Source organism: Emydura macquarii, unplaced genomic scaffold (assembly GCF_026122565.2).
Source record: "Emydura macquarii macquarii isolate MOO-44397 ecotype Brisbane River unplaced genomic scaffold, CSIRO-AGI_Emac_v2 contig_719, whole genome shotgun sequence".
NCBI lineage: Eukaryota > Metazoa > Chordata > Testudines > Chelidae > Emydura > Emydura macquarii.
Genome location: NW_027130856.1, coordinates 17,861,708 through 18,149,374, shown reverse-complemented (window position 1 = coordinate 18,149,374; position 287,667 = coordinate 17,861,708). Strand labels below are relative to the sequence as shown.

General features: G+C 42.5%; 2 protein-coding genes across 3 annotated transcripts; one reads left to right on the top strand and one right to left on the bottom strand.

Annotated features, from left to right (window-relative positions):
• Positions 1-7,369: 7,369 nt before the first annotated feature.
• WDR48 (WD repeat domain 48) lies at positions 7,370-52,110 on the bottom strand. Of its 2 annotated transcripts, XM_067542784.1 has the most exons (19): positions 51,993-52,110; positions 43,216-43,356; positions 42,212-42,290; positions 41,846-41,928; positions 41,573-41,702; positions 34,500-34,588; positions 34,049-34,150; positions 33,204-33,428; positions 24,697-24,771; positions 24,008-24,110; positions 21,519-21,616; positions 19,575-19,682; positions 18,927-19,023; positions 16,763-16,858; positions 14,557-14,662; positions 13,148-13,235; positions 11,718-11,794; positions 10,326-10,518; positions 7,370-9,358 (listed from the first exon to the last, which is right to left on the bottom strand). In XM_067542784.1, exons 1-19 carry the CDS (start codon positions 52,038-52,040, stop codon positions 9,263-9,265), a joined length of 2,034 nt encoding a protein of 677 aa, XP_067398885.1. In that variant the 5' UTR covers positions 52,041-52,110; the 3' UTR covers positions 7,370-9,262. The 2 variants fall into 2 exon arrangements, with proteins under 2 accessions (XP_067398885.1, XP_067398886.1); XM_067542785.1 differs by lacking the exons at positions 7,370-9,358; positions 13,148-13,235 and having other exon boundaries at positions 10,382-10,518.
• Positions 52,111-106,545: 54,435 nt separating this feature from the next.
• Positions 106,546-252,156, top strand: LOC137149193 (sodium channel protein type 5 subunit alpha-like). The gene is made up of 29 exons (XM_067542553.1): positions 106,546-106,812; positions 108,371-108,489; positions 117,976-118,062; positions 119,303-119,431; positions 134,740-134,831; positions 136,320-136,514; positions 137,369-137,386; positions 138,048-138,111; positions 142,054-142,198; positions 152,335-152,520; positions 154,807-154,892; positions 156,262-156,502; positions 175,430-175,588; positions 177,313-177,663; positions 178,352-178,810; positions 181,433-181,492; positions 189,261-189,474; positions 190,694-190,993; positions 193,237-193,796; positions 200,841-200,904; positions 202,078-202,232; positions 205,506-205,699; positions 216,259-216,352; positions 217,170-217,439; positions 218,772-218,825; positions 225,540-225,681; positions 236,575-236,675; positions 242,068-242,338; positions 250,985-252,156. Exons 1-29 carry the CDS (start codon positions 106,546-106,548, stop codon positions 252,154-252,156), a joined length of 6,249 nt encoding a protein of 2,082 aa, XP_067398654.1.
• The last annotated feature ends 35,511 nt before the right edge of the window (positions 252,157-287,667 follow it).

Here is a 287,667-nt window from a genome sequence, read left to right as displayed (position 1 = left end):
CAACAGCCAATATAAACCCTAATCTTAAATTTCAAATTTAACAGTGATAAATAGCTTAGCTACTTATGGTGTTTTGAGTGTTCATAGCCCTTAACATTAACTAAAGTAGGACTGGTTGAAAAATAATTTGAACATGTTTGTGAAAATTAGAAAGATCTTGTCCCTCTTCTGATTTTTGATGGAAAAATTATCTAAATTGTGAAAATTTCTGTCCCACTCTAAACTTTTCAGTACCTCTGCTGTGCAACAGTAGCTTGACTGTAGATGACTGTAACCCCTTGCATTCTGAACGATTGATTACCTTAGCCTCTGCCTCAGGTTCCTCTGTAAGAATTTGTGGGTTGAAGCTAAATTCACTGTTTCTAAAGCACTTTTACTGAAGGATCTCTAATGAGCGAAGTCTTATTTCTGTGATTTCCTTATGACAGGTAAACTGTGAATTATGTTCTTGAGAATAGCTGAACACCCTTTACACCACTAATGTTAATGAAAAAGAAATTAAATATTTGTGACTATGATTCTTCAAATTTTTAAATCTTCCAGCATAGATGAATTTAATTTGAAAGACAAAACCCTAAATTCCTTTGACCTTAAAACTTGGAAATTCTGTCAAGGTACAAAAAGATGGAAGCATGGTTTAGCAGTTTAAGAATCAAGTTTGCTCTATCAAGTCCCAATGGCATGTTGTGGTATGTCAGATAGAAGGTGTGTCCACCTGGCTAATACAAATGCTGCAGCTAGTCAGATGTGCTAGCTGGAGGTGTCTATAGTGCGCTTTTCCATACCAGTAGAAAAGTTCCTTGTCAAGCATTTCCTTATCCCACCGCCCTGTCTGGCAGGATTATCCCACTCGAAAACATCCGGACAGAATCATAGGGTTAGAAGGGTCGTCTAGTCTAAGCCCCTGCCAAGATGCAGGATTTGTTGTGTCTAAACCAGGCAAGACAGATGGCTGTCCAGCCTTTTTCGAAAAACCTCCTTTGAAGGAGATTCTATGACTTCCCTAGGCAGTTTGTTCTATTGTCCTACTGTTCTTACAGTTAGGAAGTTTTTCCTGAGATTTAATCTAAGTCTATGCTATAGTTTGAACCCATTGCCTCTTGTCCTGCCCTCTGTGGAAAGACAGAACAATTTTTCTCTGTATTATGGCAGCTTTTCAAATATTTGAAGACCATTATCATACCTCCCCTTAATCTCTTTTCCAAACTAAATGTACCCGGTTCTTTCAGCCTTTGCTCACATGGCTTGCACTACATCCCTTTAATCATTTTTGTTGCTTGCCTCTGGATCTTTTCCAGTTTCTCTACATCCTTTCTATACAGCAGTGACCAAAACTGGACACCGTACTCCACATGAGGCCATTGTGCTGTGTAGAGTGGTACTATCACCTCCCATGATTTGCATGCTATACTTCTGTTAATACAACGTAAAAGCACTTTTTTTTTTTTTTTTGCAACAGCATCACATTCTTGACATGCTGAGGTTGTGATCCACCACAACTCCAAGATCTTTCTCAGCAGTGCTATTGCCAAGCCAGTTCTCCCCCTCCCTCCCCCTCTCTGTATTAGTGCGTTTGGTTTTTCCTCCTTAGGTGTAGCACCTTACATTTGTCTTTGTTGAATTTCATTTTGTTGTACATAGCCCAGTTCTCCAATTTATCAAGATCCTTTTGAATTTTAGTTCTATCCTCCAAAAGATTTGCAACCCTCCCCAGCTTTGTGTCATCTGCCATCTTTCATGATCTGCATGTTCTTTATTCCTACATCCAGGTCATTAATAAAGATGTTAAATAACACCAGACCCAGAACAAATCCCCATGGAAACCCACTTGAGACTCCCTTCCAATCTGACATTATTCCATTAATAATTACTCTTTGGGGTTGTTTAACCTATTTTGTATCCACATGTTTGTAAAGTGTCTGGGGAAACGGGAGAATTTAAATATATAGTGAGGGAGATGTAACCAAAATCCCTCTTTTATCTCCTCCATTACCACCTGCCTGGACTGCATGTCACTTTACTTCAGACTCTTAAAACAGCAGGACTAACCCTATTTCCCTCCCCCTCCACCCCCCAATATATATACCACAGCACTCTGGTCCATCCTCAGACATCATATAAGCACAAATGTCTCCTACTCCCAGTATCCTCCACCTCTCACACTCATAATTCCCTGCTCTCAACACCTTAGTTCCTGTTTAGTTGTTGGGAGTGTACATGGCCATCTGCAGCAGAAGGACTCTAAGGTGGAGAGGTACTTGATGCTTTGCAGTGGAATCAGACTTTAGGGAAACCTCAGACATACCTGCTCCAACAGCGACCAACTTTGGGACAAAAACAGTTCCTTCCAGATATTGAATGATAGGGATAAGCAAACACCAAATGGATTTGTGAGTATATTCCCCTACCATGGTGGTTGGATCAAAGAACAATGGAGTGTTTTAATGCTTCACTGATTTTTCTAAATGTATAGAAGCACTAAAGGGGAACAGTTTTCACATCAATGCTAAAAACAGAAATATGGTACCTGACGTGGTTGGAGGCTCAAACTTGCTATAATGAACATTTTAAAGAGTCTAAAATATTCACTTATTTTTCTCCCGTTTTGGTTAATGACTTTTTTTCATGTTCTTGTAAAATCTTTATAAATGTCTTAGTTTAATGCCACTGATTTGTTCAAATGCCTTGTGTTGCTAAATTATGGTGAGTAACTCTTCCTGCATTGCTGTGTTTTAGGAGGAGGAGTGAAATGAAGCCAATCTAAGCAGACTGCAGAGACGTGGGGCTACAGTTTTGATCATTTGCTTGGAATTAGGGTTACCATATATCCATGTTTTCCTGGACATTACCTCTTTTTTGATCCTCTGACTTCTGTCCGGCCTTAAACCCAGACTTTCTCAGAGCCTAGTCTGCTGTAACTGTCAGTTTCATTCTAGAGCTAGACCTTAGCCTAAGAATCATGCTTTAAAGATAATCCTCTCTTTGGTAAATGTTGCAGAAATGTTAAGTTTTTAATGACAAACATAAGGAAGAGGCTTTTGTCCCTGTGATGGAAAACTGTCCTGTATTCACATCCTACACCCTACTGTAAGAACCTTAGTATAAGGTATGCCTTGGAAGGTACCATTTGAAAACTCAATGTACTGGTCAGAATTGTCTTGATAAAATGTGTGGGGCAACATTGCATGTGAGGTTGGCAAATAAGTCTGTACTAAACAAAGGAATGTGAGCTTGCCTCAATTTGCATTTCAGCAGTAAACAGTCATCAAGCAAGAAGGGAAAACAGAGGAAGTTCAAACAGGTAAAATAACCCCTCAGGGAATATCCTTCCACATAGAATCTGTATCTCTGGGTTCTCAGATGGCTATGTTTTTCAAGAGGGGGACAAACTATAAAAAGGAGGGATAAACACCCCAAGAGGCCCCTCTCTCTCCCTACCCACCTCATTCTTTGCAACTCAGAAGAAAAAAAAGGAAACAGCCATTGTACTCTCGGGGTGGGGTCCTGACTTGAAGAGTTTGGTTAGTAACCCTGCTGGAAACTGGGTGAGAAAGTTTGCTTTGCAATAGTAAGTGTTTTATCTTTTTTTTTTCCTTGTAATCATTTGATTTTTCTGCCTCGTTACTTATATGCACTTAATCTCTCTCTTTGTAGTTAATAAACTTGTTTTACTGTTTTATCTAATCCACTGTGTTTAAGATGAAGTGTTTGGGTAGCTATTTAAGATAAAATGGCATATTATTCCCTTAAAGAAATAATGGACTTAATATATTTGTACGGTCCAGGAGAAGGCTGGGCAGTACAAAACATACATTTTTGGGGCAGATCTGGGATTGGGGGTGTATTGGGTCACCCGGCAGTATAACCGAAGCTCATGAGAGCCAGGGTGTAGCTGGCAGGCTGCAATTACATACAGACACTCAGGGTGTGACATGGCTAGTGTTTGGCTGTTTGTGAGCCGCCCAGGTGGAGAGCTACAACAGCAGAGCATTGTAAGGCACCCAAAGTTACAGGGCAGGGGTGACAGGCCCTCTGCGATTCTGAACTGCACCTCTGGTATATCTCAGTCCCCCATTAGAAATTACAGGTAGCATCAATCCTCCTCCCTTTGCCTGGCACAATAAATAAATAGGGAACATTGTTACTTTTCTTACAAAATCAGTAAAAGAAAGCAAATATTGTAGGATGTGTTGGTGCACACATTGACCAGCTCCCTCTGACTCCAGCATCTAATATTTCACCCATAGATTAAGGCCAGCAAGGACTACAGACAGACAGTCTGATATGCCTAACACAGGCCATAGAACCTCACCCAGTAATTCCTGCATCAAGCCTGTTACTCTAGTTCAGCCAGAAGCGTTTTCTAGATAGATGCATAATCTTGATTTAAAAACTTCAGGTGATGGAGAATCCACCACATCCCTTGGAAAAGTCCAATGGCTAATTACCCTCACTTAAAAATTTGCATCTTAGTTCCAGTGTGAATTCAACTTCCAGCCATTGCTCTTTCTAGTTTGTTTGAGCCTTGCTGTAGATTATGTGCAGGATGTTTGCTATCTTTACTATGACTGTTTATCAAATTCCTCCCACTAATGATACTAAGTTCGGACTTGTCTCATAAAAAATGGTCCCTTTGAGGACTAAGATGTGCAAACAAAGGAAAAGAATTAGCAGAGACTCAAATTTAACCCAGACTGAATTGATTCTGGTAAGAATGGATATTACAAGACACAGTGATAGGCAAAAATTCCTAGGGAATCAGACCTTGTTAAGTCAGTCTTGCAAAGTTTAATCACCTATGCTGATGAGTAAAAAAATAACAGTTAACTTACCTAAAATTATTCCTCTGTTCTGCCCCCGATAAGCAGAGTTTTGGAAGGCTTCAAGAAGCTAATGTTAACCCTGTGAGTACACTAGGTCTTACAGTTTCCTTCCTACCATGCTGGTGAGATCCACTGAAGAAGAATGCTGGAAGAACAGTAGAGTGATATACCACACTGCCCTGTTCCAGGTCTCCTTTACAGTGGAGCTATGTTAGCTTACACCAATTGATGATTTTGGTGTTTGCCCTTGATTGGCTAGATCTGGTTATCTTAGAGCCCCCTTCTTTCTCAATCTAAGGACATGTCTACACTAGCGAGTTTACAGCGGCATAGCTGTACTAATGCAGCTGTGCCGCTATCAGATCGCTTGCGTAGCCGCTCTATGACGACAGGAGAGCGCTCTCCTCTCAACATAATAAAACCACATCAACGAGCGGCAATAACTATGTCGATAGAAGCTCTCCTGCTGACATAGTGCTGTGCACACTGCCACTTATGCCAGCAAAACTTATGTTGCTTGGGCGTTGGTTTTTTCCATATCCCTGAGCGACATAAATTTTGCCGACATAAGTGGTAGTATAGACTTGACCTAAGGCAGAAGCTGAGATGACTAGTAATTTTGCACTTGACTGAGACCAGGCTGAAGCTCTTGCCGACAGAGTTCACAATGGAAGGCAACGGACTATGAAACTTACTTTACCAGAGATCATGAGGTGCTTGAGTCTCACCACATTGGAGTATAAAATAAAGCCCACGTCTTTGCAATATGTCTTTCCCTCAATTACCTCAGAACAGCTCAGTAAATTTTTCCTGGGGGAAGAGGGGAAACAAGACAGGGATTTTTAATATACAAAGGAGTTTACGCTTCCTTCAGATAGAATTCACTGCTCTCCATTAACTTCCCAAGTTCAGCTAGGACAGAGGTGTAACACTGTCAAAAGTGGAAGGTGACCATCTACACTGATATGGTCACCATTGTTACAAAATTGTGACAAATCTTGTACAAAGTATGCCTTGTGAGGTATCATTGAAAAAGTTATAACCTGCTGATTACTATTATCTTGTTATAACATGTATATCAACATTATGTGGGAAGTTATGAAATTTTGCTGTGTGTTTTTAACTCAAACATGTTGTGGATCTGAGAAACGCCCACAGGTTAACCCTTTTGAAATAACAAAGGAGTTGTAAACAAGGGTGTCTGTACATCATCACCAAAGACACCTCAAACAGCACAAAAGCAGAGGTGCAAGCTAGAATCTGCAATTCAGATAAGGATGGATGGCATAGCACGTACGCCATGCAACTGCCTGACCCATGACACAGCTGGGATTTTTCCAGCAAAAAGGGTCAAGATATAAAAGGAGAGAACAAAGGCCCCTGGGCACCTCTTTCCTACTCCATCTCTGGATTGTGAATTCTGACAGGGGAAGTTTTGAACAAAAGAACTGAGGTATCCAAAGCTATTTGGGCATCTGAAAGAGATTTATAGAAAACTAGCAGCTTTAACATCCGTATTAACATTTTGGACTCTGATCCAACTGTAATGTGCATTAACCTTTTAATAACTTATTTTTCTTAGTTAATAAATCTTTAGTTTAGTTAGTAGTTAGACAACGCTGGCCAAAGGATTCTGAATTCAAGTACATTGGGAACCAAGAGTGGGATACATTTAGACAGAACATCTTGAAGAACCACAGTTGCTGTAAGGTAAATAGCAGTCTTTTTCTAGTCAAGACAAGTAGCAACTATAGCCACTGCTTAAATGGAAGTGAAGACTCCAGTGTATTTTTAGATGTCTTAATGGAATTTAGGAGCTGAAAATTGGAACACGTGACTAGCCAGCATTGGTGGCTCACCAGTGGTGGAACCTCTGGGCTAGGAAATGAAAATAAGCCACTCCTCTATAAACTTTAGTTTGTGAAAATATGAATGTTGTGAACAAAAGGATTGTGAATTGCTTGTCTAATGAGCTACACCTCACATTTTAATAAAGGTAAATATTTGTGATAAATTATAATACAGTACCACTTTAGCACCCCCACCATCCATTAGGATATATATTAACAAGTGAACTTTCTTGGGTAAATGAGAGTTTAAATTCAGCTCTGCTATCTCCTCCCATTGTACAGTTGCTCAAGAGTAAACGGCTACATGGCCAGCAGAGTAGGGACAATGTCTTTGGAAAAACATAGCTCTGCTCTCAGGCTCAGTAAGTCTGGTTGAACTACAAGCTAAGGAGTCTGTATTTTTTCCTGCTTATGTCCCCTTATTTTGCTTTCTTGTTGCAAGCATTATCCCTTGAGAAAGAGCAAATATTTTTCCTGCAGTCATTCAACCATCTTATACTGCATTACAAAATCTGCATAAATTACTGTGTGGGTTTACCAGTGGATTGCAATTATTTTTAAGCTATTGGGAACCTGACTGAGCAACTTCTTTAAAAATTAAAAAAGGATTTATATGACCTTAGGGGAAAGGGTGAAAAAATGACAACCCCAATGGTTGCATAAGTGAACCAATGAATAATCAAAACAACTTTTAAATATTTTAACTAAAGCCTTTTATTCTGTACAACTGTGAAATACAGATCATTTACCCTTTTGGCATTGCAGACTCTGTCAATCTTTCCTGAAACTGCATTTATTGGGATGGTTCGAAGAGTAACCTTGGCTAATTTCAGACAAAAAAAAAAAAAAAAAGAAAAGAAAAATCTGGGAGCAGTTACAATGTATACAAAGGGATAGCAAGACAACCAGAAAGAATCACTGTATATTAGAACAAAGCATAGACTTCTGCTATTAATAAATACAATTCAGGATAATTTATTAATAAAAGTTACAGTTCTGTTAAACCATTTAATTCACAATATCACTAAAAATGTGCATATAGCACAATTGTGTCAAATGGAGTATGCACAGAAATGGGGCTTAAAAATTGAATTTGACTTTCAAGGAAGGGAAAAAGACATGCTAGCTTAATTCTTAACCATACCCTCTTGTTTAATTGGTGACTTTATCCAGTTAGATGCAGGATGTAATGTATTTGGATGTTTTTCAAACAACATATGACAATGGGGAAAAAAAAATCATTTTGTTAAAGTTTGATCACTGTAAAATCCCAGTAAAGTAATATATCTGGGACTTTCTGTAGCCCCAGCCTAAATCCTGATAGCAAAACACAGGAAGGGCAAGAGCACACATCTCCTGAAGAAACTTGAATAAATATACTGCCCTTTGAAGGCACTTGTGCTTCTGTTTCAGAGAAGAGTTGTATTTTACACAATTTCTTGGTAAGGATTTTTAATTTGTTCTGGCTACAAATAGTCTTTTGGGACAGTCCCAAATTTTCTTGCCAAAGGCTGAAATGCTTTCCCCCGACAGTAAGTTAAACTTTATACAAGGCTACTATAAGTATATGAAAGTCTTAGATTTTTAGAAAGAACATGAAACAAAGATCTGTGTAAGCTAGAACAATGAAATCTGCATATAAAACTTGGGGAAAAAGAACACAAGTACTTTTATATCATGGATATGAAATTTGCTGTGAAGGTTCTATAGTCCGACATTAACAAATAAAAGTTAAAATTTTCAGCATGGTCTTAAGTTTTAACAAAATGCCACAGATGTATAGAGCACAGTTGCCTGGAATTCCAACTAGCGTGTCTTTAAAACAACAAGGACACAGTGCAGGAAGAATTATATTTTTTTAAAAAATCTATTAAGTTTTGCAAAACATGTTTATTCTATTATGATGCACAGCATCACTGGACTGACCCTGCTATAATATTTCTCTAGTGTTCTTAATCTGAATGTCAATAGCTCTCTATGAAAACGTTTGAACTGCAGTATTAAAACAAATCTAATGATGTTAACCTTTGACTTACAATTAAATGGGCTACTTATTTCACATGTGCAATAGCTTTCAGTGTTTCTTTTACATTTCTCTAAGTGATAAAAATTATTTTTATGAATAACCCGTGAAAAATCATTATAGGTAATGTATGAATGGAATGTATTCAAAAAAATACAGTGCATGCAGTTTTGAATTACGTTATGAACATAGCAACTAATATGGCCAAAACAGTGTTTCATAACAAGCACAAGCAGATGAAGATTTAACGCTCTGGAAATAACAAACAAGGAGGAAGCAAGGATTATCATCTGTTCTCTGTACAACTCACATAACATGAACCACTAGGGACTTCTCATTTCACTTGCTGTGCCTTGACTAGGACAGACTTTAGTTTGTCATATAGATTTTTTCTCTATATTACAGATCTATTAGTCACTTCAATTATTAAATGTATACTCTCAGTCCATATTGAGTCATTAGAAGTCTCATCTACCTTTGGGTTCAGTGGGCTTCTATAGTACTATTCCTGGAACCAGTACAGTAAGGTCAAGTAAATGAATAACCATTTGAGTCCATCATTTCTTTCACGTTGATTTCTGTCGGTAGTGAAGTGTCAGATCACCACCACTCTTCCATATGAAGTGCTTAACAGTTCGAAGGTCCATATTTGGATCCAAAACCTGCAGTGTAAGAGGATTTATATTTTATTGCAGAAGGTTGGGTAGATTTGCTAAATCTTTTGATGCTGGAAGTTTTGATTTTCTGACAAGCATATTCTATGCCGAGAGTGGGATACCCTCCTACTGAGGACTGGTGCTAAAGGGTTAACATACATTAGAGAGCACCAACAACAGCATAGGCTTGGAATGATTAGCTTTGTATCAGTAGGTGTCAGTAATCATCAAAATGTATAGCTAGGCAAATAAGAAAAAGGTTGCTTGAGTCTCACCCTAATGTCTACAAATATGGTTAGACGTTTCCAGTCATTTGCTTAGTTAATCTTAATGTTATACAGAAATGTGATTAAAAATTTAATTATTTTCCATTTTCATTTATCATATGCCTTCTAGAATTTGATATCAACCAGAATGGTCATATGCAATAAATTGTAAAGACTAATTTGTTCCTAGTCTGGTTTTACTGCTTGCTAAATAATTTTGTCTGGAAGAGAGGCATACTCTACCCAACACTGATATCCGACAAGCATCGTAGCTTAAAGCCCTCCTCAGTGGAACTCTTTTTTAAAGCCTGCAATCTCTGAGAATAACAAAGTATTGTCACCTGTGTTTACTACTCATATCAATATAGCCAGATATATGGTTAATATGATTACTAGCATGAGCAAGAGTTTTGAGTAGTAGGCCCCCGAAAGAGGATACAGTTCAACAACCAAAATTCTGGGATCTAGAGATGTTTGGTATTGCCATTTATCCACCCTTGCTTTATATGCAAAAAAGTGAACTAGTACTGTCTGTACGGTTATCAGTTAACATTTGAGTTCATAACATTTAATTTCAATGGCATCTGTTTTAAAATAGTTCATCTACGGGTACACTGTTCTTAAAATGTGCTACAGAAGTTCACAAATGATTTACTATTGACAATCATATTTTTGCAAGGCCTAACTGGGTGCTTAAGTCAACTTACCTGGTCCTGGCACAAGAGTTCAATCTTCTCTTCCGCTAACACAGCAATGTCCTCCTCTTTTTCTTGTTCTCCAGTTTTTTCATTATTGGAGGAGCTAGTGGTCTGAGATTCATTATCCAGATTTATGATTTTCTCATAAACATGTTCCATCACTTTTCTCACCTGCAGCATGTCACTAGCCGACAATCGGTCTCTATAGAAGATAATCAAAAGTTGTGATACACCAGATTTAGCCTTACAAAAACACTTATCTTCACAGTATCATGTATAATGAAATTTGCTATAGCACTTATTTGTTTTTATTATATATTGTTTGTAATATAAAATAAAATCTTTATAATAATGCCTTTATATAAATCAATGGTGAAGACTCATCTGGAATACTGTGTGCAGTACTGGGTACCTTATCTGAATAGGATATTGCAGAACTAGTGGGGGTTCAGAGAAGAGCAACAGGAATGATCAAGAGCATGGAAAACCTCAGATGAAGAAAGACTGAAAAGACTGGTGATGTATACCTTAGAAAGGAGATGATTAATAGGGGACATGATAAAAGTATAATGAATTGTAAACAGAATGTAGATCAGGAACTTCTGTTCTTCCTGTCTCATAACACAAGGGACATTCAATTAAGTTAAAAAGATGGGAAATTCAAACTGATAAAAGAAAATACTTTTTTGAGCAACATGTAATTAAACTGTGGAACTCATTGCCACAGCAAATCATTGAGGCCAAGAACTTAACCAGATTCAAAGAGGGACTGGACATTTATATGGATATCAAGAATACACACAGTTGTCATAATTAAAAGATAGCAAATATTTTAAACCTTCATGCTGCAGGGCTTAAGCCAATCTCTAACTATTAGAAACCAGGATGAGACCTAATGTGGGGAGCAGATTTTCCCACACCTGCCTATTGTGGTGTTTCTTACACCTTCCTCTGATTGAAGCATCTGTCGGAGATAGAATACAAGATTAGATAAGATATTGTGTCTGATCCAATATGGCGATTCCTATGTTTCCATCCTCCCTGAAAGGATTGTATACTCTAGACATGAATGTAGCTGCCAGACTGCCAAAAATACTACAGTACCAAGTCAAACCTCATCATTAATACTAGGGCAAGACCTTCTAAAGTAAAGTTAATTTGAGCCACTGCCATTTAGAACTACAATATCTCTCACATCTTTAAAATATTTTTATATCATCCAATGTAGCAGGATATTGTGCCTTAACACTAGATACCATCTCTCCCAAGATTTTAAGACAGTTTGCCCAATGTTGTTCTGATTAACCAAGGGTGCTGTTATTCCTTTTGGCATCCCTTTTATGAGTCTGCTAAACTCTTTCAATATCTCTGAAATATTAAAAGTCAAAAATATATACATACTTTTTTAAAGTTTTTGCCCCTGAAGATGAATGAGGTTGAAGGTAGAAGGGAATCTTATTGAATTTGGGCATATTTTTCTAAAAGGAAACAAACAAAGTGTTAAATTTAGTATCCAACTGGCATCACACAAATTATATTCACTTCCTTATTTCCAACTGGAAAGTGTGTTTATCTAATATGTATATTATTATATCAAATAAAAATGAGATTTTCTCTAACACAGCCACTGAGAACAACTTTTAAAAACATTGTTTAAGCTTTGAGGAGCTCAGATCGGTCTCTCGCAAGTCCTTGGTTTGTCTAGCTTTTATATAAACTGGAGCCCATTTTGGTGGAAGGAGGGTGTCAAAAGCGTACAGCACTTCTACATGATAAAAAAGTCAAAACATTAAATATTTTGTTTAAAAAACTGACTGCAAGATTTAAAGAAGAAAGTCTCTGAGTATCTGGAATACAGCACCAGAAATCAGGCTTCTTAGAAGGTCATCTGTTAAGGAATGGAATCAAATTCCAGACACATGCAGAACACTTCATCCCAACCAGGTTACGAGGGACATTCGGTATAGTTTCAACTCAAAAATGTACTTTTTCTTCTCTTGAACTCTCCCAAATTCAATTTATTTCAGTATATCAGCAAGTGACACTCCAGCAGACACTATGTTGGTCATTTCCCCATCAACTAGGAGACCCCAATGAAACTGGCTTGTTTGAGAGTGCACATAAGACAGAGGTCTTCACAAGCCTGATTTTAAAGCCTGACCCAGACCCAAACTGACAATTTTGAATCATTTTCAGAACAGATACTACCTGAACCCAACACTTCCCCTCAGAACCTGTATCAGCACCGTTGCCAGCATCTCAAGATGCTGTGACTTGTCAGCATGCTCACTCCACAGCACATTGGTGTCAGCCCACAGGACTGGGGCACACAGCTGCAGCCACACCAAGCCCACAGGCAGAAGGCAGTTGGAGAAGACTGCAGATGTGGGAAGCCTCCACTATGCCGAGCCCCAAGTGATGGTGCTGACACAGGTTTTGGGGCAGGGAGTGTTGGGTTTGGGTTGGTTCTGAAAACGAGAAATTAACACTCTTGGGTTGGGTTTGGATCCAGGTCAAGCCTTAAAATTGGGTCGAAAGAGACCTCTATTTCACATACCACACTGGCTCCTATTGGTATATGGAACATAATAAACACAGGGCATACTGGGAAGCAGGGATTCACAATGGGCGGGTGCCAGTGGCCTGCAGCGAGGCTGGATTTCAATGGGCATATGAGAAGAGTGTTTTGAGTGAATAATGCCTTTAATGCCCCTTTTAGTCTGATTACTGGGGATAGTCAATAAACATTACTTGAGATGCTGGAATCTGGTTAAAGTCCTTTACAGTTCACCTTTAAAAGAAGGACAAAGTCTATACCCAATGACACTTACATCCACAGTGATGTCAATTACCCATTGTGGCACAGTTTCATTAAGCAGCATAGATTCAGTTTCACCACCTGAATCCCGACATAATAACCTAAAACATACAGAAATGAGTTTCATAAATGATACAGTTAAGCACCGAGAAGAAAATCACTGTACAGCACATAATTTACAAAACCCAAATGCAAAGATTAAAAAATTGTGCACAAACAGTGATAGGCAAATATAGAAATTTGTAAAATAATGGATCTCCTAATCGGATAAAAATAAATAGTTCCATAACCACAAGTTAAGCAAGAACAGTGTTTTAGGAATCCTGTTTAAATCAATTTTAAATTCAAAAGAAATTTTGTTTAAAAACAAGTAGATACATTCTGGCAGTTTTGGGCCCTAATCCTTCAAGTCTGATTTGTGTTGTGGAGCCTTGCCCTTGTGTGGAGCCCCACTAAATTAACAGAACTTTCTGTAGACATAAGCATCTGCCAGGGCAGATCAGACTTAAGGGCTGGAGCCCTTAGTTACAATTCAAAAGTGTTAAGAGCCGCGGGAATGGGGTTCATTTTACATTAAAATATCCTCATTTTACTTGAATGACCTGGAATCTGAAAGTTACACTTCTCCCAGGCTTGGGATATGCTGTTTTCAGTTATGGAAAATTAAGAAACCTAGACTGAGAAACCAATCTCATTTTAACATCCGATTGATTATTCAGTTACCAGGGATAAACATGAATGCTTATGGCATCCAAAAGCCTGGCATCCCTGTCTTCCAGGGACATTCATCTCTATATCAGGATATATTAGCTGCTAACATCACATTGGAATCAAAGAGGAATAAAAGGCAAGACAGATAGTAATCAGAGTGGCATGAAAAGATCTCATACTACTTGACTGGTCAGAGCCAAGAACTCTCTGATAGGCCAGCAATACACTTTTGGGAGTAGTCAATTCCCCAAACCTGTGATCAGAAAAAAAAAATCTAATCCCTGCAGACTAACATTGCAGCATCATAACAGAAGACAATCATTATACATTAAGTCCTGCTAGAATTTAAAGGGGTATATTAAGTCGTTTTAGGAGGAAAACGGGTCAGCTTTAGGTTGCTGTTGATTGGTCTATAGGAAGGATGGTGTACAGGAAGTGCTCTCAGCGTTACAAATCAACAAGTACTTGTAAGACCTACCGTACAATTCATGACCTTGTAACATACCATGCCTTGATGATTTGGAATCTAGATATTCAAGCTCAATGTTCCTAGTCTGACAATGGAGTGATGTTATGAGCCACAAATCAACTTTATGTGGTCAACCTTCTATTCCCTGGACAATGATTAATTTCTGAAATTGTCCAAGAGCCAAAAATAAAAATAAATAAAATCCATCACTTAGCCACACGGCATTCTCTGAATTTCTGTACCTGAACAAAGTGCGTCCTCCAGCTTCTCCAAAGATAACTGGTGTATGTGGTGGCACCTGAAAGTATCCATTTCCTTTCTGTACTCTGTTCTCCTGCTCACCATTCACTATGACAAAATATATATCAAAACTATTTATCTCATTTTAGAGCCAAGTACACAGACTAACACAAGTTACTGTCTCTTTCAATTACAGTTGGTGAATTAAATAAAAGGAAATAAATAAAAAACATGCAAAGATGTACAAGTATTGATTTCTCATAAAGCAGAATTTCCAGCACATAAATATTTCATGAGAAATACCAAAGGATAATTAGTTCATCATAACTTTGTGGGTGGCGGATCTTAATGTCTGATGTACAAGAGAATAGTGGCCATGAATGGGACACAGATTTATATAATTTGGTGTTATCCTCCTGAATTTTTTTTTAAATCAAACTCTTTGGAGGCAGTGGAAATTTCTGCTTTAAAAATATCACTGTACCACTGAAAATAAGGTAAGGGGATGGTGCTACCTTAGCATGTGTCAGGACCCTGTTCTCAGTGCTTCAGGAACACATACATAGATGCCACTAGACATCCCCTTTTGTTAATAAGAAGATTCCACACCTGTGTCCTCCAACCTGTTTTCCACAATGGTGACTCCAGAGAAACTATGACCACTTGTTCTCCACGAGTCTTTTTCCCAGATTACAACATTAATGAAGTATTTTATTACTAAAAGAGTTAGTATTCAGCATGCCTAGCACAGTCTTTGTGCGGTCCCTTAGCTCTATATTAACATCATCCCTGACTCAAGAGACCCGCCAAGTGCACTTTCGATTTCCCAAGCCACTTTTCACTATTTACTTATTGTTAAATTTTAATCAATTTAAAAGCCAATTTAGAACCTGATTTTAAAATCTTTATTAACTAAAGAACAGTACTAGTCACATGAGTCTATAGGAGAATCAGGTCTCTGACAACTCGGAAAATTTGTAAAGTGTCATTCCTCATTCTCCCTACCCCAAGATTAAAGTCTGCTAATATATAGCATGGGAAGTAACAATGCAAGAGCCCCCAAAATACCCTGACAGAGTGACTCAACCCCATCATAAGACCACACTGTGAGTGAGAAAATAGCTAAACTCACATAATCCATAGGAACATAGGATTGGAAGGGACCTCCTAGGTCTTCAAGTCCCGTCACTTGCTATTGCAAGCAACTCCACCATATAAATCCATTCACAATTTTATCAAGATGCATCTTAAAACAAGTTAGGTGTGTTTCCCCCCTCTCCCCACTACTGGAAGGCTGTTCCAGAACCTCATTCCTTTGATGGTTAGAAAACTTTTTCCAATTTCCACCCTAAGTTTATTCCAACACATGCCATGGCCTTCAGCTGAAGTCCTATCTGATAAAAGTGCCAAGAGAGACCAAAACAGTTTTATAAGGTAGATATCTGTAAGAGATCTGAACTTAGACCAACTCATTTTACAAAGCCCATTAAATGGGCAATGGACACCAAAAACATTTGAACTGCTTTGGCCCAGGTTGGATGTGAACTGGTATCCCAGGGAACGGTTCTACCAATCAACTCCCAAGGCTTTGAGCTATGCAGTTTCTCTTATTTTCTCCCAAATTCACCCATCCATATTGTTTGCCATTTACATAACCCTGCTCTTAACCTCACCTTTCCTTTGTAGATTACTCTTGAATGCAACTTCCTGGGCCTGCACACAATTCTATTTTCAACACCCATTCAGTATAACACATTCTAACAAATATGACTGCTATTTATTAGTTTATATTGACCTGTCCATAAGCAAATTAGGCAGCATGCCCTGGTAACTTACCCAGAAAAGTATAACTGAATTACTCCCATTCTCCCGTCCTGTCTAGGACTTATGGAATTTATTGTCTCCCTTAAAAGCCCAGCCTCTAATTTCATCAGACAATTTTTTTCACTGCCAATTGATAGCATTTCTGTATATTCACCCTCGATTCACATTCAGAATCAGCTTTTCAATTGTTTCCTCTTTACTGTGGAGTTTAAACAGGATTATTGTCAGCGGAGGCGTGCTATTTGAACCAGTCCAAGGCAACAAAGTTATACTAAAAGCTATTATACATGTAGAGACAACTGTAAAAAGCTCACCTAAAACAAACTAGTTATGAATGCTAGAGACAAAGGACTGAAAAATTCCCATATTGTACAGAACACTAACCATGGTTTATTTCATTTTCCTCTTCATCCATTGGATTGATGTGTGTTCTAGGCCAATACTCTAGAAGAGCTTGTAGCAGAAGCCCTCCAAGGTTCACTATAAGCCATTGTTAAAAACATAGAATATAATTATGTAAAATCTCTGACACATATAGCCAGTTTAGACAAAAAGACACCATAACTCTGTTTTTTAATTCATAGTTGGTTAATAGAATTAATTGTAATATAGTTAATTGTTTGTTTCAGAGAGGTAGCCGTGTTAGTCTGTATACAGCAAAAACAATGAGAGTTCTGTAGCACTTTAAAGACTAACAAATTTAATTTTAGCAGGCATAAGCTTTCGTGGGCTGCAACCCACGTCGTCAGATGTAAGGAACAGAAATCAGATAGGAGGTACATATATACATATCCAAGGATAAGTAACAACAATGGGGAAGGTAGATATAAGCAAAGTCCATTCAGTTAGAGTAGTTGAGGCCTATTCACAATCATTGATTAGGAGGTGAGAATGTGTGAACAGTGACAATTACTTCTTGTAATGAGATAACCATTCCAAGTCCTGATTCAGACTCAGTTTGATTGTGTCAAGTTTGCAGATGATTTCTAGCTCAGCAGTTTCTCTTTGAAGTCTGTTTTTGAAGGTTTTTTTGTAGAAGTATGGCAACTTTCAAGTCAGTTACAGAGTGTCCTGGGACAATGAAGTGCTCTCTGACTGGTTTCTCTCAGGATCAGGGACTTAGGCCCAGATCCACAAATGGACTTACGGCATTTAACTCTCACTGCAGGCGCCATGGAGATCCTCAAAACCTTGGCGCCTAACCCTGAAGGTGCCTAAAATCCTTCAGCACCTAAATTTCCACCGATAAAGTCCCAATGACAGCTAAGTTTCTGCTTTTGGGTACGTGCACTGCTGCCTCACTGTATGAGCCTGAATGCCTTATCTCATACCTAAGCCCCAGAAGGATCCTTGAACCAGATGAAACTAGACATTCCTCTGTCTATCTTGCCTGCAAGGCCCAATCTGGTGGGCATGCTCTGAGCATGCCTAATTCCATACAAAATTGCAAGGAGGAAAGGAGACAGGGCAGCAGCTTCCCTAGCCTTTAGTCCAGTGGTTAGGGCAGTGTTTCCCAAATGATGGGTCCCAACTCACCTGTATATTTTGGGACCGTTCTAGATGGTCGCCATATCCAGGCCGGATGAACTCATCACTGGGCCCTGACCTAGGCAAACATACACTTCAGCTGGCCTGGTGTGGATGGGAAGCCCCAGGTGGGGGTTGAAGGGAAGAGGAGGGGATTGGTGAGTGAGCCTGCCTCGCACTCACCCCACAGTGGTGAATTGAACCAGCACCTCCCACTTCCTGGGTGATTTAACTAACCACTGGGCTAAAGGTTATGAGAGAGACTGCCACTTTCTCCCCGTTCTCCCTGGGCTTTTGCATGGAGTTACATGTGCGCTGCCATCCTTCTTGCAAAAAACAGCTTAGGTGCCTGACTCCAAGAAAGGATTCCCAGCTGTAGATCCCAAATGGAGAAAGGCCCCTAATTCCCTTTGAGGGACAGGGCTTAGGACATACCCTTCTCCTTGGCACCTGCCATTGGCTAGTTTAGGCAGCTCCTTGTCTAGAACTGTGGCTTTTGTGGATCCCATTCTTAGGTGCTGAACTCTCCCCATGCACTAAGCAGGGAACTTGGTGCCTAATTCTGGGTTTGTGGATTCCACTGGGTGGCAAGGCACCTAAAAGGTAGATGCTGCCATGCTCTGTGTTGCAATGCCTAAGCTGTTTTGTGGATTTGGGTCTCAGTCTTTAGTCTTACAGAAAAAGCTAATTTTGCTATAATTAGTTTTTAACTATTATTTTAAGCTGTGAGTTCATAACAGTATTATTCTCTAGTTTAGCTCTTTCATGTAATAATTCCAGTCTAGCATTTTTCATTTTGCTTTTTGAAGGACTGCATTCAAGTGAAATAGACAAACTGAACACAAGATTGCCATTTTGAAGCATCTCAGTGCATTTTCATTGGAATCATTTGGAAGATTTAGTTCCAAGAAAAGTGAGGAAGTCCGAGCAATCTCAAAATTACCATCTGCCAGAAATATACTGATATATGTACTGGGGTTTTGTATTATTAGAATAAATGCTAATTTAAATTAAAACTTACATTTTGGATCAGATCCATCTGGACTGCTAAACCCAGCATCTTTTGCTGAGACCCAAGCTGCAAAGCAGTCACTTTCATCTAAAGTAATTGTCAGCATCTGTCAAAAGAAGACCATTGGGAGGAATATAATATGAATATTGTATTAAAAGAAACCTGCAGGCTTATTGTTATATATACAGAAGACACACTAGGCTGCAATTACAAAGTATGGCAACGTTTGATTTTACACAGACTGTCTAAAGACAAAACACTCCATTTGTCAAGTTTTATTAAATTAGTAATTGCAGTGTATAAGACTAGTTTAAACCAACATTATCTCCTTACAAATAATTCTGTAATTAACTATTCTTTGTGTTATCAAGATCCAAAGAAGTATTCACTGATGTTGATTGAAAGATATATAATTTATCAGATTAACAAAATATAGTTTCTCTCTCTCACACACACACACACACACACACACACACACACACACACACACACACACACACACACACACAAAATCCCCCCCCCCCCCCCAAAATCAGAGTAAAAGCTTTATATGGCTCACAGAAGGTTTAATAAAGTGTGTATGTGAATGCTTTCATGAATTGTCATATGAAATGAAAAATGCCCAAACTAGGAAAGAAAATTTAAGTTGCGTCTTACCCCGGTTTTTAAGTCTACCGAGAACCAGTTTGGCACATAAACCATTTTAAATCTCTTCTTTATTTCTTCTTCAAAATCTACTTTCCCAAGGTCTTCAACTTTACATGCCTGTACACCAGAATATTAAAAAAAAAATACAGAAGTTCCTTAATACTGAATATCCAGTCATATCCACTGTTAATCTTTAATTTGAATATCAGAAAAATTAGTTTTTAATGAACATTTTCTCTCATCCTCTACATAATGCAATACTCAACTTGAAGATTCACATTCTCAAAAGGTTGCACAATACATTGTGTGCTAAAGTAAGCTTTTTAGTTTTCTAGGTAGATTGAGGCCAGTACCCTTCAAACACAAACAGGAAAGGAGGGAAGCACTATTTCAGAGCAACATGAACTTCTTCCCCAGTGCTTAACATTGCCTTGAACTGCAGTTCAATTAAAAAAATAAACAGATTTGATTCAAACAAAAAAGGAACAGAATGAATATTAATATTATTCACTGCAAGTTCAACATCTATTAGTTCTATCTAAATGCTACTCTGATTGCAGTACTTATTGATCTACTGACAAATTAATACCAAAAATGGATTTTGAAATGCTCTTTTTAAAAAATATCTGTTTTAAATCTGGAAGAATTACTCACTTGGTCCTAGACTATAGTCAGTAAAGACCCTGTACCCCCAATATTAGAATGCACCTGCACAGTAAGCCTGGAACCTCTAGTAAGGTCTGACCAGTGCTATGGCTCAGACACTCTCTTAAGCCATGGAAAACTCTAGTGTAAGTAAGCAAGTCCCTCCCCGCCAAAACCTTCATTTACTCTCTGTTCCTAACACGCCCTCACAATCCAATATAGGCTTCAGGAATTAGGGATGGAGAGTGGAGTCATAGGTTAGTAACTCTTTTCTTTTTCTTTTAAATATTGTCAGTACAGATCTCCAGTTGTAAAGTGGACTGAATCCTATATAGAAACTTGTTGTGAGCTAGCGCTATCCCAATCCCTGAAGGCAAGGTGCATTTAACTAAATCTAGGGCATGCCTTCGGAATGTCCCAATTATGAAATATGTTAAGATGCTACCAGGTGCTCAGTACAGCCTTTATACAGCATTATTCTCTGCACTTGGCCTCAAGATCTAATGCCCATCTCAGGAGAGAAGTTCTTCTCTGTAGGTACTCAATTAGATATCCTCCTCTTCAGTTTCCTACTGTTAGTGAATCTCCCAAGAGTGGGGAAAATTTGTACTGACAGTATTCAAAGGTAGAAAGAAAAGTTACTCACCTTTCACTGGAATTCTTTAAACAGACTGTTATTACCACTCTTCAACCTCCATCCCTGTTTCTTCACTATATAGTGGTTTCTAAGGCACTGTAGGGTACCACACTTTGTTACAGAGCCTTGTCTGAAGCGTTCCATGTATCAAGAGAAAAGTGCTTTTGAGAACTTTGCCTTAAGTGCCTTTAAAGCCCATATCCCACTGACTTTCAACGAGACTTAGGCTCCTAAGTGCCGATCGCTTTTGTAAATTGAACTTAGGCATTTTAAAAAATGCTACCAAAGATCCATACAGATTCCACCATAGTCAGGTTTTTTAGAAGGTATATGCACAAATATGCAACTCATATTTCCTAATTTGTCCTGCTTATTTATCATGTTTTGACTGATGTCTATCCCATCCCCCTCACTCATGCAACTGTATTGTATTCAGTTTTTTTATTTTTAAAAGAATTTTAAACACATTTATGTAAGAACAAACACTAATGCATCTTAAGAGACAAAAATCATCCCTTATCAATGAGAGTCTTTAAAAATACTTGCACTATGTTTTGTGGCACAATGAAGAACTATTTCTCCAATCAGCATCTCACATGCAAACAAATATCAAAGGAAATGGAAGACAAGAAATCCATTAAGATATGTCTAATCCAAAATTTTACACTTACCTTCAATACATCCCAGTATGCCACATTATTATTTGTATCTTTGGTTAATATATGTCTCTTGTCATTAAGAATGTGGCACTGAATAATACTAGCACCCCCTAGCAGTTATAAAGAAGAAATAAAGTCAGCAATGCCATTTTATTTAATTTTTAAAAAATCAACATTATACGGCTACAATTGTAGGGGCTATTCCTTGGTTTCACCAATTTGGCATGAAGCTATTTCAGCACATAATGAATTTATGGTGTGTATGCATATCTACATGTATATGAACAAGTCAATTGCTTGAACCCCACCTTGGTTTCTTATGAAATACACTAAAAAGAGATAAAATAACCAATGTCACTCAGGTTTATTGCTATATGCCATAATAACATAGTACAGGAAAAAAAAGTTGTATATGATACCTTGTGTAGCTCTCATGCAGCAATGTTATATTCACCTTACAAAGGTGTGCTCCCAAAGTTACACCCCTAAGGCATATTTTTATACCCTATCTGTTTACAAGCAAAAGGTACTAAAACTAGATTTAATCAAACAGCTTTCTACCTTGATTTTTTGATACCATGGTGTACCCTTTATCTCTTTGTTCTAAATGCATGCATTTCAGGTACAGGGAATAAAGGCACCTCCTAGATTTGTATTAAGTTAGAATAATCACATCTTATCCTCTTCTTTTGGGACATTCCAGTACAGGCCTGTGAGAGTAACGTCCCTTCCTGTTGCTATAGTAAAATACTCATCTGTCTTGATCTTGACAGCTTCCCTATTTTCTTAAGGCAAAACTTACTTCAGTAAATTCAAGGGGTTATGGGATACTTAGCATAAGTGAACAGAATTACATAAAAAAATCATAGGCCAAATTAGGCTATATAACTGCTATAATATTTGTGCTTCAAGCTACTTATGCTTAATGCATATTAATGTATATATGATGTGCATAATATGTATTATTAACATAATATGTATGTATGCTAGCCAGCATGTATCAGTCAACAATGGATTTGTCTAAAGAGAAATCTAGGGAAATATTTCCCAAGAGACAGCAGGATTACAGAGACTACAACATAGACTTGAACCAAAGCCCCTTGAAATCAGTGGAATGGTCCATACTGACTTCAATGAGCTTTAGATCAGATTCTGTGTCATTTATAGGCTTTATCTGTTATAATGATATTGAAATTATACTTAACAGGGAGCAGTATTTGATATTTGTCTGAATTAACTGAATTACATTTCCATCACTCACAGAACTTACATTACTGTCATTGTTAACAAAACTACCAATAGAATAACCCTAAAAATCAAAGGCTCAGATGGTTAGTGATTTTTTTAAATTAAAGTATATTGTTCACCTCACAAGCTAAAAACATTCCTATCACATACAGTTGTAGGAAACTATTATACAAAAAAATGCTATTTTCCATAATTCAGGATATAGAAGAGACAGAATTCCAAGGTATTCATGCACTTAATGTATTATAACTTCATTAAAATGCCTACTCAGAACAATAAAACATACTTTTTAGATGCTAAACAATTTTAGTTAAATTGTCATGGTTCTGAAAGACGGGTATATTTATCCATCTACATACGTGGTTTGGTCCTTCAGTTTATCTGAGGTACTTATATGCATTTAAGACACTCAATATTTAATATATTTATACTCAATAACCCTGTGAGGTAATGTAAGGAAGTACTATTATGCCCATTTTACAGAGACTGATGGTATATGTACACTTCAAAAAAAGGTATGTTCTTAACTGGGGTTAGCTAACTCAGGTTATGAAGCAATGAAGACACAGCAACTCTCTTTTTATTCAGCTCAGCAATTCAAGTTCAACCCCAGGTTTCCCTATAGGCTTTATCTTGAGCTGCCAACCCAAGTTAAAAACCAGGTTGCCATGTCTTCTCTGCTTTTTAAACAGCATTAGAGAACTCGAGTTAGCTAACCCAAAAACCACACTTTTTCTGCAGTGTAGACATATCCTAAATGAATTGCTCAAGGTCTCACAGGAAAACTGTGATGGGTACAATTCTCTGCTCTAAGACTCCAACATTCTAGGCTAGCACCCAACCCACTGGACTGGTCCCTTATTTTTTCAAAGGCCTTGATCATCAGCTCTGATAACCCAAGTTAGAATGAGCAGCTGACGAGAATGGGTGATATCTAACTCTCTCAAACCCTTCTCATTCCAACACATCCCCCACAGTAAGTTTATAAGAGGACAGTTTAAATGCTTTACTGGAATTTTCTGTTGTTGTTCTCCTTAATGTTCACGTACGATACCAGATTTTTATATTGCAAATGCCTTCCATTTTCAGACAAATATGGGCCTGATCCTATGCCCACTGAAGACAATGGAAAGGCTTCCACAGACTTCAATGTGCTCTGGATCAAGCCTTATATTTGCCAAGCCACCCTCTTCACTAGACATATTTGTTAACAATGCTAATTATTTTTTAGATGTTCTGAAAGAGCTGTTTACCTTTGATAACTTGGTCAGGCTGTGTACAAAGGGGTGCTATAGGATTGGTACAATCATTATCATAGTCCCCAGAAGCTCTAAAATTATGAATTCCCTTCAAAGTCTAAAAGAAGAGACAAAAGCATGAGTCATAATTTGCAGAGATCATTAAAACTTATGAACGTAGCTAGCCAAGATTGGTGAAGTAATACCTTGTACTGGACCAGCTTCCGTTGGTGCAAGAGACAAGCTTTCGTGCTAACTCAAAAGCTTTTCTGTTTCACCGACAGAAGTTGGTCCAATAAAAGATATTACCTCACTCATCTCGTGTGTCTAATATCCTGTGACCAACACGTCTACAACATTATGCACACAGCTGTCATTTATGAGAAAGAGTTGTCAGTTCACATAACTGCTCCTCAAATTTTGAATTTCTTCTGTTGAACAGGAGAAGGTATTTCTTAAAAAGAGTAGTGTAAACAGGTTTGTAGCAAAAGAAGCCACCATTCAACAGTGTCCATTGGTTAGCTTATATTTTGAATACTAGGATTGTATAATTTTAAAAAAATCAGATAAGGAAGAGATCTAATAGATCACAGAGTTCATCTATTGGCAATAGCATGACAGTCTCTAAATTAAAGCAGTAGAGGCATTAACCTAATACTCAACTTAAATTTTAGCCATATAATTGATAAAAGAAAATCACTCACCCATTTATTCACAGAAGATTTAGTTGTTGCAACCCACAGGGCTGGAGGAGGATCAGCTGATCTATCAAGTTCCATCTGAATAATTAAACCACAAAATACTTTTAGATACCCAAAGTTTAACTTTTTTCTTTTCAAGGAGATTTTGTTCTCCAGTGGCCTCCAGTCGTTATCATATGTGCTCCAGAAACAGTACTACCTTCAAGCTTACTAAAGAAATACAAGTTTCAATACAGTAAATAGCTAAATTATAAATTTTAGGCTTATCAGTAATTTTAAATTCCATTACAAGCAATGAAAACTATTTTAAATCTCTAAAAACATTTTAGATGTGACTCGAAATTGTGTAGTTTTAATAAATATTAAATAGATTTAAGTTGTTTTTAGTTATCAGCTGTGGTACACTTTTATTTAAAATGTTTAAAAACTACAGTAATTTACAGTAATTATCTAAGATTTTAATATTTGACAGCAAGATAACTTTTAATTAAGAAAGCTCAGTACTACTAAATATGTAGAATTTCAGAAAATTAGATTCACTTGCTAGTTTACTATAGCAGTAGTGATCCACCATAATTAAGACTTCATAAAACATTTTTATTCTGGCCCTATGTATGATCACAATTTTTTAAATTTCATTTTCAGCTGAAATTTTCCAGGTTTTGACCCTTTCAAAACCTACACTTTAGATATGCACAGTACATTTAGAATATAATTCTTTTGCTAAGCCAGTAAAACGAGTGGCCAAGGAAGACCAGACTGCTCATGCACTTTAGCTGTGCATTGGAACACACACCTCTTGGGGTCAGAGCTGTTCTAATGGTATATAGCCAAGTAGTTATAGACTGACATTCTCCCTGCCTGTGACAGGGTGCATCAAACCCTCATTTGCCCAGCTAGGGTTAACCACACCTTGTGGGTAAGCTCCGCCTGGAAAGAGTATAAAAGGGAGCAGCTAAGCTCACTCTGGGCTGACAAGAGCCGACATACGTTGCAGGCTCCTGCCAGGAAGCTGCTGGAGCCCGTAGCTGGAGAGGCCAATTGCACTGAGACCCATGCAGACACCCAGTTGATTGCAGATGATGGCAGAGAGAGGTCACTGACATCAGGAGGCTACCGACTATGGGAGTAAGGATAGGAAGCGTCTCAGAGAATGGGACTGTTTCAATGAGAGACCGAGTCTGAACACAGGAGAATCGGTTCCTCAGGGTCCTGGCTTGGGACGTGGTGAAGTACAGTGGGCCTGGGTCCTCTTACCATGGATCACACCCACCACTGGGTGCAGTCACCGCCCGAAGAAGCGAGCATCACCACCCTGGCCGCTAGGCCACACTGCCCTGAAGGCACGGGCAGCTGCATAGGCTCAGGCCCTGGAGCCTGAGTCACCAACAAGGGGATAGATTTCTTCTCCCCAATCCATTCTTTCTTCCTTATATGACCCTAGACCACACAAGAAGGTGTATCAACCCCATGACACTCCCCCATCTGTTTTGTTTTATTTTTTTAAAGGGGGGGAAGAAAGAAAAAAAAAAAAAGAGATCCTAGATTTTTGTATGCATTTTCTTAAGTTAAGAGAATGCTACTGTTACAAGATTAGGTGCTCCTAAGCCCTACACAACCTTAACTCTGCCCTCCCTCATGAGTATGCACCACAGTACAGTCTAGTTACATGATCAAATACAGTATTCTACAATTTTTTATTCAGTCTTAGAAACAGGGCTGTAGTTTTTTGTAATTTCCCCCTCACCCTTGAATACCAACATTAGAATTTTTATACAATTTCTATCTAGGTACATGGATACATCCAGAGTGCACAGCTTCTTTGTTGGAAAGCTTTTTGGGAAAAACACAGGTAAGTTAATTTATTGATTTAAACAGAACTCAGAAGCCAGCTTTGGAATGAATTTCACAAGAGTTCTCAGTATCACCTTGTCTTTTACAGAATGGAGTGTGCGAAGCTCTCTCACCTTTTCTGGCCAAGATGAGGCCATCAAAAAGACAGCCTTGAATGTAAGATGATGGATGAAGCACTTTGAGAGGGACTCAAAGGGGACTCCATAAGTTTAAAAAGAATGACAATAAGGCTTCACACTGAAGTAGGGTCTCTGACTAGAGGATATATACACATACACATACACATATATATATATATATATACACACATATATCAGGCCCTTTAGAAATCTGGAGACCACTGAAGGAGAGAAGATCAAGAACAATTGTGTCAGTGGATGATACACCAATATTGCTGCCAGATAGACCTTGACTGAGTGAAAATAAAGTCCAGATTTTTATAACTACAGCAAATGTTCAAAACGATCTTTGGCATCAGGGCTTGCACTAGGTCTAGGCCTGGTTTCCATTTAGAGTAAGTCTTTCTCATGGATAGCTTTCTGCTCTGAACCAGCATCCAGGCCATGAAATGCAGCAACTTTGGGTTTGGATTAAACATTTGACACTGATCCTGCAATTGCAGGTCAGGGAGCCTGACAAGTGGTTGTGTGGACATCTGTAACAGGTCTGCCAGCCAGAACGGTCTCAGCCAAAAGAGATCTATGAGAATGAGTGTGACCTTCCATTGCAGAAAGAAGGCATTCAGCAATGATGCCGGCTCATGCACCTTTTGGAACAGAAGTCCATCACTGGAGTGATAGACTTGTTTAGTTATCACTGGAGTCCCTCACCTATGGAATATCAATTTAATGATGATTTCTGTAGTGATGGTTGGTAACAGACTGTCTGCTTAGGTAGTCTACCAAGTCATTGCCACCTCTAGGACAGTGGTTCTCAAAGTGGGGGGTGAGAGATGGATCACGGATGGATCACAGGGGACAGAGACGGTCCAGCTCCACGCTCCTTGTAGATGAAAGCAACCGCACCCCCCACCTCCTGCAATAGCAGTCGTCCCATCACTACCGGGCACATGCCCCGTGCTGCTGCTGCTCTGGTGCTACTGCTGCAGTTGCTGTCCCCACTTCCTGCACTGATGCTGGTGCTTGCTGCTCTCCACGTTGCTGCTGCTGCGCTCTCTGCCCTGTAGGCCCTTTCCCCCTCCCCCCTCCCCCCCCGAAAGAGGGGAGTATGGAGGAAAGGGGCGCGATTGTTAGGGCCTACAGCATGGGAAGCGCTCCCTGTTTTTTTCAGAAGGGAAAATGGGCGGGCGCGATTGTTCGACAGAAGTCTGTTTCTCTACAGAAGGGCCTAGGAAGGGTAGTATGTGTGTGGGGGGTCCCCCCTGCTTGTTTATGTAGTACATAGCTGATGTACTATTAGTATTATCTATTAGTGTATTCCCTACTGGGAGAAATGCCACACGTTGGTTTGATGGCTCTGAGGTCTAAGGAATTTATATTATATTATATTTATATTACATTTCTATACCCTCAAAAAACGCAAACACACACACAAAAACCAACCCCCCCACCCCCCCACACACACCACTTGTATCTGTGAATGGGTCCAGGTGGATTCCCCATTTCATCACAGATACGTCTGTGGCTAATGCCCTGGATGGTGACAGGGTCATGAACAGTACCTCTTTCTGCATATTATCAAGGATGCAGCCAACAGCTCAGTAGCTCAAGAGCATAAGTTTAGGATTTAGGTCTTCCCTTGCTCATTAGATGCTTTGCAGGGGGTAGGCTCAGAGATGTAGCAGTCTCCTCTCAAGTCTGGAAAGTGGCTTCACATATGTGCAAGCAGACATATGGTCTAATAACGTGAGACAAGTCTGTATCGTCATAGCTGGCTGCAATTTCACATTGTTCATTAATGACTGAAGAGAGAGGAATCTGTCTTCTGGAGAGATAAGCCCTTGCTGTCGTGGAATTTATCCCGGCCCCCAATTTACTCTATTGTTTGAGATCGGATAAAATAAATGATAATTTCTTGCAGTTTACCAGAATGCACAGTTGGGTGCACACAGAGGGCATAGCAGAGTTGTCAAAATTTCTTGATGCAATGCCGCCTCTGATCAGACAGCCAGCTATATATGGATACACATAGATGCCCATTTTTCTTAGGTGTGCTGCCACTAGGGTGAGATATCTGACAGAGTCTCTGGGTGCTGTGGAGAGTCCAAGAGGCAGTGTCTTGTACTGGTAATGATTTGGCCCCAGCATAAATCTGAAGTACTTCCTATGGGCGAGGTGACTGGCGGTGTGAAAATATGCATCCTTAAAGTCAAGAGTTACAAACCAGTCCTGAATCTAAAGTGGTGGAATGATGGAGCAAGTGTTAGAATCCCAAATGTGAGGAAGCATATGCATTTGTTCAGACTCCTCAATTGTAGGACTGGATGAAGAGTCACTTGTTCAGAATAACGAAATATTGGGAGTAGAAGCCTCTTCTCCTTTACTCCAGCAGGACCTCTTTTATGGCTCCTAAACAAAGCAATGAGACCAATTATTTTGGTAGAATGCTCTCCTTAGACTGGTCCATGAAGAGGGAAAGGGACCAAGGGTGGTTAAGAGGCAAGGCAAGGAAATGGATGGGGTAGCCATAGGCTATGTCCAGCATTTGTCTAATCTCTGACTACACCTATGAAAGCAGGAGAGGTGACTTCAAAAGGCTGGCTCCCGGATGGTCTTCATGTGGCTCTTGACATACCACCAATCAAATCTGCTGCCTTTGGAAGGAAGCTAGGTCCATTACAAAGGAGGAGAGTGACCGGTGCCTTTTGGTGTCATGGGGACACTTTCTGGGCAGGTATTCCAGTTGCTGACTGTGAGAATGTGACCATGTTCTCTGAGTGAGGGCTGATACCAGAAGGACTTGCGGTATGGTGCTAGAATATAGATCCTTGAAGAATTCAGGATCTCTCGAATCCTTGAGGGAATGGAGCACTTCGTATATCTACCTGCCAAAGTGCTCCATGCCCTCAAAGGGTACATCCTCTATTGTCACGTGGACTTTTGAGAATCCCAGACACCAGTAACTAGGAGACTTGGCACATTTCAATTGCTGTAGCCATGTATCAAGTAGCTACTAGTCATCCATTACCAATAGTAGCATGGTTTTCACTACCATGCAACCCTTCTTGATGGAGTATCTTGTGTCCTCCCGAAGTCCTGAGGAAACCTAGATAGGAAGGGGATCACGCTCAATCATAAAACTGTATTTCATGACCAGGGTTTGGTATTTCACACTATTGAATAGGATGGAGGTTGATAACTAGACCTTTTGGCCAAAGAAGTAATTTCTTGGAGTCCTTATCTTTTGGAATCCCTTTTGTGGACCTGATTTTTTTCTGGACCTGCAGATACCCCAAGGGACCCTTATGTTGGTTGTGCATAAAAACGTCCCAGGACTTGACAGAGCTTTTTCTACTCACTTTGAAGTAGGAGAAAGGAAGACTGCGGTGTGCAACAGTTCCTTTGAGTCCAATATATCCTCATTGATTGGAAGGGCAATTCTTGTCAGCATCAAGGAGCTGAGGTAATTAAACAGCTTGTGCTTGTTCTTTTGAATCACCTTTGTCTCAACGTCCAAGGTTTCAGTGATCTTCAAAAGAAGATCTTGAGCGGCCCTAAAGTTAAGAGTCAGGGCTGAGATGACACCCTCATTTGGAGGGGGGGTCTTTGTATGGGGAAGGCAATTAGAGAGATTGTCCTGAGCCGCATCTGCTCCCTCACAGGGAGGTTCTTCCAGTTCTGGTGTGGAATGCCTAGCTATTGACGTGCAAGGTGACAGAGACCTCTTTTCTCATACACCAGTATATCAGATGTATTCCAGGCAGGGACCTGTGGGAAGGTGGGCCTCAATTGCAGCAGTAAGCCCACAGTGGTAAATTGTACATTTACTGGCCGAAATGTGGTTGGCCCATCCACTGTCAGTGTAAGGGTGTGCACCAATGGCCAGTACAGGATACTTCCAGAGCTCTCCTTAGGGTTCTGTTCAGGTCTAGCAGGAGAGTGTTTCCTACTTGAAATCAAGGAGAAGTGGCTTGGAGATGGCAAAAAGTAGTATATATCTGGGAATGGCAGTAACATTGGAAGTGAATGCCAGTTCTGGTGTCAAAATGAGGGGGCAAAGGCAGTTACTTAAAAGGAATATTTTGGTACCAGGAAGGGCTTGTTGGTCAACACCAGAGTGGATAATGGGGCTGGTCTCAATTCTGATGTCTGTATCTGTACTGTGGTCTCCCCAACCTTCTCTGTGGCTGATGCCTTGCTTCCAATCCTTGATGTTGAAAAGGATTTGGAAGACTTGCCTTCTGAGGAATGCTCCAAGTCCTCCTTATGGGATGAGCCCACAGTGCACTGAGCTGTGCTTGTGCTCTGAGTGGATATGCTGTTTGGTGTCTGAGGTGGATGGCATTGGTGCCAAGTCTCTTTGTCCTGGAGTTAATGCCAATGAACTTGGTGCTGAGGAAGTATGTGCTGATGGTGCCAGAAGGATCAGCAGTAGTACCAATGGTCTTGGCACGCTTTAGGGCTTCTTCTCCATGCTGGCATTGGAGGTGTTTAGTTGCTGGGGCACTCGCCATAGATAGTGTCCTCAACTCCAGCTTTAAGGATCTCTCTTCTCCAGGCTTGGACATGACCTTTATGGACTGCTTTGAGTCTCATCTCTCTTGATTTTCAGGTGTGGAATGAGAAGCAGCTGCAGCGGAAGTACTTATCTGGGAAGCATCCCTCTGAGACAGAAAAGACATCTATTGTGCCCGTTAATTAAAGATACAAGACCATCACGTGACGGGCGACATTTATACCAAGGCTTTACTGTCTGTCATGCTGGTGGTTGGTGTGAAGTGCTTCACCCTGTTGTGAAGGAAATTATAGGGGTCTCCCTGTTACTTCTTCTTTGGAACATCCAATGAGAAATAAGAAAATAATGAGGATGAAGAATTTTGTTCACAGAAGGGTTGAGTCTGAACCTTGAAAAACTATAGTGGGCTGGAAACTGTCCAGGGTCTGTCTTGCTGCCACAGGCAGTAAGAGGAAACTGAGGAATGATTGCCACTGCTCCACCCTTTATGCCCTTAGAGGGAAGCTCAAGGAAGATGCGCAAACCCCAAGGACACTACTATTCAAATGACTCTGAGCTTGTGTGCATGTGGCACAGGAGCACCTACATTGTGATCCATAGACACACAAAGAAGAATTTAACTTAGTAAACATTTATTGTCATACATATTCTTACACAGTTACATTTGCACCAATTATGTTACATAACATGCCATAGATTAAGCATATCTATGTTGTGGAATCAAAGAATTAATCATAAAATTGATTAATAGAATACCTGGTCTGAAACTGGTCATAGAAGGCCTGGCCTGAAGTTGTAGCCTGAAACTGAACTAGAAGCCCCAGGCTAAACCATTAACAGAATGCCTCAACTGAAATTATGATAAAGATGTTAAAATCCCACAAGAGGTCTCTGAACCACACCCGAGAGGCAAGTTCTCTGTTATAAGCCTTAAGCCTTACTGAAGTCTGAACAGACTTCACCTGTTTCGATAAGTACCAGTACCTGCCCCTTTGTCTTAGAGGCCCCATAGAAATTCACTCCATACAAATTAGCATTTGAACAGGTATTGTGTAACCACCCATCTTCGGGTGTTAGCCAGAGTCCCTGAAAACTACATTGTATACTCAAGTGACTCATTGGGCGTTCCTGTTAAGGCGTCTGGTGTGCCCCACTGTGCATCGTGATTGTTCTTCCTGTTAAGTATAAACTGTTAATCCAATTCCACTATACGATTAACATGTAAATGAACCTAAGCAACCCCTAAATAAGTCTTTTGTATCTGGTAGCCTGGCGAAGTACATTTGCCCAGCATCCAGACATGCTGCTTGACTTCCCTATAGCCACCTGGGTTTTCCCTATGGCTATAGTATTCCCCATAGCTATGGCTATGTGATGGTGTGTGTGTCACAATTAAAGCTGCACCCGATCCAACTCTAAAATATAGCAGTGAGATTCTTTTCCACGACAACATTTTACCGTGTACACTTTTCAAATAAGCGAGTTTTGGGTTGTCTAGAAAATTGAGCAGTATACAAAGCTACAAGTTGTTACCTACATCTAATATTGTAGAAAAAAAGCATCCAATTAGTGTATCTGAGAAATAGCATGTAACCAATCCTGTAACTAAAGGCTGCTGAAATACATATACATCAAAGGGCAGACACAAGCATGTTTCCAAACACATGAGTACTTAACCACTGAATCTAACTCTTTTTCCATAATTTTCAGTGGAAATAATTCTCAGAGCAACTTACTCTCTAATGCGAGGATCTGAAAAATCAGAGAAGGAAAATCTGCAAATCTTCATTAGATTCAAAATTTTACCAGGGATCAAAATTCTCTCTTCAGGACCAGTAATTCGAAAATTTTACTGGTCTGAAAGCAACTGCAATGGTTCGAAGACTTTCCAACCTTGTTATGTCATAAGATGGTGTACCTTAAACATCAAGTCATTCCATTTACCTTTTCGCGTTTTAGGAGTTACCATAAGCTCTTATGGAAGACCAAACTTGTAGCAATCTTTTAAGTAAATAAATTACCTTAAGAACTGGTGCCTTTTCTTCACAGATGAGCACACGGATATCAGGATTTCGTAAATCTGTACAATAAATCTTCCTGTCTCTCCCTCCCGAATAAACATGAGTGAAGGCTTCATTGACCTGTAGAGCCCAAACACCTTCATCATGGACTCGATATGTGGCTATACATCTCTGCTGACCAAGGGACCACAGACGAATAGTTCCATCAGAACTGCCTGAAAGACACTGAGCAACAACATTGTATTTAAACTTAAACTATACCAGTAAGTGACTAGAAAGTGATTTTTATTTTTTATTTTTTTTTAAAAACAGTTCTTTTACAGAGGCTTTAGAAATCTCACATTCATATTTTTCTATTAAGACTGTGTTAAACTGAGAATTGCAAAGTCAAAATTCTGGTCACATTTTTCTTTACCTGATGTGTATACATACATTATGTCAATAAGAGAGACTGAGAAAAAATATTAAATGTTTTATATTCCCCCACTTATCCCCCCCCCCTTCCACCAACCACAAACTAACCTATACAAAATATTCAGATGTGAAATCACAAAATCATTTTTTTTTTTAAACAATACACTTATGGCAAACCTCTTAGCTACTTGTGACAACAATGCATCAAACATAAAACAAAAAATACAGATTATGAATTTAGTTTAAAATGTTTAGATTAGAGAGCTCCCTTTTAGAGTAACCTATTTTAAGTTTTAAATAAAAGACTTTCCACATTTTACACAGATAATGTGGAAAAAAACTGTTCTGTACTGAAAAACTAAAGGTATTTTTATAGAGTTTTAAAGAAAAACTTTGTGAAAGATATTTATGCCTCAAATGAAAACCCATACCTGTGTGCCATCTCTGTTCAACAATAAAGCTTTTACGTTGTCCGTGTGCCCTTTAAGTTTCATCAGCTTTGCACAAGTCCTTGGATCCCATACTCTTAAAACCTGTCAAAGGAGATAATTACATATAATTTCATTCTTTTCACACATACACAGTAAGATGTCTGAAGTAACTTCCATTTTGTCATATAAGAGATTTTTCCAAAAGTTTAAAAAAGTAATTGAGACTTTTGCTAGATACCTATATTGTATTAGACTCAAACACGTAACATATCTGTTATTTGGAGTATTTACAGCAGGAATTTTATAAATGTTTTTACAGTAAGAACAATTTACTTCAAATTATAACAAATTAAACAACAGGATATTTATTGCAGACTCAAAATTCAGAATTAGATTAGAACTCAGCTGTCCAAAAAAATTAGCAATTTTACTAAGGTTGAAAGAGTTCTACCTTTTCAGTGGACCCTGATACAATTACTGTTCCCATTTGATTCATTGCAAGGCTGTAGATGGAATCTTTGTTCCCACTCAGAGAAGAAGCTATTGCAAAATAAGAGAACAGTATTAATGTTTTGCTTTCTCCATTTGACAAAAAACACTTACCGTAGACTTGGAAATGCTGCATTTAAGAGCCAACTGCAGATTTTGATTCGTTATGATGGTCCTATGTGAAAAGTCAGCAGTGTCCCCACCCAAATACAGAATTACTTTTAATAGAAAAAGAATCTGGATAATATACTGCTAGAAAAAGCCTTGTCAATTCCTGATCTGCAGTTCTGTAAAATAATCACTAAAATCATGAAAAAAACGAGAGTCCTGTAGCACCTTAAAAACTAACAAATTCCTGCAGGCGTTAGCTTTCATGGGCTGCAACCCACTTCGTCAGATGCATGAAATGGAAATCACAGATAGGAGGTGTATATATACATCCAAGTGTAAGAAACAACAATGGGGAGGGCAAGTGCTAACAAACTCAGTGCAGTTAGGTTAGATGAGGCTTATTCACAACCGTTGATTAGAAGGTGAGAATGTGTGAACAGTGACAATTACTTCTTGTAATGAGATAACCATCCCAAGTCCCTATTCCAGCTCTGCAGTTTGCATATGAGTTCCAGCTCTGCAGTTTCTCGCTGAAGTCTGTTTTTGAAGTTTTTTTGTTGAAGAAGGCCAACTTTCAAGTCAGTTATAGAGTGTCCTGGGAGACTGAAGTGCTCTCCTACTGCCTTATGGAGATTACCATTTTTTATGTCTGTTTTGTGTCCATTTATTCTTTTGTGTAGTGACAGTCCAGTTTGGCCAATGTACATGTCGGAGGGGCATTGCTGGCACATGATGGCATATATTACATTATTAGATGTGCAGGTGAATGAGCTCCTGATGGTGTGGCTGATGTGGTTAGGACCTGTGATGATGTCACTAGAGTCAATGTGCGGGTAGAGTTGGCAACGGGGTTTGTTGCAGGGATAGTTCCTGGGTTAGTGTTCTTTTTGTATGGTGTACGGTTGCTCGTGAGTATTTGCTTCAGGTTGGGGGGCTGTCTGTAAGCAAGGATAGGCCTGCCTCCCACAGCTTGAGCGAGTGAGGGATCATCTGCTAAGATAGATTGTAGATCCTTAATGATGTGTTGGAGAGATTTTAGCTGGGGGCTGTAGGTGATGGCCAGTGGTGTTTTGTTGTTTTCTTTGTTGGGTCTGTCCTGCAGTAGGTGACTTCTGGGTACCCGTCTGGCTCTGTCAATTTGTTTCTTCACCTCCACAGATGGGTGTTGTAGTTTTAAGAATGTTTTATGAAGATCCTGTAGGGGTTTGTCTCTGTCTGAGGGATTGGAGCACATCCGGTTGTATCTTAGGGCTTGGCTGTAGACAATGGATCGTGTAATGTGTCCAGGGTGGAAGCTGGAGGCATGAAGGTATGTATTGCAGTCAGTTGGTTTTCAGTATAGGGTGGTATTAATGTGACCATCCTTTATTTGTATTGTAGTGTCCAGGAAGTGGACTTCTTGTGTGGCCTGGTCCAGGCTGAAGTTGATGGTGGGGTGGAAATTATTGAAATCCCGGTGGAATTCCTCGAGGGACTCTTTCCTGTGGGTCCAGATGATGAAAATGTCATCAATGTAGTGTAGATAAAGAAGAGGTGCTCGGGGACGAGTTTCGAGGAAGTGGTGTTTTAGGTCAGCCATAAAAATGTTGGCATACTGTGGGGCCATGCAGGTGCCCACAGCTGTGCCACTGACTTGAAGGTATAGATTGTTTCCAAATCGGAAGTAGTTGTGGGTCAGGACAAAGTCACAAAGTTCAGCTATCAGGTGTGCCATATCATCATCGGGGAAAATGTTCCTGATGGATTGTAGTCCATCTTTGTGTCAATGTTGGTGTAGAGAGCTTCTACATCCATAGTGGCTAGGATGGTGTTTTCTGGGAGATCACCGATGGACTGTAGTTTTCTCAGGAAGTCAGTGGTATCGCAAAGATAGCTAGGAATGCTGGTGGCCTAGGGCCTGAGGAGAGAGTCCACATAGCCTGACCACCCTGCCGTGACAGTGCCAATGCCTGAGATGATGGGGTGTCCAGGATTCCCAGGTTTGTGGATCTTGGGTAGCAGATAGAATAACCCTGGTCGGGGCTCAGGGGGTGTGACTGTTTAGATTTGTTCCTGTGTTTCTTTAGGGAGTTTCTTAAGTAGATGTTGTAGTTTCTTTTGATATTCCTCAGTGGGATTGGGCAGTAGTGGCTTGGAGAATGTGGTGTTGGAAAGTTGTCTGGCAGCCTCCTGTTCGTAGTCCGACCTATTTATGACGACTACGACACGTCCTTTGTCAGCCTCTTTGATTATAAATGTCAGAGTTTTTATTGAGGCTGTGGATGGCGTTGCATTCTGCACCGCTGAAGTTATGGGGCAAGCAACGTTGCTTGTCTACAATCTCCGCTTGTGCATGTTGGCGGAAACACTCTATGTAAAAGTCTAGTCTGTTGTTTCGACCATCAGGAGGAGTCTATGCAGCTGACGAAGTGGGCTGCAGCCCACGAAAGCTTATGCCCGCAAGAATGTGTTAGTCTTTAAGTTGCTACAGGACTCTCGTTGTTTTGGCTACCCCTCTGGAACTATAATCATGGTACCACTGCGACACCATTGATTGTCTGCAGCTTCTTCTTGGATCCTCCATGTTAGCTCCACTGTAAGAGCAGGATTTATAAGATTCCGAAATACACTGGCTTTGTGTTGCAAATGCAGACTATAACATTTTGCACGTGAAAGTTCAATCCCACTGCTTATAAAATTGTATTTTATAGATTAAAGAACCTTTTTCTTAGTCCTGTGGAGCAGATACAGTACTTTTAGGTTAGGGATTTGTGCTCCTGGAAAGTTGTAATATGGGGTGAGGATATGCATGTCAGAGAACTTGATGTTTCTCTGAAATGCAGGGGAGTCTGTAGGAGCAGGCTGCAAGCATCTCATCATCAGTCGAGGAGCGCAGGAGCTCCTTGGAGAGATGAATGTTCCATTCCCCCATACTGGAGGAGCAGGGACACAAAACAGAGGAGTAAGAGTCTGTTCAGAGTCTAGCATCCCTCACACTCTGTCAGTTTCAGAAAGAAATTCAAAGAGTTAAGACATAGGCATGACTAGGATGGCAGTAATGGCACTGAGAGTAATTATCATAGTCCCCATTGCAACAAAAGGCATTGTAGATGTTTCTATACAGTGCACAAATTCCCAAACAGGTTTCTAACTCACTGCTCACTATGCAGCTGCATAAAGATTCTGTCTAACTGGAAGATTTGTGGCTTCATTTCAATGTCCTCTTAACCACCTCGTATTGTTATTTGAAGTGTAGCTTTTCATGAAAAGCCTGGTCATTTATAATCAAGATGCTTTGGCTCAGATGCTGATCGCACAGCTAATGGAAAATCACCAAACAGGACCATACCCTTTAAGACAAGGCTTGTCAACTCAGCCATTTCAAAGTTTATATTAGATGAAAACTGGGTTTACTCTAAATCTAGAATAGCTGCTACACATATGCAGCAGCTATTTTTCACTTTGATATTAAAAACCCATATGTTTCAGGCTTTGGATGTAATCCATAATACAGATATACCACATGTATAGCAATACAACATGCCTGATTGCACTGAACTTTGCATAAAGATATTATATTATAGGATATTAGTGTCCTGTTTGCTCCGCAGCCATGTTGTAGGATATTACGAGTCAAAAACATTTATTCTTCCAGTTTTATAATATGCAGCATTTGATTACCATACACAAGTGAGTAAAGGAGAATAGATACGGTGTCTCTCCATTATAAAGCACCTAGAAGTACAAATCTTGCCAGAAACAGAAATAAGTTTCACACCATCTGTTTTGAAGGAAGACTTCCTCAGAAGTAAACATTTTTCCATCTGAATTAGTGCCTACATCTAGAAAGATTGATGAATACGTCCTTTTAACAAGGGGCTGTCTACTCTCAGGCTCCTTATACTATTTCATTTCAGTCTGGTAAGAAATTAAAGGTCAAATTCTGCCCACATTTACATTTATAAACCTGGTGAAGTCAGTAGAGTTAGACAAGAATGAGGGCAGAATTTAGCTCCACAGCCATGTTTCAAAAGGCTTCTGGGGGCATACAATGTTTTTCTCTAGCCCGTTAGGAAAATTGTTTAGTGAATAACCAAGTGCATAAGAAAAGTGATAGAAGTAGAGCATTTTTTCCTTTGGAATCTTTAGTGATTGAACTCCATAGGCACACATTTGTTTCTACTGCCTTTGAGGCATTCTCTCCACTCTCTTTGATCTCAAGTCAAAAAAATGGCCTTTGAATTATTTATAGGAATGTTCATTTGCTTCAAGTTGGCCCAATATCACTATAGCAGTTTCTAATAAGCCTATCTTGACTTGATCGACAACAGCCTTACAATGTTTTCCTGTGAGCCAGTTAGTAAATTTCTAAACATCTCTCACATCCACACTAGGGATGTAAAAGGTTAACTGTTTAAATGGTAATCAGCTGTTTAAACTGGGAGGCGGAGCTGGGCCAGCAAGAGCAACTGGGCAGCTCTTGCTGGTGGGGAAGCATGGAGCCCAGCACAGGGGGTAGCCACAGCTGGGCTGGCTCTCAACAAACATAGGAGAGGTGCAGAGCTCAGCACCGGGGTAGCCATAGCTGGGCTGGCTTCCCGTGAGGGGGAAGAGACGCGAGCCCAGCAGCGACTAAATCCCCTGACCTGGATTCCGCACTTCCCGCCAGCAAGAGCTGCCCAGCTGCAGGTACACCCCCACCCTCCGCAGTGTTTCAACATTCTATTTTTAGAACGTTTAAAATAGATTTTTGATTAAACTAATTTTTACATCCCTAATCCACATCCATTAGGCCAGAAGACAACCTAGCCACAGTTGTCAGCAAAGATTATTTGGAAATAAATGAACTCCAAACTACTTCAACAATAACCAGCTTTTATAAAGAATTACTAGTGTAAAGCCATCTAAAAAAACAAAAAGCAAACATTGCCAGACATTTGGCAAAATATTCACCTGAAACACCACCAAGAACTGTATATGTTCTTCGTCTTTAAAGAACTAGACGCTCCTGCAAACTGTTTCGGTCATACTACATCCATTCCGAGCACACAACCTTTAAAACAGGGCTTGCAAAATCCACCCACCAGCGATTAGTGAGAGACTCTTCTCTAGCAAGAGATTCAGCCATAAATTTCTGCAGAATATTAGCTTTCATCAAAAAAAGTGTTTCTACCCTCAGGGTTAAACTAACCTTCCAATGTGAACTAAATGTAAACCAAGTGACATGTTCTTCCTGACTCTGCACACAGACAACTTCAGTGTCTCTGCTATTGTTCACAGCTTTATCAAACAGTGCAGGAGTAAAATTAACAAAAATGTTTGTTTCCACTGCTGTTATTCAGAACCCTAGGGCAACAATAGGGGAGAGACAGACCTCTCTCCTCAGCAACCAGAATGCTCTGGAGGGAAGAAAAAGCAATTTTTTTTGTTTTGTTTTGTTTTTTTAACAGCTTTATTTTGTAGTGTAGAGGGTGATGCTTTGTAGTTCTTCATGTAAGACATCTGCTAAACAGAGGCTGATATTAAAGACTGACTCCCAAAAAAAGGATCTGTTGACAATGCTTTTCCCAGTAGCTGGTGTTAACTGGGATTCATCAGGACATCGCTCCAAGACCTCCCGAGTATTCACTCCCACCTTACCCCACCCGCTCCTCTTGTATCTATATCTGCCTAGTAGCTGTAGTCCTTCCATTAGTAGGACTCAGGTATGCTTGCTTATCAAGATCTTCTTTAAAAGATTAATTGGATTCATTTCTGCTTCAGTCTAAACACTGAAGATGGGAAGTTCAGTATGCAGAAAAAGCACTAACACTAATATCCTATGGGAAAAACACTCCAATGTATAAATTGAGGAGCTAAGAGCTTTTAAATCTAAAGCTCTATTCAGTCTAGATTAAATAGATGCTCATTACATTTGATGGGATAACGTTCAAAGAGATTTACCATCTATTCTAGATTCTGTTATTATCGGTTTCTCTAGTTTTTCAGCTAAGATTATGTATTCCAAAAAAATGAGATGGAGTAATTTTGTTTTTTACTGATGAAAATTACTTGAATATTTTATGTTTACTGCTGGCACCTATTAGTGAATATTAACCTTTTTAGTATATTCAATTCATTAACATATTAACTATTCTCCCAAAATCTTTAAAGTATTAGCAAAAAGTGTGTTTGAATAGTAAGGCCACAGTGTTGGTCCATAACCTGTGAATGACTTCTATTCAGGAATTTCTTCTGATTATTAGACTATAATCCAACATGGCTGGCCCCTCCAAGTCTGTGGGAAAACAGATGTCTAGGAAAGAAGCCTCCTCAAACTAACAAAAGGGTCTACAGAGATACAAGCAGGACAGCTTAATTGATAAGGAACAATTGTTATTGTAGATGCTTTCTGCAATAATGAAATGGGGATCCATTAAAAGATATTTTGGGAAAAGCCAGTTGTCCTAGCTGTTAGGGATGATGATCGGATAAGAATTCCCTTTTTGCTTATCAATCATGTAACCTAAAAGATGTAATAAAGGAAATTCCATAAGCAATAAGATAAAAGAAAATGTTAAAAACTAACATATGGAGAAAACGATCATGGGAAAATATTTTTCCATCCACAAAAGGGTCTCATGCCCTATAAAAAGGCAGAGGTACTGGAAATTAGGCGGAGAATGCAAAACTGCTGGCATCTCACCAAATACAGAAGTCAGCTATTTGTCTTACACCAAGTGTGGTAATGCATCTATTCTTTCTGTATTCTGTATAGTGCTGTACTAATCTCTAGTTAATAATCTTTGATTAAATAATTCCACTTGAACCTGTTATTTGACAATTTTGAATTATTAAATTTAAACATGCAACAATACACACAAAAACTTGAGTTTATTGTCCTAAATTGAACTAATGGAAAACGTTAATAGATTCATTGTATTTTAATTTTTCCCATGTACTTACTTGTGACAGTGTTGTTTGAGGCAGTCAGTGCTGTTAGAGTATTTACATCCCAGAGGAATATCTGTCTGTCCAGCCCGGCAGATGCTACCAGTTCTTTATCTTTTGCATATGCTAACGCTTTCACATAATCCTACAATGAAATGGTACAGCAACATGACAATACAGAACCAGCAAATAACTTTCAGTATGAAGTCTGCATCTTAATGCTTAAACTATTGGTTTTTTTTAAGAACAGTAATGATCATTTATGCAATTATAATTCATGCTTTTTACCTTATGCGTTCTTAGTGTTGACATGCAAAATCCCTTATGTGCATTCCACACTTTAACAGTAGTATCTGAAGAAGCAGATATCACTAAAAAAAATGAGTACATTTTAACAGATTACTTCATTAGAGCATGTGAAGTTCTTAATATCTTTTAGTTTCTGTTCAAAGAATAGAGGAATAGAATCTCTTCAATGTTCATATAATACACATTACTGAAACTTATTTTACATACTAAGAAAGCATGCAAAAAAGGTAACCAAGTTGTAGCAAGTGAAGCAGTAGGTAACAGTCATATACTTAATAAATTTCTGACTGCCATATTTTTCCATTTTATACCATTAAATACTGTACAAAGTAAAGAGGTACTTACATGTTTTACCATTGCAACAAAGTACAATATCGTTTACCCAATCGGTGTGATGTTCCATAGATGCTATATAAGGATCTTGCTGGAATTAAAAAATAAATTATATGAGGCCTCTTCAACTTGGAAAAGACTAAACTGGTTCTTGGATTAAGTTGTGATGCCCCTTCTACGTCTCATGCTGATTACCAGTTACTTCAAGTAGTCCCACTCAAGTCAATGGGGTTACTTGTGGGAACAGCTACCCCGCAATATAAGCAAGAGGGGTCATAATTTGGTCTTTAATAGAACTCATGTTAAAATATTTTATATGTGGAATAGATGTTATATTCAAGTTTAATCTCATACCATTTCATAATGCTTATTTTTGTGTAGCATGACAGCTGTGCAAGACACCAAGTAAACCTAAAACAAGATTCCTAACCAAAGGAGATTGCAACCTAATATCCTGTAAATGTGCTGAGCTAAGGACACTCACCACTTTTCAAGATCGGACTCTAATTAAGACAGACAACCGGTTAGTAAAACAATATAATATGCCAGGGGAGACGAATGGAGACAGAATGTGATAAAATAAAAGGAGTGGGAGAAGTAGAAAAAATAGCCTCCTTAAGATACAAAAAAATATTATGATCAACCCAAAAAGCAGTAACCCATGAAAAAAGTCCAGATCTTTCAAAATAAGTACATTAATAATCAAAGCAACTACATAATCTTACTTGATGTAATTTCCCTTTTCCCTTATCCCCAACTTTATACACTTTATTATCTACTTTTGTTGTGTTCTCTTACCATAGACTGTAAGCTCTTTGGGGTATAAACCATGTCTTGTCTGTAAAATGCCATGCACTTTTTTACAGTATAACTATAAGGATAGCTACAAACTCTTAGCAAGATTTATAGGTTTGTAATATCTGGTTTAATCTAATCAATCTGTTAGTTTGCTAATGTAAAATAAAATGGTGACGTTTTAAATTAAAGAAAGATTAAGTTATTGTCTCTTTGCTTACCTTGTGCTGATTGACACTCCATATTCTTATTATAGAGTCTCGACCTGCCGTGAAGAGTCTGTTTAATGCTGGATCCAGCTGGAGTGCATTTACCCCATTTCGATTATACTTCTCTACCTCATCTCTAATCACATAGGAGACCTAAAATATATTTATACAAATCTGATTATGATATTAAGATATTTAGTCTACATGAAAGAAGTGATTCTATAGCCATTTCATTTTTAATAGTACCTTGCATTCAAAAATCTCAAAGAGTTTTACAAATATTAAATAACTAAACCTCAACACTGCCTGTGAGATTGACAAGCATTATTCCCAATTTACAGATAGAATAACACAGGCACAGGGAGGTTAAGAGACTTGTTCCAAGTCACAAAGATGACTGTGTGGGTCTGGAGTAAAACCTAAAGGAAGGATGGTTCAGTTGTTAAAGCGTTAGCCTAGGCATTGGGAGATCTGGGTTTAATCCCTGCTTTGCAACAGACATACTATTCCCTAGGCAAGTCACTTAATCTGTGTCTTGGCTCCCCAGTTGTAAAGTGGAGATAACAGTACCTCCTTACCTCACGACACCCTTTTGAGGATAAACACATTCAAAAGATTTTGAGGCACTCAGGCAAGGGGGGGCTATATAATAACTGAGACTGAACGAACCTATCTCTCCTTACTCTCAGTCCTGCGCTTTAAAGGGGATACTATCTTGAAAATGTTTCCCTTCTGAAAAAGTTTGCTAATATTACACAGTACTCATAAGATTACTATACATGAACAATTAAAGTTATTTCTCCAGTTTATTTATTTTTGCATGACAGCATTGTGTGTATAGTTCATTTCACTGATTTGCTGATGATCAGTTGTGCTTTCTGTCTTATGCACTATCATGACATCACTCATGCACAGCAATGGGGGAGCTTACATGCTTGGTCTTCCCCAACAAGATGTAATCAGAATAACATGATTTTAAGGCTGTGGCAGGTTGTATTATAACAGACGACACACATCTGTACACAAGTGTTTCCAACACCAGTAAACTTTTTACAAGCAATAAACGTTCAGTCCCTGTACTATTACTTATCTGTATTACAACAGTGCCAAGAGACCCCAAACTAAATCCGAGCCCCACTGTGCTAAGGTGTTGAACTACTTACTAAAAACACAAAGACGAACAAACAATTCTTGTAACAGAATGGTCATTTCCACAGACATGGAGTCCCAAATTCCAAACTGGGGGAGTCACAAGGTGAATTGAATGAGAGTGCGAAGGGTCTTTCCCCTCCTCCCCAGTAATGATTGGAGAGGCAGAGCTTCTGGGAAAAACTCACATCTCAATCCTCCAGTATGGAAGCTGCTGCCACACTCTACAGGGCAGGACTGGAGAATCAAAATCTTAGAGTCATCTTCCCTCTCCTCTCCCAATACCCCTCATTCGTCAGTTCTTCTCTTTGCATCTCCCATGCACACTTCCTCCACTTGTCAAAGCCACTGAAAGTTCCTCTTGTTCATCAACCACACTCCTTCCCTCTACTATATTTTATATATATTAGTCCCAAGTCCCTTTCCCAGTTGTTCCATCCTTTGTGCCTTGGCTCTCAATACTATCAGATTCTCCCACCTACTTGGCTCCCATCTACAATCTCTCTGCTCCTCCTACCAAGGTCCCCACATATACCCTGCCTCCTTACTCTGCCTCAACACTCCGCCACCTCCTCCTGGGGACTGGGCCCATCTTCTCACCTGCACTTTCCACCGCCCTGACATGTTCTGTCAGTTATGTGCTGCCATCTAGTACATATTTATGATTCTCCTATGGCTCTAAATCAGCATCTGATGCTGTCAATTTGGAGACATGTCTTGTTATCTTCAAAGCTGACATTGGCAAAAGTGTATGGCTTGGGATAAGAGAACAAGGCAAGGGGAAGAAAGTGTAGGATTTCAGTCTACAGCATCAGAAAGCATTATGATAAACAGAGATGGGCATAAATACAGTTATGAAACATCTTTATGTAGTTATTTTTGTTGCAAACTGTGTAGTGTGCTACTCCCCTACTCCTTAGCAAGGCCTGAGCACATTACCTTTGCATTGTTAGAAGTCCTTGCTAGACTGACTGAGCAAGAAAACATAGTACAAAACAAAAGCCAGATCTGTATAACAATACAAAAGCACTAGCCAGCAAATAGTCATTCTTCAGATTATTCTTATTCAGTCCATGAAGACAGTCAACTTTCCTGAAAAACTCGGATAGAAACAATTCAAACTGTGTTAGCTACAAGATGCTGGGTACTGCCAGCTCAAACTAGATGATCATGCTCATCAGGGAGAAACAGCCTCTCTCTCGCCTTGTGACATACTGCCACAGTTGAGATCAGCAGAGGCACTCATGCTACAGCACCCTCAATGTAAGTGAGAGGGAGTTGCTGGCAAAGTCTCCACTATAAGTCATGCTCGATTTTGGAACTTGCTCCTCTTCCTGGGTGTTTCTAAATTTGTTAATCTTCCAGGCACACTGCAAAGCCTACCCTTCTCTGCCACCCAAATCTTTCATTAAGGATGTTTTGAAGGGTAGGGGCTGATGTGAACATGTTTATGTGCAGTCCTTATGTTTATGTTGTAATTTTTAAATGTATATGACAGGCACTCAGAGCACTGGATGGGCATCTATAGTTTTATTAAACATTAAAATTAAAAATAAATAAATGATGGTCCTTCCAGTAGTACTATTTGTGAAGAATGTTTGGGGTGGGAAGATAACTGGTTATTTTTACAGGTGAGCAAGACTTTTATAGGATTAAGTGAAGAAAAGGTTCATATATTTCTTGATCAAACCCACATAAGCAAACTTGCAAAATTTAATCTTCTACCATGAGAAGAGATAAGCAGCTACATTTCCCCACTAACCAGCATACAATTCTTATATATTATTAGCACAAATAAACGATGGTAGTGAAATCATCTCATATAGACAGACAATAAGATGGTCACTTCTGTTTTACTGTGTGACTGAACAGGCAAGACAATTCAATTATTCTGCTCTAGAGGGCCTTGAATATTGGTTGTTGGCTCAGCAGTTGCTTTTCACATTGCTCAAATGCACAAGTGATTAGGGAACAACTGTTACAGACAGTTGACTTTTGTCATTAGAATGCTCATCAGAAAGAGACTATACTTGTTTCCTGGCTTCATAAAATTGCAGCCTCATCAATAGCCTTAAAAAAGGGTTTCTAAAATTCCTTTCAGCCATGAGACCTGAAAACATATTGATCTAAGTGAAAATATGAGGGAACTCCGACAAACCAAGATATGATACTATTAAGAAGCCACTGCAAGCTCATACAGAACAATAGCATTGCCTGTTTTTCAGTTGAATGTGTAATCATACAACACCTGAATAAGTCAGCAATAAAGTAATCAAGACCAAGAACAACAAAGAGAATAAAGACAAAGAATCTCTATGGATAGAAATTCCATGCTTGAATGAGAGTATAGCAGTAGGAATATACTACTGACCATCTGAACAAGATGGTGTTTGTGAAATATGCTGGGAGATTACAGAGGCTACAAAAACAAAAAACCCAATATTAATGGGGGATTTCAACTATCCCAACATTGACTGGGTACTTATCTCAGGATGGAAGGTAGAGATAAAATTTCTAGACACCATTAATGACTGCTTCTTGGAGCAGCTAGTCCTGGAACCCACAAGGGAAGAGGCAATTCTTGATTTAGTCCTAAGTGGTGCACAGGATCTGGTTCAAGAGGTGGATATAGCTGAACTGCTCGGTAATAGCGACCATAATGTAATTAAATTTCACATCCTTGTAGGGAGAAAAATACGAAAGAAATCCACCACAGAAGCCTTTAACTTCAAAATAGGGAACTACACAAAAATGAGGAAGCTAGCTAAACGGAAATTAAAAGGAACAGTCATAAGAGTAAAATGTCTGCAAGATGCATGAAAACTTTAAAAACACCATAATAGAGGCTCAAACTACATGTATGCCCCAAATAAAAAACAAAAAACAGTAAGAGGACCAAAAAAAAAAAAAATGCCACCATGGCTAAACAAACAGAGCAATAGAGGCACTTAGGAACAAAAAGACATCCTTTAAAAATTGGAAGTCTAATCCTAATGAGTAAAATAGAAAGGAACCAACTCTGGCCAAGTCATGTGTAAAAGTATAACTGGAAAATCAACTAGCATGACACCAAAATTAACAGCAATTTTTTGAAAGTACATCAGAAGCAGGAAGCCTGCCAAACAATCAGTGGGGCCACCGGACAATCAAAGTGTTAAAGGAGCACTCAGGGAAGAGAAAGCCATTTCGGAGAAGCTAAATGAATTCTTTGCATTGGTCTTCACTGCAGAGGATGTGATGGAGATTCCCATACCTAAGCCCTTCTCTTTTTAGGTGACAACTACATCAATTGCTTACATGCAAAATATTTCATGCATTAGTAAGTTCCTTTCATATAAAGAACCAGTGCCATGTGATAAGCCAACTCCTGCAGATCACAAGCAAGTGCTCCACAGACAACAGTACAGGAAACACTAAGGAAAGGAGTAACATATAAAAAACAAGAAAGCAATATGTCAAGACATGTGAAGAAGATTCTGCTGGATAAAAATGAGTGACCCCACAAGACATTTGCATCAAAACCTATTTGCTAAATCTATTGTGGGGGCATTCTATAAGAGAGCTGTAAGCCAGAAGCATCCAGAGATTTTTTTAATACATTAATTACAAACATTCATATGCCATAGAGTGACAGCACAGAAGAGTGTTTGTGTGAATCTTTACTGGAGAAGATTAAAGTGGTGTTCGAGACACCTATGTGTAACAAAAAAGGCTCAGAAATTGGAGAACTCCAAGTGGATCAGTAGGAAAAAATCCTGTGTCATACATAAAAAGAAAGGACTTAAAGTTTGTGCAGTAGGATGAGAAACAGCATACAAATGTATTTAAACCACCCATTCCAGAGTACGGCTGTTGGTAACACAAATAATCACTTTTCTCTACCCCTAATTCTGGTAAATAAAAAAAAAAGTGTTGAAAGTCTTTTTCTGGCTGGAATGCCATTGAATAGTCTGTGATACATAATGTTTATGTAATATACTATACTTTGTTCGCAATTTAAAAATTTACCAGTAGAGTTAGTCCTTAGCATTTAGCCACAGTGATTTAAGCCTTTACCACCTCTTGGCTAGATTGCTACAGTGTCCTATATTTGGGGCGGACTATGAAAGCCACCTGGAAGTTACATCTGGTATACCATGCAGTGGCCCATCTGCCAAGCAGGAAAGATTAATAACACACCGGTGCTTCACTGATTTACTTATTCAATTCCAAGTCTGAAAAACAATAATGACCAAGATCTTTTATCATTTGTATTGCAGTAGCACTCAGGAGCCCCTGTCACAGACCAGGCGTCCACTGTGAAAACGCATAACAGCAAAAGATAAAATAATCTCTATCCCAAAGAGTTGATAGAGTATTCTTCAGTGTCCTAAATGGACAAGGCCTAGTTATCTCAGTGGCCACCTGTGTCTCCTAGCTCTAAAGCTATATTTAACAGGATCATTTTGATTGAGAAAGCCCAGAGAACATTTTATGGGGTCAGGGCAGAGAGTTCTTTGTAGGGGGTCTGTGACTGTGGAACCTGATTCTTCTCAAGATCCAATGGAAATGAAGTCTTGCCACCTTTATAGCATATTGCAAGACACAGCTTAATGCAGCTTTTTTCCTAATGGATGAGTGGAGACGCCACCCTGTAACTCTGCTTTGAGAGTGACAATTCAAGTACAAGGCTATGAGGGAGGAGGATAAAGTGGAGATCAAAACTCTGACACAAGACACTCCTTGTTCTTGAAAAAGCAAAGAAAACACTTGGGAGCCCAAATGCTAGTATGGATAATTTAAATATGACTATTACCTTTCACAACCACCAAAGGATTTCATGACATTTAGTAACTAGGAATTTTTCCAACAGTAAATTATATTACCCTGGAGAAGGGAAGTACTCAACCAGACTGCCCATTCATCAGGAAAGAACATTTTTTCCTTAGCAGTTAGTGGGTATATCAGAATGAATTTTTCCTCAACAGGGTTTCTTCACTAAGCATATGTCTGCACCAGAGTTTTTACCATGAGTTAATTGATTGCTAATTTAACCACAGAATCAGAACATATATTCTGGGGTATCTGTAGTAACTTTTACAAATATATTAACTACCTTGAGTTAATTGGCAATCAGCTAACTTGATATTAAAAAAACCCCTAGGGTAGACAAGCAATGTGATATCACAATAATTACATATCCTATTTGCCAACCTTTACTAAATCTTCACTTATTAAACGCAAACTTCATTTTATCTATCTTTTTTCAGTAGCAATCATTAGCTGAAAATATTTTCTAAATGTAAATGTTTTAATATATTCCAATAATTTCAAATAGCTCCCACATTACAGCATCCCCTATTCAAGCAGCCTGTCAATTGCAACTTAAGAGGAACAAACAGCCTTGCACTGGACATTTTAGGCCTGGTCTATACTTAAAAAGTAATACTGATAAAAAGTCCACAACCTTAACAAATGGTTTTGTGTGTGTGTTTTGTTTTAGAACCCATACCCATTTCAGTATAAGCTCTAGACAAGGTCTACACCACAAATTTTGCCAGTATAGCTTATGTCACTCAGGGAAGTGGTTTAACGATACTAGCAAAATAATTCTTTCATTGGTAAATGCTGTGTCTCCATGATGGGCATTGCCAATATACCTAACTCAGCAGAGCCTTTGATGTGTAGACTAACTCCTCTTATGCATATAGTCATATGGATATAACTGGGCTTATACTAGTATAACTTTGCAAGTTTGAGGAACAGAAATAAACTACACTGGTGTAACTACATCCACTTTAGGAGGGTTTTACTGATTTAGTTATTCTGGTATAATTATACCTGCAAAAGCCTCCTTGTATGGACAAGCCCTTCATTTTGAATTTAGCGCTCATGTAAGGCATGCCAAATGACAGACCTGGAAGGTTCTCTGTTTAGCCACAGAATAGGTACAACTAATGCAATAGCATTGCAAACTTCCCTAGTAACACTTCCTCAACTGTTTGCTTATAAAGTGTTATCGGCTCATGATTTTATTGTGAATCTCACAATATTTGGTATTCTTCTGGTATACCAGAAAGCTTCTACTCCTAGAATCAGAGTGGCATGAAAAAAATCACACTTTAAAAAAATTTAAAATGAAGTTTCTAGTCCTTGTGGTTGTTAAAAAAAGAGTTTGGAAAATTTAACTTTAGAGAGAATGTGTTTTTATCTTTGATCACAAATTTTTGGACCTCACTCAGTTTTGAATCCTTGGGGTTGGCCATGTTGATGTCCTGACCTGAAAAAAACACCTCACAGGAGAATGAGAGTAGTTCCATTTCCATAGTCTGTCTCCAGTAAGGTGTAAATTGTCATGGTGGTTTCTGTAAACTGAACACTTGTCCACTAGGAACTGAGCTGACACTTCTACACAACCAACCAGTAACAACATTTGGTCACTATGGATGGACCTAGGCCAGATTTCAACTGGCCACCTAGTTATAAGCAGCTCTCTATATCACGAATGCTCTAAGCGAAGGGTAGTCAATAGGCTGACCATGGGCCAAATCCAGACTGCCAGATGCTTTTGAATGGACCACAATATCTTTTTTATTTACTTATTATCACCACTGTTATTTTTTTTTATCATTTTCTATGAAGTCTGAACCTTTACTATACCATGACCAAGAAATATGGACCTTGACAAAAAAGAACTGATTACCTCTGCCCCTAAACCTTCCAGTCTCCTCTGTACTGACACATTTTAAAATGAAATTAAGAATGTTGATAGCAGACCAAACAAAATGGAGAAGCATAATTATCCATAGTGTTTTATTTTTACTTTCACTATTTAAGAATATTTGCTTTTGTACATATTTCAGCAAGATGAGCCAATCCTCCAGAAGACCATCACAAAACATTTCTCTCTCTCTCTCACACACACACACACACACACACCCCTCCTCTTGTGAGCAAAATCCTGTGTGCCCAAAACACACCAGGTTAAAACAAAACATAGAGCCAAAAAACAGTATGAAATGATGGCAATTAAAGCTGGAAAAGTACTTTTGCCTCTTCAGCATGGAGATTCTGACACAGTTAGGCTAAACATTTCCCCTAAGGAAGCGCCCCACTCTGTCAGATCTCCAGCCCCCAGGGCTAGGCGCAGAGCTGACGGGGAGAGGAAAGGGCAGGCTGTCAGATGACAAGTATCTGCAATATATTTTAGCTTCATTTTATTTCTTAAAGTTGTCCAGTGGGGTGATGGGGTATTTTATGCCTAACGCTGATCGCTCTGAGACACTCCCAGAGGCTCGGGAAGGTCTTCACTGGCTTTCCCCCCCTCCTCAGCACCAGGAGAGGCAGCCTCCCTCCCCAGGTACCACAGACACTGCCCCAGGGGACACCAAGGGCAAGAGAGGACTGGAGCCCCAGTCGACACAGCCCCACCGCCTCCCCGTCCCACGCCTCTTTGCTCCTCCCACCCACGCTGCCCCAATCTCCTCAACCGCCTCCGGCGCCCGCAGCCCCGCTCTTTTCTCAACCGCCCTCGGCCTAGCCCGCCCGGCCCGGCCGTCTCTCCCAGGTGCTTGCTCGCTCTCGGGCCGCGCTCCCTCTTCCGCAGGCCCCTCAGTCGCCCCACAGCCCAGCTCCGGTACGGGGCCCAGCCGCCCTCTCACCTGCACTTTCCGGCGCCCGGCCGCGTTCTGTCGGTGATGGACCGCCATCTTGCATGTTGACACTCTGACGTCATTTCCGAAGAGGGCGAACCGGCCCGGAAATCCCGCCCCTGCCTGATAGACGGGCGCTGGGCCCTTGGGATGCTATGGGAGGTCATCGGTAGGTGGGTTGGGCTAGACTGCGGCCGCCACCCTCCTGTGCGCTCCGTGGGGCGGAGTCTAGCAGAAAACGTCCTGGCCGGCGCCGCCTGGGCCGCCTCATCCTAGGCGCTTCACTGGGTTGAAGCGATTATTTCAACGCCTCCGCCCTGTCACAGTGACTTGAGGCCTCTTTCCGGTGCCCTGAGGGCGCGTGCCCATCACTCCACCCCCGTGCCATGAGGCACGTGCCCTGCCTCTCGCTCCATCACGGTGCCCTCAGACCGCGTGCCCTCCCGCCCTGCCCCGGTGCCCTCACACCGTGTGCCCTCCCGCCCTGCCCCACCCCGCCCCGCCCCGCCCTGGTGCCCTCAGACCGTGTGCCCTCCTGCCCTACCCCGCCCCGGTGCCCTCAGACCGTGTGCCCTCCTGCCCTGCCTCCCTGCCCTCAGACCGTGTGTCCTTCCACCCTCTCCTGGTTCCTGAGGCTTGTTTAGTCTGCAGAAGAGAAGAATGAGGGGGGATTTGATAGCGGCCTTCAACTACCAGAAAGGGGGTTCCATGGAGGATGGAGCCTAGGCTGTTCTCAGTGATGGCAGATGACAGAACAAGGAGCAACGGTCTCAAGTTGCAGTGGGGGAGATCTAGGTTGGATATTAAGAAAAACTTTTTCACTAGGAGGCTGGTGCAGCACTGGAATGGGCAGTGGCATACTGTGGGTCTCTGGTGCCTGGCCCTGGGGGTCAAGCCTACATTTGCCTTCCCCACACAAGGCGGAAGGTGTCTTGGTGCTGCTCCACCCAGCTGCCATGGGAAGTGGGGGGTTTGTACCTGCAGTGAGGCCTGGGGGGTGGTGCAAATGCAGGCGTGGCTCCCCCCTCCCCATACTTACCCACAGCGCTCATGTCTCCTGCTCTAGCCCCGCAGCTTGCACTGGCTCGGACAGGGGCAGTCTCACACCCCGCGGCTTGATGTGGGCCTGGCCGGCCCTTCACGCTGTGCAGTGAGGCGGTGCAGGAATGGGAGCAGCTGCCCCTCAGCTTCCTGCGCTCCCCCGCCCATTGTGAAGGGCTGGCCCAGTGCCCCGTACTTATCTGCCGCTCCGGCCTGGATCAGACAGGGTGGCTTCACCCCCTGGTCTGGAGGTGACGGGCACTGGGCCGGTCCTTCACAATGCTCAGGGGGCTGGGGGCGCTGGAGGGGCCGGTGCCCTCTGTCCTCTGCATGTCGTGAAGGGCTGGCCACTGGGAATGGGTTACCTAGGGAGGTGGTGGGATCTCTATCCTTAGAGGCTTTTTAGGTCAAGCTTAACAAAGCCTTGGCTGGGATAATTTAGTTGGAATTGGTCCTGCTTTGAGCAGGGGGTTGGACTAGATGACCTCCTGAGGTCCCTTCCAACTCTAATATTCTATGATTCTATGATCAGCTCCTTCTCTCAGCCTTGTCACAGTGCCCTTAGGCCAAGTCTCCTTCTCCCCCCACTCCCCCGAGACCACCATCTTATCTCCCTGTCTACCATCTCTGACAGAAGCATGAAGCCCACACTATTCTCATGAACATTGCAAATACAGGATAAACAATTCTCCCATATTTGCAGGCCTGCAGGAAGAACGGTAACAATGGGAGGCATGACGTTCTTCAAGGATAGATTGTTAAGAAACATAGTGAAAAACAATTCAAGTTTGTTTGGTGATGTTCACAGAGTGATTGCAGACAGTGGGAGCATTGCTTCTGGGTTGGAGAAATGAGCACTGATTGGTGGGATCACATCGTGATGCAGGTTTGGGATGATGAGTAATGGCTGCAGAACTTTCAGATGTCAAAGATCCCATTTTTGCATCTGTGTTCTGAGCATGGGCGCTGGGTATGTAAGGACCTTGACAGCCAGGCGTGGCCCTGCCCACGTGGGCTAGTGGGGCAGCTGGCTCAGTCAGCTGACTGCCTCTCCCCAGAAGCGAGTGGGTCTGGGGTGCAGGCAGCGCCCAGCCAGAGGGATTTGGGCTGGTTGGGGCATTGCAGCACTGAGGTTGGCCGTCCCAGTCCAGCTCTCTAGGGCTGGGGTTGCCTGGCACAGCCTGGTGCTCTGGCTGTCCGGCACCGGCTGGGCTGGCACTCCAGCAGTGGAGGGGGCTGTCTGGTGCTCAGCACTTGGCCGGGGTGATGCTGGAGCACAGGCTAGCCAGTATGGGGTTGGGGTGAGGCTCAGTGCTGGAGCAGGCGAGTGCTCCAGGGGCTGGGGACGCTCAGGCCTGTCCTGGGGCCGGGGTTGGCCAGTGCTCCAGGGGCGCCCGGGCCAGTGGCACTCCAGGGTCTAGGGACCTTGGGCCAGTCCTGGGGCCAGGGTGGGCTGGTGCTTTGGGGACTAGGGGCGTTCAACCGATCCGGGGGCTAGGGTGGGCTGGTGGTGCTCCAGGGGTTTGGGGCATTTGGGCCGTCACTCTTGGGACTGGGGGCGCTCGGGCTGGTCCTGGGGACAGGTTGGTTCGGCACTCCAGCAGTGGGGGGAGAGCAGGCTGGGACGGGGCTGGCTAGCCAGCTTGGGGTTTGGGCGGTGCTGGGGTGCGGGCTCTGAGGCCTGGGGGTGTTCTGGCAGTGGGGGCCTGGCTGGCCAGGTTGGTGTTTGAGCCGCCCAGGGCGGGAATCTGATGGGAGAGGGGGGCGGAAGGGGCAGGGCTTCGGGCGGAAGAGGCAGGGGTGGGGGCTAGGCTCCTTGTACTGATTGTTCACTAGCCGCCCATGGTTCTGAGTTTGCTTTAGCCCTCCAGCGCAGGGACACCAGAATAAGAGCTGCACTGAGTTGAGAAGGGAGTGGTGATTGCATTCCAGAAACTTGCAGTGCCAGATTACTACTGTTCAGGGGGAAATCATTTTGGAATTGGAAAATCCACAGTGGGGGGTCATTGTCATGCAAATGTGTAGGGCTGTTAATAGTGTCTTGCTGCACTGAGATGTGTTTCTTAGCAGTGTGCAGGGCATAGTGAATGGATTTGCAGCACTGGGTTTCCCTAACTGCAGTCTGGGATAGACAGCACACACATCCCTATTTTGGCACCAGATCAGACCACTTTGCCACAGAATACATCAACAGAGAGGGCTAATTTTCTATGATTATGCAAGTTGTGGTGGATCACTGGGGATGTTTCATCAATATCAATGTGGACTGGTCAGGGAAAGTACACGACTCTCTCATCTTTAAGAAGACAGGACAGTTCAGAAATCTGCAAGCAATGACATTCTTTCCTGACTGCAAATTACCATTGGCAATATTGAAATGTCAGTGGTGACTGTAGGCGAACCATCCTACCTTTTGTTCCCCAGGGTCATGAAGCTGTACACTGGTCAGCTTGACGGCACTTAGGAAAGATTCAGCTACTGACTCAGCAGGTGCAGAATGACAAATGTGTAGATTGAAGGAATGCTGGTGGTGTTTACTCAAAAGATTGGAGTTCAATGAGAAAAATATCTCAATGGTTATAGCTGCCTGTTGTATGCTACGTAGTAGCTGTAAGGGAAAGTGGGAAAAGTTACTGTTGGAGTGGAAGGCGAAGGTAGAATGGCTGTTTGCTGAGTTTGAAGAGCCAGACACAAGGATCATTAAAAGACCCTGTTTTGAAAGATCCCTTTAATTGTCAGCTGTATCAATGTACTGTGTTTGACTGCTCTTGCCCTGAAGGTTGTGGGCTGCTAGGAGTTGTGTAGTGTTTGGTGTACATTTATACCTAGAATACCATGTCTTTTAATAAACCTATGAACTATTTGGTGTTTGCTGTACATTTATAATTATTATACTGAGTGTATCACTGAACTTATGAATTATGCAGTGCTTGCTGTACTTTTATACATATGTCTGAGTGTTTTCTTGAACCTATGTGTTCTGTGGTGCTGTACACTTACAAGTACTGGATGCTTTCATTATTGCTGCACATTCTGCAATTTGTGTGGTGAACTAATAGATTGATTTATTTTAAAAAAATAGAATGTTATTTAGTGACAAAAGCAGTGGAAAAAACAAAACAATGTACAAATAAAAAAAAGCAATACACTACAAACATCTAACATGAATTAACAGAATGGAACTTTGATGTCAAAGAGGCAGGAAACATTTCTGTCCATTGCAGTGCATATAAGTAGTTCATTTTGGCTACACTTACACCAACTGTGCCTCTCACAGATCAATATTTGTGAAGCTTTGGTTGTCCTTAATGTCCTCAGGCATGGACCGGTAGGGAGTGTAATCCATGATATCACGTGGAATGTGGAAGAGTTGAAGGGAGCTGCCACCGTGGGGTTGTCTAGGGACTACAAATGGGCATGAATCCATGATTGTTGTACCTGTAGGTCAGCTAGACTCTGCAGCATTTGCGTTTGCTGCCTAAGAAGACCCATTGTCCTGTTGGAACTCTTGTTCCTCTTCCTGTTGGATTCCTGGGTCTTTCTCCATTTTCTCCTATCCTCTTTGTCCCTCTCCAGGCCATCTACCTTTTGGGCCAGCCAGGCCCTTTGCTCACAGGCCAGTGCAAAACTGGCTTTCACGATCTTGCTGAACATATCCTCCTTAGTTCTCTTCTTTGTCCTCTTCCTCAGGTTCATGTGTTATGCTTGTGTGGAGGGGCACCTCCAAAGGACACAACAGCAGCAGCTACAGATAGACAGATGTATTATTGGATTTGCAACCACAGAAGAAAGTGAAAGATACGTTTTTCAAAACTCCTTTCCCTTATTCCCACAGAAATTTTAAATATGGCATGCTTATTGAAACTTCAGCTTTGGAGTGTCTTTGCATAGCACTATTCTTCAATGAGAGTATGGTGAGTATGACCTCTCAGGGCTAGCGGGAAGAGAAGGGCATTAAGATTTCCACTTGCATGAAACATAACATTTCCATCCCTATTTTCATGGGTACAAGTATAGGGCAGTGGCACTGAATATTGGTACTGTTTTCTGCAAGGAATGGTGATTTTAGCTGATATCTCACTCCTGAGGGTAACAAAGGCACAAAGAGCTGCTGCTGGTGTCTCAAAGCCATCTGGACCCATATGCTGCTACCCTGTTTACTGCAATGGTGTCAGCATAACTTATTGTGGAATGGCATGGGAGGAGGAAATAAGGCTGCCATCCATAGCAACCTTCAGGAGAGGATTGCAGAGTACCTCTATGAAAGTTTCATCAAGACACATTCATTAATAGACAGCTGGTTTAAAAAGAACAAAAGGAAGTATTTCTTCCCACAATGCACAGTCAACCTGTGGAACTCCTTGCCAGAGAATGTGAAGGCCAAGACTAATGTTTGCCAGAAGCTGGGAATGGCGACAGGATGGATCACTTGTTGGTTACTTGTTCTGTTCATTCCCTGAAGCACCTGGCATTGGCCACTGTTGGAAGACAGGATTCTGGGCTAGATGGATCATTAATCTGACTCAGTATGGCTGTTCTTAAGATCTCTCAGAAGAATCTAATGGACATCCCTGTGTACATAAACAAACGGTTCCACGTGACTCCTCTCCTGTCTTCCCCTCTCCCCAAGCTTAACCCTACTGGGGAATGAAAAGCAGATAGCAACTCTACCTCTGTTGTACTGCTACATTTTCTCATACAAGTAAAACAATGAAAAATTGATACCTGTGTCTTGTTAATTAGGGGATGTTATTTTACATATAAACTTTGTGAGGGAAAATGCATGCACACACTTACCTGAGGTTCTTTCCCCTTCATCGGGTTCATCTGTGCTTAGCTGGTGGGACTGGCTAGACTGTGGTAGAGTCTCAAACAGCTTCAGGTTGCGGCATAGCTGGACCATCCCTTGTCATGCTCCCCAGCTCCTCCTCCTTCCCACTGTTCTTGGCAGGGGTCTCTACTTTGGGCTCCTCCAACATATCCATGGTGGTCCAGAGGGTGCTGGGAAGGCGGGAGGATGTAGCTCGTTGTAAAAGCGGCAGGTCTGTGGCTCAGCACTAAATCAATTGTTTACCCTATGCCAGCCACACTTTTGCTTTCATTCTGGACTCTTGCTGAAAGTGCTCTCTGTCATACTCCTTCACCTGCATCTCCTTGCAATTTTTTGTATATGTCCACATTTCTATGTGTAGTCCATAGCTGTGGCTGCACAGCCTCTTCTCTCCCCAAATCTAGGAGATTTAATACCTGCTGTCTACACCAGATAGGAGCTTGTCTAGTGTGTGAAGTCAGCATGGTTGATTGGGCAATTGCACACAACAAGGGAGAGCTAGTAGGTGTGCTTATCAAGCTGGGCAGTTAGGAAAAGATATGCAAGGTGTTATAATGGGGGTTTGGCTCCTGGTCTCTGTGACCCTGGGCAGTGGAATTTACAACTGTGACCAGAATGATAACTGTTGGGCATTGTGGGACAGCTGCTGGTGGACTGTTAGGGTTGACAGTCGTGCAGTGTTTGCAATCACACTGTATCAACCTCTGTAAGTTGACCATGGCTCAATGCTGTTTGGGGAGGTGTTTTTACTATGTCGCCATTGTGGGGTGTTTATGTTGGACATAGACAAATTTGAGTGTAGACACATGCACAAATAGGTCAATGCAAGATGACTTACTTTGACCTAACTTTGAAGTGTAAACAATTTTCTTGATGATGTACAAGATGGAATAGAATCCACAACCTACTTGTGAATAAATATTTTGGCTCAGTAAGAGTAACAGGAGTAAATAGCAGTGGAAGTGTACGTGGTTCTGAACACCACCAGGGAGCAATCTGATAAGTGATACGGTAAGTAAGAAAATATCATTTTTACATGATTATTTTTCAGAATAAAACTGCACTTTAATATCTACGCAGCACTTTGAAAAGCTGAAGTTATTTGTTCTAAGTATGATTAAAATGTATTAAATTATGTTTTTCTCTGAAAGTGTCAACACAGGAGTCCTTGTGGATCCTATTTTTTAAGTTCTTCCATCTGATCCTTTTTGTTGCTTCTGCTCTTTGGCCTCTCCTTTTGGGATTTGGACCTGATTTGCACCCTTTAATTGTAGTTGTTGCAAAGGTCTTAATGAATACTTATGGCTTCTTTGTCTGCCTCAGAGTTCATCTGGCAACCAGTCACTTTCTTCTGCAGCAGAATGATCACCTTACACTTGATACAGTGAAAATCTTTTTCATCTTCATGCTGGAACACGAACATGATATATACATGTTTGTTAGTGCCATGTTTTGTCTTAGAATTCATTCTCTCTACATATGAACTTTTAGAGAAGTGTTTTGTAGCTGATAGAGGCAGTTTTGAGCATTGCTAAAAACAGATAATTTAGAGGTCTCTGTAATTTGTTCACTCCATTTTAAATGGAATCTGACTCACCCCAGGTTGCCTGGCATGCCAGATTCTGTGAAAAGTCAAATAATAGATGAAGATGGTTTTATGAGAGCTGATGGACCCTGCAACATCATTGCTTGTTGAGTCTCCAGCCAAAAGTACAGAGATATATTCAGAAGCTGCTTGGGAAAAAAAATCCCTTTAAGGTCCTAATCCTGCAGTATGCTCCTTGTGGGTGCAGAAGTCATTGCAAGGCTGAGCCTTAGAAGTCTATCCTGGGTATAAACAAGCTTTTAAGGAACTTGGTGGGTTCTGCAAACTTTGCCAATTAGGAATCCGTTTTAAAAAATTGTTATTGTGCACAGAGACCTTTAATTTTGTTTCTAATCTGTTAATCTATTCAATTGAATTTTTAAAAGTTACTGATCCTCGCTGATTAATCAGGATCAAATATTTGAAGGTTTTAGGTTTGAAAAGGAACTCAATTTTGCATTTTCCAAATACTAAGAAACATTTTTAATGGACAAATTTTCCTCCCACAGCTGCCTAACTCAAACCCATCTTTTGTTTACATTTTCAAGACACACAGACTAAGGGCCCAATTCTGCAAAGAGTAACTGGATCCCAAAATAGCAGTAATACAATTGCTGTAATAGTATTGCTGTGGTTACAAAAAAAGGAAAAAATAGTGTGCATAAACAGGTATAGAGAGTACAGGAGGAAATATTTTAGCTCCCTCTCTCAGTGACTATTACACTCCTTTGTCAAAATGTATGCAAAGGTGGTGTTGTTATTTAAACTCTTCAGGACAAAACAATCCTTTATTACATGTGTACAGCACTTAGCACAATGGGACCCTGATTGGGGCTCTGAGGTATTATTGCAATAGAAATCATAAGCTTTATATTTCCATTATGGTAGCACTCAGAGGATATGACTACACTTCAATAAAGCACCCACAACTGGACAGTGTCAGGTGACTCAGGCTTGCAGGACTCAGACTGGGAGGCTATAAAATTGCAGTGTAAATATTTGGGTTCAAGTTGGATGTCTACTCTGTAATTTTATAGCCCTGCAGCCCAAGCCCTGCGTACTCAAGTCAATGGATGTGGGCCACCAAAGGATATTTTATTGCAGTGTAGACATATCCTTAGGCTCCAGTCAGAATCAGAGCCCCACTTTGCTAGGCACTGTATAAACATAAAGACACAACCCCAATCCCAAATATAATAAAAAGAATTCTGACTAGGTAGAAGAGGTCCAACCACACTCAAAAGGGAACTAGAGATGGACTTAAAGATATATTGTGAACTTAGATTTTTTGTTAATTGACACTAACTTTTGGGAAGAGAAATATATGATGGCATGTGTAATTAGTCTTTCCTGATTTTTTTCTCAAACCCTTAAACATTTTTTAAAAGCTCTTCTGTTGATGGTTATTGTATGTGGGTTGCAGTAGGTACTGGGGTAATTAGGAATGTCTCATCCCTTTCCCCTTTTAGGAGGAGCTGCCTCTTTGCGTTTGCTAGCCAGTTGCTTTTCCCTTGAATGGATAAAGTTCCAGAATGTGTTGATGCTGCCAATACATCAGGAAGGAGACCAGTGGTGCAGGATAGATCCTCCCAACGGGTATCCCACGTCCAGGCCTGGGGAATTAGCTGTGTCTGTGTGAAGCTTTTCCCAAAAGCTGAGAAGAGGACCTTGGCCTGCTGGGAGGAGGAGAGCTACACAGTAGTCAAGCACTGCCTTATTTAGAATCTTAGAGGAATCTGCAAAGAGGTAAGAGGGCAGGGAGAGGAGGTTGATGGGGGTGAAGTGAGGATAAGAAAAATTGATTTAGGGAATGAATAAGAGTTTGTGAATGGAAGGTGAGAGACTGAATGAGGGATAGGGAAGAAGAGAAAAGAAAAGAGAGTAGGTTTATCGTCACATTCATAACTTCCCAAATGTTGTGCTGTACCAATAATCTCTAGAATTAGTGGGTATTGACCACTACCATGTGACATGTATATAATAACCTTTAATAAGTCTGACCTAGATCATATGACTGGGTCTAGTAAATAAAAATCAGTCTGTTTCTAGCATTCCTGAGTGTGTCATGCTTTTATTACAGTTACAGGACAGTCATGATACTTCAGAGAGAAGCTCCCTGATCAAATCTCATTCCAACCCGTTCCATTACTGTGTAACCTCAATTAGTTTTCAACAGGTTTGGCTCTGGTCACCTTGTGTTAGCAGAGGGAAGCATATGACTTTAAGGTAATTGATTAGACAAATATTCAGCATTTTCAGTTTGTTTATTGTATTTGATTTATCCAAGAAATAATTTAATATTGCATTTATCAGAATCCAATTATATATTGGCTTCAGACTAATAGTATCTATCAAAGTGTCACCGATGCTTTCACTTGTGCAATATGTTTTTATCAGACCCCGGAGTGGGAAAGAATCAGGTACCTCTGAGTCCTCTACTTAAGTAAGTATTGAGCAAATTGCCTCATTACATTTCAGCATGCATTAAAAAGTCCATTAAAAAGTTGAAGATTCCCTTTTGTAATATAATGGTTTCACCGTGTCCCTATAAGTCATTTCCCATTATCCTGTGTTTTTAAAAAACATTGAAATGTTTATGTGGGTGTGAATTTTTGTAGTATCCTCTGATAAAATGAGGTAATCCTTTATAAAATCCTTAGTCACCAACAGATTCTTTTATTAAATAAATTAAATTACTTCACATAAGAATGGCCATACTGAGTCAGACCAATGGTTCATCTAGCCCAACGTCCTGTCTTCTGACAGTGACTGGCTTCAGAGAGAATGAACAGAACAGGGCAATTATTGAGTGATCCATCAGTCCCAGCTTCTGGCAGTTAGAGCATGGGATTGTATCCCTCACCATCTTGGCTAATAGCCATTGATGGACCTATCCCTATGAACTTATCTAATTCTTTTTTGAACCCAGCTACAATTTTGGCCTTCATAACATCCCTGGCAATGAGTTCTACATGTTAACTGTGCATTGTGTGAAGAAGTACTTCCTTATGTTTGTTTTAAACCTGCTTCATGTTATTTCATTAGGTGACTCTTCTTTCTTGTGTTATGTGACTAGTTAAATAACACTTTCTTATTCACTTTCTTCACACCATTCATTAAATTTGTTGACCTCTATCATATCACCTCTTAGATTTTTCTCTTTTAAGATGAACAGTCCCAGTCTTTTTAGTCTCTCCTCATATGGAAGCTGTTCCATACACCTAATCATTTTTGTTGCCTTTCTCTGTACCTTTTCCAATTCTAATATATCTTTTTGAGATGGGGTGACTAGAACTGCACGCAATACTTAAGGTGTGGGCATACTATGGATTTATATAATAGTATTATGATATTTTTCCATCTTATCATCTATCTCTTTTCTAATGGTTCCTAACATTCTGTGTCTTGAAGGACGATCTTTATGCTTTCCTGTAGGATTTTGCACTTTGTTTTCTTACAATTAATGTATTTATTTATCATAAGAACTTTGCTATTTCTTGAGGATATAATGTAGAACATCTCTAGCTTCCACCATTCCATGAGTTTTGTCATTGGTTTTGCTCTTGATTGTCTTCATATGTCAACGGATTATGTAGATTCTTCATAGATGGTGGTTTTGCTCTTGATTGTCTTCATATGTCAAGGGATTATGTAGATTCTTCAGAGATAGCCATTGCTATTACTCCAAGGTCATTTTATTGTATAGTGTGGTGTTTCTCAACCCTTTTAAGTTGCCAACTACTTAGCTGAAGACAAAAATTTTCACGATCCCTTACCTTTACTGTAAAAGTATATCTGTGATAAGCCTGTATAATTTACTTGTGGGTGTATTTTGAGAGTTTGACAGAGAACACTTGATGCTGTAGGGTGGGTGGAATGTGGGGAGTGAGATTTTTTTTATTTAAATGATAATAAAATTCAGTGCCTCTTGACACCTTTCTTGTCTGTCATGACCCTTCTGTTGAGAAACAGTAGTATAAGAGAGGAATAGAAAACAACCTGTCCACAAAGAAATGAATTATTTTAATAAGTTAGTGCATAATTAAAAAAACAAAAACATGAAATCATTTCTGTTAATATTTTTATAAAAATATCTTTTTAATGAAAATATGTCCCTTTACAGTTAAGATTTTAATAATAAAAAAGACAAAAAGTCTCAGAGTTCAGTGTTATAAGAGGAATAGTATTGAAATTCATCTTAATAACGTGGTAATTAAGCATTTCTTGGCTGTAGAAAAAAGTGAATGTCCATTTCCTCATATTCAAAGGCGTTATTTACCAAATAATATATCACATTTCACAGGAAATTAGTCTCAAATTATTAAATAATTTTTCAGAGGGTTAATTTAGTTTGACAAAAAGTAGTAGCTCTTAACTAAATAGGGAGAGACCAGTCTTGCAGTCCAGCCTAGTTCCAAATTCCCTCTGCATTTAATGCGGGCAGGATCAGGTCTTGATTAAGAAAGGCTGAATTAATGAATGAATTGACCGTTAATAAGTTAACTGATTGCCTTTTGACTGAAATGTCCAATTAAATGGATAATCATTTTCTAACATACTGTTTTAAAATATATTACCTCATTATGTGGCTAAACATTTATATTTCTAGCCTAGTTTTTATTATGTGACATATTTTAGATCTGATGTCTTTGATTTTTGAAATTATTTAATCTATAACATCACTAATTTGAAAAATTAATAAAAATGCTAACAAAATGTCAGCTGTATGAAAATTTGAGTGAGACAAATTAATCACTGGTGTAACATATTTAAAGTAAGTGGAATGATTGGGGATGACTCTCCATCATCTTTGATCCAGAATGTAAACACTGTAATAGATAATGTAATCTTTTGAAGTTAGATGTGGTGTTGTACCTTTTGAAGTGATTTAATATTTTTCAGTGACTAAAATAGGGAATGACTAAAAAAACCCCAAATTAAACTAGAATTATAAACTGAACCAGTAGCAACACATCATTAAATTAGCTCAATACTTTCCTTTATAAGACCTTATTTTCAACTGCTTATTACTTTGACAAACTTTAATAATTTGGACTGCAATTTTTCATGCTGTCTCCCTCCCTCAGAATGAATATTTTGGGAAAATTTCAGTGAAAATGGTTCAACCGTTTCTCAGAAACAGAGTAAGGAAAAATACACTGTTTTGCTCATGTTAAAACATTTGTATAACCATTTGATTGAGAAGCTGTAGTGTCTCCAAGCATATGAACAGAGAATTGAAATTTGGTGAGAGGACGGAACACATAGGCTGGCATCAGGGACATGTCTTTCTGCTATCCTCATGAAAATCTGCCCAAATTGGGCCAAGTTATAAGCCTCTGAAAACACTCTGTACTTTGAGCCAAGGGAGGTTGGGTCTGGGACTGGGCTGTGAAGCCGAAAGGGGCAGGAGAAGGGAGTGGGATGAGAAGCTGAGAGAGGAGCCTGGACTGGATTAAAGACAGACTGGAGAAACTGGAAGAGAAGGGGTAAGACTTAGAGAGACAAGGCAAAAGAATCTGTAATGTTAAGAGTGCATTCAGAACCTGAAATAGGACACAAGATTCCTAAATCTCACCATTCCTCTGCTGTGATCAAATTGCTGTTAAACCCACTGGCAAAATGTGGATCATCTTCTAGTTCTGGTCCATACAGAGGATGACAACCTATTACAATATCAGTTACTGTGTTAGTCCAAGTGGCAGAGGTCTGTTCTAATTGTTCTAATTAGGTTCTAATTGTGCTGATGTAATAGGAGGGAATTAATATGGCTCCACATGATGGAATTTCTGTTTTTTTAGTTTGCTATTTTAAAACCTAGGAAATTACATATAAAATCTACGTAAAAAGAAACATTAAGGTTGCGAAGTCAAGCACTCAAAAGTTAGGAAATACCATGATTAAATTAACCGGTGAGGCTTAATTTGGCTCCTTTGTACATAATCATTATGATACAGTCTTTAATTACATGATCACGTACTTTTTTTTTCACAGGATCGCTACCTCCCTCAGTACATAGGATGGATCTGCTCTGGGATGAATCAGGGTTGGGTAGTTAATTAGGCTGTTATCTGTAGGACCTGTATTTCATTTATAACAGAAACTGGAATCTGTGTAGTGAATGAGGCAGGAGATTTCAGAAAGAGAAAGGATGGTTTCATAGTTAAGGCAATTGAATGCTACTCTGGATTCTGTCCCTTCCTGTGCCACAAAGTTCCTGTATGATGCTGGGCTGGTCACTTAAATGAAACTTTTCATAGATGGCCATTAATTGTGTGTTCCTCTTGTTCTGGCTGTCCAATATGAGATGCCTGAGGTCTGATTGGCAGAAGTGCTGAGAACTCACAAGTACAACTGAAGACATTTAGAACTGTACTCTGAACAAATAAAGTATTATAAAGTGCTGAGTTCTTTGAAAGATCAGGCCATAGGTTTCTTCAATCAGGCACCCATAATTAGTGTACACTTTTGACATTAATGTCTCTGTATCTCAGTTCCCCAATTGTACAATGGGAATAATAATGCCTCCCTATTTCATGGGTTTAATGAAAATACATTCATTTATGTTTGGGAAACACTCAAATAGAGTGAGCGCCACAGAAAAGTTCATGAAGAATTTAACTATTCTGTATTCAGTGCAGGGTTTGAATGGTGTGCAGTACATAAAGCATGGGGCAATATATTGAACATTAAGGATAAAACAAGATATTGAAGAACTGCTCATCCACTGAATGTCATTCATTCTGTACACTGAATGAGGTAGGGGGTCCTGTGGAAAAACTAGTACGTAATCATGTAATTAAAAACCATCTCAAAATTCAGACACACAAGGAGGTTGAATTAAGATGGCACAGACAACCTTAATTCTGGCATTTCTTAATTTTTGAGTGCTTGACTTTGAAACCTTAATGTTCTTTTTATGTATCTTTGTTTACGTACTATATAGGTATATTGTAAAGTCTGAACAATTAGATCCCCTTTGTTCAGACCAGTATGACAATGAAGGCAGAATTTCTGTAAAAATCAGATTCTATTTACTATGCAAAAAATGTTGCCAGATGAAGAAGAGTTTTCTCAACAAACTTGATATTGTTTTTTGATGAGACTACATGTTTGGGTGGAAAGGATAACTGTGCTGCTATAATATATTGAGTCTAAGCATTCAGTATAGTTCTGTATAACATTCTGATGAAAAATTAGGACTTAGAAACTGGCTAACTGTAATTGTAAATGGAGGAATCATCACAAAGACTGGGTGTTTCAAGAGGTCTCCTTCAGAGCTCAGTTCTTTGCTCAATGTTATTCAGTATTAATGTTTTGGAAGAAAATATAAAATTTCCAATAATATTTGCTGACAACACAACTTTTGGTGGAGTAGTAAACTAATTATAAGGACAGGTCAGTTATACAGCTTGATCTGGGTTACTCGGTAACTTGGACTCTTTTAAACACATATTTTAATAAAGACAAAGGCAGGGTCATACATCTAGGAACAAAGAATGTTGGTCATGTTTGCAGATTGGGGCTGTTTTTCTTGTAATACAGTGACTCTGAAAAGATGTAAGGGATCATGCTGGATAACCAACTGAATACGAGCGCCCAGTAGCATCCCGAAGCTAAGAGGGCTGATGTGGTTTTGGATAGACTCTAAGGTCTTAAGGGACCAATATGATCATCTAGACTGTCCTCCTGCACAATGCAGGACACAGAACCTCACCCATGTACTCCTGTAATAAATCTCTAACCTCTGACTGAGTTATTAAAGTACTCAGATCCTGGTTTAAAGACTTTAAGGTACAGAGAATCCACCAGCAAGTGAGCTGCGCCCCATGCTACAGAGGAAGGCGAAAACCCTCTAGAGCCTTTGCCAATCTGCCCTGGGGGAAAATTCCTTCCCGACCCCAAATACGGTGATCAGTTAAACCCTGAGCATGTTGGCAAAACTCACCAGCTAGACACCCAAGAAAGAATTCTCTGTAATAACTCAGAACCCACCCCATCTAACATCCCTTCACAGGCCATTGCCATATCTACCAGTAGTCAGAGATCAGTCAATTGCCAAACTAGGCTATCCCATCATACTATCCCCTCCATAAATTTATCAAGCTCAGTTTTGAAGCCAGGTAGGTTTTTTGCCTCCACTGCTCCCCTTGGAAGGCTATTCCAGAACTTCACTACTCTAATGGTTAGAAACCTGCATCTAATTTCAAGTCTAAACTTCCTGATGGCCTGTTTATATCCATTAGCTCGTGTGTCCACATTGGTGCTGAACTTAAATAATTCCTCTCCCTCCCTGGTATTTATCCCTCTGATGTATTTATAGAGAGCAATCGTAACTCCCTCAACCTTCTTTTGGTCAGGCTAAACAAGCCAAGCGAACAATGTTCGATTAGGAATAGGGAAATGATATTACCTCTTTAGACAGCCCTGGGGAGTCTCTGGAATACTCTCATGTTCCCCACACAGCCACCTCTTGGCTTCACAGCCCAATCCCAGTCCCAAACTCCCTTCACTATTAGTGTTACTGGAATACTATGTCTAGTTTTGGTGTGAACATTTCCAAAAGGATATTGAAAAATTGGAAAGGGCTCAGAAAATCTCTACAAGAATGATTTGAGATCTTTAAAACTTGCATTACAGCAAAAGACTTAGGAAGCTCAATCTATTTAGGTCATCAAAGAGAAGTTTGAGGTGACATGATTGTGGTTATACCATCAAGAGGAGAAGAATTCTGATAGCAGAGGACTCTTTAATCTGTCAGTGAATGGCATAACAAGATTCAAAGGCTGGAAGATGAGGCTAGATAAATTCAGGCAAGAGATAAGGTACACATTTTTAAGTTAGGATAATTAACCAGTGGACCAATTTACCAAGAGATTTATTGAAGTCTTTAAATCAAGGTTGGATGTCTTTCTAAAATATGTACTCTAGTTCAAATACAAGTTATAGGCTTGATGCAGGAATTGCTGGGTAAATACTTGGCCTGTGTTATACAGGAAGTCAGACTAGATGATCAGAATGGTGTCTGCTGCCCTTGAAATTATGAATATATGAATTTTCCTACAATTTCTGTATGAACAAGACAATTTTAAAAATTATATTTTGCACTCTTTTTAGAAGAATGAAAGCCCCAAAACTGTAGTAAGATGCATGCAGCACACCTCTGTACCTGCCCAAAGTCCCACCAACCTCACTGGGACTCCAGACAGGTGAAGCGGTGTGACTGTGCACATCTCATTGCAGGACCAGGACATGCAGAATTTCATCAGGACTGAAGTTCCAATGTTAGGTATCATAAGGACAAATCCCCAGATTTTCCACATCATATTTGTTGCTGCCTAGATGGTAATAGTGATATTTTGCTCTCCTACAGCACTTACATTTGAGGAACACAAAGTGCTACTCTGATTGTTTTATTAGAAATCTAAGAAAAGAGAAATTGAGCAACTCAGACTTTAGGTGCTGAGCTAATTCAGTGTATGGTAGATCGTTAGGGCAAAAAACTACTTTGTGTAACCGTGGCTTTAATGTGTACTTATCATAAAAGCTATTTCCTGTTATGCTATAAAAACAAATATCCATTTAAAAGTTTTGAAATTTCAGACCAGTGTGATTTCTTATTTCATTGTACAATATGATAAAAGAAAATGGAATTCCTTTAAATTTTCCCTTCATCTTGACAAAAATATCAATGAATTACTTCATATTACTAGATCTTTCTACACTATGGATTAGAGAACACCTTTAGTTTTCTCAGAAATTTTTGCAATTAGTTTTCTTGGCCTCAGCCCTGTTGTCCTTCCTCAGACAAAACTTCAATGGATGTTTACCCAGGTAACAGTTGCAGGATTGGGCCAATTATGTTGACTTTAGTTCCATATTTTTCATAGCATGATTGTGTGTATTTGTGTGTTCTTTTTGGCTGAATTTTGCACCTAATATTTATCCCTCAGACATTCTAGGTATGGCAAGGAAAAATATTCTTGCTCCTTTTAAAAACTTTGCTGCCATATCACTCTTGTTCCGATTAAGCTGTCTTATATGAGAGACCCCCAGCATCTTTTGATGAGTCTAGGGTTTTGAAGCTTAAAAGGAAGTTGGAACTCCCAGTCAGCAGCAGAAGTTACTCAGCCTACAATATACAGTGGTGTCAAGCATTATACTGAGCTTGGGTGTAGTGGGAGTGCAGAATTTGTGATATCCTGTAATGTGCTATGGCAGTGGTTCTGTAAGACTGTGTTTCTCAAACTGTGAGTCATGCTTTCCTGGGGTCCCAAAGAACTAGCTGGTGAGAGCAGAGGGGGCACATGTGAACATTCAGTTGGTCTCCAGAGTTTTTAATTTTTTTTTAAATAAGTCTCTACCTGCTATGATTGCAAAGAAGTTCTTCAGCGCATGAGGCAAGTGTGACCAATGTAGAGATGTCCATCTGAGTTTGCAAAGAGCCTGAAGCGATAGCCTCATTCATGTCAATGTGTGTTAACTCAGGTGTCACTCACAATACTTTAACTGTCACTATTAGCTATTACACTGCTCAAAGCATGTAAGAAAGGAGAGGAAGTATCATATGAAGATCTACAATAGCAGTTCCCAAAGTGTGTATATGGTGAGGGAGGACGAAGCATGAAGGATTAGTCACGGGGTACAGATGATAAATTAATTAAGATGTCTAGGCTTTGAACAAAGCACAGTGGGTTTGCAATTTGTTTAATTTTCCTGAAGGGTGGTTTATTTTTCAGGATTTGAGAAACACTGCTGTAAGATATGGAAAAGTAATATCAGTTTCTCTTTTATTCGTAGATTATAAAGCTAGAAGGGACCATTGTTATCAACTTGTCTGACCTCCTGCATAACGCAGACCATAAGACTTCCCTGGATTAATTCGTGTTTTAACTAGAGCATATCTTTTAGGAAAGCATTCTATCTTGATTTAAAGATTTCCAGTGATGGAGAATCCACTACAACATTGTAAGTTGTTCCAATGGTTAATTATTGGCACTTAAAAAAAATTGCACCTTATTTCTTGTCTGAATTTGTCTAGCTGCAACTTACAGCCATTAGATTTTGTTATCCTTTGTCTGCTACACTGAAGCGCCCCCATTATCAAATTTCTGTTTCCCATATAGGTACTTGTAGACTGTGATCAAGCCACCCTTAACCTTCTCTTTAGTCCAAGTGGTTAAGTAACAAGTACCATGCAGACCATAACTGATTTTTTTGACTGATCGAGCTTATGTCAAATTTTATAAGGATAAGGAATCATCTGAAATATGTATCCAAGATTGCTGAGCTTGCATTCTTCTTGCATACACATGCCTATCCCAGTGAGGCCTTTTCCCATACATTTGATGTTAAAGACTCTTTGAGTTTACATAAGAAGTGAGCTAAAAGACTTAAGAGAGTTTACTGAACTTTTGTTTCATTTGACATCAATTCCTTTAGCAATGCCATTGTTAAGAGACCATGTCTAAATGACCACATTGCTCAGTGCATTTCACGTTGCTATGATGTGGTTGGCCAAGAACATCATTTAAAAAATCATTCAGCACAAGAAAGAGCAGCCTTCCCTGGTCACCTTTAGTGATGATTCTGTTACAGACATAGGCAAAGCAGACTTGTGGTCCTTGCTACATAAATTAATAAAGTACTGTTGCTTGGATTGACCCTGTTGGGCAGAATTCTGTTTTGGTCTCACACTCTGGCAAAACCAGATTCTGAAATAGGGGAGCTACTCTTCCCTACTTAGAGCTTTTTGTCTATCAGGATTTCCCTTATGTGAGTTGTTCAAATTTTAGAAAGTTTTGTTTTACTGAAGGCATTCTCAGGCTGTTTGTTTTTAACTCTGGGAGGCTCTCTCTTCCCATGAGATAGGGAAACAAAAAGTTGTTTCTTGTCAACATGGGCCTTATTCATAATGACACTGGTTTATGTTTACATTTATGCTAGTCTTATGGGACATCCCTCAAGCTATTTACTCTCCAAGAGTAAGATTCCTGTGATGATAGTGTCTTTAAAGAAGGGACAGTTGCCTGTAATTCTGCTTTTTTGAAGATATAATCTTTCGGGATTCTCACTTACACTCTTGCCTCCCCTCAGAGTTTGTTATCTGTGGGTATATATATATGTATATATATAATATATAATTTATAGTTTTGTGTTTATCCTAACTGGAGATGTTGGATTCGAAGTTCAATACCTCAACCTTTCACTCAAAAAAGAACTGACTGTTGGTGGCAGTTGGACTGTACCACACTTGCTGTAAGGTCAAATTGTTTCACCTGCTTTTGGGTATGCATGTGTGCGTGCATGTGTGTGTGTGTGAGAGAGAGAGAGAGAGGGTGAGGGTACAGCCATCCAAAATCTTTAGCTTTGTCTGTTTTACGTAGAAACATAGGAATTGCCATAGTGGATCAGATCCATGATCCATCTAGTCCAGTGTCCTGTCACTGAGAGTGGCTAGTACTAGATGTTTCAGAGGAAGGTGCAAGAAACAATTTACTTGACATGAAGGTCTCATCCTAATCCCTACTAGTTAGAGATTGGTTTAAATCCTGAAGCACGGGGATTTATATCCCTTCAAATACTTTTTCCAGCATTAATTATCATAACTCCGAATATTTCTGTTACATATATAAATGTCCAATCCCTCTTTGACTCTTGCTATGTTCTTGGTTCAATGGCATCCTGTGTCAATGAGTTCCACAATCTAGTTATGTGTTGTTTAACTTCGTTGTGCATGTCCCATTTGTCTAAAAATAGGACTGCTTCTCCAGCTTTGATTAAAGTTCTTTTATCTCAAACTCTAAAAATACACAGTAATATGCTGCTTCACTTGAAATCCTGATTGGGGGTTGATTTTCTTAGTCTCTTTAGCTCTAAAACGAATGGCTTTTAGTACTTGAAACTTTACATATAGTTGCATAACCTGAAAAATGAGTACATATACTACTGTTTAAAAATATGCCAAATTATAGAATTAAGGACTGATTTTTAGAAGTGCCAAGCATTCTGAACTCCAGTTGAAATAAACAGACAACTGAAATTCAGGACTTAATGCTTTGGAACCTAGGATTTTTTGGTATAAAGTACTCTTCTATATCCTGAGCATTTCTGAAAGTTTTGAAGAAATTTTGGTATTTCATCAGTTGTCAAAGTACTTGCAGTTATCTTATACCAAAAACAGGATACACCATTTTGAAGTCTGAAACATACTGTATATAATTTAATATCTCAGAAAAATGTTGATAATACAAACATTAAGACACAGTGTGGTCTTACTTTACTTATTAACTAACAACAAGCTCTAAATACTAAAGTTGGATGCCAAGGCTCTTAGCAGTTTGCCATTAAAAAGGTGTTGTTTCCATCAGTTATAGCCAGTGAACGTAATGACGGCCAAACTGGGTCAGACCAGTGGTCCATTTAGCCCAGTATCCTGTCTTCTGACAGTGGCCAATGCCAGGTGTTTTAGAAGGAATGAATAGAACAGGTAATCATCAAGTGATCCATCCCCTGTCATCTATTCCTAGCTTCTGTCAAACAGAGACTAGGGACACTTCAGAGCATTTTTTTGCATTCCTGCCCATCTTGGCTAATAGCTACTGATGGACCTATCCTCTATGAACTTATCTAGTTCTTTTTTGAACCCTGTTATAGTCTTGGCCTTCACAACATCCTCTAGCAAAGAGTTCCACAGGTTGACTGTGTTGTTTGAAGAAATACTTCCTTTTGTTTGTTTTAAACCTGCTGCCAATTAATTTCATTTGGTGACCACTAGTTCTTGTGTTATGAGGAGTAAATAACACTTCCTTATTTATTATCTCCACACCAGTCATGATTTTATAGACTCTATCATATGATAGACTCTATCATATCTCCATTTAGTCATCCCTTTTTCAAGCTGAAAAGTCCCAGTCTCATTAATCTCTCCTCATATGGAAGCTGTTCCATACCCCTTATCATTTTTGTTGCCCTTTTCTGTATCTTTTCCAATTCCAATATATCTTTTTTGAAATGGGGCAATTAGTATTCAAGATGTGGGCATATCATGGATTTATATAGAGGCAATATGATAATTTCTGTTTTATCATCTATCTCTTTCCTAATGATTCCCAACATTCTGTTAGCTTTTTTGACTGCTGCTGCACATTGAGTGGATGTTTTCAGAGAATTATCCACAGTGACTCCAAGATCTCTTTCCTGAGTGGTAACAGCTAATTTAGACCCCATCATTTTATATGTATAATTGGGATTATGTTTTCCAATATACATTACTTTGCATTTTTCAACAGTGAATTTTATCTGCTATTTTGTTGCTCAGTCACCCAGTATGGTGAGATCCCTTTGTAACTCTTTGCAGTTTACTTTGGACTTAACTATTTTGAGTAGTTTTGTATCATCTGCAGATTTTGCCACATCACTGTTTACCCCTTTTTCCAGATCATTTATGAACATGTTGAACAGTACTGGTCCCAGTATAGAACTCTGGGGGACATCATTATTTACCTCTCTCCATTCTGAAAACTGATAATTTATTCCTATCCTTTGTTTCCTATCTTTTAACCAGGTTTTAATCCAGGAGAGGACCTTTCCTCTCATCTCATGACAGTTTGCTTTGCTTAAGAAATGCAGCAACAGCAACCTTTTAATGCTATCTCAGAAAAACTACATGCCCTGTCTTAGGGTAATAAAGAAGAGAAAAAATGAGGACTGGATCCTGAAGTTATGGGAAGAGGCACAAACACTGTAAAATTTGTGAAGATACTTTTTGCAGAGAGTTTGTGTTGTTTCTACAAAGGGGATGACTTTTCAAATCAGTATATCATTTGTGAGTCAGCATAGGCAAAAAGCTATTTGGAAAACATGGAACATCAACTCAAAAATAGTTTTACCAGCAGATACCCCCAAATCATACATTCTGTGAAAGTTTACCCATGTTCCTGTTTAATGGCTTATAGAAATAGGCCACACACACAGTTACAGGATCCAAAGGAATCTTGAAAACCACTGCAATGAAGCCATATTTTCTTCAATTTCACAATTTAACATTTTTATTTGGGGTCCTGTGGTACCCACCATTTCGTTCCTCTACCCAAAATGGTCGCAATTGACAATGTCCAGAAAATGGATTATCCAGCCATCTAATTTTTCTTATGTGTTGCTTGGAGCCCTTCTAGCCATTACAAATATACAACAGGACAGTCCATTTTAAAACTTGGGTGGTGTGAGAGAAAATGGCTGTTTTTCTAAGTTCTTGGTTTCAAAACTGTGTATGTAGTGGTGGGCCCCTCAAGCAGGCAATTCTGAAGCTTGAATAAACTTCCAAGCACCTTGAGGCCTTAAGATATTTATTTTAAAAGTAATTCAAATCAGAATTCAAAAATCTACAACGCTCCAGTGCCCAGATCCCCACTTTCCCTAGTATATTTGAAAAATTGTGCATTCGAGTTGGTTGTCAAATGATGACATGTATTCTTGGCCATTAAACCAATAGCAACCTTCCAATGCTATCACAGAAAAACTACATGCCCTATGCTGCGGTAATAAAGAAGAGAAAAAATGAGGGCTGGATCCTGAAGTTATGGGAAGAGGCAGATAGCCTATAGGATTTAAGTGCTTTTTTATGTGCTTTCTTTCTACAAAGTACATTGAGTGTTTTCTCCCTAAACTTTAGTTTATTTTTCTTTTCCTGTTTTAAGGAACAATCTGTTAAAGAATCTCCAATCTTGCTATACAATTGGTTTTCTGCACCAGTCTGAAAACAAAGCTTTATATTAGGTGAGAGAAATATCTGTATAGTATTGCAAGGAAACTTGCCCTGTTTTTTGTTTTGCTGCTGATAAAAAGGTATGGAGATTTTTATTAACAGCCGTAGTTTTTTTCCTCCCTTCTTCCCACCATTCAGCTTTTGTGATGCTATAGTCCGAAACTTCAGTTTTGTCTCTGTCTCTCCCGTCTAGCAAAGAACTGTAACCCTACATATGCAGAACGATGATGTGCAGCAGTTCTGAACTGGGGCTCCATGGCTTCTTGGGGGGCCACGAGCAGATTTCAGGGGGTCTGCCAAAGTAAACCACAGAACAGGGCTGGCATTAGACTTGCTGGGGTCCCAAAAGCCGAAGCCTGAGCCCTGCCTCCTGGGGCTGAAGCTGAATCCTGAGCCCCGCTGCCTGGGGCTGAAGCCCAAGCCCCACTATGCGAGGCTGAAGCCAAAGCAACTTAACTTTGCAGGGCCCCTGTGGCTTTGGGCCCTGGGCAATTGCCCTGTTTGTTACCCCCTAATGCCGGCCCTGGCTTTTAATCTACTGGATATGCAGGAAAACAGTTGTTGTGGCACGGATGGGCCATGGAGTTTTTATGGCAGGTTGTGGGGATCTCAGAAAGAAAAAGGCTGAGAACCCCTGATGTAGTGGAAGCAGCAGAAAATCAGTTTTCAGGTAAGGATAAATTCCATTTTCAGTGTTGTTTGCTGATATTTGACATAAATATGACTGGTTTTGAAAGCGATAGAACTAATGCCACAATAGAATGGTACTTTGCAGAAATTACTGAAATTCTGTTTTATTAATTGAAGTAGTCTCTTGCATCTACTATTACTCTTTTGAAGCATCTACTTTATGCTTAGAGTGAAAATGGCTTATTGCTGTTTGTTGTCTTGGAATATACTCAACATGTATTTTAAAAAGATCGTTGTTTACTTAGCTGAGGGTATCTATCAGGCAAAGTGTTGGATCACTTGTTTTTTCGGTTTTCTTCCATTAGGACTGTGCTTGCTCTTAGGGGCAGAATAGTTTCCCACATAAGTCTGTCACATAACAGTGTTTTCATTAAGTAGAAAAGGTTTAGAATCTAGCTGATAAAGAGCAAAGTCATCTTTGGACAATAGTGGAAGCTGCTGGAATAAATGTGGTAAGGAATAACACTTAGCAAACTATGCATTAATACCTTTACACCTATTGGAAGGGGAAGTTTGTCAGCTAGTTTTTATTTTTAAAAGTGCAGTCATGTTCTCAAATGTGGTAAAAACCTTGTAATATGTGATCTTAAATTAAATGAGGAATTTATTTTATAAAGTAGCTGTGAAAATACATAATTGTAAATGTACTTGTTTCTTAGTTTATAAACATAGTTAATAAAGCCCAAGGCACAACTTCAGGTAATGGTGTGAATGGAGAGTCAATAGTTAAATAATCTCACCTCTCTCATCAAAACAATTTTTTTTGCTGGCTTCAACCAGTTGAACTTTTCAACCTGTGTTAAATATTTGACACAAAACTTTCCCCTGTATTAAAACCTTATAGATAGGAATTGTATTCATGCATGTTCTACACACACTGAATTTTTCCCCAATTAATATATCTTTTTTTCTAATTTTTATAGTGTCCTTCAAGTAGCAGTTGTGGATTATGCATCCTGTATGTGCTGAAATGTTGTAGAAAAGTGAAGGAAACTGAATATAAATATTAATACTAAAGTATTTTTATTGAAAATCCATTGTATACAGGTAAGAGATTGCAAGACAGATTTTGCTTTTGGATTTCTCTGCATGTTTGGTTTACATTGAACAAACAGCCTTTTGTGTTTTATCAGCAACACTGTAATTTCTGCAGGATAAAGTAATTCACCAATATTTAACTGATTATCATCCACTAGCATCATCTTCCGCACTTATTTCCTCATGTTGCAATGTTTCTAATGAGAGCCTATAAAATCACATTTACTACTTTCAAGATAACTACATACTCCTCCCACTTCACCCCACTCCCTCCAGCATATACAAATGCCACACTTTGTAGAGCAGTAGCTAGCTATAACTGAGAGGAATTTCTCAAGACGGCAAGAGAAGAGGGTAACAAAGTAAGAAAGATTTTCTACCTGTTAGTAGGTATTAATTGGGGATTTTGAATATGATTAAATGAATCTAGAGGATTTTGTTTAGAAGGGAGAAAATGTAAGTCTTTTTGTTATTAATAAAAACTTTTTCCAAGTATGAAAACCTTGTAATACTGGGAATTGTTCATTGTAAAAACTGCTTATCGTTTACAGAAAAAATTACTACTAAGTACTCAGATAAATTGCATGTAGTATATGCCTGCAGAGATACAGACCTTAGGCATGGTATTATTATATAGAGGTAAAAACATAGATTTGTAAATGGTGTAGAATTGTTATATTTCAGTAAATATGCAGCTATTTATTCAGATTATATATGACAGAGTGACATCTTTCTAAATGTTGACATCTTTCTACTGTTAAATTAAGGCTATTGTTTGTCCATATGTTACATGTTGCTCATTGGCTAATGCCCAAACTCCTCAAACTGATTTTAGCACTAATTTGATCTGTAATTTGTTCCAATTCCTGTATTTTGTTTTATTATATTGGACTAGAGCTTGCAACCATACCATTACAAGTATTGGTGAACACTTACATAATAGGACTCCTTTTGCGAGTAAGTGCTGCACAGTCTAGCCCATTGTATCTATAGGGTTTTCTGAAATTGGCTATAGTGTGGTGCTGTGTTTCCTGATGTTTTATTAATATTCTAAATATATAATTGTTTTTAATGCTGAGATTATGCCTCCTTGAACATTATGGGCTGGGGCTGAACAATTTTTTGTAAGCTTTTATATGAGCATGACCAAAAAGTCTGGAAATAATGGTAGTCCCAAAAAATATGACCTATTTCATAGAATCATAGAAGATTAGGGTTGGAAGGGACCTCGGGGTCATCAAGTCCAACACTTTGCTCAAAGCAGTAGCAACCCCAACTAAACCATCGCAGCCAGGGCTTTGTCAAGTTGCACCTTAAAAACCTCAAAGGATGGAGATTCCACCACCTCCTTAGGTAACCCATTCCAGTGCTTCACCACCCTTCTAGTCAACAAGTTTTTCCCAATATCCAAACTAGACCTCCCCCACTGCAACTTGACAACATTGCTCCTAATTCCATCATCTGCTACCACTGAGAACAGCCTAGCTCTATCCTCCCTGGAGCCCCCTTTCAGGTAGTTAAAGACTGCTATCAAATCTCCCCTCCCTCTTCTCTTCTGAAGACTATTTGCCTACTTGCTCTCCAGAAAAGGCAGAGGCCAGCTGAGTTCATTTTGTTAGTGATTACTGGTGTTTAGAGGAAACCTATATTTACTTTCCACTGGGATTGGATTGGGGCCCTTTCTTTTCTCGGCACTATACGACACAGAAAAAGAGAATCCCTAGCCCAAATTTATAAGTAGGCTTGGAAGGATTAGATTTATGTTGGTAAACATCAGTAAACATCAATTTTGCCATATGCATATAAACCGAAAAAATATTCCCATTGATTATAATTGAAATTTACAGATCAGCTAGCAAGAAAAATTTTTCTTGAGAACTTATTAGCATCCCACCTTAATGTATATAAAATGTTTTGTAATGCTGGTGTTAGCGGAGCTGGACCAAAGGTAGGTTTAGCTTCCTGAATCTGACCTACTGTCATTCATTAATTCGTGTTTGTCTCCCACTATCCCCCATAATTTCCTGCAACACTTAAAATTTAAATAGATAAAAATAGAATAATGCTTAAAAATAAACATTGATATTATCTATCAAAATTATAAAAAAATAAAAATCAAATTCTGCCATCCTACTTATAACTTACTCTTAAATTCTGTTTCCCTTTTTTTTTTTTTTTTTTGCATTTTGCTAGCTATCTATTTCAGCAGTATTTAGAACTGCATAGAGAGAGAATGATAATTTGATTTTTAGATCTGTTGGTTTTACTGATATATGCAAGTAATTCTCAGGAATGGACATACTGTGTTTCTCTCCGCTCCACTGTGTGAGGGGAATGTCAAAGTTGGAGATGTGCACATCATTAAGAGTTCAGACTTTTTTATTGTAAATGAGTTGTTTAAATGATTTAAGGTCTGAAATGTGAAATAATTAATGTAGGTAATCAGTTTATTTTGCTGTCATCTAGCTACGGTCTTGTAGGATATGTCAGAGAATACATCTAGAATATTAGAAATGTTTACTGTACAGGGAAATTTTGATACCTAATTTCTTAATGTTTCCAGATAAACTATTTGACATATGTGTTAGTCTGGATTTGCACTCCTTCATGATATTGGTAAATGGTATTGATTTCAGTTGTGTAGACTCATAGACTCTAAGGTCAGAAGGGACCAATATGATCATCTAATCTGACCTCCTGCACAACACAGGCCACAGAACCTCACCCATCCACTCCTGTAATAGACCCCTGACCTATGAGTTATTAAAGTCCTCAAATCATGGTTTAAAGACTAAGGTACAGAGAATCCACCTGCAAGTGAGCCATGCCCCATGCTACAGAGGAAGGCGAAAACTCTCCAGAGCCTTTGCCAATCTGCCCTGGGGGAAAATTCCTTCCCGACCCCAAATATGGCGATCAGTTAAACCCTGAGCATGTCTGCAAGACTCACCAACCAGACACCCAAGAAAAAATTCTCTGTAATAACTCAGAACCCACCCCAGCTAACATCCCTTCACAGGCCATTGGCATATCTACCAGCAGTAGTCAAAGATCAGTCAGTTGCCAAACTAGGCTGTCCCATCATACTATCCCCTCCATAAATTTATCAAGCTCAGTTTTGAAGCCAGCTAGGTTTTCTGCTCCCACTGCTCCTCTTGAAAGGCTATTCCAGAACTTCACTCCCCTGATGGTTAGAAATATGCATCTAATTTCAAGTCTAAACTTCCTGATGGCCAGTTTATATCCATTAGTTCTTGTGCTCACTTTGGCACTGAACTTAAATAATTCCTCTCTCTCCCTGATATTTATCCCTCTGATGTATTTATAGAGAGTAATCATATCTCCCCTCAACCTTCTTTTGGTTAGGCTAAACAAGCCAAGCTTTTTGAGTCTCCTCTCATAAGGCAGGTTTTCCATTCCTTGGATCATCCTAGTAATCCTTCTCTGCACCTGTTCCATTCTGAGTTCATCTTTCTTAAACATGGGGGACCAGAACTACACATAGTATTCCAGATGAGATCTCACCAGTGCCTTGTATAACGATATTAACACCTCCATATCTCTACTGGAAATACTTCATCAGATGCATCCAGGGACCGCATTCGTTTTTTTCATGGCCACATCACATTGTCGACTCATAGTCATCCTGTGATCAACCAATACGGTGAGGTCCTTCTCCTCCTTTGTCACTTCCAGTTGATGCATCCCCAGCTTATAGCAGAAATTCTTGTTATTAGTCCCTAAATGCATGACCCTGCATTTCCACTATTAAATTTAATCCCTTTTCTATTACTCCAGTTTACAAGGTCATCCAGATCTTCCTGTATAATATCCCGATCCTTCTCTGTATTGGCAATACCGTCAAACTTTGTGTCATCCGCAAACTTTATTAACACATTCCCACTTTTTGTGCCAAGGTCAGTAATAAAAAGGTTAAATAAGATCGGTCCCAAGATCAATCCCTGAGGAACTCCATTAGATCAAGCCTGACAGTTCACCTTTCAGTATGACCCGTTGTAGTCTCCCCTTTAACCAGTTCCGTATCCGCCTTTCAATTTTCATATTAATCCCCATCTTTTCCAATTTAACTAATAATTTCCCATGTGGAACTGTATCAAATGCCTTAATGAAATCTAGGTAAATTAGACCCCTGCATTCCCTTTGTCTAAAATGTCTGTTATCTTCTCAAAAAAGGAGATCAGATTGGTCTGGCACGATCTAACTTTTGTAAAGCCAGGTTGTATTTTATCCCAATTACCATTAACCTCAATGTCCTTAACTACTTTCTCTTTCAAAATTTACTTTCTTTTTCCAAGACCTTGCATACTACTGTGGTCAAACTAACAGGCCTGTATTTACCCGGATCACTTTTTTCCCTTTCTTAAAAATAGGAGCTATGATAGTAATTCTCCAGTTATATGGTACAGCCTGAGTTTACAGATTAATTAAAAATCCTTGCTAATGGGTTGCAATTTCACATGCTAATTCCTTTAATATTCTTGGATGGAGATTATCTGGCCCCCCTGATTTAGTTCCATTAAGCTGTTCGAGTTTGGCTTCTACCTTGGATGTGGTAATTTCTACATCCATATCCTCAATCCCATTAGCCAGCCTACCACTATCCCCAAGCTCATCATTAGCCTCATTAAAAATGGAGGCAAAGTATTTGTTTAGATATTCGGCCATTTCTAGATTATCCTTAACCTCCACCCCATCCTCAGTGCTTAATAGTCCCACTTCTTGTTTCTTTGTTTTCTTCCTATTTATATGGCTGTAGAACCTTTTACTCTTACCACATCAATCACACCATAAGGGGCTCATTCACCTGCATATCCACTAATGTTATATATGCCATCATGTGCCAGCAATGCCCCTCTGCCATGTACATTGGCCAAACTGGACTATCACTACGCACAAAGATAAATGGACACAAATCAGACATAAAAAATAATAACATCCATAAACCAGTGGGAGAACACCTTAATTCCCCAGGGCATTCTGTCTCTGACCTGAAAGTTGCTGTACTTTTCCAAAAAAACTGCAAAAACAGACTTCAAAGAGAAACTGCTGAATTAGAAATGATCTGCAAACTTGACACATTCAAACTGGGTTTAAACAGAGACTTGGAATGGCTATCTCACTACCGAAGGTAAATTACTTTGCTCACCCATTCTCACCTCCTACTCAATGGTCGTAGTTAGGTCTTAAGTACTGGACTCCACCTCCCCCATTGTTCTCAATGCACCTGGATACCTATAAGATACCAACTCTGTGTTAACTATTTTCTATATTACTGCATCTGAAGAAGAGAGCTAAGTTTCTCGAAAGCTTATGTCTGCAAATATTAAATTTGTTAGTCTTTAAAGTGCCACAGATCTCTCGTTGTCTTTGCTGTATACAGACTAACACGGCTACCCCTCTGGAACTTTTACTCTTGGTTTTAATTCCCTTTGCAAGGTCCAACTCTATTTGGCTTTTGGCCTTTCTCACTTTATTTCTACATGACCTTCTGACCTTTCCTTGCTGATCCCTCCCATCTTCCACTCCTTGTAGGCTTTTTGCTTTCTCTTAATCACCTGTCTGAGATGCTTACTCATCCAGCTTGGTATACATATCTTACCTATGAATTTTTTTTCCTTTCCTTGAGATGCAGGCTTCAGATGGTTCCTGCAACTTTGACTTGAAGTAATTCCAAGCCTTCTCCACCTTTAGATCCATGAGTTCTTCAGTCCAGTCCACTTCCCCAGCTAATTCCCTTAATTTTTTAAAGTTAGCCCTTTTGAAGTCAAAGACCCTAGTCACAGTTCTATTTTTGTTTATCCTTCCATTTAGTTTGAACTGAATTATCTCATGGTCGCTCGAACCAAGGTTGTCCCCTACAACCTGTTCTTTTATGAGGTCCTCACTACTCACCAATACCACATCTAAAATGGCATCCCCTCTTGTTGGTTTAGTAACTATTTGGTGAAGGAATATGTCAGCAATCACATCCAGGAACATCTGGGCCCTATTATTACTACTAGCACTTGTCCTCCCGTCTATATCTGGGAAGCTATAGTCTCCCATAATCACACAGTTTCCACTAGTATTTACTTTATTAAAAGCCTTAAAGAGGTCTCTATCCATGTCCAAATCAGATCCTGGTGGTCTGTAGCACACCCAAGCACTATCCCAGGGAAAGCTCCACTAGCTTTCTTCCCCAATGTGATTTTCACCCAGACAGACTCTAGTTCCTTCATTTTGTTACCCAGGCTCCTCGCATTGGTATACAAACATCTTAATTTTTGCTGTTTGGCTTCACTCATGTTCCTTACCTGATTTGGCACAGTCATTCTATTGCCAATATCGCCTATTAGACTGGTATCTACAATACCCTTCCTCTTAATGTCCATTCTGCTCCTCACTGCTGTGTCCTTTCTTACTTCATTTTCCTCCCTCTCAATGCTAAAATCAGGTGTGGTGGTTACCTGGGCATCTCTCAACCTCTCCCCCAAATTCCTAGTTTAAAGCTCTGTTAATCAGTTGTGCCAGCCTTCATCCTAGAAGTGCATTTCCCTCCCTACTCAGGTGAAGTCCATCCCAAGAGAACAGTCCTGTGTCCATGAATGTCTCCCAGTGACCATACATCCTAAAGCCCTCCTTATAGCACCACTGCCTGAGCCATCTGTTGATCATTATAATCTTGTCACAACTTTGTTGTCCTCCTCTAGGGACAGGCAGAATCCCACTGAAGATCACTGAAGAGCCTCGATTTCCTTAAGAGTCTTCCCCAGCATGACATAGTCTCCTTTGATACATTCGAGCGAGACTCTAGCTGTATCATTTGTACCCACATGAAGGACAATCAGTGGATTCTTTCCCGCTCCCGTTAGGATCCTCTTCACACTCAGGTTCACATCCCATATCTTAGCACCCGGCAGACAGCACACCCTTGTGTTCTCCGGATCAGGTCTTGTTACAAGCCTGTCTGTTCTTCTCAGCAGTGAGTCCCCAATCATGTAGACCTGCCTTTTCCTGGTAACCGTGCGATTCTTCGGCCCTGTTCTTTCTGGCTGCAAGTCATCTTGTCTACTATTCTCCGTTGCAATCCTCTGCAACTGTTCCTGTATCCACCTGAGGCTCTTATTTGGTGGTATCTCTATTGGCTCATCCACTCTTTGTATAGGACTAGCTGCTCTTCTCTTCTTCCATGCCCTTCCACCTTCAGCAATCACCTACTGTGCCCCTTTTCATTTTCCAACTCTGCAAACCTATTTCTGAGCTCTATTTCTCCTTCACTAGCCTGTCTCTTCCTCTGCCGGGTTCTCGCAGTTACATGCTTTAACTGGCCACTTTCCTCACCCAGCATTCTCCCCTCAGAATTCATTGGTCTTGCTTCCATCTGCAGGTCTGGTTTTTTCCCTTCAGCCTCCTCATTCCTTTGCTCCATCATCTGCTCGAACCCCCTTCTAAACTCAACCAGAGTTTTGACCTGTATCTCCAATCCTCAAACCTTCTCTTCCATTAGCTCTATCAGGCGGCACTTCATACAAACAAAGCTCTTTTGAGGTACTCCCTCCAGGATCGTGTACATCCCGCAGCTTCCACATCCAGTCATCTTCATTGTCTCTTCCACTACTTGGGCGACTACCATTACCGCCTCTGTATCTGTCATAGTCTTTCCTCCTGGTTTCTGTCAGTGAGACACACAAAAACAAAAAAACCAAACCAAACAACCCCCAACGAGCACCCCAACAATACCTGAACACCACATACCCCCTCTCCAAATTCTTCTTGCAAATTTCCCTGTTTTCAGCTCTGTTTGCTGGCTCCTGTGCTGCTGCAGTTGAGTTGGAAAACTATTTTTGTGATGTGTGCTGGCTTTGTGTGGCTAGCTTCTGTGATATAATCTGTTCGATATTTTATGATAAGCTATCCGGAAATATTTGGTTTTGAAGATTCAGTACTCTGTTTATTATTTTTTTAAACTATGCTGAAGAAACTTTTTGGTTTTGCTTTTCTCTCCCCAAATGTTCTTCAAAATATGTGTGCACAGAGGTCAAACAAGCTTGCTGAAAATACTGAGAGGAGGTACTGAAAAAGGAACAGAATGTTGGTAGGATATTTTATTTAATGTGTCGTACTCTACCAGCTAAGAGTAGTGGTAAAGTTAACCAAGTATTTAATTTTTTTTATTTATTCATCTTGAGGTAGTTCTTGACTATTAATATTGAGGTGTATTATAATTCCAAGGTTTCAGAAGTCTTCTTTACTCCATTTATAGGACTCAAGATGCTAAATGTATAAGCTTGGACTTATTGTAGTGGCGTCTGTCATAGATTTTTAAAAAACATTAGAGCTAGAGACATCTCCTTTTCAATAAAATTCAATGGCGTTTGATTTTGTAATGTATATCAGAATGTCATCGACATAAAGAGAAGTTTTGTTCTTTATTCCCTTGTGACAGGGCCCTGGTAAATAGAAGACCCTCTTCCTTTCCCCTTGCACAGGTGCTCAAAGGAAAGGCTATTAGAGTGGCTGCTGGTGAATACAGAGGAGAAGTGAATGCATTTGGGAAGGTCAGAATCTACACTCTTGGTTAGGACTGAGTTAAACACCAAACCAGGATTTTTTTCTATTTATTTTCTGATTTAACTTATTTTACTTTCTTAATAGAAACACCAACCATTGAAGAAAAGGCCTTGCTGACTGACTTTTTTTTGCTGAGGATCCTGTTGGCTAAGGATTCATTTGGTAATGCAAAGAGTAATAGGGGATAAGGAGTACAATTGCTGTTGAGAAAAGTTCTGGATTTCACCTGGACTGAACTGAACTCAGGAGCTGCACATAAAGCTTGCACCCTTTATAGGTTATTTTACCCTTGCCTTCCCATGCCTTTTTGATCAAAGCACATGAAGTTGTTCGATAGGGGAATTAAATGATTAGTTGTTATCTTAGCGATAATAGGGAATAACTGGCTAGGTGGTAGTTTTGCTGAAATCTGGGAGTTATAGTGCATCACAAATTGAATATGAGTCAACAATGTGATGCAGTTATGAAAAACACTAATATCATTCTGGGGTGTGTTAACAGGAGTGTCATATGTAAGATGTTGCAGATAATTGTCCCACTCTATTCAGCACTGGTGAGGCGTCAGTTGGAGTACTGTGTCCAATTCTAGGTGCCACACTTTAGGAAAGATGTGGACTAATTGGAAAGAATCCAGAGAAGAGCAACAAAAATAATAAAAGGTTTAGAAAACCTAACCCATAAACAAAGGTTAAAAATCTGGGTGTTTAGTCTTGAGAAAAGAAGACTGAGAGGGGACCTGATAACAGTCTTCAAATATGTTAAGGGCTGTTATAAAGAAAACGGTGATCAATCATTTTCCATGTCCACTGAAAGAAATAATGGGCGTAACCTGTAGCAAGAGAGATATATGTTATATATTAGGAAAACTTTTTCACTATAAATCTAGTTAAGCTCTGGAATAGGCTTCCAAGGGAGATTGTGGAATCCCCATCACTGGAGGTTTTTAAGAACAGGTTGGACAAACACCTGTCAACAATAGTCTAGATTTACTTGATCCTGCCACAGCACAGGGGGCTTGATGTGATGACTTCTCATGGTCCCTTATAGCCCTACATTTCTATGATTTTGTAATTTGTATTTGCAAAACACTGTTAAAGCATTCCCTTCTTTGGCAGTAATTTGATGTTCAGGAAGAAATTGTCCTGAAAGGGCAAGAAAGTTTTGTAGACATTTGCAGCATAATCATTAGGGTATGGGATTTTTCATGTTATAAAGGATTTAATAACATCTTCTGGTTCATTTCTTTCCAGAGGTTCTTTGTAAATCTTAGCATTCAGGAAGTTTCATCAGTGTGGGTTGAAATTCTTGTATTTTGGTGGTAGGGTGGAGTGATTTAAATAATCTATTTTAATCTTGTTCTGCATTTGTACTATTTAGTTATTTTCCAAATGAAAAGTTAATTCTCATTAATATAATTTAGTATTTTTTTTTTTGCTAACCAGGAGGATACAGTATATACACACACTACTATCTGTGCACATTTATTTAAGCAATTATATAGCATAACATACATTAATTCAGATTTTTAATTTTTACAATTTTTATATTAGAAAATGTTGAATGACTCACTTCCTATTTTCTAGATGATGATTAATTTCGAATTCGTGATCTGTATCAAGCTGCATTAGGATGGAAATTCCATTAAAATGCACAAAATCAGCATTTTAAAAAGAAACTTATTAGTTAAATAAAACTACCTTAAATATATGGAATACATTAAAAAATAAGATTATAAAAACACAATTTTCATTTAAAAATAACTGATTTATTAAAGAAAGAAGTATTTGTAGTTTGTGAATTGAACTGATTGTTTCTGGTCACCATAGGTTTCAAGATTTTAGAGCTAGTATATCTTATACCCCATACCTTATTTTTATTCATAGATTGAAAGAGGAAAACATGCTTTATTGCTTTTTCAACTTCCAATTGACTTCTTAACTTTGAATGAGCTAGCCATTGAACTGAACTAATTGAATAAACTTAAATTAAGAAAATATTCTCTGCACCTGTAGAAGAGGCTACTCCTGTCAAAAACTGATTTAGTACTTGAATAAACTCTGGTTCTAGGTGAGTCATACTAGGATGACAGGATCAGAAGGCAGAAACAGGTAAACACCAGACCAGTGGTCCATGGCAGGGAGAAATCCAGTTGTACAAACAACTTCTAGTTTCCTCCTCTGGTTTAAATAGGGGCTTCAGCCCAATCAGGAGTCTTAGAGCTCTCCCAGTCAGAGCATAAGTATGGGGCTTGTGTCTCAATTGGGCTGCATGGCCTCCAGTCTCAGCTGCTGTCTGTGAGCTGTCAGGTGGAGGACTGGAGTATGATGACTCCTAGGACTCAGGTTCAAGACAGAAGCTCTAGCACCCCTATGATTTTGGAACAAGGACTTGAAAATTGAAAGGGTGGTGGCTTTTGTGTCAGGATTGTGCCTTTTGTCACCCCATGAAAATCTGGCCAAATTTGTCCAGGTCATAAGCCTTTGAAAAATCACCATTCACATGTGCTCAGCAGAGACTTGTTAGAGTTTAACAACTAAAATTTCTGAAGATTCCATCCTCACTGAAAATGCTCGAGCCTCTCACTGCTCCTAAAGCTGTTCCAAACTGCACATGTGTCATTCCCACAGAGCAACTGAGGCTTGGTCTACACTGCCGGCGAAACTCAGCGGCAGTCGACAGGAGATATGCAAGCTACATAAAGTAGCTTGCATTTTTCCCATTGACTTTCTAATTTCTACCTACCGCAGCATCCCCACTACGCTGCGCCGAGGGGAAATGCCCTGCTGTCGATGCAACATTACTCTTTTTGCGGTGGTGGATTAATGGCATCAGCTTCCAGATCGATTGAGCGGGTCTCCACTGCCACTCAATCAATCCCACAGAATCGATCCGGCAGCGCCGACAGTGCTGCCGTCACTATATACATACCCTGAGTGTGATCCATCCCCTCAGCACTCCTATGTGTGACCAGTCTGTGCGTGCACCATCCCCACAGAACAACCAAGTTTGGTCCATTCCTTTGATGGTACTGTACATGCACAGTCTCCAAAGCTCAGAACTATAGGGGTGAAACTAGACTTTCCTTGTGTTGGCTGCTGCCTTCCACTGTGTGTTGGAGTGGGGCCAGGCACCAAAACTGTGAGCAGGGAGTCTTTCTCTTGTGTGCTCTGTGTCCCCTCTGCTGACACTCTGGCAGCATGAGGAGGAAACCACCTGACTCAGATACAGAAGGAATAAGAGCTGCATCTAGGGAGTTGCAGCGGAAGGTTGAGGGAATATAGTGGGACAAGGAGCCTACGGGCCTGGGACTGGCTAAGCAAGGAGACCAGGTCTGAGAGCAATGGATGGAAATGGGGTCAGGGAAAAAACAGGGAACCAGGAGGTGTACTGGAAATTGAGACTGAATGAGGTGCCTGGTGGGGGAGAGTGGTACTGGAAACTAGTGAGATGGGAGAAGGAGGGGAAGGGAGACAGATCTGATAAAGAGCCAATATTCTGGAGGAGAATTGAGACTGGCTGGGCCAAAAGAGTGGGATGAGAAGCTGTGGAAAGTGTGGGCATTGAGATTGACGAGAATCCCAGGGAGGAAGAGTGGAACTGGGAACCAGTAAGAGTGGGGAATGTGGGCAGTGGATGATTGTAGGCTGGGGGTGGGGAGAGAGAGCCAAATAAGAATGGGAAGAGGAACTTGGACTCGTTGTGCAAGGAGATGGGGGACCAGGAGCCATTGGGTTGGGGATGGAACTAGGAATGGTTGGATAAGGAGATTCAGAGAGGGAAAGGGTGAGAGACTGAGCCTTTGATGGGGACTCTGGAAGGGTGAGATTAAAATTTACTGGGCAAGGATACTAGGACTGGGATCAGAAGTCTGAGGAGTGGAGATTGGTGTTGCTTAGGTGAGCAGAATGGGACTCATGAGGAGCCAGTGGTGAGGTAAAGACGGGATTGGACAGGGACTAGTTGGAGGGGATGAAGCAAAAGGGATCAAGTTTGAAGAAAATGGTTAGAAGAGTCTGTGCCCACTGAAGCACATGCCCATCCAGAGTCTGGAATGGAAAACCATAATCAGTGAGTCCAGCCCTTCAGGACTGGTCTACTACTACTATTATCAGTTCTTCTTTGAGTGCTTGCTCATGTCAGTCCCAATTAGGTGTGTGTGCGTGCCTCGTGCACGATTGCCGGAAGGATTTTCCCCCAGTAACACTTGTAGGGTTGGCTCTGGAGCCTCCTGGAGTCATGCGTTCATATCACTCCATATAAGGGCCTGCCGACCCTCTGCCTCCTCAGGTTCTTCTTACCACCTGTGATGGTCGGCTGGAATCCATTGTCTCTTGCTCTGCAAGAGTCTCCTTTTCCCCAGTGATTCAATTATCTTTGTACCTGTAAATAGTTCAATTAGCGTTAATAATTAGCAGTTAAGAACAGTTAGTAGTTAGTTTAGGTAGTTTAGACAGATCCCCTTAAGGGATCAGTCTCTTGTCCTTGTCCAGGGCATGCCTTGGTCCCCTGGATTCAAATCGTGCAAGGAGTGCAAGAAGCCCATGCCAAGGAGTGACCTGCACTCCACTTGTCTCAAGTGCTTAGAGGAGGCGCACCAGAAAGACCACTGCAAAATCTGCAGGGGATTCCACCTTCACACTCAGAAGGACAGGTGTCAAAAATTCTGATGGAGGCGGCCCTTCAACCATCTCGAAGCCCATCAGAGCCAGCACCCAGTGCGTGGGTGTTGGTAGAAGCGCTCTGGGCTCTATCCGTGATCCGGTGCTGAGGAAGGACTCAAGCGCTCAAGACCACTGGTGTCGTAAGGAGTAACTGGCGCCTAGAACAGTGAGTGCTCAGCACCACTCCCATTCACCGGTACCAAGAAAGAAACATAAGAAGTTGGATGCAGGCTGGTCGCCCACTACGAAACCATCTGGGCATAAGGAAGATAGGGCAGCGTGACCCACGTCGGGCCACTTGAGCACTGTTTCTACACCCACACCGCCGTTGATTCCGGCCCTGGAGAGGGCTACATCGAGTCCAGCACCAGCCACTCCTCCCAGGGAGTTGGATGAAGAGGTGAAGGACATCCAGTCACCATCCACCATGTAGACATTTGAAGTTGCCAGGGAGCTCATCAAGAGCACAGTGCCACATCAACCACAGCCCTGGGGACGACCACTGGAGGTGGTAGCACCGGTATAGCATAAGCCAGTACCATCTAAGGGGAAGCCTGCTTTGATGTCCTGACAACCGTCGCCCTGGCACTGGTCACTGGCACCGAGGGCCATCGCGCTGCCATAGTCTCTGGGAAGCGGGTCAGGATCAGAGTCTGAGACTGAATCTTTCACCTCGCGCAGAAGTCAGCACCGAGATGGGAGTCAGCACCAAGGCCAAAAGATGCCTCAGCTTTTCACAGTGCAATAGGTCCCTCTGGCAAAATCTGCCCCAATGGCCATTCTGGACTCTGTGGGCTTTCCACCAAGCACAGGAACTCCAATCCAGTCACGCGCTGTCTTTAGCATCAGGGAGCAGGTTCCATCACACTTGGTCAGAGACCATCTCTCGACCCGACTCTGACTCTGGTACCGAGCAAGACCTTGAGCCAGGTCACTGCACTGATTATGGAGATACCTATGCTGGTACCTGAGTTCGATGCTGCCGGCACTGTGGAAGAAACAGATCGCTCGGTACCACGGGATCTCCTGTGTGCCAAGGGACAAGAGACTGGCCCACTAATGGATTCCCCATCCTCCTTGCCAGATGAGGCTGTGGCGGGCACCACTCCGGCACTGGCAACTGAGGACAGCAGAGCACACTGGGATCTTCTCCGCTGCATTTCTCAAAACCTGGGGATCCAGGTCAAGGAGGTCTCTGAAGGGGGAACAGAACCAATGACTGACATATTGTCTCCATCAGGACCTTCGAGGGTGGCCTTACTATTGATAAAAACTATTGACAAAAATATGAAGTCAATATGGCAAACCCCAGCCTTGATTCCCCTGACAGCAAAAAGGGTCAAGTGTAAATACTTCGTCCCTTCCAAGGGGTATGAGTATCTGTATACCCACCGCCCTCCAGGCTCCCTCATCATTTCAGCTGCAAACAAGAGAGAAAGGCAAGGGAGTCAAGGCCCTACACCTAAAGCCAAGGAGGCCAAGAAAATGGACCTATTTGGCAGAAAGGGGGCCTCCAGCTCAGGGTGGCAAACCAACAGGCCGTCCTGAGCAAATACTTCTATAACACCTGGGGGTCCATCCAAAAGTTTGCAGAGTCTATCTCTGCTGATTCCAAGAAAGAATTTGTAGTCCTTGTGGAGGAGGGCAAAACCACAGCAAAGGCGTCCTTGCAAGGGACTTTGGATGCAGCGGATGCGGCCGCCCAGACTATGGCATTGGGGGTATCTATGCATCACAGCTCCTGATTGCAAGCATCATGCCTCCCTCACAAAGTCCAACAGATGGTACAGGACCTGCCCTTTGAGGGACAGTCGCGGTTCTCTGACCAGACAGACACAGAATTGCGCAGTCTAAAGGACTCTAGGGCAACCCTAAAGTCCTTGGGTCTACATATGCCGGTGCCCCAGAAGAGGCATTTTAGACCACCGCCCCTCCCCAGGTTTTACCAGCCCCATCAGAGGCAGGAGTTTAGTCATAGGAGGTAGAAATAACAATAACAGCAGAAGGCCCTACCAGTCCTCATCTGGTCAGAACGAGGGACCCGAGGGTCCAAAACAAAACTTTTGAGTGTGTGCTCGAGGACAGTATAGCAGTACAACACTCAGATCCACCGCCCCTATTATTTTCAAACCATTTATCCCATTACTATTGTGTATGGACCCAGATTATCTCAGACAGGTGGGTCCTACACATGGCTTTCCTGCCTCTGCCCATTCTCTGTCCCTTTTCAAGGACCCCTCTCATGAGTAACTTCTAATCCAAGAAGTTCAGCAGCTCCTGGAGGTGGGAGTGGTGGAAGAGGTTCCTGTGGAGTTAAGGGGAAGGGGTTTTTACTCATGGTATTTCCTAATTCTGAAAGCCAAGGATGGTCTCAGGCCGATCCTAGACCTAAGAAACCTCAACAAGTTCATAAAAAAGCTGAAGTTGCATATGGTCTCCCTGGCGTCAATCATCCCCTTCCTGGATCCAGGAGATTGGTACGCCGCTCTTGACTTCAAAGACATGTATTTCCATGAGTCAATTGTCCCAAGGCACAGAAAATTCCTCAGATTCGTGATCAGCAGCCATCACTACCAGTTTATGATACTTCGTTCAGCCTCTCGACTGCTCCCAGAGTCTTTACAAAATGCATGGAGGTGGTGGCCACTTTCCTCAGAGGTCTTCCTATATCTGGACAACTGGCTGATCAAATGGAGATCCAGATGGCAAGTAGAATCAGACATAGAGTTCATAAAGCTAACATTTACCAGTCTGGACCTCTTGGTTAACACACACAAGTCTGTCCTCACCCTCGCTCAAAGGATAGAGTTTATAGGGGCAGTCCTGGATTCAAACAAGTCCAGAGCCTTCCTGCCAGAGACTCAATTTTGCAACATTCTCTCTATCATATAGGAGTGGAATCGCCACCCCATGGTCACAGTCAGAAGCTGTCTAAGACTGTTGGGACACCTGGCAGCCTACATGCAAGTAGTTCAGTACACCAGGATACATCTTAGACCCGTACGGGCCTGGTTGGCTTCCGTCTACTGCCCTTCTTGGGATTGTATAGACAAGGTGGTATTGATCCTGTCACCGGTGTTAATTTTGCTCAGGTGATGACTAGACCGGGGAATGGTCTGTGCAGGAGTCCCCGTCTCAAGCCCACAGCCTACCATGACACTGGTAACCAACGCCTCAGACTCGGGCTGGGGGGCTGATCTGGGCTGGGTAAGAACCCAGGGTCAATGGTCAGAAGGGGATTTGTCTGCTCATATCAACGTTAGGAAGTTGAGAGCAGTTTGGTTAATATGTCAAGTCTTCAAAGATCACCTGAGGGGCAAATGCATCGCAGTAAAAACAGACAATACGAAAGCAATGTTTTATATAAACAAATGGGGCTGCTCGCTCCTCTCCCTTTTGTCAAGAAGTCCTCAATCTTTGGTACTTCTGTATAACTCACAAGATCCATATAGAAGTGTCATGCCTCCCGGGATCCCAGAATGTGCTGGTGAACTTCCTCAGCAGGTCAATAGCCACCCACGAGTGGTCTCTACACCCAGATGTGGCAAACAACATCTTCCAAAGGTGGGGAATTCCCCAAGTGGTTCTGTTTGCGATGAAGTTCAACAAGAAATGCATGAGGTTTTGTTTTTTCTAAGGACACAGCCAGCACTCAATGGCAGATGCTTTCCTTTTTCCCTGGTCAGGTCGCCTGTTCTATGCTTTTCCGCCAACCCCACTGATACACAAGGTCCTTCTGAAAGTGAAAAGGGACAAGGTCATGATCATTCTGGTTGCCCTGGCATGGCCACACCAACATTGGTTCACCATATTGCTTGAGTTCGCTGTAGAGACCCCTGTCAGTCTTCCATTCGTGCTGGACCTGATCATGCAGGATTGAAGCCGCCTTCGTCACCCAAACCTGCAGTCTCTTCATCTCACAGCTTGGAAGCTCCATGGCTGAACCAGCAGGAGCTACAATGCTCAGAGCAGGTTAGAGAAATCTTAATGGAAAGTAGAAAACCATCTACAAGAGCTACCTACGGGGCGAAGTGGAAGAGGTTCTCCCTCTGGTCTTGACAGAAAGAGGTTTCCCCAGAGGCTTCACCTATACCACTTATCTTGGACTATTTTTTACACTTTAAGCATCAAGGGCTATCTGTGTCCTCTCTGAAGGTCCACCTGGTGACAATCTCGGCCTTTCATCCGTGGGTAGAGGGCCGTTCAATTTTCTTGAACCACATAGTGAGCCATTTTCTCAAAGGTCTCGACAGAATGTTCCCTCAGACCCGTCAGCCAGTTTCTCAATGGGACCTTAACTTGGTTCTGTCTGAACTGATGAGACCACCATTTGAACCATTGGTGATATGCTCCATCTTGTACTTGTCATGGAAAGTGGCCTTCCTGATAGCCATTACATTGGCTAGAAGGGTGTCGGAACTAAGGGCCTTAACGTTGGAACCTCCGTACACTGTGTTTTTCAAGGATACATTTAGTCTGCAACCACACTCTGCATTCCTTCCAAAAGTGGTCTCACAGTTTCACTTTAATCAGGACATCTTTCTCCTGTTCTTCTACCCCAAGCCGCATACTAGCGACTGTGAGCGGAGCCTTCATTCACTGGACATTAGGAGGGCTTTGGCCTTCTATATCGAGAGAATAATGCCCTTTAGGAGGACCCCCCAGCTCTTCGTGACAGTAGTGGACAGAATGAAAGGCTTTACGGTCTCCTCCCCGACAATTTCATCATGGATTACATGATGTTTTAGGACCTGTTATGAACTAGCAAAGGTGCTGGCCCCTGCTCTGACAGCCCACTCGACAAGAGCCCAGACGACTTTGACAGCCTTTGTAGCCCGGGTCATTTGCAGGGCAGCGACGTGGTCCTCCATTCACACTTTCGTGGCACATTATGCTATTACCCAGCAGGCCAGAGAGGATGCAGCAGTGGGCAGAGCAGTCCTGCAGTCAGTTCTCTGCTGAACTCCGACCCTGCCACTTAGGGAAATGCTTGCGAATCACCTAATTGGAATCAACATGAGCAAGCACTCAAAGAAGAAAAGACCATTACTAACCTTCTGTAATTGTTGTTCTTTGAGATGTGTTGCTCATGTCCATTCCAAACCTGTCTGCCTACCTCTCTGTCAGAGTCTTCCAGCAAGAAGGAACTGAGGAGGCGTAGGGTCCGCAGGCCCTTTTATGGAGGTATGGACACATGACTTCAGGGAGCTCCAGAGTCGACCCTACGGGTATTACTGGGGGAAAATCCTTCCGTGCACAAGGCGCACACATACCTAATTGGAATGGACATGAGCAACACATTTCGAAGAACAACAGTTACAGAAGGTTAGTAACCATCTTTTACTTCATTAGCTCAGGTGGCAGAGTGCTTGGATGATGGATGTAAAGAGTCCAACTCTGCTGATGATGTATGTTGGGGGTCACTATGATGCAGCGTTACGGAATTTGCTTGTGCACCCAGTGTACTTGAACCAGAGACTTTTGGTCAGTGGTACCTGAAGCACATTTGCTGATTGTCCTTGTGCCTCCGACTGAGGGTATAGAAGGCAGGGCTACCCAACTGCCCTCAGTTACTTCTCACCACCCAAGGCTAGGAGTAGGAGCTCTCAGTGATGCCTTGTTGCTCAGTGATTTTGGTTTTTTATCTTATGTAGATCAGTTTAAATAGTTACAATTAAGTAGTTATTTCAATAGTTAGGTCAGTGTTAGGAAATGTATAGGATTTCCTTTGTCCCTTTGCAGGGAAACTATCTTTATTTGCTTTTTATCAAGGAAGTACTCTCTTGACCACTTCAGTCACTGAACACAAATCCTCTGGTTTTAAGAACTGCCCTTCTTGTGAGGCACTAATGCTCTTGAATGATAACCATACCATTTAGCCTTGGTGAGAAGCACATCACCTACTTATGTGCTATTTGTAACTTATTCTCTAAACATAGTCAGTTAGGGTTTCTGGACTCAACATATTCCTACTGGAAATCTCAATGTGCCTGGCCTCTGATCCTGACCTGCCTGGAGCAGATTTATCTCATTATTCCTCTTCATGGAGAGCCCTAGCTTTCATTTCTGTTGGAACTACAGCCCACACTGAAAGTTCTCTAGGGTGCTTTAATCTATTCTCATTTCAAAGAGGAGTAGTTCAAAGTGCACTAGGTAACTTTTAATGTGTGGTAGCAGTGTCCACACAGACATTTGGTGTGCAGCAGACAAGTGCGGGATATATTTACACCCCAGCTTGCTGTGAATTAAGTGTTTGTGTAGACAAGCCCTGCAAGCTTACATCACTCCTAAAAACATGCTAGTATCCTTGATGATGGACTCTCCTCTATTGGCATCATTAAAATAGTCATAACAGGCACTTTAGTAGTCACCTCGATACTGGTTGCATCCTCATTACCCACAAGACCTGTGTCTGTCAAAGTGCCGAGTACATTGTGGGTACAGTCCTTTGTATGCCTAAGGAGTGCTACTTTTCCTCCTCAGAATTAGGGGGCAGCAGGGAAAGCTGTCATACAAAATCATCTGGGTCAAGGTACTCACTTCCTCTTTCCCCAGGAAGGGATGCTAGAGCTTGATCCGGTTACCAAACGCACAGATCCATGGTATCCTCCTCCATGGCCTGCAGCTTCATATGCCTATCGTTATCCTGATCCCTATTGGCACCTTGACATCCCTTACTCTACAAGGACTGTTTCAGTGTCATATTCCAGATCCAGATCTCCCTCCCCTCACCATTCTAAGGACCTTCCATCTCTTCAAATGGCACAGCAAGTCATCACTGTTGCTCTATCCGATGAGAAGTTACTGGAGGATGGACAACCTATCCCTGCCAACATTTCTTCATCATCTCCAGATGAGTCTGTTTTGCCAGAATCATCTTCATTCACTCTGGATGACTATAAATCATGCCAAGACCTCATGAGGAGAGTGGCATTTACTTTAGATATCCTGATAGAAATAGTTCAGGAGACGCCCCTGAAAGTATGTCTACACTGCATAGTGAACTCAGGTCTATGGGACCCATGTCTACAGACCTGTTCTTTCCCAGTTCATGCTTGAGTGTCCACACAGCATTGCTACATGAGCCTCATATCCATGCTGATGTGTCCATATTGCATGACACAAACCCGAGTCAGACCATGTGGTTCTGGGGGAATATCACAGGTTTCTGAGTCCCCTTACAAGCTGTAGCTGCTCTAGGCTTTGGTTCATGCTGTATTGTGGGAGATCTTGCCTGTGCATCCCATGGTGCTTAACCAGAAGTGCTCTTAGCCCATCAACACACCCAACTTGAACCATTTTTGGATCTGCACACGCCCGGCAACCAGATCCAGCAACGTGGATCCAGCACAGGTGGAAGAACTTCTGCTGGTGTTTTCAGTCCTATTTTGGGAAATAGAGCTTCTTCTTCAAGTGGAGTCCCTGTGGGTACTCCACTTTAGGTGATTGCGTGCCCCTGCGCCTCTAGTCAGAGAATTTTAACAGCAGTACCTGGCTGGGCTGCACATGCGGTCTCCCTGTTTCACGCCTGCGGTAGCAGTTAATTAATACTGTGTGGCCGCCCCCACCCTCAGTTGCTTCTCAGTTGCCCTTGGTCCGGGTCGGAGCTCTGGCAGTGCCTTCATTGATTTACCTCAGAAGTGATTGTTACAGCCTTTTGTAAATAATAGTTAGATTAGTGTTATTCATATAGCTAGATTAGTTGACTAGGACTTTCCCCTCATTTAAAAACATTTTTTTTCTTCCTTTTGAAATGCCAGGCTCTCCTAGATTTAAACATTGCCTCTCCTTCTGTGAGGCAATTCCTATTTCTGACAGTCCTGCTGCAGACCCAGGACCTCAAATTTCTTCTGGTGATTGACCACCGAAGATGCCTTCTGACAGATCCCTCTCCTCAGTCTCACAGGGGATGGACCTGTTTCCTAAAACACCAACAAAGAGTAGAACTTCCACTACTCTTACAAAAAATAAAAAGAAATGTTCCCTGTCTCAGTCTACTGCATCAGTACTGGCCATGCCGCGGCCAAGTATGTTCAAGTTGGCAGGGACTTTTGGTACCGCTGGTACTGTTAAAGCCACAGACCCTAAGCAGACAGGCTGCAAAAAGGAAGGCAGAGAAAAGACTGCCTTTCCCACTAGGGCATTGGCAGCAGCTAGAAAATCCTCCGTACCAAGTGTCTCTGCAATTTCTAAGGCACCAGTGCCACCTACTGGCTCTCTGCCACAAATCTCTGATGCATCTGCACCAAAGCCTCATAAGTCCTCAGAGCAGTCAACATCAGCACCGATCCCCAGGGCGCTGCACTACCTACTGGTACAACAATTCTTGGTACTGCACCAGATCCAAGCGCCTCCTCTGGTACTGAAAATATACCAGTTCCTTGCACCTAAGGACCTGACAGTGACCCTGAAACCTGAGTCCCCTCTTTTTGGTACAGATACTGCATTAGTGCTTTCAGTTCTGTGCATTCCACCAGCTGCCCTGCCTTCCTTCCTCCCCCCGCCCCCCAGTCCCTCTTCTCTCGCAAGGAGGACAAGGGCAGGGAACTTTTTTCATCTCAGCACTCCTCACCACTGCAGGCCAGTATCAGATCTGAGCCACAAGAGCCTCCTAGACACCATCCCAGACCAGATATACAGGGGTGGTACGGACACCCATGGGGACCCTCACCTATGCCCTTCCCACCACAATCGCCATTCTGGGACCCGTGGTGGCATACAGGCAATATTATCTCAAGCCTCCAAACATCAGGGAAATGCACACACACTACTCCCCAAAGTCAGTAGCGCCACCTGATGTCTCCCAAGAACAGACTTTTGAGGAAACAGAGTAGGACTCAGACCAGGAGGCTATTCCTGCAACCAACTTGTCTTCCTCACCTGACAAGCCCATCATGCCTCCTCCCCCTACTACTGGAGACGATTTCAAACTGTTTCAGGAACTGTTTAAAAGGATAGCTGACACAGTACAAATCCCTCTCGAAGAGGTTACCGAATGACAGCACAAACTGTTGGACATACTCCATACATCAACATCCTCCAGTATTGCCTTGCCCACAAATGAGGCCATTATGGAGCCTGCCACAACCATCTGGCAAAACCCCACCATAATCCCACCTACGAGTAAGAGGGCGGGCAAAAAATATTACATCCCTTCAAAGGGGCTAGAATTTTTATTTTCCCACCTCCAACCAAATTCTCTTGTGGAGGACACAGTTAACAAAAGAGACAGGCAACATTATTCCAGGACCATACCTTACAATAAGGAATGGAAAAGGCTGGATCTACTCAGCCACAAGGCCTACTCCTCAGCAACGTTACAGTTTAGAATCACCAATTATGAAGCTCTCCTTGCAAAATACGACCACATGACATATTCAGAGTTAGCAGACTTTATTGACATTATACCAGAGGAAAAGAGAGAGCAGTTTACATCGCTCATTTCCAAAGGCCATCTTCTAGCTCGAACAGCCCTTCAGGCATCAGTGGATTCTGCTGACACGGCAGGGAGGACCATTGCAACCACCATATTAATACACCAAGCCTCCTGGTTTCCAAGGGAGATGCAATCTACAGTGGAGGACCTTCCTTTTGAGGGTCCGAAGCTGTTTGCCAGCAAGACTGACGAGTCACTTCACTCCTTAAAGGACTTAAGAGCCACTCTTTGATCTCTAGGCATCTATACACCTGCAACAAAATGCAAACAAGGCAGGTATCACATGTCACAATGCTCTAGACAAGCTCTGTATACACAGAACCAGAGACAGTATGATCCTCACAGACATAGGAAAAGACCACTGAAGCAAAGGTCAAACTCTTCGCAGCCCTCCACATTGCAGCAACCAACCTCTAAACACCAAATTTGAAGGTTTGGTTGAGGGTTTGACAGACCTTCCCAACCCATTGTTGCTAACACGATGCTTCATCAATCATCCATTTATAGACTGTCTAGTACCATTCTACCCAGTCTGGCGGACCATCACTTCAGACAAATGGGTACTGGAGATCACCAAGAACGGCTACTCTAGCCAGTTCCTCTCCACATTTGGAGTATTGTGTCTAGTTTTGGGCCCCCCACTACAGAAAGGATGTGGACAAATTGGAGAGAGTCCAGCGGAGGGCACCAAAATGATTAGGGGGCTGGAGCATATGACTTATGAGAAGAGGCTGAGGGAACTAGGACTTGTTTAGTCTGCAGAAGAGAAGAATGAAGGGGGATTTGATAGCGGCCTTCAACTAACTGAAGGAGGTTTCCAGGGAAGATGGAGCTAGACTGTTCTTAGTGGTGGCAGATGACAAAACAAGGAACAATGGTCTCAAGTTGTAGTTGGGGAAGTCTAGGTTAGATATTAGAAAACACTTTTTTTTTACTAGGAGGGTGGTGAAGCACTGGGATGAGTTACCTAGGGAAATGGTGGAATCTCCATCCTTAGAGATTTTTAAGGCTCTGCTTGACAAAGCCCTGGCTGGGATGATTTAGTTGGGGTTTGTCCTGCTTTGAGCAGGGGGGTTGGACTAGATGATCTCCTGATGTCCCTTCCAACTCTTATCTTCTATGATTCTATGGCAGCAAAATCCAGATGCTGCTGCTTATGCCTGTTGCCATAGTTTCAGATACCTTGTATGTAGACAAGTATTTCTGGAGCAGGTCTATGAGCACAGCCTGGTGGGATTGCAGCATCATGTGGACCTGCAGCAGTGGCTCCAGAACTTTCACATGAAGAAGCAGATGTTCCTGGAGCTGTATGGTCAGCTGTGTGATCAGGGAGGCAATGTTGGTTCAGAAGTGGGTCTTTATTGATGCTACGGGTCCATGGCTAACCACTTTGCTGGTGGCAAGTTAGTTGTGGGGTTTGTGATGGTGGAGGTTTGTGATGTGATAAAGACTGTAATTTAACCAAAGATGGTGGGCATAAACAATGTTGCTGAAAGAATTGCTGGTTTTGAGAGAATGTGCTTTCCAAACTGTCAGGGCTATCAATGGGACTCACATGCCCATAGCTTGCCCTCTGCAAAGAGCACATGAGTATTTAATCTGCAGAGGGTATTATTCCATTGTTATGTAGGTCCTAGTCAACCACAGAGGCAGGTTCATGGACACCAATATGCAGGACATGTCAAAGTTGGAGATGTGTACATCATTAAAAGTTCAGACTTTTCTATTGTGAGTGAGTTTAAATGATTTAAAATCCCAATCTTTGGAAAACTGTGGCATTATGCATTACTTGGACATGCTGGTTAATGTTCTTCCTTGAGTTCTGTCATTGTCAAGGTGGTGGGTGGATTCAGTAAACATGGCCAAGGGATTCCTTTTTCTCCTCAGCTTCTATCAAAAACTCTGGTGACAGATGCATCCACACTGGCCTGGAGAGCTCACATGGATAGTGTTTGAACACAATGACTGTGGACAGGTCAGGAATCCACTCTTCACATAAGCATCCTGTATCTAAGAGCCATTCATCGAGCTTGGGAGGACTTTCTACCAACCATCCAGGGTCTTACCATACAGGTCATGACAGATAATATGACTGCCATGTTTTTCCTGAATAAGCAGGGTGCGGCAAGAGCCACACCGTTGTATCAGGAGGTGATACATTTTGCACATATCATGGGGTCACACTCAACGCAGCTATAGAATGTTCCAGCAGATCATGTCAGCAGATAATTTATTGACAGACACAAATGGACAATAAAGGATAAGGTGATTTAGGCAGGTTTTTTCCCCCAACAAGTGGGTGTTCCCCGTTGTAGACCTGTTTGTGAAAATAGGAAATCTTATTGCTTCTGATCTGGCAGGAGTGAGAGCCCAAGATCAATTGCTGATGCATTCCTGATTCCTTGAGGCTCAGATCTTCTATGGCTGCATATACACTACATGCCACTGGCAGCAGTGTGTAGTGTACGTGTATCTACGTGTTGCAGTGAAAAAAAGGCTATGTCCACACTGGTGTGTAGCTACACATATCAGTGGAAGGCTGTGGCAAGGAGGACCTGCCAGAACCTTTCCCCACTGCTGTAGCCATTACCTGCAACAGGGAAAGATTTCAACAGCAGAAAGGAAGCAGGACACTATTCTGCTAAAAATATCAGTGTAGACTAAGAAGGCACTACTTGGGTGAGTAGGGTACTTTTCCAACAGGGTTCAAGCATGTCTTTACTCTGCTTGCCTAAACAGTAACTCGTTGTCTACAATGCTATTTATACCCTGGTAAGGGGGCAAGTAGTATATCTACTATACATGCCACCAAAGTGAGTTTACAGTGTAGATCAGGGATCTACTTTCAGCTGTACGGGCTGCATACCTCAGTCTTGCTCTTATGGTGGGCTGGAGCGCTTAGGCCCATGTCATGTTGGAGGGAGCGGGGGGGAAGGGGCGGGCTGGGCTGGGAGAGGAAGCAGCCACCGTGTGGTGCTGCTGGGGCCGGGAGCGGCATGCTGGGCCCGTGTGGGAGAGGGGCACGGGGAAGCAGCGGGCCAGGAGGGAAGAGAGGCCACCATGCCGCGCTGCTTGTGGCTGGGAGCGGTGTAGCTCCAGCCAGGGCGCCGCTAGACTCATGTGGGAGCGAGTGGGACTGGGAGGGGGGAACGGGTTGGTCAAAATGTGTTGGCAGGCTGGATGCGGCCTGCGGGCCGTAGTTTGAGAACCCCTGGTGTAGATGTACCTTATATGCTTTTTCTCAATTGTCAGAAAACTCACAGCAGGCAGTTTTGAGTCTTGGTTCTCCAATTCTTGTCCATTCATCCTCCCATAACTTTACTGTTGCTCTGGACATAATATTTCAGAGTTACAGTCCGGTCTGACATCCTGATCCATGCACTCTTTGCCTCACAGCATAGTTATTCAATAGTTAACTTAAACAGGGAGAGCTTGTTCGTTGAGGGTATAGAGCATTCTCATGTCTTTAGAGGAAAGATTCTACAAGGAATACGTACCTGGCTAAATGGAAGAGATTCTCAATATGGACTTATCACCACCAGTTATCTCCTTCCAGATCTCAAGTCCCTGACATATTGGAATACCCGCTGGAACTGAAGAACTTCGATCTGTCAATTAGTTCACTGAAAGTGCACTTACTAGCCATCTCTGCTAACCACCCTCTGATTAAAGGTCATTCTGTTGCTCGCCTGTCCATAGTAGCAAGATTTTCAAAAGGCCTGGTAAGGATCTTGTCACAGGATACAGTGAGCAGGTAGATCAATGAGCTTTCTGAAGCTATCAAATTGCAATTTTGACTAGAGTTAAACCAAGCACAAAGTTTGCTATACAACTTGATGAGAGCATTGATATCGTGAATTTGGCTCAGTTTGTGTTTGTCAGATATTGCTTTGAGGATGAAATTCTGGAAGATATGCTATTCTGCAAACTACTTGAAGGGTGAACAACTTCAATCTTGTGAATAACTTTTTCAGTGCACATGGCCTGTCATGGTCCAATTGCGTTGACGTGTTTGCTGATGGCGGAGCTGCAGTGGTGGGTTCTAAGAAGGGCTTTGAAGGGAAAACACTCAACATTGCACCCCACATTCAATTCATGCATTGCATGATACACCATGAGGCTCTGGCTGCTAAAAAACTGGAATCTGACACAAACAAGGTTTTGAATGATGCTGTGAAAATTGTGAATTTTGTAAAAGCAAGAGCTTTAAAAAGCTGGCTATTTTCCATTCTGTACAATGAAATGGGCTCTCGGTATGACTAGCTCCTTCTGCAGACGGAAGTCAGATGGTTGTCCCGAAGGAAGATGCTTTGCAGTGTCGTCTTTCTCAAGGATGAACTCTATCTCTTCCTATTGGAACACAACCCTGCACTGACTGAAAACATAACCAATGAAAGATGGCTCTTGATTCTTTTCTATCTCATAGACAATTTTGAGAAATTAAATGATCTCAACACTTCACTCTAAGGAAAGAACAGCAACATCTTGCTACTTGATAACAAGATTTCTGCATTTCTGAAGAAGCTCACTGTGGAGAGAGAAATATGAAGAAGGAAATGCAGTTTCCATTGTATCAGTGAATTCACAGAAGAATATCAACTTGACCATAAACAAACTGATGAAGTTGTCTCCATTCACCTGAAAAAATCTTGATCAAGAATTATCAGAGAAGTTTCATAGGTTGCTAGCAGAGGAGGTTGATTGGATTAAAATCCCTTTTGCGCAGATTTTGCAACTACACATCTCCCTCTTGCTGAACAAGCTGTCAGAGCTGTCAAGTGATTACACACAGTTGATGGAAATCAAAGGAAAAGCACTAGGAAGCTTTTGTGACTCTCTGTGAAAAAGGAAAATGTAGGACTCTCAGCAATTGCCATGGAAGTACTCTTGCCAGTCACATCCATATACCTATGTGAGACTACCTTCTCCAAGCTGGTGACAATCAAGATCAAACAGTGCTCATGACTGCAGGTGGAAAATGGTCTGAGTAGCAGTTTCTGAGATAAAACTGAGAGTGGATGTCATTGTCTCAGAAATGCAGGCCTGTCTGTCTCACTGAAGAAGAAACAGTTAATATGAGTGGTTAATTTTTTTTCATTTGAAATTTCTTTTTTAAAATATATGTTAGTAGTTTGTAATATTTAATGTTTACTACTTTCTAATAACCTTTACCTAGTCTTATAAATTTAGTAATAAAAATACATTTTTCATTCCTCCCACCAACTTGCAAAAAAAAACAACCCAAACAGTTTCAGATTATAGGTAGTGGAGTGGGAGAAGGACACGACAAATTCCTTGAATGGTGAGGGGTGCAACTGGAAAATTTTGTGCATCACTGCTCTAGACATCTGTAGGATGCTCTCCTTTTACTTAGTCAGGATCAAGTTGTTTATAGTTTCTCCCAGACTGTTACATATGCAGGGAGAATGAAGAGCTGAGCTGTTACCGCTCAGAGAATCTTTAATTGGATAACATTGTGCAACAAAGTGGGTTATGAGCTAGCCATTATTATTCCATCACAAAAAGTTATTGCCCAGCCTACATGAGCTCAAACTGCTTCATTGGCCTCCCTGAAAAATATTCCTATTGTAGACATATGTAGGTCTGCGACATAGTCTTCTGTCCCAACATTGTGCAATTGTGAAAGTGTCTAGAGCCTATGTGAACTTTGGCAAAGCAGTCTCACAGTCCTTGTTTAAATAGGCTTCTTGTACCCACCTCCAGCAAGGTCACTGCTTGGGAGTCATCAACGCAGGTATATATATGGGAAAAGCACTTGAAGTAGAAAAAATAGTTACTTACCTGGACAATAATTGTGGTTCTTTGAGTGGGCTGTCCACATATGTATTCCATGACCTGCCGCTGTCCCACAGAGTCTAATGATGTCAAAATTCCTGTGGTGAAGGAACTGAGGGGTGACTGGGGCACACAGGCAACTTTAATTCTTTGAGTGCTGAACTTTGCAAGATTGGTAGTATTCTTTTAATATAGTTTTTTATGTATAATTATATATGTTGTGGGCAAATTCTTTATTCACAAGGAGGCAGAAAATGGTATGGAAAATAGTGATTCTGGCTTGGTCTACACTTACCTCGGTGATTTGGCGGCAGTCAACCGGAGTTACGCAAAGTACGCAAAGAACTTGCGTAACTTCTGTCGACTTCTGTACTTCTCTTCTGCACGCCGTCTTCACTGCACTGCGCCGACAGGAACCGCGTTCCTGTCGATGCAGCGCTACGCCACTTGAGGAGGTGGTTTTAGTACGTCAACTTCTGGATCAACTGAGCGGGTCTTCACTGACTGCTCAGTCGATCCAGAGCAATGGTTCGTCAATGTAGACATAGCCTCTGTTTGCACTTTTGTGGACAGGGTGGGCCTTTAGATGGAGCATTGATGGCTCAAGATCTGTAAGGAAAGGCCCTGTTGTTCCTACTGCAGGAAATGACTATGCTGCAGCCTTATATAGTTACCACTTTGGACAAATTAGGAGAGGGTTCCTAGATACTGAATTAAATAGCCTTTGGAGAAAGAATGGTGGCTGAGGTGCAAGGCTTCTGATTTGGGTGGGGTGTTACACAAGATAAAAATAAGATGCTTGTCAGAGCTCTAACTGAGATGTGATTCAGTCACTTCCCAGGGAAAAAAATGGTAATATATGTTTTAGAAGCATACTTCTACAAAATGAATCCAAAATCATTTGCATTTAATCTAAAACTGGAACCACAAAGATTATTCTGCCTATTGGAATATGGTTCCAGTTGGTTTTGTTTTATTTTTATCTAGTGGTTCAATAGTCAGATGTGAATGCAGAAATAGTTATCTTAAAGTTGTTAAGCCTAATGATATTGTTCTTTCTGTTAATTTCATTTTACTTATATGTCTTTACTTATACCTTCTTTTTAGTTATTCCCAAGACTGGAAGTGAAAGAAATAGAATGAAAAGATGGATCGCTTCAGTTTATCATCAGATGCTACTGGTTTCCGTCTGTTCACACGTGAATCCTTGGCCACAATTGAGAAGCGAATTGCTGAGAAAAAAACAAAGCAAGCTAAGGCTAAGTTGGAAAATAAACAGGCTGAAGTAGAAAAATGTCAGCCCCAACCTGATCTGGGAGCTTGCAAAAAGCTTCCTTCTTTGTATGGGAATCTTTCTCCGGAGCTTATCGGGGAACCATTGGAGGATCTCGATCCATACTACAGTGATCATAAGGTTAAAACTATCAGAAGTGTTACTGATCTTATTTTGCCTGTTATGACGTTAAAAGAAATGCTTTATTCAGAAGATTCTTGTTTTGGTCCTTCCTTTACCTATTATCATGACATTAATAGAATTTTTTGGTTCAGGGGTTACTTAAGGGTATATTAAACAATAACTCACTATAATGAAAGCTTAATTTTAAAAAGCCAGTGAGCAAACTGCATTGATTATAGAAATATAATACTACTTCTTGAACAGAAAATATTTTATTAGGCAAATGACTTTGTGTTATGTAATGCATTTTCCTCCTCACGAGATTTATGCAGGTTGGTAGGACTGACCACTGCGGTACAAATAGCTTCTCTCTAATAGCTGTTAATCACACCATAGTTGGTAGCTTACTTCAATTAGTTTTCCTGCATTGTAAAAGTAATAAGAAAATAGCACAACACAACTAAGCATTTTACAGATCTTTTAGTTCCTCCACATACCAAAAGATATTGAATATTTTTTCTTATAAATAATACATTTTCTACTGTAATGATAGCATTTTTATTAGTATTCATTATAAGTTTATATAGAGAAAAAACAAACTCAAAATCTAAGAGGGCAATAGATTTTTAGCTCAAGCAGATCAGAATTTATTTTCAACCTGCAATGATCTATAGCTATGTAAGTACAGTATTCCCAAGAGGAAACAACATAATTTGGATATAGGAGTATTCGTATTGAAAAATTTAAGTGTATATTTCATATATTAAAGGAGAAATTGTACTGAATCAGCTTATAGGCTGCATTATATACGAGCAAGTACATTGTATTTATAGAGGCTACTGAAATTTAATCATGTACCAAGTCATTTCATCATAAAACTCCCAGGACAATTCTGTAACATGTAAGTACATTCACTTTGTCTTCAAGCGTTGTTACAGGCTGGGATTCTTAGAGCAAAGAAGAGGAGTCTAATTCATTTGAAGAAGTTACAGGAATGTTAACATAAACATTATCTTGAATTTAGGAGATTTGTTAATTTTTTTGTCTGTATCTGACAAGAACATGGGTCATTCTTGGAGCAGGGGATATCACAGTGATAGCTGACAGAGTTCCACAACAAATTAGGGATGTTTCATACTAGAACTTCTATTTTCATGGGGCCAGAATCTGGTAATCTTACATAGAATAGTTCCTTAGGTTGTGATTAGCTTACTGAAAACAGAGTGGACTCCTTGAGGAGTAAAGTACTACTGAGCATGAGTAAGGGTGCAGAATTTGGACCATAATTAATAGCCTTTGATTACTTTGGCAAAGTGAGTGTGAGGGTTTGTTTTCTGTAGTAGTTATTAAGAGGCAGCAGGAGGAAATAAGAATGATCTTATAATGATGTACTGCCATGATAGCAAATAGTATCATTAAATCTGAACTCCAAGTAAGAATACAGCAAAATCACACTCTTACTCCAGGATTAGCTGCAGTTTTGGGCATAAATTTTAAAAATCTCAATGTGTAGTTTCTAGAAAAGCATTGTTTAGTTGGCATATTTTTAATGTTATGAGTTTCTTTTGTCTTACAGACTTTTATGGTACTAAATAAAAAGAAGATAATCTTCCGATTTACTGCCACACCTGCCTTATGTATACTTAGTCCTTTCCATCCAATCAGAAGAGTTGCAATTAAAGTTTCGGTCCATTCATATCCTTCCTGTTGTTTTCTCTCTTCTAACATTGCTTTTTAATACTAGGCCAGGTTCCCTCATTCTGACTGTCTGTTTATGTGGATATAATATTGTGTAAGCATATGCTGGATATAACTACAAAAACAATAATATTTACATGTATTTTATTGCACATAACTGGAAGTGTGCAAAACTGATTAGATCTGATTAATCACATTTCTGGTGATTCATAGATTCAGAGTTCAGATATTATTGTCAGGATCCTAGAGTTCAATTACATATACATATCACCCTATGTGTGTTAGGGCCTTATGCACAACTTTCTATACACCTGTATTGTGATGGAGACAGAAATTTCAAATAGAGGACAACTGATCCACACCAATTCAGAACTTCTAGAATGTGAATTGCAATAGTGCTTTGGTGAGTACATCTGGTATTGTTCTAAGGAAGGATGATTGAAGTTAGAGATGGAATAAATCTGAAGGCCTGCATTTTTTGTGCCTGAATAACTATGGGTGATGTTTAAAATGCTTAGATGTCTAAGAGTCTTTCTGACCTAAATGAGTGGTTAAAAAAAATAGCATCTGCTATTATTTGCACGCATCATTTGCAGGTGCAGAAATGGGGGCCACTAAGTTGTCTACTCCATTTTCTTCTTAGGAATCTGGTATCTTCCACAATCATTAAGTGGAAAGAATAGGTCCTAAGATGGAAAAGATTTCTGATTGGCCTTTGAATGAGTACTCAGTTTGAATGCTGTTAGTTGTTACTAAGATTAAATGTGGCATATATTATTTTCTGTTCTGGTTCACACAGAATTAATATTAAAATTGGATGTAGTGTTTATTAAAAATACAATCTTTATTAGATGGAGAGTGATGTTTAATGAAAGGCTGTTTTTTGTGTGGTTTAGATGGATATACTGTGAAACAATTGGGGTTCTGTTCTGGGCCCTTTTTCTTCTTCTGCTGCTGCTGCTGTGTTCTCTGACAGGGCAAACTCTTGTTTCCATGGTTTCAGTTACCATGTGTTTGCCAAGGACTCCCAGTTTGACCAGTGAATCCCGATACTCCTTCTTCTGCCCAGTCTAATATTTCTATTTCCACCTGACTGTTCTACCACTGCTCCATCCTGAACAAGGTAAAAACTGAATTTCGTATCTTTCTTCCAAAACTGTCTCTACACTCTCACTTCTCCATCTCCATTTAACACTCCAGTGTTCTTCCCACTGCACAGGCTTGCAACCTCACTTTTTATTTGTCATTGCTCTCTTGACTTCTTTTCACAGATCCAGACTTGTACCAGATACTGTTGCTTCTCCCTCTACAACAGGAAGGATGCTATGGTCTAATGGACTGAACATGAGGTTGCGGGTCAGGAGATTTGAAATCTGTTCCTAATTCTGTCATTGTCTCTGTTTTGTGACAACAAAGTTACTTCTCTCCCAGTATTTCATTGGGTGTTCACCCATGTTTTAAAAATGTTTTGAGAGTGTGTAAGTGCAAAGTATTATTGCTTCTAAACTCCTCTCCTACCAGAAAAACCTCTTGTCCTTGCCTTGGTAATCTCTTGCCATAGTTTTTTCAATCTTGCTTCTCTGGCTTTCCAGTTTCATCTTGTCCCCTTCTAGTTACAAGATGAAGATGATTTTAATGGATATATTTTCTTTTATGATTCTGGCAACGTTACTCTTTTCTTCAAATCCCTTCCCTCACTTTTTATGACATTCCAATCAAGTCCTTTCCTTCGAGGTTCTAAATAACTCCACCCATACTCAAGCCTCCATATGCCACCCTCTTGCTTTCCATAGGCATTTACTTTCCAAATGTGGCCAAGTCAGGAAGATTCCTCCAGTGTATTTCAAATGGTTTCCCAATGAGCATGCAGACAAGATCTGCACACAGCTCCTGGAGCAGCTGTTGAGTTCAGGCATGCTTTCTCTGCTACATTTGGAAGCTCTCAACACAGTGTTTTCTGGTAGTACAGCAGTGCCTCTTCTGGTTCAGGGTCCAATGCAGGTGGAACCTAGGCCTGCAACAGTAGTGGCACTATATGCTGAAGTGGCTTCCAGATGGAGTTTCTGTCTATCCAGAGGGCTTTTCATAGGGCTAGCCTCCAGGGATCAACTACCATTTCATGCTCAGGTTTCCAGGCAGGGGTAAGGGGAGACCTCCAGGCAGCTTTTTCATCATGGCCTCTGCTCCCAGCCTTTGCCTCCATAAAAGCCACAGCCAGACATTTCCCAGGATTTCTTGAGGGGATTCAGTTTTCTTCTGGGAAGCAGACATTTGGTGTGCTCCTAGGTTATCAGCCTAACAGTCCCTTGCCACTCCTCACTTTCCTTCTCTTTTGAGGCGTCTCCATTTCCTATCTGTCAACCCCTATAACTCCAAATATGAAGACCCCCAGTTCTAGCTATTCTAGAAAAGATTAAGTTGATCTGTGTTCAGACAGATGTGGTCCTTAGCCTTTTCCTGCTTCTTCCCTTCTCTACTGAGTAGCAACTGTTGGGCTCTAAAGTGTTTGTCATAACAGAAACAAGAAGTCAAAGAAAAGATCTTACTCAGATTATCACTCTTTTAGTCACAAGTCCAAAGAAAAGTGGCTTGTTTTAGTAATCCTTAGTTGTCCTCAGAGAAAGAGCTTGTTTGCATCTGATCAGGAAGAAAACCAAGAAGGACATTTTCCTCCCCCCGAAGTTTGAGGCTATGCTGTGCAGGACCCTATTTATGCTTGGGATTCAATTGTCCCTGATAGAAGCACAGATCAGGGTAACAGGGACATCCAGTTCACCAATATATACTTTCCTTCCCAGTCCAAGAAGGAGATTTGCATTCTTCTGTATGCCTCCCTTGAAGATATTATCAGAGTGGAATGGGAGTGCCTGAGTAAGGCATAAACCTAACAGGCAGCTTCCAAAGTTTGCTTAAGAATATGATGGTCCCTTTGGAAGGGATATTTCTGCCCAAGAACCAAAGGCTAGGAGAACAGAGTTGTCCCTCAGACAAAATGATGAGATTTTAGCTTCAGTCCTTCAGTGGTGTTATAGCATAGGCAACTGAGCACTAAGATGCAGTTTTCTGCAAGATTAAAAAATTAAACTGGTTCACTAAAAGATATTGCTGGTGACTTCATTCACTTAGACACTTCCCTGGTTCTCTCATATTTGCTGCTCCATCTATGGGCTTGAGTGCTGTAAGCTGCAGAAACTTTTTGGTTCTGCCTCTGGAAGATGGGCATGCAGGCCAAACAATGTAATGAGTGTCTAATTACATGGAAGTAAATTCTTTGGGGAACCCTCTAGATGAAGCAGTTGTGGCAGCTGACAAAACAAAGTTCCTGCCTTCCTCAAAACTTCTGTGAAGAGGTTATCACTGTTCCTTTTGTAACAGCCCTTCTTTCAGGGTCCAAAATTTTGGACAATACCAACAAAGAGACACCTACTGTAGAAATAATTGGAACAGATTTGCCAGAGACTTGCTTTTTCTTGCCCTTCACTTCTCGATGAAAAATGACAAAGAAGGCATAGACTTTCTATAACTTTCTGTTCTATTCAGATAGTACTTACTGTTATGTTAAATCCTTGGAAATTACTTGTATTCAAAGAGAAATCAACATGGAACACAGAGAGATGTAAACCCACGGAAAGTCTTTATTGAACTACAAGTGGAAACCAGCCAGAACTGGCTGAGCTATCCCCTAATATTCTAACTTTGTTGCTACGGCAACCTAGGTAACTAGGCAGGACACAAAATACACAACGTATTCCTCCCCCCTTAATGAAAACACCCATTTAACAGAACAATCACTAAACTAGGGAATGAGTGTAGACTGCCTCATTTCCTGGCTACACCCTGGGGATTATTCTGCCCCATAAATGTAGGTTTGCCCTAGCTAAAGATCCAGCCATTGAGGAGGCCTTCTCTCTCTAGGTGGATTGTGGCAGAGTTCTGGTGTTCTTGCACCATCAGGTGTTATTGGTGCGGGTCTAACAATGGGTTCAGGACTCGTAGTTCAAACAGGTGAAGGGGGCTGTATCTGCTGCAAAGGTGGATGGAGGAGTGGAGTCAGGAACGGGTGACTCTTGACTCGATGATATCTCACCTGCTATGGTGAGGTCAGGCAGTTCAACTGGAGATGTGGCCTTGGAACTTGTATGACCTGGCAACAATTGATCTCCATGTCACCGCCAGGTGAGATCATTTGCAGTCTGGACAGTATAGGAAATAGGTCCTATCTGGGCGATGACTGTAGCAGGGACCCAGTTAGCTCCAGAAGCATAGTTTCGAGCTAGGACAGGCTGTCCAGGACTAAAGGTTCAGTCTTTTGCTCTGTGTGCATGTCTGATGACTTGGTTTTGCTGTTGACGTTGCACAACTTGTCATGCTGTGGAGGGTTTCAGCAGATCAAAGCAAGTGTGCAGCTGTCGTCCCATCATTAGAAAGACCGGAGACGCTTTGGTCATAACATGAGGTGTATTTCTGTAGGATAGTAAGAAGATATCCAGACGCTTTTGAACAGACGAATGTCCCTGTGCAGATTTTAAAGCTTGTTTCATTGCCTGCACAAACCTTTCTGCTGATCCATTGGTGGATGAATGATATGGTGCTGAAGTGATGTGATGTATCCTATTTGCTTTCATAAAATTTTCAAACTCCTGAGAGACGAACTGTGGTCCATTGTCAATCACAATTGTTCTGACAGACCAAAATGACTAAAGATTTCACGCAGTCTCTGGTTAGTGCTTTCAGCAGTAGTGGATGGCATTACAGAGACTTCTGACCTTTTGGAGTGGGATTCAACAACAACCATGAACATGCTTCCTTCAAATGGGCTGGCAAAATCAACGTGAATACGCTGCTATGGGTTTTCAGGACAGTCCCATGGGTGTAGAGGCGCCAACTGAAGGGTGTTTCTCACACACTGACATGAAGTTCCAGCTGTTGCCTTCTCTTCAATGGCACTGTTCAGGCCAGGCCACCAAAAGTAGCTTCATGCAATTTCTTTCATGAGCACTATTCCACAGTGACCTGAATGTAGCTGTTCCAACAGCTGCGATCTCAGTAGTGGTGGAATAATGACGTGCATTCCCCACAACAAGCAACCAGAATGGATTGATAACTCCATCCTCCTAGACATGTAGGGATGAAAGTCGGGTGAGACCTGAGAGTCCTGTAGAGACATTCCATGCATCACTAGGTCCATAACTTGGGACAGTACTGGGTCAATGCGAGTTTCCCTCCTTACTTGAATAGCAGTGATGGGTGTGTTCTCTACGTGTTCAAAGTAGAAGATTTCTTTCCGGCCAATATCTTGATGTTTAACTGGTAAAGGTAAAAGCAGTCTTGAGAGACCATCTGCGTTGCAGTGCAGAGTGGATCTCCAATATTTCATCTCATATTTGTGTGCGGAAAGCAACAATGCCCATCATTGCATACGACTTGCAGCCAATGGTAGAATGCCTGTACGTGGTCCAAAAATGGATGTTAGAGGTCGATGGTCCGTGAGAAGTGTGAACTTCCGTCCAAACAAGTACTGGTGAAATTTCTGAATTCCAGAAATGATTCCCAGTGCTTCACTTTTGATTTGGGCATAGTTAGTTTCTGCCTTGCTTAAGGTGCATGATGCAAAAGCAATGGGTCTCTCCTCTCCAGAAGTCATAATGTGTGACACAACCGCTTCTACGCCATAAGGAGAAGCATCACAGGCGAACTGTAGAGGTAAGAACTGATCAAAATGTGTCAAAACCTCTGAATTTAGCAGTGCGCGTTTAGCCTTTTTAAATGCAACATCACAGGCTTCAGTCCACTTCCAGACTTTGTTCTGGAAAGGAGTTCATGTAGTGGCTTTAGTAGTGTTGCTATCTGAGGAATAAAATTTTCATAATAGTTCAATAGCCCTAAAAAGAGTGAAACCGGCTTATGTTTTGAGGAGGTGGAGCTTCCACAATAGCCTTGACTTTTGCAGGAGCCTTACAAAGGCCGGTAGCATCTATGATACGTCCCAAATATTCAGAGGGCTGGAAATATTCACATTTGTCTTTGCGGACTCCGTAGACTGTACTCTTCCAGTCTTTGTAGGGCAGCCTCCAAATTCTTAAGGTTATCCTCCTCATTCTTGCCAGTGACTAGGATGTTGTCAAGATAGCACTGGACTCCTGGAAAGCCACTCAAGATCTGGTCCATAGCCCTCTGGTACACAGCTGGAGCAAACGTTATTCCGAAGGGCAAGTGACAGTATCAACACAGCCCTTTATGTGTCACGATAATCAACAACTCTTGGGACTTCTCATCGATGTGCATCTGTAAATATACCTGCCTCAGATCAATCTTTCTGAACTTTTGTCCACCGGTCAAGCCAGTGAAGAGGTCATCGATCCGTGGAAGAGGGTATTGCTCGGCCCACAACATTGGGTTAATAGTGACCTTAAAATTCCCACAAATCTGAATAGAGACATCATTCTTCAATACTGGAATGATTGGGGTTGCCCATTGGCTGTGAGTAACTGGTACTAGGACTCCATTTTTGACCAAGCGGTCCACTTCAACTTTGGCCTGATGGCATATGGCACCATTCTGGCTTTTAGACATTTTAGTAGGCTGTCAGGCTTAATGTTCAATTTCACAGCGATTCCCTTCATACTTCCCAGATCTTCTCCAAAAACAGCAACATGTTTCTTTAATACAGCTGTCAGACTGGTTTCTTCTTTAGTCATCCTGTGCTCTTCTGCCCAGTTCAGCTGGATCTTCCTAAGCCATGACCTTTCAATTAAGGCTGGGTAATTGCCTTCCACCACAAAGCAGTCCACATTTAGCAGTCTGTCCATTGAGATCCATCTTAACATCAGTAGTGCCCAACATGGGTACAGCTTCTCCAGTGTACACCTTCAGAACAATTTTTGTCGGCTTTAGCGGGAGATGCTTTAGCTTCTCCTTATACAGTGTCTGAGACCAGCAAAACTGCTGCACCAGTGTCCAGTTCCACGCGTAAAGGTTTATCTTCCAACAGCAGGGTTACCCAGTATTTACGTGAGCCAACTACCATGGACAAGATGTGGAGTAGCTCTTCTTCATCTGACTGGGTGTCACTTTGATCATTCTGAGTCTGCTCTACTGCATACAGATTTTCCTTTTTGGTCCGCCAGACAGCAGTCTTTTTTCTCCTGTTTGCCTGTTCTGTTTGACTCTTCTTTCTTTTGTTTGCAGGCACGCTCAATGTGTCCCTTTTTGCCATAGTGTTGACATACTAGGTCTTTACACCAGCATTCCGATTCATGGTGACCAGGCTTTCCACAGCGGTGACATTCCCAGCTCCCCACTGTCTTGTGGGTAGGTTCTTGTGACACCTTATGCACTCTGGTTGATGCACTGAGCTGTTGTGCTTCTTTTGCTGCCAGCTCCATAGAGACTGCAATTTCAATGGCCTTCTGCAAGGTGAGCTGGGCCTGTCAATAGGCGCTTCTGTATTACTTCATTGTGCAGACCACACACTAACCTATCATGCTGGGTGTCATTTAACACATAATTAAATTCACAGTGCTCAGTAAGTTTCTTCAGAACTGCTACAGATTGCACAATTGTTTCACCTTCTTCTTGATTCCTTTTGTGGAACCTAAATTTCTCTGCAATTACCAGTGGTTTTGGGGAAAAATGTGCCTCTAGGATTTTCACAATGTCACTGTAATATTTTGTCTCTGGCTTATCAGGGTGCACTAAGCTGCTCAGTTAATTATAGGTTTTAGTTCCCACCACACTTAAGAAAATTGGCACCTTCTTTGCATCTGTAATTTCATTTGCAATAACAAAAAGCTGAAAATGCTCAGTATATGAATTCCATTGCTCCAGAGTCTCATCAAAGGTCCCAGGGCCCCGTAAGTGTAGCCATTGCTGCCCTCTTTTTTTTTTCCTTGTCTTTTGTTGTCTTTTATTCATGTGTGTTGGGGTCATTCAAATACAATTGCTGGTGATTTCCATTCACTATCACTGCTAGCCAAAGCACAGCCTGCTTTACTTTCAGTTTCACAGTCGGTACAAACAGCCCGGCCCCCAGAACAGCAAAAGGTTTTTCTTACGTTTACTTTTGCTTTTTGCCAGTGCAGCACAAGTCCGTCGTCCTTGTCACCACTTTTGTTATGTTAAATCCTTGGAAATTACTTGTATTCAGAGAGAAATCAGCACAGAACACAGAGAGATGTAAACCCACAGAAAGTCTTTATTGAATTACATGTGCAAACCAGCCAGAATTGGTTGAGTTATCCCCTAATATTCTAACTCTGTTGCTATGGAAACATGCTAGGCTCTGTTGCTACGGCAACTAGGCAGCACACAAAATACACAACACTTACCAGATCTTCTGATATCCATACTGTGCCACTCAAATTCATTGGGGGTGTTTAAGAACAGAGCAGAGAGTAGGACAATTTCTTGGGATCTAGGGAATGGAGTGTTAACTTTTGGAATAATGGTAGAGTTGGCATATAGGACTAGCTTTTTCTGGTGTGACACACAATATGTTCACTTACTAGAAAGCACTCCTAGTTCAGAGGTGCTCATGTTGGACATCATGACCAGGAAAGACATTTTATAGACAAAATATATAGGGATGCTGCTGTGAGTGGTTTGAATTTGGCCTTGTTCAGAGCTTGTGAGATGTGGCTTAGATTCCAAGAACAAAATCTGCCGAATTATATAGGATTTGCAAGTGAGGCAGCAGATAGATCAAGATTATATTGGAGAGGCTTATAAAATAAAGAAATTAGCTCCCCCCCCATACTTCAGAAGGGGAAAACAGCTGTGCCATGGGCAGAAACGGTTCATGCACCTCATGAAGAGATCTGTAGAGGATTGTCTTCACCGTTTTGGGACATTGTAGGTTAGATATCCAATTGTTGATGAATGCATTATTTGGCAGAAGTGTGCTACAATAAGTACCGGTTCAGTAAACTCTTCTCATGTACCTCAGTCCACTGGTTGTGGCTATATGTACATACCATAGTTGATGTTCTTCCTTTCTGGGATGCTGCACTGCTTTTAATATCCCAATTAAAGACTTGTCCTGAAAGAAAATTTCTCACCTAACTCTTTCCTTTCTTGAGTGGTTTATGAGACAAGGTGGGTGAGGTAATATGTTTTATTGGACCAACTTTTGTTGGTAGAGAGACAAGCTTTGAAGCTACACCGAGCTCTTCTTCAGGTCTGTGAAAGAAACTCCCAGCAACACAGCATGCTCATGTTCATGTAGGTCACCCTGCTGTTAATGTCCAACAGGTTGACCCCCTGGGAGGACTTGAGGAATACTTTTTTCTTCTTTTTTGATTGAAAGGCTTTGTTATAAATGTGGATAATTTGTTGTAATTTTTCTCATTAACTTAGCCCTACCTCAGCAAAGATCTGATATGCCTCCAACTGCTATGGAAGGAGGGACAACTCAATGTGAAGACTATTGAACATGAAATTCTCAATGATGGAAAACTTCATATCTTTCCTTAATTCATTATTTACATTGTTCATTATGTTTATTACATTCACGGTTCTCCTCAACTGTGCAATGATGATTCCACCTGTGTTTTTAGAGAACAAAAACATTGAGTAAGTACTCCTATTGCTATTTATTTATTCTTCCTCCTGCTCCAAAGAAGGGAGAATAAGAACTGACCTAAGAGATTAAATGAGGATAGGATTTGGTGTGTGGAGTCTTCCTTCCTGGCCTCTGGGGATTTGGGTGTCGATATAGCTTGGGAGAGTCTTTAGAGCACAGCTTCTCTGCCACCTAACTTCTCTGGTTAATGCAAGATGCTGGGAGGCTCAACTTCTTCCTCACCCTTTTAGGAGAAGCAGTTCTGCATGGGGGTTCTAACCCTCAGTATACCTTATAATTTGGGGAGCTCATTAGCTGCAATTATGGTCTGTCCCTGTAGGGAGGCCATAAAGGGGGTGGGTGGGAAGGTTCTTAGCATCATAGTTGTTATTTTATGCACCTGTATTGAATACAGCCTCAATTTAGCCCATTACATTAAAAAGCAAAGATTATTATAGTGTCTTGTTACATTTTGTAACTGTGCATTACATCCAAAGTAACATAGTCAGTCTTCGGGGATGAAATCCTGACCCCACTAAAGTCAAAGGAAGTTTTGCCCAGATTTCACCTCTAGTATTTGGGGATTACCATATTAATATGACTTAGGGTATGTCTATACTGACGGCAGTCAGATCAACCTATCTGAATCGATTGAGCGTCAGTGAAGACCCACTCAGTCGATCCAGAAGTCGACGCTGGTAAACCACCCCCTCAAGTGGCGCAGTGCAGTGAAGATGCCATGCAGAAGGGAGGCACAGCAGTCGACGAGAGTTACGCAAGCTACTCTGCGTAGCTTGCATAACTCCCATCGACTACTGCTGAATCACCAGGTAAGTGTAGACCAGGGCTCAGTTTGGTGGTGGTGGGAGGTTGGGTCTTTTGGTTTATTTTTGATTTTTTGAGTAAATATTTAAAAGAGGAACAGCCCTTCCAGACTATTCAAGATAAAGAATTCTGTGTTATTAATTTTTATCTTTTTTAAAGGCTGGAAATACTCGGCAGAAATATGCACAAATTTGTGCATACTGTTTTCACAACTGCATGCAAATAAGGCTACAAATTCAGGAAGGGAATGCCTTATTCAAACTTGAACACATTGCAATGCTGGCAGTAGCCTGAACATGTACTGTCCCATTTATCATAAATTCTCTACATCCACATAGGAGATAGCTCATAACATAAGTAAACTGAGGTTCCCTGAAACATTTCTCATTTAAATACTATTGCTTTCTTGGACACTTTATTTCTCAGGTACACTTTTGCTGGCATTTACACTTGTGAAATATTGATAAAAGTATTAGCAAGAGGATTTGTTTGGAACCAATTCACCTTCCTTAGAGATCCATGGAACTTTGTGGATTTTATTGTTACTGTTGTGACGTAAGTAACATGCTGTTTTTGTTTTATTTTCCCCAAGGGGCTAACATTCAGTTAAACTATATTTTGCTTATGTTGAAGTTCTCTAGAGTATTTGACATCACACATGCTTTGGACTTTGATTGTGACTGAATTGTTGTATGTATGCTCATGTCTGTTGTGGAACTCACTTTCTGTTCTCTGTATGTTCTTAAATTGTGCTCATTACCTATTTATTTTTATTAATTATTTGTACTATTGTATTGTGTATGAGCCCTAGTCATGGACCAGGATCCCATTGTGCTAAATGCTGTGCAAACACAGAACAAAAGACACAGAACAAAGACTCTGCCTAAAAGAGCTTGCAATCTAAATATAAGGCAAATGAAAACAGAATGGTACAGGCAGATGAAGGAGCACAAGGAAACAATGAGATAATATTGCCTAAATAGATAAGACAGACACAGGGTGGGTGAAAGGGTAAAAATACAAGGACAGTGAACAGTGCGATGGATGGCAAATGTGATATTAATGCCATGATTTTTAATTTTTTTTTGCATGGGTTTACTTAGGAGGGCATCAGCTAAATGGGAAGTGGGGCTGAAGTGGACATGGCAGAGGAGAAGGAGCAGGTGTGGACTGAAACTCAAGTGAAGAGACTGTGGAGAAGGGCGGGCTGAGCTGCAAGAAATAACCAATCAACACAAGGCAGAGAAAGAACGTTCTATAGTTTTGATTGGAATGTCCAGGGGTCCTTGCTTTTGCTGCACCTGTTCTTACTGGCTGGAGTCTCTGGCAGGCTATTCTCTGCATTTGTCCCCCAATGTCACATGATAGGCTAAAAGAGGCATCACCTGGTGGGTCCTAGTGACCTCAGAGTGTGTTTGGAGTCTTTCCTACTCAGTTCTGGGTCCAAACGGATGCTGGGGCAGGGACGGGGCAAGGTGGCCCTGGCTGGACTCCATTTTTCTCCCTCCCCCCCAGTGCAATAATCTCTGCATTAGCTACGTATGTTCCTATCACCTGTAACGTGACCAACATCTGTCACATATTATTTGTTCTCTTATCCTGTCACCAGGGGGAGAAGTGTGTGGAGTGGAATGTCCTGTTATGGCAGGGACTTTTTTTAATATATATGTTGCTATGTATTATGTTAGAGAAGGCAAGGTTAAAGAAATGTGCCTTGTACATGGACTGGAAGATGGTAAAGTTTGTGATAGTCCTTGGTTTCCGGGGAATTTATTTGGCAGTCTTGGACCAAACTCTGAGAAAGTTCTGTGTCCCACATAGAAAAGTATTCCCCTTATGATAAAGAGTTCCATTGTGCCTGAGGAGCAAAGTTGTTGGCCGTGGTTTTCATTCTAGAGCTTTAGGTAGTCTTTCAGACCTTTAACATGATTCATAATTCTGTGGGAGCCAGCGTAGGGAGCAGAGGAGACAAGTGTGTTGTGCTTACCATAGCGTATCAGAAATTAGGACTTGCGGCCCAGCCTGGGATCACTTAGCTCCACATGGGTAGCGAACAGCAGAGGATTCATAGCTGAATCATAGTTGCTATGCAGCAGAATCGCCTGATTGGCTCTGATTGTGGAACAGGGAGAGCCAGCTTCAAGGGGTCTCTGCAGGTCCCAAGAGCCTCCCAGCAGCCTTGGGGGTACAGCAAATACTGTGAGTTTGTGGATATTTTTCGACAAGAAGGCGGCTTCCACTTCATTGGTAGTATGATTGTCCTGTAGATCTCCAGCCTGGATCTGAGGTTCCCTTTGGGTATGTCTACTCTCTCAGTGAACTTGAACTACAGGCACTCAGACTATCTCTGAGAGAACTCAGAAAAGGTATTCATTTGACCTTCTACATCCATGGCTGGGGCTCTGATCTTCTTTATGGCAAGGAAAGATGACTCTCTGTTCTCATGTGAACTAACAAGCATTGAATAAAATAACCATCCAGAATCGGTACCCCTGTTGCATATCAACAAACTCTTTGAGAGGCTTCTCTCCACCAGTCTAGGTCTCCATGGAGCCTATAACCTGATTTGGGTGTGGGAAAAGGATGAGCGGAAGACTGCCTTCCATACCAAATATCTGGTGAAGCCCTTTGAACTGAGTAATGTCCCAGTGATCTTCCAACATTTTATCAATGATATCTTTAGGGATAATGGTACTAACACCCCCCTTTCTCTACTGGAAATACCTCATCTGATGCATCCTAGGGCTGCATTAGCTTTTTTCACAGACACATCACATTGGCAGCTCATAGTCATCCTGTGGTCAAACAATACGCCCAGGTCCTTCTCCTCCTCTGTCAATTTCAACTGATGCGTCCCCAGCTTATAGCAAAAATTCTTGTTATTAGTCCCTAAATGCATAATCTTGCACTTTTCACTATTACAGTTCATCCTATTTCTATTACTCCAGTTTTATAAGGTCATCTGATCCTTCTCTGTATTGGTAATACCACTCAACTTTGTGTCATCCACGAACTTTATTAGCACATTCCCACTTTTTGTGCCAAGGTCAGTAATAAAATGGTCAAATAAGATTGGTCCCAAGACCAATCCCTGAGGAACTCCACTAGTAACCTCCTTCAAGCCTGACAGTTCACCTTTCAGTATGACCCGTTGTAGTCTCCCCTTTAACCAGTTCCTTATCTGCCATTCAATTTTCATATTAATCCCCATCTTTTTCAATTTAACTAATAATTTCCCATGTGGAACTCTGTATCAAATGCCTTACTGAAATCTAGGTAAATTAGATCCCTGCATTCCCTATGTCTAAAATGTCTGTTATCTTCTCAAAAAAGGAGATCAGGTTAGTCTGGCACGATCTAACTTTTGTAAAGCCAGGTTGTATTTTATCCCAATTACTGTTAACCTCAATGTCCTTAACTACTTTCCCTTTCAAAATTTACTTTCTTTTTTCAAGACCTTGCATGCTACTGTGGTCAAACTAACAGGCCTGTATTTACCCGGATCACTTTTTTCCCTTTCTTAAAAATAGGAACTATGATAGTAATTCTCCAGTTATATGGTACAGCCTGAGTTTACAGATTAATTAAAAATCCTTGCTAATGGGTTGCAATTTCACATGCTAGTTCCTTTAATATTCTGAGATGGAGATTATCTGGGCTCCCCTATTTAGTCCCATTAAACCGTTCGAGTTTGGTTTCTACCTCGGATGTTGTCATTTCTACCTCCATATCCTCATTCTCATCAGCCACCCCGCCATTATCCCCAAGCTCTTCATTAGCCTAATTAAAAACGGAAGCAAAGTATTTGTTTAGATATTGGGCCATGCCTAGATTATCCTTAATCTCCACCCCATGCTCAGTATTTAACAGTTCCACTTCTTCTTTCTTTTTTTTCTATTTATATGGCTATAGAACCTTTTACTCTGGTTTTAATTCCCTTTGCAAGGTCCAATTCTACTTGGCTTTTGGCCTTTCTCACTTTATCTCTACATGACCTTCTGACCTTTCCTTGCTGATCCCTCCCATCTTCCACTCCTTGTAGGCTTTCTGTTTTCTCTTAATCACCTCTCTGAAATGCTTGCTTATCCAGTTCGGTCTCCAACTCCTATGAATTTTTTCCCCTTCCTTGTGATGCAGGCTTCAGATAGTTCCTGCAACTTTGACTTGAAGTAATTTCAAGCCACCTCCACCTTTAGAGCCATGAGTTCTTTAGTCCAGTCCACTTTCCTAACTAATTCCCTTAATTTTTTAAAGTTAGCCCTTTTGAAGTCAAAGACCTGAGTCACAGTTTTATTTTTGTTTATCCTTCCATTTAGTTTGAACTGAATTATCTCATGGTCGCTCGAACCAAGGTTGTCCCCTACAACCTGTTCTTCTATGAGGTCCTCACTACTCACCAATACCAAATCTAAAATGGCATCCCCTCTTGTTGGTTTAGTAACTATTTGGTGAAGGAATATGTCAGCAATCACATCCAGGAACATCTGGGCCCTATTATTACTACTAGCACTTGTCCTCCCATCTGTATCTGGGAAGTTAAAGTCTCCCATAATCACACAGTTTCCACTAGTATTTACTTTATTAAAAGCCTTAAAGAGGTCTCTATCCATATCCAAATCAGATCCTGGTGGTCTGTAGCACACCTTAAGCAGTTCGGGGAAGTTCTAGTAACTTTCTTCCCCAATGTGATTTTCGCCCAGACAGACTCTGTCTTATCTATTCCATTACTTCTAAATTCTTTACAGTCTACCTCATCATTGATATATAATGGTACTTAACCTCCTTTACCTTTATTTCTGTCTTTCCTAAACAGCACATACCCTTCAATACCTGTACACCAGTCTTGACTACTATTCCACCATGTTTGTGTTATCCTTATATCTGGTTTCACTTCCTTTACCAGTAGCTCTAGTTCCTCCATTTTGTTACCCAGGCTTCTCGCATTGGTATACAAACATCTTAATTTTTGCTGTTTGGCTTCGCTCACATTCCTTACCTGATTTGGCACAGTCATTCTACTGCCAGTACCACCTACTAGACTGGTATCTACTAGGGATGTAAAAGTTAGTTTAATTAAAAGTCCATTTAAACATCTAAAAATGAACATTTAAACGGTTAAACGCATGGGGGGGAAGGAACCGTGCTGGGCTCAGCTCCTCACTGCCAAGTGAGAGCTGCCCAGCTGTGGTTCCCCCCCACCATGCATGCAGAGCCATTGTTGGGCAGCTCTCACTCGCAGGGAACTGAGCTGAGCCCAGCTGCGACTACACCTCCATCACCCCACGCAGGGCTTCATGCCTCCCTGCTGCTTGCTTGGAGCCGAGCCCAGCTGTGGCTACCCCTCCCCCCTGCGCTGGTCTCCGTGCCTCCCCGCTGTTTGTGTGGAGCCGAGCCCAGCTGCGGCTATCCTCCCCCCATGGCTGGGCTCCAAGTCTCCATGCCAGGAAAAGCTGCCCAGCTGCTCTTGCTGGCGGGGAGCCAAGCCAAGCTGCCGCTCCCCTCCCCCCAGTTTAAATGGTTACACTTTTACATCCCTAGTATCTACACTATCCTTCCTTAATGTCCATTCTCCGACCCACTGCATGTAAGATGTTTTTGGAATGCTCATGATGCACTGAGAATTATTGTTATTGTAATATGTTTGTTGCAATGTCATGTGTACGATTATGAGGCTCCTCTATGTAATATTCCCAAAAGATATGTCCTCCCAGCTTAAAACATATCCAGGCAAAACTCTCCAGGAGCAGAGTCGTGTACCCAGTCACAAGGTTCTATACATTTCATTTTTAGGAGCGTACATATGTTTAAACAGAAAGGCAATGGTGTCAACAGAACAAAGAGAGGATATTGACCGCGTATAATTCTGAGTGCTGTTATAATTCAGAATGACCTTGGCAAACTGGAGAATTGTCCCGGAATCAACAAGATGAAATTTAATAAACACAAGTCCAAAGTACTGTATTTTGGAAGGAAAAATCTAATGCACAACCACAAAATGGAGAATAACAGTTGAGGGAGTTGGACTGCAGTAAAAGATCTAGGTGTAATAGTGGATCACAAATTGAACATGAGTCAACAATGCGATGCAGTTTCAGAAAAGGCTGATATCAATCTGATGTATTAACAGGAGTATGTAGGAGATGGAAAGTTAATCTCCTGCTCTACTCAGCACTGGTGAGGCCTCATCTGGAGTCCTGAGTCCATTTCTGGGTGCCACATTTTAAGAAAGATGTGGATTAACTTGGGATAGTTCATAGGAGAGGAACAAAAATTATGAGAGGTTTAGAAGACCTGACTGAAGACTTTTCTCAAGACTAAACATACCCACTTAAAAAACTGGGTATGTTTAGTCTTGAGAAAAGAAGACTGAGAGGGGACCTGATAACAATCTTCAAATATGTTAAGGGCTGTTATAAAGAGGACTTTGATCAATTGTTCTTCATATCCACTGAAGGTAGGACAAACAGTAATGTGCTTAATCTGCAGCAAGGGAGATTTAGGTTAGATATTAGGAAAAACTTTCTAATTATAAAAATAGTTAAGCACTGGAATAGCCTGCCAAGGGAGGTTGTGGAACCCCCATCATGGTAGGTTTTCACACCTGTCAGGGATGGTCTAGGTATACTTGGACCTGCCTTGCTACAGGGATCTACGTTTCTATGATTCTACAAACTAGCCTTGTATCAAGTAATAAGTAAATGAATGTAAATACAAAAACCTTATATTAAGGCCAAATATTTCAAATGAGTGCCTAAAATTAGACATTCAAATTTATATTTAGCACCAAAATAAAAATTGCCTCTTCTTTTTTTTCTTTAAGTGCTGGGCAAGGTCTCATCCTTTTAATTCAAATATGTATTTAGGTACTTGATTTTGACAGGTACTTTGAAAATATTTGATCTAATCCTTGATTATATGGTGTAAAGCATGAAAGATTCTTTCTCCAAGAATCAGGCAGCATAAACAATACTGAAGAGGTTTATTCACGATACCGGGAAGTCTGATAAATCAGCTTCAACTTCATGATGTTACAATGGTCAATTATATACCCTTTCTTATCGATTACATAGTATGTTTTATTTTATCTATTCACTTACAAATACAGACATTGTCCCATCTGGAGAGGACAACAGTGATAATGGTCGTTACATATATGCAGAGACACTTTTAATCACTTTACTTACATCAAGGATGCTAGGGTTACACTTGGTGGGGGGTAGGGTAGAGAAAGAAGGGGGGATCTTTACAGATAAGTGGCAGACAGCCAGAAATTCTAAAAGCAAATGTGCTGTTCTTATTGGAATTAAAATCACTAAGAGGACATCTGGCTACCTGAGTCATCAGATGTTTACACTAGCCATTATCCTTGAGGATTAGCCATTTACATGAGTTTCGATGTACAACTTGCTAGCTGAAAACAATCTCAAGCCTTACAGTTCCCTCCTGTTTGACAAATCGAACCCATAAGTGAGATATGGTCAATTATTTAGATACTTTGATATTCATGATCTACTTTAGGATTATACGGGGGAGGTGGTATGGATGGGGGAGGAAAACGGGGTGGAAGCAAGAGTAGAGAATGTAGTGAAGTTATTAATCATGTGCTTAAAGTAACAGCACATACACACAGATGAAAGCAGGACAAAAAGAGAAACAGCAGCGGCAGCTATTTGCAGGATAGTCCACCAGGTGATGAGGTTGTATGATGGGCCAGAAGTTGAATCTTCTAAGCGGGTTACAATCTGGGTGGAGAGTTGGACCATCACACGGCCTTTAGCAGTGTTCTTATGAACGGTGGCAGACACAGAGGCAGCAGCAAGGACCACTTTAGCCAGCAGCTCCTTTGCCACTTGGACAGGGGTATTGTCTGGATATAGATTGCCATGCCACCAAGGAAGTGTCGTCATTCCAGTGAAGATGCGGCCAGGCAAATTAATGTCACCCAGTGTAAAGAAGTCTGTAATCTGTAGACACATGGAGGCGTTGGCTGGACACTGTAGTGGGCCGTAGTTGTAATATGATGCAGTGCTGATAAAACACCACCGCGTGGCAGATACTTGAACAGCAGTCTCAGCATCCAGGAGAGGAAGGATAGTAACAACCACAGAAGAAGAAGTATTCAAAGGGCGGAGGGTAGAACAAGAGCAAATGATATAGTCAGCTGTTTCTGTACAACAGTCCAAAGTTGTTATGAGCATGCCGCCACTGGGGGAGGGAGACATAAAGCCGGAAAGTCCTATTTGATAAACAGTGTTGTTAGACACATAACCAATAGATTTAAAATAAAAAGAGGAAGGAAAAACATGGGTGGGGATAACGAAAGGGTATGTAAGAAGAAAATCAAAAGAGGGGGTGGAAGAGGTTTCAGGGGCTAAGGGGGAGGCAACAATTAACTGAGCAGATATATTTGCCAAGTTTGCAAGTGCAGAGGAAGAGAGAGTATGGGTGGGGGGGAACCAAGGCATATACCTAACATATCTTCTTTTAACATATTGAACAAATCACGAGCTAACATATCACAAGCGCGTCCCTTAGATTGGGATATAGTCATATTAATTATGATATCGGAGAATTTTTTAATTGCTGTTTAGAATCCATCCATGGCTGCATCAATAGCAGTGAAAGTATAATAAGCCAGCATCAGTGTATTTTAGGGCCTGGGTAGTCTGGCTTTTAACCCAGGCATTGTAAGATCTATCCGCATTGGCATTAAGCGAGTTTATCATGGAATTTGAGCTTCCAAATATTCCCCCAATGTCACCTAAGATGTCTCGCTTTTGTCTTTTTACTGCATGGGTGCGGTCAGTATATTGGTGCACTAGTAACTGTAACTGTTCTTGTAGCCATTGTAAAGAATTAAGGTGGTCTAAACATACATTTTGTAATGGTACAGCAAACTTAGACAAATCATATTTAACTTTAACGGAAACCATAATTACATCATGTAGAAGTGTCTTATTAGATCCCAAATGGATAATACCATCAGGAGGGGTGGAGTGGAGCACAGGGCAGGTGGTAGAGGGGATATAACCACAAGTAGTCAAGTTATAACATCTTACATCTGAACATCCCAGGCATCTGACAGGGTCTGAACAGTGTTCTTGGCAATACCGTCCCTCCATCCCAGGTTCCCATAGCAAAGGTGAAAGTTCTGTCCATCCTGCTCCTAGGCTTATTCCTTTCCCAAAAACATTTTGTATACCATTTCCATACCTGTATCTACACATACAGGTATAGTTTCCCAGACTGCTGGAGCAACTGTAAATATTGTGGATATCAATGGTATCGTCAAAGGCTATAGAGAAAGTGAAGTTGGTCCACTCGAAGGGGAGGGCTTTGAAGGGTCGTCTCCTTGTATTACGTTCTGAAAATGGGACACATTCGGCTGGGCCTGGTGGATACCCTATAGTGTGGATAGGCGGGCAGTCCTTAGGGTTGAAGTTCCAGGTACAGTTGCGTCCGGTATATTTACACGCAGGTAGTCGTATTCTGCTCCCGGGGGTGGGTAGAAGGAATGAGACTCTGTTATAATCTGAGCTGTGGATGGGCCCAGGAATTACGATGGGTCCCTTTCCAGAAGGTGGGGTAGTAAGCCATACATCGGGTTTTCTTACCCACTCGCTGTCTCCCCCTTTGGGAAGTTGCATGTATTGGCCAGCCTTGAGGCAGGTGTCTTGCGTGATTTGGACTACGGGTAGGTCCCAGGAGTATGTGGCATTGAGGCCCAGGAGAAGGTTCATTAGGAGGAACCACATTTTCACCTGAAAAGACAAAATTAGTGCACTGAACGCATATTAGATAAACTTATTTATACAGCTTAATTCTGGTTTTGTGAACCCATGTTGGTATTCCTTGTACCTTTACAGGTGTATCTGTATGGACCAATACCATATGCGGACCCGAGTATTTTGGTTGGAGTACACCAGGATTGTATATTCTTACCATGACCTGATCTCCCTCCTGTATGTCCACCCAGGAGGGGGATTCTGGGGAGTCCTGGGTTTCCTGTCTGTCTTTGATAGTCAGTCTCAAAAGCTGCAAAACTTCATTTAAACATTTGATGTATTCCCATGCAGTATCAGAAACCAGAGGGAGAGGAGCCAGAATTATACATCCTTCCCCCAAAGACATGGTCATTCCAGTAATGAGTTCGAAGGGTGAAACTCCTGTAGTGGCATTAGGAGTTGTCCTCATCGAGAGGAGAGCCGTGGGTAGTTGAGCCACCCAACTAGTTCCTTGTGAAAGTAAGGCTTTTGTAATTTTCTTTTTCAGTGTCCAATTGGCTCGTTCCACTAGCCCAGAGCTCTCAGGGTGGTATGGACAGTGAAATTTTTGTTTAATGCCTATAGCAGAATAGACTTCCTTCATGATTCGTCCTGTAAAGTGGGTTCCCTGATCTGAGTCCATTGAACATGGTAAGCCCCATCGAGGGCAAAGTTCATTGGCCAGTGAGCGGGCCACTGTGCTGGCATCATTTTTAGAGGTGGGAAAAGCTTCAATCCATCGGGTGAAATGGTCAATTATGACCAGGCAATATTTTTTTTCTTTTACAGGTGGTAAGGGGCCTATGAAGTCGATTTGAATCTTTTGCATAGGACCCGTGGGTTGAGGCTGGTGTCTCATCGCCACTTTAAGCTTTTTGCCTTCATTACATTTAGCACATACGAGACACCGCCGACAGTAGTCATGTATGTCTGATGTCATCTTGGGCCACCACCACTTTCCCTTGATGTGGTACAACATAGCTTTTGGGTTCGGGTGGGTTGGTAGGTGATAGAGATCACAAAGGTGAGCCACAATTGATTTAGGGGCTACAAATTGCTGATCCTTTGTGACCCAAGTGTTGGCATTATCAGTTTTACAAGCATTTTCAATCCATGTCCATTTTTCCTCTCTAATGCATTGTTCTTGTATTCAGGTAGTGAAATTTGCTTGAGGTCAGGGGTTTGGGTGGCTGCCACTTGGAGATTTTCCTGTGGAATTGTTGCAGCCTTTTTAGCAGCCTTGTCTACAGCTGCATTTGCAAGAGAGAGAGGGTCATTGTTTCTGGTGTGTGCCTTGAACTTAACCACAGCCAGCTTAGAACGTTTTTTAACTGCTTCCAATAAGCCTTTAATGTACCCCCCATTTTTAAGAGGGGTACCAAATGAAGTGAGGTAACCCCTATTAGTCCAGGAATCAAGATAGTCATGAACTATCCCAAATGCATAGTGGGCCTTTGTTAGTGCCACTAATTCAGCTACTTGAGCAGAGCAGGAAAGTGGCAAGGAACCCGAGCGGAGGCATGTACGTGACAGGTTGCAAACTGCCCAGCTGGAACAAGGTTGACCGGCGACATAGTATCGGGATCTGTCAACAAACAAAACAAGATCAGAAGAGAGGAGTGGTTGTTCAGACACAAGTCGGTCCTGTATAATGGTGTCCTCAGAAAGAGGGCACTGATGAGGTTCCCCTGTTGTTGACATTAAGGTAGCAGGATTAAGAAGGTTAGAATGTGCAATTGTAATGTGGGGGCTTAGAAGGGTGCATTCGCACTTGGACCATCATGCTGAGGTGACCTTTGAGAAGCAGCCCCCATCCAAGATTTTGTGAACTGCATGAGGCACAAAAATTGTAAGGGGGGCTCCAGAAACCAAAGGTGAGGAAACAGTAACAGCCCAGGAGGCTGCCTCTACGTCTTGAAGGCAGTGGTTAAAAGCCAGAGTTACTGGATCAAGCTGGGTGGAATAGTAGGCCGCAGGGCGGCGCCTGTCACCGTGGTTCTGAGTGAGTACAGCAATAGCATGGCCATCCTGCACATGGGTCCAGAACTCGAATGGTACTGACGGGTGGGGGAACCCGAGTGCTGGAGCCGAAAGGAGGGCTGTTTTAAGCTGCATTAAGCAGTGGTCATGCTCTGGTGACCAAGAGATGGGATCTGGGGAGGCTTGGGCCCCTTTAAGAAGGTCATTGAGGGGTTGTGCTAAGGTGGAAAATGATGGGATATACTGTCTACAAAAGTTAAGGAGACCCATTAACTTACGTAATTCCCGAACTGTTGTCGGCTGCGGGGCTGCAGCAATTGCGATCCAACGGTCTGAAGTGAGGGCTTTGGAGTCCTGGGAGACCGTGTAACCCAGATATTGAACCGTAGGTAGAGCTATCTGAGCTTTCCGAGGGTTGGCCTTTAAGCCCACATTGGCTAAGGCCTGGAGTAGCATTTGAAGGGCATGTAAGTGGTCAGAGACAGTGGAGGAAGCAAGCAATAAATCATCAAATATTGCAAACATGTAGAATTGGCAGAAGTCCAGTCTACTGAAGAGAGGGCCTTTGCCATAACCCGGTGAAAGAGGGTGGGAGAATTATGATGTCCTTGGGGCAAACGAGTCCAGCTGAACTGGGTGGGGCCAAAGGTAAACACAAACCAGTGTTGTGACTCTGGATGCATGGGGAGGCTTCAAAAGCCATTTGCAATGTCTAGCAGAGTGAAGATGCAGTAAGAATGATCAAGGCCCGAAAGGGTGACTGATGGGTCAGCTACAATGGGGGCAAGTTTATCTGCATATTGATTAACAGTGCGGTAGTCGATGGTAAGGCGCCATGAGCCATCAGGTTTTTTAACTGGCCAAATAGGAGAGTTGGTGGGGGAGGAACAGGGAACAAGTATGCCTCATTGGTGTAAAGAATGAATAATGTCACCTACCGCGTTTAAGGCCTCAGGCTTGAGAGGATATTGTTTGGTAGGTGGGGGAATTTGACCGGTAACCTGGATGGGTGGGCAGAGATGAGCAGTCACCAAGCCTCAAGATAACTTGTCCTCAGCCCAGATGGAAGGAAACCTGGAACATAATTCTTGAAAAGGATTAGAGGTATTCCAGGTGAGAGTTACAGATTTAGCAGTGGCAATAGAAGAAAGAAATTTGTTGCTGCGAAGGGGAATAGTATGAGTGCGCATGAGTTTATCAGTAAAGGTAACTGTGCTCTGAGCGAGATTTAGGGTAGCTGCAAGATCGCAGAGGGCATCCATGCCCAAAATAGTTCCCTCAGCATTTGGAGCTACATTAAAAGATTGAGTCCAGAAAAATAGATTGGATTCTATAAGAACAGGGTGGCTCCGGTAGGCAGTGATGCACATGCCTCCTACCCCTGAAATAGTAATGTATTGTTTTGGTAATGTGTAGGGGGAGGTCAGTATGGGAAACGGATGCTCATGTCCACAAGAATTGTGCATGGCCGGCCCCTTATCCATGCTTGCAAATGTGGTCTTGAGAGATTTATATCCGCCTCCATAGCACAGATGGATAAGGGGGCCGCTTAATCCTAGCGGGTCATGGAGTTTAAAAGCCATTTCTTCCCTGCTCAGATGTGAGTAGGGGTTGGCAGTGGGCTGAGCTGTCGGCTTGGGTTGGTTACCCGGGGTCGTCCGGATTGGGCATCCAGCTGCCCAATGTCCAATCCCACACAGAAAAAACATGGCAAAATGGGCGGGGATGGTAGGAGCGGGGCCAGAACCAGACTGAAAAGGTAGAGTACTGCGGGGGTTCAATTGGCCGTGGTCCCGTCCCTGAATAGATTTTTGGACTTTACGCCTACAGGTTTTCTGGGTATGCCCAACACCCCCACAGTTATGACAAATTATTTTACTTTTTGCTGCTACCACAGAAATGCGGGCAGGTTTTTCTTTCTTATCTCTTGCTTGTCGAGCTTCACATTCAGAAGCCCACAGGCAGATAGATTCAAAATCGGAGCCTGGGTTTACTCCCAAATTAAGGGCGGTTTGCAGATGGGATTTGAAATCTTCCTTTAACATTTTTAAGAATGCCTGATTGGTCTTGTTGGGGTCTGAGATACCTGCATTACTTGAATACACTTCCCACTTTCGCTCACAATACTTGGCAGCAGGCTCATCTTTGTCTTGCACACATCCGACTATTAATCCCCAGTTACCGGCTCCATTACCCAGAGCTTCTTGAACGACTTCTTTAAAGCCAGCGCAGGCACGGGTCATGTCGATTTCTGATTCAAATTTAACAGAGGCCCATGTGCTACTTCGATGTTCTTCTGAAGGGATTTTGGCCCATGAGAGGTCGGGGCATTTGGCTTTAGTTAGGATATGGAGATCCCTAGGATGTAACGTATATGTTGTAACCATCTGATTTATCTTTTTCCAGAATATCAGGTTTGGGTCTTTGGGCTTTAGATCTGGGAGATCCTTTAATAAGCCCCTCATTTCCTCAGTACTGAGAGGAGTATACTTATAAGTGTGCGAGCTGTTCTGTTATCTCCCTGTCCCATCCATTGTGTGGTTACTTGGAATGGGGCCAGAGGAGCACTGGCACCAGGGTCTGGGTTAAATGGAGGAGGAGGAAGAAGCCAATTACCCCGAGTTCCCTCCGTGTGTGCCAGCTTCCATTTTTGTTTTTGTTTTGTGAACTGTTTCCAATTAATTTCTTTTTGGTTACTTTCATTATCATTGTCTGAACCAAAAACGGTGTGATCCTCCTGTTGCATGATAGCAGTAATATGATGTGCAGAGGAGTTACATTCTTTCATTTTAACCTTTAAAGCACTGTTCTCCATTTGGAGTTCATTTAATTTGTGGTTCAGATCTGCCTTTTGGCTCTGCACTGATGTGAAAGCCTTTTGAAGTTCTTCTAACTCTTTTACCTTTTTTTCATATTCACAGTAAAGTATTACAACTCCTTTTTCTAGCCTTCCTTTCGTCTGACCAGACCACCATAACAAACTGTCTTTTACACTTATACCTGTCCATCCATCTTTTACCATAGATTTCTGAATCTTTGCAAGTTTTTCTTTTAGAAAGTCAATGATTTTTCCTCCTGTTGAGGGCATCATTGAAGCACCCTGGGGCAATTCGCACCCAGCTTCCTAAAACCCACTTAAATGGCGTTTCAGGGGAACCAGCCAAGCACACCCTTGTATTCAGCACTACTGAAGCACATACACTGGTGCTCAGTACTTGGCAGTGCAGCCTTCGCTGAAGCGATCCCTGCACCCCGAAAACATGGCCAAAACTACAACCCCAAAACACAATCCCTGTTTAGTCATCTTGTCTATGTGCCTTATATGTGGTTTGTATAAAAAGGGATGCAAAGGGGTATCTCGGGGTGTCCCAGACCAAGGGGCGCACCAGAGGTGGTAAGTATAAAAGGTACTCACCTCTGTCCTTAATCGTGGGAAGCCCTCGAGGATCCCAGTTGCACCCTGCTCGCTGTGCCAAATTGTAAAGCACGAAGGATTCTTTCTCCAAGAATCAGGCAGCATAAACAATACTGAAGAGGTTTATTCACAATAAATCAGCTTCAACTTCATGATGTTACAATGGTCAATTATATACCCTTTCTTATCGATTACATAGTCTGTTTTAAATTCTTTATCTGTTCACTTACGAATACAGAGAGGACAACAGTGATAATGGTCGTTACATACATGCAGAGACACTTTTATTCACTTTACTTACATCAAGGATGCTAGGGTTACACACTATGGGGGGTAGGGTAGAGGAAGAAGGGGGAGATCTTTACAGATAAGTGGCAGACAGCCAGAAATTCTAAAAGCAAATGTGCTGTTCTTATTGGAATTAAAATCACTAAGAGGACATCTGGCTACCTGAGTCATCGGATGTTTACACTAGCCATTGTCCTTGAGGATTAGCCATTTACATGAGTTTCGATATACAACTTGCTAGCTGAAAACAATCTCAAGCCTTACAATGGTATGTTTGTACTCTTAAAATATTTTACATGAGGATATGCTCCGAAAGGTTGATGCCTAAAACAGCCTTACAAAATGGTTGCCCTGTTCATTCAGTTCAGTAGTATTTTCTTTCATGTAACTTAAATAACTATGGTTTAATTTTACAGGTTTGTGAGCCTATTTTCATCCTATGGTAACATCTCAGCTCTTCGGACTTTCAGGATACTCAGGTCTTTAAAAGCTATTTCAGTAATCCCAGGTAAGAAGCAACAATTCTTGCTGATCAGATCTCAGCTGCAAATGTTTTCTGTCTCTTATTCTTTCACTGTTATTTTCATTCATTATGTCACTTTTTGTGTATGACTATCCTGACATAAACAAAACCTTTAGTCTTAAAAGTATTCAGAATACTTCAAGTACTGAAAACAATGTTGGGTGAAAATGAGGTTAAGCAGTAAGGGTCCAGTGTTGAAGTTGTTACTTGGTCCAGAACAAGAGTCAATAAGAGTTTTGCATGAGTAAGGACTTCAAGGTTTGCCCTAAAACTGCAGCTGAAATTTACATGCCATTTCTTTTAGCAAACATTGTAAATGTTAGCAAACATTATAAATTCTGTTGTAAATATATGCTACTAGAATTAAGTGCTTAATAAGTAATTTTAAAAAATCTGTGATTGTTGTTCCTGCCTTCAGCACACTGAGTACAAAGATTAAAGTTAATTCTAATTTCTGTGGTGGAAAAAGACAGACAAAATCCACAAAATTAGTAATACGGTTTTGATCTTACAAATCTTCAGTGTAGTTTGCCACTAGTTTTGCACATGGTGAGACTGTTTTTGCACAGATCATCTGTAACACTTCTGGAAGTACTGTATTTAAGGATGGGACTCTTGTACATTGAATATGGAAAATAAATCACTACAGTCTCCAGGATTGTGCATGCAATACCTTTTACATGAATACTAAATTCACTTGTAAATAAATAATTAAAAACAACTCCAAACCCCAGTGTATACATTCACAGCCCTAATCCTCTCCTAAAAGCTTTATGTGCTAGGAGCAGAACTGTATTAGCTACAGAGTAACCGCTAGCATTACTTCCTAGTCTGAGATACATGGTCTCACCATCTTTCCTGCGTTTGATCAGTATTATTGGTATCTGCAGGTTGTCTCCTCAGAAATCTTATTTTCAATATGAATTCTAAATTCCATATAGAATTACTATTGCCCATTGATTTGATTTATTTTGTGCCTTACTACTTGCCCGTTATTTATAATTAGCTACTTTTTCTTTCCTTTGTCTTAAATAGGTTATCTTTTTAAAATAATGGGCCTTGTCACGCACTGTCTTCTCAGATAAAACTCCTTGAAGTCAATTAGAGTTTTACTTTGATTTAAGCTTCAAATCAGCAAAACACAAAGTACTTGCTTAAGTTTAAGCACATGCAAAAGTCTATCCTTATTCAGCAAAATTCCTAAGAGCGTGCTTGCATACTTTGCCAAGTCAGGACCTTAGGGAATGAGGGTCAGCCTCAGAGGAAAGTAAAAAACCAAGGTTGGTGAGGAAATTAGAATAAAACTATTTTATTCACAATCCCATGTTTTACTGTACCTTATTTTATGGCATAGAGTTGAAAAATTGTGCAGTGCATGTGAACCTATTTACATAATTGAAGCTGTGGAACATAGTCAAATGGGTCTACATACCGTTTTCTCAGGCTACATTTTGTTCAATTTTATTTTTCTAGAACTACAGGTCGTCGTAGGTGCACTTATCCAGTCTGTTAAGAAACTTGCTGATGTGATGATCCTGACCATTTGCTGCTTAAGCGTCTTTGCCCTTGTAGGCCTCCAGCTCTTTATGGGTAACTTGAAATGGAAATGTGTCCGTAACGATCAGAAATTATGTGACAATACCACGATATTTAATTCAAAGGAATCAGGTAAACTTTTGCTCTTTTTCCCTTTAAATAAGAGCCTCCAATGCAATCACAATGTGTGATTTCAGCTCGAGTAGACATATCAAGATAGCTTTAATGTAATTAGCTCGGGTCCCAGTGCAGAGAAGCCATGGCAATGTGCACTTCAGGATAGTTTAGCCCTGCAAGTTCTGGGCAGGCTTGTACACCCTGTGCTGAAGCACTTGCTGCCTCAGGTTCACTGCAGTGCTCTGGGACTCAAGCTAGCTAAATTAAAGCTCGTGTGGGTGTATTTACTTGAGCTGCAGTCACACCCTGTAATTGCATACCCTTGGTTGTATATATTTGTTTAAATGTATACTTTGATTAACATACTTCTGTTAATGTTGAAAATAGGGTTGAATAAAACTTCTCTCACAACATGGTTTATTCTTTAACATACTGAAAGGCCAGGGGGATAGGTGCTTATAGAATATTCAAAGGAGACAGCTGCATTACAAAGCATATGTGTGCTGAAGCACATGTGTGTATAAAGGAACTAGGTTATGTGCATGGCCATGGCACTAGGCATTCACAGTTTATTTTCAGAATTAGCTTGACTTAGATATAGAAAAATACAAACACAAAGGGAAAGCTGAGGATGAATCATACATACTCCTCTGCTGTTTTGCCTTTTTTGGAAACCTCCCTCTCTTGTTTCCTTTGGGATATCCTGTGGCATTCTTCCAGGCAAGAATCCTCCCAAGACGGAGTTGAGTTGATGAGTTCTATCTCCTCTACAACCTGAAAGAGGGTAGTGTTGAAATAGGTTTTTCACTTGGGAAGTGAGCTGCCAGTCTACCCTTCAGCCCATAATTAACAGAAATATAATTTTAGAGAAAAGCCAGGTAGAAGGTGCACACTTTGCCTTGTCACCTTTCCAACCATAATTGCATGTCATTTATAGATCATGAGATAGTTCTAGCTGGTTGCTCTTTTGCCTCTTAAACCACCACATCCCACTCCTGTCATCTAGACTATACAATCTAGATGTCCTACTCTTGTCGTCTAGGCTGAACAATCTAGACACCAGCTCGTGATGCATATGAAAGAAGAGGATCTCACTCCTTTTCTGAGATAAATTAGAAGCTTGCAGCCATTCAGATAAAAGGATGTAGGTCTCTCCTCAGGCATGCAGATTGCCCTTTTGAGGACCAGCAGAGAAGAGCATAAGACTGACATTGCTGTGCTTGTATGGGGACAAACAGGAACATATGCTGTTCATTGATCAGTTATTAGTAAATTTTTAAAATGAACTGCAGTACCCACAGATTGACAGAGAAATGTAGCTTTATATTTAGTACATTTTTTAAAAAGAGATTCTCAGAGATATGTGTACATACTTCAAAGAAATATATAGTTCCTCTTGAATTTTAAAAAAAATCCAATAATATATAAATTATTATATGTAGTGTGTACATACTGTTCAGCTGATATTTGTGACCAGTTACATTAACCATGGAAGGTATTTATAGGAAAGTAACTTGTGACTTTTTGATCCTTTCATTTTAACTATAGATATCTATTATAGAATGAATAATTCTGTTGATTTATTACTGTGTGGATTCAGCTGGGAACCTGAGTAAGTATAACTAACAACCATTTTTAGTTCTTTCTTTCCTTTGCTATTTTTGTTGTTTTGTATTTGGCTGTAGATAAATTACAGGTAAGCTTCCTGGAGGCTGTGATCTCCTTTCACTGTGGGAAAAAAATGAGGCTACACAATAAGAAGTCTGAAAAATCCCATTTAAGGAGATGGTTTTGTAATCTGTTGCTAAACATTGGTGCTGTAGTGAAGATAAGTAGTCTGAGAGAATGGGAGAATATAAAGATGAAAATAAGTGATAAAGCTGGTAATGGATCTGGAATTTAAAGTGCAAAGTTTGTTAGTTGTTTGTAGCCATTTCCTAGAACTGACTTCCTCTCTTGATAGCTCACTCCAAAGTCTGTGTCTCCCCTTCCTAGTAGGGCCTGCCTCTTGCATAGAAACACAAAAGTCCTTTATTCTTCCCAAAGACCACTATGTGTCTTAAGTTGTTATCTCAGTCCACATCAATGAGGGCATGGCTGAGTCCATCATTTCCCCTCCTCACCACTTGCTTTGTCAGCTGGTGGACCCAGGACACTGTTTTATTTATACATTCACATTTTGTTCACTTTAGGAGAAATTCAGCTCAGTGCAGAGTCCTCTAACAAGGCACCATACACTGTTTATTATTTTAATTGTAGTAGTCCCCAAAGGTTCCATTCAGGATTGGAGTTCCATTGTGATGGGTACTGTACAATCATACCAAAAGCCTGAAGGTCTTACATAATATCAAAATGATCAAGTCTGGATCCAGAAATAGGTATCTTTTACATGGACAATAAAGACTTGGGAGTGGGGGAAAAACCACTTTGATAAATTACACTTATTTTGCTGCTGCACTGTGTGGTTTGACTGACATCTTACACACTTCTTATAAAATATCTGACTACATGAGGGAATGAATAGTCATGAAGACTCTCTTATTTATACTTGTAGGCTTAGGGTTTACAGAAGTCATTTATACAGTGCTACCAGACTTGCAACTGCAGTGAGCACCTTGGTCATGAGGGGGTTGGGTGTTCATCTCACAAACACTAACCTGAAATGTTGATGTGATCATCACTGTTCTTATTCCAGTATCACATGGTGTGAAATACAAACTGCTGTCCACTGACATGTGTAACCCATCTGCCAGGTCGACTTGGCAGCAATAAGGGCCAGGTTCCATATCTAGAGGTTCCTTTTAACAGTACAAAAGAGAACCGGCTTGAGCCCCCACCCAGTAATCTAGGAAAATTTAACATCACCCCTAGGTGCCTCTAAGAGGCAATACTTCCCCACTGGCAAGGACTGAATTTGTGTATAACAAAAGACAACTTTTATTAAAAGGGAAAGGGAATCAAGCATTAATTTCGGAAAATACCGCAACCACATTCAAAAGCACGTGACCATAAGCAAAACCTGACTCCAAAGTGCATTGGGCAGTGTCCTTTGCCTCAGTTTCCCAGCTTGTAGTGGGAAAGTCCAATGAATGAATGTCTCTTGAACACATCACTCACCTCTCCCTCTGATACACTCCCACTCACAGTTGGCTGTCCTTGGTTAGTGAAGACCCAGAGTTCAGACGTGTGTTCACAGGGGTTCATTTCCCATCCCTTGGGGAGAGGACATCAACCAATGTCTCTGCAGCTGCTGCTGCTCTTTGTCTACCACTGCTGGCTACTGCCTCCTCGTTGCTGCTGCTGCTTCCATGACACCACATTCTGAGGTCCTGCTACTTAATTCAGTTCTTAGTGATTTCAGCTCAGTGATTTCAGCAGGAAGTGGGGAAGCTTACAGCCAGTGCGATTTCAGAGTTATCTTTCATTGTCCCCACACAAGGTCTAAGGCTTAGCTCCTAGACCCTAAAGCAGCTCCTAGGATTGCTCTAGGAATAACCAACCAGAAACAAGAACTCTCAATTGAGTCTAATCATCTTTGTTATTAAACACTTGACAGGGACAGCTGAAATGGTGCCTAGGACTCTTTAGACAGAGTCCACACCACCAGGTGGGAGCATCTGTCCCCACCCACTCTCATCTTCACTGGGATTGGGCATCCCTACCCCCTTTTTAGCAAGTGAGGTTCAATTTAGGGTGACCTTTCAATCAGAGCATGCTAAGCGCTGTTCTTCTGCCCTTTATCTGTACAACAAGGATAACTGCATTTCATTACCCCTGCATTTGAATTTAAAAACTTTTATTAAAGATAATGTTTAAAAAAATGATCAGGTACAGAGTTTAAACAAAAGTGTTTCTCGACATCCAAGCATAATGTACAGATTTTCAGCGGGTACAGAGTTTGGTTGGAAGTTGGAGCGTACAAGGAAAGTATAATCTGTGGTATCCTGGATGGAGGGTAATAGGTTTGACGGTTAACAGTACAAGCAGTCGGGTAAGAGGGTACGTTGTTCATATAGAAAGCAGATACTGTAATGAGAGCGGGTTGACCCTCATTGAATGAGAAATATGGTATAGATAATCCTTCAGTACATAAGATCTATCAGGGAAAGGCTTTCGATTCCCATCTCGTTGCCGATTCATGATGGCACTCCGGTCTGTACTTCTTGATATTGCCGGTGTCCGGTGATGTGCTCTGTGTAGATGTCCCTGGACCGTCTGATGGTGTCCAACACCATGAGGCGCTGCATAAGCCAAGCGTAGCACCGACTGATTCTGCAGGCTCGCAGCACATGCTCATTGCAGGGGTCCCAAGCACCCAGCACTCCAATGATCAGAGCCTCCATCACCACCTCATAGCCCTTTGCTCTCAGGGTGTCGGCCAGGGGGGCATATTTTACCTCCTTATGGGCTCGGGCTTCGTGGAAGGCCAGGGTCCTTTTTTCAAAGGGGATCGTGATGTCCACCATGATGATCTTTTTCTGCTCCTTGTTGGTGACAACGATGTCCGGCTGCAGCTGGCTGTCGGTTCTGGGAACAGTGGAATTCACTGTGACCTTCCACAGGTGCGGCAGGATGGCTTTCACCAGGCGGTTCTGGATGGCGTTGTGGTGCAGCTGCCAGGCTCTGGAGTGGGGCTTGCAGCTGCAAAGGACGTGGAGCAGGGTCTCATTGCTGTAGCCGCACTTCCTGCAAGGCTTGAATGATTTGTAACCCAAAACCAGCCAAAATTGATCATTAGGACAAAGTAGCTCCAACTGCTGCATACCTAGGCAGAGTAGGCGTATCTATGTAAACACAGTCTGCTCCTGAAGTCTTCTCCCAGCTCATCACTAGATGTCAGGGGAGAGCTCATTCAGACTTGTGGTGGTGATAACTTGAGCTGCTTGCGGAATTTGTTTTTCTCTCTTTTCCGTACAGCCCTGACTTGGATACATTCCAGGCTTTCTTCCCTTCTCCCCTCCACCCAACTATTTAAAATCTAATTTTCATTCCACTATCCTTCCAACTCCCTCCACATATACTCAAGTCTAGAACTTTCATATTCGTTGCTTCTTCTGGGCTTATATACATCTGTCCCAGCTGGCATGTGAGTTTGTGGAAGGTGTGTGTGTGTGTATGTGTGTGTGTGTGTGAGAGAGAGAGAGAGAGAGAGAGAGAGATCAGGCTACATCAGTAGTTTTCAACCTTTTTAAAATTGCGGACCCTTAAAAAATTTTGAATGGAGATGCAGACTTCTTTGGAAATCTTAGATATAGTCTGCAGACCCCCAGGGGTCCGTGGACCAAAGGTTGAAAACCACTGGACTATATATTAAATCTTGGATCTTGTAGTGGATGGTCCACCACATGACTTCTCGGGGAATCCCAGACTTGAATGACACGTGATGGCTGAAATATATTTGAGGAGGGGGATGTGAACTTTCAGATGAATTAAAGGAGTTTGTATTTGAGATTGGGTGCCTGGAACTTTCAGGAACAACATAAACAATCTGATATGTCAGAAAACCAGCTCTACATGGAAGCCATGTATAATATAATGTCTCCTCTGTTATTAGTAAAGAATGTCCAAAGAACTATTCCTGCCAGAAAATTGGGGCCAATCCTGATTTTGGCTACACAAGCTTTGATAATTTTGGCTGGGCCTTTCTCTCTGTGTTCCGTCTGATGACACAGGATAACTGGGAGCGTCTATATCGACAGGTAAGTACTTTAGTTGTTAAAATGATAATTTAGCAATCCAGTCATCCAGTCTAGAATTATGTCTATGCTAAAAATTTTGTAATATACTATTCTATTTTGTAACATTTGTGTGGTCGCATTTGTTTTTAAAACATTTTAAGTGCTAGGGAGGACCTGACCAAAACATTATCAGAACAGGTTCACAGCCCAGAGCAATACTCTAAACCTATATCTACACTTGCACACATCCTCGGAGTTTTCTGTGTATTTCTAGTGCATATGCCCCATATCTGCGCTGAGTATCCACATTGTGCACATACTCGACTTTAGCACTGCCATTTCAGGGGTGATGTCTCAGAGTTCTATGCATCACAGGAGACATTATAGGATCTGCCTTACTGTGTGTTGCTGGTACAGTCTGCTGCCTTCACACATTTGCTGATGGCAGCTCCTGCTCACAAACTGGGTGGAAGACAAGGAGCAAGTCCAAAATTATGTGGTTTTGCTCCTGCTACTTCTTTCAGAACAACTGTTCATGTGGTGCAGTACTTGATCTGCAAGATGCTGGACAGAATTGGGCCAGAATTTTTTGACATACTTTTTGGCTATGAGTGACAATCCTTTATGGTTCCATGGAATAGATTTTGTGACTGCCAGTATTGCCATGGTATACCCATGGATGGACTGCTGCTTTTGGTCAGAACCAGCATAATTTGGTGGGGTCACATCATTTGGAAACCTGGACTGACGATCAGTGTATTCTGAACTTCCAAATGAGGAAGCAGATCTTCATAGAGCTGTGCTAGCTTGCACCAACCATGCAGTGCCAGACCACTCATTTTCAAAAAGCCATATCAGTGCAGAAGTGGGTGGCTTTGGAAGCTGGCAACATCTGATAGCTAACTGTCATTTGCAAACCAGTTTAAGGTTATGAGTTCTTCTTTGAGTGCTTGCTCATGTCCATTCCACTATAGGTGTGTGCACGCCTCCATGCACAGTTACCTGGAACTTTTTTCCCCTTAGCAGATCCTGTAGGGCCGGCTCCGGCGCCCCCTGGAGTCCCACGCACATGCCACGGTATATGAGGTGCTGCCAGCCCTACGCCCCCTCAGTTCCTTCTTTCCACCCGTGACAGTTGCTGGAACTAGCCTTGCTCTCAGCAAGTACTATTCCTCTTGTTTGGACTTGTTTGATATTCTAAGTTACTTTTAGTTAATTAAGTGGTTGTTAAATGCTGTTAAGAGTAGTTAGGGATAAGGCAAGTCCCTGCGGGGACTTTGAGTGGCCAGACTACGCTCTGGTCACCGGGATTGAAGCCATGTGCCTCCTGCAGGAAGGCCTTCCCGCTCAGCGACCCCCGCGACAGCTGCCTTAAGTGCTTGGGGGAAGCGCACAGAAAAGATAAGTGTAAGATCTGCAGGGCTTTTAAACCGATGACTCAAAAGGACTGAGAAATCCAGTTGAAAGCCCCGTTGGTGGAGGCAGCGCTCCGCCCAGCGTCCGAGCCGGCCCACTCCACCTCGGCACCGAGCATGACCTCAGTACAGAGCGCACCACCAGCACCGGCCTTGACTCAGAACCGCGCAACATCACCGGCACCAAAGAGGAAGAAGCAGTGTGCGGAGCACGGACACTCCCCTGCGCCATCGGTGTGGGCAGGGTCGAGTACGGAGATGCACCGGACCTGGCCCGTCGAGTCTTCTCCAGTGCCTGCATCTCCAGTCAGGGAGCCTCCCCCTACTCCTGGGAGTGGGCGATGCCTCTGCCGATGCTGTCAACACCGGAGGATTTTCAGGCAGCAAGAGCCTTGTTGGCCTTGTCTACATCACCTCTGCCCCCTCCCTCCGCTGGGGGAGAAGGGACGGTGTCACGGGGGAAACCCACGTTGGGTCTCCCTGAATGGCGGTGGAGATCCCTGGTACAGGGAGGAAGATCTCCCGCTGGATGGCCTTCGAGGGTAGAGCAGAGCTGCTCCCCCAGCAGTCTCTCCAGGTCGGTGTTGTCAAGCCAACCTGCTCCAGCACAGGACGCGGAGTCTCCCTCTTGGTGCCGACGTCGATCTCCGGCACCAGAGGATGCGCATGCCAGGAGGCGGCACCAGTTGAAGTCTTCCAGGTGGCGCTCAGATAACTCCCGTTCCAGATCCCTGGCACCGAGGAGATTGCCCACACCGAGGTGGCGCAGAACCCAGTCGCCATTGAAGGACTCGGCACTGCGGCACAGAACCCGGTCGCCAGAGTCCGGCTCGGCACCGAGGAGCTCAGAGCGTCGCTGACCTCGGTCACTGAAGATGTCTGCAGGGCCGCAAGGCAAGTGGCAGTGGAAATCATCGGTACTGAGACGACGCTCCGATACCTCTAGCTCTTCAGAGCGCACCTCCGTTCATCAGCATCAATCGTGGCAATGGAGGCCGTCCTCATCGTCCTCCAGGTTGGAGGCGTCGAGAGGGCGGTCCCTGGCACGGAAGGGTGCCCAGGATCAAGGATGTATGCGGCACCACCAGCCCAGTGACTCGGGGTCTCCCGGGGGGGCAGTCGTTAGGAGAGCTGACGCCCCCATAAAGCGTCACAGCCTGTGGCGCAGTCAGCCTCGGGTTGGCCCCAGGGCCAATGGCCACAATGGCCTTATTGGGCCTCATGGGGTATCCAGATGGGGCTGGGGCCCCAATCCCTTATGTCATCGGGGGTGCAGTCCATGCCCCTGGCACAGGAGAAGGCCCACAGACACCACTCCTCGGAGGAGGAGGAGGACCCGATGGAGGGACCCTCAACCCTTCGCCAGGAGGGGGTGCACCCGCAGGACGTGCCTCGGCAGTCCTCTTCCTCCTGACCGAATGAGGCAGTCTCCCAGGACCACTTGGCACCACTGGAGGATTTCAGGGCACACCAGGAGCTGCTCAAGAGGGTGGCCTCCAACTTGGGGCTGGAGGTGAAGGAGTTAGAAGAAGCCAAGGACAGCCTCTTTAATGTGCTGGTGGTGGCTGCCCCAGCGAGAGTGACCCTCCCAGTCCACAAAAGGGTCCTTAAGAATGTAAAGGCCCTGTAGCAAATCCCTTCCTCCGTCGTCCCTATGTCAAAGGTGGCCGAGAAAAAATATTATGTCCCGGCTGAAGGGTTTGAGTATCTGTTCACTCAGCCCAGCCCAGGAACCCTGGTGGTAGATGCGGCTAACCAGCGAGACAGGCAAGGTCAGCCAGGGTCCAGTCCCAAGAACAAAGACAATAAGAAACTGAACTTGAGTGGGAGAAAGGTTTATTCCATGGCAAGCCTGCAGTTCAGGATTGCCAACCATCAGGCCCTCCTGAGTAGATATAATTTCAACTTGTGGGACTCCCTCAGGCAGTTCGCTGAGGCCCTGCCCCAGGACCAGGCTGCAGACTTTAGCACCATCATGGAGGAAGGAACCACAGTAGCTAGGGCAGTGCTCCAGACGTCCTGTGACGCTGCTGACTCGGCGGGCAGGGCCATAGCCTCCGCCATCTGTATGAGAAGGTGCTTGTGGCTGCAGTCCTCGGGCCTGTCCCAGGAGGTGCAACAGTCTATTCAGGACCTCCCCTTTGATGGGTCAGCCCTATTCTCCAACCAGACCTATGCGAAGGTGCACTGTAAGAAGGACTCCAGGGTCATGCTTCACTCCCTGGGCCTATACACACCCCAGTTTTCCAGGTGTCAGTCACGGCCCCAGGCGCAGCAGCAGCTAAGGCTTCCGCCCAGGCCTTTTCAACCCTATAGGAATAGGGATAGGAATAGGGGGTTTAGAAGGAGAAATCAGCCCACCAGCTCGTCCTCAGCTCCCCAGCAGGGGCTCCTTCCTAAACAGGTTAAGGCCCGTCTATCCCGAATGGGCAAAGATCACTTCGGACCATTGGGTCCTTCGGATAGTCTCAGGGGTCTATGCCCTACAGTTTACATCTACCTCCCCCCTCCAACAACCTTCCCCCTCTATCCCTCTTCAGGGACCCCTCTCACGAGTAACTCCTCTGGCAGGAGGTGGACACCCTCCTCAACATAGGACCGGTGGAAATGGTCCCTCAAGGCAGAAGTGGGAAGGAGTTCTATTCGAGGTACTTCCTCATCCCCAAGGCGAAGGGGGTCTGAGACCCATATTAGACCTGCATCGTCTAAACAAATATGTCAGACAACTCAGGTTTCACATGGTCTCCCTAGCCTCCATAAACCCTTCCCTGGATCCAGGAGACTGGTATGCCGCCCTCGACCTCAAGGACGCATACTTTCATGTGTCTATCCTCCCCTGCCACAGGCGTTTTCTCCGTTTCACGGTGGATGGCTCCCACTACCAGTTCACAGCCCTGCCCTTTAGCCTATCTTCGTCTCTAAGGGTGTTCACCAAGTGCATGGCAGTAGTGGCTGCCCACCTGAGACGAAAGGGTGTGCAAATTTTTCCTTACCTGGATGATTGGCTGATCAGGGGCAGGTCCAGGTCCCAAGTGCAGGAGACCGTGACCCTCACTTGCTCCACATGCAGCAGGCTGGGACTGCTCATAAATGAGCAGAAGTCCACACTAACCCCAGTGCAATGTATAGAACTCATTGGGGCCACCCTGGACCCTTCCCAGGCCAGAGCCTTCCTGCCTCAGCCACGTTTCGAAGCGATGGTCTCTATCATCTCCCAGCTGCACCGATGCCCCACGACAACAGCCAGGCACTGCCTACAGCTGTTAGGCCACATGGCGGCCTGCACGTACATAGTATGACTAGCTCACCTGAGGCTCAGACTGCTTCAGGCATGGTTAGCCTCAGTATATGTGCCGAGCAGACACCCATTGGACCCGGTGGTCACAGTTTCCCCGCCTGTCTTAGCCTCCCTAAACTGGTGATGGACTCCCAGGGCAGTGATAAAGAGCGTTCCGTTCAGGGAACTGGTCTCATCGGTCACCCTAATTTCAGACACGTCGGACATAGGATGGGGAGCCCACATCAGCGCCAACCTAGGCACTCAGGAGCTCTAGTCAGGGGAGGAGAGGCACCTGCACATCAAAGTGAAGGAGCTGAGAGCCATTCGCCTAGCGTGCAGGGTGTTCCTCTAATTCCTGACAGGCAGAGTGGTACAGGTGCTGACGGACAACACCGCAGCCATGTTTTACATAAACAGGTATGGGGGAGCATGCTCCTCAGCCCTTTGTGAGGAAGCTATCCATCTGTGGGAATTTGCCGTGAGGCATGATTTCCACTTGACTGCCTCTCATCTCCTGGGAGTGGGGAACGACGAGGCGGATCGTCTCAGCAGGTCGTTTCTACCCCGCCATTACTGGTCGTTGCACCCAGAGGTGGTGGCTATGATCTTCCAGAAGTGCGGCGTTCCCCAACTGGACCTATTTGTGTCAGCCTCGAACACGAAGTGTCCGAGGGTCTTCTCACTCCGGGGTCGTGAGACTGGGTCGATTTCCGACGCGTTCCTCATGGACTGGACGGGACCCTCATGTATGCATTCCCGCCCGTTCCGCTCCTACCTAAGGTCCTGCTGAAAATAAAGAGGAACTGGGCGAATGTTATACTGATTGCTCTGTTCTGGCCGAGATAGCACTGGTTCAGCATGCTGCTGGACCTTTCAATTGCCCCACCCCTAGAGCTCCTGAAGCGGCACGACCTTCTATCCCAGGACCACGGTCACCTGTTGCACCTGGACCTGGACTCCCTGCACCTCACGGCCTGGAAGCTCTGTGGCTGACGGAGGGAGAGAGAGTCTGCTCATTGCAGGTCCAGCAAGTCCTGCTTGGCAGCAGGAAGCCCTCTACACAGGTCGTGTATCGGGCTAAGTCGAGGCAGTTTACCTGTTGGGTGGAGTCCCGGGGTAATCTGCCCAGCCTCTCACCTATGCAGGCAATCCTGGAGTACCTGCTTTAGCTAAAGCTCCGGGGTCTGGGGCTGGCCTTGTTGAAGGTTCACCTGGCAGCCATTTCGGCCTTCCATCAGCCGCTAGAGGGAAGATCGCTGTTCTCCCATCCCATGTCGGTCAGGTTCTTCAAGGGGGTGGAGAGGCTTTATCCGCAGGTCCATGACCTTCATTCTCAGACAACTTTTGCAGCCTCCAAGAAAAGAGCAAAGGCAAATAATGTTAAGACCCCTGTGGTAACATTTAAAAAATTATATTGCTTCCATTTGGAGAATATAGCAGGTATCAGAGTGGAAAAAAGAGGTGGCTCTCCAGTCCTGTGGAGGAGATCTAGCCATCTATGCCAGAAAGATGTTACCGCTATTGGACACATCTCTACTTATTGCTGAATGGAGGGGTGTGATCGGCTATGAAGGTGAAACAAGCAGAGTTGTGCTGCCATTGAATCTGAAAATATGTTAAATTTCAGCTAAACCAAACATTTGCTGAAGTATGCTTACAGAGCTGGGAGGCAATTCAAGAGAAAATTGAATTATTCTAAGCTAGCAGATGGAGTTCCCATAAAAGAGGAAAAGTTGTCCACTAAGAATGCCTACTCATCCTCTAACAGCCCCCTGCATCACCAGAAAATCCAGCTCCTGTGTCCAGTGAACAGCTGTGGTAGGCATAGGGAAAGAAAGAGTCACATTTTTATTTTGTTCCCTGAACTTTCCAATGAATACCACAAGCCACTTGCCTCTCCACTGCTAAAGGACATGGCACTCTGTTTGTTCAACCATCAGAGTGGACTCTTCACCCACTCCCACTTCTCCTGGCTTTTGCAGAGCAGCTTGGAGTGTGGAGAGGCCAGACACCGAGGACTGGGAACAGTAGAAAATATTTCTAATGTTCACAGGGAGAAATGACTGCTGTGAAGTTCCTCAGACAATCAGAGGGTTCCCATTCCCTTCCCAGATATAAGCAGGCCTGCACCTACCCTTGCCCCACCCACTCACCTTTCATGTGGCTCTTGTGTGTAGGGGAATGGGAAGACAAGGGGGTGGGACAGGAGTAAGGGGATTGGATTTTTGAACAACTGTTTTCTACAGATGTCCTATCCTCAGCCAGGCCCTCTCCAATCCCACCTCCCTTCCCCCCTTTTCCCTGGTCTGCACGGCTCCAGGACTATTGTTATCAGTGTACTGTATGAGAAATACACAGATACAGGGGCACAATGACAATGCATTAATAATCTTTTTTATAGCTTCTGCTAGATGTGTAACAGTGGTTCATGGGAGTTCAATAAAATCTTAGGTGTGTCTTGTTTGGGGTGTTATAGAACAGAGACTGGGCTTCAGAAATGTAGCACTGGAGCATAAGGGGATATTAGTAGGAAGAAAGGGGATCCATTGTAAAACTTATGAGCCTCAGATTCTGGTTCCTGTCCTGACTGTGTCCTCCGTGGGCTCCTCAGGGAGGCTTGCTCAACTGGTTCCTCCAGACAGAGGTGCAGAATAATAAGCTCCTCCTCTTTCAGGTCTCCTAGAGGCTTCTTCCACAGTCCCTGCTGCCTCCTCAGATTGCCCCTCTTCGGTGTCCCATCATATGACAAGGCCAGGAGGGTTGAGGAGGGGGTCATGAGCCACTTCAGGTTCTGTACTGGGAGTTCTGGAGAGTACCCAGTCCTGCTCATTGCAGTACAGGCTCATAGGCGAATCCTTCCGTAAGTGACTGTTTAAGTCCTTTACCTTTCAGTACAGGAGCCTCAGGTATTTCCTACGTTCCCAGCACTGGGCCAGATGAATACCCACTTCCTCCATCTCCATGAAATCTTCTGGTACAAGTGAATGTTCCTATCACTTCAGTTGCAGCCATGGAGGATAGTGTACTCTGACCACACATTGATCAGCACCCTTGTGCACTTGGCAGACCAGGTGTCTGCTTTTGGAACATGAACAATGTTCCCCTGTCCTGATCCAGAGTGCAGTGGAAAACTCTTTTAAAGTGGTCAGCGCAGCTCGCTACTACCACTGGCAATGGGGCCAGGGATCTTTACACAGTAGGTAAGGGTTAGACTGAAAAGGGTTCAATATGTTGTGAGAATGGGCCTGGGGACAACTGAAACTTGGGACTCGGTACATGTTCCTTGTCCCTGTCCTGCAGTACTTCACTGTAGCACTGGTATGGGGCCATGCCACATCAGAGGCTTGTGCACACCCCAGACCCTTCATGAGTGCTGGCTTTCATACCCTCTACTCTCCTTCAGACTTGTGCTTCAGGGCTTAAGATGTGGACAATAGGGGAGTTATGGCACATCAATGCACATGGAGGTTTGTACAGTTCCTAGTGTAGACGTAGCCTATGTTACGGCAACCCCTTCAGGGTGCCCTATGCAGGAATAGTACTGCCATGAATTCCAATAGTATTACGTGTGAGAAAAGGTCTTATTGAGCAGACAATGGCTGCCCTCGCAAATGCCTGCATGGGGGGAGGGGGGAGGAATTCTCCTTTGGCAGACTCTGAAGCTTTTATAGCCCCTATATGCTGCCCCAGCTGTGTTATGTGGTTCATAGCAAAGGTATCCCACCCCTTATCTTTTTCCTGCTAGCCTTAACTGACTAAGGTTTCTTGCTGGTTCTGTCCTCCCTTGTCCATTTCCAAATTACATTTGGTTTGTTTACATACATTAATTCTGAGCAGTACCTTTTTGATGCCATGTTGACCACTTATTTATTTCATTCTTCTCTGTCAAAGAAATAGTAGTTTCTTGTCCTTTACTTATAGTGTCTTTTAGAATGTCTTATATACAAAATTGTCTTCTATTCAAATTACAAATACAAATACAATTGCATTACAAATACAAATAAAATTATCTTCTATACAAATTATAAATACAAAATACGAATATAAAATTACAAATACAAATTGTCTTCTTAACAAATTAAATTCTGATGTTTGTCTGTATTTGCTGGGAGATATCTCATTTAATTATATTTACTTTAAAATGTTCAGTGTATTTCTTCAATTGCATGTACCACCATTATGCGTGGTATGCACTAAACTATGTGAGGGGGAAATTATTGCATGAGCGCAAGGATATTTATGCTGGCAGACCAGGTGCCAGCTCATGCCAAGACCCCTTGGCTTCACCAACAAATGTATAGCTGGAAACCAATCTGGCTCGCCTGTGTGATGTTAAAACAGATGTTAAGTTTATAAGAATGTGTTCAGTTTTAGACTTGATGAAATGCTTGAAGGATGCTGCATGTATTGGTCTTTCTTATAACATCTGTATCCCATGGTATAAAGTTATATTGAATGTTTGCACTGTAAACTACTGTAACTGTGTAACTCACCAAACAGGAAAGTAGCATTAATTAATGTAAAGTTGTGGTCCTGCACAGAAGAAGGCCCATTTAAAACAAACGAGCCATTGTGAAACATCAAAGGACAAAGACTTTGTTGATTGTTCCTTTTTCCCATGAAGAGGTGATAGGTGCCAGCCCTTGTCCTGTCAGTTTGAAATCTGAGGGAAGGGAATAAAAATCCCTGATCAGAAGGAACAGTATCACTGTACTGCTTGGAATTTGGAGAGGGCAGTATTTCGAAGTATAAACAAGGGATCCCCAAGCTGCTTGGCGTGGGTTAGCGCTAAAGGACATAGAAAGCTTGTATATCACAGCAGTTTGTTACCTTTTGGACCCTGACATCATAATTCATTTATATGCATATGTTCACCTTATTTAACCATGTAAATAACTTTTTTCTAGTTAGTAAACCTTTAGTTAGTTTATTACAGAATTGGCTACAAGCATTTTCTTTGGTGAGAAATCTAAGGTACAATTGACCCGGGGTAAGTGACTGGTGAATATTGAATATGTGAATATTGCTGTGATTATTGTTGTGAAGGCAGGCTTGTCTAGGTGGCAGGATAGACCGGAATGCCCAAGGGGACTGTGATTCCATGTTAAGGCTGTTATAGAACTTGAGGAGTCCACACTTTATACTTGGTTGATGAAATCTAATTATAGAACACACAACCAATTTGGAGTTTGTGCCCTGGTTTGTAACAGTCTGCTCTGAGGTTGGCACTCATGTTCGTAAGCCACTCCAGATAGCCTGACAGTCATAGATTCATAGACTTTAGACTTTAAGACCTAGGTTGTCTAGTCTTACCTCCTGTATAACACAGGCCAGGAGACAGGTTGCTGAAAGTTTGTTTAAGAAAACAGTACTATATGTTGACTTCCTTCAAAATATGGAGACTGTAGTTAATTAAGTTTGTTTTAAAATACTGTGTCATAAACTTTATTTTATGCCCAAAGGTTATCCGAACTTCTGGAAAGACCTACATGATCTTTTTCGTAGTGGTCATCTTTCTGTGCTCATTTTATCTCTTCAACTTGATCCTGGCTGTAGTAACCATGGCATATGAAGATCAAAACAATATTTGTATTGAAACAAAGAAGAAAATGTTTCAGGAAGCTGAGGAACTACAAAGGAAAGAGCAGGTCTGTACTTTATTATATACAGTACAGAATATAAATATTTCATAAAACTCTCCTTCTTTCTCTTGTATTATGGAAATGCAGTCTTGGATTAAAATAAATACTGCTTATATCATATTCATAGTTTTTTCATGTGCTTCTGGAAAAATGACAATAATTTCTCACACAACAACATATACATTGCTGTGATAGAAGCATGGAACATCAGTCCAAACTATAATTAAAACTTTTTAAATTAAAGTGACATTTTCAGGTGTGGTAGACATGATATTTTACCAGACAGTAATGGATTAAAGATCTGCATGTCTCTTTGATGTTGTGTACATACATTCTGTTGCACAGCTTCTCTCTTCATTCATTACTTACGGGCCCATTTCTCATGCACCCACCAATGGAATTCGGAGATGGTCCAGTGTTGTTGCTGGAGATCCCAGGACTAAGCTCCTCCCTTCAGCTCAGGCCACCAGAATCTCTCTGCTTCTGGTGGTGGAACAAGCTGGTGGTTCAGTTTCTCCTGTTCATTTTGTTTTAAAATCTTTCTTTGTATTCATTTTTGTGATGTTGAGATGTATAATCTTCTTCCTTCTCTTCCCCTGGTTTTGGTAAATAGCAGCATGGTGGTTTAACCATATAGATCTGCCACTGCAGTGCCTCCCTGCCGGACTCCTCTGCCCCCACTCAGGCATGTCAGAGCTATCCTGCAAAAAACCTGGTTTAAATCTAAGCAGTGTTCCTTATGTGAGGCAATATCCCAGGCTCTATAGATAGAATTATGCCCTGCCTGTCTCCAGCCCGCCGATCCTTGCACTGCCAGGGTATGGGGCGGAGGGTCAGACCAGCATGTTCGATTCCCACCCAGCCCTGAGCAGATGTGACTCCAACACAGAAAAGCCCAATCAGGAACTTCTGAGCTTTGGGGGAGAGAGTCTAAGGATGAGGAGGAAGCTATCTGGCCAACTCAGGGGGTAAGTCCTGCAAAAGACCAAAGCTGGAGGAGAAAAAAATTCTCTGAAAGGATACAGAGTCTCCCCACACCTCCAACCACCCACATACTAAAATGGGTCCTCAGCTCCCTGGGGAAGGAAGCAGGACTCCTACACAGCACTACATTATAAGTAACTTTATTATGACTGATAACAATTTAATAAAATTTCTTGACCATTGATGATAACAACGGACTTAGTCTTAACATATCAGCCAAGCTTTGCTTAGTACTGAAAGTCATCAGAATATTTGATAGACAAAAATAAACTATAGTATCAGAATGCAAATCTGATAACATCTGACATCACTTTAATTTCAGTGATAACAGCTCCATTCTCTGAATAAAAAATATGAAGGAAATGCTCACAGTTTTCATGACATTTATATTTTTGTAAATAAAATGTCTCAAATTGGGATGGGATGAGTTTTTGATTTGATTAAAATACTTCCTCCTCTCCCCCGCCAAAAAAATTCCTAACCTCCACAAACACTGAAAACCTAAAATAGCTGCCACTTCATTACCAGAGGTTATGCTATGGCCAGTCAACAGCTTCCTCCCACTTGACTGGCTCTTTCTTGTTAGCTCATCTCTAATTCTATAGTCCCTGCTGTTGCGACTCTCCCCCAATACTGATACTGCTTCTGCACCCCAGGTGCCTAGCTCCTTCCCCGCATCCTATCCACCCATTAATCTTTCAGTTTATAAAACATACTTGCATATAATATCATGGTATGTGGTGAATCTTGGTATGTATTTCAATATGTCCCATATGATGTTACAGTTTATCTTCCTGCTCCTCCCATTTCTCAAGGCAGGATGGGGATTTATATTCAGTGTTCCCCAAATATTGAATCATAACTGTTCAGTATTCAACAAATATTGAGGGGGAAATGATTAATTCCATTCCTAGTCTAAAGGTAATTGATACATTGACATTGTTACTGTATATTTGTGAAATAGTTCAGGCTACTGACTAGCCGAGAAAGGCCATGCAAAGAGTTGGTTTCCAGTCAAATTTAACATTTTTCACACTTCCAGGATAATGATAAAATTATTGTTGTTAAATTAATGTTTTCACAAGGAAGGAGTTTTCTGAATCATAGTAGATTTTATTTCAGAAATGCCCTTTGATTTCATATGACTTTTCATTGTTTGTTAGTGTTTTTACATCCATGCAGTAATGTAAGATTGCTTTGGAATCCATGTTTTATAAGATCTGTTTATCTTATGCTGTATTATAGCTTTATACTGACAAACAGTTATCCACGTTTGCCTGTTCTTTCATATTATTTTCTTAACCAAAGGAGCAGATATCAGTGGACACTTTAAATGATCCAGTTCGAAGACAAAGGGTAATGAGTGCAACCAGCATTATTACCAATAACACAAGTAAGTCATTCTTCAGTGTTCTTCAGTGCAAACTCAATATAAGTTGATCTGAAAGATCAAATTGTCACAAATAATCAATGTGATTTTTAAAATTACTAGAGCATATATGGATGTTATACTGTAAATAAAAATAAAGTTTTAGTAAAACAATTATTGTTATACCTCAACTTCCTGTCAAGGCCTAAATTTGGGACATAATGTGTGACAAAGACCCAAAATGCAGGACAAAAATTCAGGCCTACTGACAGCAATTCTGGGCCCCAGGGCAGAACAGTCAATGCCCCTCTTGCCCCCGCTTGGAAAGGGAGGGCTGAAGTTTATGGCCATAGGTGGCAGGTGAAGCTTCCCCTTGGGGAAGCTAGCTCCCCATCCCACCTCTTCTGCCCATGGCCTGGCCCACACTCCACCTCCACTCCACCCTAGGCCCTGCCCCGTCCCTTGCTTGGTCCCCTTCCTCTCTTCCACAGCCCCCTTTACCCAGGTGGAGAGCGACAGCAGGAGGGGGCCTGAGTGGAGAGGGGGAAAGAGGGACATGGCAAGCAGCGGCGGGGGGTGAGCATGGCAGAATAGGAGGGACACACATGGTGAGCGATGGCGGGCGGGCTGAGCAGGGAGGAGGGATGCAGCGGTAGGGAGACCAAGTGGGGAAAGGGGTGTGGAAGAGTGAGGGGGGCGTGGCCATGAATGGGTCAGGGCCTGGGGTGGAGTGAGGATGGACTATGAGTGGGGCCACAGGTGGAAGAGGCAGTACGGGGTGCTAGCCTTCCCAAAGGGAAGCTTCACCTCCTGCCCATGGCCCAGACGCTTTTAAAATTGCCAGGCCCCTGGGCAATTGCCCCCTTCCCTCTCCATCAGTGGGCCTGTGAAAATTATTCATGATGGAAAGTTAACATCCTGTAGGATTTATTACAGTAGTGTAAATAATTCATTATATAACCTCAGTTTCATGATTATTTCTAATGTTAATAATTTTCAACAAGCAGTGATGTAACATCAAATATGCATTGAATATAGAGACTAAAATCAGTGCATCCCTCAAAATGAGGTATAGTTAAGAGGTAGGACCCTTGTGCTGTTATGTAGCATCAAAAGTAGAGGTGTGAGAGAAAAACTTGTCAATGAAAGTGGTGAAAAATGACATATACCCCACAGTTCCACTTTACTTGTACATGGCACTGAACTGCTTTAGCTGGCTTGAAAAAAGCCAGAGGGGGAAAACCCAGTAAGTACAACTTCACTCTTGAATTCTTTGCAATGAAAATCAGACTCTGGGTTGCCTGGAATTAAAATGAGATATGTTTATAAACCAAGGATATCCCTCTGACTTCAAATCTTAAAAACTAAACTATCCCTTTGCCCTTCTTTTCACTTAAACTGGAAGAGCCAAAACTGAAATGTCCTTCATGCTGGAATTGCTTTGCCCAAAAATATCTCATTTGGGACTGTTGCCCACTGTGGATGCGACTCAAGGAGAAAGTGAAGCTTATCATAATGGATCCATTTACTGACCTCACTATCACCGTGTGCATTGTGGTGAATACCATCTTCATGGCACTAGAGCACAGTAATATGACACAAACTTTTAAGCACATGATTATTACAGTAAACAAGGTAAGTGAAATCTTACACTTATTACAGATAAGACTCGTAACTGCCTATTATTATGCCTACTTACCATAAAAAACCCTGTTTTCAGTTGCTTATAACTTTGCCAAGTTAACTGTTTAGACTCAATTTTTTTCATGTCGAGTGCCTTCTAATGCTGAAATTTTAAAATTCTTTTTGTTTGTTTTTAGCAAAAGTGGTTCAATGTTTCTGAGAATGAGCCTAGGGAAAAATGTTTCTCAATGTTAAAAAACGTTCTCGTGACCTTTTTTTGGAAAATTCTAGCATTGGCTAGCTTTGGAGCAAGGACTTGAAATTTGGCAGGAGGTTGTGGGATTTGCCTTTTGCCATCCCTGTAAAAATTGGCCCAAATTTGGCCAAGTTATAAGCCTTTGAAAAATTGCAGTTTGCAGATGCTAAGTAAACACATGCTAGAGTTTACATGCTAAAGAATATCTGTCCTCACTATGCATGCTCCAGTCTCTCACAGCTCATAGTGCTGACTAGACTGTGCATGTATCATTCCCACAAAACATCTGAACATGCTCCCTCCAACCCAGGGTATCATAACTGGGACAAGAGCAGTCAGACCTAATGGTTGAAGCAGGAGTTCGGAGTCAGGCCGAGTCAGGTACCAGGAGGTCCAAGTCTGAATCAGGCAAGAGGGTGAACTGAGAGTCAAGCACGAGGAGGCAAGCAGGGTCAGGTTACCGGGGGTTGGGGGTCGGGCACTAGTTTGCAGACATCAATCAAATAGGAAAGTTGAGGACAAACCACGGTTGGAAGCCAGAGTCTAGGTTCTATCGCAAGCAGGGTATGGAGAAGAGATGGGCAGGCAGTCTCTGTTGTTGCTCAGACAGTTCATCTCCATGACTTCCAGGTTTAAGTACTGGTATCGGCCAATCAGGAGGCTGTGAGGGGCTGCCACTCAGTTTCTGCCAGCTGATACTTTCTGTTGAGCACAACCTCACAGCGTACTTCTGTGGAAGCCCAGCCTAAGCTTTTCATGGATATGCGGAGACATCAGCAGCCCAGAACCCCCATGGTCCCAGGCTTCAGTTCTGCAAGGTTCTAACATCATCCCCCCATACAGGTCTCCCTTTGGGGTGGTGCCAGCCCAGACTTGTCTGGGTGATTCTTGTGGAATTCCTCCATCAGGTTACGGGAATGGACATGGGAGGCAAGCTTCCAAGTGTGTTCTGTGGGGCGGTAGCCTTTCCGGTCCAACAGATAGTGTAGGCAGCCGCGCATCCATCGGGAATTGAGGATGGCATGTACTTTGTATTCCTCATGACCCTGGATTTCGACTGGTGGAGGTGGTGGTGTGGTTTGGTCAAGGAACAGGTTATCAGTTTAGGACTTCAGAAGATAAACATGGAAGCTTGGGTGTATTTTGAGAGACTGGGGAACCTGGAGTTTGAAAGTAACTTGTGTTAATCTGCTGACATATCAGGAAGGGTCCCTGAAACTGGTGGTCCAATTTGCAGGAGACTTACCTGGTTGGGAGGTGCTTGGCAACAAGCCTCACCTTCCGGACTGCCATAAATTTTGTACCGTCTTTCTGCTGACAGTACACATGCCTTTTGTAGAACTTTTTTTGCCTCTTCTAGGTGTTTCTTGAGTACTTCCTGAATAAGATGAATCTGTTGGACTCAGTTGGTGGTGGTAGGGTTCAGGGAGTCTATTGGTAATGCCAGTTAGAAATGGGGATGGAACCCTTAATTAATGAAGAAGAGTCTTCAGCCCATAGAGGCATGGTCAGCATTGAAAGTAAATTCTGCCTATGGCAGGAGCATGGACCAGTTATCTTGATAATATATTATAGAGCACCTCAAGTAGTGCTCCAATACTTGGTTCACCTGTTCAATTTGTCCATCTGTTTGGGAGTGGTATGTGGTGGAGGTGGATAGGCAGACATCTAGGAGCCTGAATGCTTCATTCCAGAAGTGAGAGGTGAACAATGGGCCTCGGTTGGAAATTATGTGGTCTGGGAGTCCATAGAGCTGGACCACGTTGTGCAGTAGGAGTTGGGCAGTAGCCTCAGCAGAGGGCAGCTGGTTGCAGGGGATGAAGTGGACCATTTTGGTCAGGCAGTCCACAACCATTAAGGCTACGGTGTGACCATCATATGTTGGGAGTTCCACAATAAGCCTAGACTGATCGCAGAACAAGGACTAGCAGGAATCTCCAGGGATACTAAGATGCCAACAGGTCTGATTCAGGCCATCTTAGGATGTGCAGACTACTTACTGGAGTCCATGTATGTTTGGACTTCAGTCCACATGTGGGGCCAGAAAAAATGAGCAACCATGTGGTAGTCTTCTGGGGGCCAAAGTGACCTGCCATTGGTGTCATCCTGACACAACCATAATACCTCCAGTCAGAGCGACCTGGGAGCACATATTTGTGCTACTCAAAATACATTCTGCACAGAAGAGTGCATTTTAGCCCCCAATGGCATGAACAGTGTCCCTTGGGCAAGTGGATCTTCTTTTAAGGTGAACCAGCTCAGGGAAAGCAGGTCTCACTGAACTGTGGCATTGGCAAAGTTACTGGGCTTGAGGAGGTGGGAGGGTTTGGAAGTCATTCTTCGCTTCCCTGGTAGCATACCCACTTGTGCAATAGAGCATTGGCTTCCCATTTTGCTTTCTTGGGTAGTTTGGTAATCGTAAACTCAAACCAAGAGAAGAACAAGGCCCATTTTAACTACCTCTGGTTCAATGGGCCTTACAGAGGTACTCAAGGTTTTTATGGTCAGTGAAGACCTGTACTGGGTGCCAGTCTTCCCCAGAGTGTGACACCATTCTTCAAATTAAGTTTTTATGGCAAGCAGGTCTTTGTCCAGTATTTCATAGTTCATCTCTGTGGGGGGAAGTTTTTGAGAGTAGAATGCACAAGAATGCAGACCTGACTGGACTCCGAATCACTGTGATAGTGCTGCACCTAGGGCCACATTCGATGCATCTGTTTCCACTATAAATGGACAAGTTGGGTCAGGGTGTGCCCGGACTGGGGCCATGGAAAAGGCAAAAGCAAACTGGGCTTTGGGTGACCAAGCAAATTGCATAGCTTTGTGGAGGCGGGAGTTATTAATCGGGAGAAGTTAGCGATGAATCTCCTATAAAAATTTGCAAAGCCCAGGAAACACTGGAGTTCCCTGAGGGTCCAAGGTGTTGTACAGTTACAAATGGTTTTCACCTTCTGCAGATCCATCTAGATTCCCTCTGGGGAGATGATGTACTCCAAAAATTCATTGGTGTCTCCTTGGAACAGACCAGATATGGTGGTAGTGCTGGTCCAGGTTCTTGGAAAATACCAGAATATCGTTGAAGTAAATAATCATATACTGGTCCAGGATATCCCTGAACACATCATTCATGAAATGTTGAAATACTGCAGGGGCATTAGTTAAACCAATCATCATCACCAAGCATTCAAAGTACCCATATTGGGTATGAAAAGTGGTCCTCCATTCATCCCCATGTATGCTCCCTGAAGATCTAGTTTCATGAAGATCCTGGTAGTTTCATGAAGATCCTGGTCCACCAATTTCAGAATGAGGGGCAAGTCACTTGGTTCAATGCACGATATTCTACACAAAGGCATAGTGACCCATCCTTCTTAACAAGGAGGACTGGTGCCCCCAATGGAGAAGTAAATAGCTGAATGAAGCCCTTGGCAAGTTTTTCTGGATGTACCCATGGAGCACCTCCTGCTCTGGTTAAGACATAGAATATATCCATCTGTAGGGCACCTTTGTAAAAGACCAGTGCCAGATTTTCAGAGAGTTCAAGGCTAGAATGAAAAAGGATAGGGAGGCTAGGCTGAAATTGCTATTATGGAGGCAGTACTCAGGCCACTATTGGGGTTGTCCCAGTCTGACTCGGTACCAAGTGCTGCAGCTTCAATGAGAAGTGCACCTCCAGATTTAGTGGAAGCCTGGCACCAATTTTCCTCTCCAGTGCTGAAGAAGAAATATAAGACTTCCAAAAATGCCGTGGCCAATAGAAGGTCTCCAACCTCTAAGTCTGGTAAGATGGCGAGAAGGAGTTGAGTAGAATGTACTGAAACCTAAGCAATCCTCCAAACTGGTGCCTAAATCAGCACAGTTGGCTCTGGCACTGCAAAGAGCATTATCGAGCCTGGTGCCAGAAGTGTCACTGTTATCTTCTTCGGCACCACAACAGGATACCACCTCAGTGCCGACTACCACAGAGCCGTTTGTAGTGGCAAAAAAATCTCCTCTGCCTCTTGGTGACAATGTCTCCATCACTACAGGAGTGCAAGCAGGGGAATTGTCCCAGTATTGTGGGATACTTTCCTGGCTTCTGTACTACCCCAATGGAAATGGAAAGGATCCATGTCCTCATCCCAACTCCCTGGACCCAGCTGCCTGTCTGACCTCAAGACTCTCCTTCCGTTTTCCCATGTGGTCATTTAGAACAGGGGCTAGAGTGTCCCTACTCTGGGGTACTCTCTCCACACCAGCCACTTCCCTGACCCACTGATCACTGCATTAAGTTTAAACCAAACACAATTTATTAAACAGCAGCTGTAATTAAAATAAGGGAAAAATGGAAAAGGTTAAAGGAAAAAGAAACCCCAAACTATGGGCTTAGGGACACCCTAAACAATAGTCTCTGAATTTAAGAAAAGTTCACAACGTATTCTTTACATGTCCCAGGCGTCCTTCCCAGGACTTGGATGGACTGTGGTGATACTGCGGGTAAGACATCTGCTCTGGTGGTGGCCACACACCCTTTTGCTCTAGGTGGGAGGACCCTTCTCCCTAGTATCAGCCTTCCTGTTGGGGTCATGTCCCCACCCTGGTTCTGCCTTCAAGCCACCCTTGTCTGGTCACGTCTCCCTCCACTGAGCCTGCTCAGCCCAGGGTCCCCAACTCACTCTTCCCAGCTGCTCACCACTCCCATCTCCAGTATTGTGGCAGGCAGTGTTTGCTATCCCGGCTTTGGTCCTGTGGCTCTCCACTGCAGCAGAGCCCTGATGCGCCATCGGCACGGCTGGTCGATGCTGCTCCAGCTCCCTGGATCTGGGCTGCTGCTTTGCCTCCTGCTTAGCTCTGACTGCTGCACTCTCCTTAGCCCTGATCTACTCTGCCCCTTACCACTCAGAGGATGGGCCCACTGTGCTCTTGACTCCTTCATTGGGCTGCCTGCACTGTCGATCCAGCTGACCTGGAGTGTTGCCTGTCCCCATTGGCCCTGGAGTCTCAGGATCCTGTCAGTTTCAGGATCCTGATTCCTCTTTGGCCCTTCCCCTTTCTTCTGGTACTGGGAGAGGGCCAACTAATCCTCCTCTCACTAAGTTTCAGTAAGGGGCAAACAGCCTCCTTACATTGGCACTGTTGCCCTATCCAACACCAGTAGTTCACCTCTGGTACCTCAGTTGCCTGCTTCCCACACAGTGGCCATTCAGTACTGTCCAAGGGGAAGCCCGCAATGATGGCAACACTATGACCATCACCAGGTTCTCAGCATCAGTTTCTTGCACCAACTGGATCAGCCCCTCCATGCTCAAAGGAAGGGGAGTCTTTGTTGTCAGATTTGGAAGAGGGAACTTATGTCTCGCAAGCCTGAAGCAGGACCTGCTGTTCTCCTCAGAGATCCTCTCTTCCAGCCTGCTACTGCTCCCCCATAATGGGAATGTGGCCAGGCCATTGGGGTATGGTCCCGTATCATTAGCTGTTTTGGAACCCATGAGGGTTTCCCCCAGCTTCCAGATCTTCCCCCCTCCCCATGCCTGTTTAGTGCCCTTGTCTAGAAAGGCAGAGCCTGTGCACTGAGCAGCTCCGGATCCAGAGTCTGGTATCAGGCCCAGTACTGAGCATCAAGAAGAGATCCTAGAGCCAGAGCAATAGCTGGTAGAAGAGATTTTATCGCCTCCAGTTTTGGCTTTCTCTTCATCCTCTCTGGATAAAGCTGTTTTGTCTGGGGCAACTTCACCCCTTCTTGTTGATTTTAAACTTTATCAGGAGTTATTAAAGAGAATGGCTGCAGACTCAGTCATACAGGTGGAAGTTGTCAGGGAGTCTTCACATGACCTGGTTGACATCTTATCATCTGGGTACCTCCTGGGTGGCTCTGCCAATTAATGAAGCAATACTAGAACCTATAAAGGTGCTATTGCATCTTCATTGCCTCCCACCTCAAAGAGGGCAGAAAGAAAATACTGTGTACCCTCCCAAGGTTTAAGTATCTTTATACTCACTCACCACCAGGCTCATTAGTCATGGCAATGGCTATTGAGAGACAGCAGCAAGGGCACCAGGCTGTCATTCCCAAATAAAAAGACTCTAAGAGGCTGGACTTATTTGGCAGGAAAATTTATTCAACAGGGGATTTGTAGCTCCTTATTGTCAATAGCAGGCTCGTTGGGGTGATACAATTTTAATTTATGGGGTTCCGTGGAGTAGTTCAGAGAACTGCTTCCAGAGAATGTGAGGAAGAAGTTCTCTTCCTTGGTCAATGAGGGCAGTCTGGTCATGAGAATGTCACTGCAGGCAGGACTGGATGCAGCACTAAGCAGCTAGAACCACAGCTTCCATGGTTGCTATGCGCAGATCATCCTGGCTGCAATCTTCTCTGGTCTCCCCTATGAAGTCCAGAATACTAGCCAGAACTTGCTGTTAGAGGGTTCCTCTCTATTTTTGGACCAGACAGATATCAACCTCCATGAGCTTAAAGACTGTAGAGCTGCCTTAAAGTTCTTAGATTTGTACACATCTACCCAGTCAGAAATCACTATCAGTCCCAATAGATGCACCAATATTCCATTCCATTTCCTTGAAAGGACCTGTGAAAAAAGAAGTCACAAGGTTATAGGTACAGGCTTCCCCCTGGTGCTGCTTTGCCCTTTATGATACCTGGGATGTACAAAGCAGTCATTCTTCTTCAAGTGCTCGCTCATGTCCATTCTACACTAGGTGTGTGCGCGCTGTGTGCACCATTGCCAGAGATTTTTCCCTCAGTGGTTTCCATCGGACTGGTTCTAGTGCCCTCTGCTGCTGCGCACTTATGCACTGGTATAAGGAGCGCTGCCAACCACGAACCCTCTCAGTTCCTTCTTACCATCTGTGCCGATTGCTAGAAAGTCTCCTCTTGCTTCAGCAAGGCACCTATCAGTGGTTTTCTTATCTGTATTATAGTTTAGTGTGTAGTGTATATACAGTAAATAATGTTAGTGTAGTGTGGCGAGGGAGGTCTATTCAGCCTTGCGGGTCTTGCTCTCTCTTCGGCTACACTGGTGGTATGGCTGGGTGGGAGCAGGGGGGTCGGGGCCCGGTCCCGCCCTCTACCCCGGGCCCTGACCCAGGGACCCTGCAAGGAGTAGCCTCAAACTGCCTAGTTCATGAGAGATACTATCTTCCTAGGGTTGCTTGTCCGTGGCCCCCCTGCTTGCGGTCCACTTCCTGGAATCGGGGAAGAGGGTTTTTTCCCCCCTTCCTCAACTTGAGTCTCTCCATCCAGTTGTCTGAGCGTCTGGGTCTTCCTTCAGGCCTTTGGGCCTACATCCCTCAGCCCTGCCTGGACGCACTTCTCCCTAACTCCCATACCTTGGTGTTGTGGCAGAACAGTATTAACTCCAAGCTCTGTAGCAGCTCTATTCCCCTCTGCTCCGCTCCTTCGCCCAACTCCCTTTCAACTACCCCTGTCTGCTTGAAACGGAGGCTTTTAATTGCTGTGGCAAGCTCCTTAACTGGCTGAATTACCCAGGGAACAAGGATTTGTTAAACCTGGGACTAATATATATGCCTTCCAGTACCCTCCTATAGCCATCAGGTCTGCCCCTGTCCCAGTAGATAGTACTCCCTCCCATTATCATTAAGGGGTTCCCTTCACCTCTGGGGCCACCACTGGTCACCAGACCCTGGCACCAATCGGAGTCAGCAAAAGGTATTCCTCCCCCTGTGGTTGCCTAGAGTGGATTCTTCATCTGAGTTCAACACGGAGCTCTATGTGCAGCCTCAGAGTCATCGGTACTCATCCTATATGTCGCTGGACCCTGGTGTGGATCATCCCGCCAGGGCCTGGACAGGAGGACAGTGACCTATGTAGTAGCCATTCTGATACCCTTGGGGGTTTCTTCTGGTACTGGATCCTCCCTCCCACTGATCGTACTTGGTTGCTTCCAAGAGGCAGGTTCCCACTCAACCACATTTGGCACTGGACCCCGAATCCGGTACCAACCCTGGTACCGATCTACAGGATGTGGCCCCTATGGAGGTTATTGAGGCTGAAGAAGAGGAAGGAACCCCCGCCTCCATTACAGGCTTCTTCCTCCTCCTCCCCGGATGAGACCATCTTGAGCCCATGCAGCTCGCTGCCACAAGATGAATTTCAGGCTCATCAAAAGCTCCTGAAGTGGATAGCAGCTAGGGATGTAAAGTAGCAAACGGTTAACCGGTAAGTAGTAGTCTTACCATTTACAAACTGTGTTATCTGTTCAACTGTTCACTGTATGAGGGGCTGTACATGTTGGGGGCTGAGTGGGGACAGGTGTTGCAGGGAGGGATGATGAGAGGACTGGGACTCACCCATGCACAGGGCAGAGCCCTGATGGCTCAGTGAGCTGGGAGGCAGTGGCTGCAATGCTCCTGCATGAAAGATCTGGGGGGTCGGGTGGGGGGTGTCACTGGTTCTGGGGCAGGGCCAGGAGCACAGTGGGAGGTAGATGGACTCAAGGGGGTGGGCAGGGCATGGCGCTGCACAGAGGTGCCTTTTTGTCCACTTATGCGGGCTGGGGGGCAATGGGCCCTGCACACCCAGGGCGAAGTTGGGCAAAGTATGACTGGGAAACCAGGGCGGAGGCACTTCCCTGCTCTAGCCGGCGCAGTCATGGCCCTGTCCCCTCCTATCCCCAGCGTCTGCCTTGCCAGACAAAGCCTGCCCCAGCTGCTGGAGCATCGCCTGGGCAGGGCAGAGACCATCTCACCCCCCTCCAATGTGTGTTTTGTTGTGCTGGCCAAACAGCAACCTCCTGCTACCCAGCACAGCCAGAGGAGAGCTCTATGGTGCAGAAGCAGCAGCCACAGCCATGCACCCTGGGTACCCCCACGTCTCCCCCACCCTCGCCCAGGTGGTGCAGCCGCCGCAGAGTGCGCTTAATGGGGGGGCCCGGTGACCTCCCCCACACCCTGCACCCCAGGTCAGTGCCACTCACTGGAGAAGCAGACCGCATACTGGAGCTAAGGATGTAAAACATTATATCATTTAAATGTTTAAATGATATAATTTTTATCATTTAAGTGTTTGTTTAGTTAAGTGATATTTTACATCCCTAATAGTGGCTAACCTGGGGCTAGAGATTGAAGACCTCAAGGAATCATCCTACAGTCTCATTGACATTCTGGTTGCAGGAGCTCCATCTAAGGTGGCCTTACTCATTAATGAGGCGGTAATGGGTCCAGTCAGAGCCCTGTGGCAGACCCCATCTTCTCTGCCCCCACTTCAGAGAGGGCAGAGAAGAAATATTACATGCCAGCCAGTGGGCATGTGTGTCTATACTCTCACCTCCTTCTGGGTTCCCTCATTGTATCAGCAACTAACAAAAGGGTTAGACAGAGACAATTGAGTGTCAGAGGATGCTAGAGCCAGCCTAATGGATATCACTGAGTGAAAAATCTCCAGCAACAGTGCACGCAGCATGCAAACACCTAAGATGGAATGGACATGAGCAACACATCTTGAAGAGCAGCAGTTACGGAAAAGTTAGTAACCCTTTTTTCTGAGGGGCTGGTCAAGGTTGCTATACCAATTTCTGTCTATCTAAACCCAAACTTCCCCATCTTCACAAACCATCTGTCCCACTCCCACAGTGCTTATCCCAAATTACTTCAGACCAGTGGGTCTTGAACACTATGGAGGTGGGATGTACTCTCCAGTTTGCTTCTGCCCCTCCCTGCCACCCTTCCTCCATCTTTGTCCCTCTTTAGGGACCTTTCTCATGAGGAGCCCTTCATCCTCATGTAATCCTTTGGTTGGGAGCTATAGAGCGGGTTCCACATGGTCTAAGAGGGGGAAGGGCTTTTATTCCACTATTTCCTAATCCCAAAGGCAAAATGGGGAAACTCAGACCAATCTTAGAAGTGCGTAACTCAACAGATTCTTGGAAAAGATAACATTTCACATTGTCACCTTAGCTTCTGTTGTTCCCTCCCTGGATCCTTGGGACTGGTATGTTGCCCTCAATTTAAAGGATGCCTGTTTCCATGTGGAAAAAAGTCAAGCCCGCAGTTCATTACCAGTTCACTGTACTACCTTTTGGCTTATCAGCAACTCCCAGAGTCTTTATAGAGGTTATGGCGGTAATAGCTGCATTCCTCTGAAGATAGGGAATTGCAGTTTACCTGTACGTGGTTGACTGGCTTGTCAAGGGCTGGTCCAAACTAAAGTACAGAGCAGTGTTGCCCCAGTCCAATCAACACTCAATTTCCTGGGACTATTAATCATTGCAGAAAAGTCTTCTCTCTCTAATCGAGAGGATAGAGTTTGTAGGGGCTGTACTGGACTCATTCCAAGCCAAGGGCTTTCTTCCAGATTCCAGGTTCTAGGCAATTCAATCAGTTGTTTCAGGTTTGAAGGCTCACCCGGTCACAATAGCACAAAACTGTTTGAGGTGTCTGGGACTTATGGCCTCTTGTACCTTGTGGTTCAATACATCAGACTGTGCCTCAGGACTGACTGGCATGAGTCTACTCGCCAAAACACCATCAGCTAGACTCGGTGATGAAGGTGACCTCCCATGTCCTCGCCTCCCTAGATTGGTGGACAAATCCAGCTGATGTATGTGTAGGCATTCCATTTGCCCACCCACAACTGATGCTCATGCTAGTGACAGATGTGTCTGCTCTGGGATGGGGAGACTACCTGGTTCTCTACAGACACAAAGTCTATGGTTCTCAGAAGACTTAGCTTTACACATTAATATCCAAGAACTGAAATTTGTCAGACTAGCATGCCAAGTGTTTCTTTCACAGATCAGGGGAAGCTGCCTGTTAGTCCTCGCAGACATAATGGCAGCAATGTTCTACTTCAATAAATGGGGGGAGCCCACACTCCTCCACTCCGTCAAGAGGCAACTCGACTCTGGGAGCTCTGTATTGAGAACTCAGTAGATCTAGAAACATATTACATGATGGGGGTACAAAACAACCTAGTAGACCACCAGAGCAGATCATTTATGAGTCACAAATGGTCTGTTTGTCCAGATATGGCCAGATGCATCTTCCAGCAGTGGGACTTTTCCCAAGTAGACCTATTTGTGACAATGTATAATAGAGTGTCTGCAGTTCTGTTCCTTATGGGGGTCACAGCCCAACTTCCATAACAAAAGTCTTTAAATCATTATTTGAGGTCTTCAATAACTCAGTCATAGGTTATGGGTCTATTACAGGAGTGGGTGGGTGAAGTTCTGTGGCCTGCATTGCACAGGAAGTCAGACTACATGATCATAATGGTCCCGTCTGACCTTATAGTCTATGAGTCAGGCAGGCTTTTCTATGCTTTTCCAACAGTCCTGGTAATTCATAGGATATTACTAAAGATAAGACAGGACCAGTCCAAAGTCATACTTATAGCCCCAGTGGCCCCATCAACACTGATTCTCCACTCTCCTGGCATTGTCAATGAAACCTCCAATTTCACTTCCACTAGACTTAGACGTAGTCTCCCAAGATCCTGGTTGCTTACTCCACTTGAGCCTACAGTACCTTCACTTAACTGCTTGGTTGCTCCATGCCTACGGAGCGGTCTTGGTTGAAATAGGTTCAAGAGATCCTGCTAAATAGTAGAACGTCTTCTGCAAGAGCTACTTACCTCTCTAACGGAGACTTTTCCCCATCTAGTCTCACTAGTATGGAGTATCACCATACTGTCCCTCAGTTCAACATATCTTATTGTACTGGAAACACCAAGGTTTGGTGGCTAGTTCGATCAAAGTACATATGGCAACTATTTCAGCATTCTATCCTGAAGTGGATAATTGGTCTGTTTTCTGTAATGACAGGTCCATAAGGTTTTTGAAATGCTTAGTCAAATTATACCCTGAAATACAAGATTGTGCCCCCTGTGGGTTCTAAACTTAGTATTGTCAAGACTTATGGGTTCCTGTTTTGAACTGTTGACTACGTGTTCTCTACTGTGTCTATCAATGAAGGTGGAATTGGAAACTTTGAAACTTCAGCTAGTGCAAAATGCAGCATCTCACCTTCTCACAGGGAACGTATTGTAATTGTATTCTGTAGATTGCATTGGTTTGCAACTTCTTTCTGGGTGCAGTTCAAGGAAAAATTAGTTTTAGCCTATTAAGGCTGGAATGGGGAGGAAGAAGGAAGAAAGGAAGTCCCACTTGAACAATTGGGGATGAGAAACTCTAATCAAATTGGCAAAGAAAAGAAAGTGTATAGATTTGATAGCACTGGATGGAGTTTTTGTGTTGGGACTGTAGGTTGCCACAGATGAACTTCACAACAACAGTCCTGAGGGAATTTACATGGAACTCAGCTGTACCCTTTAGATGACTGCCTTTGAGTGGCTGAGAAAGTTAAGCAATGGGGTTTGGTTTTGGGCTTGTTCTTTCACTTCCTGTCAAGATGGGCAGGAGGAGAGAAGACAAAATAGATCCTTTATTAAACAGAAATCAGGTTTGTGGTATTTAATAAAAGTTCAGCTAGTCCCTAGGGTAAGCAAGCTGTGGCTCAGTCTAGAAAAGACTGAGATTATAGTGGGGGATCCAGCTGGAGGAATTGGTGGAGAAGATAGCTTCTTCTTTGAGTGCTCTCCCTGTGGGTGCTCTGCTTCAGGTGTCAGTGCGTCCTGGCACCATCAATGGGAGATTTTTGAAGCAGTGCCTTTCCAGGCCATGCATGCGCAGCAGGTATCTTGCGGCATCATTGGCACCTCAACTGTTGCTTACGTGGTGTGACCCCTCAGTTTCTTCTCAACCATCCTCTGCCTGAGATGGAGCTCTGCAGCACTGTCCCTGACAGAAAAACAAATTTCAGTTAGAAATTCTTTATATATATAGTTTAGTCCGAATAAGTTAGTGATAGAGTAAACCATAAGTTTTAGTTAGTTGTTAAAAAAATATTTTTTTCTTCCCTGTAGTTCCTCGGTTCCTCCTTGGCAGATAATCACATCTACTCCGAGGAATAGACAATACTTAAAATGCCTGGCTCCCCAGGATTCAAGAGATGTGGATCCGGCAGAAAGGCAATTCTCATCTCAGATGGCCACTCTCTGCATGTCAGATGCCTTGGGGAAGGCACATCTCAGCAAAGTGCATTTACTGCACTAACATGAAGGCGAGAGACAGGTGTGATAGGGATCTCTGCCTGAAGCTCATTCTAATGGAGAAATCCCTTAAACCTGCATCAGAACCAGTCTCCAAAGGAAAGCGGGACAAGGACAAAGCTCACTCCTCCACAAAAAGGAGGAAAAGAGCCCTGACCTTGCCAAAAGGAGATGTGCCCAAAAAGAAGCGGTCTCCAACCAGATCTCTGCCCTGTGTGTCGACTGCCTCATGGGGTGAGCACTTTCAATGTTCCAAGCACCTCTGGCACAATCCGCGTTTAAAAGACATCGTTGCCAACAACAAAATCAATGGAGCTGAGATGTAGTTCTGACTCTGCCACGGCACTGTCAACACCACCAAAATCGGCACCAAAGCCCAACACAGCATTGATGCCTCCACCCTTGGCACCAACAAAATTGGTACCAACAGAGTTGGCACAGAGGAAAATAGCATGCAAGGTAAAGACGCCACCTACTATGCTGGTCAATAAAACCGCATCAACTTCTATGGTACCGGAAGTACATCAACGGTGCGAAGTGGCAGATGGCACCATACTGTCGGCACCACCTTCACCGCTATTTGGTACCTACGGATCACCAGACCACACCATAGTGGAGTGTAACTTATAACCAGTTGCAACCCCATTCACAAGCAACGAAGAGGACAATATACATAAGTGTGTCTTCTCACCACACCACTCATCCCCTAGGACTCAACAACTTCATCCAGATCAAAATCCCAAATGGAGGAGATGATGAGAGAGTGGTTCATACAGTCTTGGATGATTCCAGAAATGTCATTTCCTCAACAGTGGCCCCCATGGGATCCATGGGCTACTTATAGGGCACAACTCAGCCATCCCATGACACCAATAGAGACGAACCAAGATCACATTCATCATCAATTGGTTCAGAATCCTCTGAGTTGCAAGACAACCCAGTAGAGGACACAGATGAAGGTATAGACCAGGACACCTCACCACCTCTTAACTCCTCCTCATCGCCTGATGAGGTGATAATGCTATTGCCTACTACTATGGTGGACAACTTCAGGCAGTTCCAAGATCTGTTGAAAAGAATGGCAATTAGCCTAGAAATACCTCTAGAGGAAGTAAAAGAAAATCAACATAAACTCCTTTAGATGCCTTAATGGAACCTGCTGAAGTCATCTAGAAGACTCCAGTAGCTCTCCCACCAACCTGCAAAAGGGCGGACAGAAAATACTATGTTTCCACCAAGGGTATGGAGTTTCTATTTACTCACCCCACTCCAAACTCATAGGTTATAGACACTGCCAACCAAAGAAACAAACAAGCATAATATAAGTCTACACCACAGGACAAAGACTGTAAGAGGCTTGATCTATTCAGGCACAAAGTAATACTTCTCGGCAACACTTCAGTTTAGAGTGCCCAACTATAATGCCCTTCTAGCGAAGAATGACCACGACAACTACGCTAAACTGAATGACTTAGCCAACTACTTACCAGAGGACAGACGCGATCAGTTTAAAACTCTGGTGACCAAGGGCCAGTTGATCACCTGAACATCTTTGCAGGCAGCCTTGGACTTCGTGGATGCAGCAGCCCAGACAATGGCAACAGCCGTGGTCATGCAGTACACATCATGGCTGCAGTCCTCAGGCATTCCAAGGGATTTGCAATTAAAAATGGAGGACTTGCCTTTCAACAGGGAGAAGTTATTCTTCAAAAAGATGGATGAAGTTCTCCACTCCATGAAAGAGTTGAGGGCAACCCTGAGAACACTCAGAATCTATGCACCTGCCCAAAAGCATAAAAAATACCGACCATATCAACGCAAAGAACCCTCCTTCACCAGACAACAAAGACCATATGACACATACCGAAAGAAGCATAGATCTGAGAGACACAGATTAAACCAAACCCAAACTCCCTTGTCTCAACCATTGCAGATGAAACAATCATTTTGAAGCATCGGGTGAGAGCATGAGAAACCTTCCCACAACACCAATTCCAGCTACCAACAACATGCAATTTTTTGGACACTGATTGCACCCATTCTACAATACCTGGGCATCAATTACCATGGACAAATGGGCCCTAGAAATCATCTGTGGGCTACTCTACCCCTTTTACAACCATATCGCCTCCCCGACCTTCATTCCCATCCCTCCTCAGGGACCCCTCTCACGAGCACCTGCTACAGCAAGAGGTGCAGCACCTCCTACAAAAGGGGCAATAGAACACGTCCCACCTCAATACAAAGGAAGAAGATTCTACTCCCAATACTTTCTAACCCAGAAAAAAAGTGGATGTTGGAGGCCAATACTGGATCTCAGGAAACTGAACAAATTTGTTCATGTCCAAAAATTCAAGATGGTTACCCTAGCCACAGTAATTCCATTGCTGGAATGGAGAGATTGGTTCTCAGCCCTTGACCTGCAAGATGCTTATTTTTATATTACAATACACCCATCACACCGGCGATTTTTTTCAGTTCACTGTTGGAGTAGAACATTATCAATACAAAGTACTGCCCTTCGGTCTTTCCACTGCTCCATGCGTCTTCTCCAAGACACTTGCAGTCGTGGCAGCACATCTGCACAGACAAGGGATAATCATCTTCCAATATGTGGATGACTGTCTTTTGAGATGTCCCATCCGCTCAGAGGTACTACAGAATACACAGAGGACCTTTGACCTCTTTCAAAGCCTAGGACTTCAGATAAATTAACAGAAATTGACCATGACACCCACTCAACAATTGGAATTTATAGGAGTGCACCTCGATTCCATAGATGCAAGAGCATCACTACCAACACAAAGATTCCTTACACTAACAAATCTCATTTTGAAAGTCACAAACAGTCCGTATATCACAGCTCGTACCTGCCTTCAACTACTCGGGCATATGGCGGCCACTATGTTCATAGTGTAGCACACCAGACTACACATTCGCTGCCTCCAACGGTGGCTATGCTCGGCCTCCATACCAAACAGGCACAGCCTAAACAAACAGCTGGTACTACCCCCAAAATCAAGGACTCTGCACTAGTGGACAAATCCAAACAATGTCTGCAATGGCATATCTTTCCAATGGCACCAACCATCCGTGATAATCACAACAGACGCTTTACTAATAGGCTTGGGTGCACATATGCAGAATCTTACTATCCAAGGACAACGGTCCCCACCAGAAACCCATCTGCACATCAACATACTCTAGCTAAGGGCGGTATACTGGGCTTGCTCACACTTTCTACCACAAATAAGGAACAAGACAGTCCAAGTACTGACTGACAGCATAACCTGCATGTTTTACATAAACCGACAAGGTGGGGCCTGGTTGCGCTCTCTATGCATCGAAGCCATAAGACTCTGGAATTGGTGCATAACCCATATTATAAACATTTCTGCCTCATACCTTGCGGGGCGTATGAAGACAATGGTGGATTCCCTAAGCAGGAAATTTGGTCAGTAATATGAATGGGGAACTAAAAGACAGTGTTACATGGTACATTCCAACGTTGGTGAGTGCCAACAATAGATTTGTTTGCAACAACAACAAACCACAAAAGCATTCACTTCTGCTTGAGAGCAGGGGTAGGACATCGATCCCTAGGAGATGCCTTCCTCCTCAAATGGGAACCCACGCTGCTTTATGCATTCACACCAATTCCATGAGTGTCAAGAGTGGAATATAAAATTTGCAGAGACCAGACCTCCGTCATACTCATTGCTCCAGTGTGGCCCAGACGACCATGGTACTCTTTGCTGACGAGGATGTTGATTTAATCACCAAACGGTTCCTAACCAGACTGCAGAATATGTACCTGAATATTTGCGACTCCACACTAGCGTGGGATTTAAACATCGTACTAAAAACTCTCACACACCCTCCGTTGGAGCCCTTAGCCATGTGCTCACTTCTTCACTTATCAGTGAAGGTATCATTCTTAGTCATAATCACTTCTGCTAGAAGGGTAGGTGAGATAGGAGCCCTCATGGTACACCCTGTACGTTATCTTCTTCAGAGACAAGGTCACTCTGAGACTCATCCAAAATTCTTAATTAAGGTATCATCATCCTTTCATATAAACTAGGTTAGACACCTTCCTACATTCTATCCCAAACCTCATAAAGACCAACAAGAGGCTAGATGTCACATACTGGACATTAGACGAGTGCTGGCGTTCTATCTAGATAGAATCAAAACATTCTGCAAATCACCAAGATTATTTGTGTCAACCACTAAGTGTTCCAAGGGAGCCACAATATCCACCCAGAGATTCTCCAAATGGATATCGAACTGCATCCAGCTCTGCTTCAAACAAAGCAAAATAAAACTGCCCCATCGTATCAGAACACATTGTATGAGGGTGATGACGACCTCCATCACCATTTTGAACAATGTACCTCTTGCAGATGCTTGCAGAATGGCAACATGGACATCTGAACACATATTTGCAAAACGTTACTTAATTACTCAGAGTGCAGACAATGACACACTGTTAGGCTCTACAGTGTTAAAAGCAGTTCCTCTAAACACTCTGAAGTCCCCCCATACACGACGGGACACCGCTTTTCAATCACCTGAAGTGAGCACCCACTGGGACAGCACTCAAAGAAGAAAAGAGGGTAACTCACCCTGTGTAGTAACTGAGGTTCTTCGAGATGTGTCCCCCTTTTGGTGCTCCACTACCCCCTCCTTCCTCCCCTCTACTTCGAAGCTTGTAACTGGAGCTCCATGGTATAGAAGGAACTGAGGGGTGGGCCGCATGAGCAACAGTTGATACGACAACGCCAGGCATTGCTGCAAAAATCTCCAGTTGATGACTCCGGGATGCATCGACACCTGAAGTAGAGCACCCACAGAGACACACATCTCGAAGAACCTCAGTTACTGTACAGGGTGAGTAACCCTGTTTTCCTCAGTTTGGGGTATTTGCCCAATATTTATTACTCAAGTTTGAAATCTGAGAATTTTTTTTCATCAGCAGATGCTTCTGGATGCATAGGTCACAGCAGATGGCCTTTCATGGTGTTGAACTAGAGTTATTGACATCTTGTCATTGCCGTATGGAATCAGCGTAATGCATTTTACATGGGGCTACTGACCATGTTGGAAACATCCTCTAGAGCAGAACACCATTTAAAGTGTGCTTTTCTCAGACAGTATGTTGTATTGACTGCTGATTAGTTTTGTAGTGCAACTTTTAACTTTAAATGGATTGGGTCCTGTTACTTTTGAAATCACCTGTCTCTTCATATGATACTGTGGGTAACTGAGACATCTGAGTCCACTGAGCTAATGCTCCCCACTTTAACTGCGGAAGGGCAGGGAGCAGGATATTCTTACTGTATGCACTCAGCAGTGCTTGAATCTGTTGTTCTTCAGGTCAGGTTGCAAGGCTCATTGCTTATTTGTTCACACTTTTTTTTCTTAGGGTGGAGGAAGGGATAAATTGCCAGTTTGAGGGTGATGGACAATTTGTACTATACCTCCTCTGCCGTTGGATGCCTGCCTTGGTAGATTTTCATGGAGACGTATTTTAGCCTTATATTTATAAGAAGTCAGCATTGTCAAGAGACAAGCTCCTAGTACTTTTATGCTGACATCAGTTTCTCTTTCCCTTTCACAGGTCTTCACTGGAATTTTTACAGCAGAAATGATCTTCAAAATCATCGCTCTAAATCCCTACTACTATTTTCAGCAGGGCTGGAATATTTTTGACAGCATAATTGTTATGATAGGCCTAATAAGCCTGTTTCTGGAAAAAAACCTGACATTTTTTAGATTGGTAATGATTCCTCTTTTTTGTCTGTTTGACAAAACAATAAACACTTTGCATTATTTCAGTGGCCCACATTCCCCTCAATAATTTTATTTGTAGGTAGTGAATAACTACTATGAAAATTCTAGACTGTATCCAAATGACCAATTTATATCTAAATTGTTTGATGAATTTGTAAACTTGATACGGTGTTAGTATATAATAAAACAATAAGAACCTCTGGAGCCATCTATCTTGAGGATCCTGACTCCAGGGGGCTTTGCTGCTTTGACTCTCCACCCCTTATCATTTCTCTGCAAGGACTGGGATCAGCTCTGTCACTCTGTCCCAGACCCTTTCTTTGGTGGAGGTGGGGATGTGAGGGCCTTCCCCCTCTCCCTCCCCAAGGATATTCTTGGAATATTTAGGTGAGGTTAGGGGTCCCGAGATTTCCTCACCACAAATACTTTGAGTCATATCTGCTGATTTTGTGACTAATCCTTATGACTGTTCTTAATGCTGTTTATTTATGTTAGCCTTCCACAGCTAAGTAGGAGTCATTTGAATTATATTTCTTCTTATACATCATAACCAAGACTGGTTACTGTGATAATCAGTTATATCTGTGCAAACAAGCTGAAGACAATGGGGTGCCACTAAAGCCCTCACAGGGTGAACAGGTGTCACTAAAGTCCTACTTTGGCATGCAAAACCCATATTACTAGTGGTGATACACCAGACTGGGAGGGGAACGGAGGGAGCTTGGTTTTCAGATAATTTCCATTGGCTTCCATTTCATGGAACTCAATCAATTCTTGATCAGGATCTAAAAGCTTGGCTCGATGGTAATGTACCAAGACACAGTCCTGTTTCCATAGAACTTAAAGCAAAAAGCTCATCAGTTCAGTGAGACTTATGAGCTAGTTACAGTTGATATAGCCATACTTATAATATTAATGAATAACAGAACCCTACAAATCATAATAAAGACAGCATTTTTATTCACAAAAATATTCACAAATCATAATTTGCTTTTAATTATTTGAGTCTTTTTAGTAGTATAGTAATACTTATTTCTTGAGCTGGTTAAACAATACAAATAATACATACAATATATTTGCAATTATCTTCTTAAATAAAAGCACCGAGTTTGATTTGCCTTGATTCGTGATGTCATTTTTTTTATTTGGACAACTGCTGTGTGTTAAAGAAAGTATTCTTGAATCCTGAACTTTTCATGAATTTTAGCATGAATGACTCCTTCATAATGAATTTTCAGAAATGCATTATACTCTGTTAATTAATATGTTTTGCCAAAACACCACCATGTGACTTAGTTGGCCCAAGCACACAACACAAATAAGAAATAGTGATAAGCAGAATCAAACTGTTCATGAACAGCCAATAGTCTGAAAATTATTAATCCAAACTATTGGATAGTTGTGAATAAAGAATACATTTAAAGTGCACAAATAATGTACTTAGAATCAGTTTGCAAATAATCCTATAACAAGCAAGAGGGCTACATTGAGAACAAATATTACTCAGAACAAATAGTTCTGCTTATTACCAGAATGAAATTTTTATGTTTCTGATGAGTCAGGAAAAAAACTACAATAAAGTATTACTCATTTCCGAGTATAATAAATATATCAAAATTATTGGCTCAGTTTTTTTTATAAGTGCAATGTTAGAAATACAGTATCTATATTTTTGCTATCTGACATTGTGCTATTGTGTTTTGTCTACAGCTGAGGATCTTCAAATTGTCAAAGTCATGGCCAGCCTTAAATACTTTTGTGAAAATCATGTGTCAGTCAACTGGTACCTTGAGTAGCCTCGAACTGGTTTTGGTTATCACTGTATTTATTTTTGCTGTAGTAGGAAATCAGGTTTTGGGAAAATCTTACAGCAACTACACTAATATAAACACAGATCGCAATTTACGCTGGCATATGAATGATTTCTTCCATTCGTTCCTTATTGTATTCCGAATTCTGTGTGGAGAATGGATTGAAACCCTGTGGAACTGCATGGAAATAGCTGGGAAAGGGATGTGTCTTCCTTTTTTCTTGCTGGTCCTGGTGGTAGGAAACCTACTGGTGAGTTTCTGTATATTATTCTGTTTCTATTATTGAACTGCAAAATGTGCTACCTTGCCATTTTTTTCTGGAAAGTATGAGTCTTCCATAAGGCAAATGTGTTATTTTTTTAATGAATGACCCATGTTTGTTTATCTTTTGCAAACTGGGTATTAGTGGATATGCCATTTTTTTTGGCCTCTTCCTGGCTTGAGAAGGGTACTGCTGGTCAAACCATTTGGATAGTTCAGTGTCTTACTGTATATATTATATCACAGGAGCTTTGCCTTCAGTATTTATGCCTATGGTTCCCTTCTCTCTCTATTCGTTTGCTCTGGCCAGGTTACTGTACTGTTCAGTAAGCCTTACAATTAATTACTGTTGGCTCCTGCATCTGATCCGTCATATAACTTACTTCCTGTCCCTTCTGTACCTCATATTTCATACTTTCTGCCTAACTTTTACATACTTTATTTGTCTCTATAGTGCATCATTAAACTTCACTATTTGGGAATCCATCCATGCTCAGCTCATGCATTAGCAAAATATTTACTGAATAATATAGTATAGTAGATGTTTTCTTGTTACTGTGTTGTTATAACAAGAAGAATTATTTGGGGTTTTTTTATTTTAAAAAAGGGTTTCCATGATTGCTTTTTCAATTAAAAAATAGTGTTATCAACTTACTTTTCACTTCAATTGTTTTCAGGTGCTCAACCTCTTCATTGCCTTGCTGCTGAATTCCTTTAATATTGATGATCTGCCAATACCAGTTGAAGCTGAGAAGAGGACCAAGCTTCAGATTGCCTTTTCTCGGATTCATAGGGGTCTGCAGTTCATGATACACATAACATGGGATTTGTGTTGCAAAATACGCAGACAAGAGCTAAAAACAACAGCCAGCAGGAAGACTATGGTGAAAGTTACTGCGCAGAACATTGGTGGGAATTATCATGCTGCTATGGAGATGAGGGAAAAAATGGAGGATAATTACACTGATAATGGGATTTACAAAAGCAAAGAGAAATCCCTAGTAGCAAGGGAGAATGAGGATTTTATGATCAATTGTAACACATTTGTCTGTGTTCCCATTGCTGAGGTAGAGTCATACAGTGAAGATTATAGTGATGAAAATAGCACATACACCGAAATGGAATATACAACAATGGTAAGAAGCCTAAATGTTTTGAGATCCCTTTATACTTTCACCTCTTAAAAAATAGTCTCCAGGACTCAGCGGTAAATTATAAATTTAACCCATCTTCCCTTCTGTCATTTCCACATATCTAATAAACTAATGTACAAAAAGACTTTGTTCCTAGTCCACATATGGACCAGTTCTCCATTATTCTGAGTCCTAGTCTTGCTAGAGTAAAAACAGGCTTTCTGAATGTTTTATAAGGGTGAGGAAAGATTCTATCTGGAAATGGAAAGTTTACAGTTTTCACTTTGTGCAGCAGGACTTCAATGTGGTATGTTTCACAATGCCTGTGATGTATACATTCTGTTAGCTGTTTGATGAAGTGCATTTTCTGTCCATGTGAAAAAGGGGTTAGTAGTGTGGATATTTGCCTTCCTGGTGGCCCTGCAACAATGCATGCAGATGCAACCACCTTCCTGATTCCTTGTTCTTCCAGTGGCTTCAGCAAGAAGATGCTGTTGATGCTCAGTTGTATTCAACTTTCCCTTTATTTTTTCCTTGCTATCTGCACTTCTGTTTCTATCTGTTCTTCGAGAGCTTGCTCATGTTGATTCCAATTAGCTGTGTGTGCACCATGTACACAGTCATCAGGAAGTTTTTCCCCAAGTAATACCCGTCGGATTGACCTAGGAGCCCCCTGGAGTCACGCCACTATGGCACTGTATATAGGTCCCTGCCAACCCGCTGCCTCTTCAGTTCCTTCTTACTGTCATGACGGTCATTGGAGCTTCTTCTTTCTCCTGCAGCGACAAGTGATCCCCTAGTAATCTTCCTTTCACAGTTATCTGTAAATAGTTGAAATACTTAGAGTAGTTAGTAAGATTTAGTAGTTAAGCTTCATTCCAGGGGCCCCCCCTTCTTTTTTTTATCCCTGTCCGGGGAATCAGAGCATGCTTTGATTCCAGGGATTTAAGCCGTGTGGGTCTTGCCATAAGTCTATGCCTAAGGATGACTCATATAACTACTGCTTAAAGTGCCTTGAGGAATCCCACCAGATGGACAGGTGAAAAATCTGCAGGGACTTTAAACCCAGGACTAAGATGGAGAGGAGTCAGGCTAAAGCACCTCCTCATGGAAGCAGCTCTAAGGTCCCAGCCAGCAGGCTACCTGGACCCCAGGTCCTTGGTGCAGTGCACTCCACTCAGTAAGGGAGAGGGCAGCACTGAGGAAATCTTCAGCACCCAGAGACTCCAAGCATTGATCCCTTTTGGCACCGGAGTTGTCCTGGCACCACTCCCATTCACCAGTGCCTCACAAGAAGGTGCTCACCCACGGTGAAGTCAGCTGCAAAGGATGTCAGTGGAGTGTGTACTGGGCAGGGACCCAAAGCACCTATTCCATCGGTGGCAGCACCATTGACTCCAGGCCCACAGAAGGGCGCGTCAAGTCCGGTGCCCATTGACTCCCCAGCAAGGGAACGTCTAAGGGATGATTTGGATCCCCTGCCATCCACCCCGGACAACTTTGAGGCATCTAGAGACCTCATAGCCATGATGGCACAGCAGTCTCCTGCCAGGTTGGAGAGAGCCACAATTGTAAGACCTCTAGCACCTCGGAAGAACGTGGTGCCATCTAAAGGCAAACTGGCCATGATGTGGCACCGATCACCATTGCCCAGGAGCCACTTTCAGGCACTGTCCAGGTCAGCACCACCCTGATCCCCACGCCCAGACTCAAGGACTTCTGACTCAGAAGCCGAGTTGTTTACCTCCCATTGCAGCAGGCACCACTCGAGGAAAAGCCAGCACAGCCAGGACCCTGGACAAATCCCTTTGTGGGGCCTTGGCAGGCTTAATGGCAGCTGCCACCACAGTGGCCCTTCTGGATGCCTTGAGCCTACCATCAGGCCCAAGGGTCCTTTGCCAGGGAACTTCAGCCTCTTGCCTCAGAGAGATGCTACCCCCCACCTTCAGGGAGTTGTTGGTCGCCACACGGCACCGTACCTGACACCGAGGTCGGCACCGTACCCGGCACCAAAGTCGGCACCAAGGTTGGCACCATACCCGGCACCAAGGCTGGAGTTCAACAACACAGCAATCATTTTGAGGGTGCGACTTACCAGACTAATTTCCAAATCCTCACCCCTGTTTTTTTAATCATCTGTCGCAGTTCTATCAGGCATAGGCCTGGATAAACTTAGACAGATGGGTGCTGCACACAGTAGAACTGGGATATTCTCTGCAGTTCTACTCTTCCCCACCCTCCTACCCCCGTCCCGCTTCAGGGACTCCTCTCATGAGCAACTTCTTACACGGGAGGTGCAAGCGCTCCTGCACACAACAGTTGTGGAGGAGGTTCCTCAGGAGCTAAGAGAAAAGGGATTTTACTCCTGTTATTGCCTAATTCCAAAGGCAAAGGGGGACTCAGACCCATCCTTGACCTACAAAACCTCAACAGATTTATGAAGAAGCTGAAATTTTGCATGGTTTCCTTGGCTACCATCATTCCCTCTCTGGATCCAGGGGACTGATATGTTACCCTCCACTTGATGGGCACATACTTTCACATATCGATAATTCCTCATCACAAAAGGTTCCTCAGATTTGTAGTGAACCACACTCATTACTAGTTTACAATTCTCTCCTTCAGGTTGTCAGCAGCTCCCAGGGTCTTCACCAAGTACATGGCAGTAGTCGCCACGTTACTCAGGTGACACTGGGTTCAAGTGTTTCCATACCCGGATGACTGACTGATCAAGGGCCATTCCAAGGCCCAGCTAGAGGTCCATGTTTCTCTGGTTCAGGCAACATTCAGTGAGCTGGGGCTGCTGCTGAATGTTTTCAAGTCAACCCTATCTCCCACTCAGAGGATAGAATTTATAGGAGCCACACTGGACTCTGTTCAGGCCAGGGCACTTCTACAAGAGTCTCATTTTCACAGTATTAATTCCATCAGAGGACCTCAGGCACTTCCCTACCTGAGAGCGCAAAATTGCCTAAAGTTGGTTGGCCACATGACCCCCTGCGCCCGTGTAGTTCAACACGCCAGGCTTCGACTCAGACCTCTCCAAGCTTGGTTAGCGTCCACGTATCACCCAAACAGGGACAGTCTGAACAAGGTAGTCTCACTTCTGCCCAGGGTTATTGAGGCCCTCCACTGCTGGCTCAATCCAAGTGCAGTCTGAGCAGGAGTACCTTTCTACAGACCACAAACCTCGATGACGCTGGTCACAGATGCTTCAGAGATGGGATGGGGTGCCCATCTAGGGACTCTCTGGACTCAAGGGTTATGGTTCCAATCAGAGCTCTCTCTCCACAACAACGTCAGGGAGCTCAGGGGAGTCCGACTGGTCTGCCATCTGTCCACCCCTATCTAAAAGAAAATGTATTTCGACAATGACAGGCAACTCCTCAGCAATGTTTTACATAAACAGACAGGGGGAGCACTCTCCTCTCCCCTGTGTTGTGAAGCCCTCAGGTTCTGGGAATTCTGCATAGCCAGCTCCATCCACCTAGAAGCATCTTACTACCTGAGAGCCAGAATGGACTGGTAGACCGGCTCAGCAGGTCCTTCTGCAATCATGAGTGGTCCTTGCGATCGCATGTCATAAGCAGTGTTTTCCAAAGATGGGGAATTCCCCATGTAGACTTGTTCACAACAACGCTCAACAGGAAGTGTCAGCAGTTTTGCTTGTTCCTGAACCGCAGTCTGGGCTTGATTGCAGATGCATTTCTCCTTAGTTGGGAGTAGCACCTCCTCTGTGCATTCTCTTCCTGCTCGTCCACAGGGTCCTGCTCATGGTTAAGAGGGAGGAAGCATTCATTATCCTCATAGCTCCAGCCTGCCTTCACAACACTGAAACTCAATGCTGCTGGAACTGTCAGCAGCCATCCCAGTCACTCTACCATTAATGCTGGACCTGATTACTCAAGATCATGGCCGCCTACAACATCCCAACTTAGAGTTTCTCCACCTCACAGTATGGAAGCTTCATGCCTAAACAGCATAGAATCAACATGCTCTGAGCCTGTCAGAGAGGTCCTCCTTGATAGCAGGAAGCCATCCACTAGGGCCACTTACTTGGATAAGTGGAAGAGATTCTTAATCTGGTCATTGCAGAAAGGTACACCCCTTCCCCCCCCTTCCCCCCCGGACACAGGCATCAGTATCCTCCATCTTGGATTATTTGCTGCACCTGAAGCAACTAGGCCTGGCTGTCTCGTCACTAAAAGTACACGTGGAGGCAATCTCTGCATTCTACCCAGGGATGCATGGCCTTTCAGTCTTTGCCAGTGGTGGGCCATTTTCTTAAGGGTCTGGACAGGATTTACCCACAGGCCCGCTGCCCAATACCAGCCTGGAACCTCAACTTGGTGCTTTCCACGCTGATGGGCCCTCCCTTTGACCCCTTAGCAACATGCTCCCTCCTCTACCTTTCATGGAAGGTGGCATTCCTGGTGGCAATAATGTCAGCCAGGAAAGTCTCTGAACTCAAGGTCCTGACTTTGGGGCCTCCATACACAGTGTTCCATAAAGACAAAGTCCAGTTATAACTTCATCCGCCTTCCTCCGAAGGTGGTGTCCCAGTTTCATAAAAGCCAGGATGTCTTTCTCCCTGTATTTTCCCCTAAACCACATACCAACAACAGAGAATGAAACCTGCATTCCCTAGATGTCAGGAGGGCACTGGCATTCTACATTGAAAGGACAAAGCTGTTTACCAGATCAGACCAACTTTTCGTTGCAGTAGCAGACTGAATGATAGGCTTCCCCAATGTCTTCGCAAAGGATTTCATTGTGGATCACGTCCTGCATTAGGACCTGTTATGACCTGGCAAAAAGACTTGCCCCCACACTCAAAGATCATTCTACAAGGTTGCAGGTCTCCTCAACAGCCTTCCTGGCTCATGTCTCTGCTCAGGAAATCTGCATGGCAGCAAGGTGGTCATAAATCCACCTAGCACTATCCCATCACACAACAGGTCAGAGATGATGTGGCATTCGGCAGAGCAGTGCTCCAATCAGTAATTCTGTGAACTCTGACCCCTCCAACTCGGTCAGCTTGGGAGTCACCTAATTGGAATCAACATGAGCAAGCACTCGAGAAAAAAAAAACAGTTACTTACTTTTGTAACTGTTGTTCTTCGAGATGTATTGCTTATGTCTATTCCAAAACGTACCTGCTTACCCCTCTGTTGGAGCCAGTCGGCAAGAAGGAACTGAAGAGGCAGCGGGTCAGCAGGGCCTTCCAGATGGTGCCTTAGCAGCTCATCTCCAGGGGGCGCCTGGGTCAACCTGATGGATCTTGCTAGGAGAAAAACTTCCTGATAACTGCACGCGGCGTGCACACACCTAATTGGAGTAGGCATGAGCAGCACATCTCGAAGAACAATTGTTACAAAGGTTAGTAACCTTTTTTTGTTTCCATTTACTCCTTGATGAAAGCCAATCACCTTAAATGAAATTTGACCAAGACAGAAATTACTTTCTTGCTGCCTCCTTCTCTGTTGTTACAAATGGGTGGGATTTAGAGCTCTCAAAAGGAGGCTTTATTTGAATTTCTCTAAGCTATTCAGTTAATAGCGATAGTTAATTGGATTGATAGCCAAAGGAAACTCAAATAAAATCTACACTATGAAAGTTAAGCAATTTTTCTAAGTTTTCCCTTCTCTACCTCAACTCCTGGGGCGGCTTTTAGGTGCTCATCTCTCATTCTGGGATATTCTGAGCATCCCCCATGCCTTTAATATGTCTCCTGATCTTATTACCTTGTGTCTTCCCTGCATTCTACCTAATTTCCTGTTCCTCTGCATGTCTCCTGTACCCTTCATTTTCTTCCTTTTTTCTCTTTTCTTCTCTGTGGTTCTTTTGCCTTGTGTTTTCCATTTTTTCTTTAATTTCCAATGAATAGTAAAAATCTGTAAAATAATATGGGATTCTACATGGTTACCTACTTTTGGGAAAAATAAAAAGTCTTAGGTGAGTTTTGCTCCTGATTGATTGATTATGCACTTCTAGCATAAGATACTTGACATGATTATTTGTCTAAACTGTGAGTTCCTCTATTTGTTTGGGGGGTTATTAGAGGAAGCTGAATTTCCTTATCTCTTGAAAAAGAGTCATGAGTATCTCAATGTGTTTTATGTTCTACCAAGAAATTCCTGCTTTAGAAATAAGTATGCCACCAAATAAAAATAAAGAAAATAAGCCCATCTTGGTTTATTTCCAGCAGGAAAACCAACTAAAGCATAGGAGAGAGCAGTGGAAAAGCTCAGGGGTTTTAAGTCAGGCCTCTGGGACTTCTGATACCATCAGTATGTTTTCCACTGGTACACGGAAGGAAAAACAAAAAGAGGTAAGGATAATAACTTTATTATCTATTATGAAGACTCTAGAGATAGAGATTGTTTTATTTACTCCATTGTTACTGTGCTGAAAAATGAATTGTTCCCTAGAGGTAACAAATTTATGCAATGTGAGAAACAATGCAATTCTCTAATGATAAGACAGACATAATAGCTCTTTCAGAATTTGGAGATTCATGTCCAAATTGAAAAGACATTTTGTATTTCCAATAAGCAGCTAGGGTTATCAATATATAGCATCATAAAGTACTATACGAAATACATGAAAAGGAAATAATCTGGGTCAGTGCCTAATTTTAAGGGCTATTTTTTAAAAAGTATCCTTTATCTGGTATTCAGTTTTGTGTAAAATTATTGGCATGTTTAGTTGTGGACACACAAGACCGTCATCTTTAAATAGATCCCAAAACCCTGTACCTTTCATTTCTAAATTGCAATTGATTCCATCCATGACTGTCAAGAAAAGGTGGAGAAGCATGGCTCCATTCTAAGCAACATAGAAAATGAAATGGAAGTTCAGAGGAGTCTATTGATTTCCACCTTCAAAACAACACATAGTCCTAACAATAGTATTTTTAAAACCATTCTGCAGGGATAGTTACCTGAAGTCCTGTTATTGAAAAATAAGATCTCTTGCTAGTCTCCCAGACCAACTTATCCTTGGTTGTCCTGATTAATTAATCTTCAAACAACTTGTCACACCGGTGTTATTCTGGTGTAGAATAAGTTATAATTATGAGGTGATCTTTAAGACCTGTTAGACCTGAGAGAGATTATTAGTATTATTTATTTGAGTGGTTTCCCTGTGTGTGCTCCACTCTAGGTGTTGGCACATCCTTGCGTCCCTGATTGGAGATTTTTACAGTGATGCTCGTCCAGGTTGTGCATGTGCAGCTCCCGTATCATGGCATCATTGGCAACTCTGTTGCTGTCCGCGGTCCAAGATGGAGCCCTCAGCAGTTCCTACTTTAACTCATCCAATGAGTTATTACACTTAGAAATAGCTTTTGTTTAGTCAGTAGTTAGTCTTACCAGTTTTCTCCAGTCTAAAAAAAAAATGTCTCCTGTCCTCCCTCCCTCATAGAGTAGGATACATTTCTTTCCCACCAAGGAATCTCACAATATGCCTGGTTCACCAGGATTTAAAAGATGTATGTCTTGCAGAGATGCCATCCCAACATCAGATGGAGACTCCCAATGTGTCTGATGATTGGGTGAGGCTCATTTACCTAAAAAATGACACACTGCAAAAACCTCAAAACCAGAGCCTGAAGAGATAGGGATCTCTTAATTAAACTCATTCTCATGGAAAAGTCTTTGAGACACTCCTCTGACCCAGGGTTAGATAACCCCTCTTCAAAAAAACAGAAAAATCCTCATGAAACAGAGCTTCAACCTCACCTAGGAGGGAGCCAGCAAAGAAGAGGAACTCGCCCCTAAGGGTAACAACAATTCAAAGACTAAATACCTACGAGGACCATGTTCCTCACGTACCACTCGTACCGTGACACTGAAGGACTTGCAACATCCCAGTGTGGAATTGAGAAGCAAAAACAAAGCAACCTCCTCCATTATGGCACCGACAAAGAAAATGGCACAGAGACCACCCCCCAGACCAGGCTGCCATCAACCGCAACAACTTTGGTACCGACAGTGATTACAGCACCAACTGTAGTTCTGACTGCAGTTATGGCACCGATGGCGAGCGTGGTGCTAACAGCCATCATGGCACTAACTGTGGTACTGACATCAACACCGGCACCGACAATGGACATGGCACTGAATCCGATTATGGCACCAATACAGGCTACAGCACAGACATTGGTGCCGGTTCAAAAACACAAGAATAAATTACATCTTTGCCAACAGAGAGATATGCCATTAACATCACATCAGTCGCCTCTGATTGGCACAGATACCTCTCCAGTGCATTTTCCACATGATGATGCTCTTTCTCCAATCCCATTTTCCAGTGGAGATGACAACCGGGGAGAAGAGGGTGAATTCTCCTCCCAACATTCCTCCCTTACCAGACTACTCCTGAAGTGCACTGACAGACACAACGTACTGGACATCACCCATGTCCATGGTACGGTCCACGGTGGTTTGGACCACCCATGCGTTATCCCATTTAATGGCCAAACTGGCATACATGGTCAAACTATTTTAAGACTTACAGTAGACCTCCCAGTCCCTACAGACACAGACCTAGGTCTTCTGCACAATCTGTCCCCTCTATTTCTGAGCCAACCTCTGAAACCATAGAGAAAAGAGAGGAAAGCATTGAACAGGACATATCATCCCCTGCACATGATTTGTCTTCTTTACTCATTGAGGTGATAATAGCTCCTTCACCGACCACCGATAATGACTTCAAACACTTCCATGAGCTGTTCAAAAGAGTGGCAGAAATCTAGAAATCCTCCTCGAATCTCACCACAAATTACTGAGGATCCTCCATAGTACAACCTCATCAAAGATTGCTTTACCAAATCAATGAGGCATTAGTGGAACCAGCCAACAACACCGGCTACCATCCCACCAACTGCAAGAGAGCAGATCAAAAATATTACGTCCCTGCCAAGGGGATGGAATTTCTATTCACACATCCTCTCGCTAACTTTCTCGTTACAGATGCCACAAACCAAAGGGGCAGACGACCCACATATAGGTCGATGCCTGATGATTAAGATTGGAAAAGGCTAGATTTACTCAGCCAGAAAGTGTATTCATCTACAACACTATAATTACAAGTAGTCAACTTTGCAGGACTGTTGTCAAATTACGATCACAACAATTATGCCAAGATCCTCTAATTTCTTAGTGACATTCCAGACAACAAAAACGAATAATTCAGGTCACTCATAAAAGAAGGCCAACTTGTAGCAAGAACTGCTCTGCAGGCTTCCCTAAATGTTGCCAATGCAGCTGCCAGAACAACAGCTACAGCGGTTGTCATGCACAGGGCGTTGTGGCTTCACTCTGCTGGCCTTTCCAAAGAGTTACAGGTCAAAATAGAAGATCTCCCCTTCGATAAAGTCAAACTCTTTACTGAGAAAAACAATGAGATACTTCATACTATGAAGGACTCACGAGCAATCTTATGTACCCTTGGAATTTATACACCTGCAATGAGGAGAAAACAATACAGATTTCAGCCGTACCCACATAGGTACCAACAGTACTCACACCGAGACATTACAATCCTCAAAGGAACAAGCAGAGACCACAAAGATGTCGACAAACCCATCAACAGCCGGCCGTTGACATCTCAACCATTGTTGGCCAAACAATGTTGAAGTCTTGGTTGAGGGTTTGAACGACCTCCCTCACTATCCAGTGCCAAAAACAACAACCATCCAATTTGAGTGAACAGATATCACATCAGACAAATGGGTCTCATAGATCGTCCATTCGTAATATACCACCCCCTTCATATCTATCCCTCCTATTTATAGGAGCAATGGAACACATTCCCCAACGACACAGAAGGAAGGGCTTCTACTCCCACTGTTTTTTTGACCCAGAAAAAGAATGGAGGATGGATGCCCATTCTAGATCTCAGAAGACTAAACAAGTTTGTAAAACTACAAAGATTCAGAATGGCAGACTCTCCATCATAATACCAGCACTGGAACAGAGGGACTGGTTCTTCTTAGAGTGATTGCTCATGTCCACTATAGGTGAGTGCATGGTTCCCGGAACTTTTTTCCCCTGAGCTGATCCCGTAGGGCCGGCTCTGTTGCCCCCTGGAATCCCACGCACATGCCATGGTATATGAGGCACTGCCGGGCCTATGCCCCCTCAGTCCTTCTTTCCGCCCATGATGGTTGCTGGAACTAGCCTTGCTCTTCGCAAGTACCATTCTCCATTGTTTGAACTTTGTTCTTTTACTACCTGAATTAAGTAGTTGTTAAGTAGTGTTAGTTTAGATAGATTAGAATCCCAGAGGGGCTTAGGGTGGCCAGGCCATGCCCGGGTCACCTGGCTTTAAGTCATGTGCTTTCCCGCACAGCAACCCTCGTGACCTGGGTGCTTAGGTACTGCCTTAGGTGCTTGGGGGAAGAGCACAGAAAAGAAAAATGTAAAATCTGCAGGGCTTTTAAACCAAGGACCCAAAAGGACCGAGATATTCAGTTAAAAGCCATGCTGATGGAGGCAGCGCTCTTCCCGGCCTCCGAGCCGACCTGATCCACCTCGGTGCTGAGCGTATCATCGGTACAGAGCGCACCCCCGGCACCGACAGCAACTCGGCTCCGAGAGGCATCCCCAGTGATGAAGAAGAAGCGGCAGTGCACAGAGCGTGGACATTCCCCTGCGCTGCCGGTAAGGGCAGGGTTGAGTGCAGAGATGCACTGGCCACTGCCTGTCAAGTCCTCTCTGGTGCCTGCATCTCCGAGCAGGGAGACTCCCCCGACTCCTGGGAGTGGAGGAGTTCCCCTGCCGACGCCATTGACCCCTGGAGGCTTTTCAGGTGGCAAGAGCCTTGCTGGCCTTGCCTACGCCACCTCTGCCCCTCCCTCCCGTGAGGGAGAAGGGGCTGGTGTCCCGGGGCAATTCTGCGTTGGATCCCTCCGAAGGGCGGTGGAGATCCCCGGCAGGGGTGGAAAGGTCTCCCGCCGGACGGCCATTGGGGGTAGAGCGAGGACGCTCCCCTAACAGTCGTTCCGAGTCGACCTCGTTGAGCTGATCCCCCCCCTTGGCACCGAAGTTGGTCCCCAACACCGGAGGCAGCGCAGAGAAGGTGGCACCGCTCAAGGTCTGCCACGCTGCGCGGGGACAGTTCCAGTTCCCAATCCCCAGTACCAAAAAAGTCGCCCGCAACGAAGTGGCGCAGAACCCGGTCGCAGTCAGGGAGCCATGCATCGAGGAGTTCGCCCGCATTGACACGGTGCAGAACCTGGTCACCCTCAAGGGAATGCAGAACACGGTCAATGGAGTCTGGTTTGGCACCGCGAAACTCATAGCGGCACCGTTCCCGTTCTCCTAAGGGCAAATGGCACCGAAAGTTGTCGGTGCCAAGACGGCGTTCAATGACATCGAGCTCTTCGGAGCGCGCCTCCAGTCATCGGCACCGATTGCGGAGACAGAGGCGGTCCTCGTTGTCCTCCACATCGGAGGCGTCGAGAGGACGGTCCTTGGCATGGAGCGGCACCAAGGGCCGGAGGCAGGCTCAGCACCACCGCTCCAGTGGCTCGGGGTCCCGAAAGGAGGGCAGCCGTCGGGACACCAATAAGTCCAGCTGACGCCCCCAGGAGACACCTCAGCCGGTGCCGCAGCCAGCCCCTGGTTGGCCACAGGGTCAATGGCAGCAGCAATGGCCTTATTGGGGTCCATGGGGCGTCCAGATGGGACCGGGGCCACAGTCCGTCCCATCATCGGGGTTTCAGTCTGCGCCTCTCACACTGGACAAAACCCATAGAGACCATTCCTTGGACGAGGAATTGGACCCAGGGGAGGACCCTCCACGGGTGCCCCGGTCGTCGGGGGGAGTGGGAGGAACAGCCACAGGTCGCACCTTGGCAGTCCTCCTCCTCCTCCCCAGATGAGGCAGCCTCCAGGGACCACATGGCACCACTGAGAGATTTCAGGGCGCACCAGGAGCTGCTTAAGAGGGTGGCCTGTAACTTACGGCTGGAAGTCAAAGAGTTAGTGGAGGATGAGGATACACTCTTCAACGTGCTGGGGGCAGAGGCCCCAGCAAGGGTGGCTTTGCCCATCCATGACAGGGTCCTTATAATTGCCAAGGCCCTGTGGCAAACTCCTGTCTCGGTCACCCCTATATCGAAGGAGGCTGAGAAAAAGTACTATGTCCCGGCCGAGGGGTTCGAGTTTCTGTTCTCTGGTGGGAACTCTGGTGGTTGATGCGGCCAACCAGCAGGACAGACAAGGTCATCCGGGGTCCACTCCCAGAAACAAGGACAATAAGAAACTGGGCTTGTTTGGGAGAAAGATTTATTCAACGGCAGCCCTGCAGTTCAGGATTGCCAACCACCAGGCCCTACTGGGAAGGTACAGTTTTAACTTGTGGGACTCCCTCAGGCGGTTCGCTGAGGCCCTGCCCCAAGACCAGGCCGCAAACTTTGCCACTGTCCTGGATGAAGAAATTACAATGGCTAGGGCGGCACTACAAACGTCCAGTGATGCTGCAGACTTGGCGAGTAGGGCAATGGCCTCTGCCATCGCCGTGAGGCTGTGCACGTGGCTGCAGTCCTCAGGGCTGTCACAGGAGGTGCAGCAGACCATTCAGGACCTCCCCTTTGATGGGTCAGGCCTGTTTTCAGATGGGACCGATGCGAAGCTGCACGGTCTTAAAGATTCCAGGGCCAAGCTTCGCCCCCTGGCCTGTACACGCCCCAGGCTTCCAGGCAGCAGTCATGGCTACAGGCACAGCAGCAGCCAAGGCCCCGCCTAGGCCTTTACAGCCCTATAGGGGCAGGGACAGAAATAGTAGGTTTAGAAGGTGAAATCAGCCCCCTAGCTCGTCCTCAGCCTCCCAGCAGGAGCCTCCCAAGGGGTCGGGCAATCAGAAAGGGCAGTTTTGATGGTGTGCCCAAGGGTGGCACCCCTACCACCTCCCTGGATCTGCCCCGCCCTTTCCTAGACAGATTAAGACTCTTCTACATCGAATGGGCAAGCATCACGTCAGACTGTTGGGTCCTCGGGATAGTCTTTCGGGGCTATGCCCTACAATTCACTTCCCCCCCCACCACCTTACCCCCGTCCCTCTTCAGGGACCCCTCTCACGAGCAACTCCTCTTGTAGGAAGTGGACACCCTCCTCAATCTAGGAGCAGTGGAAATGGTCCTTCAAGGCAGACGGGGGCAAGGGTTTTATTCGAGGTACTTCCTCATCCCCAAGTAAAAGGGGGGTCTGAGACCTGTATCAGAACTGCGTCGTCTAAACAAATACATCAAACGACTCAGGTTTCACATGGTCTCCCTAGCTTCCATTATCCCTTCCCTGGATCCAGGAGACTGGTATGCTGCCCTTGACCTGAAGGACACATATTTCTATGTGTCTATCCCCCCCAACCACAGGCGTTTCCTCCATTTGATGGTGGCTGGTTCCCATTACCAATTTACAGCCCTATCCTTTGGCCTCTCGTCAGCCCCCAGGGTATTCACCAAATGCATGGCGATAGTGGCTGCCCACCTGAGATGAAGAGGTGTGCAAATCTTCCCTTACCTGCACGACTGGCTGATCAAGGGCAGGTCCAGGTCTTATGTGCAGGACAGCGTGACCCTCACTTGCTCCATGTGCAGCAGGCTGGGACTGATCATAAACGAGCAGAAGTCCACACTAACCCCGGTGCAGTGCATAGAATTCATTGGGGCCATCCTGGATGCTTCCCAGGCCAGAACCTTCCTTCCTCAGCCACAGTTCGAGGCAATGGCCTCCATCATCTCCCAGCTGCACCGGTGCCCCACGACAACAGCCAGGCACTGCCTACAGCTGTTGGGCCACATGGCGGCCTGCACATACGTAGTGAGGCTGGCTCGCCTGAGGCTCAGGCTGCTTCAGGCATGGTTGGCCTCGGCATAAGTGCCGAGCAGACACTCCTTGGACTGGGTGGTCATAGTTCTCCCGCCAGTCCTAGCCTCCCTAAACTGGTGGTGGACTCCCAGGGCGGTGATGAAGGGCGTCCTGTTCAGGGAGCTAGTCCTGTTGGTCACCCTAATCTCCGATGCCTCGGATGTGGGTTGTTGAGCCCACATCAGCGCCAGCCTAGGCACTCAGGGGCTCTGGGCGGGGGAGGAGAAGTGCCTGCACATCTGTGTAAAAGAGCTCAGGGCCTTTCAACTAGCGTGCAAGGTGTTCCTCCGATTCCTGACAGGCAGGGTGGTGCAGGTGCTGATGGACAACACCACAGCCATGTTTTATATAAACAGGCAGAGAGGAGCACGCTCCTCGGCCTTCTGCCAGGAGGCCACCCGCTTGTGGGACTTCACTGTGAGGCATGACTTCCACCTGACTGCCTCTCACCTCCCAGGAGTGAGGAATGACGAGGCAGATTGCCTCAGCAGGTCGTTCCTGCCCTGCCACGACTGGTCGTTGCACCCAGAGGTCGTGACTTTGATCTTCCAGAACTGGGGTGTTCCCCAACTGGACCTGTTCACGTCAGCCTGGAACACAAAGTGCTCGAGGTTCTGCTCGCTCCCGGGTCACGAGGCCGGATCGATATCCGACGCGTTCCTCATCGACTGGACGGGAGCCCTTATGTACGCATTTCCGCCCATTCTGCTCCTGCCGAAAGTCCTGTTGAAAATCAAGAGGGACAGGGCGGATGTCATACTCATCGCCCCAGCCTGTCTGAGACAGCATTGGTTCAGCATGCTGCTGGACCTTTTGATTGCCCCGCCTGTGGAGCTCCTGAGACGGCACGACCTTCTCTCCCAGGTGATGGTCATGGTCGCCTGTTGCACCTGGACCTGGACTCCCTGCACCTCATGGCCTGGAGGCTCTGGCTGACGGAGGGAGAGAGATCCTGCTCGGCGCATGTCCAACGAGTCCTGCTGGGCAACAGGAAACCTTCAATACAGGTTGTGTATCAGGCTAAATGGAGGCAGTTCACCTGTTGGGCAGAGTCCTGGGGTAGTCCGCCAAGCCTCTCTCCTATTCACACGATCCTGGAGTACCTGCTCCAGGTAAAGCTCCAAGGTCTGGCAATGGCCTGCCTGAGGATTCACCTGGCGGCCATTTCGGCCTTCCATCAGCTGCTAGAGGGGAGATCCCCGTTCTCCCACCCCATGTCGGTCAGGTTCCTCAAAAGGGTGGAGAGGCTTTATCTGCAGGACCATGACCCAGTGCCTCCCTGGGATCTCAACCTGGTCCTCTCCAGACTCACGGGGCACCCCTTTGAACCCATGACTTTATGCCCTCTGCTCATACTTTCATGGAAAGTAGCCTTCCTGGTGGCCATTACCTCAGCTAGGAGGTCTCCGAGATTAGGGCCTTTACCTCGGAGCCCCCTTATACAGTATTCTATAAGGATAAGGTGCAGTTGAGGCCGCATCCAGCCTTCCTGCCCAAGGTGGTTTCCCAATTTCATTGTAACCAAAATATTTTTCTCCCTGTGTTCTTTCCCAAACCACACGGCTTGGAGGAGGAGAGGAGATGGCATTCGCTGGACATGAGACGAGCCCTGGCCTACTAAATGGAGAGGACAAAGCCGTTCCAGAAATTGACGCAGCTCTTCGTCATAGTGGTAGACCGGATGAAAGGCTCACCTGTCTCCACCTAGCGCATCTCCTCGTGGATTACATCGTGCATCATGTGCTGCTACGAGCAGGCAAGGATGCCGCTTCAGGGCACCATCACAGTGCACTCAACCAGAGCACAGGCCTCGTCTACAGCCTTCCTGGAGAGAGTGGTCCTGCAGGACATCTGCAAAGCTGCCACCTGGTCGTCGGTGCATACCTTCGCAGTCCACTACGCCATCGTCCAGAAGGCAAGAGAGGATGCTGGATTTGGCAGAGCCGTACTGAGGGCAGCTCACCGCTAACTCCGGCCCCCCACCAAAGGTATGGCTTGTTAATCACCTATAGTGGAATGGACATGAGCAAGCACTCGAAGAAGAAAACAAGGTTACTTACCAGTAACTGATGTTCTTTGAGATATGTTGCTCATGTCCATTCCACAACCCGCCCCCTGTCCCCGCTGCCGGAGTTGGCAGAAAGAAGGGACTGAGGGGGCCTAGGGCCGGCAGCGCCTCATATACCGAGGCATGTGCATGGGACTACAGGAGGCAACAGAGCGGGCCCTACAGGATCAGCTAAGGGGAAAAAAGTTCCGAGAACTGTGCACGGTAGCGTGCACTCACCTATAGTGGAATGGACATCAGCAACACATCTCGAATAACATCAGTTACTGGTAAATAACCTTGTTTTTTCAACCCTTGACTTCCAAGATGCTTATTTTTATGTCACTAGCACCCAGCACACAGACGTTCTCTCAGATTTTCACTGAGACAATCGTTACCAATGCAGATTATTACCCTTTGGCCTTCCTACAGCCCCAAGGGTTTTCTCAAAGGTACTTGCTGTTGTGGCAGCATATCTGCACAAGGAAGGGATTACACAGTCGAGTGTTAGCCATCCAAGCTACCCAATGAAAGAAATCACTATTTCAAAACCTAGGACTCAGGATAAACAACGAAAAGTTCACTTTGAATCCAGCACAACAACTGGAATTCATAGAAGCATAGCTAGACTCAACAACAGCCAGGGCATCATTACCAGAAACCAGGTTTCATACCATAATAAACATAACATCATTGATAAGAAACAGTCCAACCTTAACTGCACACACATGCCTGCAATTGCTACTACACATGGCAGCCACTACCTTCATGATGCAACCTGCACATCTACACACACGCCTACAGGGGTGGCTATCAACCATCTACAAACCACACAAGCATGGTTTAAACAAAATACTGCTGATGCCAAACACGGTAAAAAAAAAATCCTTTCTATGGTGGACACGACCCATCAACATGATGACTGGGCCTCGTTTTCACAGGAATCACCCTCTGTTATGATTACAACAGCTGCATCTCTGCTAGGTTGGGGAGCACACCTACAGAATAATATGATACAGTACCTGAGATAAAAAACTGATATGTGCTTACATATAAACCTCTTAGAACTTGCGCAGTTTGTAACACGTGCTACCAGTTTCTCCCATTCATAGAAAACAAGACGATAAAGATGACAGACAACATTGCATGCATGTTTTATATAAGTTGACAAGAAGGAATAAGATCCCACTCCCTATGCACTGAAGCAATGAAACTCTGGAATTGGTGCATCCAAGAGAGCTTCAATATATCAGTGGCGTACTTACCAGGATGCCAGAACACCACTGCAGATGCCCTCAGCAGACACTTCAGTCAAAACCAGTTGTCGGAGTTGAACAACGCGATTCTGAAAAACATTTTTCGACACTGGGGTCACTCAACCATTGACATCTTTGCTACAGCACAGAATTGCAAATGCCCCCTATTCTGTTCGAGAGCAGATGGGATGGGATCAATGGGGGATGCCTTTCTTCTCGATTGGGGCAAACACCTCCTCTGTGCATTCCCACCCATTCCAATGATGCCCAGAGTCATCCACAAAATATGCATGGATAGGCGATGGTGATAATGATAGTACCCATATGGCCCAGACATATCTGGTATTCTTACCTATTTCAGATGTCGATGCACACACCAATCATTCTCACACTTCATAATGATCTTCTATTCCAGGACAATGGCTGGATCTTCCATCCGGATATACAGAAACTTCACCTAACAAAATGGTTCCTAATGTGTCCTGCCAAGAAGAACTAGAATGCTCTAGAACATGTTAAACACATATTACTAAATAGCAGGAAGCCTACAACATGAAAAACTTACCTTCAGAAATGGCATAGATTCAGTTTATGGTGCAAGGATAGACACAATGTTCCCACATCTGCACTGATTCCAATCGTCCTGGACTACATCCTAGAATTTAAAAAATCAGTGTCGCGGATTGCCACTGGCCCCCCTGTCTTTCTGGGTCCTCTCAGCGGTTTCCCCCTTCGAAACAAATGGATTTGCAGGTTTCACCAAGTGCAATCACCCATGCTCGTTTATTTACAGTGTACAAATGCAAATCCCATTCCCAAACCAAGCCCACTTGGCCTTGCAGCTTTGGGCTGCTCACCCTTCCTTGGCCAGGAGGCAAACTGAGTAGCAGGGCTCCTGCCCTCCTCCTTGGCCACGCCTCTTTCTTGGTTTCTCCCTAGCTGGCTTATATACCTCTCTAGCTAGGGAAACAGCTGTTTTCCCTTGCCTCATGAGGCACGGCTCTGGTATGCTCTCATCAGCACTTTCAGCTGTGGCTTGCTTGCTTGCAGTCTGGGTCCCTGCTGACCCACTTTACCCCAGCCAAAGCAGCTGGGGTGGGGGTGGCAGAGGCACCGAGGAGCTAATCATCCTCTACTCTGCCCACAATCAGGTTTATCAATTAGCTTGGTCAAGGTCCATTAAGCGGCTATTACCACCTTCCATGATAAAATCAGTGATAAGACACTGTCCATGCACCCAACAGTGAAACATTTCATCATGAGTGTCCAAAAGGTATACCCAGATATACATACTCCTACAATATCATGAGATCTAAATTTAGTCCTATGGGTCATTACCATTCGAACCATTAGCAACGTGCTCACTTATGCTTGTGTCTATGAAAGTATCCTTACTAATGGCCATCACATCGTCCCACCATGTAGGAGAAATCGGGGCACTTATGGCCTACCCACCCTACATGATTTTTCACAAGGAGAAAGTCATGCTCAGTCATGCCTCACCGAAAATTCCTACCAAAAATCAGGTCAGACTTTCATATAAACCAGCCTATCCACTTACCTACCTTCTTCCCAAAGCCACATGATAACTCAGAAGACACTATATTGCATACACTGGGTGTCAGATGCACAATAGCCTTTACCTAGAAAGAACAAAACCCTTTGGGAAATCTGATAAACTATTTGTATCTATTGCAGAACGAACAAAAGGCACTGTCAGAGATTATGAAAGTGGCTATCAGGTTGCATCTGTTCATGCTACCAACAAAAAAACAATCAAGCCCTGTATGGAGTCAAAACACATTCCATCAGAACAATATCTACATCCACAGCATTCCTCAACAATGTTCCAATTGCAGACACATGTAAGGCAGCCATGTGGGCCTCAGCACATACTTTTACAATACACTACGCCATTGATCAGGCATCCAGATTGGATGTGTCAATAGGCCTGACAGTATTTTAATCTATTCAACCAACTGACTCCAAAGTCTCTTCCACCAAATGAGGGGCACTGCTCTAAAGTTACCTAGAGTGAAGCACCCACAGGGACATCTCTTGAAGAAAAGATGGTTACTCACTTTGTTCAGTAACTGAGGTTCTTCGAGGGGTGTGTGTCAGTGGGTGCTCTTCTACCCACCCTCCTTTCCTCTATTTTGGAGTTCAAAGAAAGGACCTTACGGTAGAGAAGGAACAGAGGAGGTCAGATTGTGAACGTGCCATAAGTGGCACCAATGGTGCCACAAGACGGGAGCTGTGTATGTGCAACCCGGATGAGCACTGGTGTAAAAATCTCCAATCAGGGCCGCGAGAACTTGCCACCTAGAGTGGAGCACCCACAGGGACACACATCTCGAAGAACCTCAGTTACTGCACAAGGTGAGTAACCTTTTCTTCCTCATTTGGGCCAGTGGAAGGACATCTGACCTAATTGAAATATGTAAGGTGTCAGAAATCATAAATATCTATTTTCTATGTAGAAAAAAAAAGAACATTGTTTAATGACTTTGTAGTTATCAACCATGGAGGTGGTGAAGCACATGACTATTGACAGTCTTATGCACCAGCTGTAAATTAAGCCATATGGTCCTTCTTTACCCTTTTCCATAGTATGTCTGAAATCATAACCAGTGGAATTTTTCTGAATGGTGAGCTGATTAACCTAACTCAGATTGCCTTCACTAAACTTCCAAAGAGCTCTCAACCTACTTTAACAATGTGATTGTTCAAATCCATGATGATTTTACCAGGACCATGTAAATTAAGCTGGACCAAAGAGAGAGGATTATTCCAGCTTCCCTGTTGGAGTTAGCCCACTACCACAACTGCAATTTGTTAGGAGCTCTAAAGGATATCCAGGCTCCTTTATGTGAAAGAAGACCCCTGTACCTCTTGACTTCAGGAAGCCAGTGATGAACACATGATGCACTACTGACAGATCGCCATACCCTGTCTTAATGAAGGTGAAATACTAACTGCCCACAAGCATTTCTGAACAAGCTGTTGAGATAGATATGGAGATATATATAAAGCACACACTTTCTGGAAAGGAAGGAAACTACAGCTTGTAGACCATGCAGCAGTCCATTACCTAAGAAACAAAGGCAGATGAGAACCATCATACCAGTGTACTATGCATTTCACTGTCTCATCACTTGATACCAAGCCAAATTAAAGAACTTGGTTCTATTATGTAAGGGTCTGGCTATCCTAGAAGATTCACCATTCTATCCACAACGCAGGAAGGCATCTATGCTCAGTTGGAACCTTGTGAACACTCAGCCCAGTGTAGAATTGGTGAAAGTGGGGGACAGGGCATTCTCAGCAAAGGACCATTTGTGATGTTCCCCTCTGCAATCTGGACTGGTAAATTGCTCTGTCACCCCAATCCCTCACTCTTGGAGCCCATCTTGCACTTGCTCTGCTGTGTGAAGCCCCCCTCCTGGGTCAGCCCATGTACAGCTTACAGCAAGCAAGCTGCTCCTAACTCATTGAGTGCATGCCTCTAGCCAGCCACTCATGGGATTATGCAATGGTATGACCTCAGCCAACACCCCCAGTCCCAGATGCAACCATAGAAACTGCCATTTTACAATGTTCAGTGCTGCCCACTGCACACTGCAAGCTCATTGGTTCGTCAGTTTATCAAAGAAATTGATATGCACCTGCTTTGTTACTTCAAATGGAGTCTGTATGCACCTTAAACTACATGCACTGCTTTAGATAAAACAAACGAATAAACAAATATATTAAGTACAGAAATATTTTAAGTAATTATAAGTGAGAGGAAAGCAGGTCAGATTTGATCAAAAGTAAATAAAAAGGCAAATCGTATTCTAAACTAATCTTAACACTTTCAGTAACTTTACAGTCTTAGATGATTCTCACCACAGGCTGGCTGGTCTGCCTCCAACTAGGCTCTCCACTGGTGAGCAACGCTTCAGTTGCTTGCTATTTGTAGATGGGAGTGGAAGAGAGAGAGAATAGCCAAAATGTCTCCCTTTTTTTCAGCATGTTCCTTTGCCCCTCCCCTTTCAGGGTCAGGTGACAAAAAGTATCTGTTCTTGGTTTTCTCCGCATCTTGAGTCACTGTGGTTATCTGTGGATTTGCTTGTTGACATTGGGGCTCGTCCTTTGTTCTCAGAATGCTGAGCTGGGTTGTTCTATATAAATCTTAGTGAGGTATGAATGGCCCTCCAGCTCTGTAGAGTTTTGCCTAGATCTGCCTCAAGCCATGAGACACATATTTGGGAAGATTACATAGCGAAGCCTCATAACCCTACACATGACAATGCACCAAACATACTACTATAACAATAATGTTCATCGCATCATGAGCATTCCAAAAACATCTTACATGACATACTTTGCATTAAACAGTACACAATTACACTATAAGGGTGAACTTGGGGGTGCAGTGTGTCATACCCTTGTTGTGGAAGTACATTTTAAAGAAATCTGATTACTTTATCTGGCTATCTTCATAGCATAATATAAACTCCACCCCATCTCCTATACCTTCCGCTCAATTACAAGGGTTGGGCAGATGACAGGAAAAGGGGGAAAAAAAAAAAAAAGGCATGAGAAGGAGATCTGTTTTTAAAAATCCATTAAGTATTTAAGCCACTGAACCAAAGAATAGGGAAGAGCCTTTCCTTGTTGTATTGTTATATTACTCTTAATTATGTTTTGGCAATTCAGTACCATTGTGATAGGGGCCTTTGATATAGCTAGATAAATCACTTGTTTTCTTGATGTTTTCCTCTGTTATGTTCAATTTATTTTAGGACAATGCAGCTGTATTAAAAGAAAATTGATAAATTGCCTTCCTCATTTGTTCTACTGTTGTGCAGGGACTGGTGGGGATCATCCAACTAACTGACAAGTTAGATACACCTAAGGACTGTTTCACAGAAGGTAAGAATCTGCTTGCTTCATAGTGATAGGAAATGTGATTAATATTCCAAAGGCATTGCTTTAGAAAATGTTTTCATGTTAGCTATAAGGCATTCTGGCTACCTGTGTTTGTGTTTCATTGAGTTATTTCTTTATACAGATAATTCTCAGAATATGTGCAAAAGGCAGTAGGCGCTTGTTAATGTAACTTGGTGAATTGTTGCATGTTGTCAAACTAAGGAGCACTAACTAAACCACTGCTCTTCTTTTACTTTAATAACCTTTTGCTCTCTATTGCTTATGTTAACAAGCTATTTCTCGACTTGCTTAGTTGATTTTTCTATTTAGCCAAGATGTAAAAAGGCCTCGAGATTGGGATGGAATTTATGGACCTGTTTCTAAGAGCAACAGATAATATGTAAATGTTGTGATGGACTCAGAGCTTTTTCAGAGGTAGTGCAAGAGTAACGCAGGGGGGCTGTTGTTTCTGGGCCTCCTTCAGACTTCCATCTACTCTCCTCCAATCCAGTAGCCTTTCTGGTTGACACCACTCCCTCTTCTTCCAATAGCCTTCTGTGTGATGCTGCCCTCATCTGAATTTACTTTGGTTCTGCTGATACCTCCAGCATCAACTGGTGCTCTTGGGCCTCTTCTCAGAAGAACTACAGGGGGTTCCCCTCTTTCGCCTACCAAAGGCATTTCTCCCTGCCAGCAAACACTTCTATGTCCTTCCCTGGTCATCCCCAGAACCTATTGAATATAAACTTCCCAGCTGATATCTTCTGAGTGACCCATACAGTTATACCAAAATAGGACTCCTTCCCTCAGTTCACTAGATCCTTTATTGTCTTTTGGGTGTAGGGATATGTATTATATAGTAAAATAAACATAGTACTTAATTACGATATTGTGACATTTAGCTATGTATTAAACCATGAAAAACAAACCTGTATATCTCCCTTGCTTTTTGTTCTCCCCTCATTTTTTCCCTCGTGCATTTTTTTCTGTCTTGCTGCCTCCGTCCTTCTCTTTCTTGCTCTGTGTTCTGTTCCCCTACTTTGAGTTGTTGCTGTTTGAAACAGTAGCAGCTTGTTATGTTCAGTAAGGGCTGCTGCTGCTAGTCTTGCCCCTTGCTAAGGATGCAGAAAATCGCTTGAGAAGGGATACGGGATGTCCTGTGCTTTTTCCTTTCAGGTTGTGTCCGATGCTCCCCATGCTGTGCAGTGGACATCGCAAAGTTTCCAGGCAGGACTTGGTGGCGATTTAGGAAAACCTGCTACAGAATTGTTAAGCATAGCTGGTTTGAAACTTTTATCATATTCATAATATTACTGAGCAGTGCAGCTCTGGTAAATTTAACTTAATCTCTTATACAGTTTGACTTGTGGGGCGTATGTAGTACTCAGGGATCCCCAGATCTGAGAGCACATGTGGGGCTGCCCTAGAGCTTCAAATTCTAGAAGCTTGGGCTCTCAACCTCAGCAGCCAGCCATGCTACCAAGAAACCAGGCAGGGTTCTGTTGGAAGTTCACTGAACCAGATATGCTTCCACAAAACATTTGTGTTCGACAAATCAACATTTTCCAATGAAATCTTGTTTCATCAGAAAATTCCTAACAGCTCTATTCACTAACGCCCCAATTTAGCAATGCATTTAAACATGTGAAATCATTGACTTCAGTAGGAGTGCTTATGATCTTAAGTGCCTTGCTGAATCAGAGCCTGAAAACATATTGAAAAAGTTGATGATGAGCCACAGAGTAAAGTGCAGTATTCTTATTTGAGATAGCTCTGAATCAAAACCTTGGATCTAAAACAACCCAAACATTCTGATGTTCAAAATCCTTAATTGGAGCTGCATCTGAATGTTGTAATTTGCTCTAACCTTAATGAGTGGTCTGACCTTATCCAGTTTAATTAAAGAATAAGGGAAGTTTTTAATTTTCTATGAAAGCAATATATTAACTAAGAAAAAATAATTTAAGCATTTTAAAAAATAAAATATGAATTGTTTTACATCTGAATATAGGATTAAGCAAATTAATCTGAACCTGTACTGTATAAAAGAAGTGAGAATTTTACAAACAAGAAAACTAGGTTTAGATTTGAAGACTGAAATATTAATTTATCCCTAATTTCTTTCCCTTTTTTTGCTTCCCAAAGCGCATATTTTAGGGCAAATATGTTATTTTGTTTAGATTGTGCAGTGTCCCCTATGCCATGAGGACCTCCACTGAAATATGTGGGGGTCCACATGAATGGGGAATTCACTTATGCAGAGCTCATTACAGGTTTGAGGCCTTATAGTTGAAATTTGGGCAATATTTTCTTTAGAAAAAGTTCATTGTTCTTTTTAAATGTACACTAGAACCTGGCTAATCTACACACCGCTAACCTTCACACACAGAATAAGTGGCATAATCCCATACAAAATAACAATGGTTTCTCTCCATGTTTCAGCAAAGAATTAATGTATTGTTGAGGGTCTCATATTATTAAGATTTAATGTCTTTATAAAATATTCTGCATTTAATTTACGAGTGTATTATGATGTACTCTGCTGAAATGGAATGATCTCAACCAGCCAGAGTAAAGGGATGCTGTGCAGTCAGGAATGTCCATGAATTGGAAATCATGGAAGGACTAGTTGAAAAGGAAGATAGAACTAGGGACACTGATGAAATGAGGTGGTGGTCAGAAATTCACATAGTAAGAGATCTGAGTGTTTAATAATGACAAGGTTCAAAGAGTATGCCTGCTAGGGAGCAGGTGAATTGATTCAAGGATGGAGATGATGAGAGAAGATGATGACAAGAAAACAGAATGCTGCTGAGTAATTTTAGGTTATCAAAGTAAATGTTTAGGTTATGAGGGATAAGGAGGGAATGATAGACAGGAGTCTGGAGGTGAATTGATAAGACTATAGAAAGAAAGGGGAGAGATGAGAAGGATTCAATGGAATAAGAGTGGGCATGTGGCTAAGATTCTGTACTGGAGCTCAAGTTCTCTCTGCTCAATTTCTGGGCTCTGCCACAGACTTCCTATGTGACCTTGGGTAGTTACTTAATCTCTCCATGCCTCAGTTTACTTATCTGTAAAGTGAGGATATTCCTTCTTTAAATCACAGGGATATTGTGAGGACAAATTCCCAGTCTCGTTATTGTTGCCTTTCTGAGTGACTGCCTCATATCAGTGGGTGAGAGAGAAAATAAGAAAATAAGTTCTTTGTGAGAGGGCAGCTGCAGAGGCTGAGTCAGAAAGGGAGAGCTGGCATTTGACTGGGGGTAGGAGGTGGAAGGAAAGAGATGAAAAGGTTTGGAATGATAATGAATTTTTTTAATGGGATTGGGAAATATGGAGTAAAAGGTGGGGGAGATTGGTTAATATGGGAAATAGGGTGGAGATGGTGAGGGAAAAGTGTGGCAGGAGTCCAGGGTGGTTCATAGTTGGGAGAGATGTTAATAGAAGCAAGGAGTGGGAGAGGCAGAAATGAAGATAATGATATAGATTTCTGAGGGTGAAAGATCTTGGTAGGAATAGAGAATAGATGAGGGGTTAAAGATGGTAGAGAAGTGAAAGGGAGATGGAAGTACTGAATGATATGGTGAGTAATGTGGGAGATACAGTATGGACAAGGTGCAACTCTTAAAACAGAGTGGGAAATAGATTGGCAAGATTAGTAATTTAAAAAAAATAGCAAGTCCAACCAATCAATTAGAGAAATGAGGGAAAGAATCAAGATATATTGGCACAATCAGTTAAAAATTTCAGCACACAGTGACAATGAGGTAATGTCATGGGATGAAATCAGTGTATAAGCAGTCTATTCTCTATTCATATCCTTGTTGCAGCACTGCAGGTAGGCTCAAGACAGGAAGCTCTTTGGTTGGTCTAGACTGTTAAAGAAAGTAGTTACAGAGTTCAGTTATAGAAGAGTTCCAGAGGGATAGCTGTGTTAGTCTGTATACAGCAAAAACAACGAGAGTTATGTAGCACTTTAAAGACTAACAAATTTAATTTCAGCAGACATAAGCTTTTGTGGGCTTCAGCCCACTTCCTCAGATGCAGTTGGTAGAAATAATACAGCAAATATTGGCAACGAATATAGGAGGCAGCATATACATATCCAAAGCCCACGAAAGCTTAAGCCTGCTGAAATTAAATTGGTTAGTCTTTAAAGTGCTACAGAACTCTCGTTGTTTTTAGTTCAATTATAGCTTCATAAGTAATAGCATGCAACAAGTCATATATTTAGAACAATATTTTAAAAACTATCCTCTATCTTTGGATGTCTTAGTTTTTGGGAGCCCAACAGTGAAAACCCTGGGATCCAGTTGAAGTCAGTGGGAACTTCAGACACTCAACATATCTGATTTTCAACAATCTGAAAATCAGGCTGTAGATGTCTTAAAATAGGCCCCCCAATATCTGAGGTACCAAAAATGCAAAGCACTTTTTAAAATAGAGATTTTAACTTTTAACTTTAAAACAAAATATAGATTGCTGCTAATAATTGTGGCACAGTAATATGTCAAACAATGAGTACTATATCTTAGCATAATTTTTAAATTATCCATGATAAAACTACAGATCTGTTTTACTTCTAAATTATGAAATTGCAGGCATTTGAAGATATTTATCTTGAGGAAAAAGAAACCATTAGAAACCTGCTGGACTACGCTGATGCAGTATTTGCTTACATCTTTTTACTGGAGATGTTTCTAGAATGGGTGGCTTACGGCTTCCAGAAGTATTTCACAGATTTATCATGCTGGCTTGATTTCTTTATTGTCTGTGTAAGTATTAAATTTAACCTGTCTTGTTCTGTTTGCTGAATTATGTAGCTATACAGAAAGCCACATGTAAAATGAGATTAGGCACACATAGAAGTATGAGGGCCAATTTCCCAAAGCTGAAACTAATTATGAACAAAATTGACCAAGGAAAAATTTGAATAGAAAATTGTGAACAATAATTGGGAGCTTAAGAACATTTTAAGAGATGCCCCAAAAGTCACAATCCCACAGTCACTCAAGACTACATCCTGGTTTAGAGAAGAAATGAAGCAGTAATAAAAATGAAAGGACAGTATATGCCAAATGGAAAGGGGAAATTGATAGCAGTTAATATAACTTAGAAGATAAGCAATGCAGACAATTAATTTGGGAAGCTAAAAGTATAAATGAAAAATCCATGTCCAATAAAGCTAAGGAGAATAAGAAGGAATCTTTTAAATATATCAGTGTAGAGGATGTGGCCTTTGCCTCCCTGGTAGTCTCAGAGGGAGGCCACACCCCCTTGCTGCCACACCTCTGTGGGCAAACTTTATACAGGGGATTAACTCTTCACCGTCTATAGCCCCAAACCCTCAAGCAGGATGGGGCAAGCAAGCAGTCTCTAGTCCCAAGCCCTCAGTCAGAGCAGGGCAGGCAAAACAGTCTGTGGCCCTTGGCCCTGGCTGGCAGGCAAAACAGTCTGTGGCCCTCGGCCCTTAGGCCGGGCAGGATAAAGCAACCACACCAGAGGTCGGATGGTAAGGGGGAAGGAGGACATGGGCCCTCCCAACTTCACCGGTCTCAGCCCAGGGCCCTATCAGTGGCAGAGTGCTCCGCCACTGGGTCAGTGGGGCTCCAACTGAAACTCACTGACAAAGGCTTGAGTGCAAGCCCAGCTGGACCGAGGTTGGATACCCCTGGGGTACTTCTTCCACCCTTGTGCCCGTATACCTGTAGCAAGGGTCATCATCAGCTTCCCCAGGGTATGTTGCCGGCGGTAGTCCCACCAAGCCCTCACTGTCTGAGCTGTCCACCAGCTCAGGCAGGTCGGGTGAGTCCTCAGAGTAACTGGATTCCTCCCCAGCTCCTCTCTGCAGCAGCAGTCTGGATATGTCCTTCCCGCCCTTTATACTTCTGGTTCCCGTCTGGGCTCTGCCCCTCTACTTCCAGTGTGGTGGGCGTGGCTTATCTGGCTCCACCCTCCGGGGGTTGATTGGCCATCCCTCCCTGATAGTCTCAGAGGGAGGCCACACCTCTTTGCTACAATCAGAAACAGAAGGAAACCTAACAATGGCATAGGTGTAGAGGAAGATGATGAAATTGTCAACAATGAGGTATCAGAGATACAAGTTTTCAGTAAATATTTCTACTCTATTTCTACTATGAAAGAAGCTGAATTATATATTTATATCATATGATGATTAAATGCTTTTCTATTTCAACAGTAATAAGGAGGATGTTGTAGTATGGGCTCCTGCCCGGCCTGGTCGTTGCGGCCCTTCCTCGGGCCCAGGCTCTGAGGAAGGCCACTGCACTGTCCAAAAAGGGAAATGTTAGCGTCTGGATAAGTCGCAGTCCGGGCCCTCAGGCAGGGCGGGCTGCTGGGTAGTCTCTCGCCCTGGCCCTCAGGCAGGGCGGGCTGCCGGGTAGTCTCTCACCCCGGCCCTCAGGCAGGGCGGGCGAGCAAGCAGTGTCCTCTGGTCAGGAGAGCGGGGTACCATAATCACTCCCTGGATGGCAAGGACAAGGAGGGAGGAGAGGGGGACGCAGGTCCACCCGACTCCACTGTGTCCTATCCGAGGGCCCTAGCAGTGGCAAAGGTGTTGCCACTCAGTTGGCGGGGCTCTCGCTGCAACACGCTGACGGGGCTTGCCCGTCTCAGCCACAGCTATGACTGTCCCTGGGCCACTTCCTCCCCATATTCCTAGGTACCTGTGTCCGCCGGGTCCTCAGGGTCACTGGGGTACACAGCCCAGGTTAGACTTGCCAGTCCCTCCTCATCCACAGGCGGGAAGGCGGGGAGCTCCTCTGCGAGGGGCAGCTCCTCCAGGTCACAGGGCTCAGGAGATGGCTCGGCCTCAGGCAGCTTCTCCAGGTCCTGTCCTGTCTCTGGGGGATCGGCATCAGGCAGCTCTTCCAGGTCGGATCTGGCCCCGGGGGGGATCTCCCAGCCCTCAGGCTCAGGGGACTCGGTCCAGTCACTGGGGTCCAGGGGCCTGGCCCAGTCCTTGGGGCCGGTAGGCCTAGGCCAGTCTAGGGGGCCCAGAGGCCCTATCCAACCCTTAGGGCTTGGTCTCTTGGGCTGTTCCCGGGTCCTATGCTTCGGGAGGCACCCGCTTGGGGCAGCGGCCCAGCTGGGTTCAGGCCTTGGCTGCAGCCAGCGGAACGGCACGTCTACCTCCAGCGGCAGCCTGTCCCTCACTGAGCTGTGAGGCCTGCTCTTTATACTCCCAGCCCCGGCTGAGGCTCTGCCCCTCTTTTGCCGGATTGGTTGGCCGGCGGGGCCTATCACTAGCCGACTCCCCGGTTGCCAGGCAGACTGGGCTGCCGGCCCTTTCAGTGTCTGCTCTGGGCGTTGCAGCCCTTCCTTGGGCCCAGGCTCTGAGGAAGGCCACTGCACCTTCCTACAATGTTAAATAGCATGTTCTAAAGTTAAACATTTTTACACCAACAGGTCCAAATAATTTGCTTCCAAGAGTTTTAAAACAGTTGACTCAGAAGTGCTCTGGAATATTACTATTAACTGCATATAAACCCTGGAATACTGGGGAAGTTACAGTGGACTGTAAAAAAAAATCAAATACATCAATAATAGAAAGGGTAATGGGTAATTACCTAGCCTGACATCAACTGTGAGCAAAATATGGGAACAGCTGGTACAAGACTATTAATGAGTAGTTGAAGGATGGAAATACAATTAAAGCCAGTTAACTTTGTTTTTTTAACTTAGATCTTGTCAAATGAACTTAATATTGTTTTGTTCAGAGATTACAAGTTTAACTTATAAAGATAACTGTGTTAATACGATGTATTTGGACTTCCATAACGCATTTGACTTAGTACCACAAAACATTCTGAATTTAAAATTGGCATAATACAATATCAATATACATTTATTAAATGGGTTAAAAACTACCTAAATCATTTTAAAATGTAATTGTAAATGAGCAAGCAATCATCCTCTAGTGGGTGTGTTTCTAGTGAAGTCCCACAGGGCTTGGTTCTTAGCCCAACACTGTTAAATATTTTATCTATGAAGAAAATATAAAATCATAGTTGAGAAAGTGTGCAGATGGAGTAGTAAATAATGAGGACTGGTCACTCTTACAGAGCAATCTGGATTGCTTGGTAATTGAGGTATAATCAAGCAACATACATTATGATATAGCCAAATGCAAAGTCATACATCTAGGAAAAAAGATTGTGTAGTCCATTCTTATAGGATGAGATATGTATCTTGGTAAATAGAGACTCTGACTGGGACTTAGGAGTTATGGTGGATGACTAAATAAACATGAGCTCCCGGTGCGGTGCAGTGCAGTGCTGTGACTAAGAGGACTACTGCTATCCTGAAATGTATTATCAGTGAAATACTGAGAAGAAGTGGGACGTTATTATCTCTGTATATTACTACAATTAGTCACCCTAATTTTGAGGACATAAATGGTGGTGGTCGAGGACTCCCTCCTAAGGGGGACGGAGTCATCCAGACCGGGAAACTCAAGTGTGCTGCTTGCCTGGAGCTAGAATTCAGAATGTGATGGAAAGTCTGCCAAGACTCATCAAGCCCTCAGACTGCTATCCCTTCCTTCTTCACATGGGCACCAGTGATACAGTCAGGAATGAACTTGAGTGAATCATGGCAGACTATGTGGCTCTGGGAAGAAGGATAAAGGAGTTTGAGATGCAAGTGTGTTCGCATCCATCCTCCATGTTGAAGGAAAAGGCCCAGGTAGGGACCATCGAATTGTGGAAATAAATGCGTGGTTACACAGGTGGTGTCGGAGAGAGGGCTTTGGATTCTTCGACCTTGGGATGTTGTTTCAAGAAGAATTGCTAGGAAGAGATGGGATCCACCTAACGAAGAGAGCACCTTCGCAGATCGGCTTGCAAACCTAGTGAGGAGGGATTTAATTTAAGTTCACCGGGGAATGGAGACCTAAGCCCAGAGATAAGTGAGGAAGTGGGATACCAGGAGGAAGCAGAAGGAGGAGGGTGCAATAGGGGAGGTCTCCTGATCCCTACTGAGAAAGTAGGGCAATTAGCTAGTTACTTAGGTGCCTGTACACGAACACAAGAAGCCTGGGAAACAAGCAGGAAGAATTGGAATTCCTGACACAGTCAAAGAACTGTGTATGACATGATTGGAATAAAATATACTTGGTGAGGTAACTCACACAACTGGAGCACTGTCAAGAATGGGTATATACTGTTCAGGAAGGACAGGCAAGGGAAAAAAGGTGGAGGAATTGCACTGTATATAAGAGAGCAATATGACTGCTCATAGCTTCAGTGTGAAACTGGAGAAAAGCCTGTTGAGAGTCTCTGGGTTAAGTTGAGAGGTGAGAGCAACAAGACTTTTGTCGAGGTGGGCATCTGCTATAGATCACCAGACCAGAAGATGAAGTAGATGAGGATTTCTTCAGACAACTAATAGCCATTTCCAGATCATAGGCCCTGGTTCTCATGGGGGACTTCAAACAACTGACATCTGCTGGGAGAGCAATACAGCAGTGCACAGACAATCCAGGAAATTTTTGGAGAGTGTTGGGGACAACTTCCCGGTGCAAGTGTTGGAGGAACAAATAAAGGGTCATGCTCCTCTTGACCTGCTGCTCACAAACGGAAGAATTGGTAGGGGAAGTAGAAATGGATGGCAACCTGGGCAGCAGTTACCATGAGATGGGTCGAGTTCAGGATCCTGATAAAAGGAAGAAAGAAGAGCAGCAGAATACAGACCCTGGACTTCAGAAAAGCAGATTTTGACTCCCTCAGGGAACTGATGGGCAGGATCCTCTGGGAGGCTAATTTGAGAGGGAAAGGAGTCCAAGAGAGCTGGCTGTATTTTAAAGAAACCTTATTGAAGGTACAGGAACAAACCATCCCGATGTGCAGAAAGAATAGCAAATATGGCAGGCAATCCAGCTTGGCTTAACAGAGAAATCTTCGGTGAGCTTAAACATAAAAAAGAAGCTTACAAGAAGTGGAAGCTTGGACAAATGGCATGGGAGGAGTATAAAAATACTGCTCAAGCATGCAGGGGTGAAATCAGAAAGGTCAAAACACAATTGGAGTTGCAGATAGCAAGGGAGGTGAAGGGTAACAAGAAGGGTTTCTATGGGGCTGCAACATGGTCATCGATCCACACATTAACCTTGCATTATGCCATCACCCAACAGGCCAGGGATGATGCAGCATACAGCAGAGCAGTGCTTCAAACAGCGATTCCGTGAGCTCCAACCCCTCCTTCTGTGGTCAGCTTGGGAGCCACTTACTTTGAATCAACATGAGCAAGCTCTCGAAGAAGAAAATATGGTTACCTACCTTTTTATAACTGTTGTACTTGGAGATGTGTTGCTCATGCCCATTCAAACTCTTAGATACCCTGCAAACCACTGGATCCATTCAAATAACACTTTCAGTTAATGAAGCTATTTTGGAATCTGCTAGAGCAGTCTGGCATGCACCAGTCACATGCACTCCTACCCCCAAAAGGGCAGAGAAACACTGTTTTGTTTCAGCCAAAGGAGAGGAATTTCTCTTCACCCATCCCACATCATCCTCTCTGGTTGTCCAGGTTGCCACAGAGCAATCTAGGTAACATTCAAAATCTGTTCCTTCTGACGAGGCTAAACATCTAGACTTGATGGGAAGAAAGGTTTTCACATCTATTACATCCTTCAGTTTCATATGGAGAACTATCAAGCACTGTTGGCTAAGTACAGCTATCTGAACTATTCCAAGTTCATACTCATTGTAGACAAATTGCCACTACAAGACACAGCTCACTTCCAGGCTCTTATAGAAGAGGGTAAGCTGGTGGCCAGAACTGCATTTCAGTCAGCAGCTGAAGCAGCAAAGACATCACCAAGGTCAATGGCAATGGCCATTATGATGCACTGTGAGTCATGGCTACACACTTCAGGATTTCCCAGGGAGCTTCAAAACACTGTGGAAGACTTACCCTTCAATGAAGCCCATCTTTTCAATGAGAAGACAAATGAGTCCTTATATACTGTAAAGGACTCCACAGCTACTCTCCACTCCTTCAGAATATATACACCTTTCCCAAAGAAAATACCACAGATACGCTTACAAATCTAGACCAGTGACTCAACAGTTTTATCATCAGCTATCTTATGATCTGTCTCATAAAAGAAAAAGGATACACATGTCTCATTTCACTACTGCTCCCATATTTATAGTATTTTCTCAACCCCGTCCCCTGGCTAAAAGTTATTTTTGACAGGAGTTTGTGAGCTGCAAACCATCAGTGATGCCACCACAACCCAATCCCCCATACACTTTGTAGGTCATTCAGAAATTTTCCCTCACAAATAGAGTGCTATACAATGGACGAGAGGATATTAGACATCATCCAGTCTAGCTGTGTGATAGAGTTTACTTCTCTACCTCCTCCAAAACCTCCATCCCGTTCCTCTTCAGGAACCAGTCTCATGGTCGATTTTCAGGCAGGGAGTGAAATGCATCCTCCAGTGAAGGGCAGTAGAGCAGCTATCTCTACAACACCAAAGAAAGGATTTTTACTCATTGTACTTCTTAATACACAAAAAGAGGGGCAGTTGGATACCCATCCTCAATCTCTGCATTCTCAACCGCTTTATTTGCAAACTGAAATTTCTTATGGTCACTCTGGCATCAATAATCCCATCCTTGGAAAAGGATATTTGGTTTACAGCTCTCAATATGAAGGATGCATACTTTCATAAGGATATTCACCTCACCCACAGTCAATTTCTCAGATTCATGGTGGGCCCCAACCACTTCCAGTCTTGCTTCCCAGATTTCCTTCTAATTGTTGTCCTCCAATCAGCATTCAGTCCTATCCCAATCTCTAGACCCAGGAGAATGCAGGATCAAACATCTCAGCTCCAAAACACTGCATCTCATGGATTGGTTTTCAGATGGGCATCAGTCCTAGTATGTTTCTGCTCTGAAGTGGTATGAACCATCCTTAATAATAGCAGAAAATATTCCACTAGGAAATGCTATTCAGCCAAGTGGATGTGTTTTTCCATCTGGACACAGCAGAAATGCGTATTTCCTGAGTGAGCTGCTGTTCCCCTTTTTTTGGACTATCTTCTGTCTCTCATGACAGCTGGGCTATCCCTCAGTTCTGTTCAGTTCTACCTGGCAGCAATCAATGTGTGCCACCCATCATCACTTATTCAGTTTGCACTTACTTGTTGACAAGCATTCCTGAAAGGCCTAATCAGAACCTCCCACCAGTATGGTAATCTACTCCTCACTGGGACTTACACCTTGTACTTTCAGCACTCACTAGCCTCCCTTTGAACTGGTAGCCACATGTTCCATGTCTCCCCTGTCAGTGTGACAAGGTAGGTGAGGTAATACCTGTTGATGAGAAAACCAGGTTTTGAGCTTACATAGAGCTCTTCATCAAGCTTTTCTCACCAACATAAGTGGATCCAATAAAATATATTACCTGACCCACCTTGTCTCTCTAATATCCTGGGACCAACATGGCTACAAGAACACTGCATTCACCAGTCTATGAAAGTTGCACTCCTTGTGGCCATCATCTCAGCCAGAAGAGTTCATGACCTCGGAGCATTAATGATGGACTTGCCATACAATGTATTCCATAAGGACAAAGTCTCTTTACAACTACATTCAAAATGCACTCCCAAGTTAGTTGCAGAGTTTCACATAAACCAGTCAATCTATTTACCTGTGTTTTTTCCCAAACCACATGCACCAGGGGAGGAAAGGAGACTACATAACATCAACGTGTGACACACTTTGGCTTCTAATCCAGAAAGGCCAAAACCAACCAGAAAATCACCTGGCTCACTCCAGCTGAATGAATCCAAGGTCAAGCTGTATCCTTCCAGAGGATCTATAAATGAATCTTAGGCTGTATCCTGTTCTGTTACCAGTTTTCACATCTTCTCCACGTCAGGGGGTAAGGGATCGTTCTAGAAGTAGCCTCAGTGGCATCACTTCAGGAAGTGCCTTGTTGAATGTTTGAATTCAATAACAATTTGAGATTGTCAGATAACAGGATCAATTAGAATTGTGTAATCAAAGATTATTAATCAAAGGTTATTACAGCTCTATACAGAATACAGAAAGAACAGATATGCTACCTCCCCTGGTAAATGGTGAAGAGAAGGTAGTTTGGTTCCTTCCTCTGTACCTGATAGAATGCCAACTGTGTTCATTCTCAAACTAAATTTTCAGCCATATTTCCTTTCATAGAATATGAGAAGAAGATATTCCTTTTTGAGGAAAAATACTTTCCCATGATTAATTTTACTATGTGTTCTGTTTTTCTAATTACTGATTCTCAGTTTATCTGACTGATGAGTAAAAAGGGAATCTGTAACCTGGTCATTATTACTTACAGATGGGACAATCAACAGTTCTGTGAGTTAAAATATCTTTAAGTAGGTCATTATTTCCTTCATTACAGAATCCATCGGCAATTAGAAGCATCTTTTATCTATCACCCAGTTTTATTTGTAACACACTTTTATAGTCACTTATATTAGCTTGAGAGGTCTTTTCCCTCAAAACCTGGACTATATTAGTAAAGATAGGGTAAAAAGCAGAATTAAAAGATTACACACATTCCATTATTGTGTTCATTTTCCCTTCACACAACAGGGTCAATTGAAGGACAAATAACTTTTTATTTTACATACACATAGGGCAGTAAATACACAGATACACAAAATAAGGCTTTGATTAGCATTTACAAGAATTATGAGAATTTTTAACATACAAAAATCTGAAAAGTTAATATTAACAACTTCTACATGACATTTGCAGGGCAGCTATGTGGAATTCCGTCCATGCGTTTATGAGACATTGTGCTATAGTGCAAAACTCCTCCACTGACTCATTCTTTGTGACAAAGATCCTCCAAGTGGCTCTGCTGTCTGCATTGTCGTACCCTTCTCCTACTTAAGTACTGCTTGTCAGTCACCCACAGTGGAATACACATAGGGACCAGCCTTCAAAGAAAGGAGAAAGTTACTTAACTTATAATAGCTGGAGATTCTTTGAGATCTGTATTCCACTACCTGGCCTCCTCCTCTCCTTCAGATCATAATTGGATTTGCAGTAGAGAAGGAATTGGAGAGGCGGTCAGTCTGCTCTGCCCTTTATGCCCTTGGTTGGAAACGCAAGAAGGGTGCATGTACAGACCAATGGACACTGCTTGCAAGAATTCTTTGATTCTGGGTTCATGAAGCACATGCGCACCCCCAGTGGAATACACATAAGTACCACATATCTCAAAGAACCTCCAGTTACTATGAGGTAAGTAGCTTTCTCTTTTGAGGATAAGAATTATTGTGGTGTGCTTCATGTTGGAATTATTATTATTTATACAGGGTATTACCACAACACTAATTTAACCTTAAATTTCTTCATTAAATCCAAAGGCCAAATGGAATTTATACAATTGCTCTAACATGTTTAAAAGCCTAAATAATAAGCAATTTACTATAGCCAAACAGTAACAAAATGTTTATAAAATTTGATCAAGATACTTAGACCCATATTGGTTGGCTCCAACGTGGTCAGGCAGCTATTATCAATGAACCCTTTAAGAGTTTACTTTTTATACTCTTCAACAAACTAGTGATATTGCCAGTTATTGACTTCAGGTAAAAAACAATTTGAGACAGTTCACTGTTATTTCCAGTCTTAATTCAGATACAATTTACAACCTCCTTTTCCCCCAAGGTCTGTCCTCCGTATCTCTTCCCTTCCTTCTTGCTGACTAACAGTTTTTCCATTGCATCTGGATTTAAATAGGCTCTACTTTTTGAGACAACACTAGTATGTAGGGTGGGAAGTCCATGTTGGCTCCTTCTAAGATAGATTCTTTTTGTTTTAATTAAAACCATCTGCAGTCACCCATGTTGGTCAAAACTTTCTTTCTGGAAACTTCCCCTTATCTCATTCCTTGAACCAGACATTCTCCCCACTGTATTCCTTCTGACCTTATAACTCATTATTTTCAAGGCTTTTTTTTTTTTACTTGCTAGTTACGGCCTTTCTTTGCAACACATATTTCTTTAACCAAACTTAAGATAAATTAAATTCTTAATTTTATATTTATTCTACCGTTCAAGATTATTATTTTTGGACAAATATGAGAAAGGGTTAGAAAGTAATTATGTTACAATAAGTAGAGGCATATATACTCTCCATTTCATTCCCAAAGAAAAAATATGCAAATATAGCCAAGAATATCTACTGTCACATATTCAATAAACCTCTTATTCCATTTACCATTTCTAATGTGATTAGTAATCTGAATTTTAATTCAATCAAAACAGATTTCATTTACTTCCTTGTGGCAAAAATCTGTATCGAATAAAAGACACCTTTGTGACAACAAAGACTTCTTGAAGTCTTTCAGAACACTAAGGGCATTGAGGCCCCTACGAGCCTTCTACAGATTGGAAGGTATAAAGGTATAGGTAACTTTTTTGTATGTCTTTGGAGTGTGTATGTCTTTCATGCTGATCACAGTCAAACTTCCTTTACCAAAAATGTATAGATTCTTCTTTTCTAAAACCAAATTGAATTAAAAATGTTGAGAGATAAATACTGGTGTCCCCCAGGGATGTATACTGGGACCAGTACTGTTCAACATATTCATAAATGATCTGGAAAAACAAGGTAAACATTGAAATGGCAAAATTTGCAGATGATACAAAACTGAAATGATTAGGGATATGGAAAAGCTTCCATATGAGGAGAGATTAATAAGACTGGGACTTTTCATCTTGGAAAAGAGATGACTAAGGACCAAGACTATAACAGGGTTGAAAAAAAAACTATATAAATTCATGGAGTCCATCAATGGCTATTAGCCAGGATAGGCAGGGATTGCTGTTTGCTAGAGGCTAGGAATGGCCAACAGGATGGATCACTTGATTACCTGTTCTAGTCATTCCCTCTGAAGCACCTGGCTTTGGTCACTGTTGGAAGACAGGATACTGGGCCAGATAGACCATTGGTCTGACCCAGTATGGCCATTCTTATGTTAAAAAAAATGTAAGAATCCTACTTAAATTATATATATAAATTATTTTGAAAAGAACATTTAAAAGATCCAGGTTGGCTTTAAAGATGCCAGCCACTATAAGGCCCTAATTTATGAATGAGTGAGAAGTTGATAGATGAAAAAATGAAAAAAAAGTTATCAAAAATAGTTCTTTGGGAACATGTTTTGGTGACTGCTTACAACTGCATTTTTTTCCTCTCCATTCATTTAATTTATTTCAGGTTGTTGTGGATGCCATAAGAGGAGCTATCTGTCCCATCATGAACGTTATGCTTGTTTGCCTTGTTGTCTGGTTCCCATTTAACATCATAGGAGTGCAAGAATTTGGGGGGAAGTTTTGGAAATGCACTAATATGCCAGATGATTTGAGTGATAAAATTAAAAGCAGAAATGAATGTAAAATCTATAATCAGAGTCAATTCTTAAGATGGGAGAATGGTAATGTCACCTTTGATCATGTTGGAATGGGGTACTTGGCTCTTCTACAGGTGGTAAGTTTTATTACAAATACTTTCTTTTGTAAGGAGATGTTGGTCGAACATCCCAGTCATAGACTGTACTTTTATTTATCATCATAACCAAAAGTCAGAATATTTAACTGTATAGATGATTTATATTTGAGCTGTTCAAACCATCTTAAAGACCCTGAATTGTAACTGCATGTTTTATGTTGAGTGTAGGCATTTCCAGAGATATATTTTGTCAACTGTGTTTTAATCCTCTAACAAGAGTGCTAAACTTAGGTAGTTTGTATTTTACTGGGTCTGAAACCACTTTTATTTTCTGTGTTCTAGCACAAAATTTAGTCACAGATCAGAAAAAAACCCTAATATATAGTATAGTCTGTCCATTCTGCCTAGTTATCTTAACATGGTTCCCATTATTCTAGCATCTGAACATTTCACAGACATGAATGAATTTATCCTCCTAGTACCTCAGTGAGGTAGGAAATTATCATCATCATCATTATACAGATGAGAAATTGAAGCACAGACATTGTGACCTGCCCAGGATCACAAAAAAAGTCAGTGACAGAGCTGAGAACTGAATCCAGGTTTCTTGAGTCCCAGTCTGATGCCTTAATCACAAGACTATCTGTCTCCCAGTGTGCCGTTATTACCCAGTATTGCAGTAAAAGAAAACAGTGGTAGTAGAGACTCTCATCCCTTTTAAACTTTTTTTAAAAGTTCCTAGATCAAAAACTTAAAGCATTTAAAGAATTCTCTCCCTCTATTCCCTTCAATGTTCACTATCCCTATATCTCACCCAGGTGTAACTCACTTCTGCCCCCCAACCCTTCCAGAGTTCTACAGAGTTGCTAAAGTCTTCAGGATGAAAGCCATTTTTGATCTGTTGACTTCATTAGATCTGTCAGAGCTGTTCTCCCCTCTTTTATATGCTAACCTGGCTTAAACTTTTAAATTTAGTGCTCATTCAAAAAATGGGAAATTTGCAAATAAACAACTTAGTTTTAAAAGATTTAAGGTCAAAAGTGCTTCTATAATTGTTAATTTCCAGATGTTTTAATGTTTGGGTTTTTTGAAAAATGCACAGCATTTTTTGTTTCAGAAAATATTGGTTTTAGGTGTTAGGTCAACTCAATTGAAACATACTTCCAACCTGAACTCTTTAATTTTTTATGTGTGTGAATAATATTTCGCCTTAGCATTGTAAAACTCTTTCTGTTCATTCGAACTTACTCTAACCATATTTTAATTTTAAAATACTGTGCTTTTGATTTTAATGAGAATAAATGTATTATGATTTTCATGAAAATAAATGTATTATGATTTTCATAATCATGTCCTTGTTATTTTTTCCAGGCAACTTTTAAAGGTTGGATGGACATTATGTATGCCGCAGTGGATTCACGTGATGTATATAATCAAAATGAAATTATTCTGTATTGTAGCCATCATCTCACTTTTAGCTGTGTGTTGCACTTTTCAATCTAGTTTGAAATATCAAGCTGAAAATAGAAGAATGTGGACACTTTAAAAAAGATAAGGAATTAATAGATACTGGTAGAGTAAATACTCACAGGATAGATTAGGGATAACATTGTCAAATTTGAGTACTTCCATTCAAAAAACCCACTACATTAAGAGAATTTTAAGGGCCTGGTTGTGTAAATTTATGTATGGTCCTGTGTTAGTAGCAGAGCGCAGCCCCTCCAGGGAAAGCTCCTGGAGGAATCGTGCCAAGTTCCTTCTCTCTCTCTCTCTCTCTCTTTTGTATGTGAACAATAACAGTATTACTGGGCACCTGTTTAATACTTATGGTTGCAGTGCTTTACCACCTGCATTCATATACTTTCTTTTTATTCCTTATTCTCATATATTATTTCCTACTCTTTGACCTAAATTCAGTCCAACTGACCTCATTCGCACTCTCTTCTCTTTGACTCTCATTTACTTGCCCTTTTTCATTCACTCAAGACCTGTCTAGCAAAATAGAGTTTTTTAAAAATGTTAGCTCCTGTAGGGTTGATCACAACTAACTAATACATTTTAAAGGTATTAAACTTACATTAAAATGTTTTTAAACACAATTTATATTCCTAGTCTAAACATGCATAAAGACTCTCCCAGTCTCATTCCCTCTCGCAAGTAGCCATTCACTCATAAGCATGACAATTTCTGATCCCTGGGCCTCTCTGCACCACACTGCTCTATCTCCCCAGTCTCCTCCTCAAGAAGCCAACAGTCTAGACTTCTCTACTGCAATGCTAACAGAGCAGACTGCATTGCCAACCTCAGAGAATGACTGAGCATGCTCCATTCCTGAGCTTCTGTCCTGGTCAAATTCTTGATGTGATTTGTGATGAACAATGGCTTCTAAAGTGGTGATTAGGAAGCCATGTGACACCTATGAATAGCAGTCAGTCATCCCAAATAAATATCTTGTGCATCCAAATGTATAGGTGAGGAACTGTTTGGGGAAACAGAGAAATTAGTAGCTGAAATAGAGAGATCTCAATCCTTACTATTAAAGCTAGTATAGCAATCTGCTGGTCACTACCAATACCAAGGGCATTCAAGAAGGGACTGATGCCTTAACAGAGGGAAAAATTTGGAGCAGTAGCTTCCATGGAAACCTAGATACATTTTCTTTCTAACCCAACAAAATTATCAGCATGACAAAGACAAAGTGAGCATTTGTGTATGACGGTTACAATTTCTGTGCAAGACTCTTCCTTCTGATCTATCCTCTACAATCAGAATCTTAAGAAACAGCTGATAGAATCACAGCAAGGCTCAGGTTGAAAGTTATGCATCTATACCCATCCATGGACAACATGCCAATCAGTGCCCTGTCTAGAGAAATAGATCTATACATAATTGGCCAGCTGCTGGAAAAGATTCATACTCACCAGTAGTTCAAAATCAATAACTTTTAAAACGCAATACAGAGAATTGCTCACTGAGAGATAAAAAGAGGCATTGTTGTGCCATAATTTTATAACCCTGCTAAAGATATGCAAAGATTCAAAACTTCATTGCATCAGCCATTTCCTGGCAGTGTTCAATCCGTAGCCAGTTATCTCCAGTAGTTAAGATTGTTGATGCCTGGAATCATTTTCATCCTGAGTGAGATTTCTTAAAACGTGCCTTCAGAAATTCCTTCTGAGGACATGGAACCTGATGCAGTGCAAAATTAGGTGTCATTCCTGGATGATGTCCAAATGTCCTTTTGTGGGCAGTAAGTACAAACAACATGCTGACAGCCAACCCAGTTGTCACTGCAGATGCTTGCGTACTCACTATGGAAGCAAGCCTCACAGGTTGAGGAGCATACGTGGAAGACAAGATTTCCAAAATTTCAGAGTACGCATCCTTTTAGTTTTCTTTGATGACTCTATCAGTGGTGGTTCTGAACACAAGCGTAGACATGGCCATATGGGATCAGATCAAGGGTCCACTGAGTCCAGTATCCAGTCTGTGACAGTGGTCTGTACTAGTTGTTCCAGAAGAAGGTGCAAGAAACCACATAGTAGGCAATTATGGTGCTTATATAGGAAGTTTCCTGCTATCTCCCATTAAAAGAGTAGCTTATGACAGAAGCATGAGTGTTTATATCTCTTCCAAAACCAGGGAGTAACCAAAGGTCAAAGCTTCTCTGTGACAATGAAAATAATGTCTGGGCAGAGAAGAATCTGTTGCCTTTCAAGACAGTTCACAAAAAGAATACAGAAAAGATGATAAAGGAGATTTGAAGTCTTCTTCGTAGTCCTCCACTGGCCCAGATGTCACCCATGACTTGATAACCAAGGAACTTCTGTTGCACCTCTAGAAAATACCAGACCTTTTTGAAGTAGGGACAACCTTATCTAGGCCTAGAACAGCTACAGTTAACACCCTAGGCATTGGAAGAAAAGGGTAGTTCAACAGGGATTCTCCATTAGCCTTACTGATACTTTTTAGTATCCAGACAGAACTCCATGAGGACATCTCATTCATTGGTCTTGTCAGATTAAGTTTCTGATATTAGGGGAAAAGAAAGCTCTTTGGGGCAGGGACTTGTCTCTTTGTAAAGTGCCCAGCATAATGGAGCCCTGGCCTCTAGTTGCTACCCTATTCAAAATAAAAAATAATGACCTGACCACAAAGCTTCGGTGATCTCAGCTACACTAGAGTTTCTCCAGGATGGTTGATTGGAGTCTTCGACCAAGCACCGTAGAATGGTGGGTAACAGCCCTAGTGGCATTCTTTAGGCAGGCACATCAGACACCTCATCTGAGTATCCTTGGGTGTCAAGATTAATTAGAATGACAGATGAGAGAAGTCTGGGCTGGCCTTTATTGTTGCCATTACCACCAAAGACGGAGTTTGGAATTTGTTCCTCTACTCATACACAAGCTACACTACTGTTTTGAGGAAAAGGCTGTTCTTCTACTTCCAAAAACCTTTCTCTTCAAGATCATCTTTCCACAATTACTGGGAAATAGTTCTCCCATAATTTTGTTACAATCCTTAGTACCCCTTTGTAAGGTTGTAACATAAATGCGTATTCCTAGATACATTTCAAGCATAGGGAGTACACACATCAGTTGTATGTGTACATCCCTGTAATGCTGGACACTCACCCTTTGAATGCCTCCAGCAGCATGCTGTGGCTACATATGATATATGCCTGATATGGTTACATATCTGCTTCAGTTTCCCTTAGTGGGCTTTCAATAAGTTCAATGACGCTTGTATACAGTGAACAGTGTTCCATCAGGGGCCTAGTTTATTTAATCAACCACCACACATGGTATGTAAATAAGCCTCCTCCTTCTTCTATAAGTCCACAGGCTTCTCCACTGCCTAGAGCTCTACAGTCTCTCCCTTACTGACTCAGGGTATCTCCCAGGCCTCCCAGCTTGGAGAGCTATGTAGTCTCTCTCCTCTGGAGCTGACTCTTTCTGTGTTCTGAGGCTTTTCCTCTCCTGGGGAGCCTCTGCTTTTCAGGGAGACACCACTGGGAGTGACTTCCTATCCAGCTCCCCATGAGGGTCTTTCTCCCTAAAAGTTTCCTCTTTGTGTTCTGGGCTCCAGCCTGAGCCCAGGTGTTCCTTAACTAATTAAGCATCCTTCAGCTACTTACCCAATTAACCATCCACAGGTGGATCTGGGTTGGCTCATTCTCCTTAATGAAGCCTTTCAGAGGCCCAGCCCCCATGACAATCCCATTCTATCCATAATGCCAGTGATTTAGGGTCTCAAAATTACTGAAGACAAAAAGTTAAAATTCTGCACCAGTTGGCATGCTAGGCATCTCAGTAACTATTTTCAAAGGAGTGAAAGCTCCATATACTGAGTCCCTAGTGGTACTGTGGGGAAAAAATGTAGATGAACCTCATCTGAGGAAATGCTTTCAAAGTAGGATTTCATTCCTCCACTAAGGCATCCATTGATAGGAAGGTACTATTGGGCAGGGTCCCACATAACATTAAATCCCAAAGCTGTTGCTTTATATGCGGGAACTTTTAGTTCTGTCTATTATTCTACTCCAGTAATAATTAAAACTCTGCTTAACCTTCCCACATTACTGCTGTAATTCATTGCTCACTACTTCCCATTAGTGATGAATGAGGAGAGAAGCTGTGCAGCAGAATGAGAAATGTCTTACTTAATAATTTTCTTTCGGTTAGCAGCTTTTCTCATTATTCAACTCACCCTGGTAATTTAGTAAATGATTGGAATACAATTAGTATTTAATGGAATTTTTTCTCTAAAGGGAGACTTAGACATATAAATGACTTTAAGGTAAATTAATATTTTATATCAAGTTATTGTCTTAATGCAAATGATTACTTGCTGAAGTGTGTTTACAGCTTTTCAAAAACTTCTGGTGGACAGAGTTGAAGGGCCGGGCTTAGTCCTGAAGCCTCAATATTGGAGCACCTCCAAATTCCACATGGTTGAGCATTACCCATTAGTGATGAATGAGGACAGAAGTTGCTAACAGAAATTTACCTGAGGAAAGGGAGCTGACCCAGGAATTGGTTGGGGAAAGAGAAAAGGGTCAAATGTGAAGCTGGTAGAGGTGACAAATGGTGTAACTGGTGCCTGTGGAGGGGACAGGAGAGAAAGAGAGAGAGGGAAAGTTGAGGAGGTGGGAAGAGCAGGAGGAGAAGAGGAAAAGTAGAAAAAGCAGTGAAATAGGGGCTTTGTTAGCACATGCTTTTACATGTACAGTGTGTTTGTAGAACAATTTAAGAAAATCCAAACTCTCCCTGTTCCTGGAATTTGATTTCATTAATACAGAGAACAAAGAGTAGCTCAAACTTTCTCCCCAGCCTTGGTTGCTTCCTTTAGTTCTTCCCTCAGGACTGCTTGACCCAATACCCTATATCCTTTATTTAGTAACTTGCCTCAATGAGTCTTCAAAACCCACTTAACCTCAGGACCAGTACCCGGTAGCAGGGTGGGAGTGTTTCAGGAAAACAAGACCAGCCTGTTATAAGTTCCTAACATGATTTCCAGTTCAGAGGGTGGGCAAAAGGAAAGGAAGAATGAGTAGAAGAGCAGAGCATACAGGGAAGAGGGAGAGAAGAAACAAGGTGAAGGGATGAAACATATACAAGAAGATACGTATTAATAAAATGAAGAAAAATTGCTTAAAGAAAAGAAGCTGCTAAAGGAGAAAGAAGTAGATTAAAAAAAACTCAAGCAAAACCAGACTCACAGGAGAAAAAAATCCATAACTAGAAAGAGATGAAGGGGATGGAGTTAGATAATAATGAACAACAACTTAGAGATATTTTTAAAATGTATTAGAAAAAATGAGACTTATGAGGAGAGGCTGAGGGAACTAGGCTTGTTTAGTCTGCAGAAGAGAAGAATGAGGGGGGATGTGATAGCAGCCTTTAACTACCTGAAAGGGAGTTCCAGGGGAGGATGGAGCTAGGCTGTTCTCGGTGGTGGCAGATGACAGAACAAGGAGCAACGGTCTCAAGTTGCGGTGGGGGAGATCTAGGTTGGACATTAGGAAAAAGTTTTTCACTAGGAGGGTGGTGAAGCACTGGAATGGGTTACCTAGGGAGGTGGTGGAATCTCCATCTTTAGAGGTTTTTAAGCTGCAGCTTGACAAAACCCTCGCTGGGATTATTTAGCTGAGGTTAGTCCTGCTTTGAGCAGGGGGTTGGACTAGATGACCTCCTGAGGTCCCTTCCAACTCTATAATTCTATGATTCTAAATTATACATAAGGAGAAACAGAACAAAAACAAAAATGAACCAAAACCAGATGATATAGTAACATGATAACATTATTTTATTAATTCAAATGAAGTATATCTTTCAGGAAACAGTCATTTTATATACACCTTTGAAAAAATTGACATGGAGGAGGAGATTTTCAAAGGCACAAATATCAGTTAGATGCATAACTCCCATTGACTTTTATTGAGCATAAAAGTGCCTACCTGCTATTAAATGCCTTTAAAATCTCCTCTGCGGCATTTCTTCCCACATCGTGTCATGTATTGGCTGTTTGGGATGTTGAGTATTAAGGAAATACCAAGAAGATAGTATTGAGCTTCCATGCATTTATTTGAACGTATAGTTCAATTTTTTTGCATCTTAGGCTGCTATAGGAACTGACTAATATATTTACTGTCAATTATTTTTTAAAAGTCATGGAAAGCTGTTTAGGTATTGGAAGAATAGAAATTTGCAAATGTAGTGCTGACCTTAAAAAGGAAAGACGAGTGATTGTGGCAACTCTTGTCATTTAAGATTAGTTTTCCATCCCTAGCAAAATAATGGAACAGGTATTAAGAGAAAAACATCACTGAACTTCTAGAAGATAAAGGAACTAAGAGTACTGGGTTCCCAGCAGATAACATACTTGGACTGAGTCTAACAAAAACATAACTTCAGGTCAGCGTTAATATTTTGTTATTTAGGTCCAGGATTTTATGTTAAATCTGTATCTATCTACATGTTTTCATCTGTGCAGATTTGTTATACTTGCTCATGCAAATGTAGATATGTAAATGCTTTTAAAGAATCTGGCCCTTCTGATGATAAAGGGATCAATTATTACAAACTTCAAATGACAGCAGTTTTTCTGACTGTTTTTTCTATTTATTTATTGTTATAGGTAGATCTGCAACCAGCATTTGAAAACCGTTTATATATGTACTTGTATTTTGTGAGTTTTATCATGATTGGATCTTTTTTCATGATGAATCTTTTCATTGGAGTTGTTATCAAAGAATTTAACCAACAAAGGAAAAAGATAAGTACAGCATATCAAATGTCTTTGAAAGCCCTTAATAAGGCCTTCAATACTGTGACTGTTATATGCTAGATATACACAGTAGGTGATAACATTCCCTGAAGTCTATTGCATTGGAGTCATACTGGAATATAGTTTAAAGGGCTATATGCCAAATAAAGTTTTTGACAATAGGAGCCTTCTTGCTAGTACATTTTCAGCCAGGATTTGATATTTTTCTCTAAGCTTTTAAATAGTTTACTTTTAGATCTTATTTTCATTCTCTGCCCTTATTTCTTCTTCTTAATTGATGAGGGGGATAAAGCAGCCAAGGAGCTCCAAGCAGATAGTTTTTACACTGGACGCTGTCGCTGGAAAGTGAAATTATTTTCCTCCTCTCCTGAGGTGCTTTGGGGAGCAGAATCCTGGTAGCTAATGGGGAGATCCTGAGTGAGGGCAAGAAGAAGATGGAGAAAGAGTGACTTGATTAACTGGGCAGCTGCTGCTTCTCTGTTAAAGGAATTTAAAGGGCTGCTGTCAATAGAATTTTTTTGATTAATTTAAAAAAAATCTAATTTTTGATACCACACCCTTTAAATAATAGGCCTTGAGCTGTTTTAAACTTTCTTTTACAACATTTTTATAATGGCTTTTCTTTTTCTTTGTTGATGTTTATAATAGGCTTTTCAACATGTGAGAAATTGATTATACAACTGAAACAGGGAAACTGACTATATGCAAAGTGAACAAACTGAAAAAATACTTTTTTTTTCATTGATTCCTTTCAGCTATAGTAATTTTAGTTGTAAATCACAATTACAACAGGTACAGAGGTTCAGACAGAAATTTAATTTTCAAGTTGATGGTATCTCTTTAACTACGCAGAGGTACACATCCTGCATATATGCAGATACTCCTTTCCCCGCCACAATATCCCACTGCCCTTATGTGACGTTCTCCCCCTGCAATCTGGACTACTGTGTACTATGTCAACCCAATTCCTCACTCCTGGGCCCTGATTTACCCTGCTTTGCTGTGTGAACCATCTACTCCTGGGTCAGCCCACGCCCAGCCTCCTGTGAATAATCGGTCCCTGGCCTAGTGAAGGAGCACTTCTGGCCAGCCACTCATGGGATAGACCCCCAGCAAACACCCCCAGTCCCAGATGCAATCCCGGGAACTGTTGTCTTGCAGGGTTCAAAGAAATTGATATGCACCAGCTCTGTTACTCTAAGTGAGGTCTCTGCACACACTTAGTCCACATGCACTGTTTTTAGATAAAACAAACAAATAAGTTTATTGATTATGGATTATTGAGTCCTGCCTTGAGCAGGGGGTTGGACTAGATGACCTCCTGAGGTCCTTTCCAACTCTAATCTTCTCTGATTCTGTGATTCTACAGTAAGATTTTAAGTGAATCTAAATCAGATTATTAATAAGTCAAAGAGTTAATCATAATTAACTAAAAGATAATTCATATCCTAAACTAAAATTAATATTCCAGTCTTTTTCAATCTATGATGTTAGTTTACCACACAGGCTGGTTGTGATACATTTTGCAACCAGGCCCTCCCTTCCTGTGAGTAGGTGCCAGTCTTTGATGTTGCTTGGAAGATAGATTCCAGGGGAGAGCCCAAGACAAAGAGGCCTACTTTTTAACAAGTTTTCCCAACATCCCATGGTGTCAGGTGATCAACCCTGTCCGGCAATGGGCATGATTTCTTCCACTTGAGCCAAAGTGCTCACAGGTGCTTAGGCCAGTCCATTGTTCCTGTATGCATGCCTCTGCGGGGTGTGGAAACACAGCTTTGTATTAGTCTGGATCTATTCAAGCCATGTGAGAGACATATTTGGGGATATGACACAGCAGAGTTTCATATCTGTACATATGTGTGACATTGCAGGAAACATGCTACCATAACAATAATGTTCAGTATGCCATGAGCATTCCAAAAACATCTTACATGACATACTTTGCATTAAACAATACACAGGTACACTGTAAGGGTGAACATGAATGTTACACAAATCACACCATAAGTGTGTACATGGGGTACAGCGTGTCACACCTTATCCGTCCTTCCCCCTGGAACAATAGCACTCTCCCTTCATTCAGTTTTCCCCTGCAGGGATCTCTAAGTGATAAGAGCTGTTGAGGTGATCTGTTGCCACTGCTAATGCAAAATTGCTAATAAGACTGGGAAACTGCCACAGTGCCTGCCAGGGAGTGGAACAAACTCCTGGCAGCAATCCCAGTATGGGGTCATTCAAGAAGTTAAAAGCTCCTAGCCTACTTGGTACAGCAGATGCAGCACAGCCTGTTTCTTCTTTTCTTCTCATCATTATTAGAACCACCTCCCCAGTCTCTATATCCAATCAGCAATTGAAGGCAGAGGTTAGGAATGGAAACCATGGTTCTAAAGAGGGCTAGATTCACTGATGCACTCCAGCTGTCAATGCAGAGAAACCAGAATCTTGACTTGTTAATTTGAGTTTCTGGTTGTTTTGTGTCATTGGAATGGCTCAAAGAAGCCAGAACATACTGGGAAATCTGGCTCAACCTATTTACTTGAAAGCCTTAAAAAAACCTACTTTGACTGAAGGTTTTCTCCCTAAAAGGTTTTCCATTTTTAAGAAGTATGGTTGAGAGAGAGAATTAGTATAGCCATACTTAAAAATATTTAGATTGTCTTCAGAGCAGGGTTGGTGGGCCACATTTTTAAAGATATTTAGGCACCTAAAGATGCAGATAGGGCCAGATTTTATTGGTATTTAGATGCTTGGATCTTCTTCTTTGCCTTGTGCCAACAGCCCATGGAAGGCACTTAATAGATAATAGTACTCAGTGGAATATCTTGTTTAAAACTTCCTCTGAACCATTATTTTTTACTTTTACTTTATTTTTTCAATTACACAATTACTGCAGCAGATAATGCAGTAAGAATCATAGGGCTATCAGAACAGCATAATATAAATATTACTTCATTATTCATTCTTGACTAACTCCAGTTCTCTGTGGTGGATATTTCTATCAGAATGTACATTTTTTAGGTCGAAGTTCATGCCTTCTTTTGTGTTTGCCTAGCATGTTGTGTTACGAGAAATAAAACTTTCCTACATTCCTTCATCCCTTTTGCGTTTTAACTGGGTACCATCCTAAGAGTTCATACCAACAAATGATCAAAAGGAGAAATATAACAGGGGAAAAATAGGATAAAAGTAAACATTACATATATATATATATATATAAAAATAAAAGGTGGCACACTTTGTTGCTTCTGCAGGCTGAGCTGTGCACCCAGTGAGAGAGAGCAGCATGTTAAGCTGCTCCCTGTGATATGTGTAGGCAGCAGCAGCAGAGAGATTCTTTGGCCTGAAGTAATTTGGTAGGAGAGGGGATGTGTAGGGAGTGGGGGAGGGGATAATGGTGATCTCGAGGGATGGACAAAGATAAAGGTCCAATGGGTTACAGACACACCCCAGCGCTTGCACTCAGAGCTGCTTTGTCCTTTAGTCACCAGTTTCCCCTGTACCTGGCCCCCCATCCTTTTCCCAACTGCAGTTGTCATTGTCTGTCCTTCGATATGAGGATGATGTCTGCCGGGGGAAAATCATTTATGAGATTTAGATGGCTGAGGAGTCCTATTTGTGCTCTACAGGTTTTTCCACATATGTGACAGGTGGTTGCTTGGAGAGACCACAATTGCTGTCTGGTATGGTGTACACTTCCCTTCCTCCTCTGCCATTTCTCAGCCTCTTGAGCAAGGTGATTCTCTTCAAAAAGGGGCTAACGCTTGATTGTTGATGTGATGCCATTGCAGTCTATTGCCAGCCTGCTCTTCCCATTTCATAGGGTCAATGCCTCCCTTCTTAAGATATACTTTCAGGGTGTCCTTGTAGTGTTTGCTCTGTCCTCCGCGGATCCTCTTACCATGACTACATTGAGAAAAGAGGACTTGCTTTGGAAGACAAGTATCAGCTATCCACACACAACGACCAGCCCAGTGAAGTTGATGTTTCATAATCTTTGCCTCAATACCAGTGATGTTAGCTGCAGAGAGAACGTTGTCATTGGTGCTACGGTCTTCCCATCTGATATGGAGAATCTTCCGGAGCAGAGCTGTTAATATCACTCCAGATGCTTAAAATGGCTTTAATATGTCACGCAAGTCTCGCACCCATAAAGAAGAAGTGAATGACTATTGCATTGTAGACGAGGATCTTAGTTTCCATCCACAGATCTCAGTCAATAAAGAAACGATGGAGCAACTTTCCAAAGGATATACTGGCATAACAGATCTTATGTTCAATCTCCACATCAAGATTGGCTGTCTGGGAGAGGTGCTACCAAGGTAAGGGAAATGTTCAACGTTTCCAGGTGTTCACTGCCAATGACAATTTGTGGGATAAAGGGGGCAACTTGTGCTCGAGCAGGCTGGTGGATCACCCTAGTCTTCCCAATATTGAGGGAGAGTCCTAGGCTATGCTAGATAGGCCTGAGAAAAGATCTAGGATGGCCTGTATGTTAGCTTTGGTGTTCACAAGGACAGCACAATCATCAACATACTAAAGGTTAGTAATAACCATCCTGGTGACCTTACTTTTATAATGAAGACACTGCAGATTGAAGATCTTGCCATCTAGGTGATACTCAATCCCAATTACAGAAGAAAGGTGGTCATGAGTAAGAATGAAGATTAAGGCAAGGTAGAGGGAGAAAACGGTTGGAGGCAGTAACACAACCCTGCTAATACCAGTACGGATTGTGAATAGATCCGTCTCCCACCCATTACAGAGGACAGTGGTGGTCATTCCATCATGAAGTAGCCTGAGAACACGAATGAACTTCAATGGACAGCCAAACCTAGACAGCATCTTTCATAACACTTCATGATTGGGGGAATCAAAGGCCTTAGTTAGGTCAATAAATGTCATAAACCATGGCTGGTGTTGTTCTCTATACTTCTCTTGGATCTGTCATGCAACAAAAAGCATGTGGGTGGTGCCCCAAGACAGTTTGAAACAACATGATGATTCCAGAAGGATGTCTTTGGGAAGAGACAGTTCAAAAGGATGCAAGTGAGGATCTTCCCAGCAATGGAGAGGAGGGCAATACCTCGGTAATTCCCACACATTGACTTGTCCCTTTTCTTTAAAATGGTCACAATATTGGCATTCTTTAGATTAGGTGGAATTTCTTCATTAACCCAAATTCTAACAAGAAGTTGAAGTTTTTGCATGAGTGCTATTCCACCAGCTTTGAAGACTCTCTAATTGGATCATTACCTTGTGGTGGAGAAGCTTGTGTTTCCCAATGACCCTGAGAACTATGTTGTTTGGAGTCTTGCAGTCCTGGTAGGGTCACTCTTTGTAAACAGTTCTGAGGTGAGGTTCCAGATGAAGCGCGATTCAAACTTCTCAAGACCCCAACAGCAGAACAGGTGTATCTGAGGTCTTGTCAGTTCTCTGCAGCTGGGAAGGCAGATGAGGGCTGCAGTAGGACCGAGACTTCTGGTTGTCTCAGACTTCCCTGCCACTGGGCCCAGGGCTCCTTCCTGTCAAGTTTCATGAGGTTACCACCTGCGTACTGGCTCTCCCACATTAAAAGATTTCACGCATAGGCCTCTGTCAAAGATGTAAACATCTCCCATTAACAAAGACCTGCAGCAATGGATGAGTAATGGTGGGGACAGGAGCAGTGATCTCTGTGAGTCCCTAGTTACAAATCTGCATGCTGGTGGAAAGCGTGTGTTGGTCATTTTGTGGTTGGACTTGTGAGATTCAGAAACACAATTCATCAGCTGTGGCTGCAACTGACCAGTCCTTTTCAGAATCCCCTCTGTTCACCCTTAAAGGGGAAGGAGCTAGAAAAGGTGTCCTAAACATAGGGTTTCTCATCCCCTTCCCTCTGGCTGGATGACCATGTACAGCAGGATCACTTTACCTATGGTCAGAACATATGAAGCAAAGTAAAGTTCACCACTTGGAATGTTCGCAGTCTTATGGATTCCCCAAACAGTGACTGACCTGAGAGAAGAACTGCCATAATAGGCAGATATGACTGATATTGCTGCCCTAAATGAGACCAGTCAGGCTGATGAAGGCCAATTGAAAGAAATTGGAGGTGGCTATACCTTCTTTTGGAAAAGAAAGCCATCTGAAGAGAGACGTATTCATGGGATTGGTTTTGCTATCAAGAACAAGATTGCTAGCCAGTCTTTAGAACTACCTATGGGTATTAATGAACCTCTCATGACTCTGCATCTTAAGCTTAGTAACAACCACTATGCCATGATCATCAGTGCATATGCTCCCACTCTTGACGATGATGAAGACAACCAGGAGCAGTTCTACTATGCTCTTGATGCAGTTCTCACTGCCACAGCCAAGGAAGACAAGCTTATCCTAATGGGTGACATCAATGGAAGTGTTGGGCATCATCCAGAACACTGAGAAAGAAGGGGTGGGGAAAGTTAACTCTAATGGGATTTTTCCCCTCAGTAAATGTGTGGAAGATGATTTGCTTATCACAAATACCATCTTTAGACACAGGGACAAATATAAGACTACTTGGAAACATCCACATTCCAAACACTGCATCTTCTTGACTAGAGTCCATGATCATACTGATGTGCATGTTACATGACCTTGAGAGGTATGGATGACTGCTAGGCAGACCATTGTATAGTCAGATCAATCATGAACATGCAGCTTATGCCACAACACCGTAAACAACCAAAAGAAATGTGGAAGAGATTTAAAATCAAGGCCCTTCAAAATTATGCTAGTCAGGAGACTCTTCAGTAACACCTCATTGAGAGGCTCTCTAACCTACCTGACAACATCAATGACATCCAAACATATCGGAAGGAGTTCAAGACCATTATTCACAAGGCATGTGCTGAATCGATTGGATATTCCACTTACCACCATCAAGATTGATTTGATGAGAACACTGAGGAAATCCTAGCACTTATTCATCGGAAGAGAAGCGCATTTTACACTTGGCAAAATGAACTCTCTCACCAGCAAAAATGAGAGACTTATCATCAGCTTAAAGCTGTAGTTCAAAGGAGGCTGCGTGACATCAAGAATCAATGGTGGCAAGCAAAGGCAATGGAGATCCAGAGTTTCGCTGGTCAACATGACATGAGAAGCCTTTTTCAAGCAACAAAAGCCATCTACAAGCTAAGTTCAAATGGCACAACCCCTTTGCCATCTTAGGCCAGCTCTACCCTTCTTAAGGACAATGTAGCCCTCAAGCAACATTAGAAGGAGCATTTCAAGACTCTGTTGAACCGTGAACCTCTTGCCGACCCCCCATATTCTGAGGAAGTTTGGCATGCCATCACTCAGACTAGACGCAACAAGGTGCCAGGCCCAAATGGGATCCCCACCTGCAGTATTGCCAACCCCAAAAGTTAAAAAATCATGAATGAGACCCCCCCAAAAATTATGAGATAGATATTGTTATTGTGGTTTGACCTTTGAACTCCCACTCCCCTGCACAGGTGGGTCTGAATGACAATTAGTGTTGCCAGTGCTCCTGCAAAAGTGGCTTTTTCCCCATTGCAGGAGCTCTCACCCCCATGTCTGCCCATCCCTTGCCAAACAATTAATTTTCCCTCCAGATCCTCCATCAGTTCTGCCCCCACATCAGTTCTTGCCCCTCCACCTCACTTCTGATTGTCCTGCAGCTCCTGGGGCTCTTCACCCCTTTCCCCCACTTCCCAGGCTGGACATTGCAGGGAGAGAGAGGGAAGGGGGACCAGAGGAGCTATCCCATTTCTCCCCCTGTCAGAAGGGTTACATTTTGTCTGGGATACCTGGGACAATATCCCTTGCAAGCATATCTTGAGTAAACCATTAATTTCGGAAAACACCACAGCCACAATTCAAAAGCATGTGACCATAGGCAAACATCCACCTACATTGTGTTGGGCAGTGTCCTTTGCCACAGTTTCTCACCTTGTGGTGTGAAAGTCCAACAAACTAATGTCCCTTAATACACCACTCTCCTTTCTCTTCATGGCACCATTTCTCTCTCACAATTGGCAATCCTTGGTTAGTGAAGATCCAGAGAGCCGAGCTTCATTCACAGAGGGGTTCATCTCTCACCCCAGGAGGAGGGCACATTGAGCAATCCCTTTGCTGCTGTTGCCTCTGCAACTGGCTCACAGCTGCTGCTGTCTCTCTGTCGCCACTCTGTGCCATTGCCACCAGCCACTGCTGTAATGTCATGTTCCAAGGTTCCAACTCTTACCCCAGCTCTCAGTGATTTCAGCAGGTAGTGGGCAGTCTCACTGTCAGTCCAGTTTCTGTGTTGCCTTTCACTGTTCCCACACAAGGTCTAAGACATTGCCCCTAAACTTGCTTAGCAATGACAACAGCTCTAGGAATCACCAACCACAAACAAGGACTTTTCATAGAATCATAGAAGACTAGGGTTGGAAGGGACCCCAGAGGGTCATCCAGTCCAACCCTGCTACTCAAAGAAGGACCAACCCCAAGTAAATCATCCCAGCCAGGGCTTTATCAAGCCACACCTTAAAAACATCTAAGGATGGAGATTCCACCGCCTCCCTAGGTAACCCATTCCTGTGCTTCACCACCCTCCTAGTGAAAAAGTTTTCCTAATATCCACCTTAGCCCTCCCCCACTGCAACTTGAGACCATTGCTCCTAGTTCTGTCATCTACTACCACTGAGAACAGCTTAGCTCCATCCTTCCTGGAACACCTTTTCAGGTAGTTAAAGGCTGCTATCAAATCCTCCCTCATTCTTCTCTTTTGCAGACTAAACAAGCCTAGTTCCCTTAGTCTCTCCTCATAAGTCATGTGCTCCAGCTCCGTAATCATTTTTGTTGCCCTCCGCTGGACTCTCTCCAATTTGTCCACATCCCTTCTGTAGTGGGGGGCCCAAGACTGGACATAGTACTCCAAATGTGGCCTCACCAGTGTCGAATAAAGGGGAATAATCACTGCTCTCGATCTGCTGGCAATGCTTTTATTAAAGCAGTCCAATGTGCCTTAAGCCTTCTTGGCAATAAGGGCACACTGTTGACTCATATCCAGCTTCTTGCCCACTGTAACCCCCAGGTCTTTTTCTGCTGCCTAGCCAGTCAGTCCTCAGTCTGTAGCTGTGCATGGGATTCTTCTGTCCTAAGTGCAAGACTCTGCACTTGTCCTTGTTGAATCTCATCAGATTTTTTTTGGCCCAACCCTCCAATTTGTCTAGGTCACTCTGTATCCTATCCCTACCTTCCAGGGTATCTACCACTCCCCCTAGCTTAGTGTCATCTGCAAACTTGCTGAGGGTGAAATCCACCCCATTTTCCAGATCATTAATGAAGATGTTGAACAAAATCAGCCCCAGCACCGACCCCTGGGGCACTCTGCTTGTTACTGGCTGCCAACTAGACATCAAGCCAATGATCACTACCTGTTGAGCCTGAAGATTTAGCCAGCTTTCTATCCAACTTATAGTCCATTCATCCAACCCATACTTCTTTAACTTGCTGATAAGAATACTGTGGGAGACTGTATCAAAAGCTTCGCTAAAGTCAAGGTATATCACATCCACTGCTTTCCCCACATCCACAGAGCCAGTCATCTCATCATAGAAGTCAATCAGGTTGGTCAGCCATGACTTGCCCTTGGTGAATCCATGCTGGCTGTTCCTGATCACCTTCCTCTCTTCCAAGTGCCTCAAAATGGATTTCTTGAGAACCTGCTCAATGATTTTTCCAGGGACTGAGGTGAGGGTGACCAGTCTGTAATTCCTCAGGTCTTCCTTCATCCCTTTTTTGAAAATGGACACTACATTTGCCTTTTTCCAGTCATCTGGGACCTCCCCCAATTGCCACGAGTTTTCAAAGATAATGGCCAATGGCTCTGCAATGACATCAGCCAATTCCCTCAGCACCATTGGATGCATTGCATCTAGCCCCATGGATTTGTGTATGTCCAGCCTTTCTTAATAATCCTGAACCTGTTCTTTCAGCACTGAGGGCTGCTCACCTCCTCCCCATTCTGTGCTGCCCAGTGCAGTAGTCTGAGAGCTCACCTTGTCTTTGAAGACAGAGGCAAAAAAAGCATTGAGTACTTCAGCTTTTTCCACATCATCTGTCACTCAGCAAGTTTGCAGATGACATCATCTCTTAAATGAGTCTAATCAGTTCTGTCATTAAACACTAAAGAAGGGAAGGTCAAATGGTATATAGTTCTCTCTAGGCACAGGACACACCACTTGATAAAAACACCTATCACCACCCTCTTCTTTCTCCACTGGCATTTGTCCCCTGCTTATCAAGTGAGGTTCAAGTTACGGTGATCCCCTTAATCAGGGCAGTCTATGCACAGTTCTGCTGCTCTTTAGTCGTACAATACGGATAACAAAATTTCATTACTGCTGCATTCGAATGCTAGAGTGACTTGTAACACAAACCAGCCAAAAATGATCATTTTGGCAAAGCAGCTCCATCTGATGTGCACCTAGGGCAGAGTAGGTATGTTTATGCAAACAGTCTGCACCTGAAGTCTTTTCTCTGAGCTCATCAATAGATGTCAGGGGAGAGCTCATTCAAACTCTGCTTACATATTTTTTCCAAAAAAGACTCTCACAAATAGCAAGGAAAACTGACTAAGGGCTCGAGCTTGCAAACTCTTGCTCATGTAAGTAAGGGCTAATCAAATGAATAAGAGTTTTAAGATCAAGGCCTGACTGACTATTCTGACAAAAAGCTGTCCAAAGCACAATGTAACCATCTGAAAAAATAGACAAGAAAAACATTTTTCTCTAATCTCTCTTAGATACTGTTTATAACATTATTAGGCATACATTTTATTGCAAAAATGGAATTTTCTTCCCAGTTAACTGTCTTCTGTTAAAATAATAATGGTATTATTTCCTATACTTAGATGGACAACATATCTTTTTGACAGAGGAACAGAAAAAGTATTATAAAGCCCTGAAGAAACTTGGATCCAAGAAACCCCAAAAACCCATCCCAAGGCCATTGGTGAGTCCATCCTGAATCAGTTTAAGACAAATATAACTATTTTAGATCAATCTGTGAACTGGAAAAACTTTCAAAATTAGATCTGATCAAATTATGCATTGTGATTAATATTCTTCACTAATTCAGTCCTATTTCTATTTGTAAATCAGTTGCAAACTGATTGTGATTTCTTCTAACATACTTTTTATTTGTAAGTATTCACCAAATACCTGGGGAAAATATTTGCAATATATCAGTTGTTTGTGAACTGTTGTGTTGACTATTTACTGTTCGCGCTATGATGTTGGTCACCTAAAGGTATGTCTACACTGGAGCTGTAGGTTTAATTTCTAGTTTGGGTAGACACCTGCACTAGTTCTCACTGAACTAGTATGATAAAAATAGCAGTGTAGCCACCCCAAGTGCAATCTTGTCTGAAACTCTACGTACAAACGTGTGGTGGCTAACCCATCCTGCCACCTACATTGCTGCAGCTAAGCTGTTATTTTTAGTGCTCTAACTTAATCAGAAGGTATGTCTGCCCAAGATGGAAATTCTAGCTCCAGCTAGGACATATTCTAGTTCACGTGTATTGTTTGTGCTCCCTGATTAAGTTACAGCAACTTTTAAAACAGGCAAGACATGAATAATGATTAACAAATAGTTCATGCCTGGTATTAAATTTCAAATCTCCTTTGACTGCTTGTCCATATATATTCCTATATATATTCATATATATATGTCCAGATGTGCCCCTGTCATCTCACCTTCTGTTAGCTCCAGGATGCCATTGTCTATGCCACAGACTTGCAGTGATTCTGGTGGAACTGTCCTAATAAGACTGTCACAGTTTTGGGGTAACTGCACCTTTAATCCCCCCTTCTGTGGTCTGCTTAAGGAATGCCATCTCAGGCCTCTAGCCATCACCTCTCTTTTGGCAGGGACCTGCATTCCACTTTCTCCTATCCAGGGAGCTACAGCTCCCCTGCAATCCACTGTGATTATCCCAATAAGGTCTGACTAACACCCAGCCCCTGCTCTTTGCTTTCTCTTTGAAGGACAATGACAGTAATTTACCAGGACCCAAACAGCTTTTTCCAAAGCAGGGTACATTTATTTAAAGACAAAAGCATACAGAGAAAAATATAAAACAACAAAAAGGTCTAACGTACACTCAATTTTCCAGAAGTCACCCATCAATCTAATGGCAGGTTCAGGTCCTTCCAACCAGTCAGCAGGGTTGCATCCCCTCTTTGAGCAATGGCTCACATCCATTTGTTGAATCAAAAAGAAGACTTCTCTATCAGGATAAACTCAGCCTTTTATACCAAAACTCTTGCTTTGTCTCTCAACCTCCTGCACATAAGTACAGCTAGTCACTGCCTATCTTCCCAGGAGGTCAAACCTCAAAAGGCTGGGTATCTGCATCACCAGCTTTGGGACTTGGCATTAATCACCTGCTAGTAAGACAGTAACACACACATACATATAACATGTTTTGATACGAAGGGCTATGAATATTCTGTGGGCTTATATCATCTGGCCCATCTCAATATAATGGTCTTTTGAAGTTTTCATGCTTTCATGCTTTATCCATTAGGCACAATAGGCACAATGCCTAGGGCCTACGAAACTTTCAGGGCCTACGAAAAAAATTTGTATATATAATTTTTTATTTTTATTTAAAAAACTATTTATTAATAGCTTAAAATCAAATTAGTAATTTCGGTCATGGGGGCCTACGAAGGCAAGTGTACCTAGGGCCTACGAAAGTCTTAAAACAGCCCTGCTTTCAAGGCTGACAAACATTCAGATGACATTCATAACATTAAATACAATAGTCTCAAAATAGGCCTGTGTTTGTCATTTCTGTTAAAAAGACTTTGGAGGGAAAGGACTTCTCTGAAAACACCTGCTCAATGTGCAGCAGCAGTCAAAAAAGCAAACCGAATGTTAGGGACCATTAAAAAAGGGCTGGATAATAAGACAGCAAATATATAATGCCACTATATAAATCTGTGGTAGGGTGACCACTTTTTCAAAATGCAAAAATTGGACACATGCAGAAGCCTCCTCCTCCCATGGCCCTGCCCCCTGCTCCTCCTCTTCCCCCTGAGGCCCTGCCCCCTAGCCAGGCTGGACGCCATAGCCAGGCAGTGGTAAGAGCCACCCAGGGAGTCCAGGCTGATGTGAGGCACCCTGGACTCTCCACCTACCCTGAGTGGAGTGCCAGGGGGCCCAAGAACAGCCCCCAGCCCATGTCTCTGCCCTGCGGGGCATGCTGCCCAGGGCAGGTGAAGGGTCCGGAGGATGGATGTCAGAATTAAAGAGGCCATGTTCCTCAGACATACAGAACATTTTGTAGCAAGTACTAGGAAACACTCTATAGACACACTTATGTGGCTAAGGGGAGAAATTTTTTGAAATGGTATGAACAGTATCTCTTACAGCCTTTTAAAACACAAATGCCTATAATTTTAGACTACCTACTCTCTCTAGAGTCTCTGGACTTTTAATTAGTTCTGTGAAGGTGCATCTTGAAGCTACTAACAGTTACTATCCACCTATAGGGGTATGTACAATCTGTTCCCATCCCACTATGTCCAGATTCCTTAGGGATTTCATAAGGGGTTTTCCACCAATATTGGAGCCACCTCACCTGCCATGGGGCCTTAATGTTATGCTGGCAAGCCTCATGGGTCTCTCATGAGCCCATGGCATCGTGTTCTTAACTACACTTATCCATTAAAATTTCTTTCCTAATAGCAATCATGTCGGCTACAAAGACTGGGGAAATAGTGCAGGAGGGATCTGCCATGAGAGTACATATTTTTTACTCTGATAAGATGTCTTTTAGACCACCCCCTAAGTTCTTGCCAAAAGTAATATCCAACTTCCATTTAAATAAGACTGTCCATCTACCTACGTTTTTTCCTAAGCCTCATTCTCATCATGGAGGATCTACATACCCTCAATGTTCATAGGCCCCAGCCTTTTACTTGCAGCAAATAAAACTCTTCAGAGCTTCCTCAAGACTTTTTTTGTCCTTTGTTAAGAGGAAAAAAAGTCATCCTATTTTCACCCAAAGATTATTTAAATGGGTTTCAGGGTGCATCAGACTTGGTTATCGACTATCTAGATTAGATCCTCCATATAATATTAGAGCACATTCCACTAGGGCACAAGCAGTCTCTGCTGCTTTCTTGAGAAGCATCCACATTATTGACTTCTGCAAAGAAACCACATAGGCTTCCATACAGACATTTACTAAACACTGTGCATTAGTGGAAGCTTCCAGAGTAGACATTTCTTTTGGCAGAGCTGTTTTACAATCTATCTTTCGATGAGACTCTGAGCTACCACCACCTTACTTCAGGTTGTCACTCGGGAGCCACATATAGTACTTCTGGAGGAATTCTGTGCCAAAAAATCTTTAAAATTCTGTGCACTATAGTTTAAAATTCTGCAAAATTCAGCCTATTTTATTTATCACAATAACACAAAATAATCATGCGAGTTTCAAGTATTTTCATAATTTATTTCAAAACATCTGTCAGCAAGTATGTCTGTAACAATACAGACAACGAAAAAGATTCAGAAAATGTTTTTTGACAAATAGATTCCTTACTAGGCATATTGATACAGAACTTTGAGTAATAATTCATTTAAACTACAATACAGAAACATATTTCCCACATCCCTCAGAAGCAGTAAAAAGGCTTGAAGGAGTCGGGGTAATGGAGGAACTGAGATAGAGGGAAGTAATTACTGGGACGGAGTCTGGGTGTGAACCTGGAAGGTTGTTGGGTGTGAATGGGAGAAGTATGGAACAGGGGTTTTTTGGGGGGGAGAGATTGTTAAGAAGTTGGGGAGCCCCCCATGCAGAGTCCTAGACTCTTCCATTTAGTCAGACACATCTGCCCCATCCCCGTCTTTTCCTGCACTCCCCCATCCGTGTGTCCCTGCACCCCCACTCCCATTCAGCTCCTGGCTCAATGCTGTCACCCTATTAGCTCCCATGCCCCTGCCCCAGTCTGTTCTCCACTAGCCCTTCTGAAGCCCAGTCATTGTTACCCTCCAGCAGTCCTATGTGCCCACTCTGTCTATGGCCCTGCAAGCATGTTACTGTGAGAAAAGCAGCCTCTGCTCTCTCTCTGGCTATGTCTACACTGCCAGCAGCTCCGCTGGCAATGCAGGATCAATTTTGTGGGTTTGACTGAGTGGCAGTGAAGACTTGCTCAATTGAACCCGGAAGTCGACTCTATAAATCCACCCTGGCAAGAAGCATAGTGCTGCGTCGATGGGAAGGCCTTTCCCATTGGCACAGCACAGTGGAGATGCCATGGAAAGTAGACGTTAGGAAATCGACGGGAGATACACAAGTTACTGTATATAGCTTGCGTATCTCCCATCAACTGCCGCCAAAATCCGCGGCCAGGGTAGACCAGGCCTCTCTCTCCATGGCTGGCTGCTCCAGCTCGTGAGCCAACTGTCCTATATTCTGGTGCCACAGCAGCCCCCGGTGGGTGAAAAGTGTAACTGCAGTGCCTCGCCTGCAGAATGTATTATTCTATGGAAAAAAGAAAATCTGTAGGGGACATGTGTGCAGTGACGCAGAATTCCCCCAGTAGTAATATAGGGAGAAGCACTCCAAGAAGAAAGAAGAGTTACTTACCTGTACAATAACTGGATTTTTTAGAGATGTGGGGTGTGTGTGTGTGTGTACATGCATTCCACATTCCTTTCGCAATACTACAGAGTCTTATAGTAAATTGCATTTGGTTGTGGAGAAGGAACAGGAGTATGAAGGCACTCAGGGTGCATGTGCAGCCCCAACAGGCACTGCTAGCCAAAATACTTCAGTCTCGAGGTCATGGGGTACATGCGCACTACCAAGAGTGGAATTTGTATATGGACAACACATCTTAAACAATTCCAGTTATTGTGCAGGCAAGTAACTCTTTGTTCAAATTTTTGAAAATTTCAGGATTCATTAACATTTTCATGAATGGATGGTTGTCTGTGTACTTGTGCATAACAAATAATATCCACAAGCAGTAGCAAATTGAACTTGGAGCTTGGATTCATAAATTAATTAGTGAATCACGTTTTTGCTGTTTTATTAGCACTAATAAGAACCATTTACACTAAACGTGTTCATTAAAACTGTGTTTACAAATATAAATTATAATAGATTCTGGAAATTCTCTGCTGTGTAATTTCCAGTAAAGAACCATGATTGTGTGATATGTGGAAATATTAGATACAGTTTTCAACCTTGGATGTCTATGGTGCCACCTAAAAAGTGTGGAGTTAGAGACTTAATTTGCTTGAATCTCATAACTTAATTTGCTTGAGACTTAATTTGCTTGAATTTCAGAACTAGCACTAATGACTATTTTCTTGTTCACAGAACAAATACCAAGGATTTCTTTTTGACATTGTATCAAGCAAAGCATTTGACATTACCATTATGACTCTCATCTGCCTTAATGCGATCATTATGATGGGAAACAGTGAGGACGAAGATGAAAAAAGCAAAACTATTTTTGAGATCATCAACAAGATCTTTGTTACCATATTTACTGGAGAGTGCATCATGAAAATGCTGGCTCTAAGATATTACTTTTTCACCAGTGGATGGAATATATTTGATTTAACTCTTTTGATCCTTTCATTAGTTAGTAAGTAAAAATTGCTGTTAGGCCACAGGTGTTTATTTCGCCACACCAAGTGAACAAAAGGTTAAAATGGAGATTTGTTTGACTAGTATGTAAAAACTCACATAGACAAATTCTGATTCCATTGTTCTAACCCAGGTGTAGGCAATTCATTCCAAAGAAACAAACAAAAAACCAAATAATTCCAACAACAAAAAACCCCACGTTACTTTCACTAGTGTCCTGCGAGAGAGCACAGATAGACTGACGACTGTGGTTTTCAATATACCCATAAACTCTTTTTTGGGAAAAGAACAAATTTGGTCTTTATTGAGTAATAATACAGCAAGCAGCAGTTTTGGTCTGTTATATTACAGTAACACTTTTGTATAGTTATTTTACTAAAACAGCAGCTGCCCTTAAAAATATTTACCATTTCAGCCAGTAAATTAATTTTACTGCATTTTTCCCAGTATAAAGTATAAGAAATATCACAGTAACCAGTTAGGCAAAAGACATATTTGTAAAGATGTAAATGATGGCCACTGGGTGAATTGTATAAGAAAAATCAGATATTTAATTTCTTTTTAAAATAAGCTAAATCCTGACAGGTACTGATGAAGCAGCCTTCTGGATTTGGCCTATTATTTGTGAATGTTGAGAATATAATTGTAATTGGTCTTTTCAAATAAAACTGGGCAGAAGTAAAATATAGTATTACTGGGTGAATATAGAGAATTATCATTAGAGAAATGGAGGTGGATATACTTATATTCAATTCTTCTTCCTTGCCTGTCCCCTCCAAAGAGAATTCCCACCATGTTTCTAGTTGTTTAAACCATCCCTTTTCTTTTTCACAGCAGTGGACCATCCACTTCTTTAAATCTCCCAAAACCTTCTTGTGAAGCACTACAATCTTTCCCTTCTACTGGGCCTATTCTCTTTGCTTTTTATCTGTGATGCTTCTACTTCCTCCCTGTCTCTGCTTTCCTCTTCAGTTTTCTGGTGTGTGCATGCTTTCTACCCAGTCACAGATCGCATCATGGATCATTCACCAGAACTGAGAGAGGAAAAACTTGCTCTCAACTTCCTCTCTGGTCTCTGCATAGCACACCTAAGCTGTCCCACAAACTTCAGAAAAATGTCTAGTTCTCCGATGAATAGCTACATGACATCAGGCATTTATATCCCCACTGTGTTGCTGAATATACCAGTTGCTCCACTCTAAATCCTAATATTCCATTAATTTAATTTTAAATTCAGTGAATGGTAGAAGCATAGTCATGTATGGTGGGGGATTGGCAATAAAAGGGGTAATCTGCTCTTTTTTAATTTTTGTTTTTACTGCTTGCTAATTCCACTCAAACACCAAGAGTTAATGGATGTCCCACAATTAACATCTAAGAGGGCCTACTAAAGGTGCTGTTGGCCAGAGTTTCAGAAAAAATATTGAAAATGAGGTGCAAGCCATATGGTCAGGCTTCCTGCACATGAGTTCTGTGGGGTAGAAGGTAGTGTTTTAAGTGGTTGAGCACCAATTCATTTTATCCCCAAAATTATAAAAATGTTGTAGTCTAGAGAAACAAGAAATGGTAATCCCAGTCTTAATAATTGTCTCACGCATGATCAATTCTTGGACATAACTCCCAGTGTTTTAGTCATGTGAGATTCTTTCGTGCCTGAGAGTACAACACAATTAAAGACAAGTAAAGTAATCATAATTAACTATGATTATTTTATTATTAAAAAAGAAAAAAACAAAACACAAACAAGCTGCAAACAATTGTTCCTGCAGTTACAATCTCTTCTGTATCCCTCTATATGGAGAGTTTAACAGAGATTACACTTTTAAGAGTGGAGCTACCCCAGGTAAGGATGCTCTTCTCTAGATAAACTAAAACCAAAGTATATAGTCCCAATATCAGTAGTGAGTATTGACTCAATGTATCATATGTAAGTAACAATTTATAAAGGGACAAAAGAATTTCCTTTAAAGGTAGGTGAATCCTGTTTAGTTTATCAGATAACATAGTTTTTGAATGGGTAAAGTCGAGTACTCTTAACTAAGGGTTGGTTCTGCAGTACACCCCCTGAGTGACATAGTTAAGTCAGCCTACATCCCTATGTTTACAGCACTAAGTCGAGAAAAGAATTCTTCCGTTGACCTAGCTACCACCTCTTGGGGAGGTGGATTACCTATGCCAATGGGAGACCCCTCTTGTTGGCATAAGTAATGTCTATACTGAAACACTACAACGGAGAAGCTGCAGTGGTGCAGCTGTGCCTCTGTAAGCATTTCAAGTGTAGACAAGTCATAAGTCTCATTAAACCAAAGAAAGTATTTATATTCGGTTATTTAAAAGAAGCTATTTAAGGAGCTGTCTTGAGAAAGGAAAAATAAATTTTAAGAATCTTAAAATTGAATAAAATCCCATTATTTCTCTGTTTATCAAGGTTAACTGATGTGTCCTCTCTAGAAATACATTGTCCAAATGACCTGGTGTAACAAGACAAGCATTTAATACCTTAAATTATAATAGCATTTCAATATCCTATTAAAAGCATTATGAGGAAAATTTAATCTAACCCCTTGGTAATGCTTTTGCAAACTCCATCTCATCAATATATGTTGCAGAACTGGTGCTGAACTGGAAAGTTGCTTCTTTTTTATGCTGTATCTTGGTTTCTTTTATCCTCTGTTCTTCTTAACTATCTGGTTACCACTGAAGTATTCTTAGAGAGGTGAGACGAGCTGCTGAGTTTCGATAATGGTGCTGTGACGTGTGTTGCTATCGAAATTAAGAGATAGGAGCCAAATGTTGCTGCTTTTTTGCTCAATCCAGAGAGATTTATAATATTCTCCTTCTGTTAACTCACTGAAGGAGGAAAACACACCTCTTTGAGAGGTGTGACTAGACTGAAATATTAGCTGCTGTCACCCTCTCATTGGCTCAACAACCTCCTTGAGTTGCTCTTGTCATCCTCTTCAGCTCAGGACTATGCAACCTATTAATGCAGCAGAGTTCTAATGGCCTTTGACTTTGTAGTGGGAAATTCTCAGAATACTTTTAAAGTTAAAGTTTTAACTCTTTCTTTTATTCAGTCCACTTTCCAAGATATTCCTTCAATTCTATCAGGGTTCATTATAGGATTTAAAATTCTGTTTCAACTTAGTCTAACCACCCCTATTCCCTATAGAAATAATTTTCAGCTTTCAAAATAGTCTTTTTAAACATAAGCAATTAAGTTTTTAAACTTGAATAGTCATCAAATAAGTTATTGTCCTTTCTTCTTATCAGTCCTTGGAGAGGTAATACTTGTCTTTCTGAATTCAGTAAGGAGCTGCTTCAGCATTGGCAGGCAACTTAATAAAATATCTTCATACTCAAATGGCTTCTCACACTAGTGACCAGTTATACTTCCAAATTTTCCACATTGGTTCATAAAATATCTCATTATTCACATAACAATGACATCAGAAAATTATTCCATTAGATACCTGCTTTTAAACACAAAATGTTTGCAAACGTACATAATAAAAGGAGTTTATAGCACTTTAAGCATTTAAATAGTGAACAAAGGTTCACTTTTTAGTAGAAACATGAGGTTAGATGTAACCAAAAACATTTCCCAGCTATATACATTCTTAAAGTTAAATTAATGACTATTTTAGAGTGCTTATAACATAAATAATTTTAGATAAGACTATTCCTAGAATTCTTTGTGCAATTTTACACTGAGGTTCATCTTTGACACATTGCATATGTCCATCACTCTGCAGGTGTGCACACATTTCCTGCACTGGTGCCAGAGAGTTTTCCCTAGCCACATTTGTGGGGTGGTCATACCTACGCACTGATGTCCCTCATGCTCTAAGCAGAGGGCATAAAGGGAGATGTTGCCCCATCCATCCTTTTAGTTCCTTCTTACTGTCTATGTGTGGTCAGAGCATACTGTGTTTTCAGCCCTTGTTTCTCTGTGAACTTATTTGTGTTTATAGTTAGCTAGTTATAGTTCATATTTAGTACTCGGCTTTGGTCCTTTGAGACCCCTTCTTTTCTTTTCTTTTCTTTTCTTTTCTTTTCTTTTCTCGTAATTTATCATCATACTTAAGTGGGCTCTCTGGGCTGTGCCCTGTACCGGGGGAGCTATGCCAAGGTTCCCTGGCTTCATTCCGTGCTCCAGTTATCATAAGCTAATGCCTGTAAGTGATCATCACTCTTGCTGTTTGAAGTGCTTGGGTGAGGTTCATGTCAGAGATAGATGTCCAGTTCCCTGAGGCTTCAAAATTATAACAAAGCAACAGAGAGAAGAGCAACTTAGATACGTCTGCATGGAAGCTACTTTTCACCCAGCATTGGAGCTTGCTTGGTCAGAATAAAGGAGTTCCTTGACTATTCCTTCTAGAAGTGCTCCCCTGGCCTTGCCTGAGGACAGTGATCAAAGAGAATTTTGACTTCCTCAGAGTCCTTAATGTGGGACACCTCTGCCACAGAAGATAGCCATTTTGTACCAAAGGCAGAGCACACTATCGTGGACCCAAAACGGCCGGTAAGGCTTTTACTCTAGGGTTGCGGGGTTCCGACAGCAGAGGAGGTGCCTCGATCGAGGGACAGGGATGACCGAACAAGAATGCGAACAAGGTTTCAACCAAAGAAATATTGCTCATTTATTTATTCATTAGTAAAGAACAAAGTACATAGACACAACTAATACAAACACAAAATCAGAAAAAGATACAAAGGCCTAATACTCTACCATGCATATGTTCATTTCTTATGGTGCACAATTCTATTACTTATTTCCTTATGCTTACAGACAGATGGTCGCTTGTAAACTATGTTTACAGACAGATGGTCGTTTGTAAACTCCTTGTTACCTTATACAGACAGATGGTCGTTTGTACAATTTCACTACTTATTGCTTCATGTTTACAGACAGCTGGTCGTTTGTAAACTGTGTTTACAGACAGATGGTTGTTTGTAAAATTGTGTTTACAGACAGATGGTCGCTTGCAAACTCTCTCTTATAGTACTATTATAATACTTTTATAGTACTCTCTTATAATATTATTACTTACTACCTCGTGCTTACAGAAAGATGAACGTTTGTAAAATCCTAGTTACTCTTCATAGACAGATAAACAGACAGATGTTCATTTGTTATCTTAAAGCAAGTGTACTTTTATACATTACCAAAAACACTTTTCTCCTTAAGCCCCTTGGGCCGAGTCGACTCTGATAAGTGTTAGCCATCCCTTGGATTCTGTTGGTTCATAGAAGGGCTCAGTCCAGCTACCGAAGATCCCAGCGGGCTGCAGTCCAAAGTACCACTGATGTTTGGGGGTTTAAATGCCCTCAGGCTGATCACCAAACTGATCAGCTTAATCAGTATCTAACCAACCAGTGAACAGTGTCACTTTTGCTATCAGTATGTAACCAATCAGTGAACAGTGTCACTTTTGCGGTCAGCTTAACCAATCAGTGAGCATTTCTGCTGAGTCATCCTGACTTGTAGGCACTTTCAAGTGTTACTTAGCCGGGCATAGTCAGCTCTGGTCAGCTTTTGTTTTTATGTTTGCCCTCTATTTGTGCTGTGCTAGCACCTGGACAGCCCTTATCAGGTCCTTCCAGCCCTTTTCCCAAGCTATATACTTTACTATTCTATCTTAAAGCACAAAACCTATTAACTATTCTTTCTATATTCTACGACTATGTGGCTCACTGGCACCACCACATAGTGCCTTTACTACAACAAAGCCATTGACTCTGGTACTCATCCCAGTCCCGCTAAAACTGGCTATTTCATCAGTAGCAACAGAGGATCAGTCACCCCAGATTACTGTGAGGCAATGGATCTTATTGGTACCAACACCACCGGAGGTCTACACAGCTGCAAAAGATCTGTTGTGCCTCTTCGAACAGTCTTCACCACTCATTAAGGCCGACACATGCAGTGCAGACTTTGGCACTGATGCTGGGGTCTGTTATGGCACCCACAATCTCAGATCAGGTAGCATCTTCCTCAGCTTCCTCAATACTGACACCTGGACTTCCCATACTTTGCTTCACCTCATTGCATAGTACTGATAGCTAGAAAGCCGCTGAGGCTATCACTGGTACTGCAGTCTCAATATAGATCACAGTCCTGGTGCCTGATTATGTGGCTCAATACCACACCACCCTGCCTTCAGAGTACTCCTACGCCTCAGAGTCTGAAATATGCTATGTCTCCCATTTCAGAATATACAGGGTGTCCTCCAGGATTTATTCTTGCTCTCACAGGTGACCCTCTTACAAAAGCAGATCTACAGACTAGAGTGCCTGGTCTAGGCATAACTGGCCTTTGGTTCCATACTAGCCCCATCATTGGCCATACTGGATGCCTCGGGATGCCTCCAACATCAAGATCCACTTTGCTGCTACCCTAAAGAAATAGATTGCTGAGGAGATAAGGTTTCCACCCAGTACCAAGAGATTGGTCATGTTTTGTACTGAGCAGCTGCTGGAACCTGAAGCGCAGGACCTTCTGCAACCTGCCTCAGACCTACCATCTTGATCAGCAGTGCAAGATCAGCATAAGAAGGGTTCTCTCTTGCCTTCTCTGAATACCTCATCCTCATCACTGGATGAGACTCTGGTACCAGAAGCATCTTCCCTGGTACTGAAGAAATTTTAGGTCTACCAAAAACTCCTGAAAAGACTGGCTACTTCTGTTGGAATCCAAATTGAGCTTATGCAAGAGAATCCTTGAAGCTCATAAACAGCATGGAAAGTTACCCTTCATATCAATGAGGTGATTACACATCCCATCCAGTCCCTATGGAAAACCCTAATATCCATCACATCTTTGGTAAAGTGCCAGGGAAATAAATACCAGATGCCATGCTAGGGGTTCAAACACTTCTATCAGTACCTCATTCTGAACTCTCTGATAGTGGCAGTGATACATGAAAGACACCGCCAAGGTAGAGCGAAAGTTACCCCCAAAGAAAAGGATGCAAAGAGTTAGACATTCTGTTTAGAAAGGCTTATTCAGCTGTGACGTTACAACACCATAGACAATCATCCAGCTCTTTTTGGCTCAATACAACTATTCAAATTGGGATGCTATGACCAAATCCTTCAAACAGCCTGAGAACTGCTAATATTTACAACAAGGTGCTGTAGTACCTAAGGCTACATCCAGTGAGATATCTTGCATCCAACGCAGAAGTATATTTCAGCAAGCCACATAAGTCTTAGGCACTCAGATAGCATAATTGTGTACGCTGTATGAAAACACAGATGCATGTTACTTTAGGAACTTTAATTTTGTAACTTTTAAAGGGTCTGTGATGTTCCCCGCTGCAATCTGGACTGGTATATTGCTGTTTTACCCCAATCCCTCACTCCTGGAGCACATCTTACTTTGCTTAGCTGTGTGAACCCCCACTCCTGCGCAGCTCATTCACAGCAAGTTGCACCCCCCCAACTCAGCAAGTGAGTGCCGCTAGCCAGTTGCTCATTGGATTATACAATGGTAGAACCCCAGCCAATATCCTCAGTCCCAGGTGCAATCCTAGGAACTGCCATCTCAGTGTTCAGTGCTGCCCATTGGACTCTGCAAGCTTATATGTTCATTATTTTTTTATTAAAGAATAATTTCTTTATTAAAGAAATTGAAATGCACCAGCTTGGTCATGTTAAATGGAGTTTGACACACCTTAAACCAAATGCACTGCTTTAGATAAAACAAATAAGTTTATTAAGTACAGAAAGATTTTAAGTGAGTATAAGTCAGAGGAAAATAAGTCAGATTGGCTCAGGATGAAATAAAAGCAAATCACATTTTAAACTAAGCTTAACACTTTCAGTAACCTTACAAAGTCAGATAATGCTCACCACAGGCTGGCTGATCTCCTTCAGCCAGGCCATCCCCCTGTGGGCAGTCCTTCAGTTGCTTGATGTTGTTTGTAGATGGAAATGGAAGAGAGAGAGCAGCCAAAATGTCCCCCTTTTAACATATTCCTTGGTGCCCCCTTTCAGGGTCAGGTGGTGAACAGTGTCTGTGCATGGATTCCTCTATGTCCTGAGTCACATGAGCATTCCCTTATCAATGCTTAGGCTAGTCCATTGTTCCTGGAAGATCTGGGTTGTTTTATTCATACCTGAGTGAGGTGTGAACTACCGCTCTGCTTTTGTAGGGTTTTGCCTAGATCTTCCTCAAGTCATGAGACATATTTGGGAAGATTATGTAGTGAAGCCTCAAAACCATACGCATGACATTGCAACAAATGTTCAGTATGCCATAAGCATTCCAAAAACATCTTACATGACATACTTTGCATTGAACAATACACAATTACACTATAAGGGTGAACATGAATGATACCCAGTCACACCATAAGGGTGCAGCGTGTCACAGGATCTTTGTTTCTTTGCTTGTTTCAAAACCTGCAAGCATAAAATAACCTTTTTAACAGTGTAACTTTTCCTTTAAGTGCCAAAGACACTAGTAGTTTTGCTGGCATTGACAGGACATTATCATTCTCCCTTGTAACACAGAAACTGGCCTTAAGCATTTTCTGACCTCATCTGGCTATTTCATAAAAGATAATAAAATGTATATATGTATCTCAAATTGTATTGATTTGATAGTTTAACGTTTTCTTTTTCTTTCGTTTTAAAGGTGTTGGAGTTGGTGTCTTAGAGCCTTATATTTCTCCATCGTTGTTGAGAATCATTCGCTTGATTCGGATTGGCCGAATCCTGAGACTAATACGGCAAGCCCAAGGAATTAGAACTCTCCTTTTTACATTACTGATGTCCCTTCCTGCTTTGTTTAACATTGGTCTCCTACTTTTTCTGGTCATTTATATTTATGCTATTTTGGGCATGGCTCACTTTGCCTGTGCTAATTGGTATGGTGGGATTGATAACATTTTCAACTTCCAAACCTTTGGTGGCAGCATGCTTTGTCTCTTTCAGATCACAACATCAGCTGGCTGGGATGGCCTTCTTAACCCTCTGTTAGGGACAAGATCTGGCTCTTGCGCTCCAAATTTACATATACAAAATAAAGAAAATATTACCTGTGTAAACAGCACTGTAGCAATTATATATTTTGTAAGTTATATCATTACATCATACCTTCTTGTTATAAACATGTATATAGCTGTTATTTTAGAGAATTTGAATGTTGCTACTGAGGAAAGTACAGAGCCTTTATGTGAAGATGATTTTGATATGTTTTATGAAATATGGGGGAAGTTTGATCCTGGGGCAACTCAGTTTATTGAGTATTCTGCACTTTCAGACTTTGCAGATGCTTTGGCAAAACCCTTACGTGTATCAAAACCCAACAAATTTCAGCTTATTGCAATGGACCTTCCTATGTTTAGTGGAGATAGGATCTACTACTGGGATATTTTGCTTGCTTTTATCAAACGGGTGTTAGGAGAATCTGAGGAGATGGACAAACTAATGATGGAGAAAAAGCTTATGATTGCCATTCCATCTGAACTTTCTGATAAACCAATCACAACTACCCTTAGAAGACGACAAGAGGAGGTTTCTGCCATTATTATCCAAAGGGCCTTCCGGTCCCATTTGATTCAGTATTCTATGAAACAGGCCTCTTTTTCATACCAACACAGAAACTGTGACAATATCATCTTTGAAGAAGATGTACCTGAGAAGGAAGGTCCCATTGCATTCATGCTGAATGAAAATGATGGTAGCCAGTTAGATAAATCACAGACTGCATCTTCCATTTCATTCCCTCCCTCTTACGATAGTGTCACTGGGGCTACTACTGATAACTTGCAGGTGATAATTACAGGCTCAAGCAAAACCAGTTAACTTAGATAGAAATAACCTTTTGATTCCAGAACATAAAACAGTAATTTAACAATAATCATAGTAGCCTTTCTTGAGCGTTAATGATTGTATAACCCTTACAATGATGAATGTTTAGTTTTGTGAGTTCTCCCCAACATGAGTAGGGGTTGCACAACAAAACAATGACAATTTTATCATTAGCTACTGGAGTTGAGTTTTCAACCAACTATTTTTAGCATTGCTTGATGTTTATCTATTCACAGAAGGAACCTGTACAAGATCATACCAGTTATAACAGTGGTTTGTATATAAATATACTAGGCTGTAAAACAATAAACATGGTTTTATCTATCCACAGGTAAAGTCTGGCTGTATAAAATTTATTTAGAGCATTAATATCAGCATGTTTGTTTATAGCACAATATGACTTTGCATTGTTTAAAATCAGGGTTTACTCTAGTAAAAGGAAACATTTCCTGTATATGTTGGGAATGGTATTGCTTAAATTTTATATGCAGGCACTTAAGTAAAAGTGTCTTGGTTTTCAGATTGCAGAGCTCATGCATCTCCTACTAACTTCAGTGGGAGTTATTGGTGCTCAGAACATTTTGAAGATGAGTTTACATTTATTTAGGTGCCTCACTTTAGGCACCTACACTTGATAATTTGCCCTTAACCTCTCTGTTTCCCAATTTGTTAAAAAGGGGGGGGGGGCTATATGATGTTGTGTGAATTCATTAATGTTTGTAAAGTGCTTTATGTGGACGCAGGGACAAAGGATGTCAGTACTGGGCCATATTCCTGGAGGGCTGGGAATTGGGCCTAGGCTTTGGACACGAATTGTCCTCTGTGGGACCCCTAGCTTGGGCTAAAAAGACCATGTACTACACAAGCAATAATTATGCACTGATCACAGCAACTTCCTAGCCTTGGACTTAGGGAGGGGTACCATGAAAACAGGTTTATAATGTCCCCCTTTCTATTCCTCCCCTCACCACTTGGACAAAGAAGGTGATAAGAAGTGCTTTCTCAGACAGCATGCCTGTTAGAGAAAGCTCGGGATATCTTCCCCCTGGTTCTTCCCTTGCAGTTGGTTCATTAAGGAGATTTATGGTCATTCCATAAATAGCCAAATTCAAATTTTGCCATTGAATTTGGCTATCAGATGCTGCTCTCTGGCCACCCAGCAGAGTCTGAAGGCAGTGCAGAAGTAAGGGTGGCAATATTGTGACCGCCCTAAAATAGTCCTTTTTGGTCGAGACCCCCAGTTTGAGTAATGCTTCCATAAATATAAGAATTTAGCAAAAATAACTCTCTACTAAAAAAAGAGATCTGAAAATACTTTCCTTGTTACAGGCAGTCAGAACAGTACTTGCAGCTTCAGGCCAAAAATGACAGCAATAATAAGGTAATAATTCTTTGCTGTTATTTGTTGCTTTACTTAGAAAATATTTCATCAAAATGTGTAAACTACATATAATAAAAATAAAGAAACTATGTAATAGAGTGATATCCTAAACAGATTAGGTGACCATTGATGAGAATACAGAATAGTTTTTTGCCAAAGGTTTCACAATTAAACTTAATTGATTTAATTTTTATTTATAATCTATATTGTGTTTTATTCAAATGTTGTAATAAAGTGAGTCTGAAGTAGATCTTAACTAAACTCATTCAAAACTCTAAAATTGCAAAATTGGTGTCAAAACCTTCATACAGCTTTTATCCTATTCATTTTTAAACTTTTCTTGAGAACTGAAGCATAGTTGTTATATTTGTAACATATTTGGAACTTCCATAGACCCTCAGGTCACCTTATACGCAAGTCTATTAAAAGAAATACTTATAACAATATATGAGTGGTGTAACCTCCTAGTACACTGATATGATGCTAAATTTTGCCCTGACTTACATCCCATGCAGCCCCATTGAAGAATTTGGCCCCTTGTTTAAAAAGATTTACTTAATATACTTACTTACTGGTTAAGGGTGGATTTTGAAAAGAGCCCTAGGGGAGTTAGGTGCCCAAATTACATTGAAATTCAATGAGAGTTGGGTATGTAACTCCTTTAGGATCCTTTGAAAATGCCAGCCTGAAAGTATGATATATGCTGTAGTTTTCTACTGATTTATTTAATAAAGGCTACAAAATAAAGAATTAAAAATGCAAAATAGCAAGAAAAGATCAGTGGATTCATAGACTCATAGATTTTAAAGACCGAAAGGCCACTTGTGGACATCTAGCCTCACATTCTGAATATTATAGATCATAGAATTCATCCAGTAATTCCTGAATCAAGCCCATAATTTCTGACTGAGCTAGAGGATATATGTTAGAAATACATCCATTCTTGTTTTAAAGACTTGAAGTGATAGAGAATCCAACACATTCCTTGGTAAAGTGTTCCAATGGTTGGTTAATCCCACAGACACATTAAGTAATTTGTATCCAAAAATGTCAACTTTATATTTCTTCTTTAAGTGGAAAAAAGAACTAAACATTTTTATATGAAGTTGTTTTGTTTAATCAGTATTTACATGATTACTCTAGCTCTTGTTCAACGGCCAAACACCATTAGATGGCAGCACCTACCATGTTTAAAATATGGTTAATCTTAATTGAAAAAAATGCAAAACTTGTTGTACACTTCCTTTGGAAGTATTAAAATATATTTGCATAATAAATAAATATCAGAAATAACTCACAATTGGTATGAGTCTTTCTCATCCTGCACCTGCTCCCCGGCCAGCTGCAGATCTTTGCAGTTGCTTGTCCCCTCAATTTGATATATCTTTTGTATGCAACAGATCTTATTTCTTCATCCACCAGTGCTGTCTTCTACTGTTTCCCTTCTTACTGCCTCAACAGATCTTGTTAGAAGAAACCACAAATAGATCTGTCTATGGCATGTGTAGCAAGGAGATGAGGGGACTAGGGAAATTGAGGAAGTATTTTTTTCTTGAATGTTGGGAAAGAAGAAAAGATTGAAGGAGCCACATATGAGAAGTAAATAATCATAATACTTAATAATACTTCACTTTAGATGTTAGTTCCTCCTGTGCCACTAACACATTGGGCAGCACAGTTCCTCCATTGATTATGGTTGCTCACTACTTGTGATACTTCTTCTCAGGTGATGGCACATCTGCCAGTTCTGCAGAAGATAGTGGCAACAGACTTAACAAGACTAAAATTTTTCTTTAACTCAGTCTGACCTTATGTCTTAAAATGGTGGGGTTACTGAGTACAAATATAATTTAAAATAATAGATGCTGATATCTGCTGGTGTTGAAGTAGAAATACACGAGAGGTAAAAATACTTTTTCATTTAGTGGAGGCTGCAAATTCAGTGACTTTGGACAAAAACACATGCTGTAACTCTACCAACAGAGAGAAATCTCAGTGAGAAATTCCATGGAGTGTGTTTAAAAGTCTGAGCTAATTGTATATCATCACTGACCTCATGATGATGATGATATTAAAGTGGTTTTGGTCCACACTGAATTATGTGGCAGAGTCAGAGGAAGGATGGTGTTGTGGTTAAAGTACAGCCTTTGAAAAAGGAGACGTTGGTTCTCTGTCCATCAATGCCAGTCACTCACTCACTTTATAGCCTTGGGAGAGTGTCTTAGATGCTCTGTGCCTCAGTTTCCCCAAATGAGGTACACCAGAAGTGTTAAGCATTATCTAGTGTCTACCTCTGTCCATCCTTGGCGCATGCTTTGTAAGGAAGCTGGTCAATACTTTGAAGGACAATTTAATAAACAATTTAATAAAAAAATCTAACATCAGAATTGCAGAATATTTAAATTTATATGTAATTTCCTGTCTTCTGCAAGTTTGTTTTTTCTCTAGGTCATGCAAGTGTTATAGCTTCCTCACTAAGCCTGCTAAAAACAAAGGAAGAATAAGTTATATATGTTTATATTTTTACCACCCCTATTTTCTAGGTGGTTCAAATTAACCCAGGCATTTGCCAGTATCATTTGAAAATCATTGTTCACAACCAAGTAATGTCCAGATTGCACTGACCAGGGATTCACTATTTTGATTTCAATTATTGGACCAAAGTTTTGGCTCAACTACAGACCTTTTCGCACTGCCCTAGTGATACAAGAGGCCATAATGCCAGCTTAATTGGCCTGAGAATTTGCCCTGCAGAAGAGGAATGTTTGGATCACATAGATCCACTGTAGTGGCTTTATGTTTCTCCTCTTTCTTATGCCTTTGTGAAAGGGGTATGACCAGGGAAGAAAGAACATAGCTGCAGTGTTTCTGCACTTCAGTTATCCCCAGCTGCCCACAATAGCCTTTAGGAGCTCTAGGCAGCCAGGCACAACTGATAGCTGCCTTAAGATTGCTCTAAGTTGCACCAGTGGCTGAAGTGGCCTCAGGCCAGCTCCAAGATTGGAGAGCTGCAACAATGACAGGAACTCTCCTTTCTCCCCTCAGCCTTGTGGTACTGTGCCAAGCACAGCTTAGCCAGACCAAAGAATCTGGCCATTAGGTCTGCCAGAAGGTTCAAAGAGTAATTCTATTGTACAGAAAATTAATAACATCTAATTCACCAGCATTGTCTGTTGTATTGGAAAAGGCTCTTGAAGGGTCAGAAGAGAAGCTGAGACCCCAAATACCTAGGTTGATGAAATGACAGTTGATGGCCCAGTCAGGACCAGAAGGGACTAACGTTAGCAGTGACAGATTTGGATATGATGAAGTTGAAGAGAGGTTCGGTATGGGAAAGAGATTGTTCAGAAGATTGTGAGAGGACACTAAATCATTAAAAACAATAGAGAAAAAAACACAAAATGTTCAAAAGAAAAGCTGGAAGGGAGAGAAGTGAAGTGGTTAAATGGTAAGTCTCAAATCCTGATTCAACTTCTAAAATTTCTGGAGTTTCTTTTATTAAAGTCCAACTTGCTTAAAAATAAATAAATAAATAAATAAATAGAAAAGTACCTGTTAAATTCTAATTTGAATTAAACTATCATCCTTTGCTTCTGTTTCCTATTTTTGATGGGGTTAGCTGATTCTCCTATTGTGTAAGTTCTTCTGGACAGGGATGGTATCTTAGTCTGTGTTTTGTAAATTTCTGTGTAAACTAATGGTGTAATGTAAATGTTGAATAAGACATCAGAGTAGCATTGGAGGCAGATAAGCAGAGTCCTAGAGAAGCAGCATTGTGTGGAATATTTGACTCAAAACTAATGTACAGAAAACCAAATTCAGTTCAAGTTCAGTCAGTATTCATGAAGTAGTCATGGTTTGTTTAAATTTTTGTCATGTCTGCAAACTTTTCAGAGTGTATAATAATTAGTAATAATGTCTGTTTTTCAAACTGTAAGCTCTTTGGAGCAGAGACTGTCTTTCTTTGAGTCGTACTTGTAATGGTTATGTCTTTGAACATCTAGTTGCTGTTAAACAGTTGATGCCACAAACAAAGTCAGCACTATTATACCTCACAAACGCAGCCTGCTCGTGCACAATGTCTGGTGCCTATCACAGGCTCCAGTCAAGGGTCTGTGGTGGGTCCCTTGCAGGGATTCCCGAGTCTCTCAGTTTGGGGTTTGTGTTTGGGGTAGCCTCTGGGGTTAATGTTTCTCTTCTTTTTGAATCTGTAGGCATGGCGTTGCCTTACAAAGGGATTCGGGGAGGCTGTCTGGAGCAGAGCTATGGTCGCTCTGCTATCTCAGATCTTTCTTCTCCCTCCTTTTTTGTTGCTCTCCCCTTTTATATTAGGCTTTGCCTCCTTCATGAGGTTCAGCTGTGGCTGTCTGCCTCCATGATTGGCAGCTCTTGCAGCTATGTGTCTGGGGGAATGAGTCTATTTGTATGCAGTTGGGAAAGCTCCCCTCCCCCTCCTGCCTAGGTCTTGAATGGGGCTTATAGATCCCATTACAATGCACTTAATAGTGTTATCTGTTGTTGGCTGCGCATGTGTGTTCTCGTTGTGTGCAGACCTCGATTAAACTGCCCAAAAAGACCACGGACTCGGGTCCATAGAGAAGGGACTCAGCCAAGTTTACTGCCAACAGAGCATAGTACTTGCTCCTCGGATCAATGTCTACAGTTACACTAGCACATGTATGTCTGTGCTCAGCTCAGTGAATGGCGGGACTTTCCGTTCCCCTAGGCCAGACAAAGACACACCCCATGTCCCGTCTTTTATACAGTGATACAAACAAGTTACTCATTGCCCTTGTGAGAGGGTTAGTTATCCCTTTTTACCTTGTACCAGTTGGTTCGATCAAAACATCCCTATCCATCATGCTGTCATGCTAACCTTATCTTTAGGAGGAGTCAGTATGTCCCTGTTATCTTCGGGGAGTGTGTTTATACCATAGTTGGTACTGGGGTGTGAGGTTCCCCTTTGAATCTGGACTGGCATTTCGCTATGTCACCCCAATCCCCCCACTCCTGGGGCCCATCCTGCACTTGCCCTGCAAGCAGCCTCTGATTTAGTGAATGAGTGCTTCTGGCCAGTCACTCATAGGATTATGCAATGGTGTGAGCCCCAGTCAATATCCCCAGTCCCAGATGCAAACCTAGGAACTGCCATTTTACTGAGTTCAGTGCTGCCCACTGGACTCTGCAGGCTCATTGGTTAGTCAATTTATCAAATAAATTGATATGCACCAGCTCTGTCACTCTAAATGAAGTCTCTACACACACCCAAACCACAAACGCTACTTTAGATAAAACCAACAAATAAGTTTAAGTACAGAAAGATTTTAAATGATTATAAGCCAGAGGAATATAAATCAGATTTGATCAGGAAGAAATAAAAGCAAATCTCATTTTAAACTATGCTTAACACTTTCAGTAGCTTCCCAAAGTTAGATAATGCTCCCCACAGGCTGGCTGAAGATGACTCCTCAGCCAGGCCCTCCTCCAGTGGATAGTCTTTCAATTGCTTGGTGTTGTCTTGTAGATGGAATGGAAGAGAGAGCTCCAGAGACCAAAATGCCTCTTCCTTTAACAGGTTCCTCTGCTACCCCCTGGGGACAGGTGATTGGCAATGTCCGGCATGGTTTTCCCTCCACTTGAGTTAAATGGGCATCACTGTAGCCGGGAGGGGTGGTCCCCCTCAGAGAAGGACCCAGGGGGGGAGCCAAACGCACCCTGGCTGGTAGAGCCCAGAAGGAAAACCCCTGTCCAGAAGCAGGAGGGCAGGCCCAGGCCTTTAGAAGCCCAAGGAACACCACCTGACTGGAAGCAGGTGGGTGGGCTCAGGCCATCAGAAACCCCATGGACACCACCTGACAGGAAGCAGGGGAGCAGAGCCAGGCCTTTAAAACCCTGGCCTGCGAGCTCAGGCAGGCAGGGATGGCCGAGGGAGAAGGACGCCTCTCCCCTGAGGTTTCCAGCTAGAACCAAGCCAGAGGCCCATGCCAGTGGGGAGCAGCCAGTCTTACCCATGGCCTGGGAACCGGCAGAGGGCCTACCTGAGTTGCCCGCTGCCTGGGAGCTGGAGGAAGACCGATCCGTGCAGTACCAAGCCTGGGACCCGGAGAACCTACCAGTCCTACCCGCGGCCTGGGGGCTGGAGGACCTGGAGGAACTGCCCTCCGCGGAGGAACCCATGGAGTTGCCGGAGCTGCCGCCGGTTGACAAAGAGGGTCTCGCGGGACTACCACACCCCAGCGACCTGGAGGAGTCAGGTACCTGGGGATACGGGGAGGAAGTAGCACAGGGACAGCCATAGACAGTGGCTGAGTCTGGGGCAACCCTGTCAGCGCGTTGCGGCGGGAGCCCCGCTGACTCAGTGGCCAATGCCTTTGGCACTGATAGGGCCCTGGACTGGGATGCAGTGGAGATGGGTGGGCCTGCGTCCACCTCCCTCCTTCCCTAGCCACCCCGAGAGAGAGAGAGCCTCCCCCTCCTTACCGCTCCAGGGAGCAGACCTGCTTACTTGCCAGCACTGCCTAAGGGCCGGGGCGAAAGATTGCTTACTCACCAGCCCTGCCTACGGGCCAGGGTGAAAGACTGCTTGCTCACCTGGTTAAAGGGCTTGAGACTGCTTCCTGGCAGGGGATAGCCGAGAGGGGTGGTCCCCATCAGAGAAGGACCCAGAGGGAGAACCCCAGACGCTGGCCCCCCTCACAGGGGCATGTCCACAATCACCTTATCAGATGCTTAAGCCAGTCCATTGTTCCTGGAAGAGCTGAGTTGTTTTATGCATGCCTCAGCGAGGTGTGAATTATCTCTGCTTTTAGTCTTTGCCTGGAACTTTTCAAGCCATGTGAGAGACATATTTGGAAATATTACATAGCAGATCTTCATAACCATACACATGACAATGCAAGAAACATACTGCCATAACAATAACGTTCAGCATGTCATGAGCATTCCAAAAATACCTTACATGACATACATTGCATTAAACAATACACAGTGACACTATATAAGGGTGAACATGAATGATACACAATCACACCATAAGGAATGTACATGGGGTGCATTGTGTCACACGGGGTGTTCTGGCATCCTTCTGGAATGTGATTAAGTGCATGTCCTGTGCTTAGCACTTCTTAGGAATGTTTGTGTTTTTGCAATACCAGCCCTGTTTGTGCCAGGTTCTGTGAACTTGCTAGTAGGCATGTTTTGTAACAGGACCTGACTTTTGCTCACAACCTGACTTTGTTTTATATCAGCAGGGTCTGACTATTTTAGTTCAGGCCTTCGGCCTCATACCAGGCCTCATGTCTTAGGCTCTCTCTGGTTACTACAAGAAGTATAGAGATTACAGATTGGATACACGGCTGGGCTCTGTTTGGTGTTTCAGACAGCTTCACTGACTGAGAAGAGGGTTGGGGTATGGTGAGTGACCAGGCACATACTCTGATCTCTGAGCCTCTAAACAACATGGATTAAATTTTCCTGACAGATCAGGGAAAGAGAAGAATAGATCCCACTAAGACAACATTGGTGAGAGAGATCTTCAAATCAGCTGATCTCACTAAATGGAGGAAGTAGTCAGAAACGTAAGTCCTGTGAAGTGTGACATTAATGGTACATTTTTCCACTCTGACCAGAACTATGTGACTGCTTGTTTGAGACCGCTGAGTTAGTGACCTGCAATGTATTCCTACAACTACCAGAGTTTCTCTGTGGCTAAATAGGCACTAAGGACTCTGGTGACCTTAGGGGAAGCAGTGTGAGTCTTTTCCTATGTTTATTCAGAAGCTTCGTGAATTCCTAGCAAAAGAAGGAAAGATTTTAAATAAAGTAACAGGATTTAGAAAAAGGAAAGGTATAGACAGGTAGATGGTAGTCTAACAAAAGAGAGACCTCAGAGTTGGAAACAGTAGTGAAGGTGAAGAGGATGAAAATAGGGATAAAAATGAGAGAAGGAGGAGGAAATTGTCAATTTTGTTTTAGACTCCCATTGCCTTCAGTGGGCACTGGATCAGTCCCTTTGTTCTTTTTCTCAGTTCTTATCCAGTGTATTACGTAGGACAGAGCATTGGCATCATACAATCAAGATGAAATACCCCACTCAATCAACAGGATGCTGAATTCTGTCATAATCAGAAGTAACGTAGGCAAGAATAACAATAGCAACCAACCACCTTGCCAGGTGTAAATGGTGGGGGAGGGGAAGGAAACAGGTTTGATCATTTTGCAGCTATCTGGTCAACTGGAAATAACTGGAAATCTACTGTTGAAGTAAAATGCTTAGGCCTTAAACTTTGGTCAAGAAAAGTATGTCTTATGGGTAAAGGGAGGGGGTAAAACAGAGAGTGAGAAAGTGCTGAAAAATGTAACTGTCTGAACTGAAAAAATGCTGGTATTGCAGTTTGCTTATGTCTGTAACCTTGACTAATGATAAGAAGAATGAAGCTGTAATTCTAACACTGTTATAAATATATGTTAAAATCTGCCTGAGGGCGGAGACCCTTTACTGACCAGAGTCAACTCTGTCAGTGGCTCTCCCCTTGCATATACTTGTGTTTCATAATAATAAGAGTCTCAGATCTCTGATGAGCCTCAACTAACAATGCAGAGTGAAGCCTTGTTTCTTCCACACTACCCAGACCCCAGATTTGCAAACTTTGATGACAAATAATTTCTGAACATCCTCCATCAGGAGGGCTAATATAATCTAATCCAAATCATCTGATTTCCTTTTCCACCCACCATAATCACCTAATGCATAACAATAGGAATATAATAAATGATTTAATAATAATAATTGTGGCTAAACAGCACTTATCCACAGTCTTCAACAGCTGTTTGTATCCAGTTGGAAATTTGAGTCTGCTCCAAGTGATACAAAACATGCAATTCTGTTCCCTCTATATAATACAAAGGATGATGCATTAGGGTGTGGAAATTATCAAGGGATCTCCCATCTATCTGTTCATGGTAAAACACTGACAAGAATCCTCAATCAGCTTCTACAACACTGTGTCAGATTTCTTTCTGAGAGACACTTGGATACCTCAGTGATGAGTGCATTATAACGCTTGGACAGAGAGTCACTGAGAGGTTTCAGAGTAGGGTGTGACATTGCTGGTATGATCTTTATTCTTTGCCAATCCAGAGACGATAAGTGAAGAATACTGTTAAGGCTCTCCTGCCACATCTCAATTCCCAGTCATGTTCACAGACAGAAAGCAGCAGGCCAGAGTCCAAAGTGCAGGCAATGCGATGTTTATTGGGGCTAAACAAGCAAGCATAAAATCATAACCCTTCACACCAGTCAGGCTTCTTTTCCCGTAACCGTAGCTCTATGCACCAGTATAGTTTCATTCCCCCCTAACTATAGCTCCATATGCCGATAAAGCTCCCTTTCCCCCTCCTTCTTTTTGGTAGGCTTAATTATACCGGTAGTGCTCCCTCCCCCCAGCACCGCCCCTTCCAATGTATGGCCATGTTCCATTTTGGAGGCCCTTGAGTCTGGGGGCTTTGTTACCATCTCTTTTGTACCCCATGGGAAGGATAGGGAGTGAGATTACATTTGGGCCATGGTCACATTTTTGTAGGCCCCAGCAGACCCCTGCACTATAATACTGTGATACAGATCTGAACCAAAGCAGGCCTGAACCCTGTGTGACAGGGCCAGACCGCACGGCTATGAAAGAGTGCTGGAGGGCATGTATATTAGCCCCAGGCTCCATAAAGCCCTCTTCCCTGGGTATGGGGCTAATTTAAGACAGTTGGGCCAATTAGGCCACCTGGGGCCTATCAAAGAAGCTGCCCCAGCAGATAAAAGCCTCCACTTCAGGCAGGCCAGAGAGGCTGAAGGGAGTTAACAGCGAGAGGAGAGGAGGCACAGACCAAAGCGAAGCGAAGTAAAGCAGAGCGGAGAAGAGCTGCCCTGCCCTGCTGCAGCGACGGCCGCGGGGCTTGGAGCTATCATCCGCTGCGGCTACCACACTGAGGCGGAGAAGGCTACAGGCCGGGGGGCCACGGACAGGCGACCCAGGGAAGGTAGTCGGTCTCAGGGACTGAGCAGGGTGAGACCACTCCTCACAGGGTCCCTGGGTCGGGGGCCCGGGGCAGAGGGTGGGACCGGGTCCCCCCCCCCCCCTGCACTCCCCTCCCAGCCGCACCACTGGCGTAGCCGGTGAAGCGCAGGATCCACCGAGCGGAGCAGGCGTACCCCGCCACACCTGGATAACACAAAATAAGACTCAAGGTGTCATGCGGGCTGGCTTGAGTGGGGGGGCATTTAGTATATTGGGTGACATCAGCATGGCAGAATCATAATAATCCACTTGGGATAGGCCATGTCAGGTACTGTTAGGAAGGTTATAATATGCTACGTAAGATAATACTACTTATGTCCATGTGTAACATGTGAAATGGAAATTATAGATGTATTTGAGATATCTGTATTTCAAATTGCGCTGCCTGGGCAACACCCCAGATAGGAAGGCTGCAGAACAATGGCCTGCATAATGGCCCATTAAGGCATTCCCAGGTGCAAGGGGCCCTGAGGGAGAGGCCAGAATCACCACTGAGTCACCAGAACCTGCTTACGTGACTCTGGACTCCATTGCAGGCAGCCTACCTGATGAAGCATCAGGACTGTCCCATGTGACTATGGACCCCAGGCACACCGGAGGAGTTACCAGGATTGGTCCATGTGACTATGGACTCCATTTTGGGTCTTGTGACTGCCCACAGGCCGCATGGCCGGGAGAGGGGGTTTATAAGATCAAGCCACAGGATCCATCTTGGTCTTTGTTCCTGTCCAGTCTGCAGACACACACCTATCTCTGGACCAACTCATCTTGCAACTGAACCGAAGGACTTAGACCCATCCAGGTACTGGATGTGAACCAGAGGAAACTATACAAGCCTGCAAATCCACATTTCTTCCAGAAACCTGAAGTGTATGGACTTTTAATCATTTGTAGATCTGTGATTTACTTTAACCCTTTAACATTTCTCTCATGGTTTATTTCTTTCTTTTACAATAAACCTTTAGTTTAGATACTAAAGGATTGGCTTACAGCGTGGTATTTTAGGTAAGATCCAAACTTATATTGAACTGGTGCTGTGGCTGACCCTTTGGGGTCAGAGGGAACCTTTTTGGCAAAGAGCAGAGAGTTTGAGTAACTGGTCTCTTTGCTGGACCTGGGTGCTGATTTGGGAGCCTGGAGCTGAAATGCAGTGAAGGGGGCTGTGGGCATTTGTGGTCTGGCTTCGTGATATCCAGCGTGGGGTAATCAGAAGCAGTTCGTGGCTGGTTGGGAAGCCGGGCTTTAGTGTCACCCACCAGCGTGAGGAGAATCTGCTCTCCTTTTGCAGCCTGCCCTGACCTTGGCATTATCAGGTGGCTACCCTGGGCACGGGTCGTATCACACAAGGGTTAATTTTTACACTGAAAAATAGAACAACTAGGCAATATAGATAAGGGACATACTAATTGTTTGTTCATGCCACCCCAGGCTCCACTATGATAATTAACTGAAGTAAGGACATCCTGCCTAAACATTCTGCAATTTAACATTCATAATATATTAAAACCCTGCTGTTTGTTACTTCAAGTAAATGTTTGGAAACCTCTTGAAACCTGATTGTGTGGTAATTTACAAGTGCTGGGTAACAGGCCCAAATGCGTATCAGAAATGTGGTTGTGTAAATCAATGAGGGGACAAACAAGATTTAAAATTTCTACATATGTATTCCTTTTTAGTAAAATGGTGTTAGTAAAATTGGTATAAATATAAAAATTTGTATTAAATTGGTAAATAAGGCAAAAACAAAATGGTATTAGTGAAATGGAATAAAAATGTAATGATTTTTAGTAAGTATAAATAAAAAATGAATGTGGTTTAAATGTTAAGATAAGATGGCAAGAAAGCAATCACTAAGGCAATGACTTCAGCCTCAAAGGTAGAAGGGAAAAAAGATAAAATGCTTTTGTTTTAAGAACCTTTATGACCCACATGGCCAAAGATCAAGATAAGGAACCCCGGAAAACAGGGGGGAGTTTACAACCCCAAAACAGAAACAAAATAAGGTAATAAGGTGTAAAACAGGAATGCAAAAATGATGGAAAAGTTGTCACCCCTGCAGCATCAAATGTCATTAATGATTACATCAAACAAAAAGACCATCTGACATAACAAATCCATAGACCCGAATGGGGATGGATTATTATAAAAGTAAAAAAAAAGAAATCTGAACTTTGGACTCGTTCTGCTTTCCCTAAGGAGCATCGTGTCGTGACCGACAGAGCCTGGCTCCAATCTCGTGCCTGAATTACCTGGCCAGTAATTCAGTACGAGCAACAAGGGACTGGTAAGTATATCTCTCCTGCAGAACTTTGTGTGTGTGTGTGAGTGGATGTGTGAATAAGAGTGCTTTAGGCATTTGTTTGATTTTTAAAAATGCTTCTCTTTTCTGTATTCATAATAAACGCAGCATATTGCCTTATCCCCTGAATAAGATCCTGCTCTTTATTTCTAAGTATAACATTTTGGTGGAGAATTGCGAAAGGGGGAGATTGGTATATGCAGTGATTATTACTGAATTCGGTGTGCACACGTGTAATTATTAATTAAGAGAATACTTGCCACATACAGGGCATTATAGCTGTATATTATTTTTTACATTTGTGGATGGTTCACCACATTGCTGTTGCCATTTGTGGGGCATTGTAGCCACAACACTGTTATTGCCTTGCCACATACAGGGCATTATAGCTGTATATTATTTTTGCCATTTGTGGGGCTGTTTGCCACATTGTTGTTGCCATTTATGGGGCGGTGTAGCCATAACATTGTTATTGAAGTGTGTAAGATATAATAAGCCACACCACTTGTGTCAAGCAGACACGAGGAGGGTGTTGTAGTGGGACAGGTATAGGTTTGGGATCGTGCCAGAGAACCAGGATGTTTAGGAAGAAGCAACCTAAGAATTCCTCACCCTCCGGGGACGATCCCAATTCCAAGCCCCAATCCCTGTCCTTTGTTAAAAATATTTCTCCTTTCAGTAGTATATTACAAAAATTTGGACCAAGTCCCTGGACAGAGCAAGCTTTAGCAGATGTCCACACCATAGCAGATTTAGGGGGAAAACTGACCCAGTATTTGGCAGTATATAACCCCTCTGGAACAAAACAAAAGGATGCAGCAGCAATTTGGCTTTTATGGGAAGCCTGTAATTTAGGATACACAAATGCTGCACACCACCAGGATATAATCACCTCATTAACAGAGAAGGTGAAATCCTTAAATACTGTTTTGGGACAACACAAGCGTGATATTGAATTTGGGAAAGTCTCTTCCATAAACGCCCAAAAACAGATTATCTCACTCCAAGAGAGCTTACAGGAGAAAAAAAATAAGAGAAACAGATTAGAAGATGTTATCCAGTCCCTAGCGAAAGTAAAGAGGAAAAATCAGGCACTGCAGGGAATAGTAAAAAAACTAACTCTTAAACAAGGAAAAAACCCTGCTAACCACAGCCGCTGTGGGTCACTGATTAAACATTTAAAACAGAAGCTGGGCTTCATAACCAGACAAGTTGCGGCTGTAACTGCCACAGAAGGCGGGTTCCCTACAGCAGCCCGCTCTGAGTGGGAAGATGAATATGCATACTCAGATGAAGAAGGGGACCCCTCAGAGGATTCAAAGACCCCAAACCCAGTGGCAGTCATAACCCCGGAAACCCGAACTAGGGCTGCTGACAATGATGGGGTTATCGTAGCACAAACAGTCACCCCGGCATCAGCAGCAGACAAAGAAGCCCTATCCAGAATAGCAGGGCCCCTAAACCGAGAAAATTTCTCTAAATGGGTATATAAAATCTTTCCGCTAAGGGAAAGAGAAAATCTGACGGGTGCCGAAATCCGGCGGGTCATGCTTTCCAGTGCTACCCCCTGATGTGTATGAAATAGTACACTGCTTAATAAAAAATAATGGATCTGCTTTAGATATTATTCAGAACCTGGGTCTTCAGATGGGCCAAAGGCAGGTAATCTCAAATGCCCTCACCATTCAACAAGAGCCAGACGAGGATCCAGAGGCATATTTGACCCGCTGGGGTCTGATGCAAATAATGGCTGGACAGGCACAGGCAGGACAAGCTGTGAACATAAACGAGGTAAATTTTACCGTAGACTCCTTAAAAGACTGCACAGCTGGATTAGATTCGTATTACTCTGCAAAAATGGGTATATGGGCCGATGGAGCCCCAGCAAATCTAGGCATTCTTAGAGCAATGGTACAACAAATAAGCTCACCTGGAGGCCCAATGGTGATGGTAAAAAAGGAACCCATGGTTGCAGCAGTAGAAGCTATAACTTATTCCAATAAAAGTAAAACAAGAGGGAGCAATAAGCCTCGGAGAGGGGGATTCCAGGGCCACCCCAAAGGGAAAGAAGGAGCCCCACAGAAGGAAAGAAAATTGTATCCTGGTTTACCTGTTTGTTCTAACTCTAACAATTCCAAGCCAACAAAAGAAAAAGAAGACAAATGCGGAAACATTAACCATGAAGCATGGAAATTGGCATGGAGACTTCTAATGCAAAATGGAGCAGACAGAGATAAATGGGACGTGGCACCCATGGAGCAGATAATACAGGAGGCTATCCGGCTACAAGGAGTAAGGTGGGAGGTGGCGGATGTGGGTGTAGTGTCCAGCGCTCCCCTTCCCCTACCACCTCCTCCAGAGAAAACTAATGAACACTAGGGGAGCCCGCTGGACGTGGGACCTCCAGGAAAGGTGGGGGGGCAACAATGGAGGTTCGTTGGTCGCCTCCTCTGAAATCAGGAGGAGAGACCATGTATTTATGTCCAGCAGGGAGATCAACCCCCTACGCTAGCTCTCATCGATATGGGGGCCGCCGTATCACTAATTAAAACCACACCAACCAAGGGAACCAAATGTAAAAGCATAGCTTTGACATCCTTTCAAGGGAATCAAAGCACTGAATGAAAATAAATAAATGTTCCCTTCTCCATACAGGAATTCCAAACAGAAGGAAGCCTGATTCAAACACCCAATATGACAAACGAAGTCATCCTGGGCACAGACTGGTTGTTTCAAAATAACATTGTAATTAATTTGGCCCATGGTAGGTTATGGAAACTGAAAAGACTGGCCCCGCACTGGAGACCGGAGGATTACAGCTGCATTATCACAAAATGAAAAAATGGTTGTGTTGCAGCCCTGTCTACTACCGAGGCAGAGGAGTGGCGTGCTAAGTTTCCCATGGTCTGGACAAAAAAAAACCAGACGGCGGTAAAATCAATACATGTGTTAAGATAGTAGGTAAACTGGTTCCTTCCCAAAGACAATACAGGTATCCTAATGGAGCTGAAAAACAGCTGGCACAAATCATGAAGAATCTAAAGAAACAGGGAGTAGTTAAAAAAACCAACTCCCCATTTAATTCTCCAATATGGCCGGTTTTAAAGGCGGATGAAAAGTCCTGGTGCCTGACCATTGATTACCGAAGAATTAACAAAGGGACGGTACCCATGGCACCAATCATGGCTGATATGACGAAGTCATACAGCGAGTACAGGCAACATCCAAATATTTTTCAATGATTAATTTAGCTAACTGTTTCTTTGCTATACCTCTGCACCCAGATTCACAGGATCGATTTGCATTTACTTTTCGGGATCAACAGTTCACATTCCAGCGCCTGCCACAGGGATTCCAAGATGCTCCGGCTATCGCCCACCAACATGTGGTGGATATGGTGGATCACTTGGGTCCCTCAAAAAGACCCTTTGTCTTCTCCTACCTAGATAACATCCTAATCTTCAGGGAAACCAAGGAATGGGTGCAGCAGCTCACTAAAACTATTCTGGCGCTGATTCAAAAAACTGGTTTCAATGTCAGACTGAAAAAAGCACAAGCAGGTAAACTACTTGGGCATAGTCATAGGGAAGAAAAAAAGATGGGTCGACCAATGAAAAGTGAAGGCATTCATAGAGATGCCAGCTCCCACAGATGTGCACTCTCTGCGAGTACTGTTGGAAGGATTTAACTTCCTGTGACCACATATATATAAATATGCAAAGATCACACTCCCCTTATGAAAATTATTAAAAAAAAAATCAGTGGGAGTGGGGACAGGAGCAGAAGAACGCCTTAAGCATTCTAAAGCAGAAGGCCCTCCTAGCTCCTGCCCTGCGGTTTCCAGATGAAACAAAGCCCTTCGTCATTCGGCTAGCCGCCAATGAAGTAGCCATGGCAGCGACCCTGCTACAAAATAATAAAAAAGGTAAGCTAGTACCTGTAGCTTATGAGTCAAGGAAACTGTAAGGCGCAAAAATCAATTTTGACCCTTGTGAAAGAGAATGTCTGGCAGCAGTGTGGGCGATGCAAGCATTCGAGTCACTCACAGGCAGCGCACCAATCACTATCCAAAGCATGCATATGCCCCTGAAGTATATTCTATCAGGCAAGCTGATGGGGGAAAAAGTTTCAAACACTCGTATGGCACAATGGACCCTAATACAGGTCAGCCGAGGGGTAACAACGAAAACAGTATCCAAGCCAGATATGCTCACCCATGCCCTCATTAAAAAAGGAAAGAGGCATGAGTGTCCAGAAGTGATTCTGGAGCAAAGGATTGCATGGGTGAAAACACCTCCCTTTGCAAAATTAGATGCCAAGGGAAGGGAGGCGCATGTCTGGTTAACAGATGGCAGTTCCATGGTAATACAGGGACAGCAATGAATTAAATACGCTGCCATCAACTTGGAGAAAAAAACCCTCTAAGGATTCCTAGATCATGGATCAGCTCAACATGCTGAACTCCATGCTATATACCAGGTCCCTAAGACAATACAAAAGCACCCCAAGGAAAACATACATCTATGCGAACAGTAACTTTTGCGTAAAAGGAATTCAGTACTGAATGTTTAATTCAAAATGAAATAATTAAAAGGGGGCAAACGGCAAAAAAATTGCCTACCAAACCAAATAAAAGTGAATCCATACATGGGTAAAAGCTAACCCTGACCTTTTAAAAATCAAACATGTCAACACGCACGGTAAAGGATCAGAGGCAAAAACCGCTTGGAACAACCATGCAGATAAAATAACCTGCCAGTATAATGTGGCAGCAGTAACCAAAAACCAGCTAAAAAAGGCAATAAAAGGTAATGCCTCAACAAATCCTGGACAAACCCCAGGAAAAGTAAAAAGACAGGAGCTGGTAAATATAGCTCACCAGTTCATGCATAAAAAAGTAAAAAAAAACTTTAAACAGACTAAAACAAGTCGCAAAATGGAATCATATAAAAATAATGTAAAAACCTGGGTCCGAAATTGTGTACGGTGTGCAAAAAATAAGGCACGACCCCCGAACCCACACGTAATGATGCACCAGTGACGATTGGGACCCTGGCACCGCATTTAAACACCCTGGCACTTCATAAACAAGCTGCCCCGAAGCAAGAAAGAATACAGGTATTTATTGGTAATAATAAACTCTTTCTCGGGGTGGGTAAAAGCGTTCCCCACCCAGAACAATAGTGCAGGACCACGGCAAAAAAAACTGTTTGCTGAAGTGGTATGTTGGTATGGAACCCCTGAAGTAATTAATTCGAACAACGGAGGGGCCTTTGTGGGGAAGGTATTCACTCTCATGCTGCATGCTTTGGAAATTCCACAAAAATTCCACATACTTTACCGACCGCAGTCATCAGGACAGGTGAAGCGAATGAATTGCACTATCAAAAAGCCCTAAAAAAACGTAGTTAATAACACTGGCAAGGACTGGCCGGAGAAACTACCTTTGATTTTGGCAGCAGTCCGAAGCAGTGACCGCCTAAAAACTAAGATACAACCATACCAGATCCTTTTCAGGCAAGCAATAAAGCTAATGATCAATACAAAACAAATTAAGAAGCAAATGAAGGAGGGTCTTAAGGTAACCCACATTGACCATTATCAATGCTTAAAGCAGCTGCAAAAAAACAAAGCCACCCTGCAGCACCAAGTTAATCAGGTCATCAAAAAATGATGACAAAAACCCAACAGCAGAAAAGTACCAATGGCACCCTGTGGAAAACGGGATCAGGTAATGTATTTAAAATTGGGCAAGAAGGATCATGCCCTGGAATCCAAGTGGACAGGTCAATAGTGGACCGTTTAAGTCCATTGGTATACTGTATTAATAAAAAGAAAAAGTTAAAATGGGTACATGTGTCACAATTGAAATTGTTTGCATAACATAACCATTTCCTGATTCTTTACAGATAAATCAAATCATCAGCCTGCATGTCGCTACCGGAGATAGCCCCTCGGAAATTCTGGTTCAGCATTTTTGTTATTATTGTAGGGTGCATTGGCGCCCTTGTCTTGGCGTGTTGCTGGCCAGAAATTACCCGCGCGCTGATATATAAGCGTTACTTGGGAACTCCACGACCAAAGCTAGCCACAAAAAATAAAAACAATACTGAAGTATAAATTTTGGCAAGTGTTATTCATTTTTGTAAAAATGTCTCTGATTCACAAGATGGAAGCCGCAGCAAAAAAAAAAAAACTTGGCAGCAATTCCGGATCAAATTTTAAATCCGCTCCGCCCCAGTAATGATGTTCATTCCTGGCTTTACAATCGGGATCCTGGCATTCTAATAACCTGGTATAATTTAAATGCCAGCTGACCACTAAGACCACTGGGAAACACACATGTGTATGTATGGAAGAAAATGGTGGGTTTACAAGTTAATCTTACCGTTCCTGCGGAAAAAAGTGACCATTTTACCCCCAGAAGTGGGGGTAAAAATAAAAGTGCCCCCAAAAGTGGGGGTAAAAATAAAAGGGCCCCTAAGGGATCTTACGAAATCAGTCCAATATCCCTATTTGCCTTACATTTGGGATGGATATGTAAAATCCGGGTTAGCATTATCAGTCAGTGTGGGATATTGTCCCATCCCAAAGGAAATAAAAATATGGCTGTTCCCCGAAGCCTGTATAAAAGCATAAACACAGAACTATGTCTTTATAACCAACACCCCACAAGCCATCAAAAAACCAAAGCTATTTAAATTGCAAAGTAATCCTGTCAAAGCCCTCCTAAACCCCCTCCTTGTAAAATGAAAAGTAAATATAGATTAAACTAGGTTAAATGTTGCTAAATTGAAACCTGCTTGTACTCCATACTCTTTGCCAATTCTTTTAGCCTGGGTCAAAACACACCAGAAACCCCGGGTTAAAAACAAACAAAAAATAACCGATACAATTTTAGGAGGAATTGGCGCCGGTACGGGACTAATAAATACTGTAAATTTAAAAGTTATTAAAAACAAGTTAAGTTCTTTATCCCAACTGCAAGACAGCCTTATACAGAAGCAAATACATACCAATATAAATTTGGTACAAATGAAACTAAAAAATCTTAAAGCAAAATAAAATATGTGGCAGTGGCTAAATACCACAACTCGGCTATTGTACAAAAAACAAATAAAAATGGGTAATAAAACTGCTTTAATTATTAAATGTACTAAAATGCAAATTCTCAGCTTAGCTACTCTAAAACATAAAATGTATTGGGTAATATCAAAAAATGTAAAAGTGTTGTTGCATCTAATAAAACAAACAAAAAAAAGGTCATTGTTCTATACTTACAACCCAGATTAAATACAATTTGTGTCAAGCATGGTCAAATCATTGTTAAAACATTGTTAAATCATTGTTAAAATGGCCCACCAGCAAACACCGGAGACAAAACTGTGAAAAGTTAGCCCACTCCCAACCTTTCACATGGAATCATTTTGGCTAACCCGTATTTCTAGCCAGTGGGCAGAAAGGAAGGAAAAGCTGTTAAAAACCCGGGGCTGTGTTATTTGGGACCCTCAAAAGTGGGTGTGCTCTTCCCTGCCTGTCACCCCTGAACTGTGCAGCAAAGACATGTCATTAGAAACGTGTATAAAATAAATTAAACAATGTAACTCAAGTATTGTATAATGGTATATGTGCTTGTGTAACCTCATAAAAAAAGATATATTGAAAAAATAAAAATGTTAGCCACCCATCCGTAAATAAGTGTAAATGTAATGTTAGTGTAATTTATACTGTAAACCACACCTACTACCTCCCCAAAGTAAAAAAAAAACAAGTAGTGGTAAGTGCAAAATCTGTCAATTTTTCAATCGATATTGGTTTAAATTGGCAGGATCTAACAGATCGCTTGTTTAAAAAAAGTAAGGTTTCTTAGTTATTACAGCAAACCATAAATCATGCTGAAAACCAAACCATTCAAATCATTTACGCAAATGGGAATATAATTAAAATAGCAAAATCAAAAAAAAAAAATTGACAGCATATCATTGGTATGATATCTTTACAGGCTGGTCCCCCACTTCAAAGGAAATACTTTTAATAGTCCTACATCCATTGTTAATAGTGTTAATTTTAAGTGTAATATGTCTTATTGAAATGTGTTTTATGTTTTGTTGGGTAAGGCAAATATATGTTAAATTGAAATCACGTATTCAAATTGCCTCCCAGTATTTAGCCCTCAGACGATAACATGCAAAGGAAAGTGACTCATTCAATCGTAAATTGAAGGGTCAAAAAGGGGATAATGTAGGCCCCAGAAGACCCCTGCACCATAATACTGTGATACAGATCTGAACCAAAGCAGGCCTGAACCCTGGATAACACAACATAAGACTCAAGGGTTAATTTTTACACTGAAAAATAGAACAACTAGACAATATAGATAAGGGAATTCAGACATACTAATTGTATGTTCATGCCACCCCAGGCTCCACTATAATAATTAACTAAAGTAAGGACATCCTGCCTAAACATTCTGTAATTTAACATTCAGAATATATTAAAACCCTGCTGTTTGTTACTTCAAGTAAATGTTTGAAAACATCTTAAAACCTAATTGTGTGGTAATTTACAAGTGCTGGGTAACAGGCCCAAATGCATATCAGAAATGTGGTTAATGTGTAAATCAGGGGGCAATAAGGGGACAAACAAAATTTAAAAATTCTACATATGTATTCCTTTTTAGTAAAATGGCATTAGTAAAATTGGTATAAATATACAAATGTGTATTAAGTTGGTAAATAAGGCAAAAACAAAATGGTATTAATGAAATGGAATAAAAATGTAATGATTTTTAGAAAGTATGAATAAAAAATAAACGTGGTTTAAATTTTAACATTTTAACTACATTCCTTACTTCTTCTCACAGTAATAAAGAAAACCTATCTGGTTGTGGTTAGGCAAGAGTAACACACAATGCCTTTGTTCTTTGTTTACATGTGTATCTTGAAGCCCTTAGCTTTCAGGCAGACAAGCAGGCCCACAGTACCATCTCAGGCAGATACACAGGCTTAAATACTTATACAAACCTAAATTTTATATAGCCAATCCCAACGAATACCAACCATAATAAGTGGCTTTTATTGATCTACAGAGGACCTTTGAAAGTATTAGAAAAATATTTAGGCAACTCCTCAGGAAAAAAGAGCTTCCTGGGCAAGTCTGTTGAAATTAGCTGTTTATTTCATGAGGCTATGCCTAGAAGAATCAATTATTGCTATGTCCTTCGTGATCCCAGTCTGATCAAGACAGGTGTGAAACATATTTGTCCTGGGCATGATTCAGTATGTTCTTTGCTGTTGTTATTGATGAAGTTTGTAACAATCTGCAGGCAGGGATCTGCATTTACTTTGGAGAAGATAGATTTTTCAATCTGTCATACAAGAAAGCAAAACCTAAAATCACTGACTGTTCCAAAATCTGCATTCTGCTGCTGCTCTTTTTGTCCTTTCTGAACAGAAGCTCCAAAAAATGGGTACATATTTTAATATAGCAGCCATGAATTTTGGTCTCACTGTCAGTATATTTAAAAAAAAAAGGGTCCCAAATTCTCTGTCAGTATCCCCTGGGTTACTGCTTTGATGAACCTGATCTTTGAAACTATGATGACTATATATTATCAATGTTGCTATTTTTTTTTACTTGTCATGTCATATTGTATATAATAATGCTCTTCTGGATTTCAAAATCATCATGAAAAGACACTAAGTTTACAATTTTATAAGAAGTTTTTATTAACTAATGTTAAAAAATTTAGGCTTCATCATTCCAAATCTCTGATATTCTGCTTCAGCCAAATAACTTTTTAAATACAATGGAAATAATTTTTAAAACAAAAAATTATCACCGTGTTATTTACTGTTACTGCAGTATGTGTGGTATTATCTATAGAATGGGAAACATCACAGATACTGTGATAGAGTTAGATACTGTGCATTTTTAATGGCAACAGCTTTATCTGTTCAAAACAGAATAGTTAGGAGGCACAGTTCCCGTCCCATGATATTTGTGGCCTGGTCAGGTCATGTGCATCTCCTCCTTTTGTCTCAATGCCAGTTCTGATGGTGGCTGAGGGCAATCCAGAAACAGGAGACTCTCTTTCTGGCCTCTCCCTGGAACGCCAGATGATTCTTTTTTTTATGACCAGTTTCCTCTCCTACCAATCCCTCACCTGTAACTAACCTTAGCCATTAGTCTATCATTCTGCCAGTATCAATTAAGTTTACTTAAGTAAGGAAAGAGTGAATCTCATCATGTAGATTTACTTGCATCTGTGTCAACAGTATAAACAAATAACATGCCTATAGGTCAACCGTATAAGCAAAGGAGCATTCACAATAAGGTCCTGAAGTTTTCAATGATGGGGAAAATTATTTTGTAAAAGAAAACATTATTTTTCAAATGACATTTAGCCACTGTAACAATTATATACTGAGTGAAAATAACCTTTAATTTATGATTATTGGTTTTATACTTATACCGGTCTATACAGAACAAGTATTCTAATTGGAATGCTTTTTGCATAATGTTTTATAGCATTCTATTAATAAAATATAATGGGGAAAATAATATCTAACTATATATATATAGTATTATATCTATTATATATATATATAATATCTAATAATATTCTGTTATATGTTGTTGGTCATTGGATTTGATTATTAACATCCTGCTGCAGCAAAGGATAAAATAATAGATATAATTTTATTACTTATTGCTTTTTCTGTTGTTCAGTTTCTAACTCCTCTTCAGCTGAGCACAGTTCTTTGATATTCAGCTGAATACTACAATTTTCAATCCTTAATTAAAATTTAGCTGATAAACATAAATAAGGAGGAAGAGCGTTGTGAGGGTCTTCTGGAGTGACCAGCAGTCCCTAACATTTGACATGGCTTTCTGGAGGCTATCCCCTAAGCTGTTGTGATACAGGAAGTAATCTATCTGGAAACTGTGCTGAAAATTCTTGCTCTCTTATTTTGTCTGCATACAAAATTAAGAGCTGAGGGGACAGCCTGAAAGGCTTAGTTCTGTCAAAATGGAAGGCTGAGTTGTCTCATGGTCCATTCACAATGTTTGGGTTTGTAGGTCCTCTAGCACCCACCCTTTCTCAGAGGCATCAGTAATAATTATCCTGGATGAAAGTGGGTGAGAAATGGGTACACCCCTGCATATATTGTTCTGATCAATCCACCACTGTTGAGATTGTAGGACCACAGGAGGAACCCAGAACAACTTGTCTATAGGATATATGTTTGGTCAATAGACTGACTTCAGTCACGCTTGAAGGATATGCTGGCGAAGCCTGGCATTGTGGGTCACGTAAGGTCATATTGCCTAATAGCTTTAGACATGTCAATATTGTGATGGTGGGGTGTGACTTGAGAGATAGGCGTAGATGGTGGTGAATGGTCTGAAATCTCTCCAGAAGGAGAAAAGCCTTGAATTCATAGAGTTGAGGAGGGATCCACTGAACTTGGTTTTCCATTTCAGGACACATGTGGATTTCCCCCTATTCAGCATTAGTCTCAGATTGTTGAAGAGATGAACAATGAACAGGATATGATGAAGAATCTGATGTTGGGATCTTCCCTTCATTAATCATACATCCAGGTAAGGGGAAAGGAGCATTTCCTTTCTTCTCAAGTAGACCACAAGGCACTTGGTGAATAGGCATGGGGTTAACAACAGGCCAAAAGGAAGTACTGTGTATTAATAGTCTTGAACTGCTATTAGAAATCTTAGAAACTTCATGTGAGTTGGCAGTATTGCCACATGGGAGAAGGCATTTTGCAGATGGAGGACAGCAAACCAGTTATTGCAGTCTAGGGAAGCAATGATTGATATTTGGGAAACTGTACAAAATCTTACATACTTGATGAACTTGCTGAGATTTCAAAGTTCACTTTAGATCTCAGACTCCCCCCACCCTTGTACTTGTGGTTCAGAAAGTATTGTGAATTAAACCTCTGATATTGAAGGGGAACTTCCTCTGTGCCCCCTAGAGTGAACAGTGTCTGAACTTCTTGAAGGAGCATTGGCCTGTGAGATTGGTCCCTGAAAAGAGATGGGACAGGTACATGGGAAACAGAGGTGGAGAGGAATAGGATAGAATATCCCAGTCTCACAGTGCTTAGGACCCATTTGTCTGTCGTTATAGATTCCCAAGCACTGAGGAAATGGGATACTCTGTCCCTAGTGGAGAGATGGTGGGAAAATCATGGATGACTATATTGCTGTCCTTGAAGGAGAAGTCAAATGGGCTGCTTCTTAACATCTGACTGAGGATGAGCTGGCTGTGTTGAGCTGGAGTTAGAGTGCTTCATTCTCTGTGATTTGTGCTTTCTCTTCAAAAAAGCATGCTGTTTTGATGGGTATACAGGTTGTCTATTATACTGATGGTTGGTATTGTTATGAGAAGTCTGTACTGATGCCAGACGGCTGGGGTATAGACCCCTAATGAACAAAGGATAGCATGAGAGTCTTTAAATAAATGTAAAGTTTCACTGGTTTTGTCTGAAAACAAAATCTGATCAGCAAACAGAACAACCTTTGTAGTTTGCTGAATACCAGAAGCTATGTCCAAGTTCAGTAATTATGAGGGTCTCCTCATTGTTACTGCAGAGGCCATCACCCAGGAAGAAACATCAGCTGCATCAAGAACAGAGTGAAGTGACACCTTGGCCACCATGGAGCCTTCTGCCAGGAAAGCTTTAAATTCCTCCCTTGCATCTTCTTGTAGTTTGTCAAAAACTTGGACATTGCATCCCAGTTTACAAAGTCATATTTAGCTAACACTGCCTTCTGATTCACTATATGCACCTAGAGAGAGGAGATAGAATTATTTTTTCTTCAAAATAGATCAAGTTTTTTGGGCTCTTTTTTCTTTGGGTTTTGATTTAAATCTCTCTTGATGTGGGCTTTCATTGGTGGATGTAACTACTAATGAAGCAGGATGGGAATAAAAGCACACAAAGCCTTGCATCAGGATATGATATCATTGATTTGTGAGCTTAGCTATGGGAGCTATGGAGGTTTATGTATACCATAAGGTCTTTTGTCAATTCTAGAAAAATCTCATTAATTTGGAGTGCAACTCTCCTGGGAGAGTTGGCTGGAGAATGTCCAAAAGCATGTAAGTGTCCTCTTGCTCAAGTTCAACTTGTATACCCAAAGCCCCAGCCATTCTTGTCAACAGCTCCTGATGAGACTTAAAATCTTCTGAAACCAGAGAAGAAGAAGAGTCCAGGATCAATGAGTTGTCAGGTGAGGAGGAGGAAAGGTTAGCAGAAGCTGATGGATGCTTATGCTATAAAACTGGTTTGTCAGCAGTGGTTCCTCCTGAAGCACTGGAGCTCAAGGGTGAACTGAGACTCTGTATGCTTCCAATTTAGGGGCTCTGGAAGCTGTTTTCCAAATGCTTTGTTGACCTTTCCCTTGATTGGGCCAGTGATCGAGACATGGGGGACCTGGAAACACAAAGGGGTTCCAAAAAGGCTATGGAGGGAGACCATAAGGCATGGGCAGTCAAAAAGTACTAGGCCATGATGACTTGTCCCTGCTGAATGATTGGCCCTGTCCCTAGTACTGATGTTCTCCTGCGGGCAACCTAGATAATTAGGTAGAGTGACTGCACCTAGAAGAGGACAATGAAATACTAGAAGATTCTGAGCCAGACTGAGAAGAACCATCTGAGTAGTCCATGGGCATCAGGGGTGCAAAGCCTGATGGGGACACTAGGTGATCTGTTTTATCTATAACCCACTGTCAAGAGATCAACATTGGTACCCAAGTAGATATGGTAGCTGGTATTACAGTAGTGTCCTGAGACACTGAAGGCATAGCTTTCTGAACTGGCACCAAGAAAGACCTTGTAGTTGGTGCTACAGTGCAAAATATAGTCAGGACCCACTCTGACTGTTCTGGTACTGAAGTTGTTGGTACTGAGACAGGGACTGAAAATCCAATCCATGCTGATTCTGTGTGTGCTGGTGCCAAAGAGGGCACTGTGGAAGGCACTGAGTCCTTGTCTTATAGCTGGTGCTGACACCAGTACTGCTAACAGTCTCTGTGCATAAGCTGAGGAGACTGACAGGTCGAGTATAGGAAAAGGCACCACCAGTGCAATGGACTCATGCACCAAAAGAAAGTCTGGAACAGAAAGTGAATCCTTTGCTGCTTCATAAGCTCGTGTGGTTGTCAGTGCTGAAATAGTGCCCACAGTGAATGGCACAGAACTAATATCCTCCTGCCGTGCTATCCGGGAGACATGGGTAGATGTCCCAGCTCTACCCAAGTACTTGAAGAATCTCAATGATGTTCCAAGTCTTTTTTCAAAGAAGAAGAGGAGCTCTTCTTTTGAATTCAGGAGTCTCCAGTTTGTCTTGTGATTTCATGTCTTGTGATTTCCTGTCTCCTATTTCATGGTGGCCCTGAAGGGGAAGAATGCTCTCTCTTTCTTCATGGAGAAGAGTCCAAATCCAGGTGTCAGTCAAAGACAATCGCAGCCATGGTTGCAGTTTATGGGTTGGTCGCAGGGTGGTCACTTGAGCCTCAGGATCCACGGCAGACCTTATCGCCTGCTCCATAAGGTGGTGTTTGAGGCACAAGTCTCTGGAAATCTTATTCTTTTCTTGAAAGAATGTCAGCTATTGCACCTCTCCTTCATGTGCCCTTTGCTGAGGCACAAAAGCAGTGCACATGGGGTTACTACTCAGGATAGACACCCCTTGTGACAGGCAGTGCTTAAAGCCCAGTGAGTGCTGCATGCCGCCGGTGACTACAGCAAAAAATTACCTATTAAAATAATTTATAATAAAATGACTTGTAATAAAAAATCTTCACTAACAGGTAGTAGTTGCTAACTAACTATTTGCAGGTAAAGTAGAGAGCTAAACTCACTGACTACAGAGAGGAAAAAATGTGAGGCAAACTGCACAGGGAGTTCCAACTTGGGCCACAGGTTGTGGGAAGAAAATGGTTGGGGTTGGGGCAGTTCCACCCTTCTATTGCCTCAGGAGTAGCCACAATGGTGGCCTACCCCAACATTTATTGCTGCAGAAAACTCTTCAGCTCCAATATTCTAGGTTCTCACACACCTCAGTGGGACACGTGTGCAACCAGTCAAAGAAGAAAGTAAAGTTCTGGATATCATCAAAAATGAGGATAAGATGAACAAAAGAAGAAATTGTAGATATTTTCCAATATGTTTCTTGGTTTTGATATGATATTTAGGAATGTTTTCCAAGAGACAATTCAAGATGTTTCATTTAGCAGAGTCCAATTATTCATTGGCTTCAGCCTAATGGTATCTATCAAAGTGTCACAGATGCTTTCATGTATGCAATATATTGCTTCATCAGACCCTAGAGAGAAGATTCAGGCACCACAGAGTTTTCTGCTTAAGTAGGTGTTGAGCAAATTATCCCATTACATTTCAGCATGCATTAGTCCATTAAAGAGATGAAGATTCCTTTGTGTAACCAAATGGTTTCAACCTGTACTTATACTTGTAATTTCCTGTTATTCCATAAAGTTCTTATTATCCTTTACTTAAAAGATCTGAGTTTTTACAGGACTGTAATTGTAAAAAAATCATTTGATAAACAGAAACATTCTCATATATTTGGCAAAATAATAACTGTAATTAATAACATTAAATCCATTTACACAGTGATTTAAAGAACGTTGTTTTTCTCTTAATTTATTAACATTCTGGGTAGCTTTCTGAAAATGGATGTAGTTATTTACTAGAAAAAAAAATCTCTATTCCTTTATTTTAATGTTAAAAAAATCCTGCTTTGAGAAAGCAAAGTATAGGATGAATACAACATCTAAGGCAGTGATACTCTGACCTCAGTGATTCAGGAGCCAAACTAGCAATCAGTAGTACCCAAAAGATCAACAGTAGTGTGAATTCATTTGTTCATTTACTATAGTACTATTCATATTTAAACAGTATGATGGGAATATTTAGTTAAAAGATATATATATTATTCTCATAGCAAATAAATTAATAACTTAGTGCTAGCTGATAATTTAATCGGTTTATAACATAGTAAAAGGAATTAGTTAATAACTTTAAAACCAATAACAACAGGTTACCAAGTTCCCCAGAAGGACTTTGATTACTCCTTCACTCATCCTGCTTTCAGTTCATTAATGGCCATTATGGCAAATGAATGCTCCCACCAATCATACCCTCAAGCCACTCCTAAAGATGAGGATTATAAGAAACTCAACCTCTATGACAGAAAATATTACTCCACAGCAATGCTTCAAATGAGAGTGGCCAATTATCAAGCTGTTTTGGCCAAGTATAAATTTAGTAATTTCTTTGTGATTGTTAAATTTATGGACAAACTCTCAGAAGACTGTAGAGAGCAGTTTATGTCTGTGGTTTCTGAAAGACACTTCACAGCAAGGACTTCACTCCAGGCAACTATTGATGCAGCAGATACAGCCACACAATCCAAGGCCACTGCAATTGCCATGAGACTTCAGTCCTATTACAAGTCGTATTTTCCTCAGAGATCTCAGGACTCCACCAGGAGACAGTCCAGGCCTTCTCGATGATGCCAGACATCATTGTCTGCTTCAGGTCCTTCTCACCAGACATTGGCAACTGTTAAGAAGTTATTTTGACTCCTTACATGAGGACAGAATGCGGAACTCATCACCTATCCCACCCTTTGAAAGATGCCTATTGCTCTTTTACACCATTTGGAAGGAAGTAACATCAAACAAACGGGTATTCAGCACTGTAAGGGAGGGATATGTTATCCAATTCACCTCCGTTCTATTCCCCCTCCCACCTTCTGCATCCCTTTTCATTGACCCATCTCACCAGATCATATTACTCCAAGAAGTACAGTCCCTTCTGCTGTTGGGAACAATAGAGGAAGTTCCTTTCCATCACAGAGGGGAAGGATTCTATTTCTACTACTTTCTGATTCACAAGAAATCTAGGGTCCTTTGTCCTATTTTAGACCTCAGGAAATTGAACTATTTCATCAAGCAACTTCAGTTCAAGATGGTTATTTTTTCTTCTATTATCCTTCCCTGGACAATGGAGCTTGGTATGTTGCCCTTGATTGGCAGGACCCATACTTTCAAGTGGCAATACATCCGTCCCACAGTAAGTACCTTCACTTCATAACAGGAGGCATCCAATACCAATATACTGTGCTTCTTTATGGCCTGTCATTGGCCCCAATGGTCTTTACAAAATGCATGGTGGTAGCAGTGGCTCATTTGCGCCACCTCATCATCTAAAATTTCCCTTACCTGGATGATTGACAGTTATGCAGAGCCTCAAGTATCCAAGTACAGCACAAAATCCTCGTTATTAGACAGCTGTTCACTTGTCTTACTCTGAATTTGGGCAAGTCAAAGTTACAGCTGACACAGAACATAACATTAATAGGAGCAGTCCTTGTTGCCACAGCTGCCATGGCCTATCTACCAATGGACAGGTTTCAAGCCATACTGTCTCTGGCCAAACCTATAAAATCCAGTCAGTCAAAATAGCATATTTCTGCCTTCAGCTTTTCGGGCACTTGGCCTCGTGCATATATATGACCCTCATGCCAAATTTCACCTAAATTGTTTATGGCTCTGACTCCATTTGGTATATAATCCATCGAGACACTCTGTGGACATGTGCATTTGCATACTTGCATAAGTGCTTCAATGCCTGGACAGATGGTTACAGGTGGTTTCTACCCTCAGAATCAACCATGCCGCTACTAACAGATGTATCTGTGACAGGTTGGGATGCCCACTTTGGCACATTGTGGCCAAAATTCTTTAGTCACCCCAAGAAGTCTCTTTTCACATTAAAGTGCTGGAGCTGCAGATGATTCACTGAGCATGTAAGATGTTTAGGCCCACTGTCAAGCTGTCTGATATGGCTTAAAATTGTAAGAGCCCATCTCAGGTCAGACTCAGAAAATGGACAAAAACCCCAAATTGGTAGTATATTCTATAATTAGATTTCACCAAGCCAATAACAACTGGACACAAGTATTACCATGGAGTCACAGACAGTCCCCTTAGGCTTCCCAGCCTACCTTGCCACCCAAACAAACTAGACTTCATAATATTGGTCACTATGCCACATATCACATCACATTAGGTAACTCCCAACCCCAAAGGGCCAATCACTTATCCCAGGTCAAATTGGTACTCTCGATCTCACACCAAAGACAACGCTGACAACCAATTTCTCTAGTAAACTTACTAAAGGTTTATTAGCTAATAAGAAATGAGAGTTATTCAGAGGTTAAACTGGTAAAATACATTAACAAGTGAGCCAAAGTTTGTAAGTCCAATATGATAGTAGAGATGTAGTTATCTGCTAGTTTTCCATAGGTCTCTCAGGGTTACCCAAAAGAACTTTGGGGATCTCTGTCCAATCACTAAATATTCCACCCTGTCAGAATCCGTCAGTCTAGAGACAGGATCATTCCCATAAGCCAGTATTTATAGATCCTGCTCACAGAAGACAATCTGAGCAGTGGTTTCACCCACATGGGTTTTAAAAAGTAGCAATTGCAGATTGAGTCTGAATTTCCATTGCTGAACACAATGAGCCTTGCTTTGAAGTTAGCATTTTATTTCCTGATGTTCACAAGTAATTTAGTTACGGTAATATACCTGCCTACCATTACATTATAATTAGGATAGGTAAGTGAAACAATACAAGTATCATTTATTAGTATTCATGAAATTCTAACACCTGAATATACACACACTGATCTATGGTTAATAAAGTAAATTAATATACATAATGTAATGTGATAGCATTCAATAGGTTACAGATAAGTGAAGATGATAAAATTAGCATTTCACTATTTTTCATGAATTTAGAGCAAATGTAATTACCAGGGCATATGTCATGTAAATGTAATGTGATAAAATCCCCCTTTGTTCAATTTTAAGAAATGAATTGGCTTGAACACATTATGACCTTTTAGCATTTCTTTGGCATTCACACATAAGTGAATTGCCCTGTTGTTCTAGCCTGAGCTGACAAACTGTTAGACAGCATCACACCTACCCTCTGGAATCATGTAGTGCAAGTGCTTACATTCAGAAACACTGGTCATGTTTTACCTCAACAGACAAGGGAGTGCAAGAGCCAATCAGTTATGTCAGAAAGCTCTCTACCTTTGGATCCTGTGCATCAGGAACAGTGTCTCTTCAAAAACCTTTAATCTCCTGGGAGTGAAAAACACCATTGCAGACTCCCTCAGCAGGTTTTTGTGGACTGTCATGAGTGGAAAGGACATCCTCCTTTGATCTTTTAATAGTGGGGATGCCCAGTAGTAGATCTGTTTATGAACAACCTCAACAACAAATGAAGAATGTTCTTCTCCTGGGCAGGCCACAGTTCAGGTTCAATGATGGACACCTTTTTCCACTTATGGTCTGGTTGGCTACTATATGTATTCTCTCCAGTTCCTCTTACCCCAGGGTAATCAGGAAGCTGAGAAGAGACAAAGCAACATTCAATTTTATCTGAGTTACATTAGTGGAAAACTGTAGTAACACAGTAGTGAATCAGTTCCACAGGCTGTGAAGTTCAAACATTGTTTCTTCTTTGAGTGCTTGCTCATGTCGCTTCCATTCTAGGTGTGTGCGCATCTCCGAGCACAGTTACCAGAATTTTTTCCCCTTCAGTAGTACCAGTAGGGCTGGCTCCAGCACCCCTTGGCGTCCAGTGCACATGCTGCCGTATATGAGGCGCCTAAGTTCCTTCTTTCTGCCTGTGATGGTTGCTGGAACTGCTCTGCTTGCTTTGCAAGTGCTTAGTACCGTCAGTAGTTTCTATAGTTGTTGTTCGTTCTCTATATAGTTAAGTAATTGTTAATAGTTGAGCAGTTGAATAGTTAGGTTAGGAATGATCCCTGCAGGGACTTTTGCCCGGGAGCGGGGCATGCCCCAGTCTGCGGGTTTCAAGTCCTGTGTTTCTTGCAGCAAACCCTTCCCTCTTAGTGACTCCCACTTTAGTTGCCTGAAGTGCCTGGGGGAAGGTCACAGGAGGGAGAAGTGCAAGATCTGTAAGGCTTTCAGGCCATGCACCCAGAAGGAGAGAGAGATCCGCCTGAAGGCCTTACTGATGGAGGCAGCGCTAAGACTGGCCTCCGAACCAGCTCGATCCATCTCGGTGCTGAGTATGACGTCAGGGCAGAGCGCCCAGTCAGCACTGGCCCCAACTCGGCACCAGACTTCTTCCTCTTCCCCATCAAGGAAGAAACAGAAGAAGCAAAAGACGAAGAGAGTCCGCTACCCTGCACCGAGAAAGTCCAAGGAAGCAGGGTCGAGCACGGGACCTGTTCCAGTCCAGCCGGCCAAGGACCAGCAGGTGAGGGGATCACTGCCCAGGTGTTCGACCCCGATGAGAGAGCCACCCCCGACTCCTGGGAGTGGAAGTGGGCCTCTTTTACTGATGGTGCCATCGACGCTGGAGGCATTCCAGGTGGCGAGGAACTTGCTGGCCCTGCTGTTGCCACTTTCTCAACTGCCGTCAAAGAAAAAGGCTCTGATCTCTAAGGGGAAGCCTGCTATGGGTCCCCCGCAATGGCTGCACCGCTCCCCCGAACAGAGGCACCCATCCCTGGTGCTCAGGGAGTCAACGTCGTGGCACCAGTCCCTGAGAGGGCATTCCTGATCCCCGTCTCCAGGGCGCTCTGCGATGGAACATCGGAGGCGGTCGCCGGGCACTTCACGGTACCAATCACGATCCCAGGCACTGAGAGCCTCCACTCAGAAGGGCAGCACCATTCCTGTTCAACCTCCCACAGGTGTCTCCGGAAGGGAGTCAATGCCGTTCCTGTTCCCCAGCACCAAAGAGTTTGCCTGTACAGGCATGGCGCAGAACCCAGTCGCCAGAGAAGGAGTCGTCACCTAAAGGGGGAAAATGACGTGGCAAGTCTTCGGTCCCGAGGTGCTGATCTTCGATGCGGCACCAGTCCTACTCCTCCTCGGGCCGTGGATCCTCGGCAGCCTGGGATCGATCGGGCAAGCAGCACCACTGGTCATCCTCCTTGCACTCCCCAAGACTAACGCGGCAATCATCGGAGCAATGGGGCACTTGGGGCTTGGTGCGCTGCTCCTCCACTCCACAGCACTGCACCACAAGGGAACCAATCTGTTGCCCCCCCCCCATGGTCATCTGGCACTCAAGGAGGCCTTAGACATCCTCTTTAATGTGCTGACAGTGGCAGCGCCGGCCTGGGTCACCCTGCGCGTACGCGAAGGGGTGCTTAAGGTGGTGAGAGCCCTGTGGCAGATGCTTTCGTCTGTGGCCCCAATGTCGAAAAGGGCAGAAAAAAAACTACTATTTGCCCGCCAAGGGAATTGAATATCTGTTCACCCACCCCATCCTGGATTCCCTGGTAGTGGCAGCCACAAATGAGCCCAATAGGCAGAGCCAGCCTAGAGAGCCTCCCAAAAATAAGAACAACAAAAAACTGGACATTTTTGGGAGGAAAATTCATTTGACTGCAAGCCTGCAGTTTCTCCTTGCAAGTTTCTCAGGCAAGCGCTCCTGGGTAGGTACAACTTCAATTTTGTGACTCCTTCAAGCATTTTGAGGAGTCCCTGCCCCAGGAGCAGGCACCGGACTTTGCCACTATCCTTGAGGAGGGTAGAATGGTGGCTAGAGCAGCCCTGCAGGTGTCTTCCGATGCAGCAGACTCAGTCGGGAGGGTTATGGCCTCGGCTATTTGCATGCGTTGGTATTCTTGGCTGCAGTCTTC

Excerpts from the sequence above, each read along its gene's own strand:
- WDR48 (XM_067542784.1), bottom strand. The coding sequence starts at position 52,040 with ATGGCGGTCCATCACCGACAGAACGCGGCCGGGCGCCGGAAAGTGCAG. Across the intron at positions 24,111-24,696 it reads AATCTTCTGTGAATAAATGG|ACTTTGAAGGGAATTCATAA; the intron begins GTGAGTGATTTT and ends CTCTTCTTTTAG. Across the intron at positions 10,519-11,717 it reads GGGGCAAAAACTTTAAAAAA|AGACCGATTGTCGGCTAGTG; the intron begins GTATGTATATAT and ends TATCTTCTATAG.
- LOC137149193 (XM_067542553.1), top strand. The coding sequence starts at position 106,546 with ATGGATCGCTTCAGTTTATCATCAGATGCTACTGGTTTCCGTCTGTTC. Across the intron at positions 152,521-154,806 it reads AACTACAAAGGAAAGAGCAG|GAGCAGATATCAGTGGACAC; the intron begins GTCTGTACTTTA and ends TCTTAACCAAAG. Across the intron at positions 189,475-190,693 it reads GACATTCCCCTGCGCTGCCG|ATGAGGCAGCCTCCAGGGAC; the intron begins GTAAGGGCAGGG and ends CCTCCTCCCCAG.